The sequence below is a fragment of the Schistocerca cancellata genome, chromosome 7 (genome assembly GCF_023864275.1).
Source record: "Schistocerca cancellata isolate TAMUIC-IGC-003103 chromosome 7, iqSchCanc2.1, whole genome shotgun sequence".
Classification (NCBI taxonomy): Eukaryota; Metazoa; Arthropoda; class Insecta; order Orthoptera; family Acrididae; genus Schistocerca; species Schistocerca cancellata.
Window position 1 is genome coordinate 306,077,496 of NC_064632.1, and position 237,552 is coordinate 306,315,047.

General features: G+C 40.4%; 1 protein-coding gene across 2 annotated transcripts; it reads left to right on the forward strand.

Moving 5' to 3' along the window:
- The first annotated feature begins 37,630 nt into the window (after positions 1–37,630).
- On the forward strand, positions 37,631–199,527 carry LOC126092166 (beta-galactosidase-1-like protein 2). Of its 2 annotated transcripts, XM_049907640.1 has the most exons (12): positions 37,631–37,692; positions 83,577–83,778; positions 88,486–88,671; positions 106,118–106,259; positions 113,495–113,642; positions 127,023–127,175; positions 146,460–146,606; positions 168,710–168,897; positions 173,060–173,307; positions 178,058–178,270; positions 195,277–195,499; positions 199,169–199,527. In XM_049907640.1, exons 1-12 carry the CDS (start codon positions 37,632–37,634, stop codon positions 199,235–199,237), a joined length of 1,980 nt encoding a protein of 659 aa, XP_049763597.1. In that variant the 5' UTR covers position 37,631; the 3' UTR covers positions 199,238–199,527. The 2 variants fall into 2 exon arrangements, with proteins under 2 accessions (XP_049763597.1, XP_049763598.1); XM_049907641.1 differs by lacking the exon at positions 88,486–88,671.
- The last annotated feature ends 38,025 nt before the right edge of the window (positions 199,528–237,552 follow it).

The following is a 237,552-nucleotide window of genomic DNA, read 5'->3' on the forward strand; positions in this document are numbered from 1 at the left end:
GGGCACAGATATCCATGGCCTGTCACTACGTCAACCAAGCGCAGTGCGCGACTATTTTGTGGCACAGGGTTTCAAAAGCGGGTATTCTTCTAATATTGGCGCTTTTTATGTAAGCTAAGGAAGGGGGAGGGGGGGTCCGGACCCCCTGGACCCCCCCCCCCCCGCCCCCCTTATATACGTCCGTGACAACATTGACAATGGAACGTCTTCTAATGGTGAACCTTGTCAGCAACGTTTTAGAGACGAGTGAACCCCGTGCAGCGTTGATTTGCACTAGTCTTATCTAGTGAGAGTTAATTCTAATTGTGTTCCGCATAAAGTGGCTTAGACTTCTGTTTCGGATATCTTTTAGTGGCGAATTACGAAACTGAAACTGGCTGGATTGTCATGGAGAGACGTATGTGAAACTTGGTAAAAAAAGGACCGATATTTATTTCTTATTCCAACTGTGTTGTAAAAAATGTCAAGAAAGGAGTGTGATGAGAAGAAACACGTAGTTCCATAGATGAAATATGACGATACAGCAAAGTGTTATTTAGTTTCCTCTTGCGTTAAAGAATGTACGTTACTAAACGCTGCTTCGGAAACTGGATTATACACAAATAAATACTGTTTGCGATTGCAGGTAAGTTAAATTACTGTCAGGTTTCTTCGTGCAAAGACACTCATCGATTGTTGTTGTTGTTGTTGTCAATGGTGTAAACAAAATCGATATCTGGTACTATAAATGTCGCATGCATGCTCGGTATATATTTCGCAAGCAGTCTTCGAAATTAGCAAAAATCTTTGGGAAAAATACGAAGACCACATAAGTGGGGATATACTATATCATTTGTGTGCTACGAAGCAGAATCCGGCCATTCATTTAACTGGAAACGTGTGTAATGAGACAGTGATTTCGGTTTGGCAGTCGTTGACAGTGGACTAGTGTAGTTGGGAATGACGGCACCGAGCGCTTGAGAGTCGTGCACAGATAGCCGAACGGTAAGGTGACCCATCACGATAAGCGGGAAATCTGGGTTCGAGCCCTGGTCCGGCACAAATTTTCTTTGTCATCATTCTACTCTACAATTGATGTTTGTTCATATACGCAGTTGCGAATTCATTATTTGTATTTACAAATTTTGTTTGTTATGTGATGTGATAAATATGCTGAAATGAAACTACACAACAGGTCATACAGTAAGAAGCACATTAAAAGTAAATTTGAATCAGTATGTGTAAGGTGAAATTACAGAGCACACAAAGCCATATACTTATCAGGACTTAAAGCTACCAAATTGCATTTCTGCCTGAGTAATATTTATTTACATTACAATTTTTAAATGAGTTCGTTCTGATCGATAAGTTTGTGGGTAAATCGACAGTCCATCACATTAATGTGAGCACCACCCATGTTCGATGTCAACATACAATAATTACTCACAGATGACAGCAAGTGGCACAACTAGCATTGGAGGGTATGTAAAGCATGTTGTAAGGGTGGAGGGTAAGGGGGAGGTGGAGGATGCGGGCACCAGTGCAGTCATTGTTTTAATGCGGAATGGAGTGATTTATTTGATGTTCACAAGGGCCAATGGTGCAAGCATTTTCGAAAGGGCTAAGATTGTAAGCTGTTTGCGTGCCACCTTCGTTAAAGTATACCATGCACGACAAAATGGCGCTTGTTGTGTCACTGCCAGACACCACACTTGCTAGGTGCTAGCATTTAAATCGGCCGCGGTCCGTTAGTATACGTCGGACCCGCGTGTCGCCACTATCAGTGATTGCAGACCGAGCGCCGCCACACGGCAGGTCTAGAGAGACTCCCTAGCACTCGCCCCAGTTGTACAGCCGATTTTGCTAGCGATGGTTCACTGTCTACATATGCTCTCATTTGCAGAGACGACAGTTTAGCATAGCCTTCAACTACGTCATTTGCTACGACCTAGTAAGGCGCCATTTTCAGTTACTATAAGTAATATCTTCAAGAATGTATTCTGAACAGATAATATTGTGACTCATGTACCGTCAAGAGCGACGTTCATCATTAATGGATTAAGGTTAAGTATCAAACAAATTACGTCTGCTTTCTGAATTCTCATTCTTTGTCATGTTACAGACCTCACGTCAGTTAGTTCTTCCCTCTTGACACGTGAGCTAAAACGCGTGCATTTCGGTCTCCACTCGTAACACAGTGTTGGCTCTTCTGCTAACACAAAAGCGCTATCCAAAGCTGGCACCGAGGCAGCTGTGGTGTACCATGGGCCATAGGCGACAGGGATGAACGATGGCTGCAGTGATGTTTACAGGGGATTGACGTGCAACTATAGAGCAATTGACTGCCCAGATGAACCAAGCCCCTACCAACAGCGTCTCCTCAGCGGACGTTCAGAAAAGATTGTTGCAAGTATTGGGGCAACCTATCTTCTGGCCCACTCTGCATTGCTGCCAGATGTATCCAAGATGGCAGCGATGACAGCGTCCAAGATAGTGGCTTGTAGACTTAGCAACAGAACATGATGTTATCCAAGATGGCGGATTTTGGCGGGAAGATAGGTCAATTGGGGAACCTCCACTAACGTAACCCCCCTCCCCTCCCCACCCCCCAGAAAAATGGCGTGAAGTTCAAATTCCAACAGGATAACGCATAACACCTCTAGTAACCTAAGAAAATCGCAGGAAGATAGGTCACTTGGGCTACCTCCACTAACCTAAGTCACCCAACCACCACCTCATCCTAGGAGCTGGCACCAAGTTTGCATTTTGACGGTAAAGAAAGGTCACTTGAGATTTCTCTACCAACCTAAGAAAATTGCGGGAAACAAAGCTTACCTCCACTATCCTAAGACACCCGACAGCCACCTCTTCCTAGGGTTTGGTGGGAAAAGGACTCAGCCTGCACTGGGCTGTTGGAGAGAGGAAGAAGTGTATTTATTTTCGAACAATTTATTTAGGGATGGAGTGGGAGATCGCCCCGGGGCGAAGCAGGCGGTGAAAGACTCCCCAGGCAGCCGCACATAAGGCCTCATGGCTTGTCTGACAAACAGGTTCCAGGTGCTGTCTGTGGCTGACACTGTCGTTGAGCCAGATGCTGTCGCCTGTCCTGTTTCAGGGGAAACCACTCAGCCTGCAAGATCCGGGCAATCGCAGAGGGTGGGGTTATTGGTAGTAGGGAGTTCCAACGTTAGGCACGTTATGGGGCCCCTTAGGGACTTGGCTGACAAGTAGGGTAAGAAAACCAATGTACACTCCATGTTCATACCGGATGGAATCATTCCAGATGTGAAAAGGGTCTTCCGGATGCCATGAAGAGCACAGGGTGCAGCCAGTTGCAGGTGGTAGCTCACGTCGGTACCAATGATGTGTGCCACTTTGGATCAGAATAGATTCTCTCTGGTTTCGAGCGGCTAAGAGAAGTGGTAAAAGCTGCCAGTCTAGCTTGCAAGATGAAAGCAGAGCTGACCATTTGTGGCATAGTCGACAGGACCGATTGCAGACCTCTGGTATACAGCCGAGTGGAGGGTCTGAACCAGAGGCTCAGATCGTTCTGCGACCGTGTAGGCTGCAGATTCCTTGACTTGCGCCAAAGGGTGGTTGGGTTTCGGGTTCCGCTGAATAGGTCAGGTGTTCACTATACGCAGGAGGCGGCTACACGGGTTGCGGAGGCTGTGTGGCGGACACTGGGCGGTTTTTTAGGTTAGAGGATCTCGGGAAAACACAAGAAGGGCTCCAGTCACAAAGGGAGCAGGCTGAACACAGGAAGAACGTAGATAAAGGAACCACTGGTATAACAGTTGTAAATTGTCCTAGCTGTGTTGGGAAAGTACCAGAGCTCCAAGCGCTAATAGAAAGCACTGATGCTCAAATCGTTATAGGCACTGAAAGCTGGCTACAGCCAGTCATAAGCTGAGCCGACATTTTTGTGGAGAACCTAACGGTGTTCCGAAAGGATAGGTCAAACACGGTTGGCGGTGGTGTGTTTGTTGCTGTCAGAAGTAGTTTAACTTGTCGCAACGTTGAAGTAGATACTTCCTGTGAGTTAGTATGGGCAGAGGTCATTGTTGGCAACCAGAATAAAATAATAATTGGATCCTTTTACCGACCTCCCAATTCAGATGATACAGTTGCTGAAAGGTTCAAAGAAGACTTGAGTTTGATTTCAAACACATACCGGACTCATACGATAATAGTTGGTGATGACTTTAATTTACTCTCGATATGTTGGCGGAAATACATGTTTAATTCAGGAGGAACGCATATAATATCATCCGAAATTGTGCTAAATGCATTCTCTGAAAATTATTTCGAGCGGTTAGTTCATGAGCCCATGCCAATAGTAAATGGTTGAGAAAACACACTTGATCTCTTAGCAACAAATAATCCTGAGTTAATAACAAGCATCAAAACCGATTCAGGGATTAGTGAACACAGGGTTGTCGAAGCGACATTGAATATTGTAATCCCCAAATCCCCGAAAAATAAGCGAAAAATATACACTCCTGGAAATGGAAAAAAGAACACATTGACACCGGTGTGTCAGACCCACCATACTTGCTCCGGACACTGCGAGAGGGCTGTACAAGCAATGATCACACGCACGGCACAGCGAACACACCAGGAACCGCGGTGTTGGCCGTCGAATGGCGCTAGCTGCGCAGCATTTGTGCACCGCCGCCGTCAGTGTCAGCCAGTTTGCCGTGGCATACGGAGCTCCATCGCAGTCTTTAACACTGGTAGCATGCCGCGACAGCGTGGACGTGAACCGTATGTGCAGTTGACGGACTTTGAGCGAGGGCGTATAGTGGGCATGCGGGAGGCCGGGTGGACGTACCGCCGAATTGCTCAACACGTGGGGCGTGAGGTCTCCACAGTACATCGATGTTGTCGCCAGTGGTCGGCGGAAGGTGCACGTGCCCGTCGACCTGGGACCGGACCGCAGCGACGCACGGATGCACGCCAAGACCGTAGGATCCTACGCAGTGCCGTAGGGGACCGCACCGCCACTTCCCAGCAAATTAGGGACACTGTTGCTCCTGGGGTATCGGCGAGGACCATTCGCAACCGTCTCCATGAAGCTGGGCTACGGTCCCACACACCGTTAGGCCGTCTTCCGCTCACGCCCCAACATCGTGCAGCCCGCCTCCAGTGGTGTCGCGACAGGCGTGAATGGAGGGACGAATGGAGACGTGTCGTCTTCAGCGATGACAGTCGCTTCTGCCTTGGTGCCAATGATGGTCGTATGCGTGTTTGGCGCCGTGCAGGTGAGCGCCACAATCAGGACTGCATACGACCGAGGCACACAGGGCCAACACCCGGCATCATGGTGTGGGGAGCGATCTCCTACACTGGCCGTACACCACTGATGATCGTCGAGGGGACACTGAATAGTGCACGGTACATCCAAACCGTCATCGAACCCATCGTTCTACCATTCCTAGACCGGCAAGGGAACTTGCTGTTCCAACAGGACAATGCACGTCCGCATGTATCCCGTGCCACCCAACGTGCTCTAGAAGGTGTAAGTCAACTACCCTGGCCAGCAAGATCTCCGGATCTGTCCCCCATTGAGCATGTTTGGGACTGGATGAAGCGTCGTCTCACGCGGTCTGCACGTCCAGCACGAACGCTGGTCCAACTGAGGCGCCAGGTGGAAATGGCATGGCAAGCCGTTCCACAGGACTACATCCAGCATCTCTACGATCGTCTCCATGGGAGAATAGCAGCCTGCATTGCTGCGAAAGGTGGATATACACTGTACTAGTGCCGACATTGTGCATGCTCTGTTGCCTGTGTCTATGTGCCTGTGGTTCTGTCAGTGTGATCATGTGATGTATCTGACCCCAGGAATGTGTCAATAAAGTTTCCCCTTCCTGGGACAATGAATTCACGGCGTTCTTATTTCAATTTCCAGGAGTGTACCTATTCAAAAAAGCAGATAAAAATTCACTTGACGGCTTCCTGAGAGACAATCTCCACTCATTAATAATATATAAGTGTATATATTAATAATAGAAGTGTAGACCAGATGTGGCTTAAATTCAAAGAAATATTATCGGCAGCAATTTAGAGATTTATACCAAGTACAAACGACGGAGCTGATCCTCCTTGGTACACAAAACGGATTAGAACGCTGTTGCAGAAACAACGAAACAAACACGCGAAATTTAAACAGACGCAAAATCCCGAAGATTGGCGATCTTTTACAGAAGCTCGAAATTTAGCGCGGACTTCAATGCGAGATGCCTATAACAGTTTCCACAACGAAACGTTGTCTCGAAACTTGGCAGAAAATCCAAAGAGATCCTGGTCGTATGTGAAGTATGTTAGCGGCAAGAAACAATCAATGTCTTCTCTGCGCGATAGCAATGGAGATACTATCGAAGACAGTGCTGCCAAAGCAGAGTCACTAAACACAGTCTTCCGAAATGCCTTCACAAAAGAAGGCGAAGTAAATATTCCAGAATTCGAATCAAGAACAGCTGCCAACATGAGTAACGTAGAAGTAAATATCCTCAGATTAGTGAAGCAACTTAAATCACTTAATAAAAGTAAGTCTTCTGGCCCAGACTGTATACCAATTAGGTTCCTTTCGGAGTAAGCTGATGCATTAGCTCCATACTTAACAATAATATACAACCGTTCTCTCGACGAAAGATCCGTACCCAAGGACTGCAAAGCTGCACAGATCACACCAATATTCAAGAAAGGTAGTATGAGTAATCCACCAAATTACAGGCCCATATCGTTAACGTCGATATGTAGCAGGATTTTAGAACATATATTGTGTTCCAACATTATGAATTACCTCGAAGAAAACTGTCTAATGACACACAGTTACCTCGAAGAAAACTGTCTAATGACACACAGTCAACATGGGTTTAGAAAACATCGTTCCTGTGAAACAAAACTAGCTCTTTATTCACATGAAGTGTTGAGTGCTATTGACAAGGAATTTCAGATCGATTCCGTATTTCTGGATTTCCAGAAAGCTTTTGCACACAAGCGGCTCGTATTGAATTTGCGTGCTTATGGAATATCGTCTCAGTTATGTGACTGGATTTGTGATTTCCTGTCAGAGAGGTCACAGTTCGTAGTTGACGGAAAGTCATCGAGTAAAACAGAAGTGATTTCTGGCGTTCCCCAAGATAGTGTTATAGGCCATTTGCTGTTCCTTATCTATATAAACGATTTGGGAGACAAGCTGAGCAGTCGTCTTCGGTTGTTTGCTGATGACGCTGATCTTTGAGACAAGCCTAGTAAAGTCATCAGAAGATCAAAACAAACTACAAAACGATTTAGAAAAAATATCTGAATGGTGCGAAAAGTCTCAGTTGACTCTGAATAACGAAAAGTGTGAGATCATCAACATGAGTGCTAAAAGGAACTCGTTAAACTTCAGTTACACGATAAATCAGTCTAATCTAAAAGCCGTAAATTCAACTAAATACCTAGGAATTACGAACGACTTAAATTGGAAGGGCTACATAGAAAATGTTGTGGGGAAGGCTAGCCAAAGACTGCGTTTTATTGGCAGGACACTTAGAAAATGTAACAGACCTACTAAGGAGACTGCCCACACTACACTTGTCCGTCCTCTTTTAGCATACTGCTGTGCAGTGTGGGATCCTTACCAGATAGGACTGATGGAGTACATCGAAAAAGTTCAAAGAAAGGCAGCACGTTTTGTATTATCGCGAAATATGGGAGAGAGTGTCACAGAAATGATACAGGATTTGGGCTGGAAATCATTAAAAGAAAGGCGTTTTTCGTTATGACAGAATCTTCTCATGAAATTCCAATCACCAGCTTTCTCCGCCAAATGCGAAAATATTTTGTTGACACCAACCAATGATCACAACGATAAAATAAGGGAAATCAGAGCTCATACGGAAAGATATAGGTGTTCATTCTTTCTGCGCGCTTTACGAGATTGGAATAATGGGGAATTGTGAAGGTGGTTCGATGAACACTCTGCCAGGCACTTAAATGTGATTTGCAGAGTATCCGTATAGATGTAGATGTAGAGTATATTTATCACAGTGATACAGAACACAAGTTCTGACATGTCACACAGGATACAGACTTTCAAACTACTCCTAAATAACTCACATATAATGCTCTACATATGTGCCTGCTAACTGTAAACTGTCAAAATATCGCATTGCACAATCTACACACATTCAAACCACTCGTAAATAATGTGAAACATTTATGTTCAGAGTGACAAACAACTCGTAAATTGTCAAAGTAAAAATCCATATAAAATACCCTGCAAACATGCTTGCTAATTGTCAACTGTCGAAATCATGTGCCAGCCTTATTTAAACAATTAGAGGCAGCACCGCCATCTAGTGTGTTCACCACGAGGTCCGCACTCCAACTGACCTAGTACACAGTACCACCACCAGAGGGTGCTGTCATCCAATCCGTGGCTTAACCCAAGATGGCAGCCATGACATCAGCTGATGATGCAAGTACCGTTATCCAGGATGGCAGCAAACAGTGTGTTCCTCACAAGGTCTGATCTAGTACATAGTACCACCAGAGAGTGCTGTTGCCCGTTTCATGACGTAATCCAAGACAGTGGGCGGGAAATGGCGGCGAAACGACTCTGCCTGTGCTGGATATAAGTTGTCTCCAACTTGAAATCTAGACTCCAACTGACCTAGTACTCAGTACTGGCACCAGAATGTGCTGTCATCCCTCCTGTGATGTAATCCAAGATGAGAGTCTGGAGGAGGAAAATAGCACGAAAATGACTCAGCCTGCACTGGAATGCTGGAGAGACTAAGGAAGGAGTGTACTTTGTTTATTTAGGAACAATTAATTTAGGAATAGAGTATATTTATCACACTTGATACAAAACACATGCATGGGGTCACGCTACACAGTCCACAGACCTGTAAACTACTAATAAATAATGCTCTGCAGACAAGCAAACAACTCCTAATTTACCAAAATAATTTCATTAGAGACATGCACACACCTCCTAAATAATGCAGTACACTGATGTGTAGACACACTCAGTACTCGTAAACTATCCAAATAGTGCACAGCACAGCGTACAGCCCTGCTCGCAAAATAATGCAACAGACACACAAATAACATACGGAGACACCGTCCACCACCCCCTGTCCAGTAGACCGCACGGGAGGCTACCTGCAGCCCCACAAAGTGACGTGGCCATCAGCTGTCATACCACGCACAGATGCCCTCAAGCATGAGGTGGTGACCTCCCTATCATACTTAGTACCTGAGAAATTCCTTTCGAAATACGTGTTCACCTAGTCACCATTGCTGATGCGACCGGATGGTTGTGCAGACACTCCAGGTGTGCGCACACTGACACTGCTGCGATCCACCGCCGGACACAAGCCAGTGTGACCCATCGCTCTCACGCTGCTGTAGTTCAAAGTTGTTTCTATTTTCGAGTATACAGTCAGTGTTACACTGACGTCACATAATTCCAAGGCACGTTCACTCCAGTCCCATATGTGAGACACCTCTGGACGGCACCTGTTTTTTTACCATTGCTGATGCGATAATGGGGTACTGATGTCAGTGAATAGCACAAGGTGCACTGTTCCTAGTGCGATATGTGAGATGTGTCTAACCGTGCTTAACTGCCCAGCGTGCCTGACGCAATGCTCCAAAGTGTGCGTTTGTAGCTACAAACCATTGCAAGTGCATCTAATAAGGTTCTGAATCTTATACTGGCATAACATCTCTATGTAAATAAGCGCCACGTCTTCACTGCTGCTGACGTGACCCCTCGCTCTACCTGTGCTCCATCGCCGAAAAAGATGTTGCAATGCTTTCCAGAATAGCACAGGCTGCTTTCTCCCAAGCAATCCTCACGTGTTCACTTCATGCATTCAACATACACAAACGTTCTCACTGCATCATGTGTCTGATCGCTCATGGGAACACCGTTCTTGTTGCATTGAAAGAGAGCATTGTCTAAGCACAGACAGGTGCGAAATCAGAACAATTACACAAGCTTTCGGCGGCAAAAAAGCTATTTCACACCGATCGCGATATTGCACCAATAATTAAACCTTGCAAACTGCTCTACAAATAATCAATTATGCAAACACTCTTACTCAAGTACACTGCACTCCGTCTGAGGACAGGACCTTGTATATTTGAGCATGAAACCGATCTCCAACGCATCAACATATCACCGTGTACCGTGTCGATGTAATAAATATACAATTCGTATCCTGCACCAGACAAAATCACTCCTTTTACATAAGAGGGCCATCAGTGTATCGAAGTCACTCTCAGAACTGTTGTGCAAAGACTGTCTCGTTTCCTCCTTGGTACAAATGCAGTACTGTTTCTACTCCAGACCTGATTGCTTGCTTTCACTTCTACACCCATCTCCGGACTCTGGGATTACACAAAAAGTATTTCTGCATTGTTTGCCATAATATTATACCATTTTCGCAAGATATCAAGCACACAGCAGTATTCTTCCAATCGCTTGTGCAACATAATTCCAAAGATATAGACAGGAAATTATTTCTCTACAAACCCGAAACTTTAGTGCTTCTCCCATCTGCGAGGAACTTTACATGAGAACCTGAAACAAATAGAGGAAATTGACATTTCCGCTCTTGAATACAGATGTCGGTGATGTAACAGATTCCAAATCATCCCTATAATTTACAAGGTCAACTAAAGTGTTTCTCATGTCTAGAGAACTGGCAAACGCGTCTTCCACACACTAGATGCACACAGCACAATCGATCTTCTCTCAACTAAATGAAGTCGCGAAAGTGCAGAAGTAGTCAACTGAACAATATTCATGGGCGGGAATAACGATCTAGCACAAACACAACTCCATATTCAATCTTCTGAAATTTCCATGCAATCACAAAAGCTATGCAAAACATACTAAGTATTAGTTCGCTATTTGGTCATCTAGAGGACAACACAGTTAATTCATCTACATTGCTACACTCCAATAGGCCTCTCCAGTCTGACAGCTCCTACTGTTAATGGTAAATATGAATCACCCCCGCACAGGTCACCAGTGCTGCAGGCCAACCACGTACTGGTAGAATGTTTATCCTAAGAAACGGGTCACATATATATTTTATCCTCGTACTTACAACTAAATGTTACGATCATGGTCTCAGTTGAATGACATTCGACAGTGAGTGAAGTATCGGAAATACAATCTGTTGATGACTGTGGCTCTGGAAATAGAAATATCAGTACCATTCTTATGACCTGACATACTCTTCCCATGTTATCACAGTACTCCAGTATTTGATCACTCGGTCATGTAGAACTAGAGCATATGCAGCAGTATGTTCTGGGAAATTTGTCGAAGATTCAAATTAAGTTCGAACATCTATAGATCCAGACTTAATTATCTCGTTCTGTTTCGAGCAGTCTATTACGATGATCGGTGAAAGCTCCTTGAATTTATGTGGACTGAGTAGACATCCTCCTCCCTCTCCTTCGCCAATTTCATAGTAAGAAGCACGAAACCTTGCTTACATGTCATAAGTTAGACTGTATACATTTTGATTCCACTGTAGATGTAAATTGTCATATGGGTAGAATTCTGAATTGAGGTAGACTTTGGCATTAGTTAATTTGCAGCTGTCGAATACAGTGGAATCATTTGCTATATTACCTCTTCTATCAGTATGAAACGCAAGTATGATGAATGTAGGTGTCTCTAGCCGCGAGGAGATTTTAATAGCCCATGTTTGTCTGCTCACAGTTGGTAGCACTAGGTTCTCGAAAACCTCCCACGAACGAAATGTCAGTGACAGAAATGTACTGGAATTCAAGATTTTTAAAAGCTTCAAACGCTCCTCATCAGATACACTCATGTGAGGCATTTTCCATATTATCTTGCTGATTGTGATCATATTCTCCTCTTGGGCTCCATGAATGTATGAGTTATTATTCATCACACTCCACACCAGAATGAGATCTTGTTTAGAGTTCATAATAATCTGTCTCATGTCCTCAAAGTACCCCATAAGCATTTTTAGAGGCATGCATGCAGTAAATCGCTTGTACTCTGCAACTTTTCTATCCTCTGGATCGTCTATGAACCATCCTGCATTTTCTGAACTATGCAAATCTGTGGGTGATGCAGAGATGTATGTTTTAAGGGTTGATGTTATGCCGACATTGCGTGTACAGTCTATCTCAGAACCATTGAGTTCATAGCGTCTCTCTTGGAATAGGAATGTTAAAGCGTTACGTGTAAGCTTGGATCCCACTGTATTGCTGCCATCGGTTTTCTTGAATGACCCCTCTAGATATATAAAACTCTTAAATGGAAGCGTGTGTGCACCTTGGTGCTGGATGACAATCCTAATTTCATTGTTCTTGTTAAATGTGGTTGAAGCGTAAGGTTTATGAGAGAAGTATTCCTGACATATAATTCTCTCATCTTACTGTACCGGACTGGTTATACTGAGTGAGGACATCATTGCACAGTTTCAAGCCAACTGATTTAAGAAACTCGTAGTTCGCACGTGTTATCACTGTGCTGTTCGGTAGCAAAGTGACAGGCTGTGGATCGTGTGCACTTCTTTTATACCGTACGCCCATCCTGCCTTAGATGTAATCGTACAATGATTTCCTCACCACGAAAGTCAACAAGTTGGTTATTCTGGTCCACAATACGCAGCTCCAAATAATCCAGTGTATGAGCTGTCACTGGAAGGTATATTGCATTGGCAGTATATTGCGACTGAGGGGAAGAATTCGTAAATAGTATGAATCAGATTATCATTGAGGTAGGAGTTTCTTGCAATGTTACACTCGACTCGGATTGTGCTGATGGGAAGTATGTCCACAGTCTGACCTGACTTGTAAAATTTACTTGGATCCTTCTTCAAAACCTGTTCTTTTGTGAAATCCAGTAGGCGCCCTATTGAACCTTTCTGGTTAAAGTCAATCGTTGCATTTACAGTGCTTATTTCAGATTTAAGTGTACAGATGTTTGCAAGTAGTTCAATACATTTTCCAGACTGTTTAAAGACTTCATTTAAATCATCAATATCGTATGCACCTGATTCTATTTCCACAATGTCTTTTTAACCATTAATACCCATATGCAGTTTGTTAGTCTCAGTGATATTTGAGATGCTGTTGTATGTCTCCAGTCCAATCAATGCAATACTCCATTCACCAACACTCAAGTCAATTGGTGGGAAGTAATTTGCACGCAATACAGATGATCGTTCTTTTAATGTCAAAGTGTACAACATCGCATCTGAATCTCAACTGATGAAGGAATGTTTAAAGCTCCTCCTTATATAGCATGCTTCTTCTTCTTTGCAAACATCAAGAGAAACATGATACATAGATGTCCACAGAGGTACGTATTAAAGTCTTGATAGCGCCAAAAATTGTAGAACACACGTCTTCTGTGAGTGAAGTATCGTTGTAATTCTTCTGGCGGTTGCAGGTCACCAAATGAGTCGAAATAGTAGACGGTATCCGCATTTTTCATAACATATGATACCCAGTCGGTGACGGGGCTTCCAGCAAGATCTAAATTCACCAGTTTTCCACATAGCCTTCAGTAATGTGCCCCGCACACACACATCACAGAATCTTGAATTTATCTTTAACAAACTCAAGAAGATCTGTATTTGTGAGCGGTCGATCTGGTAGGACCGCAAATGGGCTTTTTTTTATGAATAGACCGAGCTCTTTCCTGTACGGTTTTAAGTATAGTCCTTTTCCGACGGCTGAGGCTTCCATCATGCGGTTATGTCTTCTTGCCTCTTCTAACTGTGCTTGGGAGTTTCGCGCGTCCTTGACCGTTCGAGCGGTAGCTGCAGCACCACCAGCGAGGGACCCTACCACCGAGAATGCGGAGAGGGCCGGGATGAGAAATGGAAGAAAACCGCAAGATGTCTTTGGTATTGGTAGAACTCGAGGTGCTTTAACCGATCCTTTCTTTCTTCTTCCCGCATATTACTGTTTCAGTGTGTTCTTAGCTGCATACATCGCTGTCAGGATACAGACAGTTCTTTAAACACCTCTGCTTCCTGCTCTTGTCCTTCATCTTTTTTAGTGCACAACATGCAGCATTCATAACTCGCTTGAAATTCATCACTCCTAATCCCCACCTTAATTTTACCTCGCATGGTTTTATTAACTGCAAATGCTGCAATGTGTTGACCTACACCAATATCCTTTCTTCTCCATATCGCCTTAGCGTTATCAGCTAAAATCCTATCTGCAATGTGACTACTTGATAGGTCTTTATTTGCAGCGTATGCAATGTCATGTTCCATACTCGCTTCGTCGAGCAGATTAACCCCCTTATCACCTCGTGTCAAACGTTTCTGAAGCTTTCTCTCAGGTCCACAGCAGTTATACCCAGGGACGTGTAATTCCACTGGCAGTTTGTCTAGAACACCACCACCTCCTCTAATGTGTCTCCTAGCACACACGTTATGCTACTGCAGTGGTTGTGAACTATGCATGCACATTATATAGCAAATTGTTGGCATCAATCCAACTGTTTTGTGTAGCAGGAAAACCAAGCCAATTGACTAGTGCTTTATTTCCACGACGTCTTATGACTCTTTCCACGAGAAAAACATCCAGTTCTGAGCTTTCCTGCAACTCCTCGGTGTAGAAGCAGCCTTCAGTTTCTTCACCTTTACTATCCTTCAACATAAAAGTTCTACGATTCGTTCTTTGCACCTTTGAAACTGTAAATATCTCTGTTGACCAGTTCGGTGGGTATGATTTCTCAAATGCTGAGTTGTGTTTTGAGACACATACCAAATCACCTAAATTAAATTTCTGTCTGCGTCGATCCAGAATTTTAATGCGATAGTACACCGTATCCATGAGTCCATTATCACGAACATCGATTGTTCTCATTATTATTGTGGTATGTTTGGTTTGATTATACTGAGCAATTATTTCTGGGAGTATATCTGTCCATTTGTATGAGCCGCGGAGGGTAAAATGCATCCACATTCGGCCTTTTATTGTTCTGTTCAGACACTCGACGATACTTGGCTTCATGTGAGTGAATGTTGAGTAGTGATGTATTCCATACCGCTGCATCACGGTCTTGAAATACCTACTGTAAAACTCTCCGCCGCGATCGGTTTGGAGGTTGTCTGGGCATCGATTCGTTCCTGTCTGTAGCAAACGCTCAAAAAATCCGCGACATTTCTACCCATTTCTGTTTTAACAGGTAATGCCCAAGCAGATTTGGAGTATGTATCAATAACCATTAAAATATATTTGAATCCATTATTCTCAAGTGAATATTCCTTCATATCTACAAGTTCAGCTTGCCACAAGTCATCCAAACCTTTAATCATAACATGCTCATTACTATGCGCTCATTCAAATGAGTTGTATTACCTGCAGCAGCTGATGCCATGAGTAGCCATAGTCGATATATTAGCTCGTTGGGTTCGACACAATATATATATAGTGCGGGATTCGATTGTTCACTGCTTTATGCTCAATGTCAATACCATCACCACTGCTGCTGTTGTTGTTGTTGCTGTTTTCGCCATCAAGTATTGGTTTTATAATGGTTTTATATTTCTTGTTGCTCAGGCTTTTCGCGATCTTATGTACATCAGTCATGTTCAGTATTTCACGGTACGTTTCCCTACCATTAACTGAATAATTTATAAGGTGTTTTGGTAGGTCTTAGGAAAATAAGATTCAATAAGCCAGGTGTTCTCTCAAACCATCACTAATATAAAACGTCATTAAGTATACTTTGAATAAGTATACATGTACAGAAGTACGCTAATGTGTAACACTACACTATCAATCACGTTATTGTAGAATGTAAAGTGATTGTAAAATCCAAGTACTCACAAATTATGCACATTACTTTCTTGGCAAAAATTCGTCATGGTTCGCTGACGTTCATGGGAACGATAATATTTTGTATTGCTATTTCAGCTTAAAAAAAAAAGACATGTTCCACATCCACGAGGATCTCCTCAGCACGGATCTATGGAACGAAAAACTAATCTAATGTAATCTAATTTAACAACCAACTCTAATGATAGCGTCCGTAAACCCAGCAGTGACGTCGGATGTTGAAGCGAACCGTTATAAACAGTCCAAGGCTGTAAACATCTCCTGACTGGTAGGTGGAAAGGTATCTGTATTCTCTTCCTCTTCAGTTTCTTCTGATGGCCCTTCTTGCACCTCGATCACAGCTTTTGGCACATCCGATTCCACAGAAGCTCATACGGCAACATCCTCGTCTACACTAATGAATTCTTCGAAACTAATCCCAGGGTATGCAACGTCCTGCAGAACTGTCCATTCATCAGGTGAAGTGGCATCTTCTCACTCGTGGACATCTTCGGTGTTGCTATGTCTCCAAGCTCTGTTAAAGCACTTCCCTATATGATGTGACGATACTGAGTTCCAGGCTGCTGCGATGACTTTTATTGCGTCAAGCAGATTCCAATTTGGGGTTGCACTTTTCAGCAGCACGAATTGCAGCTCTTACAAGTCGCCTACGATAAGCTCTCTTTATGAAAGAGATTATGCCTTGGTCCAAAGGCTGAAGGCGGGTTGTGACGTTGGGTGGGAAAAACTGAACCTTTATGTTGGATAGATTCAGATCATAAACGTAATGCGCAGCACATCTCTCCAATGTAAGAAGAACATGTCTATTTTGAGCAATCATTCGACTGTTGAAACGAAGAAGCCACTTGCGAAATGATGTGCCATCGATCCAAACTTTCTTGTGGTGAGAGTAGATGCAAGGTACCATATTTATGTTTTCAAAACAACGTGGTTTCTCCGATTTAACGATAACCCAGGGACGAAACTTCTCACTGCCGTCAGCATTACAGCACAGTACAACAGTCACACGTTGTTTGCTTCGTGCTCCATATGACACTTATCAAAAAAATGGTTCAAATGGCTCTGAGCACTATGGGACTTAACTTCTGAGGTCATCAGTCCCCTAGAACTTAGAACTACTTAAACCTAACCAACCTAAGGACATCACACACATCCATGCCCGAGGCAGGATGTGTGTGATGTCCTTAGGTTGGTTAGTTAGACTGTAGCGCCTAGAACCGCTCGGCCACTCCGGGCGGCGACACTTATCACCTTTCATCCCCAGAGTGTGATTTGGAAAAAGATTGTAGAAAAATCCAGTTTTATCCATTTTAAACACACCACACGAGGCATAATTTTCCCTCACTCGGTTGAATTCATGCAACCAGCTGTTCGCACTTTCTTCATCAACTTTATTTGCTTCACCACAAATTTGTACAGATGAAATTAAATGTCTCTATTGGAACCGATACAACGAACCAGCAGAACAATGGAAGTCTTCGATGCCATATCTTTAGCAATCTCATTTGCTTTTGACTGAATCACAGGGCCAGTTAAAGGTTGTTAGGTGCACGTATATGATTGAACCATTCTAACAGTAACGTCTCGATGTCTTCATACTTGGCGGTACGACGACTTTTACATTTGTTTCCAGAACCTGATGCCGCAGCATTAATAATTTTTTCTCGATTCTTAATAATCGTAGATAAAGTAGATTTAGGTATTCCAAACTGCTCTGCAATTGCTGTTTTCTTGGTACCACGGTCCACTTCATCTAGAATCTTACGCTTTAACTGTACATTTAGAGCCGTCTATTTCCTCTTTGCCGTTTTCGCGTGCTACGGTACCGGTTGTAACTGTAGTTTTTATTCAGTATTCCAACTCGATACGGCTACGACTAACAGAACACCTGTCAAATCTGGCACTGAGTAAATTCCTAAATGCTGCTGCACACATTATTGAATGTCTTACAATGTACAGCATATGCTGATTGTTGAGGTGATAATCACGGCTACCGACCTACAATACGTTAAAAATGAGTCAACAATAAGTATAATAAGCATTGTAGCTACATTTCCTACATTCATTTCGGAAAAAATTACGCTTTGGAATACTATAAGGTCGGAATTTTGTGTTACAGTGAAATTTAATTACGCTAGGAACTGAAACAGAGTTCGTAATTCGCCTTAACCGAAATTAGTGTTAATCGATAAAACATGACATAAGAACTAATGTATTCCTGGCGGGATATTTTCGCGTTAACCGCGAGTTTGTCTTACACGAGTTCGCGCTAACGAGGTTACACTGTGTGTGTATACACAGTATAATCTCGTTAGCTCTCTCTCTCTCTCTCTCTCTCTCTCTCTCTCTATATATATATATATATATATATATATATATATATATAACCCATGAACAGTAACTTGATGATTCATTTATGTGAATAACTGGTGTGGCATTGAAAAAATATTAATAAGCGAAATACCCTGACTATAATGAGAGAGGTATGAATAAAACGCAAACACGGTTTGAGATTATATATACATATATTATTTATTTATTTAAATATCATACATAGGATGTCGTATTTCAATAAAATCATCAGAGTCTTTCTGTATCTTCTTCTTCGCACCTCTACAGTATTTCCTGAACAGAGCTTATTGACATGTAATGAATTCCGCGCATATCTCCCTCAAGCCAATGGATGTGTCACAGTACCCAGGTTTTTCACACGCACATTTCATCTTTTTCTCTTTCGGTTCAGCGTTCATGTGCAAACAAAGGTACTACTTCAAGTCACCAACATGTACACTATGCGCATGTAGGAAGTTTACAACATCATTGTATGCAGAGTCTATGCTTGGCAACCAGCGGCTCAATCTCTCCAAAGCAAGACATAGCGCAGTATCCAGATCGTATAACTTCATAACCAAGGCATTCCTTAGGTAAACACTGTTGTCACCCGATTTCACACACAGTGCACCTCATCATACACTGCTGTAATACATAGTGTCACACCAGTAAGGCGAAATTCTGGAGGAGACCGAGTTGGATAATACTCTGCTGATTGATGTAGCGCTCTGCACGACATATTTCCTCCCATTCAGACCTGGAAATTGACACTTTACCACCCTTCGATGCATTTCCAATTTATATTCTCGCATACAAGCCCCAGACATGATGTGCTTCTATGTGACCAGTACTTTCCAGCATCTTGTTATTGTTTAGGACCACCAGCAGCATTCGATGCGTTGGAAGCAGATCGTGTGTCTTCATCACAGCAGCTCCTTGTCCTGCCCCAGGAAGTGGGCTATGTGATCTACAGGATCCCATGTGGTCGCTACAGGTTCAAACGTGCTGGAGGTTGTTACTGCCGCAGGTCCAGAGGTCGCTGCAGGTCTCGACAAGATGGCAGCCGAGGTTGCCACAGGAATCGGACGCAGCAGAGATCAGCATGTTGGCACTCGACCCTGCAGTCTTGGACGTGTTGAGGGCTACTGCTGAACAAAGATGAGGAAGCAATACACACGGACCAAGATGCGAAAACAATCAACAATAGTAATAATAATAATGCTAGCCACAGAGAAAGATGTGATATGGGATACTTACTTGTCCGTTTCCTCCTGTTCTGCAGAGCCATGTTGGATTGCGACTGCTGTTGACGCTTCATGGTTCTTCTTCTTCTTCTTCTTCTTCTTCTGCTGCTGCTGCTGACTGACTAAGCGTGACTGAGGTCCCAGAGCTGCTGCTCTCATCTATTACTTTCCCCTCTTTGGGGAAGTGTGGGGGGAGTTCGTAGCCTTTCGGCTTTTACTCCCCTGTGTACTTGTGTGTGTGATTATTTCTGTACTTTTTGGTGTCTGTGAAATGTGATGATTGTTCTGTGTGTGTCTGGTACTTGCCTGAGGTTTGGCGAGATAATTGTAGTAATTTGGGTAGGAGCAGGATTTGGGAATGGATATTGGAATTTTCTCTTCGACTTAGTCGTCGAAGATCGTCATGGGGCGATTGTGTTTATCACGGGACATGTCATACCGACCTAGGGAGTGGATGAGGGTGTTTCCCGACCTGGAAGAACCTTCATAGAAGGCCCTTGCCAGGTCTTGAAAACGCTCTCTCAGGAGTGGGATTTCAGCAGCGGCATGCAAATCGTCAATGGGGAATCCAAGAGGTAAACGCAGTGCCCTCCTGAGGGCGCGGTTCTGCAGCCTCTGGAGTTTGTCCAGGTGCTGCTTCGCCGCGTATCCCCAGACAGGACACGCGTATTCCATGACTGGCCGGGTCAGGGCCTGGTATACGTTCACTCCTACTGAGCAGGGAAGGGAGCTGGATGAGTTGAGGATTGGGTACAGGATGGACATTCTGGCGCAGACCTTCCTATGGACCTCGTCTATGTGGGGTTTCCACGTAAGACGAGAGTCCAAGGTTACGCCAAGATACTTGGCGGTTCTGCGCCAGGGGAGTTGGGTTCCGTTTAGGTGAAGGTGGATGGGGGTGGGGGGCGGGGGCGTTGAGGAGGTTCGCGCCTTCCGAGCCTACGGGTAATCAGCATCGCCTGCGTCTTTTCGGAGTTGATGGTGATTTGCCAGCGACGGACCCAAGTTTGTGTGTCATCTAAAACCCTTTGAAGCCTATGGATGACCAGGTCCTTGTTCGCGTTTCTTGTGTAGAAGGCTGTATCGTCAGCGTACTGAGCAGTGTGCACCAGGGGGGCCGTTGGTGTGTCCGCAGTGTACAGACTGTACAAAACGGGCCCCAGGACCGATCCCTGTGGCACCCCAGCACGAATAGGCCTCTTGGTGGAGGTGGCTGTTTCTACTTTGACACAGAAAGTTCTGTTCGAGAGATAGCTTTTGATCTGCTTAACTATGCTCCTAGGGAACCCTTGTGTGTACAACTAGTAGAGTAGCCCTCTATGCCATACTGAGTCAAAGGCTTTGGCTACATCTAGTAGCACTACCCCGCAGTAGCCTCTGTGGTTGAAGCCCTCTGTGGCTGCTTCAACCACTCTCATGATCTGTTGTAGGGCAGAGTGGTTCTGCCGGAATCCGAATTGGAAATCCGGCAGAAGTTGCTCTCTGGTAATATGTTCCTGTATGGGTCTTAGCAGGAGGCGCTCATAGATCTTGCTGAGAGTTGGCAAGAGGCTAATCTGCCTGTAGTGCTGCGGGAATAGAGGGTCTTTCCCTGGTTTGTGTATCGCGACCACTTCCGCGTGTTTCCAGCAACCTGGAAACTCGCGGGTACGAGTAATCTCGTTGAAGACGTTCGCGAGGTGTTCGATCGCTGTGGGTGGGAGGTTTTTGACCAACTGGTTGGTGACACTGTCATGTCCTGGCGCCTTTTTGGAGGGGAGAGACCTAATTACTTTTGTCACGTCTTCAGGGGCAAAAACTGCGGGGTTCGTCCTCTGGGTCCTCCTTAGCATTGAGGAAGACAGCCAGTTGACGACGGACCACTCTTTCATGCTCATCATCCTGGGGTTCTGCCGCTTGGAACTGTTTCTCGAAAGTGTCGGCGAGGGCGTTGACCTTTTCAGCATGGCTGTAGGCCAGACCCCGCTCGTCGTGCAGTGACGGCATCCTAGCGCGTCTTTTTGTGAATTGTTTGGTTGCTTGCCAAAGTGAGTGATCGTCCACTTTGAGGGCTGTGAGGCGGTTTTGCCATTGCTGGTTTCTGTGCTCATTGAGCGCTACCTTCAACTCTCTCTGTAGACGATTGAGCAGCCTCCTTGTGGCCTGGTTTCTGGTTATCTTCCACTCTTTTGCGACTCTGTTCTTATGTCGAATTTGAGCTAGCAAGTGTTCCGGGAGCTGTATTTGCGGCGGCGGTCCATCCTTTTGTGGAGGGGTGGCCTCTTCTGCTGCCTGCAGGATGGTACCCGTTAGGTCTTGTAGCGCTTGCTCTACTGTTTCGGCAGTAGGTGGCGGAGCGCGAGCGATATCAGAGGCGACAGTTTCTCGGTATCGCTCCAAGTCTGTGCGTTTGTAAGACGTCTGGTACCGTGGGAGTGCTACCCATTCTCCCACGTCGACCTCGAGAATCACTGGGTTGTGGTCGGAGGACATTCTGTTGATTGTCCTCTCGGTCACAAACCCCGTAATCCTCCTGGTGAGAGCTATGTCTAACACGCTGGGCCTGCCTCCATTTTTTGGAAAATGTGTGGGCTCGACTGGACCCCATGTTTCGAAATGGTGGTTGCGCGCTAGTTGTTGCAATCTGGCGCCTGCTCTGGAGGTTACTCTAGAATTCCAATCAGGATGTTTGGCATTGAAGTCGCCCCCTATTATGAGTTTGCCTTCAATTTGCCCTAGAGTAGCTATGTCTCCCTCATCTATCTGGTCTTGTGGGGGTCGGTAGATTGCAACGATTGTTAGGGGTCCAGTGGCAGTGGCTACTTCCACCGCAACTGCTTCGATTTTATTGGTAGCTGGTAAGAATACCTGGTGGTGGGGGATCCCTCTTTTTATGTATATGGCCACTCCTCCGCCTTGGGTTGGCCTGTCTTTGCGGTAGCTAACGTAGTTGGGAACTGTCGCTTTTATTCCTGGTTTTAGGTGGGTTTCCCCCATCATGCATATGTCGATGGAGAACTCCTTCATGAGTTCTCTGAACTCGACCTCTTGATTAACGATGCCATCTGCGTTAAAGACGCACATTGTCAAACCTTGGATGTTTGGTCGTCTATCCATGATGGGGTTTTGAAACTACTGAGGAAGTCGCAGAGGGCAGCGACTGCTGGACTGCTGCCTGAAGGGCAACGAGGATCTGTGTGTTCTGCTTCTGGGCTTCCCTGAATTCCTTCATGATTTCCATGACAAGGTTCATGGTCTGCACCATAATGCCTAACAACTGATCCGTGGGGGGGGGACTGTGTATGGGGTTCCCTAGAGCTTCCACTGTCTTGGTGGACCTGGTCGTTGTTGTTGTGTGTTTCCTGGTGTTGTTCTTGTGAATGTGATTGGTTTTGTGGTGACAGGGCCACGCTTTCATGGTTTCTCAGAGGAGAAACCACTTCTGCGTATGTTGCCCTGGGTGTGTCCGGTCTTGGTTTTACCCAGGCCTTGTCTGTGTGTGTTGTTGTATTTTGTTTTCTTGTGTGACTGGTTGGGTTTGTTGTGTTTTGTTTACATGTGTGGGGGGCGGCCTTTGCGCCCTTTGCCTGCTGTGAGTGTCTTTTGTGGACCTCACAACCTTGGTAACCCGCTGTGTGGTTTTTGCCACACAGCGCGCACCTTATTTGTGGGTCCGTGTGTTTTAGTGTGCATGTCCTAGTGTCATAGGCCTCGGCGCACTTCCTGCATCTCACTGGCATGGTGCAGTGCACAGCGATGTGGTTCAGGCCCTGACACCTGAAGCACTGCACCGTCTTGTTTTTACGGCGCAGCGGCTCCGTGGTGACAGGCACTGCCAGGACCATCTTAATCTCCCTCTTGTTTTGAGGTATGTCAGGGAGTGTTACCTGGTACAGCGGCCACTTGCTGTCTATGCTGCCCATCTGCTGGACCACCTTGACGACGTACCCCTGGGCAGTCAAGTCTGTTTTGATTGCCTGGGGGGATAGTCGTCTTGGAAGGTCTCTAATAACTATGTTTCTGTTTCGTGTCTTTGTTGTGGGGAATGTGTAGTGAGGTATGTTTTTTGTGTTGAATAGTGTTTTGACTGTGTTGTAGTGTTCGAGTGTGTGTAGTGTGACTTTTATTTTGTCTCCATCGGCGGGTTTTGCCTGGAAACTTCCTCCCCCGATTTCTTTCTTGAGCCGGCCCTATATCCCCTCCAGTGATGTTACCAGTTAAGTATAACCTCCACCCATACCAATTCGCACGGAGTATCTACTTCGACTTCACTACAAGATAAACCACTACTGACAGACACAAACATTCCACCACCAATTCTGCCTAACCTATTTTTACTGAACACCGTCTGAGACTTCGTAAAAATTTCTGCAGAACTTATTTAAGGCTTTAACCAGCTTTCTGTACCTATAATGATTTCAGCTTCTGTACTTTCTATTAGCGCTTGAAGCTCAGGGACTTTCCCAGCACAACTACAACAATTTAAAACTACAATTCCGACTGTTCCTTGATCCAAGCACGTCCTGTATTTGCCATGCACCCTTTGAGATTGCAGCCCACCCCGTACTTTCCCGAAGCCTTCTAATCTAAAAAACCGCCCAGTCCACGCCACACAGCCTCCACTACCCGTGTAGTCGCCAGCTGAGTGTAGTGAACTCCTGACCTATTCAGCGGAACCCGAAACCCCACCATCCTATGGCTCAAGTCAAGAAATCTGCAGCCAACACGGTCGCAAAACCGTCTGAGCTTCTGATTCAGACCCTCCACCCGGCTCTGCACCAAAGGTCCGCAGTCGGTTCTGTCAACGATGCTGCAGATAGTGAGCTCTGCCTTCATCTCGTAAGCAAGACCGGCAGCCTTCACCAAATCAGATAGCCGCTGGAATCGAGAGAGAATTTCCTAAGATCCAAAGCGACATACGTCATTAGTGCTGACATGTGCTACCACCTGCAGCTGGCTGCACCCTGTGCTCTTCATGGCATCTGGAAGGACGCTTTCCATATCAGGAATGATGCACACGGAGTGCACACTGGATTTCTTCCCCTCCTTAGCCGCCATATCCCTAAGGGGCCCGATTATGCGCCTAACAATGGAGCTCCCAACTACCAATAAGCCCACCCTCTGCGATTGTCCAGACCTTGAAGGCTGAGAATCATCCTCTGAAATAGGGCAGGCAGCTGCATCTGGCTCAGCCAGAGACAATACCTGAAACCCGTTTGTCAGACGCACCGGGGAGGCTTTATGATCAGTCTCCAGAGACGTCTTTCGCTACCTGCCACGCCTTGGAACGACCTCCCAATCAACCACAGGTGAGAGCTCAGCCCCACTGTGGGCAGCAGCTGGGGCAACCACAGCGGCAGACCGATCTGAGGACAAACAGGATCCCCGTGATACCAAAGTCCGGCTCCTGCGCGACCGAAGTCAGCGCCGCCTGCAGCTGTGAGCGAAGGGATGCCAACTCAGCCCTCATCCGAACACAGCAATCACAGTCCCCGTCCATTCTAATCGATGTTGAACAACATTTACTGAAACACGAGTCCGTGCCTAGATAACGCAAGGGAAACACGCAAAGAATGTATGAACTTACCTGTACAAATGCCTAATGACTGCGCTACAATCTGCCTGAATTTATGATTACAGTAATTAAAACTCGAAATTACACTTCCTACACGAAACTCACACGCAATTTAAGTAAGAATCTACGAAGTAAACACAGAAAAGAAGCTATATACGTATCTTTCTGCGCTGTCGATGTGCACCAACTGGGAGTTCAGGCCACACTGGTCTCTGAGAGCCTACTAGTTACGTTCAGTTTGTCTATTTGTCTGCTTTGTGTATTATTTTAGCAGACATATATTTTCTGTAGTTCTACACCTAGTCAGGTTATTTTACAACATCGAATTATCAGGCCTAACTTGTAACACCTCAGCTATTTTTCGATGTGGAAATTTAGCATTGAGGTATATATTTTTTTGAATTTTGGGTACTAATTTGGCAAATATGTATATGTATGGAAATTAACAAAGGCTTTCTTTTATGTTGCAGATGCATTTTTGCAATATTGTGATAGCACATTAATTGATATCAGTCTTACAGAGTTTTTTCATGTATTAAGTTAGGTCTTTCATTCTTGATGTAAACACCAAACTTTTAGCCTGGCCTACGTATTTTTCAGACATTTTAGAATTTTTCATCATCTTAGATGTGGAAAATAATTAATTTACGAATCTGTTGCGTTTTTTAACTGAGCAGGCATCTGTTAGTGGCGGTAAGAGGTTGCAGTACAGAGATCAGACATTGCTCGATTTTACAGAGCAGCTATCTGCTTGTGACAGGAGCAATTGGGATGTGAAGCGGGACTTGCTTTTATTTAGCGTTTTCGGGTTTTATGGGACAGTATTTAATGAAATTCATTTTAAAGAAATATGAACTTCATAATCTGTTATCTTGATTTCATACACACACGTTGGTTTTTAATCGTTTGTAGAGAAATGTGCTATCTGTTCATTCAAGTACCTCATGGCAAATGAAATATAGCTTTTAATGAAATTGACCAATATGCCTGAAGAGCCAGTCTGTAAACAAGTTTTTGGGAGTCAGTAATGCAAACAAATCCAAAAAAAATTTCGGCAATTCACATATTTCATCATATTTGGTCACCAAGGCCCTGCTTGGTGCATTTGTACACATAGGGTGTGGGATGTGGGGTATGGGGTGTGGGGCATAGAGTGTGGGGCGTGGGGTGTGGAGAGTGAGGGCGTCTCCCTCCCCCCTCCATGCTGTTGGTATGTGGCCGGATGACATGATGCTGATGTCACGATTCCAGGAATGCTATCGGAGCCCAGCCCCTCTTTGGTCTTAGCAGGTGGCTGGATGTCTTGATTCCAGGAATGGCTTTGGGTATAAATGGATATGATCGTATGGCATTGTTGGCTAGGAGGCCCCATTTGGGGGAGTTCGGCCGCCGTATTGCAAGTCCTTTTAGGTGACGCTACATTGGCGACTTGCAAGTCAATGATGATGAAACTGATGATGTAGGACACACAACACCCAGTCCCCTGCTGGGAATCGAACCTGGGCCCTCTGCGTGGTAGGCGGTAACGCTACCGCTATGCTACAGAGACGGATGGCTTTGGGCATAAGAAACTGCTGGTGCTGCTATGAGCAAAATATGACATGCGCAATTGCCTTAGCAATGGCACGGCAGTTAGAAAACGTGTTGACAACTGCTGATTCACCATTTTTCCCAGATCTCTTCTTGCTACCCTACTATCCATTCCCCCTGAATTTTAGTCCCACCCTTTAACATTTCCTTTATATCCATCATTGCTTCTTAAATGTAGAGATCGAACAGTAGGCCTGAAAGGTTGCGTTCCTGTCTTCCACCCTTTTAAATCTGGACATTTCATTCTTGTTCTTCCAATCTTATTGTCCCTTCTTGGTCCTTGTAAATACTGTATATTAGCAGTCTTTCCCTATAGATTACTCTCATTTTCCTCAGAATTTCGAACATACTGCGCCATTTTACATTATCGGACACTGTTTCTAAGTCTACAAATCCTATGAGCATGTGTTGATTTTTCTTCAGTCTTTCTTCCATTATCAAACTAAATGTCAGAAACCCTCTCTATTGCCTTTACCTTTCCTTAAGCCAAACTGACTGCCGTCTAACAGATCGTCGTTTTTCTTTTCCATTCTTCTGTATATTACTGTTGTCAGCAGGCTTGGACGCAGAATCTGTTAGGTTGACTGTGATAATTCTCGCACTTTCTATCTTCGGATTTGTGTGGACGATATTTTTCCGCAAGTCTGATGATATGTCATCAGTTTCATATATTCTGCATACCAACTTGAGTAGTCACTTCGTTGGTACTTGCCACTATCAATTTAGAAATTCCGATGGAATGTTATCCTTCCCTTCTGCCTTATTTGACAGCTCCAAAGCTACAGGCATTTAAAACTACTTATTGATCTCCCTCTACAATTTTTGCCCCCCCCCCCCCCCCACTCAGATTTCCTTCGTTTACCAAACTGACAATCCCTTGATTCATCAGGCTGTCTCCTAGTAATTAATCCCTTCTTGTGGTCAAGTTGCTCCAGGAATTTATATTCTTGCAGTGCGATTCAGTATCTCCTCATTAGTTATTCGATCTGCCCATCTAATCCTCAGCATTCTTCTGAAGCATCGTACTTCAAAAGCTTCTGTTCCGTTCTTGTCTGAAATATTGGCCGTTCACGTTTCAGCTTTGTACAAGGCTACACTCCAGACAGATAACTGCGGAAAATACTTTGTAACGACACCATTATATTTATGCTCTAAATACTGCGACTTTTATCGGCTACTTCACAAGTGGCTAGTAGCGTCTGCCATTTAGCGTGACCTTGCTGCGAGTTTTAATGGTTATTTTAGCGTAAGCTATACATTCGAAAAGACTAATTATAGTTCGACATTTTTGAGAATTGCTCTTACCGAAATTTAAATCAGAGTTGGCTGGGCGTAAAATCTGCTTGACTATTGCAGATAGCGCAGGGTATTTAGTGGATGTGGGTTGTTCTACAAAGAAAGAATCAATTTCTGACTTATGTTATTATCTACCTTATTTGTCGTTTAGACAACTCAATATTTTCTACTAAACCACTGTCCCCGAATTTACTGTTGGTGAAGAATCGGTACAAACTCACCCCCGGAATTTTCCCTCTGTAAATTAATAATATGTCTCTTGAAATCGGTCGGCAGCTGTGACGGAACTAATATTGAGGCTAGTTCTTTTAACTGCACTTGGAATCGTTATCGGAGTTTTCACTTAAAGGATGAAACTTTGCTTTTAGGACCAAAATGAAACTAGCAAAAAAATGGTGTTATTTATTTTTGCAAATAAGTTTATTACTCTGTTCAAATAGAAATGGATTTGTTGCCAAACTTGTTGATTTGTTGTAAGTTTGAGAATTTGAACAAGTCATATTAAACTTTGAATATTGAAAACCGACCTATCACAGTTGTAACATAGCTTTATGGTTTGAAAATTAGTGTCACTACTTTCTTATTAAAATTACTACTCAAAACAGTATAATGACACAGATAATTTTTAGTAACTAAACTATAGAAAACCTGTAGGAGAATGGACATGAGGTAAGTGTAACTTGAAAAAAAGCATCACGACTGTTCCTAACATGGCTCTCTGTCCTGTAATAATTCTATACATAAACTGAATGTCAAATTTCTTGCTTTAAACCACAACACAGTAGTAAGTATTATGCAGATCAGCTTACACATTCTCTTCACACTTCGTATTAGGCAGAAAGAGAGACAAGGCAGGCCATATTGCTTACTTCTTAGGACAATGCTTGATGTACCTGCGGTACAGCCCATTGAAATACAAAATTTTACCTGGAAATTCTTGCATCGTGAACTACACTCATTCTCATAAATTAAGGATAATGCTGATACATGGTGAAACAACGCTCTGGTGGGCGGTTTGTTGGTTTAAATCACTTCGGGGTATGACCACGCGGTGCATTTGACCTGCGGTCGTCACACGGTGGCGCTGGCAGCAGTCCACATACGCAGAGGTGTGTTGGTGCATGTCAGAGTACGGTGCAGCAAGTGTGTAGACGTTTCCAGACGTGCTAATGGTGACTGTGTGTTGAAAATGGCTCAAAGATCACATATTGATGACTTTATGAGGGGTAGAATACTACAGCGACTGGAGGCGGGTCAAACACAGCAGGTCGTAGCATCGGCCCTCCATGTGCCACAAAGTGTGATCTCAAGATTAGGCAACGATTCCAGCAGACAGGAAACGTATCCAGGCGCTACAGTACGGCACGTCCACAGTGTACAACACCACAAGAACACCGATATTCACCATCAGTGCCCGCAGGCGGCCACGGAATACTGCAGGTAGCCTTGCTCAGGATCTTATTGCAGTCACTGGAACAGTTGTTTCCAGACACACAATCTACAGACGACTGAACAGACATAGTTTATTCCCAGGAGACCTGCAAGGTACATTCCACTGACCCCTGGTCACAGGAGAGCCCGTAAAGTCTGGTGTCAAGAACATAGTATGTGGTCATTGGAACAGTGGTTCCAGGTTATGTTCACGGACGAGTCCAGGTATCGTCTGAACAGTGATTCTCGCCGGGTTTTCATCTGGCGTGAACCAGGAAGCAGATACCAACCCCTTAATGTCCTTGAAAGCGACCTGTATGGAGGTCGTGGTTTGATAGTGTGTGGTGAGATTATGATTGGTGCACGTACACCCCCACATGTCTTTGACAGAGGAACTGTAACAGGTCAGGTGTATCGGGATGTCATTTTGCACCAGTATGTCCGCCTTTTCATGGGTGCAATGGGTCCCACGTTCCTCCTGATGGATGATAACGCACGTTCCCACCGAGCTGTCATCGTGGAGGAGTACTTTGAAACAGAAGATATCAAGCGAATGGTGTGACCTGCCTGTTATCCAGACTTAAACCCCATCGAGCACGTCTGGGATGCTCTCAGTCGACGTCTTGAAACCCCTACGACACTCCAGGAGCTCCGACAGACACTGGTGCAAGAATGGGAGGCTATACCCTAGCAGCTGCTCGACCACCTGATCCAGAGTATGCCAACGCATTGTGCAGCCGGTGTATGTTTGCATGGTGATCATATCCCATATTGATGTTGGGTACATGCGCAGGAAACAGTGGCGTTTTGTAGCACATGTGTTTCGGGACGGTTTTTTCAACTTAACACCAATACCGTGGACTTACAGATTTGCGTCGTGTGTGTTCCCTATGTGCCTATGATATTAGCCCTAGTTTTGTGTAGTACCACGTTGTGTGGCACTACATTCTGCAATTATCCTTATGAGCATGAGTGTACGATTGATATGAGACAATTTACTACTATAAAAGGAGTTAAATTCTTGCATTCCTCCACAAACTTCACCATATTTCTGGCAAACATCAACTTTACGTAGCTCACTCTTCACATGAACTGCACTGAAACACGATATGGGAGCGACTGCGACACTGCGTCTCTACCTACCTACCCATGGCTCATCTTGGTTACAGACGAGGCGGAAAGGGATAAGGCGTTGTAGTTCCCCTGCGTCGGTGGTTGAAGACCTCATCCTTTCTTTTACTAATATATTCTTTCCTCAGGAGGAGAACAGACATTTATAATTTGTGTCAGTGAAAATGAGTATGTATAGAACAAAGTTATAATACAATAAAGTTTTCAGTACAAAATACATACACAACAACATAGTATCAATGGTTACACCGTTCGACCGCCCAGGTGGCATGTTGACGGCTCTACTCTAGACGTTCCATCCTGTGAAGTCACGCCAGAGGTAAACAGACATTAGGTCTCCATCCATAAAGGCCACCCTGCTGAAACCCTCGATACAACACGTCCAGGGGATGCTACGAGGTCAGAAGCCAGTTGCAGTGGAGTAGTAAGGCAGCACCGTCGTGCCGTTACAGCCAAATAACGATTTGCTCTTTCTGATACTACACGTGATCGGCCCTGTCTTGGTCTCTGGGATACAGTTTCGGTCTCTATAAACTGTCGCCTCATCCTAGAAACAACAGAACGGTTCACATTAAGCCATCGGGCTGCATCACTTTGCGAATCTGCTGTTTCCATTCCTCTTATGGCCCTCCACAGCAGAGAGTCTGTAGGCATCTTCTCCGTGCCATACCGCAACGTCTGTGACTTTGTACACAGCGACTGTGGACGTGGGACTATCAAAAAATGGTTCAAATGGCTCTGAGCACTATGGGACTTAACATCTGTGGTAATCAGTCCCCTAGAACTTAGAACTACTTAAACCTAACTAACCTAAGGACATTACACACATCCATGCCCGAGGCAGGATTCGAACCTGCGACCGTAGCAGTCGCACGGTTCCGATTGACAGTTTGTATGATTACACAGTGAACTGCACACAGGACTGGGAAATAGCAGTTTATTGCTTTAATTTTGGACACCAGTGTATATATAAATACGGCGAGATGGCCCAATGATCCCTTCAGTGCAGATCACAAATTCGCTCGAATTCCTACAGGACTCAGCGAATCGAAGAGAGTAACGAGGATAAAGGACAGCGAACTACGTCAGTAGTATGTGGATAATATGTATGTACGGATGGCCGAGCCAGTCAAGGCAACTGTTCGCGAGAAACTGAAAAATCCGGGTTTGAGTCCCTGTCTCGCGCAGCAAATATTCAACTTTCCCACTGATGTGTTTCGATTTCCACTAGCAGCTAATGTCATTATTCTCTTTGGATCATAATCACATAAGGCTGCAGGATCAAAATTGGCATCTGTACTTTCGAATATGTCCCCTCAGAACAGACACCAAATATATGTAAATTTAAGTGTTCGAAAATTGTAACGCAACACCACCACATTACCTTTTTCATAAGGTGTTGTTAGTAACACTAAGGCCCCCGCCCGGCTAGCCGCGCGGTCTCAAAAATAGTTCAAATGGCTCTGAGCACTATGGGACATAACATCTGAGGTCATCTGTCCCCTAGAACTTAGATCTACTTAAACCTAACCAACCTAAAGACATCACACACATCCATGCCCGAGGCAGGATTCGAATCTGCGACCGAATCTGTCGAGCGGTTCCAGACTGAAGCGCCTAGAACCGCTCGGCCACATAGGCCGGCCGGCGCGGTCTAACGCGTTGCTTCCCGAGCGGGAAGGCGTGCCGGTACCAGGCACTAATCCGCCCAGCGGATTAGTGTCGAGGTCCGGTGTGCCGGCCAGCCTGTGGATGGTTTTTAAGGCGGTTTTCCATCTGCCGCGGCCAATGCGGGCTGGTTCCCCTTATTCCGCCTCAGTTACACTATGTCGGCGATTGCTGCGCCAACACTGTCTCCACGTACGCGTACACCGTAATTACTCTACCACGCAAACATTTGGAGTTACACTCGTCTGGTATGAGACGTTCCGGGGGGGAAGGGGGGGGGGGGGGGAATCCATTGGGTACCGAGTATGGTACCGAACCGCACAAAAACCCTGGGTTCGGTATGGAGTGGCGGTGGACTGAGTGGACTGCTGTAGCCTGTTGTGGGGTTGTGAACCACTGAGGGCTACAGCAGGGACGAAGCCTCTCCGTCGTTTCTAGGTCCCTGGTTCAATACACAATACTAAACGCGTGATAGATTTCTACAGGGCTATTACAAATGATTGAAGCGATTTCATAAATTCACTGTAGCTCCATTCATTGACATATAATCACGACACACTACAGATACGTAGAAAAACTCATAAAGTTTTGTTCAACTGAAGCCGCACTTCAGGTTTCTGCCGCCAGAGCGCTCGAGAGCGCAGTGAGACAAAATGGCGACAGGAGCCGAGAAAGCGTACGTCGTGCTTGAAATGCACTCACATCAGTCATAACAGTGCAACGACACTTCAGGACGAAGTTCAACAAAGATCCACCAACTGCTAACTCCATTCGGTGATGGTATGCCTAGTTTAAAGCTTCTGGACGCCTCTGTAAGGGGAAATCAACGGGTCGGCCTGCAGTGAGCGAAGAAACGGTTGAACGCGTGCCGGCAAGTTTCACGCGTAGCCCGCGGAAGTCGACGAATAAATCAAGCAGGGAGCTAAACGTACCTCAGCCGACGGTTTGGAAAATCTTACGGAAAAGGCTAAAGCAGAAGCCTTACCGTTTACAATTGCTACAAGCCCTGACACCCGATGACAAAGTCAAACGCTTTGAATTTTCGGCGCGGTTGCAACAGCTCGTGGAAGAGGATGCGTCCAGTGCGAAACTTGTTTTCAGTGATGAAGCAACATTTTTTCTTAATGGTGAAGTGAACAGACACAATGTGCGAATCTGGGCGGTAGAGAATCCTCACGCATTCGTGCAGCAAATTCGCAATTCACCAAAAGTTAACGTGTTTTGTGAAATCTCACGGTTTAAAGTTTACGGCCCCTTTTTCTTCTGCAAAAAAACGTTACAGGACACGTGTGTCTGGACATGCTGGAAAATTGGCTCATGCCTCAACTGGAGACCGACAGCGCCGACTTCATCTTTCAACAGGATGGTGCTCCACCGCACTTCCATCATGATGTTCGGCATTTCTGGAAAACCGATGGATCGGTCGTGGTGGAGATCATGATCAGCAATTCATGTCATGGCCTCCACGCTCTCCCGACTTAACCCCATGCGATTTCTTTCTGTGGGGTTATGTGAAAGATTCAGTGTTTAAACCTCCTCTACCAAGAAACGTGCCAGAACTGCGAGCTCGCATCAACGATGCTTTCGAACTCATTGATGGGGACATGCTGCGCCGAGTGTGGGAGGAACTTGATTATCGGCTTGATGTCTGCCGAATCACTAAAGGGGCACATATCGAACTTTTGAGAATGCCTAAAAAAACTTTTTGAGTTTTTGTATGTGTGTGCAAAGCATTGTGAAAATATCTCAAATAATAAAGTTATTGTAGAGCTGTGAAATCGCTTCAATCATTTGTAATAACCCTGTATGTACTGATCAGCACCATTCGGAAAACATTCGTGTCGACTTTTCTCTGTTTCAGATTGTTGCCACCTTCAGCGTCCCTAGAGTTGTGACACTGTCTTACCTGATGACGTGTTACGTTGTCTGTGTGAGTACATAATTGATTATTTAATAACAATAATGGTACTTACATGTAAATGATTATGCAGTATGAGACGCGATCACAAACGGTTGCCAAATGCTTTGTACATCACTTTCCTTCTACTCATTGCATTGTATTACACGACCATTCATTGAGTTGTATACTCCTTGTTACAAATATGTGCCGAATTGAAGGCGATCGATTCTATAATGAGCATTAACAAAACCATGTTACCACCGTTTGAAATTTATACCACACCAGCTGATCAGTACGAGTCGCTCACGCTCGTGAATTATCAGCACTGGAAAAGAGACAATAAAACATTCCCTCTGTCGCATCCTCTAACCCCGCAGGTGCTGTGTTACTTACCCTCCCCTGATGTTAATCTCCAACTTTATTTAGCTCAGTGCCGAATTCGCCGATGTCAATTAAAATGAAGCACGTCTTAAAATATTACTGTATAAGAATTTTTGCTTGTTACTGAGCAGGAAAAGTAGTCTCTTGAGAAGTTCTTAACGTTAGTGGGCGTTTTTGGTTTTGCTAGTTGCATCTTTACGTATAAATTTTCTACCTGCGTATGGTTGAGCTCGTAGAACTCGAAAAGTAGTCTTTCGATTGACTTGAAATTTTGACACAAGGTTGCATTCGAATACGCGTGTATTTTTATATACCTATGTTTTTAAATACATGTATAATATGTAAATAGATATATAACATATATGAAGGGGAAATGTCGTTACCAAATATCTCAAAAATATATATCAAACGGAAAAGTTACCAAAAATCTCGAAAATGCTTCATCAATTTACTTCAATGTTTTACTTTTTGCTCTAATAAACGTTTGGGCCAATAGGACGTGCGTATTTCCATAATCGACATAATATATATATATATATATATATATATATATATATATATATATATATATACAAACGAAACTCTATTAACTATCGGACTGACACAACACTGTACAGATTTTGTGTTAAAACTGACTTCGAGAAAGAAAAATACTGTTCTGTAAAAATGTACGGTATTGTATCTCTGTCGCAGGCGGCTTTCACTACGATAGTGAGGCATTTAAACTGTTAGGCAAACTGTTTCTCCCATATATAATCTTTCTCATTATATATATACTTTTAACCTTCTCTCTACAACATACGGATCGAAATGACACGAGAGCGAGGAAAGCGCGCATGCGTCAGCGGCAGGTGGAGGGGGAAAATTTTTACTTAATTGTTTCTTAAAATGTTGCAAACGACACGTTGCACGTAAAAAATGAGATGGGCCAAAAAGACCTGACATTGTAGAACATGTCGTGGCATTTCACGTTGTTGACCGGAAGTTAATCACAAACTGAATGCAGAACAATGTGCTGTTTTGTTTTTTTCCTAACAGACGGTGTCCACAGGAAACAGGACTGTTGTACACTCCTGGAAATGGAAAAAAGAACACATTGACACCGGTGTGTCAGACCCACCATACTTGCTCCGGACACTGCGAGAGGGCTGTACAAGCAATGATCACACGCACGGCACAGCGGACACACCAGGAACCGCGGTGTTGGCCGTCGAATGGCGCTAGCTGCGCAGCATTTGTGCACCGCCGCCGTCAGTGTCAGCCAGTTTGCCGTGGCATACGGAGCTCCATCGCAGTCTTTAACACTGGTAGCATGCCGCGACAGCGTGGACGTGAACCGTATGTGCAGTTGACGGACTTTGAGCGAGGGCGTATAGTGGGCATGCGGGAGGCCGGGTGGACGTACCGCCGAATTGCTCAACACGTGGGGCGTGAGGTCTCCACAGTACATCGATGTTGTCGCCAGTGGTCGGCGGAAGGTGCACGTGCCCGTCGACCTGGGACCGGACCGCAGCGACGCACGGATGCACGCCAAGACCGTAGGATCCTACGCAGTGCCGTAGGGGACCGCACCGCCACTTCCCAGCAAATTAGGGACACTGTTGCTCCTGGGGTATCGGCGAGGACCATTCGCAACCGTCTCCATGAAGCTGGGCTACGGTCCCGCACACCGTTAGGCCGTCTTCCGCTCACGCCCCAACATCGTGCAGCCCGCCTCCAGTGGTGTCGCGACAGGCGTGAATGGAGGGACGAATGGAGACGTGTCGTCTTCAGCGATGAGAGTCGCTTCTGCCTTGGTGCCAATGATGGTCGTATGCGTGTTTGGCGCCGTGCAGGTGAGCGCCACAATCAGGACTGCATACGACCGAGACACACAGGGCCAACACCCGGCATCATGGTGTGGGGAGCGATCTCCTACACTGGCCGTACACCACTGGTGATCGTCGAGGGGACACTGAATAGTGCACGGTACATCCAAACCGTCATCGAACCCATCGTTCTACCATTCCTAGACCGGCAAGGGAACTTGCTGTTCCAACAGGACAATGCACGTCCGCATGTATCCCGTGCCACCCAACGTGCTCTAGAAGGTGTAAGTCAACTACCCTGGCCAGCAAGATCTCCGGATCTGTCCCCCATTGAGCATGTTTGGGACTGGATGAAGCGTCGTCTCACGCGGTCTGCACGTCCAGCACGAACGCTGGTCCAACTGAGGCGCCAGGTGGAAATGGCATGGCAAGCCGTTCCACAGGACTACATCCAGCATCTCTACGATCGTCTCCATGGGAGAATAGCAGCCTGCATTGCTGCGAAAGGTGGATATACACTGTACTAGTGCCGACATTGTGCATGCTCTGTTGCCTGTGTCTATGTGCCTGTGGTTCTGTCAGTGTGATCATGTGATGTATCTGACCCCAGGAATGTGTCAATAAAGTTTCCCCTTCCTGGGACAATGAATTCACGGTGTTCTTATTTCAATTTCCAGGAGTGTATTTCTGGCTTGCCGACTTACGATCGGAGTACTGCTATAGAATCTGAATTTGCAATAACAATAAACAAGGCTCAGTGTCTGAGAAGGGGATGGAAGAGGAGATGGAGTTGAATAGAGGGGGTGAGAGGAAATAGACATAGAGAGCGGAAAGGAGGAGATGGACGGAGAAAGAGGCAGGAGATGGAGAGAGACGGAGGAGAAGAACATGGAGAGAGAGGGGGCGAGGAGATGATGCACAGAGAAAGGGGGATATGAAGAGGAGATGGGCAAAGGGAGGGGGAGGAGGAGATGAACATGGACAGAGCGGAGAAGTAGGGTAGGGCATATATCCAATTCCCATATATGCTAGAAACACGTGCTTTGTCTTTCTGTTTAACCAGACAGAACCATACTGAGCGGCTGGGCGCACGATTTGAGGACCACTGCTCTGCAGAATGGTACAGTGTCTCAAGCTTTCTCGAAATCTACAATTTTTTCTTTTTCTTTTTAAGTGTCTAAGAAACTCATGTGATCTATTCAGACGTCTCCGTTAATCGTTGTTCTTAACTGCCTTCACAACAAGTGATATTTGGAAAAGAGAGGTGACCTCCAAACTTGTTATGTCCGAATTAAATGATACATTGATTGCTGTTTGGAGATAATTCATATCACGCACCCAGATTGTGATACGGTATCCGTGCGTGAGGTCAGTTATTCCTTAATCTGGGAAGGCCGACGTGCCGCTCGCGATATATAAGTGAGTTCGAGATAAACCCGCCCCAGTTGGGATCTAACATGCTGTGGTTACTCGCGTGCACACTCGGCCTTGTGGCGACAGGAAGTGTTCACTGCCAAGGTAAAGTACGGCCTGACGCAGGTGACCCTAGCAATACCGTGTTTACACGCAGATTAGTAACGGATGTATCCCAATGGCCCGCACCACAAAAATTTAAAATATGAAAAAAATCTTCGTTTTAATCCTTAATAAGAAGAATTATTTTTTATTATTCAACAGGAAATATGTGCCTGACAGTAACAAAAAACCCAAATAAATCAACATTTATTTTCAGAATGAAATTGTCACTCTACAGCGGAGTGCGCGCTGATATGAAACTTCCTGGCAGATTAAAACCGTGTGCCAGACCGAGACTCGAACTCGGGACCTTTGCCTTCGGGGGCAAGTACTCTACCGACTGAATTACCCAAGCACGACTCAGGACCCGTCCTCACAGTTTTAATTCCACCAGTACCTCGTCTCCTACCGTCCAAACTTCACAGAAGCTCTCCTGCGAACCTTGCAGAACTAGCACTCCTGGAAGAAAGGATATTGCGGAGACATGGCTTAGTCACAGCCTGGGGGTTGTTTCTAGAATGAAATTGTCACTGTACAGCGGAGTGTGCAAAGGTCCCGAGTTCGAGTCTCGGTCTGGCACACAGTTTTAATCTGCCAGGAAGTTTCATATCAGTGCACACTCCGCTGTCGAGTGACAATTTCATTCTAGAAACAACCCCCAGGCTGTGGCTAAGCCATGTCTCCGCAATATCCTTTCTTCCAGGAGTGCTACTTCTGCAAGGTTCGCACGAGAGCTTCTGTGAAGTTTGGAAGGTAGGAGACGAGGTACTGGCAGAATTAAAACTGTGAGGACGGGTCGTGAGTCGTGCTTAGGTAGTCTAGTTGGTAGAGCACTTGCCCGCGAAAGGCAAAGGTCCCGAGTTCGAGTCTCGGTCTGGCACACAGTTTTAATCTGCCAGGAAGTAACATACATTTTTCTTTTTGGCTAGGAGGTACATTAATATATTAGTACAATGAAGAAACTCAACAATAATTCACTAAAAATCCCATCAATTAAGGATTCCAGTACGTATCATTTTCATCAATACTCGTGTAATGGAACTCTACAAAAAGAGATAAACTGTGTAAAAAAAAAAGTTAATGTCAGTGTCGTCCTAACCGCCGTCTGCTTCACGTCTGCTGTGCAGCGAGCTACCTTAATTTAAAGATTAACTGTATTTTTCTTACTTGTCACTTCTTCTTCCGTGTGTTTTTGCTTTTAGGAAGCTTTATTTGTCGAGTGCTATTAATAGTGTTCCATAGATTTCGTGTTTGTTTTGAATACAGTCAGAGAGAGTCCCTTTAGTCAGCCATAGTGCCACTAGTGTCAGTGTCGTCCTAACCGCCATCTGGTTCACGTCTGCTGTGCAGCGAGCTACCTTAATTTAAGTATTAACTGTATTTTTCTTACTTGTCACTTCTTGTTCCGTGTGGATTTGCTTTTAGGAAGCCTTATTTGTCGAGTGCTATTAATAGTGTTCCATAGATTTCGTGTTTGTTTTGAATAGTCAGAGAGTCCCTTTAGTCAACCATAGTGCCAGTAGTGCTAGTGTTTGTTTTTAATACAGTCCAGAGACAGGTAGTGCTATTTTCTTTGTTTTCTGCAAGAAGTTGCTAGCAATCACAGTTCAGTCAATAGTCAGCCGCCTTTACTGAATTAGCAGTCTAATTAAAAGTTGATTAACTCTCTTCAGTAAATTGATTCCTTAGGATGGATAGGATGTGTGACTGCTGTGTAAGGACGCAGGAGGAGCTGGCCACTGTTCGCGAACAGCTGAATGTGTTGATGGCCGCGGTCAGCCGTCTTAAGGCTGCTGCCTCGGAGTGTAGCGGCAGTGGGGAGTCTGGTGCGTCGCAAGGTACACTCCAGGTGTTACATACTTCACCCACTGTCCCTGCTGTCGAGACATCTTGGCGGGTACCGGGCGCGGTTGGGCCACCCTCTCCCCAAGGGGAGTGGCGGGTTCAGCGGCGTTCGCGGCGCACGAGGCGGAGGGTAAATGTGGAGGCTGGCCGTGTGGCATCGCCCGCTCTGCCTGTGAGTGGACATGTGGCTGCTCCTTCAGCAAGGTCCCAGCAGGCACACGGGGGGAGGGGTTTATTAGTTATTGGGAGCTCCAACGTTAGGCGGGTGATGGAGCCTCTTAGGGAAACAGCGAAAAGGTCGGGGAAGAAGGCCAGTGTTCACTCTGTCTGCTTGCCAGGGGGTCTCATCCGAGATGTGGTGGAGGCCATACCGGCGGCGATAGAGAGCACTGGGTGCACCCGACTGCAAATTGTTGCTCATGTTGGCACCAATGACTCCTGCCGTCTGGGTTCAGAGGTCATCCTCAGTTCGTACAGGCGGTTGGCGTAATTGGTGAAGGCGGAAAACCTCGCTCGCGGGGTGGAATCAGAGCTAACTATTTGTAGTATCGTTCCTAGAACCCATCGCGGTCCTTTGGTTTGGAGCCGAGTGGAAGGCTTAAACCAGAGGCTCAGACGATTCTGCGGAGATCTGGGGTGCAAATTTCTCGACCTCCGCTATCGGGTGGAGAAATGTAGGGTCCCCCTGAATAGGTCAGGCGTGCACTACACGCCGGAAGCGGCTACAAGGGTAGCGGAGTACGTGTGGACTGCACATGGGGGTTTTTTAGGTTAGAGAATTCCCTCCCTAGGCCCGACAAGACGCCTCCTGAGACGCGGCAAGGTAGGAGTAGGCAAAATGCAACAGGGAATAACAATATTAATGTGCTAATAGTAAATTGCAGGAGCGTCTATAGAAAGGTCCCAGAACTGCTCTCATTAATAAACGGTCATAACGCCCATATAGTACTAGGGACAGAAAGTTGGCTGAAACCAGACGTAAACAGTAATGAAATCCTAAACTCTGATTGGAATGTATGCCGCAGAGACAGGTTGGACAGTGAAGGGGGAGGCGTGTTTATAGCGATAAGAAGTGCAATGGTTTCGAAGGAAATTGACAGAGACCCGAAATGTGAAATGATTTGGGTGAAGGTCACGGTTAAAGCCGGCTCAGACATGGTAATTGGATGTCTTTATAGGCCCCCTGGCTCTGCAGCTGTTGTGGCTGAGCACCTGAAGGAAAAAAGCCTTCACCGAAGAGTCCAGCAGTATATTGCTCCCTCCTACGTATATCTCGCGAAGAGACCATGAGGATAAAATCAGAGAGATTAGAGTCCACACAGAAGCATACAGACAATCCTTCTTTCCACGAACAATACGAGACTGGAATAGAAGGGAGAACCGATAGAGGTACTCAGGGTACCCTCCGCCACACACCGTCAGGTGGCTTGCGGAGTGTGGATGTAGATGTAGATGTAGAATTAGCTTCAAATTCACAAATATTTTTAGTTAATTAATACATTTATCACTCAACACACATTTTTGTGGAACATTCCAGGCATCCAGCTATATCACAATTCATACACTTGCATGTAGTGTTCCTATTATTCTGGTAAGAACAAAGACGGCATTTCCTGTTTTATTTGTTTTGTATCCCGCCTGGATAGGCGGCGCGTGGATCTGCTCCTGTGAACTGCTTCTGCAAAATAGTCCGAGTGCGAAGGACGCGAGTAGGAGCAGGAAAAGGCGAAATGCTTCGGTACTGCACGTAAAGTAAATGCACATTTCATAGAGAATGTTAGTCAATGACATATACGTAACTTTTGGTAAAGATAAGCACGTAGATGCGTTGCCTTCGTCCATTTTTCATTGAAGTAACAAAGTCTGGAATGGCTGGCCCCCTATGAAGTAGAAGCTAAGATGCTAGGTCGTCTGCTCTTGATTAGATGGGCTGAATGTGGAGCGGCGCTCGTCGAGCTCCACAGCGTCGGCTAGAGGGCGCCGTGGTCGGCGTTGTTCGTCCGCTCTCGTAGTGCCAACCTACTAGAGCGCACCTACGTTATGGCAACGTAGCTATCGATACCACAATTTCATACAAATCAGTAGATTTGCAATTGCTTTCCTAATGTACTTCAGTCTTGTTGCTGTACTGTTCCACTTCAACATTTGTCTGTTTCACAGATAGTTCCATGGGTCCATCATCAGACAAAACGTACCAAATATCTTGTATCTCAGGATTATCACCTGAGTTTTTAACAGACCTTGTTGCTTCCAGTATTCCCCAGATTATGTACTCACGAGGTACTCGTCTAGTTTTTTTAATTCTTTTGGTTTTTTCCCATCGTAAATAAAAGGAACTGAAATATTGTTATTCGTATGGTCACATGTGCTGGAAAAGTCAACGCCTAAGACAGAATCTTGTTCATCAGAGGAAGACTTAGAGGTTGCTTTTTCACGAGAAACCGAAGCATCAACAGTCGTAATGTGATTCTTGAGTTTCTCCCGGCGTATTTGACAATCAAAATATCCACGGGTGTACTGCCGGTCTACAGTGCCCAACGGGCACAATATTTCGGCGAAATATTGTGCCCGTTGGACACTGTAGACCGGCAATACACCCGTGGATATTTTGATTAACATTCGTAATAATCAGAAAATAAATCTCTCCACCTACATCTTCCTGCATCCTAGCAAGTTTCTTTCTTCAAAATTTGGGTCATCCACTCTCAATACTACGTTTCGTTTCCTTTTTCGTGAAGTAGATGGAATTTGCTCCATTTCCCCACCTGTATAATATATTTAAAAAAATTCTATACTTTTGACTTAAAATAATGTCTAAAAGAAAAGGCAGTTAGCTGTATCTAGTTCTACTAACCAGAAATAAAAGTATCACTTTTGGAAATACAATAGAAACCTGATAAAACTTGCGTTACTGGATATGTATTCCACACACATCGTAATATTTGAGAAAACAACTCTTACTTCACGTGTAGCCATCACCATCAACAAAGACTCGCACCACAAGACTGACAAAGACATTGTGTGAAGCTAGAGGCATCCTTGCCAAAATCACAAATAATATTGTCAATCTAACAAAACAAAAATACAAAATGGCTCTCAGCACTATGCGACTTAACTTCTGAGGTCATCAGTCGCCTTGAACTTAGAACTAATTAAACCTAACTAACCTAAGGACATCACACACATCCATGCCCGAGGCAGGATTCGAACCTGCGACCATAGCGCTCGCTCGGTTCCAGACTGTAGCGCCTAGAACCGCACGGCCACTCCGGCCGGCAAACAAAAATACAGACATGTCCCTCGGACACGGAATTCCTTTAAAGAGTTAATACTGTGATGCGGCTCCTCTTGTAAAGGTGAAAGATGTAAACGTAATTATTTTCTGTGGAATGAAACTATGCGGTTCTAGGGGTCTTTTCGAGTCTCAAACATTTATGATTTATATGTGCAGACTGAAGTGACGAATGAAAATTTGAACGAAGGCTGGTATTCGAGGCCGGAGGTCGTGCCCACTTGGCAGGTTCTATTCCACTACAGTTGGAGAGCCTCCGAGTTAGGGGGAATGCGAAGTGGGCTGAGGGGTGACTGGCAGTTTGGACCGCTGCGGGAGGCGCGCTAGGGCAGTCCGTAGAGTAGGGCGAAGCCATTGTTCTGGGGTGGCGCCTACTGAGCAGCAGATCCGTGTTCGAATTTTGGTCTTGGTATAAATTTTAATTCGCCCCTCCATTCTACATACATACATCACATTTTGTACGCGTTTCAACGGCTGATTTTTCAGTGTGAAGTTGATAAGCCAACATCCATCTCTCAAAACCAGCGCTCCCTCGCACCAAATTCTCTTAAAGAATGATGAACGGAATTTCGACAGTTTGAAGTGAGTTTGATTTCGCAGGAAGCTGATTTTTCATGCTGCATTTAATCCAAACCAAGACCTATAACCGTTTTTACTTTTAGAGCTCTTGATGATCGAGGAAACCGTTTTTGGATAAAACTGTGAAGGTTTTGTGAACAGGTTTTTCGGCCGACGCTTGTCTGGCAATTTTTTGACAGAATGAGATTTTCACTCTGCAGCGGAGTGTGCGCTGATATGAAACTTCCTGGCAGATTAAAACTGTGTGCCGGGCCGAGAAGGTAGGAGACGAGGTACTGGCAGAAGTAAAGCTGTGAGGAGCGGGCGTGAGTCGTGCTTGGGTAGCTCAGTTGGTAGAGCACTTGCCCGCGAAAGGCAAAGGTCCCGAGTTCGAGTCTCGGTCCGGCACACAGTTTTAATCTGCCAGGAAGTTTCAATTTTTTGACATTTCACCAGCACGAGTGGCTGGAATTATCAAAGCTTTACTCTCCAACGATGGCGGGAGAAACTTTGATGATTCTAACCACTTGTGCTGGCGAAACGACAGAAAAATTATCACACAAACGTCGGCTGAAGAACCTGAGACAGACACCAACTGGTGTGTGTGTGTGTGTGTTATGGTTTTAGGGCGCAAAACTGCTATGGTCATTAGCGCCCAGTCCGTGACTTAGAAAACAGTAAAAAACCGAAAATGGAAATCAGCAGCAATGGGAACGAAAGTCATAAAATTGGAGAAACTAAAAGCAGAACGAAGGCTTAAAAATCCTCTACAGAAAGGGGTTGGTTGTCCCCAAAAAAAAGCTTCAAATGACTGACGTCATTTCACTGGCACTAATAAATTCGAGAACGCGATCGGCTGAGCGCGTGTCATCTGCTAAAATCGACGATATATCACGCGACAGCTGTAGACGGGAGCGTAACGGATTAAAATAGGGGCACTCAATTAAAAGGTGTCTTACCGTCCACAGCTGAGAGCAGTGGGGACAGAGAGGGGGAGGATCGCCGCTTAAAAGATGTCGATGGCTAAAAAGACAGTGCTCTATCCGGAGTCTAGTTAAAATTACCTCCTCCCGACGACGCGTTCGGGAGGAAGAGGTCCAAGCACAAGGAAGAGCTTTCACGTCCCGCAATTTATTATTGGGAAGTGTCGACCAATGTGCGTGCCATAAAAGAGTAACACGATGACATAAAACGCTCCGGAGATCGGCGACGGGAATCGATTGAATAGCTGGCCGGAGAAGAGAGACTGCAGCCTTGGCCGCAATATCGGCCGCCTCATTTCCACAGATACCAACGTGTCCCGGGAGCCAGAGGAACGCCACCGAGACGCCCCCCAAGTGGAGCAAGCGCAGACAGTCCTGAATCCGGTGGACCAGAGGGTGCACAGGGTAAAGAGCTTGGAGACTGAGGAGAGAGCTGAGAGAATCTGAGCAGATAACGTACTGTATCCGCTGATGGCGGCGGATGTAGTGGACAGCCTGGAGAACAGCGTAAAGCTCCGCAGTATAGACCGAACACTGGTCGGGAAGCCGAAAGTGATTTGGGGTGTCGCCAACAACTGGTGATTTGTTATTTTTGGATAACTTCATATGTTTCCAGAATGAGATTTTTCACTCTGCAGCGGAGTGTGCGGTGATATGAAACTTCCTGGCAGATTAAAATTGTGTGCCGGACCGAGACGCGTACTCGGGACCTTTGCCTTTCGCGGGCAAGTGCTCTACCAACCGAGCTACCCAAGCACAACTCACAACCCGTTCTCACAGCTTTACAGTCTCGGTCCGGCCCACAGTTTTAATCTGCGAGGAAGTTTCATAACTACACACACTCCGCTCCCAAATGAAAATTTCATTCTGGAAACATTCCCTTGCTGTGGCTAAGCCATGCCTCTGCAATATCCTTTCTTCCAGGAGTGCTAGTTCTGCAAGGTTCGCAGGAGAGCTTCTGTGAAGTTTGGAAGGTAGGAGACGAGGCACTGGCAGATGTAAAGCTGATTGGAAATCTGTTGGCACATGGGGCAAACCTGACAATGTTAATCAGAGGCAATAATGTTTTTTTATAGATAAACAATCACCTTAACTCCAGGAAATTAATTAAATGGTCAACAAGTGCTTTGCAGTGTACATGTTACAATGAAAAGAAATTATGGTAAACAAAATATACGTAAGTTAGCTAAAGTCATCAAAAGTTACTTGGTATATTGTTGCTGGAGGAAGCTAATGCAGCCTGCCTGTTGATGGAGTTGTTCACTGTAGAATGATTCTGATTTAATAGCACAGTGAGTGCAAGGCCAGGAGTTACAAGATTTTGTAGTGGCTGTGTTGCAGTGTTGTGTGTTCTGAATGGAACTTGAGACAAGCATATTATCAGTTTAGTGCAAGGATGTAAGATCTCAACACGCCCCGTCCTCACAGCTTCAATTCTGCCAGTACCTCGTCTCCTACCTTCCAAACTTCACAGAACCTCTTCTGCGAACCTTGCAGAACTAGCACTCCTGGAAGAAAGGATATTGCGGAGGCAAAGGCAAAAGGCAAAGGTACCGAGTTCGAGTCTCTGCCCGGCACACAGTTTTAATCTGCCAGGAAGTTTCATATCAGCGCACACTCCGCTGCAGAGTGAAAAATCTCATTCTCGAAACATCCCCCAGGCTGTGGCTAAGCCATGTCTCCGCAATATCCTTTCTTCCAGGAGTGCTAGTTCTGCAAGGTTCGCACAAGAGCTTCTGTGAAGTTTGGAAGGTAGGAGACGAGGTACTGGCAGAATTGAAGCTGTGAGGCCGGGGCGTGAGTCGTGCTTGGGTAGAGCACTTGCCCGCGAAAGGCAAAGGTCCCGAGTTCGAGTCTCGGTCCGGCACATAGTTTTAATCTGCCAGGAAGTTTCACTTGACATGTTAACAAGATATTATGGGAAATATACTAGAAGTCTTAAAGTCCATAGTGTCTGAATGATGGCTTGCTGATTCTTGACCTCAGAGCAAAGTTACTCGACCACCGCAAGCGTTTAAGTGGGAATTTCGATACTCAAACAATTGCGTCTAAGAAGTTTACGAATGCGTTTAATAAAATGCTAGCTGTTCCTGGCAACGCATTGTTGTAGCTCAGTCGGGTTAAATGGAAAAGAATGAAAAGAAAAAGCACACGTTTCTTCCCCATCTCTTTATGTATCCTCCTCCCCCTCTCTTTGTCCAACTCCTCCTTCTTCCACCTCCCTCTGTCCATCACCTCCTCCCCCTCTCTCTGTCCATCTTCTCCTCCCCCTCTATCTCCATCTCTTCCTGCTACCTCTCTCTTTTTTTCTCCCTCTGTCTGTCCATCAGCTCATCCTCCCTTTCTCTGTCCATCTTATCCTCCCCGCCCTTTCCATCCACTCCTGTCCACGCTCTCCCTCTCTCTCTCTCTGTCCATCATCTCCCCCCCCCCCTTTCGATGATCATCCTCTTCTCCCCCCCATTTCTCTCTGTCTCCCCCTGCATCATCTCTCTGTCCATCTCCCCTTTCCGCTTTCTGTGTCCATTTCCTCCTGCTCCTCTGTCCATTTCCTCTTCCCCCCTCCCATCTCTTTCACAGACCTTGAGGCTTGTTTATTGTTATTGCAAATTCAGATTCTGTAGTAGTATTCTAATCCTATTCTGTGCAGGTATCTATCTCCAAATAACTACTGCAACCTACGTCCTTCTGAATTTGCTTGCTCTAGCCATCTCTTGATCTCCCTCTACATTTTTATCCCCCTCCCCCCCCCTCACACACCTCACACACACAATTCCTTCGAATATTAAATTGGCGATCCCTTGATGTCTCAGAATGTGTCCTATCAACCAACACCTCCTTTAGTCAAGTTACGCCATAAATTTATTTTCTCCCCATTTCTCTTCAAGTACCTTTTCAATAGTCACATGAACTACCCATCTAGTAGTAGTAGTAGCGGCTTTATTCATCTGTAGATCTTTTTTTTGCATGGATATAGGATATGTCAAAGTATTTAAAAGTTCAGACCAATTTAAAATAAGCTAATTCGTATACACATACATTTACAGACTTCTAGTTGGACACAATCATTAGGTCTACTCCTGGTATACAATATTTTTTTTTTTTTTACAAATAACTTATTAAATAATGGAATGCCACACTGTACACTTATATCACACTATCAGTCACTGCACACACTATATACACATCGTTTCATAACACTTCACTCATTACACACACAAACACAAACACACACACACTGGTGATTTCTGGGCCATTTTCTGAACTTCCCATTTGCTACCGTGAAAAACTGAGCTAGCATCCCTCTATAATGAGTGAGGTGTTGAGCTCTGAAAGAGGAAGAGGTCTTAGTATTGAGCTATGCATAGCTTGGGGATAAGTACTTCTAGAAAAGGAAAAAAGAAGGAAGAAAACATAGTGTGAAGGTGTTATGTGGAATGTTAGATGTTTTACAATCATTATTATTATTTATTTGTATAACATTTTTTTACCAAACCCCTACTCCGTTTTATCTAAGTAATCCTACAATGTATAAAATGTGTTGCATAACAGGTATTTTTTAGCTGCCTTTTTAAATAAGAGTATGTTTGTAATTTCTTTAATCTCTTTTGGTAAGGTACTGTACAGTTTTATTCCTTGATAGAAAACGCTGTTTTGATTTTTATGTTTATTTTTTTCTTGGTAAATGTCAGTTGAGTCTAGCTCTTGTTCCATGATCATGGACAGAGCTGTTTGTGCAGTAAATACCAATGTTATTTTTGATGTGTGCAACTGATTGATAAATGTATACACATGGAGCAGTTAAAATCCCCAGTGTTTTGAACAGATCTTTACAATGAGCTCGACTACTATAGTTGGTAATTATTCTTATGGCTCTTTTTTGGAGTTTGGAAATTGTGTTCATATTTTGTGCATTTGTTCCCTCAAAAAAGAATGCGATAGGTAAGAACTGAGTGTACATGTGAATAGTATGTAACTAAAAGACACTGCATGCTACACACTGATGACAGGACTCTAAGGGCATAAAATGCTGCTGACATTCTATTTGCAAGTACATTTGTGTGTTCACACCACTTCAACTGAGAATCAATATTCATTCCTACAAATTTTGTATTTATCACACAGTCTACACAGGATTCCATATATATTTAATTTAACATTGTCGTTTTTTCTCTTCAAACTGAAATTCATGGCATTAGTTATCTTTATGTTCAATATCATTTTATTGTTTATTGATTAATCATAAACTTCCTTGAGAGTTTCATTTGCTTTCTCTGCAAGGAATTCTGTTGTTTTCTCAGAGGCTATAATATTGCTGCCATCAGCAAAGAAAATTGTTTCACCATGAGTAACACTACTGGGAAAGTCATTGTTGTACATCAGTAATATATTTGTCCTAATATGCTACCTTGCAGAACCCCCATATTAATGTATTTTGGTTCTGATAAGTGTTTTACTAAATGTTTCAATCTATTTGAAGTATGTGTTATCTCTACTCTTTGTACCCTATCTGTTAGGTATGACTAAAACCAGTCATTAGTTACCCCTCTTATTCCTAATGCTTCAAATTTATTTAATAGAATCTCGTGGTCGACTGTATCAAACGCCTTAGAAAGATCCAAAAATATGCCTGTGACATACTCATATCTTTGTACCCTATCTGTTAGGTACGATCAAAACCAGTCATTAGGTACCCCTCTTATTCCTAATGCTTCAAATTTATTTAATAGAATCTTGTGGTCGACTGTATCAAACGCCCTAGAAAGATCCAAAAATATGCCTGTGACATACTCATCTTTATCAAGAGCATCAAGTACAACTTTTGTGAATTCTAGTATGGCTGACTCCGTATTTTGGCCACTTCGGAAACCAAACCGTGATTCACTTAAAAAGACTGTATTTATTCAGGCAATTCATTAACCTGTCTTTCATAATTGCTTCTATTATTTTTGAGAATGGTGACAGCAGGGAGATGGGCCGCTAATTTTCTGTCTTCTGCAGTACCTTTCTTAAGCAAAGGTACAACTCTTGTCTGTTTTAACTGCTCTGGAAATGTCCGTGATGTGAAGGATTCATTTATTACGTTTGTTAAGGGGCCTTGTATAATTCCTACGCATTGTTTCAGTACACACATTGGTACTTCATCTAAGCCTACTGACTTTATTTTTTAGTTTTTGAACAGTTTTATTGACTTCATTCCCTGTGGTTGGAGGTAACATCATTGTATTTAGTGCAACATTATTACAGGTGTTATATTTTTTTTTTGAGGAATTTTTTAGTAACTTCTCTGCAATACTTGAAAAATGCTCATTTACATCTAATTTTCAGCATCCTTCTGTAGCACCACATTTCTAAAGTTTCTATCCTCTCCTTGTGTAAATTGTTTATCATCGATGTTTCACTTCCATATATGGCTACACTCCGTCCAAATACTTTTCGAAAGACTTCTTGACACTTAAATCTACATTCGATGCTAACAAATTTCTTTTCTTCAGAAACACTTTTCTTGCCATTGCCAGTCTCCATTTTTATCCTCTCTACCTCGACTATTATCCGTTATTCTGTTGCTCAGATAATGAAACTCTTATACTACTTCAAGTGTCTTGTGTCCTAATCTAATTCCTTCAGCGTCACTTGATTTGATTCGAGTACATTCCATTATAATTTTTTTTGCTTTTGTTGATTTTCATCTTAATCCTCCTTTCAATCGTGCAAGCACGTAAAATTCCGCTTAAAAATCATTTCATTTGTTGAAGAAACGAATATTTACATTTTTATATAGGTCTCCCGTAAGTACTACATACAGAGCGACAATTACTGAACTATATGAAAGAAACGTAAATTAGTTACAAACTACTGCTTGCACACACTTTATTCGACATTTGAATGTCGCTACAAATATACGGATTTAGGTTTTGACATGCTCGATATGCCTGCCATCATTGGCGATCATGTGACGCAAACGAATAGCGAAATTCTGCATGGCCCGCTGAACTGTCGGAACATCGATGCTATCGATGACCTCCTAAATGGCTGTTTTCAGCTCAGCAATGGTTTTGAGGTTACTGCTGTACACCTTGTTTGTACCCACGAAAAGAGAGTCACATGTGTTCAGATTCGGAGAATATGGCGGCCAATCGAGGCACATGCCAATGGCCTCTGGGTACCCCAGAAACAGAATGCGGTCCCCAAAGCGCTCCTCCAGGACATCACACACTCTCCTGCTTCGATGGGGTCGAGCACCGTCTTGCTACAACCACATCTTTTCGATATCAGGGTCATTTTGTATAATGGGGATGAAATCATCTTCCAAAACCTTCGCGTACGTCGGATAGTCACCGAGCCATCAAGGAATATCGCACCGATCATTCCGTGACTGGACACTGCACACCACACAGTCACCCGTCAAGGGTGGAGAGACTTCTCGATCGGGAAATGCGGATTCTCAGTCCTCAAAATGCGCCAATTTTGCTTATTGACGAACCTATCAAAATGAAAGTGTGCTTCGTTGCTAAACCAATCCATACAGTGCATATTGATTCCCATCGTCTCCCAAGGCCAACCGTGAAGTTTGAACGTTCTAACGCAAACGGTTCAGAAGTTATCACGATTTTATTTCATATTGTTCAATAACTGTCACCCTGTATATATTTATATATTGTATGTGGCTCTCTAGTAGGTACATAAAAAAACGCGCGTATTGAAATGCAACGTTGTATCAAAATTTCAAAGCATTCGGTGAAGAACTTTCGGAGATTTACGATTATGTACAAACACAAATTTACATTTTTATTTATGTAGATAATTTGGTAGTAGTAATTACTCTAATGACCCGCCCAGAGGTCCTAGAGCTCTGTCATATAAGGGTGTCACGGATGATAACCAAAGGAGAACTCCAGACCACCATTGCTGCTTAAACCAACCTGATTCGCCCACCATACTCCCGACAACCAGGAGTGATGGTCTGGGCTGCCATTTTTTGATGCAGCCGAATCCCTTTGGTTTCCATCCACAGCAGTCTTACAATACGGCGGTACGTCGACTATATTCTACGTCCCGTTTTAGTACGCTTCATGACAAGCCATCTTGGACTTACATTTCAGCAAGATAATGCCCGACTGCACACGGCGAGTGTTACTACTGCTTGTCTTCGTGCTTGCCAAATCCTACCTTGTCCAAGAAGGTCACCGGATCTCTCCACAATGAAGAACTCTGGGGACGTTACGGACAGGGCCCTCCAACCAGCTGGGGATTTTTACGATCTAACGCGCCAGTTGGACAGAAGTTGGCATTGTGTCCCTCAGGCGTACATCCAACAGCTCAATCACTGACAACCCGAATTACTCCTTGCATAAGGGCCAGGCGTCGACCAACGTCTTATTTATTTATGTAGATAATTTGGTAGTAGTTATTACTCTAAGTAATGACTGGGTGTTGTGTGATGTCCTTAGGTTAGTTAGGTTTAAGTAGTTCTAAGTTCTAGGGGACTGATGACTATAGATGTTAAGTCCCATAGTGCTCAGAGCCATTTGAACCAGTAATTACTCTAATGACCCGCCCAGAGGACCTAGAGCTCTGTCATATAAGGGTGTCGCGGATGAAGCTCTTTCTCTTGAATAAATCATCCAGTTTTTCTGAAACTGTAATCATTTGGTTATGTCTTCATGTACAGGACATTTACCGATTTCCGTCCCATTCGGGTAATTCCTCCGTGGTGCGTTGGTTTTCTTTTCTTAGAGTTTATGTAAGTGGCGAAAGACTTTTTATGTAATAGAACCTAGTACGATGTCCTCGATTGGGTTGTTGTTTGGGGGAAGACACCAAACAGCGAGGTCATCGGTCTCATCGGATTAGGGAAGGACAGGGTAGGAAGTCGGCCGTGCCCTTTCAAAGGAACAATCCCGGCATTTACGTGGAGCGATTTAGGGAAATCACGGAAAACCTAAATCAGGATGGCCGGACGTGGGATTGAACCGTCGTCCTCCCGAATGCGAGTCCAGTGTGCTGACCACTGCGTCACCTCGCTCGGTACGATGTCCTCGACGGCCGGTATTCGTCAGAGACGAGGGTATCGTCAGGAGTGCCTCAGGGAAGTGTGACACGACCGCTATTATTTTCTGTGTACATAAATTATGCGGCAGACAGGGAGAACAGCAATCTGCGGCTGTTTGCAGATGATGCAGTGGTGTACGCCAAAGTGCTGTCATTGATTGTCTGTAGGAGAATAAACGATGGCTTAGATCAAATTTCTTGATCGTTTGATGAATTGCAGCTAGCTCTAAATGTAGAAAAATGTCAGTTAATGCAGATGAGAGGGAAAAACAGCGGATGAGTAGGAAAAACAGCATTAGTAGTGTGCTGCTTGACACAGTCACGTCATTTAAATACCTGGGCGCAACGTTTCAAAGCGATATGAAATGGAATGAGTAAGTAACGATTGTAGTAGGGAAGTCAACTTTGGTTTAGTGGGAGAATGTAGGGAAAGTGTGGTTCATCTGCTAAGGAGACCCAGATACGACACTAGTGAGAGCCATTCTGGAGTACTGCTCGAATGTTTGGGTTTAAAGGAAGACATTGAAGCAGTTCAGATGCGGGCTGCGTTTGTTACCGATAGTTTCGAACAACACACAGGGTAACTCAAACGGGAATCTCTGGAAGGAAGGCGATGTTCTTTTCGAGGAACACTATTGAGAAAATTCAGAAAAATGGCATTTGAAGCTGAGTACAGAACGATTTTGCTGCCGCCAACGTGTATTTCGCGTAAGGATTAAGAAGGTAATAGAAGAGAAATTAGGGCTCGTATGGAGTATGCTGATAGTCGTTTTTGCCTTGCTCTGTGTTGCGAGTCTGCGAGTGTAACAGGAAAGGAAATGACTAGTGTTGGTACAAGGTACCCTCTTCCACGCAGCGTACGGTAGCTTGAAGAGTATGTATTTAGATGTAGATATAGATCAGCACTAGTCGAAGCAGTCGACTATGGATGTCCTGCAACGGTGTCACTGTTGCAGTACACCCTCAATAGATGCAAACTTCCCACATGCAGGAGAGGAAGGTTAGGTTGGTGCACTTTATTTTGGTTGGGAAACTGAGGTAAAGATCTGTCCTAATTGCGTAATTAGTCATAAAGATTGGGTCTAATTAAACAACTATATGCATAGTACTACACGAGGGCCGCCGTCCCTCCCCCTCACCCCCACCCCACCCACGCACACACACACACACACACACACACACACACACACACACTGGACCGTTCCCCACACCACCCTACGCAAGTGCCCTCAGTTCTGCAAAGGGAACACTTTCATGTAACGCCAATACATCTCTTATAATCAAGCGTCTTTTAAAAAGAAAAAACAGTCGCGGTGATTATGAATGTCGTCATTCCACGAAAAGAGGGTCAGTCCGGTTCCTTTAAGATTTATGAGGAAAATCGGTATACTTTTTATGTAGCAGGATACAATTCACATCTCATTAGTTGGCAATATCCAACGAAGTGCACCGCCGCCGATCACATATGACCACAATTCAGAAGCATATACACGTCCACCATGCATAAAACTGGAGAAAATACTACATTGTTTTGCTGCGAAAACTACCGATGACTGCAGAATGTCCTCGTTATTTCGAAACCGTCATCAGAGTAAAGAAAATGCGAGAATTTAAACTCCGAAGGAAAAACATCTATGTTAAACAATTTCTTTGAGCTTCATGGACAAATTTCACGACCTGAGAGCGTCTCTCGCGTTCAGCTTAGTGCCAGTAAATAAACTATCGTTCACGTGTGTATTACAAACATTTCAGACCGTGATATAACATTAGAGAATATGATCTTTCACGCCATTGGCTCACATGTAGGTAACAAGAAGCTGTAATTCAAGAGGACGTTGCTGTTTTGTACATTATATTAAGTCTCGTTCCACCAATTTTTTTATCCTAGTAATAAGTTTTTCGTTAACTGACAGTGTGTTGACTGCACTTGGCGTCCTGGACAATAAGAGTTTCCCCTCCGCGTACCTACAGAATGCGCATCCCCGGCAACATAATTTATAGGCGAACAGTTGACAAGTTGTGCATTCGAACTGCAACCGTCCACCACTGACAGCTCTACACACACATACATATAGAGACTACGGATGCATGTTACCAATCGTGAAGTCTCTATTTCAGCTGCTTGTACGTTTATGTTCAACTGTGCTGCAATCCCGCAAAAAGCGAAAAACTCTTCGCGAAGCAATTCTGTAGGATGTAAGCACATTTAAATTCATGTTGCTAACGAACATAAAATTTACAATGCAAATTATATTACCGATATTTCGTAACAATATTGACTAGATTCTCTAGTGATAACAACAAACCACGGCTTCTCGCTGTGCCTATTACGCATCCTTTTATACTCTTAAAGATCCATGATAACGACACATAATCATTCAAATTCCGCTATTTTGTGTGCTAGATGTCCGTTGGATAGAGGGAGACAGTCCTTCGTGAGTATTATTCTTATGCACAGTATAAAACAGCACGTTAGGCGGGAGGTATAGTACTGTACTCGAATATAGGCCTACTGGGTCACTCACAACCAAATATTCTACAAATGCAATGCATTTGCTCTATTTTTTTTATTTCTATATCCATGTGTGTGTTGCAGACGGCCCCAAATAACGACAACCATAGCATCTTGCTGTGCCTATCACGCATCCTTTTATACGCTTAAAGATCCACAATGACGACACATATTCATACAAATTCCGCCATTTTGTATACTAGATGTCCGTCTGAAGGATGGAGACAGTCCTCTGTATTATTCTTATGTACGGTACAGAACAGCACGTTAGTCGGATAGTGCAGCACTGCACTCGGTTGCACCTAGTCACTCACGACCAAATATTCTACAGATGCAGTGCATTTGCCCTACTTTTCTGTATGTCAATGCCTATGTTAGTGTCATGGACGGCCGCTATAAACCACACTCAGTCCTCTCGCTGGTGGATCCACCTTCAAACCCTATCCCAGACGTACTGCTTGTGGATCGTCCTCTAGACACAATATAATCCGCAGTGGATCCACCAGCGGGAAGACTGGGTCGTGTCTGTTGGAGGCATCCGCTACACACACATGAACATAGACATAGAAAAATTGGAGCGAATGCATTGCATCTGTAGAATATTTGGTTGTGCGTCACTTGGCACTTTGAATACAGTACTATACAGTCCAACTAATGTGCTGTTCTGTACCATACATAAGAGTAATACTCATGGATGACTGTCTCCCTCCATCGCACATCTGGTACACAAAATCGCAGAACTGGGTTGATTACGTGCTGCCATCGTGGATTCTTAAGAGTATAAAATGAGGCGTGATAGGCACTGCGAGACGCCATGGCTTGTTGTTATTACTGGAGAATCTTAGACAATATTGTTGTGAAATATCGGTAGTATAGCTTGCATTGTAAATTTTATTTTCTTTAGCGACATGAGTTTAAATGTGGTTATATCCGCTACAGAATTGTTTTGCGAAGAGTTTTTCGCTATTTGCGGGGCTGTAGCAGAATTGAACATAAACGTACAAGCAGCTGAAATCGAGCTGTCAGTGGTGGACGGTTGCAGTTCAAATGCATAACTTTCTAACTGTTCGTCTATAAATTACGCCTCCAGGGACGCGCACTCAAGTAGGTACGGGGAGGGGAAACTCTCACAGCCGAGGATGCTATGTGAAGTCGACACACTGTCAACTAATGAATGACTTATTACTAGGATAAAAAAATACTCGAAATTTACAGTTTGTAGAAGTCTTGACGTGGCTGCGGGGACGTATCGGAGTTGGAAGGTGTAAACAAAAGTAGCGAAGCTCATCTGGTAAGCAATAAGAGCACATATTTAAGGGAAGAAAATATCAGAACAGCAGCAGAAATCGACTCTTGCACATGTCAACTCCCTGCTGCATATCCCTACGCGGTAGAGTGGAAGTCAGATGTACGTGTAGAAATCTGTCAGATTTTGAGTTTCCATCAAATCGCTACATGAGTCTGCAGACAAGCACTCTGATGTGCCAGAGCAGGACAAGGATTTGTTTCCCAGACTACAAGTTTCCAGTCTGCACGACTCGTTGAATCTCATCTAGGTACGAGGCGAGTGTTACTGTACTTTTCAAAATGCATATATGTAGATCTTCGGACAGAGAGGAATCTACCGAGCGAGGTGGCGCAGTGGCTAGCACACTGGACTCGCATTCGGGAGGACGACGGTTCCATCCCGCGTCCGGCCATCCTGATTTAGGTTTTCCGTGATTTCCCTAAATCGCTCCAGGCAAATGCCGGGATGGTTCCTTTGAAAGGGCACGGCCGACTTCCTTCCCCGTCCTTCCCTAATCCGATGAGACCGATGACCTCGCTGTCTGGTCTTTCCCAAAAAACAACAACAACAGCAAAGAGAGGAATTTTTAGTACGCTGGTGTGTAGGATATGCAAATATACTTCTATAAAATCAAACAAAGCACGGGTACGCCGGCAATATGACCATATACATACAGAAAAAAATCAAGAAAATATGAAAATACATAAAATCGGTAAAAATCGAGGAAAAACATGGTATAATTACGACAAATTGATGGGCAATACGTAAAGTTGAGGAAAATATCACGAAACATGTAAAATCGAGAAGAAAACTTGCAAAATTACTTAAACCGACTGAGCAAAAATAAATTAGAGAAAAAGTACCCCTAAGTGCGTGGAACTGAGGTGTGTTAGTGGTACCTGGACACTCAAGACAGAAAAACTTAAATATTATGCTCTGGCTGCATTCACTTTTAACCCTCCCCATCCTACAGTAAATTATGTGGGTTTTCGTCACACGACAAAGGCGACGTAAGTGTTACACAGAGGCGTGTATTAAAGCAGGCAAAACTTATGTATCCCAATCCATAACTGTGTCCTCACACATGCAATCGAAAGTAGTATTACCGAATTACGGCAGGTTCTCACTAACAATGTTATTACTTATGTATTAAGAAGAATAATCAATGCGTTTATCAGACTTAAGCCGTTCCCTAGAGTGTTTGTAGGAGAGTGGACCGATATCACATGTATCACCTTAAACAGTGTGTGTGGGCGTACTCGAGGGATTGCTGTATTATCGTGCACATGAGCAAAACCACCTAACATCAGCCCAGGAATTCTCTGTGAAAGGGGAATACGACCAGAGACGTGGTTATGCTGCTGCAACCAGCAGTAAGACCGTTACATTTGCTTTGGCTACTGATCGTATTGCTTCTTCACGTGCATTTTTATGCTGCAGGGTGTGGGTGGCATCTCAATGTATCAGCTGTCGAAAATATTCATGTCGGTTTTTCTTCGCTCTATTTCCTAGTGAGACATAGTCACATCCATAAAAACTGATACTACAACTACTAATGATATGCGAGGAATGTGATTGAGGGTACATACGTTTCCGACTTAAATAGACGAACAAAATCCATCAATTCCCTAAGACACAGAACAGCAGTCTCTGGACTTTGTTCTAGTTAGTTTATAAGCAGCTCGAGCAGTGGATATACACTGACGATGCCATCCTAGGACACCAGAATCTACATCTACATGATTACTCTGCAATTCACATTTAAGTGCTTGGAAGAGGGTTCATCGAACCACAATCATACTATCTCCCTACCATTCCACTCCCGAACAGCGCGCGGGAAAAACGAACACCTAAACCTTTCTGTTCGAGCTCTGATTTCTCTTATTTTATTTTGATGATAATTCCTACCTATGTAGGTTGGGCTCAACAAAATATTTTCGTATTCGGAAGAGAAAGTTGGTGACTGAAATTTCGTAAATAGATCTTGCAGCGACGAAAAACGTCTTTGCTTTAATGACTTCCACCCTAACTCGCGTATCATATCTGCCACACTCTCTCCCCTATTACGTGATAATACAAAACGAGCTGCCCTTTTTTGCACCCTTTCGATGTCCTCCGTCGATCCCACCTGGTAAGAATCCCACACCGCGCAGCAATATTCTAACAGAGGTCGAACGAGTGTAGTGTAAGCTGTCTCTTTAGTGGACTTGTTGCATCTTCTAAGTGTCCTACAGAAGGCTGTAGTTTTATCATTTTGTCACCGTAGTGATTGGTGTAGGAAACTTGCGGGGTGGTTGTATGTCTGATGTTGGACAAATATATCACACGTTAGAGTATTAAGAGCTTTGCATTCTGCATGACTAATGCTTTGGAAACTCTATGGCAATAACAATACAGCATTTTTAGGTGCACATTGGAGTGTGCGTTTATGCTCTATGATCATCTCTCTCATGTCGGTACCTTCCTGGTACTGAATCCAGACAGTGGAATAATGCTTCAGAATTGATAGCACAGTTGATTTACGTGAAATGTTTCAAACTCCATCCGTCTGGAGCCCCATCTTGTATAAACCACACGTTTCTTCTTAGCCGTCTGTTATATCACTGCAACACTCTAATGTCCACTATCCACCAGTAAGACGTACTACCCACTACGACACTCACGCATCTGGAGAGATCTTGTGCTTTTGGATGGGTACTGTGGGTAAGATTGATGTTGCAGGGAGGATTGGCCAAAGACAATGTGGGAGGGATCTGTTAATCTCCCACTTTATTCTATGACTGCAAGAATACGCTGTGACACCCATCCACACAGGGAAAGATGGCCAGTCGAATCGTAAATTGTGCACTATGATCGATGCACTGGGAGTATTTAGATGACCTAACTGCATCGATATAGGACGCTGAGTGGCATACTTTAGTGTATATGGTCGAATGGGCGTACTGCACAATCGTCTAGCTGCATTCACAGTGTAGTATATAGTAGCTGAAAAGTACTGGCGGGATGATTTAGCGATGATACAGAAATTGGGAAGCTTTCTACCGTGTCATTGCCTGGAATTGAAATTACGGAACAACTGGCATACTTTGATGTTTATGACTGAATGAATGTACTGCACAGTCATCTGTCTGCATTTGAAAACTAGTATGTGGTACTTGTAAAGTAGTGGAGGGGTGATTTAGCGATAAATCAAAAATTGGGAAGCTTTCTGCTGTGTCATTCGCTTGCATTGAACTTACGGAGCAATTCATAAAATTGCAAAATTGATCACGCTATCAACTGCAGTGTGTATTACCGATCATCGCCCCATATCAAGTGTCTTTCCCATCCCATCATCCCATCCATCCACTGGTACGCTGTTCACTTCCGCATAATGACTGACTGAGACCACTTGGCTGAAATGGAGGGAGCCTTGGCGGAACATTGTATATCTGCAACTTGTCACTGTGGTTCAAAATGGTTCAAATGGCTCTGAGTACTATGGGAATTAACTTCGGAGGTCCTCAGTCCCCTAGAACTTAGAACTACTTAAACCTAACTAACCTAAGGACATCACACACATCAATGCCCAAGGCAGGATTCGAACCTGCGACCGTAGCGGTCACGCGGTTTCAGACTGTAGCGCCTAGAACCGCTCGGCCACCCCGGCCGGCTGTCACTGTGGAGCGTGGGATTAAATTTAGGTCATCACCTTCAGACAGTTGTTTTGAAGCGTTCCTCAATGCAGCAGACTTGTCCCATTTCTACATTCATTAATGCCTTCCACATGGTTTTACTTTTTTAATTTTTTTTACCGATAAGATAACAGTACCTCTTTTTATTTCTGCTACCTCGAACGTGTTGTGAACGGCACCTTCCAGCAACTGCCAACACTAGAACAGTAATCATATACATGATTACAAAATGAGGAAACAATGCTCCTTGAAACAGAACTCCGAGACATCCGCTACCCCGTTGCCGTGGTAGATGAGATTAACTGTATACGTAATCATCTTCAGATAGCTGCTGGAAATGCTCTACAATGCTGCAAACTCTTCCAGTTTCTACATGTTGCGGTGTGTTCCAAATTTTTGTCAATGAGAAACATCGCCTCTCTGTTTTATTTCTACCAATCTGTGTGCTGTGGGAGCTGCATAGTTTACACCATGCGATGTTCAGCTTTCTGCGAGGGCCAAAGGATCGGAACGTGTTAATATCGGTTTAGCAAATGAGACAGATCTCGAATTCATGGTAGAAAAACAAAGTGTAGGGGGATGTACATAGCTGTAGTTGTACACTGATTGGATGGCTTACAGCTGAAAAAACAATGTGTTAAACTGCGTGTGAAGAGTCAACACAGGAACCCTCCATTGTGATTGATAGTCTGTTGGATATGGTCTTCCTGCAGTGCAGTCGACAAAACTTTACGCAGATCTGTGCAAGCAACTTCGAGCTCTGGCCACGTGCTCCAGTGGAGCAATATGTGTTTATGTAATATGTTCGATGTCAACATGCAGACAGTATTTGTTTTTTCGATATATCGGGAGAGAGAGACGTGGTAAAATCTTATAGGAGATTCATTACAAGAGAGACTCACACGATTTGTTTCATAAACAGAGATGTGAATTAGTGTCACATTGGTAGAACGGGACTTGCCATAGTGTACAAAACAGCAACGTCCTCTTGAATTATAGCTTTTTGTTGTCGAACCTAAAATGATTATGTATTTCCTATGTGTGAGCCAATGGCGTGAAAGATTGTATTCTCTAATGTTATATTATGTGTCTGAAATGTCTGTCACGTTTATTTAGAGTCGCTGAGCTGAACGTGAGAGCCGCTCTCAGGTCATGAAATTTGTTCATCAAGCTCAAAGAAATTGCGTAACATAAATGTTTTTTCTTCAGAGTTTACATTCTCGCTTTTTCGTTACTCTGATGACGGTTTCGAAATAACGAGGACATTCTGCAGTGATCGGTAGTTTTCGCAGCAAAATAGTGAAGCTTTTTCCCGGTTTTATTAATGGTGGACGTGTATAGGCTTCTGAATTTTCGTCATATGTAGTCAGCGACGGTGCACTTCGTTGGACATTGCAAACTAATGAGATGTGAATAGTATCTTGTAATGTAAAAACTATACCGATTTTGCTCATAAACATAAAAGAAAATGCACTGCGCCTATTTTCGAGGAATGACGACATTCGTTATCGTCACGATTGTGTTTCTCTTTTTAAAAGATGCTTGATTATAAGAGACGCATTGACATCAAGTAAAAGTGTTCTCCATCACAGAATGGCGGGTATTTGCGTAGGGTGGTATGGGGGATGGTCCAGTGTGTGTGTGTGTGTGGCCGTTCTAGGCAGCTGTCCTCTGGTCAGGGCGCGGTCTTTGGGGCGGGGTAGTGCTGCTACATTTCCCTTTTGTGTTGGTGAATGGTTATAGCCTCAAGGAGGCCGCGAGCTCATGTCACACCCTGCAGGATGCTCTGGCCACAGCTGAGGAAGACTGTGCTCCCAGTTACGATGGGGCGTGCGGTCACTTTAGGCAGAGGGCTTCCTGTTTTCCAAGTCGTTGTTGTTCCATGGCGGGTCCAGTCTTTCCGAGAATGTGTTTAACAGATTTCATGAAGTGTCTTGTTCTTGTCTTTTGTCTATGTGTGATAGTTTTCTGCAGACGGGACTGTATATCAATGCCACCAGAAGGATCTCTTTATGGACCACCAGCGGCATGATAGAACAGGCCTCTATTTCTACCTATGGTGAGAACAGGGAGGGAGGGAGGGAAGTAGGGATGAGGGATGGAAGGGGGGTACGATTACCTCCAATTTGGTTAGTTCATAAGCGCTCGTAGAGGAGGACACAGCTGCAACTGCTGCCCTCTGCAATATCTTGGAGTCGATTTTTGCAGTAGTTGTGTTATATGATAATATTTTCCTGATCTCCACTACATGTGTTGCATTACGGCGCATTCATTACTAGCAGCCGGCCGCGGTGGCCGAGCGGCTCTAGGCGCTTCAGTCCGGAACCGCGCGACTGCTACGGTCGCAGGTTCGAATCCTGCCTCGGGCATGGATCTGTGTGATGTCCTTAGGTTAGTTAGGTTTAAGTAGTTCCAAATTCTAGAGGACTGATGACGTTAGATGTTAAGTCCCATAGTGCTCAGAGCCATTTGAAACATCATTACCAGCGCTGGGTTTTTCACGACAATTTCGAAGTGTAATTACAACAGTGATGCATTTTTTCCATCAGTTGTGGTAGCATGTATTGCCTTCAGTTACCTCGGCTGCAGGGTGATTGTCGAGCAGACATCTGTAGCGAACTCTGACGACGCCAGCTTGTAGGTGAAGGGTAGAGATTGAGTGCGTCCGTCCCTGGTTTCACATGGTACTGTGAAATTTTTTCTCAGAAGGATAACACCTGTCGTATGGTGTCGTCAATTTTTGAGCTGTATTGCGAATTTAGGCAGTCCTTGTGTAGAGCTATGCTTTTAGCTGTGTAATTAGGCCCAATCTTTATGACTAATTACGCAATTAGGACCGAGTTTTACTTCAGTTTCCCAATCAAAATAAATAAAGTACACCAACCTAACCTTCATTTCCTGTATCTGGGCAGTTTCCATGTGTAGGGGAGTGTACTTGCGCTTTCTGTCCAGAAGGACATGGGTTCGAGTCCCAGAAAGGGCACTGCCATTTTTAATTTCCCTCCAATTCCAGGGTTGGGGGGGGGGGGGGGTAGGACGTCAGCGCGGTTCTGGGACAAAGAAATTCCCATCAAAATTCTAAATTCCCACCAAAATTCGAAATTCATACCAATAGGGTAGGTGGAGGAGGCGGAGGGGTGGGTAGGGGGAGGGTGTGGTGGCCCACGTGCAGTCTGAGAGAAACAGATGACGTCATCTGGGGGTGGGCTTGGTTGGAGGGTAATTAATTGATCGATTTAATTAATTTATGTATCAATTTGATATCAAAATTTCACCAGCACCTCCATCTCCCTACTACTAATTGCTATTCTGCTATTGGTAGAATGATACTTCTAAGTTCTATAACTTGCCCAGCTTTGAAACGGACGCTGGAGGCACATAGAATTCAAGCAACTATGACATCAGAACATATATAGAATTCAGAAAGGGATAAATACAGTATAGTCTGTTTGTGCAGTTTTCTCTCAAACTGAATGTTGGTGGATGATGATAAATGCTTCAAATGTCTCTGAGCACTATGGAACTTAACATGTGAGGTCATCAGTTCCCTAGAACTTAGAACTACTTAAACCTAACTGACCTAAGGACATCACACACATCCATGCTCGAGGCAAGATTCGAACCTGCGACTGTAGCAGTTGCCCGGTTCTGGACTGAAGCGCCTAGAAACGCTCGGCCACCGCGGCCGGTGCATGAGGATACCATTTTCTAAGTTGTCTCTGAGAAACGTTTTAATGAGAAAACAGCACCACAAGTTTGTGTGCATCACAAGTTGAAGAAACTGCAGCCGATAGATGGACATTGTCGTTACACTCAAGGAATTGGTTGGTCATAAGTTCATTCAGTTTTTGTTTTGCATGTCGGTATTCCGGTTGCTACGAGTTTATCTATCGATCCTCATTTTTATTTGAAGTTGCCTATTGCCATTTAAGTTTACATGTTGTCATTTGGAGGTAGTGTGTGGAGCTCTGGACACCAGAAAACGGAGTCCCAAGTGGAGAAATCGGAATATGTCCGACATATTCTTCTGTTGCATTTCAATAGATGGATGACAGCAGCAGAAGCAAACATAAACATGTGTGCCCTTTATACCAATGCCATTGGATACAGCGTGGGAAGAAATTGTTTTTCTCTTTTTGAGGATATCGTTTTGACATTAGTGATTCTCCCCACCAATAACTCTTATTGCATTAGAAATTAATCCACTTCCTTTTAACTTTCTTAAACATTTACTGTTGTTAAACATAGTTCCATTTAAATAAACATATACATATACATATTTCTACTTTCTTTTCAATGTTTTACGTTACAGCTGCAAAAGTTATAGTTACCTTAAAATTATTAACACAAATTCTTTAACATCTTGTACCTATTGGACTATTTCTGTGACTAATAATCAATAATATTCATATTTATATACGTTGACGTAATATTACAGTTCAAGTACATTTGTTACATGTTGAACTGGTACTGTGACCTAGTAATATAACAAGAATATACACATTTATACACACTTGACATAAAATTGTTACGTATTACATTTCAATGAACCAAATTTACCTTTAAACACATAATCACATAAACGAAATCAATAAAACACTTTTCAAGGTACAAATATGCAGAAATTATTTAAATTATGTTTATCGAGATGACATAAACTCCTTTTAATGTTTTTGCATATCTGTTTTCCCGCGGGTGGGGTTCAGTTTGTTTGTATTTAAATGAATTGTTCTCAACTCTTTTGTTGACTAGTCGCATGTTACTGTCTTTCTGCACAACCCTGCTGTGGTGTTGCAAAGATGTCGTACAGTTTCATCGAAGACGTGTTCGAGAAGAAATTTGCACACAATGGTAAGGTGCAGAGAGTGTGAGAGGGTATTTACTCCGCTGACTCTTGAGTGAATGAGTGTGCATTGGTTAGCTCTGATGCACGACTGGTTGTCGCCGATATAATGGTTCGATGCGGTGCTTGTTCCCGTCAGTGACGCTGACGTCAACTGCTGATCAGACATGAAGTGCTTTCTTGCTTGCTGTGGACGGTCATTGTGTTCTTAGTAGTGACATGATAATGGACATTGAGTATTTTATTTTTATTACAAGAATTATAAAATCCATACTTTGGCAAGATAAACTGTTTCAGACAAGCCGCGATAAACAATTGTAATGGCTAGTTTGCAAAATCAATTCATCCTGAATATAATTATCTTATCGAAAATTTTCATATTCGTTGCACAAATACGCCTGTGATATTAACAGAATCTTCCGTCGGTTCTTGGTAGAACAACATTATAATAAACGAAAAGCACCAGTTTGCTTTTGTTCTACAATATTACTTTTATTGTAAACCGGTTTTCGGCTTAATGTCTGAAGATGGCCTTGTAAGCCGAAAACCGGTTTACAATAAAAGTAATGTTGTAAAACAAAAGCAAACTGGTGCTTTTCATTTATTACGCCTGTGATAATTTATGTTTTGCATCCGCAGAAATGTGCAGCCGATTTTGAGCCTGTGTTTTGATTGGTACAACTCAGCTGTTTGTTGGTGGCTTACCTTCCGACAGCTATTGTCGTGGCGCCCTCTTACAGCGTCTCCTGGTTTTCTTCAGATCTTCCTGACTGCAGAAGGAAACACATTCATGCTGCTCGCTAAACTGTCTAGTCTCAGACTAATGCTAAGCAACGGCTTGTATTGTTGAGAAGTGCGGCGCGTCGCGATTTATTGTTTACTCTTACACCAGAAGGACCGTCCGTACCCGTCAGTCTGACCGATGAGCGTTGTTTAACATTTAATAAATAGCGTACATTTTAATTTATGTACTGTGTTTTTCATGACTTGGTGGTTTGCAATTTCTGTAAAAGACAAATTTCTATTACAAAAAATCAGCGAATTATAAACATTTTTGCCTTAAGGGACCGCAGCTGGTCACTCTGACCGTTGAGATATATTTTACGTTTCGTGTCTGTAAAGGCGCAACAATGGATTTTTTTCATTTGCTTAGATTATTTTATTTCATTTCTGTGATCTCGTTCCGTCACCCTCTTTACATTGTAATTTATTTAGTGGAAGAGTGGGCATGCTTTAGTTGCTGTTCTCTCTCAATACGTTGTGCTTTGTAGAAGTTTCGCGCACTTCATCATCATTATGGCGCGCCATTGTTTTCTTTCGGATGAAGAATTAGTGAATTACATTAACACTTTACCAGAAGAAGATTCTGAAGGAGAAGGATTTCAGAATGTGATGATTTGGATGATAAAATTGACAAAGATTACAAAGATGACGTGGAATATCAGCCCCAAAATATGGCGAATCATCAGAATCGGAAGATGAATATTCAAAACCTGTTCAACGACGTACGAATAACCCAATGCTTACACGTTCGATTCCAGTGACACCACAAATTCGTACTCGCAGCCGAGCATCTCAGCATCCGGAAGTTGGAAGTGCATAGACTGCCGCCTACGGAACTGTGTGCACTCGAATTGCACCAGAGCATGGTCCTGGAAGATTAGGGCGTCACAACGTTTTTTCGTTGCCTGGGCCAACGCATAACCCTAAGAAACTTATAGTCGCAGGCAGTTACTTGAGTACGTGGTGAATGTTGGTAGACAATAATATTCTACAGAACTTGAAAAACCTTCACAGAAACTAGAGCGCGAGAACTTCTCCAAGATGACACATGGGTACTTGATAATGCCGAATTTGAAGCTGCCATAGCTAAAATGTATACACATGGAGTTTATGGATGAAAGTATTTCACCCTGAAACTCCTGTTGTGTCAAGTGTGGGGCCGGCATTTTTTCTCGCGCTATGGGAAGAAATAAGTTCATAGAAGTCATGCGATATTTAAGATTCGATGACAAGCACACACGTGCTGAAAGACTTAAGACCTTCGCAACAGCGACCACAGCCCCGAATTCATTTGTAGCCAACTGTATCCAGAACTATAAACCAGGTGCATTTATAACCATAGATGAGCAGCTCTGTCCATGCAAACCTCGGGCCGCTATATACAATACTAGACAAATTTGGTTTGAAGTTCTGGCTTGCAGCAGATACTAGTAACAAGTATATGGTGAATGGGTTTCTTACTTGGGTAAACAAAGTGAAAGACCCACGAACATGCCTGTTGCAGAGCCTATTGTTACATGTCTCGTGCAACCTTAAACTTCGAAAGGAAGAAATCTAACATGTTACAGGTTCTTCACAGCCAAACATCTTGCAGAGCAGCTGAAGCGGGAGAACGCAACCATGGTGGGTACACTAAAGGAAACCCGAAGAGAAGTTCCTCCATCAACAAAGTCTACTGCCGTATCTTTGTATGATACTATCGTATACAAATCTGTTGACACAACAATTACTTTCTATCAGGGGTAGACCAAGAAAAATGTTCTTCTATTGAGCACAATGCACCAGTCAGTTGCAATGGATCAACAAACACAAAAGAAACTCCTTGAAACTGTGAGTTTCTATAATTTCATTAAATTTTGAGTTGATATTCTGAACCAGATGTCTCGTCTGTACACTGTCAAGTTTGGCTGCCGAAATGGCCTATATATGTGTTTTTCATCATCGTAGAGTTCCTTATTACTTTGCTGGAATCAACGCCTGCAGCCTTTACAGAAAGACAACAGGAGAAAAGCTAGCTGGCGATTGTTTCTTTTTCAAATTAGCATAGGCACTCTCCTCTGTGTATGTACCATCAAGGAAAGGACCGGTTCATACATTCATTGTGACCACTGAAATACGTAAGGTGCCGTACCAGTACAGAAGGCCTGCCAAATAGGAGGATGCAAAAGTTCGAACAAAACTAAAACTCTGTGTGTGCAGTGCAAGAAATTCATATGTCGTCCATGTGCTGGAAGTGTTCAGTATGTTTGTGCAAATTTGTTTGACAAAGATGGTGGCTTTGACTGAAAAATTGTCATAGAGAAAAAAAAAAGTTATGTTCTCGTTATCGCTACAGCAATTTGTGTCAATTTTTCTTTATTTTTTCGTACTCAGTATGTGTTGATGACCTGTTTGGAGCTTTGTCTGAGTACAAGTCACACAGATTAAAAAATGTTATTGTATAATTATATGTTTATTTGCATTTGTAAGTTAAGTTTAATTTTATTTTGTATTTACAATATATTCTTTCGTTTTTTTGTGTGTGAAATCTTATGGGACTTAACTGCTAAGGTCATCAGTCCCTAAGGTTACACACTACTTAACCTAAATTATCCTAAGGACAAACTCACACACCCATGCCCGAGGGAGGACTCGAACCTCCGCCGGGACCAGCCGCACAGTCCATGACTGCAGCGCCTGAGACCGCTCGGCTAATACCGCGCTGCATATATTCTTTATTTTGATCTTTTTTCTTTAATTTAATATACTTTCTACAGAAATTTTTAAGCGTAACACATTGGTACGATAAGTATAATTCACTACTTACCTATAAAGGCGCTGTACTGAAGTAACTTAAGAAGTACAACTGAAAACAAAGAAGAAAAACTTCACCTGTCAAATGACTAATAGCAATCCTTCTAGGTAGTTCGCTAATGCTGGTCCTCTTAGTGCAAGACATGCGGAAGATAATCACTGCATACTATCTAGCAATAACAAGACTTAACAGATATGATACTCAAATGGTTCAAATGACTCTGAGCACTATGGGACTTAACGTCTGAGGTCATCAGTCTACTAGACTTAGAACTACTTAAACCTAATTAACGTAAGGACATCACACACATCCATTCCCGAGGCAGGATTCGGACCTGCGACCGTAGCAGCAGCGCAGTTCCACACCGAAGCGCCTAGGACCGCTCGGTCACAGCAGCTGGCAGAGATGATACTGAGCTATCCTGATGTATGTACAACTGTCATGATGTATGTAACAGAATTTACAGTTTTTGCAAAAACTGAGCGTCTATTTTCAAGCTAAAAATGTTTAAAAAATAACATCTGGTTCCTGGGCTTCACAGACAAAATTGGTTTTTTGAAGAAAATCATCTTTTTGTCAGTGACTATAATGATTTATTTTCTTGATACTGTTGATGGCAGAAAGATGATGTACTCCAAATAACTTACAAAATACTTGCTTTCTACACTGGTTAAATACGGGTTACCTGAATAGGTGAAAGCAGTGCATATGGTCATAGGATTGTTTGTCTGAAGAGTGGGCTGAACAGAAATTTTGAAAAATCTTAACTAGTAGAACTCAGAGCAAGACATTTTACATCTCATAAGAACGTGCTGTAAGAGACGACGATCTGAGGGTGATTGGATGCAGATGTGCGAGTCAAGAGAGGGGGTGTTAGGAGAAGGAGAGGGAAGGCCCCTTTTAGGAAGTTACCTCGGGTCTCCCATGACGGTAGTTACCCACATGGTATTATAGACACAATATAACGTCGTAATTTCATGGGGGATGTAACGAATGTAAGCGTGTTATCGCTCCCTAGCATGTGGCCTGCTGTTGGAAGGATCAACAATGCAGTGGAACGAACACTGCATTCGGCTTGCCTACTTCAGTGCAAAGCTGCTACGGCACTCTGTTTCGAGTGGTAGCTAACGTATATAAAGGTGGGAAAGATCCGTGCGGACCCAGAGTCATCGTACATCTCCCAGAAAAGTGCCACATTATATTGTGCATATAAGCTAACGGAAAAAAATCGCAACACCAAAAAATAATTATTGTAGAGTAATGAAATTTCAGGGATGCATGTGACTAGGTAGCATATTTAAGAGATTCACATTGCAAGATCACAGGATACCGTAAGTGCGAGATAAGCCATTGAAAATGGGAATGTTGGTGCATTAATAGCTGGCGTAACCACCAGAATGTTGGATGCAAGCATGTAAACATGAATGAATTGTGTTGTACAGGTGCCAGATGCCAGTTTTTGGGATGGAGTTCCATGCCTATTACACTTGGTCGGTCAATACAGGAACAGTAAATCCTTTTTGTGGATGACGCTTGCATTGTCGTCCGATTATGGCCCGTATGCGTTCGATTGGAGACAGATCTCACGATGGAGCAGGCCGAGGCAACATATAGACGCTCTGTAGAGCTTGTTGAGTTACAGTAGCGGTGAGTGGGAGAGCGCTATCCTGATGAAAACACCCGCTGGAATACCGTTCCTGAATGGCAGCACAACAGGTCGAATCACCAGACTGACGTACAGATTTATAATCAGGATGCGTGGGACAACCACGAGAGTGCTCCTGTTGTTATAAGAAATCACACTGCAGACCTTAACTTCCGATGCTGGTCCAATGTATGTAGCACACAGACAGGCTGATTGCAGGCCCTCAAACGGTCTCCTAACCAACTGAGCAGCCATCACATCCTATACACATACAATTCTCCAGTGACAGAGAAAGCCTTTCCATTCTCCTTAGAATCGTAGAACGTAATACTTCACCAGTAACGCTATGCTCTTCATCTTGACTCTCGAGAGGTTCATCGTCAATGTTTCCACTACAATCATTGTCTTTATGGATGTCAACGAAACCCAAAAATCTTTTGAGTGATTTGCCGTCACCATCAATATATCTTGTAGCTAAACTCAGTTGATCGACGTGCGCTATATCCGCAGTCTTATCGAAGATTATGCCGTAATAACGAGAATCTTTGATTTCCTCCAGTACTCTCGATAAAATCACTGTTTCACAGCATGAAATAATTTCATTATACGTTTTATTTATGTAAGGGGTGTTCGCTTTAGTGGTCTCACAGCGATGTTTTAGTTGTAAGTCTCCAGTGTCAATTCTAAATCTTAGAAGAGTTCTAAAGTTTCCCTCATTACTCACTATACTTTAATGATCATTTTCGTTCTCTAATGGACTCCCATCATCTCTATGCCTCCGCCGAGGAATATTTTGCATCCCATGAAACAGGATGGTTTTTATTATAGGTACAAGATGACCTCTGTTTTCCCTAATGCTTTCCATTTTCTGCCTAGACAATTGATTTATAACCTACAGTTCGCGGTTGTCTCGTGTCGCCAAAAATAATTTTGCATCTGTTGACGCTTCAACGTGGTACTTGAGTTGAGAGTGGGTCTCAAGGTCACCTTCTTTACCAATACGTTTGTCAAACTTTGTTAGTGGTTCAGTCACAAGTTTCTTGGCGTTAATGGATTTCTTCCCTCCAACCATTTTATTATTCACAAAAATTGAACAGTTAATGCAAAGAAGTCCCTTTTTAACCGGTGAGAACACCAGCTATGGATACTGCTCAAAGTGATTATCATGTACTTGTCTGGGTTCAACTTACCCCCTGCTGTTGTGCTCGGAAGTAGGAAAGATATAACCTTTTTCAGGTATCTTTGGAGCTGTGGGAAGCTTGTGTTTCATATCATCACTAAAATATTTCCTGACGCTAATATATCCAAATAATTCCCAATATCCATGGGATTAAAGGAATCAGTCAATGAACTTTGTTGTGGGAGTTTCGACAAAGTGCTGAGCTCTGCTTATAATCTGGTGATGTTTTTGCAGCTGAATGGCTTACCGGAATCTTCAGATGTTTCTACTTTTCTTTTTCTTATTACCTAACGATCCATTTTATTATATCGTTGCGAGGCAGGTAAATTAGATGCCAATTATTCTCGAATAAACACTTTATTCACATTGTAAAATGCAACACTAGTACACTTAGCACTAAAACAAACATGGTCACACTACACGTATTTATAATATCATTAAGCACAACACTGACTGAAGTCCGCGGTAATGGCACAGTTATGTTAGACTCTGGTAATAGCCAATAATCGCAGTTGTTCACTTCTTATCACTTCCAGGTTATCGCGACGATTGTAGTTTTCAAACTGACTACCTGGCAGCGACTCTGCTTCCCTTACATATGTGGCTCGGTTGTTTTGAGAACATTCACTGCCAGAATGTTCGCTTCCAGTCTTTTATGGAGTGCGAATAGCGAGTTTCCAATGATGACATTGACATCATCTGGCAATTTGTGTGTGTGAAACTTTTATTGGTGATTCCGTTCCTTTCTAGTGCATTCAATAGAGGGCCTATACAGTAACAATGCGTTTTTAGGAATCTTCTCGAAAGTCACTGTTATCGGAGATATACGCATCAATAGTTTCCCATACCTAACTCATAGTACGAGTCGTCGTTGTTGTGGTCTTCAGTCCTGAGACTGATTTGATGCAGCTCTCCATGCTACTCTATCCCGTGCAAGCTTCTTCATCTCCCAGTACTTACTGCAACCTACATCCTTCTGAATCCGCTGAGTGTATTCATCTCTTGGATTCCCTCTACGAGTTTTACCCTCCACGCTGCCCTCCAATGCTAAACTTGTGATCCCTTGATGCCTCAGAACATGCCCTACCAACCGGTCCCTTCTTCTTGTCAAGTTGTGCCACAAACTCCTCCCCTATTCTATTCAATACCTCCTCATTAGTTACGTGATCTACCTACCTAATCTTCAGCATTCTTCTGTAACACCACATTTCGAAAGCTTCTATTCTCTTCTTGTCCAAACTATTTATCGTCCATGTTTAACTTCCATACATGGCTACATTCCATACAAATACTTTCAGAAACGACTTCCTGACACTTAAATCTATACTCGATGTTGATAAATTCCTCTTCTTCAGAAACGCTTTCCTTGCCATTGCCAGTCTACATTTTATATCTCTTCTACTTCGAACATCATCAGTTATTTTGCTACCCATATAGCAAAACTCCTTTACTACTTTAAGTGTCTCATTTCCTAATCTAATTCCCTCAGCATCACCCGACTTAATTCGACTACATTCCATGATCCTCGTTTTGCTTTTGTTGATGTTCATCTTATATCCTCCTTTCAAGACACTGTCCATTCCGTTCAACTGCTCTTCCAAGTCCTATGCTGTCTCTGATAGAACTACAATGTCATCGGCGAACCTCAAGGTTTTTATTTCTTCTCCATGGATTTTAATACCTACTCCGAATTTTTCTTTTGTTTCCTTTACTGCTTGCTCAATATACAGATTGAATAACATCGGGGAGAGGCTACAACCCTGTCTCACTCCCTTCCCAACCACTGCTTCCCTTTCATACCCCTCGACTCTTATAACTGCCATCTGGTTTCTGTACAAATTGTAAATAGCTTTTTGCTGCCTGTATTTTACCCCTGTCACCATCAGAATTTGAAAGAGAGTATTCCAGTCAACATTATCAAAAGCTTTCTCTAAGTCTACAAATGCTAGAAATGTAGGTTTGCCTTTCCTTAATCTAGCTTCTAAGATAAGTCGTAGAGTCAGTATTGCCTCACGTGTTCCAACATTTCTACGGAATCCAAACTGATCTTCCCCTAGGACAGCTTCTACCAGTTTTTCCATTCGTCTGTAAAGAATTCGCGTTAGTATTTTGCAGCTGTAACTTATTAAACTGATAGTTTGGTAATTTTCACATCTGTCAACACCTTTTTTTATTTTTTGGGGATTGGAATTATTATATTCTTTTTGAAGTATGAAGGTATTTCCCTGTCTCATACATCTTGTTCGCAAGGTGGTAGAGTTTTGTCATGACTGGCTCTCCCAAGGCAGTCAGTAGTTCTAATGGAATGTTGTCTACTCCTGGGGCCTTGTTTCGACTCAGGTCTTTCAGTGCTCTGTCAAACTCTTCACACAGTATCATATCGCCCATTTCATCTTCATCTACATCCTCTTCCATTTCCATAATATTGTCCTCAAGTACATTGCCCTTGTATAGACCCTCTATATACTCCCTCCACCATTCTGCTGTTCCTTCTTTGCTTAGAACTGGGTTTCCATCTGAGCTCTTGATATTCATACAACTGGTTCTCTTTTCTCCAAAGGTCTCTTTAATCTATCTTACCCCTAGTGAGATAAGCCTCTACATCCTTACATTTCTCCTCTAACCATCCCTGCTTAGCAGTTTTGCGCTTCCTGTTGATCTCATTTTTGAGACGTTTGTATTCCTTTTTGCCTGCTTCATTTCCTGCATTTTTACATTTTCTCCTTTCATCAGTTAAATTCAATATTTCTACTGTTACCCATGGATTTCTACCAGCCCTCATCTTTTTACCTACTTGATCGTTTGCTGCCTGCACTACTTCATCCCTCAGAGCTACCCATTCTTTTTCTACTGTATTTCTTTCCCTCATTCCTGTCAATTGTTCCCTTATGCTCTCCCTGAAACTCTCTACAACCTCTGGTTCTTTCAGTTTATCCAGGTCCCATTTCCTTAAATTCCCACCTTTTTGCAGTTTCTTCAGTTTTAATCTACAGGTCATAACCAATAAATTGTGGTCAGAGTCCACATCTGCCCCTGGAAATGTCTTACAATTTAAAACCTGGTTCCTAAATCTCTGTCTTACCATTATATAATCTATCTGATACCTTTTAGTATCTCCAGGGTTCTTCCATGTATGCAACCTTCTTTCATGATTCTTGAACCAAGTGTTAGCTATAATTTATGCTCTGCGCAAAATTCTACCAGACGGCTTCCTCTTTCATTCCTTACTCCCAATCCATATTCACCTACTATGTTTCCTTCTCTCCCTTTTCCTACTCTCGAATTCCAGTCACCCACGACTATTAAATTTTTGTCTCCCTTCACTACCTGAATAATTTCTTTTATCTCATCATACATTTCATCAATTTCTTCATCATCTGCAGAGCTAGTTGGCATATAAATTTGTACTACTGTAGTAGGCATGGGCTTCGTGTCTATCTTGGCCACAATAATGTGTTCACTATGCTGTTTGTAGTAGCTTACCCGCACTCTTATTTTCCTATTCATTATTAAACCTACTCCTGCATTACCCCTTTTTGATTTTGTATTTATTACCCTGTATTCACCTGACCAAAAGTCTTGTTCCTCCTGCCACCGAATTTCACTAATTCCCACTATATCTAACTTTAACCTATCCATTTCCCTTTTTAAATTTTCTGACCTACCTGCCTGATTAAGGGATCTGACATTCCACGCTCTGATCCATAGAACGCCAGTTTTCTTTCTCCTGATAATGACGTCCTCCTGAGTAGTCCCCTCCCGGAGATCCAAATACTTTACCCAAGAGGACGCCATCATTGAGTTAGGTATGGAAAACCATTGAGAAATTACTATGAATTGATATTATTAATACTTCACAATCAACTGATCACTCTCACTCTCAACTAATCTTCACACTTGCACTTGACAACAAGGACTTTTACTTAGTCATTCTTCAATCTTAATATTTCTGCTTCTGTATGTAAACTAACTTCCTATTTGGTGAATAGTCCGTATATATAATGCTACATATCGAAGGTTCTCTATGCAAGAAAACAGTAGAATATACGTGACTTTTCTCGAAAAAATGCTAGACAGAATAATGTCACGAGATATGTTAGCTATGTATGTGCCAGACCGATACGTATAAAATACGATGATGAGCGTGCTACATAGGAAAGTACAACTACTCAATAATTCAATTCAGTCGAGTCTACTGATGAAAGAAACAAACAAATAGCATGCGGGCTGACTGGTGGGGGCAATGTGGGTGGAAATGTGGGCAACCCCGCAAGGGGTGCGGCAGGGGGGTGCCCTGCAAGCCAACCATATGTGTTCCCCACTGGGTCTTAGGCATAAATTAGTCTTACCTGCTATTCCATTGTGAAATGTATGAGGGAGATTATTATGCTTGGCTAACTCGAATACAAGTTCATGCAACGCTTGAAGAGTAAGTCCAAGAAACTGAGCTTTCATTTTCGTCAGACACTGCACAAGTTCTCTTTCCTGCTCCTCATTAACAATACATATACAACATCCCATTTTGTACTCCGGGTTCTCCCTTCTTTTCTTAACGTGACACTCAAGTGTTGTTTGGGTCCTGTGACATTGCCCTTTTGTATCCCGTAGAGCTATTCACAGCAGCCTGAACTGCTTCTTCCACGAATACACTGCAGCACTGTCGCCTTCAGTCTTCCTTTCATATGTTCTTATCATTCTGAAGCACAGAACTGCAAAAAGGATCCATCAGAATAAATAAAATGTAATCACATATGAAGTAGGGCAGAATGCAATACTATCCATTACACCACACCCATTTTCTGCCACAAGCATCATTTTTACAGTTATGAGGTCTCAACAGCAAACGTAATTCAAATATTTTAAGGAATGTAATGGAATAAGAATCTCACAAGGTACACTTCAGGCAGTACCAAAAATAACACAAACACATGAAAGGAATGGCAACAAACTGTTGTGTGGCAGGAGACAGCCATGTGATGTCAGTGTACTGAAAGATTCATACAAATTGCACCACTTACTGTGGAGATAAGAGCTATATCCTGTTCTGCCCCACTACCCCCTTTACTCCACCTTCATTAAGAAGAACTGTCTCAAAAGGAATGTTTCTATAAATAGAACGACTCTGCCCATCTCTAGCCAACATTGCTTGACATAATCGCTATGAAAGATGTGTGAGAACTGATGTTTTCTCATGTAAGCTTGCACTTTCAACCAACTGTGTGCTGATGGCTTAATTTCTTAAATGACTCTTGTATATACCAATATACAAAAGTGGAGATAAGTGACTGACCTCTAATTGTAGATCAATCTTACTCCTTTCATAGTTCTCAGAGATGTTTGAGAATGTAGCATGCAACGAGATACAGGGCCACATTAGCAAATGAAACAACAGAAAAAAGATTAAATTCAGATTGGGCATGCCATAAGGTTCATTGATTGATATACTACTGTTCTTGGTCTAAAAAAATGATTTACCAGGGACACTGGCGGACTCTAGCTGTAGTATTTTCTGGTGACACTAGTATATTGATAACCAGCCCAAACACATTGATTCCAGAGACTGTCAGCAGAATAATAGACAGGGTTTACAACTAGTTCACAACCAGCAGCAGACTTAACCTTGTGAAAACTCATATTATACAGTTTCATATATGGAGTTCCTGGCCAGTCAGATGAATAATAAATTGAAGTGGAACACGCATTTGGATAAGTTTACCAAAAAGCCCACTTTGCACTCAAAAATCTCTCTCACTGTGTTGACCTGTATTCAGGATTGCTAACATACTATGCATAGGCCCACTGTCACTCACTTCTGGACTATGTTATAACTTGTTGTTAATACACTTTATGGAAGTACTGTAGTCAGCACTGGTTGTTCTATCTGCTAGCGAATAATTTGACATGATCCATATCCCTAAAAGGTTCTCCGTCATGATGGAACTTATGGAACATGATGTGTTGATGAACATGCAGATTTCCACAACCAAAAATCAATGATAGATCTCAAACAAAATGACCTCTTCCATTCCAATCATCATGGATTTTGAAAACATCAGGCAGTTCTATTTTACAGGTTTCAACTCTTTGTCATTGCCACTGTCACTATTATCTATGTCATCATCTTTACATTGGTGCAAGAATTGAACTAGAGCAGTGCCCCAAGATCCTCCTTTGTAAAGGAGCACTTAAATGTGGTGTGTCTGGACACTAACTTTATCTCAGCAGAAACAAGTTTCCAAGCCTGAGTCTAATATGTTGTCTGGATTGTTCTACAAACATTTATTTAAATGGAATTTGTTTTGCTTTCATTTGTAAACGGATTATTGACACTGAAGTATCTGTTAGGATTTTGAATGTTCCAATTAGCACTTCCCTCCAGATCTTCTGATATGCTACTGCAAGCTCTAAAAGTAGTGTCAGCAGCATACTTGTGTAACATTCATTCACTGATATTTTCTTTCTGGAATATAGAGAGATATTACTATATAACTAAAATCATTGACCACATGCAAGGAGACAGGTAAAAGTAGACAGAACATAGCTTTACAGATAGATATAAGGGTGCAAGAATATAGCACAGAAGAATGAAACAAGGAAGTTGGCACATGGATTTGAACCATGCCCTCACTAAGTGCACAACTCACAAAGAGTGCTAGTCTCCTTGAGGGCAACACATTCATCAACTAATGATACAGTTTTATATATTCCAGTCCTGGAGTAAATTCAAATAATATGCAACAACAACTTAAAACTTACCGTGGTTCAGTTCATATCCTGATGTAACATACTACACTGCATAATCACTGAATCATCAAATTAATAAGATACAAATTAAATCATATTACAAAACACAACATGGGATCTACAGATCATTTAACAGATAAAAACAAATCTCTGAGACATAAATGTTTGTCCATCACTTTTGTTGTCTTATGGTTGCTCACTACTTTATCTGGTGGTTTTGTTACCCTAGCTAAAACATCCTGTGGTACATTTTCTTTCACAGTACCATGTTGTTGTTGTTGTTGTTGCGGTCTTCAGTCCAGAGACTGGTTTGATGCAGCTCTCCATGCTACTCTATCCTGTGCAAGCTTCTTCATCTCCCAGTACCAACTGCAGCCTACATCCTTCTGAATCTGCTTAGTGTATTCATCTCTTGGTCTCCCTCTACGATTTCTACCCTCCACGCTGCCCTCCAATTCTAAATTGGTGATCCCTCGATGTCTCAGAACATGTCCTACCAACCGATCCCTTCTTCTAGTCAAGTTGTGCCACAAGCTCCTCTTCTCCCCAATTCTATTCAATACTTCCTCATTAGTTATGTGATCCACCCATCTAATCTTCAGCATTCTTCGGTAGCACCACATTTTAAAAGCTTCTATTCTCTTCTTGTTCAAACTATTTATCGTCCATGTTTCACTTCCATACATGGCTACATTCCATACAAATACTTTCAGAAATGACTTCCTGACATTTAAATCTATACTTGATGTTAACAAATTTTTCTTCTTCAGAAACACTTTCCTTGCCATTGCCAGTCTACATTTTATATCCTCTCTACTTCGACCATCAACAGTTATTTTGCTCCCCAAATAGCAAAACTCCTTTACTACTTTAAGTGTCTCATTTCCTAATCTAATTCCCTCAGCATCACCCGACTTAATTCGACTACATTCCATACAGTAAAGCTGCATGCCCTCGGGAAAAATTATGGCTGTAGTTTCCCCTTGCTTTCAGCCGTTCGCAGTACCAGAACAGCAAGGCCATTTTGGTTAATGTTACAAGGCCAGATCAGTCAATCATCCAGACTGTTGCCCCTGCAACTACTGAAAAGGCTGCTGCCACTCTTCAGGAACCACATGTTTGTCTGGCCTCTCAACAGTACCATACCATACATAATTCTACATTTATTCCTTACAGTCACTCTCCCCTGTAATTTAACTGACAAATCAATATTGAATTTCTTTTCAAAAGAAGTAAACATTCCTTTGATAAAAAGAAGCGCAAGCATTGTCAATATCACCACAGATGAATTTAATCAATTTTTAGTCAAGGCAGCAAACCCCAGTACCACTCCAACTTCTGATCAGAATATTTCCAGTGCAATGTATGCTCCTTATCTATATCACATTTCTGGCAATCAGTTTCTTCAAAAATGTGCAAACACTGTGACAATTTTCAAGTGGACACAAATACAAGTATGTGAGATGGTTAAATCAATAGCAAAGCTTAGAAATTCAAAATCTGAGAACATTTATGACTTAGCAAATTTTGTGATGAAAAAATAGTGGATCTCATATCAAACCCTTTCGTACACTAATAAAATGGATGTATGAAAGAGGCCATTTTCCTGTGTGTCTAAAAAGAACAGTTGTCAACCCTGTTCACAAAAAGGTTAACAAGTCAACAATGGAATATTCAGGATGGAAAGTAACAATATTATGAAAATTATAGTTTACAGTTTATAATATTTGTGAATGATCCTCCCAGTAACATGCCCTGTAAATCTGTACTTTATGGTGATGACACAACATTCATTAGTTCTGGGAAAGACATAAACAAACTGAAACTGGAAAATAAAGAGTACCTTAACCTGTCTAATTCATAGTTCAAAGCTAATGAGCTATGCATCAACTACGAAAGGGCAGTGAACATCCTTTTCAATTTGTCAAACAGTGAAACTGAGTGCTCAGCTGTTAAGCTACTTGGTAATACCTTGATTCCAAATAAACTTGAGAGAAGCACACAGACCACATATGCATAAAACTCTTATGTGTTACCTTTTTATTGACTAAACTACACATGTTTAACAACATCTCTGTTACTTAACTCCTATTATGCCTTCTTCCACTGTCATCTGCAATATGGTATCCTTTTATGGTGTAATTCTGCAGGGGCCAAAAGATTTTCATCTAGCAAAGAAATGGCTATCAGGTCTGTTTCTGGAGTTGAGAGTTAAAAACTTAAAAAGTGTTATCAGTCACATAATTTTCATACAGTGTTGCCTTCTAAAGATTAAAGAAAACTTAAACAAGTACAGGGATGCTGTATACCAACATAATACTAGGAAAATAAAACAGACACATATGTCCACAACCAGATTAAAGAAAACACAGTCTAGTTACGAAAACCTGGGCACAAAATTACTTAATATTTTACTGTTACATGTGCATCATGTCTCATGTAATAACTTTAAAACAAAACTGAAAAATGATTGAAAGAAAAGACTTTCTACAACATTTCAGAACTTCAAAACTGTGATAAATATGACCTGAGATACTAGATTATTTCTAACTGAAAACTATTTTGTATTTACCTTAGTATGTCATTAGCTTATTTATATGTCCATGTATTATTTTCTACATACTGTAAAATTAAGAAATTATTCTCCAGTGTATATTTTATGCACCTTGTATGATTATTAGTGTGTATACTGTAACTATGCCAACAAAATGTAATTATATAACATATGTAAACTCCCTATGATGACACTGATTGCATAAAAATTCTCAATGATGGATCAAAATAAATAAATAAGTAATTAAATAAATAGAAACCTTTCTTTTCAAAACAAGAAAATATTATATATCATCCTCTCCCTTCCTTACTTGAATGATAGAATCTTCAGCTTCTACATATTCATTACATAAATTATCTGCCTCATCACCTGCCTTATTCATACTAGTCACATCTAGATTTTCAACATTTTTTTCTGTTATCAAATTTATCATTTCCCTCAAAATTTGTTCCAGCACAAAATTATTCTGCTAAAAATGTAACACCAACACCCTAATTCAAATACGAACCAACCTCCTCCACCTTGTAGCCCCTATTTCTTCTGGTCTTATCAGTTAAAATTTATTTCTGTGATTGACGTGTTGGAAAAAGCCAAAGTTCAAAACCAATGAAAACTGAGAACAGTAAAAAAAATTCACTCCATGCGTAAGTCTCTGACATTAAATAAAATAACAGGTGTGTCTCTCACATCCTGGGATCTGAGTGATGTATTCATCTCCTTAACTCTCCCCAGCCTGTCCGTCTCTTCCTCAAGAAAGGAACAAGTGTACTCCTAGTCATTAAATTTGCAATGCATGGAAGGATTCAAAATTACTAAATTTTACTTATTGTGTGTATACACTACAGTAGAAAAATAGTTGATAAATTTTGTAGCTGATGTGAGGATACATAGTGGGCAAAATTTAATACACGGAGATTACACTTCAGGCAGCAGCAACAATGGCTCTAACCTGGGTGAATACTGAGCCAAACTAAGCTTGGGAGGCAGATATGACAACATCATTCCACATTCATGCACCGCTGCACCAGAGTACATCAATTACAATGGTTGGTGAGTGGTGACATGTAAGTTTCTCAGCAACATGTGGCCAAATGTTTTCAGTGAGGAACAGATCAGCAGAACATGCATGGCAGGACAACAGGCAAACACCACCAGTATGGAAGTAGGTCAGGACAACATGGGTCTTGTGTTATCTCATTGAAAGATAACATTATGGAGGCCATGAAATACAACATAACCACTGGCCTTAACATGCTGTTCAAATCACTGGCTTCACAAACCAGAGCTGATACTGTTGTTTACTGAGTGCATCCCATATTCTCATTATAGGCGCTGTGTCCATATGATGATGATGATGATTGCAGTTTGGCAACATTCACTCTTCTCAGATCCTCCACATACAGATGTGTCATTTGTGATACTGAATGCACAACAGGCAACTCATCTGAAAAGATGACATGATATCACTCCTTTGTCCAGTGTTGACATTGACTTTACCAACGTTATTATCATTATGGCTCCTACTATTACAGTATTCAGTCTCAGCTCAGTACTTTTGAAATACTGAATTTAAAAATCCAACATTAGGAAACAAATCATACAAAAAAAAAAAAAAAGATTTGATTCTTATAGAGATTAGTTTACACACATAGGAAATATTACTCTGAACTTACACAAAGAGTGTATCAATTTCAATGAAATTTGGCTGAGTAACATTTGGGACCTAAAGTCTAATATTTCACATAATACATTTAATTAAATTACACACATCTATTTATTTATCATCATGCCTCCCATGTGTTGCTTTGGTTCTTGCACAGAAATGTCAGGTAGCAGTGGTCTTAGTTGCTTCAAGATTGCCATTTACCCTTCGGATTAACTTTTTCACTTCATTATCTGAAAATAGTAAGAGCCTTACAAAACACACTGTCATCCAATTTGAATCATTGAAACACTTTGATTTGACTGACAGTTTTATTCTTTCCTGGGAGCATTTTTTGTAGAATCTCTGTGAAGATAATTTTTTGCTGTCGTATTACAAATATGATCAACTGACTCTATTTATTTTTGATAATTTTGTTTTTGTGATTTAGGACCAAAAATTTTGGTGGTGCATATATCACCATGGTACCTTTGGAAGGTATTAAAACTGGTGGTAAATGGATTTCCCACTTCCCTTTTGTATGCTGTTATGTGTTGCCAGTACATATAAAAAAGAAGTGTTTTCTGTTTTTCTTTCATGTTTTCTTTCACTTCATTTAAAAAAATATTTGTTACTGATATTGAAGTTTGCTTACCGCAATGTGAAAATAAGCCTTGAAACTTTATCATGCAATAAAGGTATGAGCTGCTAAAAGGTCACAATAATGTATATTGCAGAAGTGAAAAATGTTTTCAGATAACAGTAATAATCCCACAACAAATAGAAACTGATTGTTGTAGCAGTTTTCACACACCTGTTGCAGAGTACTACCCTAAGATGTCAGGCATAGACAGAGGCGGTAAAATGTATCCCCAAAGCTTTGGGACACCTCTAAGTTGGTGGTAAATATGCTTCCCAGTGACCACAAATGACACATTAATTTTGTGGTAAGTATATTTCCCAAGTCTCTTCCAGAGACTACATTGGTGGTCACCATACTTCCTAATAACCATTAAAACACCATTGTTTGGTAGGATATATACTTACCACAGTCCGGAAGGCTATATTCTACAACAAACAGAAACTACAGCTAATGCAGCAGACTACCACTAGATGCCAGGAGTGTACAGAAGTGGTAACACATATTTGCTTAAATGCTGTAAAAAATCACATTTAGTGGGAAGTATATCCCCCACAAGACCTGCAGAAGGGGTAAGAAAATAAAACCTAAAGATAAAACATTAAGAACTGATATCTGTGATGTGATTATGGCACTCCCAATAATTATGTGGCTTGATGAGCTTCAGTGGAACACTGAGATGGTTGGCAGGTTAGAAATAATCAAATTCTATCTCAGAAAATTCATAATGATATTTTTTAACAGAATGTAAAAATTAATAACAGAAATTTTCAGATGTGAGTATTGTAGCAGTAACAAGTACCCTTTATTTGATATTTTATTGATATACTAACTGAGCAATATTTACACTTACATCAGATGAAGAGCTGCAGCCAGTTCTCCAATACTACCAAGGCTCATCAATAGATTCTGGGCTTGTGGCAGATGCTGATGGTTTCCACCTGAACAACAAGAACCTCACTATATTCAGTGGTGCACTACACTATTTCCGAGTGCATCCTTCTTACTGGGAAGACAGAATAGCCAAAATTAGTGCTATGGGACTGGTTGCTGTTGAAACGTAAGTTTATTTCTAAGTGATTTCTCTGTCTAACTTGCATATATCAGGAGAATACTGGTTTTCATCTTTTGAGTAGAATGTGTTATTTTGTGTATCAGGGTCCACCATTTAAATTATTATGGAAGATAGTTGTAATACTGGCTTCTCCATAAGGTGCCTACTAGGTTTTTAAACCTGTTGTGGACCAATATTGAACCAGAAAAAGTGGAACAAACACACAAATAACATTCAGTTTTGGTATAGTTGATGTAACATAATTGCAGACAGATTCAGTCTGGTGGAACGTGAAATATGTTCAACTTGCTTCTGCACTTGGTATACTCCTCCAAAAAAGAAAGGAGATTAGGGCCTATTATCTAATCTAGAGCAAGATGGTAGTAAATGGACAATTCAGTTGTTTTTTATGTACATATATGATTGTTCTTAGACTTCAAATGATTGTCAACAAAGAAATGTGTAATGCTGAGTGCTGACATAACTACATTAATCTGATGCTGAAGCTACACCATGCAGACAAAATTGCTAAACTAGTAATTATTTGTAGTAAACTGTGTAGCTGCACTTTTACCAGAAAACTCATATTGTGAAAGTTAAAGTCAGCAGTAATTAGCAGTAGATATCAGAATTGAAATTAATGGGCACAAACGAAATAATTCATTCATTCACTCACTCATTCAGCGTGTTACAAAGGTCCAAACAAGAAGTGGTACGGAATGAGTCAATATAAACATTAATATAAGGCAAATACATCATAGAAACTTAATGTATACTGCACTAATAACATCACTTAAATCTACTCAGGTAAATTAGTAAGAAAGCTTCTATTTTAAGAAAAGTGACTGCTTCCTCATTTTTAATATATAGCTTCTGTTTGTCTGGTGTTTGTTGCTTAAAAATCCCCAATATTGGTGGTCTATTATGGAAGCTCAAATTTAGTGCAGACTTCAATGTGAGATGATTATAATATTTTCCACAATGAAACTTTGTCTTGAAACCTGACAGAAAATCCAAAGAGAGTCTGGCCATATTGAAATATGCTAGTGGCAGGACACAATCAATGCCTTCTCTGCATGATAGCAATGGAAATACTGTTAATGACACTGCTACTAAAAGAGAGTTACTAAACATAGCCTTCTAAAATTCCTTCACTAAAGAAGATTAAGTAAATATTCCAGAATTGAAATCAAGAACAGCTACCAACATGAGTAACTTAGAAGTAGATGTCCTTGGGTTAATTAAGCAACTTAAATAACTTAATTAAAGCAAGTCTTCCAGTCCAGACTATATACTAATTAGGTTCCTTTCAGAGTATGCTGATGCAATAGGTCCATACTCGACAATCATATGCAAACACTCACTCAATGACAGATCTGTATCCAAAGACTATAAAGTTGCACTGGTCGCATCAGTATTCAAGAAAGGTAATAGGAGCAATCCACTAAATTACAGGCCCATATCATTAACATTGATATGTAGCAGGATTTTGAAACATGTATTGAGTTCAAACATTGTGAATTACATCAAAGAGAATGATCTATTGACATACCACCAACACAAATTTACAAAACATCATTCTTATGAAACACAAGTAGCTCTTTATTCACATGAATTGTTGAGTGCTGTTGATTCTGTATTTGTAGATTTCCAGAAGGTTTTTAACATTGTGCCTCACAAGCAGCTTGTAATCAAATTACGTGATTATGGAATATCATCTCAGTTATGTGACTGGGTTCATGATTTCCTGTTAGGAGGTCACAGTTTGTAGTAACTGAAGGAAAGTAACTGAGTAAAACAGAATTGATTTCTGGCATTTGCTGTCTTAGGTTGTTGGCAGATGATTCTGTCCATTATTGTCTAGTAAAGTCATCAGAAGATCAAAACAAAATGTTCATCATAATAAAATAAGGCAAATCAGAGCTCACACAGATAGATAAAGGTATTTGTTTTATGTGTGCACTGTTTGAGAATGGAATAATAGAGAATTATTGCGAATGTGGTTCAATGAATTCTCTGGCAGGTACATAAATTTGATTTGCAGAGTATCCATGTAGATGTAGGTGAATGTATTAACTAATCAAAGCAATTTTTTGCAATGTCTCACAAAAGTTTTATATTTTTGTATGACCTAGGTTTGTGGTTGCAAGCCCATTTTCCAATACACAGCTGGTCCCGAAAGTGGCAAACAAGCAAAGATAAACACAATAGGTATTTGTGTTATTATCTGTTTATGAATGAAGGCACCAGGGTTTCCCTCCTATTTTGAAGTTGTAACATTATCTAAAAGTCATGAATAATTGAAGCGATTCTACTCATTCAACATAAATGTGGTGATAAAAACCACCGTTTTTAATTTTTTTAATTTCTAATATTTCTTTGCACCTTTTCCTTCTGTGTGCAGGACTTCTTCATATAGCTTCTTCATATATCGTATATTTGTGATTCTCATTTAAGTAAAGTTCAGCAAAGGATGAATCTGGCTTCTTTAATCACCAACTTCTATGGTTTTCTCTGAGCATGGTAGAGAGTGACCACCCAGTCTGTCCTACATAGCAGGGTTCACACTCTTCGCAGATGAACTTATAAACCCCATGTTTCACAATGGCAGGTTGTTTATTTTTTTAACTGAAGAAAGAGCTAACAAATATCTGTTGGACATACAAACCCACAAAAAAACACTCTGTCTGTAAAATGTTTCTTCTCCTGTTAGAAATTACACATGAAAGGTAAAATGCCCTATTTCCTTTTTGATCTACCTATGTTGTTTCCGATGAGATCTGAATTCTCAAAATACTTTCTGCTTGTATTGGAGTAGTTTCATGTTTTGTGTGGTATGCATGGTAAAAGTGTCAGGGTCATTTCATAACTATCTTCGAATATTGTCATGTTTTCCTCTTATGTCTCTCATGACAAATTTCCATCTTAAATTCCATTTTGTATTGCCCTGAACTGCTTGTGTAAAATTTGGAGAAACTTCAAAATAAATAGTCTGCATACAGACTGAGACATGTTTTCTGTAGATTTAGTGTAGGACTATGAGCACCATGATTCTTAATCTTTGTCACTGCTTGTTTTTGCTTTACCACTTTTTCTGGAAATAACCAAGAAGAAATATTTCTTTGGCTTTATTCGTCCAATATTCCAGAATCTAAGGTCGAGGTTCCGTTGGTCTTCAGGAAATAAATTGTTTTAGCAGCTCCAGGACCAGCATTCTGAAATTTGAAAAACAAATTTCTTGTTCATTTGACATACAATAATGAAACATTGTAAATAAAATTCATGGTTTGTATTAGTAGATAACACAATATGGAGACAAATGATGGAACAAATTTTACTGAATTAATGAACTATGACTATATTTCATACATGATGATACCCATCTTGCTTCTAATGATTTTAGCACACTGTTACCCATACTTTGACACCAGCTGAATTAATATATGACTTTCCAGAGTTAAATTTTATCTTTTTTCACTCTTGTTGGCATATCTCTAAAAAAAATTTCTTTTGATGCCTTATTTCCACATCTTTTCTTTGCCTTTAAATGTCTGTGAGGACCATAAGAATAGATGCTTCATAGGGAGTTATTTTGTTCAGCAGATACATATAGGAAAAACTGTTTCAACTCCTGCAATATTTACTGCTTATTATTACTGGTCAACAAGCATAAAGGAAAGTGATATTTTTAAGCATGCCAGATGGTAAAACTGCACGTAACACATCATCTGTTCATTTATAGCCTTTTCAAGTATCTATATATTATAGCAGATACATTAGATTTAATTATTAGTATATTATAGAGAAGTAGATTTTGGCAGTTATTTTTGTTTTTTAATTTACATTCTGATTCTTTCTGCATTACTGTATGGCACATTTGTGATGTGACATATTGTACAACATAAAAATCAAAGATTTTGTTTTATAAAGAGAGAGTAATTCATTCCGTTAGTTGCAAGCTCCTTTAGGTGAATATTTGGCTGTGACACATGAATGACCTTTAGTTTTAATGTAAGCAAATTGAATGAAAGATAGTAATATTTAAAAAGGTTTCATCATTCACATGCCACATGCTGCACATTATTTTTGTTGTTGTCTGCTAGAATCTCACAGTTCTAGTTGTATTGTTAGGATTCAGAAAAGACAAGAGGTTTATGTTGGTAGATTGCTTTGAGAAATGTTAATAACTATCAACGAGCTGCAGCTCACAAGTAAGCTTATGTGGGTAAGAGCCAAAAACTGACAGAATGTTTTCCCAATTCTTCAGGAAATAATTTATCTCTTGTACAATAACTCATGTAAAATTCTGTTAAACACATATAATTTCTGAGAGTGGAGTAGTTGCTAAAAGTATCCAGCAGAGTTTGAAATTCAATTGACAGTATTGTGTTGCCTGACCTCATAGTTTCCTCAAAGCACTGAAAATAATGGTCCTACATGTATTTACTGTCTGGATTTCAGTCAGCCTCATCCTGGTTGGACAGTGAAAAATATACCACTTGCTAAGCTCATAACACATCTTGCAGCTCCTTATTAAAACGGACAATTTTTTTAAAATCTCAGATATTCATGTATACAGTTTATGGGACCACTTTTAAATTGTATGTGCTTGCATTTTAGCCTTTCTGTTATTCACTTTATTTTTGCTATAAACATATGTCAGATTTTCTCATTGTGAGATTTAGATTATCTAATTATCATTATGCTTTTCAGATATGTACCCTGGAACTTACATGAGCCTGAAGAAGGTGTTTACGACTTTGGAGATGGAGACAGAGAATTCTCTCCATTTTTGGATCTGGATTTATTTATTCAAAAGGTTTATGAAGCTAATCTTCTTTTGCTGATACGGCCTGGACCATACATTTGTGCAGAATGGGAATTTGGTGGATTGCCAAGGTACAAATATTAAAAAGTAGAGGACAAAAATGTTTCTGCATTACGATTATCTGTAGATAGTGAAAATAGTGCACTTTTATGATTTAACTGTATCAAGATTGTGAAAACTTTGTGTTGGACATTTATGATAAGTCAAACTGGCAGTAAGACTATAAATCAAATGCATTTCATTACATTTGCAGGAATGCACCTGCACAGAAAGCAGAAAACATAACCCATAGGTTAACACAAACCTGTTAGAGGAATAAATATTCCTACATTTAATTTATAGGCATGTTCACCTGCTAAAGGAATAGGATTTTATGCATTTCATCTGCCATCTGCAGGTACCATTACTTGATATTCAATATGCCACTAAACCATTTTAAATGACGTGACCAAATGGATCACTTGAATATAAAACAAATTAATTATTTATGAAAAATCCAGGATGCAACATATTTATGTACATGAAGACAGATCACTACTCGCCAACTAACCTGGAAAATCAATTTATATTCAATTTAAAAAATTGTTTTCTTCTTCAGAAGTGCTTTTCTTGCTAATGCCAATTTGCATTTTATATCTTCTCTGCTTTGGTCAACACCAGTTGTTTTGCTACTGTTAATGTCTCATTTTCTAGTATAATTCTGTCAGCATCAACTGCTTTAATTCTGTTACATAGTGTTACCTCATTTTATTTTTGTTGATGTTCATCTTATAATTGCTTTCCAAGAAACTGTCCATTCTTTCCAACCACTCTTTCAATTCATCTGCTGTCTCTTCCTGAATTACACCTTCATCAGCAAACTAAAAAACATTTATTTCTTCTTGCTGGATTTTAACTCCCTTTCCAGACCTCCCCTTGTTTTTCTGTACTGTTTACTCATTGTACAGACTGAATAATATTGGGGAGATACTGCTGCCCTCTCGCACTCCATTCTTGACTGCTGCTTCCCTTTCATGTCCTTTGACTCTCAGAACTGGAGTTAATGAGTAGCAGCTAGATTTAAGTTTTTGTTCCATGTATTTTATCTCTGCCAACTTCAGAATTTCAAATGGTTTATTCTAGTCCACATTATTAAAAGTTTTCTCTGAGCCAATAAATGTTATAAATATAGATTCATCTTTCTTCACTCTATCACCTTCTTGGTTATCTCTGTTAGCCCCTAATTGGAAAAATTACACACAATGTTATTATAGCAAATTATAACAGAGTTGTAGCTTCATATTTTAATCTTGTAGTTACTAGTTTTATTTCTCTCATCTAGCAGCATCAGCCCTGCTAATCATTCCTCTTTTTCTTTCCACTCTGATCTATACAGCATAGTAATTGCATTCCATCCTTCAAGACAGAGGATTAATTGTTTCACACTCATCATTATCTCAACTATATCTCATCACAATGAACATTCTTCTATATTTAACATACCTTTGTAATCTCAGAAAACCTTAAATCTGCAATCTCCTCCCCTCCAGCAGCTGTATGAAATTCTGGTCACCCCTGAGCTGTGCTACATCACAGAAATGTGGATCAGAGTCTTTGCTGCAGGTGGGGTCAATGCAATTTTACATGCACCACTCAGCAGTGTAATGCTTCATATGCAGACTCCCTCATCTGGGATGTGGTGGTTCAGCTGGCTCCCAATCCTGAGGATCTCACTAGAGCATTGAAACTCCATAATCCCTCATTGGAAGAGATTCTCCGAATTTCCCACTCATTTAAAATTGCCCAGGCAGCTAACGAGCGTCTCATGGCACGGCCCCAAGTGGAGGTGATCGATGCGTCTCTGCGGGTTCCACCTTCGCGATGTAGACACGACCTGGCCAGCAAAGGCCAGTGCCATTGGGATTCCTCTGTGTCTGATGTCTCTATGGCATCAGAGACTCCGATCGCCCCTTGCCGAAAGTTACGCGGCCAACTTCCATCTTGCACACAGTGCTTTACCGCACGCTCTTGAGCTGATTGCTCCCACCACTGGAAAACGTGCACACTGTGTGAGAAGGAGGGCCAGATCTGATCTGTTTGTCATAGTCACTCAACTCACTCCCGTCCTGCCCCTACTGGGCCTCAGGACACAGTATGTGCTCTGCAGGTGGTCGTTCCACTGGAGGACCCATCAGCATGGAAGTTATTCCTCACGCTCTGCCTTTTTACTGAAGATGTCAGATTTCAGGTTGACACTGGGGCCACCATCTCCCTGATTAATATTGTGACATGTACTCACCTGGACTCCCCTGAATTGTCACCTCCTTCTTGGCATTTGGTCACCTATGGCGACAGTTCCAATCCCCTTCATGGGCAGTTCGCCCTCCAGGTGACATACAAACATATTCTCCAGCTCCTTGCCCTATTTGCTGTCAACCATCCATCAGCTTCGAATATTTTTGGTCTGGATGTGTTTCAACTGTTTGACTTTTCCATTTCTGATGAAGTTAAGGTCATTTCAAGAGCTGTTCCTTTTCAGGACTTGGACGATCTGTGCTCGGCTTTTGCATCATTGTTTGCAATGGATATCGTGTGTGCCTCACATTTTCAGGCAGACATCATGTTTCGGCCAGATGCACAGCCATGGTTATCAACACACCTTTCGGATTATACAAGTACAAGCACCTTCTGTTTGGTGTCTCTTCAGCGCCAGCAATTTTTCAGCAGTTTCTGGAGCAGCTTAACCAGTCTATCCCAGCATGCATGAATTATCTGCATCACATCTTGGTACTGGGTGTTCCCACCAGGAACGTTTGCACAACCTCAGTGGCTTATATCACGTTCTGAAATGTGCAGGTTTACACTGTTGACTGGACAAGTGTTGTTTTTTTCAACCAGAAGTGGAATACTTAGGCCACTGGCTTATCAAAGATAGCCATTTGCCCTTCGGATTGTAATGTCACAGCCATTGAGGCCCTTCCTCGTCCCAAGGACTTATCTGAACTCCAGGTGTTTTTAGGCAAAGTTACTTACCCCAAGCTGCCTCTGCTGCTCAGCCCCTCAATCACTTGCGTCATCACAAAGGGGTGACTTTTGATTGGACTACTGCCTGTGACCAGGCTTCTTGTCTTTAGACAATGCTGAAGTCTGCCCCTTGCCTTACTCCCTTCCCTCCAGACTGCTCCTTGGTTGTGGCAGCTGATGCGTCGGCATATGTCATTGGGGCAGTACTCACACATTGGAATACCATTGGCTCAGAACAGCCCACTGCTTATGCATCTAAGACAATAACCCCTCCACAACAGAACTACCAGATTTGAAAGGAGGCCCTGGCAATAGTGATCAGCATCCAAAAATTTCACATCTATCTCTTTGGGGCAAAGTTCACCCTCCTGATGGACCATAAACCCTTAGTTACCCTTTTTGGACACCACTCTCACCTTCCAGTGAGGACAGTTCAAAGTCTCCAGCGCTGGGCGTTATTTTTACGGAATTACACTTACACCATCTGGTATAAACCACCCACCCGCAACGCTAATGCGGACGCTTTGTCACGTCTCCCAGCAGTCCCCGATCCTGCATTTGACCAACAAGAGGTCCTCTGCTTTCACATTGATTCCACCTGCCTGGATGTGCTAGAGGGTCTGCCTCTTATGGCTGCTTACATTGCCACGGCTACACACCGAGACCCTATCTTGTGGCAGGTTCTCTGCTACGTGGTCCACAGTTGGCGCTCCTATATTACTCCTCGGATGTGGACCCACTTCAGCCTCTGGCGCCATCTGTCCACAGACTCTCTCTCCGTGGTCGATGATGTCCTTCTGTTGGCCACGGAGTCAGATACCCATCAGGTGGTCATCCCTCTGGATTTTCAACATCACGTGCCCAGTTTGTTACACCGCAAGCAATGGGGTATGTCCTGCATGAAAGTTTTGGCTCACTGGCACGTGTATTGGCCCGGCATTGATGGCGATGTTGACTGCCTGGCCCGCGGGTGCACTGTGTGTGTGTGCCTGGTGAGGCATGCCCCCCTCAGTCATTCTGTGGTGTGCGTACTGTAAGACCTTCAGTACACACACCATCAGACTATTTGACTTGTCGCTCTAACGAAGTAGGTGAGTGTCAGCAATATGTCTCGTGGTCATATCGTGGTGTGTTTATCTTATGCCGTTAGGTCAGACGATAGAAATGCCACTTGCACGCTTAGAGTAGCAGATTGATGGTGACCAACTTTAAACAGAACTTGATTAATTTTCACACATATTTATTAAAATAAAAACAAGTATAAAAATTACTTAACTTGGTTCTGGATGCTATTTACAACTGACAATCTGAAGTTCCTTTGGTATTGGTATGTTAATCTTATCCTCACATATATCTCTGATACTTGACAAAAGTGTCTATGATTTAACTTCATGGCTATGTACAGGAATATGGTAATCTTATTAGGCACAGACTGAAACTTGACTATAGACTGGTACAGACAAATGTAGAACTCATACAGACTGGTACGGACTAATGCAGACTGGTACAGACTGATGCAGACTGACTAATCGGAGGTCTATACACTCGTTATAATACCTCGCGTGTTCATGTATCACTGCATGAGTGTGATCCACGAGGAGAAAAGGTTCTATGGTAGCAGCAACCTCATTGGCTGCATTACATATTAATACGTGGATTGGCGGAAGCAGAATTTGGTCCGTCTCTATGGCAGTGCCATCTCGTAGTGCAGAGACGGACGAGTGCTGCGCCTGCACTGTTGTGCTTAGCGGGGCGCGCTCTAGAGGGAAAGTTGTGTACACGCTGACTATGCGGAACTACATACACGACACATTTGCACCCTGGCTTGTGCCTCGCCGGCCCTGGGATCACATCCATTTCGATTTTGCTGGCCCGTTTTTAGGGTCCATGTGGTTACTTATCATTGGTGCCTACTCCAAATACCCATATGTTGTCTGCATGGCATCCACCACCACAGAGGCCACACTAATGCCCCTGACCCAGGTTCTCACCACTGAGGGCCTGCCTCACACATTGGTCTCTGATAATGGCCCCCAATTCACAGCATCCTCCTTCCATGACTTCTGTCAGGCCAACAGTATCGAACATATCCATAGCCTGCCTTTCCACCCTTCCTCCACTGGCACAGCAGAGAGACTTGTCCACACATTTAACCAACAGTTGACAAAGGCGGTTGTAACATCTCAAACCACGTCTGCCCTCACCCTGTTCTTGAGCACATATCGCACCACACCAATTGAGGGACGTAGTCCAGTGGAGCTCCTCCATGGGCAACAGCTGCAAACCCTGCTCCATTTACTGATGCCTTCACCCTCCCACCCCCACTCCTGGCCCTCTCAGTGTTATGCCCCCAGCGCAGCTGTGTGGACCCGCGTGTACTGGAGCAAGGCGGGTTGGATGCCTGCAACGGTCATCGTGGCCCAGGGGCAGCGTGTGACGTCAGTGCAGATGTTGAAAGGGTTGGAGCACTGCCATCATAACCAACTCTGCCTGCATACCTCCGTGGGACTTCTGCCGCCACCTCCACCTACACTCCCTCCTTCGGGTACAGACATAGTCCTCGAGTTGCCTCCACTGCCTCCCGGTTGCTGCCTCCCTGCAAGCCTGCCACTGGCCCTCCCTGCCCCCAGGTGGATTGGTGGCTCCCTCTGACACTCTGGCCTCATGGTCGGTTGTCATGTACACCTCAGACATCCCTTTCTCCCTGACAATGGCAGTTGACAAGCTTGGGCTTCTCCCATCTGCCACCCACTGCTGCACTGTCCAGGGCGTTTTTACCCCTGTTCAAAAGTTTCAGGGGCTGCGATCTGGTACCGAACATCACAGGTTTCGAAACCGTGGCAGACGGCAGGAACTCAATGACCACTAGAGGTTTCTGCAGCAGTCACACTGTACACCGTGGCTGCGCACACTCCTGGCCCCGAGTCTAACGTGAGGGCACCACTGTGGAGCACGTGGTCCCAGCGGCCAATAGCAGCATACCCTGTCATGTATTTAGGCAGCTGCCTCTCACTCAGTGAGGCAGTCTGGTATTTGCATTGAGTCAGTTGATATCTTGCTTAAAGACATCGTGTTTATGTTGCCTGTGCTTACTTCCCATTTACGAGTGGACATTGTTTTGATTTTGTTAGGTTATCTCTTGTGATCCCATCGCTTGATACTTTGTTGTTGATCTTGGTGTCTTGTTCAGTTGTCTCATTGTGCTTGTCCTCCCATTCCTGTTCATCCGTCTTGTTTGTTCATGGGACACTCCCATTCAGTCCTGCCACGTTTTCGTTAGCGGCACTCCTGTCGTGGTTACAATGTATAGTACTGCTGTTGTGCCCATCCACAAAACAAAAACATTGAAAATTTCTTCTCTGTTCCTTCTATTGGCCTCTGGAATAAGCTACCCTGCATTCTGTGCACTATTATATGCCATTGCTACTTTTAAGAAAAAGCTGAAGGATGTCGTTCTGTCATTGTCATAACATTTCCTCTCTATCCAACAGTAAAGGAAATGCTCTAACCTCCTCCAATTTACACTTCTCATTCTTCTTATTTTTCAAACAGTCACCTCATTTTCCCCCCTTTCTTCATCCCATTCATCTTTCTCCGTCTCCTCCATCCTTTCTCCCAGGTCCATTGTCGTTAGCCCGTATAGATTAAAACTACATCAATGTAACTTGCATTTATTGCTGTACTCACAAACATATGTAAACTGTACATATTCTTCTTCTCTTTCTGAACCATAGCAATTACTTAATGTTTTGTAATGTTATGTACTAGCTGTAGCTTATGCTTGTGGTAATGAATGTAATCTTTACAGTGTGCAAGCACTGTAACAAACATGTCTGAAAAGGTCATGCACAGAATAATGCACTTGTATGTGCACTGTGTCTTAGTGCTTTGTTCCTATTTAAGCAAGGAACATGGGTTAAAAAGTTTTTAGTTTAGCCCAGGCCAGTGGCTGTTTGTATACAAATTCCAACGTCTGTCTTACCGTAGCTATGTTACAGTAAATTAAGCAAGGTTTGAATGACAAACTGGACCTGGCTCCTCTGTTCTGTGAGCAGATTAATTCCTTTTGCAAACGAATTTAATTGTGTTGAAATCGATACTCAGCTAATGACACCACTTGTATGTGCACTGTCCAGTTGTTATGTGTGAAAACATGTAAATAACACTTTTTTGGGTAAGTTTTTCTGTACTTTAAATTTGTGTGAATCAGCTTTGCACAATGGTAGATAAATGGATAAAGTCAAAACAAATTTTTTTATCCAATAATCTTAACTGTTGTCGAGATAACATGTTTAAAGCAGAGTGACTTGTACAAGTCAGTTCAAACTTTGCACGAAGGAAAATAAATGGATAAAATCAAAACAAAACATTTTTTGTCCAACAATCTTTATTCATTGTCAAGATATAATAGTTTAAATTTGAGCTAAACATGGCACATAAAATTCATTCTTGTGGTCATTGAATGCATAGAAATGGTTTAAACTGAATCAGATACATAAAATTTTTTTCTTCCAATAAAGTTGAAAACTCACTTTAAAAACTGATTTTATTTGGATTTTATGTGGAACATATTATTTGTAGGTTTTATGTGTGCCGGATTTTAAGTAAAAAACACACACTTTCCTATAGGTTTTGCAGTGTTCCACTTCTATACTTTAAACTTGCACAACGCAGTTCAAGCTTTGCATGAACATAGATATATGGATAAAGTCAAAACCAAATTTTTTTATCAGATAATCTTGATATGTTGTGGAGATATAGTGGTTTAAAGTTGAGCTAAATGTAGCACCTAAAATCCATACTTAGGTGAATTAAATGTTCAGAAATGGCTTAAAGTGAATCACATAAGTAAAAGAAATTCAGTCTTATTCAGATTTTGCATGCAAAAAGCAAATTTATGTGAGTTTTTTTATGTGTGATATTTCTGTGTTTCAGACTTATGTGACTCCTTTCAAATTTTATAAAAAGGTAGAAAATTCATGTAATTAATGATCATCCAGTTGTTTTGTGAAAGACTTATTCATTGCCACAATGTAAGCAACACCGTTCGAAAGACGATAAAAAAATCTGTACCAGATCAGGCATCACCCTAGTCAACAAAGATATACACTGGTTGCCAAACTATGGCGGTCTAATGTCAAAATTATGATAGAGTAAAAGTTGGGAACCAGAATGAAAATTGTTCCTATCATTCACAAAAAAGGGTGAATATGTCCTGGGCACAGTTAAGAATGTAAAAGAAGGGAACTAGCATATCTACTTATCTGGTAACTTCAAAGACATTTAAGTCAAAATATATCGACTCATCTGCACTTTTTTATGAGCTAACATTACCTACACAGCCCAGTCAGCTGTCTCAGCTGCAGAGTGATGGCATACATGCATCTTGCAATTTACAGGCTAAAGTCTCTGGCCCTGTACCTAAAATCCAGAAGATTACCCAACTGTAGCAAATGAAATATAGCATCATACAGCTGAAGAGCATACATATAATAGCTAAAAAAAGTTTTTCTTAGGCGATAAAATGTGTGGGGGTGGTTTTGTTCCTGAAGGGATGCTACAACAGTTTTTATTATTTTCTGGATGGGGTGAGGGGTCCATTTTTCCCCCAAGGGGACCATTTCTCCCACAACCCAGTCCCTGTTACTTGTATGGTGGGGAGTGAAGGAACAATAGGCACAAATATATGAGCTTCTAGAGAGGGGGATCCATCTACAAGAGGGGAGTATCTGAGAGTGGGGTTCATCTATAATAGGAAGTATCCCAGAGTGAAGATGCATGCATCCTAAACCTTAATGACAGATATCTGGTGTTCCCAAGAAAGTGTTGTAGGCCCTGTGCTGTTCATAATATAAGTAAATAATTTAATTCTCATATATTGTTTGCAGATGACTGCCATTTACTATCTAATAAAGTCATCAGAAGATCAAACCAAATGCAAAATCATTTTGACAAGATATCTGTATGGTGCAAAAAGTGGCAATTGACTCTAAATAATGAAAAGTGTGAGGCCATCACTACTAAAAGCAGTCCATTGAAGTTTGATTACATTATGAATTAAGAGCACCCCTATTTTGGGGCAAGGGAGAGCCTTGCTGCCACCCCCCACCCCCACCCCCCACCCCCACCCCCTCAGACCACCTCCTTAGCTCTCGGGGAAAGGAAGAATTTTGGTATTATCAGGTGTTTTGCTTTCAGGAAAATGATGTAGAAGTCAGTATTTCAACATGGTCAGAACTGGAACTTTTTTATGGCTACTTACAAGTAACCATTCATCTTCCAAAATATTAAATGTACTCCATACCTCGAGGTCTTGTAACCCCCCCCCCCCCCCCCCCCCCCCCCCGCCATCCTGCCCTTACAAACTACTGTATGGGTCCCCTTGCTATAAGTCACACAAATCTAAAGACTGTCAGTTCAACTAAGTACCTGTGGATTACAACTAAGAACAACTTAAATTTGAATTAAAAAAATGGTTCAAATGGCTCTGAGCACTATGGGACTTAACATCTTAGGTCATCAGTCCCCTAGAACTTAGAACTACTTAAACCTAACTAACCTAAGAACATCACACAACACCCAGCCATCACGAGGCAGAGAAAATCCCCGCAGGGAATTGAACCCGGGAACCCAGGCGTGGGAAGCGAGAACGCTACCGCACGACCACGAGATGCGGGCAATTGGAATTATTACACATATAATGTTGCAGAGAAGGCAAACCAGAGACTGTTATATTTGCAGAATACTTAGGCAATGCAACAGATCTACTAAAGAGACTACCTACACAGTGAGAAATAATCTCTCTAATAACAAAAATCAGGGCTCACAAAGAAAGACTGAACTGTTCATTTTTCCTGTGTGCTCTTTGAAAATGGAATGTTAAGGAGATAATCTGAAGGTCTTTCAGGGAACCCTTCACCTGGCATTTAAGTGTGAATTGCAAGGTAGACAAGTGCCTGTAGATTTAGAGAGAGCCTAATGACCCTAATCTTGCCATGGTAAATAAATCATTAAAAAAAAGATGAGATGTATAGTCAGAATTGCCTCATGGATAACTACATTTCTCCAGAATCCAAAATGATCTTCCACAAGGTAGGCTTCAACCAGTTGTCCTTTCTTCTGTAACATATTTGCTGCAGTGTTTTGTAATGACGAGTTATTAAACTGATGATTCGATAATATTCACACCTCTTTCTTTGGAATAGGAATTATTACAATCTTCCAAAAATCTGAAAATATTTTGCCTCTCTTATATATTACCCATGCCAGATGGAATAGTTTTGCGACGTTGTCTCTCCCATGTATCTCAGTAATTCTGAGGCAATTTCACCTGCTCCAGTACTTTTAGTGTCATACCTCTGATCTCATTTTCATCTCCATCCTCCTCTGTTTGTACAGTATTGTCTTCAAGTTTGCTTTCCTTGTATAAACCTTCTACATTTTTCTACCACATTTTAGCCTTTCCTTCTTCTATACATGAGTATAAACCAACAAATGAAACTGAATATTCTAAGGTCTTATATGTTTGCGTTGATCCAGTTGCTCAGAACTTAACCTGTAAGTCACAAGTTACAGATCTTAAACATTTAAGCTCTGAGCAATATCAGATGCTGGAGTTCAAAGTGTCAGAAAGTATACTTACATTTAATATTTTCATTCTCTGGTATCTTATGCCACCATATTGAGGGTTAAATCATTATTTAAGAAGAAAGTTTTTGTTGTTCTGAAGAATATAATAAGGATAATATGTGTTTTCTGTTTAATAACCTCTTGTATAAAGCTCTTTAAACAAGTGATCATACAGACAACAATCTCACAGTATATTAACTCCCTTTTGAAATTTGAATTTCATTCTCACATCCTGTATTAGCATCATAAACTTCATCTTATTGCTCCAGGTGTTGGATGTATTTTTATGTGGATGATTTGTGTGTGATCACGCAGGTACTTCATTCCAGAAGTTTTAAGTTTGTCTCTTAGCAGTTGTGGTTAGGTATAGTATTTAGTTTAGTCTCTATATTTAATTTGTGAGGTCCAGTTACAGACTGTCAGAAGCAGTCTCATAGGCGTTTGCCTCGAAATTGCTAAGGTTATAAAAATTAGTATTTTTGTCACTACTACTGCTACTCACTGTGCAAGAAGATGTCCTGTGTAGTACATCCTAATGTCTAGATGCAGTGTTTGCCACACCTTCTACATGCAAATAATTTACATGGTATTAAGACAAAACTGATAGCAGCAAAAGTGCATCCATGCAGTTTCTGTCATGTATTGACAGCCATTGCAATCTGGCAATTATTTCATTAAATTCTACCCTATCTTTGTAGCTAAACAGCAGTTCTTATTCTTTATTTAATTGTCCCTTTGGATTTGCTGTTTTTCTGTGAAATGATATCTTTCTTTGTGGGTGTCACCACATGTGATGCATACTTGTGTATCTTAAAAATAATGATTTCTTTGTTCATATATGCAGTACCAGAAATATCAAGAATGGTACATACTCCATCTGCAGATTAAAATTTTATATTCAGATTCCTCATGTATAGCCATAAAATACAAATAAAAATTGAAAGGAAGAAATCTGAACACTACTACTGGTACATTATTAATGGTAACATAAATTTGCACACTACCCTTATGCAGAAATCCTATCACACAGTTCAAGAATTTTTAAATGATCACAGCACACCTTTTTGAGACTGATGTGAAAAATTTGTGAGTGATCCGATAAATTAAGTCTCATTTGTCAGATTTCAATTAAATTTTTATTATAGCTTAAGTAACACAGTAAAACTTGCTCAAAATGGAAATGCATGGGACTGAAACAATTTTCTGAATTGGACAAGTTTCTGGATTACACAAAACTCATTGTTGTTGTTGTTGTGGTCTTCAGTCCTGAGACTGGTTTGATGCAGCTCTCCATGCTACTCTATCCTATGCAAGCTTCTTCATCTCCCAGTACCTACTGCAACCTACATCTTTCTGAATCTGCTTAGTGTATTCATCTCTTGGTCTCCCCCTACGATTTTTACCCTCCATGCTGCCCTCCAATACTAAATTGGTGATCCCTTGATGCCTCAGCACATGTCCTACCAACCGATCACTTCTTCTGGTCAAGTTGTGCCACAAACTTCTCTTCTCCCCAATCCTATTCAATACTTCCTCATTAGTTATGTGATCTACCCATCTAATCTTCAGCATTCTTCTGTAGCACCACATTTCGAAAGCTTCTATTCTCTTCTTGTCCAAACTATTTACCGTCCATGTTTCGCTTCCATACATGGCTACACTCCATACAAATACTTTCAGAAATGATTTCCTGACACTTAAATCTATACTCAATGTTAACAAATTTCTCTTCTTCAGAAACACTTTCCTTGCCATTGCCAGTCTACATTTTATATCCTCTCTACTTTGACCATCATCAGTTATTTTGCTCCCCAAATAGCAAAACTCCTTTACTACTTTAAGTGTCTCATTTCCTAATCTAATACCCTCAACATCACCTGACTTAATTTGACTACATTCCATTATCCTCGTTTTGCTTTTGTTGATGTTCATCTTATATCCTCCCTTCAAGACACTATCCATTCCGTTCAACTGGTCTTCCAAGTCCTTTGCTGTCTCTGACAGAATTACAATGTCATCGGCGAACCTCAACGTTTTTATTTCTTCTCCATGGATTTTAATACCTACTCCAAATTTTTCTTTTGTTTCCTTTACTGCTTGCTCAATATACAGATTGAATAGCATCGGGGAGAGGCTACAACCCAGTCTTACTCCCTTCCCAACCACTGCTTCTCTTTCATGCCCCTCGACTCTTATAACTGCCATCTGGTTTCTATACAAATTGTAAATAGCCTTTCGCTCCCTGTATTTTACCCCTGCCACCTTTAGAATTTGAAAGAGAGTATTCCAGTCAACATTGTCAAAAGCTTTCTCTAAGTCTACAAATGCTAGGAATGTAGGTTTGCCTTTCCTTAATATTTCTTATAAGATAAGTCGTAAGGTCAGTATTGCCTCACGTGTTCCAGTATTTCTACAGAATCCAAACTGATCTTCCCCGAGGTTGGCTTCTACTAGTTTTTCCATTCGTCTGCAAAGAATTCGTGTTAGTATTTTGCAGCTGTGGCTTATTGTTCGGTAATTTTCACATCTGTCCACACCTGCTTTCTTTGGGATTGGAATTATTATATTCTTCTTGAAGTCTGAGGGTATTTCGCCTGTTTCATACATCTTGCTCACCAGATGGTAGAGTTTTGTCATGACTGGCTCTCCCAAGGCCGTCAGTAGTTCCAATGGAATGTTGTCTACTCCGGGGCCTTGTTTCGACTCAGGTCTTTCAGTGCTCTGTCAAACTCTTCACGCAGTATCGTATTTCCCATTTCATCTTCATCTACATCCTCTTCCATTTCCATAATATTGTCCTCAAGTGCATCGCCCTTGTATAGACCCTCTATATACTCCTTCCACCTTTCTGCTTTCCCTTCTTTGCTTAGAACTGGGTTTCCATCTGAGCTCTTGATGTTCATACAAGTGGTTCTCTTATCTCCAAAGGTCTCTTTAATTTTCCTGTAGGCAGTATCTGTCTTACCCCTCGTGAGATAAGCCTCCACATCCTTACATTTGTCCTCTAGCCATGCCTGCTTAGCCATTTTGCACTTCCTGTCGATCTCATTTTTGAGACGTTTGTATTCCTTTTTGCCTGCTTCACTTACTGCATTTTTATATTTTCTCCTTTCATCAATTAAATTCAATATTTCTTCTGTTACCCAAGGATTTCTACTAGCCCTCTTCTTTTTACCTGCTTGATCCTCTGCTGCCTTCGCTACTTCATCCCTCAAAGCTACCCATTCTTCTTCTACTGTATTTCTTTCCCCCATTCCTGTCAATTGTTCCCTTATGCTCTCCCTGAAACTCTCTACAACCTCTGGTTCTTTCAGTTTATCCAGGTCCCATCTCCTTAAATTCCCACCTTTTTGCAGTTTCTTCAGTTTTAATCTACAGGTCATAACCAATAAATTGTGGTCAGAGTCCACATCTGCCCCTGGAAATGTCTTACAATTTAAAACCTGGTTCCTAAATCTCTGTCTTACCATTATATAATCTATCTGATACCTTTTAGTATCTCCAGGGTTCTTCCATGTATACAACCTTCTATCATGATTCTTAAAGCAAGTGTTGGCTATGATTAAGTTGTGTTCTGTGCAAAATTCTACCAGGCGGCTTCCTCTTTCATTTCTTAGCCCCAATCCATATTCACCTACTACGTTTCCTTCTCTCCCTTTTCCTACACTCGAATTCCAGTCACCCATGACTATTAAATTTTCGTCTCCCTACACTATCTGAATAATTTCTTTTATTTCATCGTACATTTCTTCAATTTCTTCGTCATCTGCAGAGCTAGTTGGCATATAAACTTGTACTACTGTAGTAGGTGTGGGCTTCGTATCTATCTTGGCCACAATAATGCATTCACTATGCTGTTTGTAGTAGCTTACCCACATTCCTATTTTCCTATTCATTATTAAACCTACTCCTGCATTACCCCTATTTGACTTGGTGTTTATAACCCTGTAGTCATCTGACCAGAAGTCTTGTTCCTCCTGCCACCGAAATTCACTAATTACCACTATATATAACTTTAACCTATCCATTTCCCTTTTTAAATTTTCTAACCTACCCGCCCGATTAAGGGATCTGACATTCCACGCTCCGATCCGTAGAACGCCAGTTTTCTTTCTCCTGATAACGACATCCTCTTGAGTAGTCCCCGCCCGGAGATCCGAATGGGGGACTATTTTACCTCCGGAATATTTTACCCAAGAGGACGCCATCATCATTTAATCATACAGTAAAGCTGCATGCCCTCGGGAAAAATTACGGCTGTAGTTTCCCCTTGCTTTCAGCCATTCGCAGTACCAGCACAGCAAGGCCGTTTTGGTTATTGTTACAAGGCCAGATCAGTCAATCATCCAGACTGTTGCCCTTGCAACTACTGAAAAGCCTGCTGCCCCTCTTCAGGAACCACACGTTTGTCTGGCCTCTCAACAGATACCCCTCCGTTGTGGTTGTACCTACGGTACGGCTATCTGTATCGCTGAGGCACACAAGCCTCCCCACCAACGGCAAGGTCCATGGTTCATGGAGGCTACATTAGGCTACATAAAATTTTGCAGGTATCATGCACAAAAGTATAAATATATAATTAGGCACATATTTACAAACCTTCACCCCCACACATTGGATGTTCATTTACTGTATATTGTACAACAAAACGGTAGACTTCACAGAAACTTATAAATGAAACAGCATTTCTGTATTGTTGTATGGACATACATATTATTCTTGCGTTTATTTGCCTTATATTTCGCTTTTTTGCCACTTTTTTCCCGTTCAAATATGTTTATTCTACGCAATTTCTTGCATTATACAATGGTTTCAACAGCTTGGGAGGATTTGTGTGTGCTGCAGGCATGTTAATTTTTCTAGGACTATCATTTTGCTCCGCTTCTTCTCCCTTTGTTTCTTCCTGATCATCTTCTGTGTTGTAGATTTCTATTAAATTTGTTCCTGAAGTAAAAGTAGAGTGAATTGACAGGAAGCCATTGCTTTGAATGTTGTAATCTGCGCTACATGGAACGTTTCGTATTTTAAGTAATTCGCTATTAGATTGTACAGTATTGTCTTGCATTGTATTGCTACTCTTTCTTGCACATTCTCAGTTTCCCCACACCCTTCATGTCACACGATGTGGCGATTAACTATGAAACTGCCAAGCCATCCTGTGGATGTCAAACTCCTTATTTCCAAGCTCTTTAGTGACTTCCAGAACATCACTCTGTAACGTGGTTCCAGACAAAGGTGAGTGTTTTTTGCTTGCACGCTTACAAACCATTCCCACACTATTTCATTAATTTCTTCATTTCCCATGTTCTTCACTTTCATTTGCCAGTTCCATTTGCCCCACCTTATCCTTGTTTCTTAAGGTATCATAAATTTGTGTTTTATCGCATTTTAAATGCACCATCATTTCGTGCACAGAGAGTTTCTTTCTCACACTCCTGGACTACTTTAATCTTTTCATTAAATGTTACTGACACATACTTTTTGTTTGACATCATGTTACCGGTATCACTTAAAGTGGCCCTAGTGAACTGAAATTGACAGAAGATAATGCTCACAGTGCATTTATTTGGAATGCTTGACCTTGCTGGGTAAAACCATTGTTTAATCAAACAACAGCCACCTCTTTCACTGGATTTATTGCAGCAGAGTGTTCATAAGTGTGCAGCAACATACCAGTGTGCTCCAGCATGCTTCAGTAACAATGGAAAACGAGAATAGCTGACGAATGAGTGAACCAACTTGTTCATAGTTGCACAGTGTGGCGCAGTTTGATGCCCACATCCACAACATCACCCTGAGCTGAAAACTCTTTTTCTTGATTTTGCACTGTTCAGCAGCATTGTAATGGCTGAACAATTTTTGTGTTAAAAGTAGTGTCCTTTTAGAATCATGAATAACTAATGTATACTGTAATACAGTGTTGCTGCAGAAGCTGTTTTCTGCATTATACAATGATTTATAGTCAAGTCTTAAAATTTTCATTCCATTTCCTTGTAAGGCACATTCCACTTTATACAAAATATTAGTGTATGAAAGTGTGTTGGATGCATCAGGACTGAAATACTCGTACATTTTGGGCAGATTTCTGAATCATACACGTTCCACTTTGATCAAGTTTTACTGTATAATGAATTATCACAGTGTGCCATGGACTGCTTGTTCTTCACAAGTTTTCAGTATGAGGTTAATTAATGCAAGGGCATGGAGAAAAGTAATGCTTCTGAATTTTTCATATGAAAAATCTTAATGCCTTTTAATAAAAATGAACTTTATTAACTCTACATCTTTATTCTTCATTTCATACTAATTTCTCAACATAGTCACCCTGGTGACAAACACATTCTTCCCAGTGGGAGATCAGTTTGTTGATACTGTCACTGGAGAATGTTTGACTTTTTGACTTTGTTAATGGAGCCACAGCTTGCACTACTTCATCACTACCAAAGTGAAATCCTTGAGAGTGTGTATGAAAATCAGACGGGGCCAAGTCGGGACTATATGGTGCATCAATGACAGCAAACCCAAGGCATTGGATTGTTGCAGATGTTGCAGTGCTCATGTGTGGTCTGGAATTGTCATGCTGAGGGAAAGGTTGCTCCTTACATGGACAAACTCCTAGAATTTGGGCTTTCAGTTTACAACATTCCGTTTCTCATGCACCTACGTAGTAATTTTACACACCAACATGCTACACACTACATTTTGCAGGGGGTTGCAACTTGCATCAGTGAACCAGGAAAGTCGATTGAGTAAAATGGATGACATGTAGTACCTCAACCGATACTGAAAACAGAATAAAAAGTCTGAAGGCATTACTTTCCAACATGACCTCTTACATAATGAGATACTATATACCTGACCATGACGTCACCTCTGTTGTTGCAGTTGGCTCCTGAGAATACCTGATATCAAAGTCCGAACATCTGATGAGAAATATACTTCAAAAGTAAAAGCATACTTTGATAAACTCCTACCAATTATTGCAAAGTGGCAATTCATAAAAGGTGGACCCATCATTGCAGTCCAGGTGAGTAGTGAAGCAAAATGAAAACTGTTTAATGAAGCTGTTTGAAATGATGTTAACAGTACTCTTTGCCATCATTGTCATTTTGTTTTTAAATTTTTTTTTCACCTGGGCTCTTCTGTATCTTATTCATTTGATACTTCTGTAACTTTACCATCTTTATAACTGATATAACTTTGATCTATATTCTAATTTCCTAGCATTATTCTTAACTCTTGGTATCTATATGAACTGCTCAGACTTAGACATATTTTTTCTTCAGTTTTTTGGGAACATTAAGTTGATCATTAAGCTGAAAATTAAGGAAATCATTTTATGCAATGAGAGCTACAACATTCTGAACTGTGAAAAAATATATATCTTGTGTTTCACCATGGTGAAGCCATATCCCATATGTACAACTGATGTGTGTCATGTGCTCCAGCCAAATACTCATCCTTCAGAAGATGGCAGTAAGGCTTCTGTACAAACCCATAAATAGTATGTCATAAAATGAGAGTTTAAGAGTAAAAAATTACTTAGAATGCAATCATAATATATATACAGGCTGTCTCTCCTATGGGTCATCAGGTGGATTTTATCTGGTGTTTTGGCAGATATTTGCACAATTTTGTTTTTGCAGCATGTAGCTAGAATCAGAGCCCAAACAAAACCTGCCCATCATATCTCTCATACAACACCCAGTAGCAATGGAAAGTGCTGGTATATTTCACATTGCAAACAAAATGATTTCCACATCATAATTTTCCTTTTCCATTTGATAAAGTGGTCTCAAATTAATCAAGTGCATTATTTGTTTAATGGGTATGTATTAACAAAAAGAGTAAAACATAAAGAATAATCAGTGGTCCAGCAGTGACTAAACAGTGCTCCTGCATGGAAGTAGCAGTCAGCAAGTGTCATGGCAGTGCTGTCACAGATAAGTACCAGTTATTCTTTGTGTTTTACTCTCCCTGTTAATACACATCAATGAAACAAATACTGCACCAGACTAATTTGAGACCACTCTGTCAAATGAGCACATAAAATGACACTTTAAAAATAATTTTGTTTGTAACTGGAGGCAAATTTACATTCTCTATCAACATTGGGCATTACATAAAATATGTGACAAGCATTATCTGTCTGGGACAACTCCAGCTACATGTCGCAAAAACGAAGTTGCAGATATCTGCTGAAACACCAGAGAAAATCCACCTGAGGACTCTTAGGAGATTTTCTTTTTTTCAGTCAAAACATTATGATCACTGACCACTACAACATTGGCTATCACCTGGTGACACTGTGAGCACATTATGTGGTACCAAAAATATGTAGGCAGAGGAAACACGAAAGGGGGGGGGGGGGTCACGCTAGCAAAGATAGGGGCTGCAAGTGGTGAAATCCATCAAGACAAACAGCTTTGATGAAGGGCAGATAATTACTATGCAGAGACTGTAAACAAATATCTCATAAACAGTTAATCTTGTCAAATGTCCATGTGCTACCATTATGAGCATCTACAAAAAGAGGTAGATGGACAATGAAACTTCCACTAGGTGCTAAACGTCTGGAACATCCATGACTGTTTATAGAATGTGGGGTTCAGAAAGTTGTCTGCTATGTAAAGTAGGATAGATAGTGATCTGTGGCATTTCTGCCAAAAGAGCACACTGCTGGTGCATGCACAAGTATTTTGGAGCACACAGTTCATCACACATTGTTAAACATGGAGCTCTGCAGTAGACCACCCCTACGTGTTCACTGTTGACCCAACAAAGTCATCAGTTTCCATTGCAGTGGACATGGGACTATCAGAATTTGACCATTGATCAATGGAAACATTAGGGTGAATCACATTTTTGCTACACTAGGTTGATGTTTACCTCCACAAATGCCATCATCGAGGTGAACAGCAGCTTGAAACGTGCAAGGCACCATGGACACAGGCTGGAGGGAGCAGTATTATGCTGTGTGAGACATTCTCCTGTGATTGCATTGGACCTGAGGTAGTAATTGAAAACACACTGACAGCTATGAACCACCTGCATTCCTTCATGCTTGATATATTCCTCGACGGGGATGTTATCTTTCAGCAGTATAATTGTCTATGCCTCAGGTCCAGAACCAGGGTACAGTGGGTTGAGGAGCATTATACTTAATGTGTGTTGATGTCTTGGCAACCAAATTCACGTGATGTAAATCCTACGGAACCCATTTGAGTCACTATTGGGCGCCATCACCATGTACGCAAATCAGCAGCCCATTATTATTACATGACATGTGGATAGATATCTAATGCCACATACCTCCACAAAACTACCAACAAACTGTCAGATCCCTAATATGCAGAATCAATGATGTATTTTGTTCCAAAGACAGACAAACAAGCCATTAAGTGGATGGTCATAATGTTTTGGCTCATTAGTGTGTGTGTGCGTGCGTGCGTGCATGTGTGCGTCCATGCGTGCGTGCATGTGTGTGTGTGTGTGTGTGTGTGTGTGTGTGTGTGTGTGTGTGTACAGTGTGAATTACCTGAATCACAGATATTGTGGAAATGAGAAATACTGTTGATGTGCAGTTTTCCCGTAATGGATTGGTACTCAGGGGTTTGTATTTTTAGCCAATACACAAATTGTAATAATACTTAGAAAGTGTACTTTATGTGCAAACATACACCTTTTTAAATGTAACAATGCCTATTGACATCAAAAAACTAAAATTAGGGTAAATTAGAATATCAGTGATGTTTGTTGCAGGATTCTAGTGAGTGTCATTTATGACATATTGTATTTTGCAATATTCCCACACAAACACTTGTACAATACCTGTAATAGCACAAAATGAAGAACAACACAAGTGCATACAATAGTTATGTGGATTATGATCAGTAACAAGATAACTGACCATCACAGGTTGTGTTCAAAATGTACACCAGCAGCCCCGGTATATGCTTCCCGTCTGGTATGGGCCAACTGCAGCACACTAGCATTTCAACAGAGATGTCCAAGCAGGCTGCAGTAATACATTGTTGCATAACATTGGGTGTAGTTGGTGTGTCCTTGTAGACAGTGTCTTTCAGTTTTCCCTACAGAAAAAGTCTACAGGCATCAAATTCTGGAAATGACCTGACCAAGGTATCAGTTCATGAAGACATGCTGTAGTACTTTCTCCATTATGGACTGGACAGCCATCATGTTGGTACCACAGGTTCTTCCTAGTCTGCTGAGGAACATCTTCTAGCATCTGTGGAAGATGGTCTGTTATGAGGCAGTGATACTTGTGCACATTCTTTGTTCCATCTATGAAAATCAGACCTATGAGCTGATGCTTCACTATCCCACACCACATATTTACACTCTATGGATGCTGATGTTCCACCTGACAAAACCATTGAGGTGTGTCGACATACCAATAGTACCTGGTCATGATTGGTAAATGTCGTTTCATCAGTAAACAAGATACATGATACATTTGGAATATACTGTCGTAATGCCCATGTACAGAAATTAACATGATTCTCACAATCATTTCCATGCAGTTCTTGATAGACAGAAATGTGATAGGGATGGAACCTAAGTTGATGGACAATGTGCAGGACACTTGCCTGACTTGTGCCCTTTCCTCATGCGAATGCGGTAACATGCAAAGAACTGCAACAGCAGCAAGAACATTAATTTCCCTCAGTTCTCCCAACACTTGTTTTCTTCTGTTACATTGTCTAGGTGTTACATTACCACTTTCATGTAACAGAGATTCATAAGTAATTGCCATGATGGTTGGCATTTATTGGGATATCTTGCTGCATACACCATACAACAACGAATTGCATTCTTCCTACACTCTCCATACACAATGAGCATGTCAGCTTTTTCTGGGTTGGTAAATCCCATCATCCACTCATGACCTACTGCTTGTACTGTCAGACACTAACTGGCTAGCAAGCTGCATTGCGCTCAAGGAACATACAAGCACACTGTAAGCAAACAGAACATCATACCTAGCAAATGCTCAGATTGAATGGCACAAACTAGTGTCACTGCACAAACTTTTCAAAATATGGCATCTCATAAATGACTTGCACTATAATTTTGCAACAAATACCATAAATACCATTGATATTCTGATTTATCCTACTTTTAATTTGATAATGTCAGTAGGAATTATTCCAATTAAAATGTGTATGTTTGCACAAAAATACATTTTTTAAGTATTGTTACAATCTATGTATTGGCTAATAATGAGTTCCTTGCTAATAAGTGTTTTTAAAGTACCAAGGAATTCTTTTTAAAGTAATAATTTGTATCATGTTGTTGTCTTCAGTCCAAAGGCAGGTCTCGTTCAGCTCTCCTTGTTAGTCTGTCTTCATGTTTGCATAAATACTGCAACTTACATCAATTTCAGTGTGCTTACTGAACTCACGTCTCAGTCTCCCTCTACATTTTTTCCCCTCATACTTCCCTTCATCAGGAAATTGATAATTCCTTGATGCCTCGTAATATGTCCTCTTCACTTTTAGTCACATTGCACCATAAAATTTATTTTCTCCCTCGATGCAGTTTGGTACATCCACATTAAATATTCAGTTTACCCATCTAATATAAATGAATGGATGTAGACACACTAACTGAAAAAGACCTAATTCTCCTGGTCTTTATTTTCATTTACAAGGTCTGTTCAAAAAATGCCAGAACTTTGTGCACAAAATTTTTTGACGCTTACCTTTTACTTATTGTACATTATCTCCTTTGAAATACTCTCATCCACAATTGACACACTGCTCCCAAAGCCATTTTCACTTCTGTAAGTAATCTTGGTACACCTCTTCCTAGATCACGCAAAGCACCATCTGTGAATTTTCTTTTACCTCATCTGTTGTTGAAAATCTTCATTTGGAACTAAAGAAAAGTTGGTAGATGACAGGTATGGAGAGTACAGAGGATGAAGCAGTAAAGTTATTTGTTTTTTGCACAACAGTCATGCACCAACAGGGATGAATGTGTGGATGTGTTATTGTGATTCAAGAGCCATGAATTGTCTCGCCACATTTCAGGCTGTTCCCTTCTCACATTTTCTTGCAGGTATTGCAACATATCCTGATAATACCAGTGATTAACAGTTTGTTCCTGTGTCATGAACTCACGATGAGCTAATCCTTCAACATAAAAGAAAAGTGTCAACATGTCTCTGACATTTGACCTGATCTGATGATCTTTTTGGTTTTGGAGAACCTTTCCCCACCCATTGCGAAGATTGAACCTTGGTCACAACATCATAACCATAGACCCATGTCTCATCACCAGTTATGATTATCTTAAGGAATATGTTGTTCTAATTTGCCTGATCCAAAAGCTCTTCACAGATTGTGAGGAGAAGGCCTTTCTGGTCTCAACTCTAGAGCAGTTACTTGGTGACAACATGATGTATTCCAAGATGCAGAGTCAGGATTTCATGACATGATCCAATTGAAATGTTACATTCTTCTGCAATCTCTTGGACAGTCAGTCAGTCTTTGTTGACTTGTTGACATTTCTGACATGAGCCTCATCAGTAGACATTGAAGGGCATCCGTCTTTGACTTCCATCTGGCCATTTTTAAACCACATGAACAATTTGTAACACCAAGTACAGCTTAAGCACTCATCACCATGGGGTTCCTGGATGATATGGTAGGTCTCTGTGAAGGTTTTCTTGAGTTTCACGCAAAATTTAATGCAGAAACATTACTCCTCTAACTCTGCCATCTCAGAATTTGCAAACTTTGTGACACAACATTCTACTCAATACAGCACTGAACAATCACTAACAGACATACAATAGTGAAACCCCCAGTAGTTACACATGAAACACAGGCATATGCAGGGATGCACACCACATTTCACTCCAGCGCACCATTGGTATGAAATTATGAATGTTCCTGAATTTTTGACGAGACATTGTATTTTCTGAGAACATTCAAGATCACTTGAGAAGATCATAAAAATGAACATGTAAAAAAACCATAAAAATGTTAATTTTCATATTCAACAATACTTCTAGATGCCCAAACATGCTCTTAAGTATTCTTATTTCCACTTTGATATTCAGTGATACACTAACTTGAGATAAAGTACTCTGTCATTCTTCATTTCCTTATAGAGCATCAAGAACACACTTCTCATGTTCCTCTAATAAATTTTTTGGCATTGCAGAATTGACACACTTGTTCAGTTTTGCCAATGACAATGTGTTTGAGTTTGTTGTAATTTTTAGTGGGATCATAACAGAATGCTTCACATGCCAAACTGTAATCTCTACTTCTTCTGCTTTACACTTTTCATATACCAATGTTTTGTTCTTCACAAACTTCTCTTAATTCTATAATGTTGAGGTTGCTGTTATTTTTATTCCAAACTCTACTTAGTTCATCACTTAGTCTCATTTCTTCAGCAGTTTATCTGTGTCTGCATGCTGAATGTCTCCCATGATCCTCTTCTCTAATGTCATCCCTCTGTCTATTCATTCTGTTCTGTTGTGGATTTAAAAGTGCTTCTCCCCTTTCATCTGTTTCGTTTCTTCTAGTTTCTTTCTGTCTACTTCTTTCCAATTCACCACTGCCAAAAATCTCCTCCTCTTTTATGTTTTGGAATCCTGTAAAATGTTACTATTATTTAACACACAACAATTGAATTAGTTCACTGTTTGCTACCTTAAGCAATACTCTCAAATTTATTTAACTTTTTATAACATTCACATTTCTTGATCTGCTCTAACTGATTTCAAAAAGTATACTGATGCATATGTCTCATCATCACATATCTATACCATTCTGAGCTTGAAAGTATTCAAATCACAACAGGATAACAGAACATTCAAGAAAGTTTCTGGAAAATTCTAGAGTCTTATGGAAAGTTCTATAAAGTTATGGAAAATTCTTGAACTCTCAGGAAAATCCTGTAACATTGTGAAATATTCTCCAATGTTCTAGAAGGAGCATTTGGCCAGCCTCAGCTGCTTTGGCATTTGATTCCCAGCTGCTTCATTGACTTCAATTAGATGTCCATTAATACAATGCATGCCCTCTTTTGACACCCACTTCTTCAAATCCAACCCCTGCATTTCCACATAGAAACCTGCTTCATGGATGAGGATTGGAGAGCTACCATAGCATAATTCCTCATGGGACTGTGGGGATGCATAGCAGAACTATGGCAGCATGTATGGTCAAACCACATATCATGTATTCTAACAGATGATATGACTTTGTTTTTTTCTTTTAGCTGGAAAATGAATATGGAGGAACAGGTGCCAATGATAAAGAATATCTAGAATTTTTACGTGACCTGTACATCAGTCATGGGATTGATGGATTATTCTTCACATCTGATACGCCAGGTCGTAGTGGTGACCGTGGTGCCTTGGATGGAGGTAACTATAATATTATTTTCCTCAGTCACAGTGATAAAAATGAAATATTTGTAACTTCTCCTCTGTCATATGTGGTATGTTAATATTTAAATCCACATGAATATGGATGAACATGTATTTGTGGTAGCACATTATTTGCTGCCTACAGTACAGTGGTACAATGTTCTAGAAGGAGCATTTGGCCAGCCTCAGCTGCTTTGGCATTTGATTCCCAGCTGCTTCATTGACTTCAATTAGATGTTCTAACTCACTTGAAAAGTCTGAAAAGGCCTCAATCTGAATATAGTGGAGGCCAGGGAAGTAAAGTGGAGAGAAGACAAGGATTTCTGTTCAGACAAGTGTAGGTTAATATCAACAGCAACAGAAAATGGTATAATGAGAGTATTATTCATTATGAATAGAATAGAAGCTTTGGGAGTGTGGTGTTGCAAAGAATGCTGATGACTAGATGGGTAGATCACAAAACTAATGGGGAGGTACTGAATAGAATTGGGGAGAAAAGAAATTTGTGGCACAACCTGACTAGAAGGGATCAGTAGTTGGTAGGTTACTTTCTGAGACATCAAGGAATCACCAATTTAGCAGTGGAGGGAAATGTGGGGGAGGGGGGGGGGGGCAGGTGTAAAAATCATAGAGGGAGACCAAGAGATGAATACAGTAAGCAGATTCAGAAGGATGTAGGTTACAGTAGTTATTCAGAGATGAAGAATAGCACAGGGTTGAGAGGCATGGATAACTGTATCAAACTAGTCTTCAGACTGAAGACCACAACATGAACAACATTTGTTATGAATAGGAAGGTAGGGCAGAGAGTGAATTGATGTGAACAGATCAATGATAGGTTTGTCCTCATCAGAATCAACAACAAATCAACAGTAACAACAATAGTTCAAGTATACATGCCAATAAAAGAGAAGAATATGAAGAGACAGAGTAAGTATAAGATGGTACTGAACAGTTAATTCAGTATCTAAAGGAAGATGAAAATCTAAGTTATGGGGGAATGGAAAGCAGTTGTAGGGGAAGGAGAAAAAGGAGTAGTTATAGGAGAATATCACCTTTGTAGAGGGAATGAGAGAGAAGAAATACTAATTCAGTTTTGCAATAAATTTCAGTTACAATAACAAATACTCCATTCAAGAATTACAAGAGGAGGAGATATATTTGGAAAACGCTAGGGGTATGGATATATTGCAATATGATTACGTCATGGTCAGGCATAGATTCTAAAATCATATATTGGATTGTAAAGCATACCCAGGAGCAGATGTAAACTCACTCATAATTTAATAATGATGAAGAGTAAGCTGAAGTTTAAGAGACTAATCAGGAAGAATCAGTGCACAAAGAAGTTGGATACTGAAGTACTAAGGATTGAAGAGACATGCTTGAAGTTCTCTGAAGCTATAGATACTGTGATAACAAATAGCTCAGTAGCCAATTCAGTTGAAGTGAAGTGGAAATGTCTAAAAAGGGCAATCACAGGCGTTGGAAAGAAAAACTTAAATACAAGGAAAGTAGCTGTGAAGAAACCTTGAATGACAGAAGAAATACTTTAATTGACTGACAAGAGGAGGAAGTACAAAAATGTTCAGGGAGACTGAGGAATATAGAAATACAAGTCACTTAGGAATGAAATAAACAGTGAGTTCAGGGAAGCTAAGATGAAATGGCTGTATGAAAAATATGAAGAAATCAGAAAATAAATGGTTGTTGGAAGGAGTGAATGAGCATTTAGACAACTCAAAACAACCTTCAGTGGAATTAAAAGCAAAAGTGGTTGTGTTAAGAGTAGAATGGGAATTCCCCTGTTAATTGCAGAGGGGGGAGGGGATGTGTGGAAATAGTACATTTAATCCCTCTGTGATGGGAAGGATCTTTCTGATGACATAGTAGAAACAATAATTAACAGGGAAATGATAGGGGATCTGATATTAGAATCAGAATTTAAAAGAGCTATGGACATATTAAGATTAAATAAGGCAGAAGGGATAGATAACATTCCACCAGAATTTCTAAAATCATTGCGTGATCATGTTGGTGTGTAGACGGTATGAGACTGGCAATATACCATCAGACTTTTGGAAAAATATCATCCACACAATTCCAAAGATTGCAAGAGCCAACAAGTCCTCATGCATCAAAGTTGCTGACAAGAATAATGTACAGAAGAATGGAAAAGAAACTTTAGATCTGTTATATGTTGATCAGCTTGGCCTTAGGAAAGGTAAAGGTACTAGAGAGACAGGTCTGACATTGCACATGGTAATGGAAGCAAGACTGAAGAAAAATCAAAATACATCCATGAGATCTGTTGACTGGTAAAAGGCATATGATAATAAAATGGTGCAAGATGTTCAAAATTCTGAGAAACATAGAGGTAAGTTATAGGGAAAGATGGGTAACACAATACATACAAGAATGAAGAGGGAACAATAAGACTGGAAGACCAAAAATGAAGTGCTCAGATTAAGAATAGTTTAACACAGGGACACAGTTTTTCGCCCCTTCTGTTCAGTCTATACAGCAAAGAAGCAATGAAAGAAATAAAAGAAAAGTTGGAGAGTAGGTTTAAAATTTGAAGTGAAAGTTTATCAATGACAAGATTTGTTGATGACATTGCTATCCTCAATGAAAGTGAAGAAGAATTACAGGGTCTGTTGTAGTGGTTGTGGCTGCTTTATCTCTTCATTTGTTGTCCTAAGTGTCGACGTACTGAGTTGCTACACTTGCTGAAAAATGAGTTGTGGATTCCGACACTGACTACTGTAAATAATGTAGCCAACAGGTGCACAGTTGCATTTCCCAGTAACTTAATTTCATTGTTCACAACCCCCTAATAATATGGCCAGTGCTCTATTGCATAACTTTCGATAAGCCTCATTAATAGCTTGCAGGCAAACCTCCACATACTGCTACAACGGTTTTCTGTTGAACATCTATGAGCAGTAAAATCTAACCACAAAGTTCACAGTTCTTGAAGAACAGAAAGGTATGTATTGAGCAGACACTGTCATTGTTTTTACACATGGCCTACTTGTTTAACACTTATTCTATGGTTAAGTTGAAGCATTGTTGTTGTTCTAATGCACACAGGTTTCATGTCTGAAACTCAGCCATGAACTGACTGTATCATGACCAAACATTGGGCCCTTATATATCCTCACAATAATAGGGGCCGAAACTACACATTGTTCAGAGTTAAATTTACAGAAATTACAATTAAAACTTGACTCATTAAAGTAACTGAATATATCAAAAAATTGTGTGTTTTTAACAGTTACTTCTACTACAAGGGTTAAGCTGAATTATTTGTTTAAATGATGAAATTAACATATATAGTTTCATAAACAATACTTTTGACAAAACTGTTACCTACTTTGGAATTTATTAAGTGCTGACTTTGCTAACATGTTTTCGAATATAGCCAAATAAGTCCTTTAAGAATACTGTTAGTTTTTCCTCCAAATGTTTATAATTAGTACAGAATTTATATTTGTTTATATGTCAGCAATAGAATTTAAGTTATGAAACAATTACTGATTTCACCCTATAACAAAAGATATGAACTAGGAATAGCCAAAATAAATTAGAAAACCAATTACATGCATAAAACTATTCACAAAATTAGATCTGGTGTTATATTCTTTAAAACTGAGGGCCAAACTTTCTCTGTTATGAAAATGCAGATTATACTCATGTATGTTAATGGTACTTAATTCAAAATTGAATAAAAGAGTTTTAAGGGGGCAGATGAAATGGGGAAGTAAAAACATACCATCTTGCTTCATCACACTGTTGAATAGAATGAATAGTCTAATGAGTACAGAATAAGGATTGAGCGTAAATTGAAGAAAGACAAAAATAATAATGGCATCTGAAGTGAGAACAGCAAGAAACTTAACCCCAGAAATGGGGGACATGAAGTAAATGAGGTTAAGGAATTCTGCTATCTAGGCAGCAAAATAACTCATGATGAATGGAGCAAGGAGGACATACAAAGCAGACTAGCACTGGCAAAAAAGGCACACCAGCTAAGGGAAGTCTGCTAGTATCAAAAGTAGGCCTTAATCTGAGGAACAAATTTCTGAGAATGTATATTTGGAGAACAGCATTGCATTGTAGCAAAGTAAGGACTGTGGGAAAATCATAACAGAAGAGAACTGAACCATTTGAGATGTGGTGCTACAGAAGACTGCTGAAAAGTAGGTGGACTGATAAGGTAGACAGAGACTGGAATACATCCAGCAGATAATTGAGGACAGAGACTGCAGAAAAGGTTGAAAGAGGAGAGGAATTCATAGTGGGTGACATCAAACTAGTTAGGGGACCAATGACTCAAAAAGAAAAAAGAGTAATTTTGATGTGTTGCATATACTCTTGCAAACAAGCAATGGAAGAAGTAAAAGTAACTATTCACTGTCTGGTAGAGCTATCAAATGGTCGACACTTAACATGTTGACTGTGTTGCATGCTGGGTGATGAGGATGTTTCACCACCAGGCCATAGCACTAGGTGTGAGGATCTGCTGTGGCCATCTTTGACAACACAGCATAAATTATAAGAATATACTATGCCTGCCTTGTGGCAATGAGAGTGTTAAACAAGAATGAACTCATGGCTAAGCTGAGCTGCAGCACAGAGGAGAAATACTAATTGAGTTCTGCAATACATTTCACTTAGTGATAATGAATACTCTGTTCAACAATCACAAGAGGAGGAGACATTCTTGGAAAAGGCTGAGGCTATGTGAAGATTCCAATATGATTACATCATGGTCAGGCCGAGATTTTAAAATTAGATATTAGATTGTAAGGCATATCCAGGAGCAGATGTAGACTGAAGTTTAAGAGACGAGTCAGGAAGTGTACAAAGAAGTGGAGTATGAAATTACTAAGGAATGAAGAGACATGCTTGAAGTTCACTGAGGCTGTGTGTGTGTGTGTGTGTGTGTGTGTGTGTGTGTGTGTGTGTGTGTGTGTGTGTGTGTGTGTGTGTGTAGCCCTTTTCTCTGAGGAAGGACATTACCTGAAAGCTTAGCTACAAGTTCAGTCTTGGTTTTGAGCCTGTCAGTGACTCAGTGTCTCAGCTGGCAGTTGTTCTGTGGCCTGGACTGTTAGCTGACAAAAGCAAAAAACTAATTTTTTTGGACATAATAATGGGTGGCATTCAGTCAGCATCTGTGCCCAATGTAAAAACAAAAAACCACCACCTCTACAATCTGTTTTGTATGTGACTATGTGACCTGGCACCCACTAATTTCCCAACAAGAATATCAAGTTGATTATGAATGATGGTAATTTCTCCAAATTGAAGTATTAGATGAATGCCAATTCTTGGCTCTTCAGGAAACTAGATTCACTGATGAAAATGTCATAGAATTAGAGGGATATAGAATTCTCAAAGGAAATAAAGGCAGGAATCTGATGGTAACAGGCATTCCACATCTAGGAATAAGGTTTATCATGAACAGAACAATAGTAATTTTTATTCCCAATGTGAAAGGCTCTCAGTTCTTACTCTGCAATGTACAAATGAGGCTTACTCTTTAATAAATTGTCATGCTTCAATAAATGTGGGCAATAAAAGGAATCAGATAAAGCTGAAAGCCTCTGGGAGTCACAGGGATACAAACTATCAAAGGTTTCATTGAAGAATGTTAAAATTTTGTAAGGGAGGGTGAAAAAGAAAGAAAGTTCAGGAAAACTGTTGGAGACTATCTGGGAAAAAAAATTAATAATAATAATAATAATAATAATAATAATAATAATAATATGGGGAAAGATTAATAGAACTGTGCAGAGGTGTCAACCTCAATATAATGGCCACAAATTTTAAGGAACCCAGAACACTCAGAGAGCACCTAATACAAACCTAGGAGAATATTACCTTGACCATGTAGCTATATCTTTTAACAATAAAAAGAAATCATGAAATAAAAGTTAGAAAGGGTGTGAACATTGAAACAGATCACTATGTAGCTACAATAAAAATTAAATTTATTCCCCAAACAAGGATTTCCAGACAAGGACACAGCATTCATAAAATATATACAGAAACTTTGAAAGTGAAGAAACAAGCCTTTCAGGAGGGGCTAAATGTAGACTTGGAAGACTGAGGGGAAATTAAAATAAAATTAGTGAAAACAGCCCTGAATGAAGCACCACTCAAAAGTCACAGATGGTGGAATGACAGTCTGAAAAAGCATAACTGTGTATAAAAGTGGCAGAAATGGTACTCCGTAAAAGAAATGATGTCTTTATCAGCTTTAAACAACAAAGGTCTCAGACATGAAAAGTGATAAGAGCAGTCAAAAGGAAGTTAGAAAGAAACCAGCTATAATTAATTGAAGAAGACTTTCAAAAGAACAGTACTACAAACTTCCATAAAACTTACCAGCAAGGTCTCCAAACATACCAACCACCTACCTTGTGCTCCAAGAATGAAGATAGAAAATTAGCCCTAAGCAACAAACAAAACTGTGAACCATTAGCAAGCTAATTCAAAAAGTTGTTAAATTGTGAGGAACCAAGGGAAAACTTTTCAGAACAAAATCCAAGATATACTCACACAAACTCAGAACCACCCAGTATGGATGAAATCCAGAATATCATTAAAGATATGAAGAATGACAAGGCCCAAGGGGAAGATTCAGTTGCTGCTGATATGTGGAAAGTTCAGGTGTGGGAACAGACAAGCAGCTACATGGAGTCTTTCAAAAAGTCTGGGAAACAGAAACTAAAATAGGAGTTTGCAAACAAAATTAATTCACTCAGTCCACAAAAGAGGAGGTAAAATTGACCCCAACAACTATAGAGGGATATCACTTCTTCCAGTGACTTATAAAATTCTTTCAAAAGCATTACAAAAGGGGGTAGAACAGCAGTAAGGAGAGTACCAAGCAGGATTTAAAAAAGGATAATCCTGTGTGCAAAAAATATTAAATCTGAAATTCATAATAAGGTACAGAAGAATGAGACCTAAAATCTTTTATATAACATAAAACTTTGAACATAGCTGCTAAGGTTCAGTGACCGTGTCAGAATTATATTAGAACAAATAAGCCCTCGGTCACAAATATTAAGTCAAAATTGACCTGGTTTCGACGCTACTATGAGTGTCAATCTCAGAATTAGACTAACTGTACTAAAACATTAGGTATATAGTACATTAATAAAATTAAAGTTAGTACTGACTCGAAAAAATGCACTACTTACAAGTCACATATTAAAAAAGATCTCAGCCGGAAAGGTGACGTCATGAACACTTGTCAGATGGTGAGCCGCTAAGGGCTGCTTGTACTGTGGACAAGGGTTGCAACAAGACTTGTCAGTACAAACTTTAATTTTATTAATGTACTATATACGTTATGTTTTAGTACAGTTAGTCTAATTCTGAAGACGACGCTCGTAGTAGCGTCGAAACCAGGTCAATTTTGACATAATATTTGTGACCGAGGGCTTATTTGTTACAATATTTTATATAACATTTGTAGACTTCAAAAAAGCATATGATTCGACTGACAGGAAACATTATTCATCACCTTAAAAGAGTTTGGAGCTGACAACGTATCAGTGGCAACCATGAAAAATAGACTAACAAATACAAAATGCAAAATCAAATTGTTAGACAAACCTCCAAGGCTTTTGAGATCAAAACTGGCTTAAGGCAGGGAGATGGACTGTCACCATTGCTGATCAATTGTGTGTCAAAAAATGTAGTCAGGGGAAGGAGGAAAAGAACAGAAGAAGAAGGAATTAGAAGAATCACAGTTGGGGCAAAAGGGGATAATCAGAATTTTGATTATCTGGCTTTTGCAGATGATCTTGCCATCTTTGCTGAATCTGTAGCAGATGCAACAATGCAGATAAATCTCCTACAAAACACAGCTTCAAAAGCAGGCCCACATATATCTTTTTAAAAAACAGAGTACATGACAGATGTGAAGGAGGCACCGAAATATATGTAAAATGGTTATGATAGAATAAAAAAGGCTACAAAATTTAAACATGTAGGTGAAGTAATACAACCAAGTGCTTTACACAAAGAAGCTAACCTAGCAAGGTGTAATCTTACCCTCCCACACATCACCATTGAAATTCTCATTCCGTGCACAAATTTTGAAAGCTTCAAGAGCTGTAACATATACAAAAGAATAACTTTTTATTTATCTTCATTGTCTCATTGTTATTGATGATGGCTCAAAGTCTTGTCTAGGGGTACATTCTTGCAGCTGAAATTTTTATTTTGTAGGTTCTTGATGAATAAATAACTGATGAAGATTTCCTGCATTGTGTTTGAATTTTATCCTTTGTCATCTCTTTCAATGTCACACCATTTTTACATTTTACACATTAAAAAAACAACCAATAATTACATTGTTGGTGACAAACTTAGAAAACCTCTACTTCCATCAGAGGCATGCCCACCACTACTTACATTCTGCCTGTCTCACATTATTCCAAAGAGTTTACAAAGCAAAATAGTTTAAAAACTTTCTTTACCAAAAATAATCTTCACCAAATTATATCATTATTTTATAAATAAATCCAGAAATAAATTTAATAATTTGAGTTAGATTGTAGAATTAATAGTATGAATTTTAAGTACACCACTAATTTCATAATTTCAAATATTTTTGAAACAAGAGTAATTTTAACTCTTAGTACATATCAGTTGTAACACATTAATTTCTTTTTTATACATTTTAGCCTGAAATATAATACATCATATACAAAATCATATGAATTCTTTTAATGAAACAGCAGAGATAATTTTAACCTATGCAAGAATTGATAATATATGTGGTACCAGTTATCTCAATATAAAAAAGGTAATGTTAGAGGAGGGCAACTCATTATAAAGGCCAAGGAAAATGGAGATGATTTTTCAGCTAGCAAAAAACCTGTGTAACAAGAAATCTATTTCCATAATTGCAAAAATTTGGCACTACAGTACCGTCATTAAACCAGAATGCCTTTTGTTAAGTATAATCAGGTGAAACAAGAAAGAAGGAAAGGATAATAATCAGGAAAATTTTGGGACCAAAATATGAGAATGGGAAATGGAAATTAAGAAGTAATAAAGAAATTTAAGAAAATAAAAAATTGCAAGTTTTTTCATGTGGTCCTAAGTAGGCGAAACAATTTAAAAAAATTGTTTGTTATTGCCCTTTCCACTACAGATTAGATTAGATTAGATTAACATTTGTTCCATAGATCATGAATACGACACTTCGTAATGATGTGGAACATGTCAGGTTAATAAAAGATGTCTGTACATGATATTACATTACACAAAATCTTGCATGACACTAATGTTTAAGTTTTTTCCCCTTAATTTATATCTAAAAATTCAGCCAATGAGTAGAAGGAGTTGTCATCTAGAAATTCTTTTAATTTATTTTTAAATGTTAGTTGGCTATCTGTCAGGTTTTTGATGCTGTTTGGTAGGTGACAAAAGACTTTTGTGGCAGCATAATCTACCCCTTTCTATGCCAAAGTTAGATATAACCCTGCATAGTGAAGATAATCCTTTTCCTGGTGTTACAGCTGTGCACACTGCTATTACTTTTGAACTGGGTTGGATTATTAACAAGAAATTTCATAAGTGAATATATATACTGTGAGGTTACTGTGAGGATCCGTAGATCCTTAAATAGATGTCTGCAGGATGACCATGGGTGGGCTCCAGCAATTATTCTGATTACACGTTTTTGAGCAATGAATACTTTTCTACTCAACAATGAATTACCCCAGAATATGATGCCATACGAAAGCAGTGAATGAAAGTAGGAATAGTAAGCTAATTTACTGAGATTCTTATCACCAAAATTTGCAATAACCTTAATAGCATATGTAGCTGAACTCAGACGTTTCAGCAGACCATCAATGTGTTGCTTCCAGTTTAACCTCTCATCAATGGACACACCTAAAAATTTTGAAAATTATACCTTAGCTACAAACTTCTGTTCAAAGTCTATATTTATTACTGGAGTTGTGCCATTTACTGTATGGAACTGTATATACTGTGTTTTATTAGAATTTAAAGAGAGTCCGTTTGCTGAGAACCACTTAATAATTTTGTGAAAAACATCATTTACAATTACATCACTTAGTTCTTGGTTTTTGGATGTTATTACTATACTTGTATCATCAGTAAAAAGAACTAACTTTGCATCTTCATCAATGTGGAATGGTAAGTCATTAATGTATATCAAGAACAGTAAAGGACCTAAGACCGAACCCTCTGGGACCCCGCACTTGATAGCCCCCCAGTTTGAGGAATGAGCTGTTGTTTTAACATTACATGAACCACTTATTTCAACTTTCTGCATTCTTCCAGTTAAGTATGAATTAAACCATTTGTGCACTGCCCCACTCAAACTATAATGATTTAGCTTATCTAAAAGAATTCCATAATTTATGCAATCAAAGGCCTTTGAGAGATCACAAAAAATACCAATGGGTGATGTCCAGTTATTCAGAGCATTTAATATTTGATCAATGAAAGCGTATATAGAATTTTCTGTTGAAAAGCCTTTCTGAACACCAAACTGACATTTTGTTAGTACTTTATTTTTACAAATATGGGAGGCTACTCTTGAATACATTACTTTTGAGTTTGGTGATAAGAATCTCAGTAAATTAGCTTACTATTCCTACTTTCATTCACTGCTTTCGTATGGCATCATATTCTGGGGTAATTCATTGTAGAGTAGAAAAGTATTCATTGCTCAAAAACGTGTAATCAGAATAATTGCTGGAGCCCACCCATGGTCATCCTGCAGACATCTATTTAAGGATCTACGGATCCTCACAGTAATTAGTAGCCTTGCCTCTTCTAGTGAAGATCTAGATCCTATTTTCTCCACAACATTTAAACAATGATTATTGAAAATATTTTCAATTTCTGATTGTTTGTTAGTGCACTCGTCATTCAGTTTTATGGCACTAAAGTCTTCCTGTGCTCTTGGCTGCCCTGTTTCCCTTTCAATAATATTCCAAATTGCTTTAATTTTATTATCAGAGTTACTGATCTCAGACATGAGGCACATGCTTCTGGACTTTTTAATAACTTTTCTTAGTACCGCACAATAGTTTTTATAATATTGAACTATTTTGGGGTCTGTACAATAGGTTTTCATCAGTGAATAGCTTTGTAAATGGATAAAACTCACTGTACAAGTACTTACAGAACTTTTCTGACAAGACACTTAATTTTTAACAGCCTTATTCTTCCAACACTGGCAGATTTATCACTGAAGTGAAACATTCTGAAAATCTGTCGTAACACCTACTGAAACATTATTTTGCTGGAAACTGCATTGATTAAAAGAATTTCTCTGGACAAATGCTCCATTGCAACTTTTTTACAGGTCTTCTGCTATAAATGTCATGATCATTGCCTAGTTAAAATTTCTATAATGGAGTTAAATCATCAAATACATACATAAATGAATGAAACTCATCTCCTCATGCCAAGTTATCAAGAATTACATAATCTCTTTCAAATTTTTCTTACTGTGATGAACTAACAGCAACTATAATAAAGTTGCTGGTACTTATATTTGCTGAAGTGCAAGATTCTGGACAGTTACATCAAGATTCTGCAGAACAGTTATGGGGACCATCAATACCAAAAAATTCAGATTCACTGTCATTCCTACTGTATCTAAGATTTCTTCCTGTGCAACTGTGATGATGTTACATTTTCTTAGAAAATACTACTGCTAGGGTAGAACTAAGATTATAAGAAATCTGATGTCCATACTGAATAATCTATATCTATACTACCATATAAGGCAAGATGTAATTTGAAGTTATAACCAAAACTCTTGAGAAATTGTTGACCAGTTTACTTCAGATTTTTACATGAAGAAAATATTCAGATGGACTGCTATCTTCTTTGATCTCTGAAAATGATGGGATGGCATATCACACTGTCAGCTTGCGTCAAAGACACATTCATATAAAATATCTCCTCAAGTATCTGACTGGTTCAAAACGTCCTTGTCATTAAGTATCTAGTACATAATGCTATATATTGAGTTTTCATTAACGGTGAAGGAAATGTTCACTGTACACCAAGGAGGAAAGGGAAACCAGTAATATTATCAATTAACTCTCATCAGGCAGCATGAATAGTGTTAGGCACTCTGATTATTCAATGGCAGTTTCTCCATTATCTCAAATATCTCAGTGCCGAATGCAAGCACAAGGACGTCCATATTTACTTAAAATTTATTTTAATCTTGTACAAAAAAGGGGAGAATATTAATTTCTGAACAAATATAAGGCTGTGCATAAATGCAAGGAAAAGTGTATCCAACATTTCATAGATAGTGTGTCTCAAACGTGTCCATGGCTGTTCTTTACTTGGTTTAAAAAATGAAGTCTACAAAACTGCACTACATAATGTCTGAGAGACAACAGAAGAGTTGAGGTTGGGAGTCAATGGAAAGAAGTCTTGTGATTGATAATGATAAATATATTTGAAAATTACAACTATTATGTTTTTTTATAATTCTGAGAAATTTCTTATTTGTGTAGGAATCTGGCAAAATAAAATGAATAAATTCTTGTTTCTGGTGACAATACTGATACAGTAACAATAATTTATCTTACTTTTTACATTTTATGACATACCGGTAACAATATGAGCCTTTCACAATGCATGTTACACAACATAATGGGAACTGTTGCAGCATATGCTTTTAGTTATGATTTTATTATTTTTTTTATCATTACATAGATAGTTACTTGGTAGATTTTATAGATACAACAACGATTTTTCGTTTCCTCTTTTTATCTACTGACAGATGATCACTGGCTCACCAAAACAAGTCAAAAATGTGTTATGAAAAGCTCATCTGATTCTACCCTAAAAATATAAAAAAAGTTAATTAATATTATGAGTCAGTCACTTAATCTCCAGATACAGTATATAATTTTTTCCTTAGTAACACTAAACAGGTTTTGTGTTAGTCACCAGCATTGTTCATTGTATAGGGATGTTATGACACTGTAAATGATGGAAGGAGTAAGCTGAGGTGTTGAGCAGTAGACAGGCCCATAAACAAGGTTGAAAACTTTACTGAGCTCTTGAGCTATAGTGTTCAGAACAATGTGCATGGTCAGGACAACGTAGCCATCGGTGTATGTGTGTATGATTATGTAAGTTATCTCTAAAGAAATAAACTGTCCAAAAGCACAGCAATGTTTCACTGCCAATTGGCTGCCCAGTGTCCCAGCAACATAATTAGTGGTTACTTTTACTTATGCCATTATTTGTATGCCTATTTGTGTACTTTCCAGTGTCACATGAATCCTGTAAATAAACGTTTAAGCAAAGCAGTGTATTAATTCATTGTGCTGGCAGTGTTACAGACAGCAAACTTCAAGTTCTTCCCAGAGGTTCAGCTTAATGTGCTGAGAGAATTACAGCCAGATAAACCAGCAATGGTCATGGAATACTGGGCAGGATGGTATGACCACTGGATGAACGGCAGACATGCAAGTACTTCAGCAGCACGTATGTGTTCAAATTTCAACCTGTAACATATAATAAAATATTTTAATTCAGGTTATTATAGAGAAAACAATGGATTGTGATGAATGTGTGCAGAAATATTTAACAGGAATTTAGCAAGGACATTTTCCTTCATGGAAATCCTATATTTTCTAATATATAAACAATTAATTAACAAACAGCATGAAACTATTTTGCTGTTTTCTGGTGTGAAAGTGGTAATGTAGTTACTGACAGATTTCATGTGGATTCAAGTTTAGCTTTAATGTCATTCCAGTGACACTAAATATATGGAAATTTTCAGCTAGTCCTAAAAATGGACAAAAGACAGATTGCTACTTACTGTAAGCACATCAGGTTGCAGACAGGTGCAGTTAAGACACTCGCATAAAGCTTTTGGCCACAGCCTTTATCAGTAAAAGAGACTCTCACACACCATTCACATACACACACACACACACACACACACACACACACACACGAAAAAAAAAGAAAAAAAATAAAAAAACAAGCACACTTCACAAACAAATGACCACCAACTCCAGCCTCTTGGGTTGGAATGCTACTACTATAATATCCCAGGTGGAGGGGGAATGGGGGAATTGCTTCAAGGTTTCTAAAGTAAAAAAGGACAAGAAAGTTGTGATAGTGTTACAACTGAGAGAAATGTTATCCAGACTCCAGAACAGTTACTATAATTCTTTGGTACTTATATTCAAAATAAATTAGTTTCCTTTTCCTTTTTCAACCAGTTGAAATGATCTTTTAGTAGGGATTATATTTCCAGTGATGTAACAACTCTATAGATGTTTGTCTTTTAGCATTAAATTATGGTGATAAATTATAAATCTAGTACTTACCTTCTTTTATGTTGGCATCACTATCTCCTTCAATGTATCATTGTTGGCATGGGCTTCATCTGTTTGAAGAAATTCTATCTGAAGTTAAATTTGAATTATCAATGTAGCCCTTGATCATATATAATGTGTTCCCCTAAGTTTTGTCTTCTTTATTTCTCATGGTAAATGAGCAAACTGTTTCAAAGAATAAACCAAATTTCACAGAAATATGACTCCCTGTGACTCTGCAGATGGGCCTCTCTCTCTTACAACCAACTCCAAATGACTCCCTAACATTACATCTCTACCCGTTAAGTGCAAGGAAGCGAAACAGAGATAATATAATTGTAACCAAAGAGTTTAGGCATTTAAGAAGCTGGCAGTGGAACATTTACTTTAAATAAGTTTTTACAAAGATAATAAAAAATAAGTGGGAACATTGTTTTAAATAACTGTATACATTTAATATATTTATGTTTTTTCTTAATTACGGTATCTATAAAATTGTTCAATTCATAGTAGATGAAAGCAGTAGTTCACAAATTGTGTTGTTTACACAGTACTGATTTACACAAATTATTATTATTACTATTATTATTATTATTATTTTATAAATGAAGTGATCAGTATCCACTAAGGGTTCCTCATGTGCATTAGGCTTGATTGCATCACAGTAGCTGTCAGCAACTCCATACATAAATATTTATGGGTGGGACTCTATGAACAATATGCTCCAATGAGGCAGACTGCAATAAAATTTTAATAAATTCATTCAAATATAAGTATTGCAAAAATAATAATAATAAAATAGTTTAAAATAATAAGTAAATAAGTTTTTGGCTATTAATAAAAATTACAGATCTTTACAATAGGTAATTTTTCTCTTCTTGACACCCAGTTTTATTTTCTTATTACTCCTTTACAACATTCATGGTTCTTATTCTGTGTTCAGCTGTCCATTACTTCATCACAATTCCTTAATGTTCCCCATCTGTTCAAGGATAATGGTGGTAGTCTTTCATCTTATTGAGTCACCATCAAATTGTCCTAGAAAATACATTCCTAGGATTAGTGCATAGAAACAGTTTTCCCTATAACATGACAAAATAGCCAAATTATGAAATGAGTAGCTGAAATGGAAGTGTTAAATTTAATAAATTGGCAGTCAAACAAAATCATAAAATTTGAGATGGTATTTTTTAACAATAAAGAAATTAATATAAAGAAAGATAAGCATCATAATCAATGAATATAACACAAAACAAATTTCATTTATGAATTATAATCAACTTTCCTGACAGTGCAATGTTAGGTTTATATACATTACAAGTTAATTCTCTTGTTAATTCTGGCTTTACAGAATTGAAATATGTCATTTGATCAAATCAAAGCTCCTTTCAGTAGTAGAATGAGCACAGGACCATTGCTAGGTGTTTTGCTGCCCTAGGCGAGAATTGAAAAATGACAGCTCCTATTTTTTACTGTCATTGGTCTCCCCAGTATCTGACCCCCCCCCCCCCCCCTCCCACCAAATCCACCACCACCAGCGCCCAACAGCACAACAATGCACCTCTCCTATTATACTTTTAATAATTAAACTAAGCTGACCAGACATCCCCATTTTCTGGGTGCAGACCTCAATTCAAGCGATGCGTGACATTGATCTCCAGAGCCGAAAACAAATAGAGGGGCTGAGAGATGTATGGTATCAAGTTGTAACATGACTGCAAGCCAATACATGAGGCCTTCTCCAGTGTTTGACATAGATGAATCAAGGTCATGTTAGTTTCCAGTTTGTACTCAGTGGTGGCTGCTTTAGTATTGAGGTAGGTAGATGCAATGTGTTTATTTTTGTCAAAGTAAGTGAAGACTTATTAAGTAACTGTTCTGTACACTTTTGAAAGTATGTTGACATTTTAATTTTTCCTCTTTTTCATTTTTTCTTTTTATTTGCTCAACTTTTTTGCTGTCTGATTTGAAATTAATGTTTCCTGCCCTTTGACGCCCCTAAAATTTTGCTGTTCTAGGCTACCGCCTAATCTCGCCCAAAGGTAGAAATGGTACTGGACAAGCATAGGTCAATCAAAATGTTCTATGTTTTTGTTAAGTTGTATCTAATGCAACCAATAATTTCACTGTGTGCAGCATAGCATACGAGATTCATTACATTAGTATTTCATGTGATATGCTGTCCACAACTAAAATTCCATCTAATCATTCCTGTGTCATCTGTGTTATCTTGACATTACCAGGTCTATGGCATTCTCTCATGTGTCAAAGAGTAAATATACTGAGTACCATCCATATGAAGTATAGATACAACCACAAATTTAATGGAAAACATAAATTTACTGTTTAGCACGCTACAGGATTCACAACAGTAGTATACTACAGTTCAGTAAGTATACAAATGTCAGTGTTAATCGCTGTCCATAAGCACCTATATGTATCAATCAAAAATCAGGTTTACTATGCTCATATAATGTCTAATTAGCAACTGAACAATTACATGCCTTTCATTAAATATTTCACAATATACACAAATTCTCACAAATGTGGCACTGCATTTCTCCACATATATCCAAAATTCATGTACATAGTCTTTAGTCATAACAAAAATTGAAAATTCCTGGCGGATTAAAACTGTGTGTGAGACCAATACTTGAATGCAGTACCTTTGTCTTTTGTGGGCAAATACTCTACTGACTGAACTATCAAAGCATGACTCATGACCCATCCTCACAGTTTTACTTCCACCACTACCTCTTCTCCTACTTTCCAAACTTCACAGAAGCTCTCCTGCAAAACTTGCAAGATTAGCACTCCTTTCTCACATCAAAAACTCATTGATCACCTGACTGACTAACAGTGGGTCATTATCTTTTAGTGATCTGCAGGGTTTTCCCACACATTTGAAATATTCTCTCAAACAGCAAATCACTGCTTCTGTATTTGCATGTTTTATGGGATACAATTTTACATATTTCAACCAGCACACAACCAATACAAAAATATATATTACTCCTCATCTAGTCCTTGGAAGTTGGCCAAAAGAATCAGCTGTAGTAAGGTCATGTTATACTTTTCGTATTATAGCATACAATTTAAAACTTACATATTGGTTATTGTCTTTCATTTTCTGTCATACTTCACAGAACCTTAAAACTTATACTAATTTTCTACTTAAAACCTTAAAGAAATAGAATTTGATCAAGTGCTTGATGCACTTACACACTCCAAAGTGTCCATATTCCTTGTGGATAAACTTAATAAGTTCTGTCCCCATGGTCATTGATATACATACTCTCCAAAAAAGTCTTATAGTTCTTATTCTCCAAAACAAAACATCATCATATATTATCCATTCACCTTCATTATCCTTAATAATCCCACCTTGTTTCATGGTTAACAGCTTATTTCTAAAATATGAATCCTCAGTTATATCCTGCCTTATTTTCACCACCAAGTCCCAAACATCATTATTGGCAGAACTTACAGCCAAAAAATTTATATTGAATGTTATTCCAAGACACTGGTTCTCATGATGTCACTCATACCTAGAGGTAGGCATGACAGTGCAACAGGAACCATGTTCTGTGAACCTTTTATGTATTTTATCTCTATGTTATTCTCTTGTAAGAAAAGTACCTCCTATGTAATGGATGACTTTCCATTAAGAAGGTCAGAGCTTGATGGCAGGTATAAATTATAATTTTAGATCCCTAAATCAGAGTCTGAAATTTCTTTATAATCTGTACTATGGCTAATATCTCTTTTTCTGTTGTAGTATAATTTAACTCATGTTTGCTCAGAGCTCTGCTTTCATACACAAACGTACTGTGGTCTCCTTATGTCAGATCCCACTCTCCCTGGTACAATTTTCAAGCAATTCCATATTCCAACACATCAGTAGTAACTTTAAAAGGCTTTTCCATATATGGCTGTCTTAAGATAGGTGGCTCTACCAATGCTAACTTGATATTACTGAATGCTTTTGATTGCTCTTCACTTCAAATCCATTTTGCCTTTTGTTTGAGAGGTATTAATAGCCTTGCATCATTAATATGTTTCCCTCATATGTACCACCTATAAAATCATGCTAAGTCTATTATTGCTTCACATCCCTTGGTTCAGGACAGTCTTTGATAGACCATATTTGTTTTGCATAATGTTTTATCCCATATATGCCTACCAACTGTCCAAGAAACTCTAACTCTTCTCTCCTGAAATGTGATTTAGAAAGCTTAATTGTTACATTTAATGTAAAATCTTTCCAAAGTTCTTGATAATAGATTACAATGTTCTTTCCAAATCTTTAATACCAGTAATATATCATCTACATGAATAATTAACTCCTTTAGTAGATCCTTACCCAATGCCACATCCAAAGCTCTAATTAATATGAACGCTGAAATATTTAATCCAAACAGTAATACCATAAATTGGTAAGACTTATCTTTGTACAAAAAGCTGTATATTTTCTCGAATTTTCATCAATCTTGACCTGCCAAAACCCCAAGATCAAATCCATGGAGCTAAAATACTGTGCTTATATGAATGTTGATAGTAATTTGTCAATACAGACTGGTCTATCTCATTCCATTTCTATGCATTTATTCAATGTATATACATCTAGGAGTAACTTGACTCCTCTGGTAACCATACATACCACTAGCAGGGGATTATTACATATGCTAAGACTGCATTCAATAATATTGTTTTCAAGCATCCTGTCTGTCCCATCCTGGACCACTCATCACATACTCATAATGATTACAAAAAAATGTTATGTTGTCCTTTATTTTAAAGCTACATATATAATCTCCAAGTACCCATGGTTTATCTGAAAACACCTTTCCATACCACAACAGTATTTGATATAAGTCCTCTTTTTGTTGTTCTGTTAACAAACCTGATTAAAATGCTTTTAGCTTTATTTGCAAATGTAAAAATTCTTGCTGATCATTAGGTTCCTCAGATTTTAACATACCTTGGGTAGCCACTGCAAACCCTTCAAATGTGGTTCTACCTTATTCCTGATTTTTTTATAAAATTACCTTTTCATAAACCTCAAAGCAGTGGCACAGTAGTGATGCTCCTCTGTGATTCTCACAGTGTGTCTTGTTACCTTCCTTAAAGATAACTACAATAATCAACTTTATCCAATCATCAGGAATCTTTCCATATATCCATACTATGCTCATTATTCTATACAGCCACTAAATTCCAATAGGTCCTACAGCTTTGTTCATTGCCAATGTGATGTCATTTACTCCAGGAGCTTTGTCATTTTTCTTTTCTAATACAGCTTTCTCTACAACCAACATCAGCATATTTTCTCTTTCTGTATCCTATGCGAATGTGGTATTTCTCTCACGTCCCTGTATCTCATCACATGTATTTGTTTCATTTTGTCCTTCATATAGTTTTTGGAAGTATCTTTCCATACTTTCAAAACTTCTTCTTCCTCCCACATGAGTTTTCCTTCTCTGTTGATGACTTTTGAAGTATTTTCTTTTTGCTTCCCTCTGTTATCTAATATGTGGTGTATCTTCTTATCATCCTTAAGAACTTCTGCAATTCTCTCATTCCACCATGGAATTTCTTTGTGTCTGACTTTTGTTCATGTTCTTCTGCTGCCTTGACTAGGGCTGATTTGAAACTCCTCCATTCTTCCTCTATATGCTTCCTCTCATCTTTAGGAAGTTATGTCTTAATCTTCTCCCTGTACATCTCTTGGGTTTCTCTATTTTCAAGTTTCCAGCAGTTTATATTTGTCTCTTTTTCCCCCATATGTACCTTTCCTGAATTATCTCAGTGTCCCTAACAACAGTCTTTGGTCTCTGTTGAGATCAATGCTTGGTATCACTTTCAGTTCTGTCAGACATCTTCTGATTTCTTCGGTTATTGTAATATAGACTCTTATGAATTTCATTATTTGTCAAAAATATTTTCAAGTAAAAAAAGGCAATAAAATACAAATTTCATTCCAAAACAACAAAATATTTTGCAAATTGCATTCCTAATTCATTCTCGTCTATTTATATCAAGCCAAACAGTACAGATCATAACCCATATTTGATACAGAACACTTCAATAATATTTCCCACGAAAAAGTGTAAACTACATGTTCTATTTCAAAGCAGCATAGTAGTTTTGCAAATAGAACCAATAAGACACAAATTTCATTTTGAAAAGAAAACAAGAAAATCTTGTCTCTTTTCAGGTAAAACATGAAATTAACCTCCCCTATTACATGTAATCTGATAGTACACTTAAAAGTTTGCATCATCTTTTAAATGCTAATTACATATCAAAATACTTACAACTTAATGAAGAAACAATAAACTGATAGGAGACAACTTGAAATATTGACAGAAAAGCTAGAAAAGTGTTGCAGCACACCAGAATGAAAATGTGAAAAAGCGCTACACAGCTGTGATCCTCTATTCACCACACATGTCATCAATAGTGTTCATGACCCACCCCCCTCCCACCCCTAGTTTTTATCATTACACAAGTTGCCAAAGAACACAGTCAAATCTCAATCCAGCACCATCTATCTCTTACATAGTTCATAAATTTCATTACAGTTTTCCATCCACCAGTCAGGAAAATGTTCTTTGCACAAAATTGCTAATTTTTTCACCCAAATTGAGTCAGTAACTAGCCCTACCCCAACATTCATCCAAAATTTGCACTAAGATCTTTTATTAATAACTGAAGAAACTAGAATTAAAGACTGATAAGACAACTTTGTGATAGATTTGTTCCGTAGACATTGATCGACTAAGCTATGAGCATGTTTTGACCTTGTACAGGTGATACATTTAGTCATTTGATTCACTTCTTCATTCACATTTTCCCTTAAAGTTGACAATTTCACAAAATACATAGAATCTGATTCTTACTTGTCCAACAACCTTAATTTTAAACTATAAAAATAATATACATCTTCATTCCCATTTATTTCATTACTATTAATCCCTCCTTCATCAAGAACATCACTTACATTGCAAATACAAATTACTTCTTCATTTAATATGTTTTTATCACTTTGCTCATGCTCTACTGACTCCTCACTTAAAAATAAGAAAAATATTTAAGTTATCATCTCTATAGTCTCTTTAAAATTTTCTTCCAAATCTATACTGTTAGTTTTCTAGTTCTCCTTCTTGTAATTCATAATCAAGATTCTTAATTTCTACGTTACTTTTCTCTTTAACCCAATTTTGCCTGAAATTACACCAAAGTTCTTGTTTGACTCCAATTTCATTAACCTTATATTATAGTGTACTTATCCTTCTGCTCTTATTGTGATTATTTTCCCAGAATAAGTGGTCCACGTGTTAAAGTTATTAATCCTTGCTCTCACATTCTAGAACTCCAATGGAGCTATCTTTGCTTTACATGCTCAGTAATTGTAGTTGCCTGACTGAAATTCTGAGGTGGATGATGAGTATGATTCCATATTCTCTTATCTCTTTCACATTACCTGTTACACTGTCTCTCCTATTACTACTAAATTCTCTTGGTGGTGCCCTCTCCTGATTTCTGTAATTATTCGCCTCATTTCTACAATGATGTTGTCATCACAATTTCAATGCCAGCTCTTCTGTGTGAAATAACTTTATCCAAAATCTGTCTATTGTTTCTTTCTAAAATTCTATCAAATTTGTCTACATATTTTAGAAATTGTTCAACTAATTCATCTGGCTCATATGCCAATCCTCATTGAACATTTTCAGGTAACCTATGCATTCCATCAATTGGAGTAATTTCATCAAATGGTTGGTTCAGATAGACAAGTTCCTTTAATTGGCTTTTACAAAATTCTTTCATAGCCCCTCTGTGTCCCCTGCAACTTGGACCATTGAGGAAGACACTTTTAATTGCAGTCTCTCTGATTCTGACCAGAATCTTAATATACTAAATCTTGTGTACAAATCTGATTTGCCTAAGATAATGCATCCCCTTCCAAACATCTTTTCAAAAATTAAGTTTTGGAACTATCAGTCATATCAGGAATGGAATTAACTTCTTAGTTTTGTTTGAAATAGAAAGAATGCAAAATGCCATCTCCAGGAACAAAAGGTTTTTGCAACAACACTTTTGTGCTAATCACTTGATTGTTTTTAAACATTAAGTAAATTATCCATTCCCATTTTCACTAGCCCATTTTCCCATTTTCACTAACCTTTTCAGAAACTAGCTTTTTAACTCCAACCACCATTTCATTTAAATTACAGAATTTTGCCTTGTAACTAATGCTAACATAACCAACTTTATTAGATAAATTACATTCCACATTTGGAACCTCAAAAGTCAACCTCAGAAGCAGTTGCTCTTTGAGCAATCATTTGAACTGTAGATTCTGTGCTGGTGACTCTCATTTAAGTGTTCAATTATTGAATTTACATTTGCAACCCAATCTCCCAGTCATTTTTTATAGTATTAATTTGAGTGCTCAATTCTTCATTGAATGTAAAAGTTTGATTTCATAACTCATTTTAACAGCATTGAAGGTTTTGTAAATTTGATTGTTTGTTTCAGCAATTTGATTTCCTATCCCATTTTTATCACCTCACTGTTCTTGAAAATTTTATTTGCTAAGTCAATTCTTTCAGCATTACTGTTTTTTGAAATTTGTTTTCCCAATCTAATTTTTGATCACATCACTGTTTCAAGTTTGATTTCCTAACCCACTTCTTACAGTATTGCTGTTTTTATTTTTATCAACTCTGACATGTCTCTGATAAACTGTTCTAATCACAGTATATTTACTGAATCTCTCGAAATTTCAATACTCTGATTTAGTTCTATTCATGAATCATCCTGTGGATATTTTTCCCTATACTCATTGGAGGTAAGAGAGGAAACCCAACTATTAGTAACAACATTAACTTTATTGTTGAAATAAACTGTATATATGAGAGCACAAGTGTACATCACAACAGCGTAGCACAGACTACAGTCAAAAGATTCTGGCATTCGTCATCATAGAGACTTGGTGGACTATTGATAGTCATCACAATCCTCTTCAAATAAGTCCTGAACTAAACGACTTTTGCACAAGATTTATTACGTATGTCATCCATAATTGAGAGCCATGAAAATTGATTTAGAGAGATCTGCTACAATTGTACTAATTATTTATTCAAACTATGATCAGTTCCAGGATTTTAAAATCCCATCTTCATGTGTATGAAACTGTAACTTAAAAAGGAGAGGAAGGAAGAAATATTAAGCAACATCAGCGTAAAAACCAAAAGAACAGACTACCGAAACAAGGCAACTGACTTATAGTATTGGTAACACATAATGTGTGGTGAGGCCCCTCAGTGCAAGAGTTCCAATTATTGCATTTTGGCAGAACTAGAAAAAGGGAAGGGTCCAGAATCACACTGATCTAAAAATGTAACATCCAGGTGGGTGGGATGAAGGAAACAGAAACTGAGACCAAACACTGTACTCCCACTGTCCACTGCCAGGCAGCCGCACGTTATGAATGCCAGCCACAACTGAATGGAGGGCAATGTCGGAGGTCTGGGGTCACGGTGCAGTGCAGGCACCAACAGTGTACAAGCAAGTAACCTGATGTTATGAGCAAAGGTATAGAAAATCAAGACTGACTGGTCTGAGTTCCTACAATACTTCATTTAAGAACATGTTAGAATATGAACAAGGTGTGGTGTGCCAATAGGCTAAATAATTCTCAAGCGTGTACAATAAGTGATAATTTTAGGCAACAAGACAATGGTACACAGGTGAAAATGAATAAACAGTGGATAAAAACAGTAACAACAGTGATAAAAATTAATGGTAATATAGACCAAGCTAAGTAAATTGCCACATGTATGATTCATTATGGGCTTAAGTGATGAAAAATAAAATATATAAAAACCCTCACAAACATAAAATGTGGGTGTAGTAATGTTAGCTGAGAGATAACAATCAGAAATGATCCACTGGGTACCATACATTATACAAAGCAATAATGACATGGATAGATGACTAAGAGGGAAAATAACTAAACAAATGAGAGAAAAACAAGCCTAAACCTCACAGACAGTAAACTATATTCCATTATAGACAACAAGGCAATGGTAGATAGGCCAAATGAGTGAAGAGAGGAGTATACAGTAAAAGAGGTGACAAAAAGTAATGTTAAGATAAACTATACCAAGTGAGTCATCATTTATGTAGGATACATTATGTGCTCAAGTGAGATATATAATATATATATGGTTATAATAGAAGGAAACATTCCATGAAGGAAAAATATACCTAAAAACAAAGATGATGTGACTTACCAAATGAAAGTGCTGGCAGGTCGACAGACACACAAACGAACACAAACATACACACAAAATTCAAGCTTTCGCAACAAACTGTTGCCTCATCAGGAAAGAGGGAAGGAGAGGGAAAGATGAAAGGATGTGGGTTTTAAGGGAGAGGGTAAGGAGTCATTCCAGTCCCGGGAGCGGAAAGACTTACCTTATGGGGAAAAAAGGACGGGTATACACTCGCACACACACACATATCCATCCACACATATACAGACATATACAGACACAAGCAGACAAAGATGATGTGACTTACCAAATGAAAGTGCTGGCAGCTCGACAGACACACAAACGAACACAAACATACACACAAAATTCAAGCTTTCACAACAAACTGTTGCCTCATCAGGAAAGAGGGAAGGAGAGGAAAAGACGAAAGGATGTGGGTTTTAAGGGAGAGAGTAAGGAGTCATTCCAGTCCCGGGAGCGGAAAGACTTACCTTAGGGGGAAAAAGGGACGGGTATACACTCGCACACACACACATATCCATCCACACATATACAGACACAAGCAGACATATTTAAATATGTCTCGCACACACACACATATCCATCCACACATATACAGACACAAGCAGACATATATCCAGTATGTCTATCTCTGACATAGGTAATAACTTAAATGTCCTCCATATACAGCCAAAAGGTCAAGCCCTTAACTTACTTAGCATGGATTATATTACCATTCATTTTTAAAATTGTTGTTACTATTTTTTTTCCTTCTTCATCATTTTACATATGTACCATTGCTTTGTTGCCCAAAAATGACTCACATTGTCACATGCTCAAGAGTTATTTAGCCTATCAACACACCACAGCTCATTCATATTGTATTATATTGTTAAGTGAAATACTGCAAGTGCTTGGACCAGTCTGTCCAGAATTTCTATACCTTCACTCATGATGTCAGCTTGCTTCCTTGTACACCACTGGTGACCACATTGCACCATGCATCCAGACCTCCATTCAGTCGTAGTCCGTGTTTCTACTATGTGGCTGGTTGGTGGTGGACAGTGTGAGTCTAGTGTTTGTTCTGGGTTTTTGCTGTCTCACCAAGCTGGATGTTACATTTTTAGGTCAGTTTGATTATTAGGCATTTCCCTTTTTTCTACTTCTGCCAACATGCAGTAACTGGAGCTCTTGCACTGACTGGCCCAACTACATGTTACGTGTTACCAAATACTACAAGTAAATCACCTTGTTTCAGCAGTCTTTCCTTTTGGTTTTTACACATATGTTGCACTATATTTCTTTTGTCCTCTCTTTTGTATGTTACAGTTTCATATATCTCAAGGTGAGATTTTGAAGTCCCAAAACCATCCATGCTTTGAACAAATGATTAGTACAATTTAAGGGGAGCTTTCTAATTAATTACAAACCACTTTTCTCTTTCCTGAAAGGCATTTTCAAGGTTTTAATAATAAAGGAAGAACAAGAAATTGTTTTATGTGCAAAAGGAAAGTCGCAACCAATAAAAATATTTTGTCACTGTTTTCTACTCTGATGAAATAATTAAAGAAGGGAAGTGAAGATTGATACTTAATTTTCACATAAGACACTGTTGCAGGTCCAGTTATGTCCACTTTGCTGCCAGGTACTGTTATTCATAGATTTTAGTTGGTTTTCTATTCTATACCCACTTTGTTAAATTTTAAATCTATTATAATTCTCTCTTTTAGACTATCTGAAAAATACACTGTTATAACTTCAAGTTGAACAAATATATTTCAAGGAAGACGCAATACATGAGTCACAGATCAAGTAAACAGAGTGAGACGTGTGTACACATTAACAGTCAAATCATAACTGAGGCCGAGTCTAGCAGCCGATGGCTGGCTGGTCGCTTAGGTGGCGCTGCTGCTGCGTGGCTGGCAGACAGCGCCGCATGTAGAGGACGCGCATAACTGCGCGGCAGCACTTTGAAAGATTGGCGAGTCACAACACTTTTCCCCTCTTTGAAGTTTTTGCACAGGTCTTGATGGAGGTGGCCTGTAGATTGCTAACATCCATATGTGTTGTTTGACTGGCCGTAAAGTCTCGAGGAGGAGGCTTCCCGTACGGACGGAAGTGTCCCCGATGATAACGGGTTGAGATGACAGGAGACATTGGGGTCAAAACTGTTGGGGCCCTGTGCACCAATCTGCCCATTGCTGCAAGTCCGGTTGTTATAACAGGAGACATGGTCAATGTGTCCGCGTCCGTAGGAGAAGGAGGCGACTAGAGTTGCTCCGACAGATGCCTGCATGGGCGTGTCTCCTGGTGGCATCAAATCTTGTGCTGGCACCAATATGATGGTGAGATGACTGCGTTGTGAGTAATGAGAGATTGCAGTATCCCGAGCGTCAGGTAGAGCCGAAGATGATGTAGCGGCATCCGGAACAGGCGTTGCCAGCACACGCGGCCGAAGCTGGTCCGACTGATGCACTGCAACACCCGTGTCTGTCTGGATTTCATACAGGCGTTGGCCATGGTGTCATAAGATGTGGCCAGGACTCCATTTTGGCCGCCTGCCATATCTCCGTACCCATACAAGGTCGTCGGCAGTGAACCGGCCAAGCGAAGGCGCCCGCGGCCGTGAGGTGGAAGACTGCAGAAGATGAAGTAGCGTGCTGGGCTGTCGGCCATGTAAGAGCTCAGCCGAGCTGTGGTCACCCATGGGGGTGAAACGGTAAGAAGCCAGAAATTGGAGAAGCGCATCATCAGCAGCAGAAGAAGTCAGGAGTTTCCTCGTCTGAGCCTTAAATGTGCAGACCAGTCTTTCAGCCTACTGTTTGACTGTGGATGGAACAGAGGGGCCGTGACATGCATGATGCCGTGAGGGGCACAAAAATCCACAAAATTGAAAGAGGCAAATTCTGGACCATTATCCGTAACAAGAGTAGAGGGAAGGCCTTCCAAAGAGAAAATGCGAGCTAGAAAATTGGTGGTTGCCGCGGTGGTAGGCAACGTGCAATGGACAATGAAAGGACAGTTAGAGTATGCATCAATAATGAGAAGCCAATAAGTACCTAAGAAAGGACCCATGAAGTCGGCATGAATATGCTCCCAGGGCTTTTCAGGCAAAGGCCACGATGACAAAGATGACTTTGGGTCGGCGGCCTGTGACGCACAAGGGCTGCAGGCAGCGACCATATGTGCGATTTCAGAGTCGATGCCAGGCCAGTACACATGACGGTGCACCAGAGATTTTGTGCAAGAGACACCCCAGTGCCCTTGGTGAAGGAGGCGCAAGACCAAAGCACACAAGGACGCAGGTACCACAACACGCAGTGAAGCATTTTCGATGGAAAGGAGGATAACTCCATCCCTAGCCGTGAGGCGGTAACGCAAAGCGTAGTAGTTCCGCAACGGATCAGAAGTCTTAGTGGATGGACAATCTGGTCAACCCTTCTGAATACAGCATAAAACCCAGGAGAGGGTAGGGTCAGAACCCGTAGCAGCTGCCAGCCGGTCCCCGGTGATGGGGAACCCATCCACAACCCGCTGCTCAGCAACATCCAGGTGGAAACACAAAAGTTCGTTCCTATCGAATGCCAGATCAGGACCCATGGGAAGGCAAGACAGTGCATCAGCATTTGCATGTTGAGCCGTCGGCCAGAAATGAATCTCATAATTGAAATGAGACAAGTAATGAGCCCAATGCTGGAGGCGGTGTGCAGCCTTGTCGGGAAGTGACGTTGATGGATGAAACAAGGAAACAAGTGGTTTGTGATCCATAACAAGATGAAATTTGGATCCATAGAGAAAAACACAAAACTTATGAAGAGCATAAATAATGGCCAAAGCTTCTTTTTCTATTTGAGAATAATTTTGTTGGGCATCCGTGAGTGTTTTGGAAGCATAAGCAATGGGTTGTTCCGAACGGTCAGAAAAACGGTGCGCAAGGACTGCACCGACCCTGTATTGAGAGGCGTCTGTGGCAAGGACAAGATGTTGGCCAGGTCGATAAGTAGCCAGGCACGGGGCCTGTTTCAGCATAGTCTTCAATTTCTGGAAAGCCACATCGCATGACGCAGACAAGTGAAAAGGCATGTTTTTATGCAGCAGGCGATGCAACAGCTGAGCCACTGAAGCAGCAGACAGTAAAAACTTGTGATAGTATGCTATCTTCCCCAAGAAGGCCTGCAGTTCCTTAACAGATATAGGCCGAGGAAGGGCATCGATCGCAGCAACAGTTTGCTGAAGCAGACGAATACGATCCCGAGACAGTTGAAACCCCAACTACGTGATAGATGCCTGAAAAAATTGTGATTTCTGAAGATTACACTTCATACTGTCAGTCTATAAGACATAAAAACGTGTGCGGAGATTTTGAAGATGTTCGTCAGTGGTGGAGCCAGTGACAACAATGTCGTCCTGGTAATTTATACACCCAGGGACAGTGAGCAATAATTGTTCCAAGAATCTCTGAAAGAGAACAGGGGTGCTGGCAACCCCGAATGGCAATTGTTGGTATTGATAGAGGCCGAAAGGCATGTTAAGGACCAGAAACTGCCGGGAAGCAGCATCGAGCGTAAGTTGATGATAAGCTTCTGACAGGTCAAGTTTAGAAAAATACTGGTCTCCAGCAAGTTTAGTGAATAATTCTTCAGGTTGAGGCATATGGTAAGTGTCGATAAGGCATTGAGCATTTACAGTGGCTTTGAAATTGCCACAGAGACAAATATCACCATTTGGCTTAGGAACGACAATGACAGGAGAGGACCACTCACTGGAAGTGACAGGAAGCAAGACCCCTGAAGCAGTGAGACGATCCAGCTCCCATTTGACCTGATCACAAAGGGCCACAGGAATGGGCCAAGCCTGAAAAACTTAGGCCGAGCAGTGAGTTTGAGCGTGATATGAGCTTCAACGTCATTTGCACAGCCTAACCCAGGAGAAAAAAGGGACGAGAATGTTGTCGACAAGGAATCCAATTGAGCATAAGGAATAACATCAGAGACGATATTGACAGAGTCATCTATGGAGAACCCAAAAACACAAAAGGCATTGAAACCAAAAAGATTTTCTGCGTTACTATGGTTGACCACAAATATGGGAACAGTGCGAATGACAGATTTGTAAAATACCTCAGCATCAAATTGTCCCAAGGGAGAAATCTTCTGTTTATTGTATGTCTGTAATTGCCTAGTGACAGGTGACAGGATTGGAGAACCCAACTGAAGATACGTCTGAGAATTGATGATAGTGGCAGCAGAACCAGTATCCACCTGCATGCGAACATCTCGACCAAGTATTTGGACAGTGAGGAATAACTTCCCTGAAAGGGAAGAAGTACAGTTGACAGACAACACAGAATCAGAATCAGCGTCATGTTCATGAACATCATGTATGCGCTCGGATTTGCAAACGGATGACACGTGACCCTTTTTTTTTTTGCATTTGTGACACACGGCCCAATGTTGTGGACAATCTTATCATGAATGTTTCGTAAAACACCACGGACATGAAGGAAGTTGCTGTGGGTTTTGCTGCAGTTTCTTAGAGGTTTGTTTATCGTTAGGCCGAGGCTGTGCTTAGGAGCGTACTACGGCAACGTTGGCTGGTGGTTGACACACCACACGCTTCGTCAACATTGCACAGAGGTTGTATTTCCCCGATGTCGCCCCATGCCTGTATTTGCACTTCAGCGATGCGAGAAATTTCAAAAGACTGAGCGATGGATAGGACTTCATCTAGAGTCGGATTTCCCAACTGAAGGGCACGTTGCCTAACTTCTTTGTCAGGTGCCAATTGGATAATAGCATCCAGTACCATGGAATCAGCGTAAGCGTGATAGGATTGATTCCATTGTTTTTGACAACAATAAAAGTCAACACAAGAGGCTACCACATGCATTTGCTTTTGAAAATAGATGGACAGAAGTGAGCACATTTCAGCAAAGGACAAAGACCAGGATCTTTCAAAGAGCCAATTGCAACAACAACCGATACATTTGAGGTGAATTCCATGAAAGGAACAGAGACTTACATATTTGTTTGTCCACAACATGACATGCCAAGAAGTGCTGTCGAAGATGTTTTTCATAATCAGATCAGTCTTCCGCCATCTCATCGTAAGGAGGAAAAGGAGGTAGAGACAACGAGAGACACCCTGCATTTGATGCTGCAACGAAATCACGAATCGCATCGGTGAGAAGCATTTGCTGTTCTTTGCCACCTTGCAGTAGTTGCTCTAAAGTAGCCATGGAAACATGTGGGTCAACGATTGAAAAGAAAAATCACTACCTCATCGCCAATTGCTATAACTTCAAGTTGAACAAATGTATTTCAAGGAAGATGCAATACATGAAAGTCACAGATCAAGTAAACAGTGTAAGACATGTGCACACTTTAACAGTCAAATCATAACTGAGTCCAACTCTAGTGGCCACTGGCTGGCTGGCCGCTTAGGTGGTGCTGCTGCTGCATGGCTGCCAGACAGCGCCGCATGTAGAGGATGTGCGTAACTGCATGGTGGCACTGAAACTTTGGAAGATCGGCGAGTCACAACATACACATCAGTGATTAGTAATTTCTTAGTACAGTTTCACATTCCAGGGTGATACACCCACATCTGAAATGATCTTTAAAGTAGGGGTTATGTTTCCAAAAAGTTATCAACTTTACAGATTTGTCGTTTTCCATAAAAGTGAAAATAATTATGCCCTCATTGATAAATCATGAAGTATGGTACCTTGCTGGTTCTAAGTTGTCTTTGTTGTCTTCTTAAGTATATTGCTATTGGCACAGGCTTCATGAGTTTGAAGAAATTAGCTACAAAGTTTAATTTGGATTATCAAGTTATTTCCCCTCGTTTTGTCTTCTGTATTCTTTAGAATAAACAATGATAAATCAACTTTCAGAGAAATACAACTCTGCAACTGCACAGTGCATTTGCTTAGCTGCCAATGAAAGTATTTAAATTCACATTACATAATTTTAGCATAAATATTAAAAAAATGTGAAAGCATTATTGTAAATAATTTTATAAAATGAAAATGTTTTTTGTTAATTAAGTATAAAATTATTTAGTTCATGAAAAACAGTAGTTTACAAAGTATATTGCTCTTAAAATAGAAATTGGTTTACCCAATGTTGTTATCCTTTACCAATGAACAGATCAATATCCAAAGCATTTCTAATAACCAATAGGCTGATTACATGCCAGATTTCCAACTAAATTTTCAATTTCTCCTGTCTGCATTTATATTCTTTATGAGTTGCCATTGGTCCTGGAAGCTCATGATTCATATTTCTTTTCAGTTTAGAGGTTAACTATAACTTCATTCTCTTTAATCTGACGATTCCAGGCCCTTAATATACCTATTGATATTATTGTCACTTCTTTGAGGGTGTGTATTTTCTATCTGATGTTAAAACTAGTTTTGCAAGTATCCAGTCTGTCTGAAATAAGTTATGTACAATGGACATGTTTAATATTCTCATTAATGACAGAGAATTCCAATCATTCATCAGCTTCTGAACTATTTGCTTGACACACTCATTAATTGATTCATGTTATATAGGAGCATGATGTAAAACACTGACTCTGCAACAGAATAGTAGAGTAGAGGAATGCTAAAAAGATCAGGGAGAAGTGCTTTGGATATGAGGAAATTGTCATAACTTTAACTAGGGAATGAAGCACAGCTATGAGTAGATGACTGAGATGCTTTCATTGCAAATGGTTGAATTTTGCCAGATGTGACAGCCTAGCTTTCCAAGCACATTAAAGTTTATGCAGATTTTTGTCATAACTGAATTTACTTTTCTTTCACATTTATCAGGGTTACTTTATGTAATTGAGGTCAGTCTTGTTTCAAGAGAGCATATTTTGACAACTGACCTGCTTATTCTCATTGGAATCTTTGAGCCATAGTCTTAGATATGTGCTGCAAGCCTGGACTGGCCTGCATACCTGGAAAAAATTCTGTTTATAGTTATTTGTTACATCTGTGATGAGTCCTTGTTTGCGAAGCACAACCAATACTGGAGATCATTCCTAGCTTCTCAGCACAATTGAAATTTCCACACCTTTTTTTTCAGATGCTCTATATAATGAACTAGTATTTTTATGGACATGTGATACTATAAATAAATTTAAATAATTTTTACTTAAAGGTTTCCGAAACATATTGGAAAGAATCATAACATATCCTGCCTCCTTCAACCTCTACATGTTCCATGGAGGGACAAGCTTTGGATTCATGAGTGGAGCAAATGCTGCATCATCATTCCCAACCTATAAACCACAAGTTACAAGCTATGGTATGTTTTAAGTCTTTCTTTTTTAGACTTAAACGTTTAATTACACAAAGTAACAGCAGCATGAATAACCACATTTGATAGTGTTATGCTTTCATTATAAAGCAGGTGACTTGTTTTGAACTATGTTTGTTCATGTGACTGTGGTTTGTAAACAGTTGTGAAAGATAAGATTCCAGTGTCTTGATGTAATGTAATTTGAGCTGCTTTGTCATGTTATTGAGTAGATAACTGATGAAAACATTTAACACTGCGCCATAATGATAGTCATATATACTCAATAACTGTTGTTTTGTAATATATATGCATGGACTTACATTGTTGAGGAAATTTAGAAGTAAACAGCAATACATAGTGAGAGAAAAACAGGAAGATATCTAGTGGCTGCTGCAGTGATAAATTTCAGTGTGATAGCCATAGAGCTTCCTCCTGCACTGTTGCTTATAATGTGTTCAGAATAACGAAGTTAGACAGTGGATGCCAGGAAAGGAGGAAGACTGGAGATGAATAAGGATATACATTTAGCTCGATACCTTCATCAAGAAATGGAATGTGAACAGATATATCTGTTCTGCTGACTGTATTGAGGTGTGGACAAGGAGGAAAGATATAAAGAAGAACTGTCAGCAAGGAATAGATTTGGCTAAGCAAAGTAAAGTTTGAGGAAAGATGAAGAACTACTCAAGAAAAGCATTTTTAAGAGGTAAAAGGACTACATAGAGTTCCACAAGGTTAAGTTCTTCAAAAAGGTATTCCACAGACTATAGAAGTAAATACTTGTTAACAGCTATACTTGGAGTATCCTGACCAAGTACCATAATATCACTACAGATGGAAACAGTAGTCTTCTCATCTGTGAAGAACCCAGCAGTCTGAGACTTCCCGGCAGATTAAAACTGTGTGCTGTGCCAGGACTCAAACCTGTGACCTTTGCCTATTGGGTGCAAGTGCTCTACAAACTGAGCTATCCAAGCATGACCCATGACCTTCTTTCACACCCTATAATCTGTTTGAGTTTTGATATACAGTCACTGTAAATCTAGCTCCACAATTCAAAACGTAATGGCACAAGAAAGCTGAACAAAAATGAAAGCACACATGAGAATTAGATGTGGGCCAAAGCTATACAAGAGGGCAAGTATGAATTTCAGGATACATTTGTCTATTAATCAAGAAAATATATTGAGACACTAGACACACACTCAGGAGAATGGTAGTTCAAATCCACATCTGGACACCCAAATTTGTTATCCATCATTTTCCTAACTCATATGGTCCCCATCTCTAATTAGTTCATCACAGATGAGACATTAAAGCCCTAACATTCATCCCTTATTTCTAGAATGTGCAGAGAGTGGAGGAAATTCCAGAAGGATGAAAAATAACAATCATGTGCCATATTTTCAAGAATGGTATCAAAGGGGCTACACTACTTGTCACAAGATTTCTCTTCTCAGAATTCGTTTGAAGATACACTCAAAATGTATAATGAAGCACACAAAGATCATTTCTAGCCACAGTTGCTCAACATCACACTACAAAATACAGAAAGATAAAACATTTAGCAAGAACTTCAATAGAATTCAAAATGGAGGCATGAACATCGTATGCTTGACATATTCTGACATTGTAATCATATTGTCTAGATACTGGGAAAAATTGTTATGAATGCATGAAGCTCATATGTATGCTCTGTCTGTGCCAACTCTTACAGTTGGTGTTATCATGTGAATGCATGCACAGCAGTGTAGTTATTTAATGAGATTTGTAAAAAAGGTGCAAAAGTTTTGTTGCATTCCACTGCTTGAAATGTTTCAGTCTGTGGTAAGAAACATTTATGTATGCCAGTTATTTATTTATTTATTTTATTTATGCATAGGAATAAAACTTTCCACTTAAACATGATCGCATGCTCAAAATTGCAATTTCAGTGACTGAAAGTCAAAGATTAAAAAGTTTCCCTCAAAAAGTTTTCCATGACTGTGAACACTGCTCAGTAAAAAGTAAAAATCATTGTTACCTAGTTATTTATACAAGGAGTGCCAGAGTCTGGCAAATAAAAATTCATTTAATAAAATGTGTGGAAGTCTTGTGATTACTTCAGTGTGTTTTATGTATAGTTGCTGAAAGTCACTGTGACACTGAAAATATTATGAGCTTCCTGAAATTCCAAGAACTACTTGTTCTCATATATAGTGTGTTCCAGACTCGTCATGTCAAATTATATGATTGGTTTGGAATTGTTATCTGAGTACTTTAAGATAACCAACCAATGGTTGGAAGCATATATTTCAAGTGGTAAAGGGTGTAGAATGAGCATTCATTCAATCACAAATAACGTTCTGCAATTCTCATCATGAAGGAAAAACTTCAGTGATGCATAATGAGTCAAGTTATACATTTACAGACAGAATAAACCACAGCTGGCCACTTGTGTAAAATACACTGAGGTGACAAAAGTCATGAGATAGTAATATGCACATAAATATAGATGGTGGTAGCATTGCATACACAAGGTATAAAAGGACACTGCATTGGCAAAGCTGTCATTAGTACTCAGGTGTTTCATGTGAAAAGGTTTCTGATGTGATTATGGCAGCATAATAGGAATTAACAGACTTTGAATGCAGAATGGTAGTTAGAGTTAGATGCATGGGACATTCCATTTCGAAAATCATTAGGGAATTCCATATTCCAAGAGGCACAGTGTCAAGAGAGTGCCAAGAACACAAAATTTTAGGCATTACCTCTAACCACAAACAATTCAGTGACTGACAACCTTCACTTAACGACTGAGAGCAGCAGTGTTTGTGTAGAGTTGTCTGTGCCAACAGACAAGCAACACTATGTGAAATAACAGCAAAAATCAATGTGGGACCTACTAAAAATGTATCCATTATAACAGTGTGGCGAAATTTGATGTTAATGAGCTACGGCAGCAGACAACCAATGCAAGTGCCTTTGTTAACAGCACGACGTCACCTGCAACACCTCTCCTTAGGTTGTGACAATATTGGCCATAGCAGTTGCACCTTAAGTGACTGGAAAACTGTGGTCTGGTCAGATAAGTCCTAATTTCAGTTGGTAAGAGCTGATGGTAGGGTTTGTGCGTGGTGTAGGCCACAAGAAGCCATGGGCCCAAGTTGGCAACAAGGCACTGTGTAAGCTGATGGTGGCTCCATAATAGTGTTGGCTACATATATATGGGAATTGAGTCCTCTAGTCAAACTGAAATGATAATTGACTGGAAATGGTTATGTTCAGTTACTTGGAGACTATTTGCAACCATTCATGGACTTCATGTTTCCAAACAACAATGAAATTTTTATGGATAACAGTGTGCCATGTCACGAGGCAACAATTGTTTGCAATTGGTTTGAAGAAGATTCTGGACAATTTGAGCAAATGATCTGACCATCCAGATTGCCTTACATGAATCCCATTGAACATTTGTGAGATATGATTGAGAGATCAGTTTGTGCACAAAATCCTGCACTAGCAACACTTTCAAAATTATGGACAGCTATAGATGCGGCATGACTCAATATTTCTGCAGGGAACTTCCAATGACTTGAGTCTATGCCATGTTCAGTAGGGGCACTAATCCAGGAAAAATGAGGGTTGATATGATATTAGGAAGTATCCCATAACTTTTGCCATCTAAATGTATACTAACACCAAATTACAGAAATTAAAGGGGAGAAAAGAAAGGAAAGAGAAGAGATGGAATTAATGACATCAGCTATCCAGAACTTTATGTGGAATCAGCGGTGATGAGTGAAAATGTGTGCCAGACCAGGAATTGAACCCAGGCTCTCCTGCTTACTAGGCAGTTGTGTTAACCAGTTCACCATCCAGACACAGTGTTTATCACAACTGCATGGACTATCTCAGCATGTCTCCCAGTTGACTCACCCTCTCGCTGAGTGCCATTTATCTGCAGTCAATGTACATGACTTCCACACTCACTGCCTTGAAATTCGGTTGGACACATCTGAATGAACAGATATCACACATTCATATATTTTATTCACCTTCATGGGCAGTGAATCCTCAACCTTCAATGCAGATGTGCAATTACCTTTGGCCTACTGTGGAAATGGCAAAGCAGCAAGCATGAAGGACATGGCCGGGGACTGGAGATAGGTGGCACTTAGTGGGTGTGTGGATCATGCAGGAGACATGCTGAGATAGTCTGCACAACTGCAATATACACTGTGTCCAGATGGCAGAGAGGTTAACACAACTGTCTAGTAAGCAGGAGATCCTGGGTTCAAGTCCTGACCCAGCACACATTTTCAGTTGTTACTGCTGATTCCAAATAAATTCACAATGTAGCTGACATCAATAATTCCTTTCCTTTCTCCCTCTTTTCCCTTTTATTTATGTAATATGTATCACAGCTGCGGATACTGCATGGTGTCCGAAAGAACAGACACCACACATTCATGTAATACCAAATTATGACGAGCACTAATCTACTGAAACTGATATTTATGGTATTTACTTCTATATTACACTATAAATATATGCTAGGAAAAATAACTGCTTTGGAATAATCCACTACTTCTCCTCCTCCACCCAGTTTCTGTTGTCATCTAATACTTCAAACAAAGCACTTACATAGCTTTATGGAGTTCGCTGTCAACTGTCTATGCATTAAGTGAGGATCTATCTAATACAATTATTAGAGAAATGCACATGAGTACTAAAGATTTGTGCATCCTAAATATAAATGAGTTTGTGTACTAGTGAAAACTTTCAAATAAGTGCTTATTAACCCACCTCTGTGGCCAAGGTTGCCAAAGCATGCTTGTGCAGTGGTGCTTGACCCAGAGGAAGCTGGTTCAAATCCTGTTTATTACAAAACATTGTAATGGGGCATATTGCAAATAATCAAACAAACAAAAAGTGCACATTACAAATCTGAAATATCCTGAAATACACAAATGCAATAGAAATGAAGAGAGAATAGTACTGGTATTCAGGATACGTCTATTCTAATCAAACTTTTTGTGAAGTACATCACAAAAAAGAAAATAATTATCTCCTTGCTGTGGTAAGCAGGCAGTGCCAGTTTCAGACTGTAATTGCCTACATGCATCACATGCATTAATCAAAAGTCCTGGACTTGCAACTAAACAAATAGACATTAGAATTGTGCAAGCAGCTACTGAGGACAACATTTCCTTGTCAAAAGATGAAACTTTGTGAGTAGATGCTCTAATTGCACATAATGATGACAGTTTGAAGGCTCTAAAAGAGCAGTTAAATTACACAAGTGCAACAAACAGTGCATTGATTTGTCCTATATCCAAAAAAGTAGGCCAAATTTGCAAGTCCCCAAAGCACAAACATCAACATCTACATCTACATCTATATGATTATTCTGCAATTCACAATTAAGTTCCTGCCAGAGGAACTACCTTTAAGCTTACTCTCTACTTTTCCACTCTCAAACAGCTTGCGGGAAAAATGAACACTTAAATATTTCTGTGTGAACTCTGATTTCTCTTACTTTATTATGGTGATCATTTCTCCCTATGTAGGAGGGCACCAACAAAATCTTTGCACACTCCAAGGAGAAAGTTGGTGATAGAAATTTCATGAGAAGGTCCTGCCACAATAAAAAATGCATTTGTCTTTCATGACTGCTACTCCAGTTTGTGTATCATATCCATGGCACTCTTCCACACCTTTTGCGATACTAAAAAATGAGGTGCCCTTCTTTGAACTTTTTTGATGTCCTCCGTCAATCCCATCTGATGGGCATCCCACAGTACAGCAGTACTCTAGAAGAGGCCAGAGAAGCATAGTGTAAGCAGTCTCCATAGTAAAGCTGTTACAGCTTCTAAGTGGTCTGGCAATCTTTGGTTTGCCTTCCCACATTATCTATGTGATCGTTCCAATTTAAGTTACTTGTACTTGTAATCTGTTGGTATTCAGTTGAGTTTACAACCTTTAGTTTTGTGTGATTTATTATGTAACTGAAATTTAGTGAATTATTTTTAGTACTCATGTGGATGACTTCACACTTTCCATGATTTAGAGGCAGTTGCCACTTTTTGCACCATACAGGTATCTTGTGTAAATCATTTTGCTATTCGTTTTGATCATCTGAACACATTACATGACAGTAAATGACAGCATCATCTGCAAACAGTCTGACAGGACTGCTCAGATTGTCTTCTAAATAGTTTATGAAGATCAGGAACAACAGAGGACCTATAACACTTCCTGGGGAACGCCAGATATTACCTTCGTTTATACTTTCCTTCAGTTACTATGAAAAGTGATCTTTCTGACAGGAAATAACAAATTCAGTCACACAACTGAGATGATACTCCATAGGCACACAATTTAATTAGAAGTCACTTGTGAGGAACAGTGTCAAAATTCTCATGCAAGTCTAAAAATGTGAAACAAATTTGACATCCCCTGTCAATGGCACTCATTACTTCATTAGAATAAAGAGCTAGTCATGTTTCACAAGAGCAATATTTTCTGAATTACTGTTACCTACTTGTCAATAAATAATTTCATTTGAGGTGATTCATAATGTTCAAGCACAGTATATGTTCCAAAATCGTACTGCAAATTGATATTAGTTATATGGGTCTGTAACTCAGAGTATTAGCCCCATTTCCTTTCTTGGATAGGTGACTTGTGTAACTTTCCTGTCTCTGGATACATTCTTTCTACAAGCGAGTGGTTTTATATAATTACCAAGTATAGAGATATTTTGTCAGCATACCGTGAAAAGAACCTGACTAGTATACATTCTAAACTGGAAATCTTGCATTTCATACAGGCACTCCTGCATGTCGTCATAAACGTGATTCATGAGATGTCCCAGTAAATGTAAATACAGGGTGGAGAAAAACTGTGTCATGAAATTTTAACCCTGGATAGCTGATGCCAGTAGGAACCAAAATTACTACAGAAACTTGGTCATACGCGCTCAAATTGGCCATGGGATTGCCCCATTGCCAGATGCTCTGGACAACACATGACCACAAATGCTTTGCCTTCTGGAGATCGTGAAGTATCCGAGGTGGCCCACATGCTCAGTGGTAGCACACCAGCCTTCCACTCTGGGGGCCTGGGGGCGAATCTGCCGGGGTCCTGACACATCCATTGTAGTTCCATAATAAGACTTACCAGGAACAAACTTGTCAACAGAAGTTAGTTCGCATACAGAAAGTCTTTTACAAATTGTGTCGGCCCTGAAAAGGGCCTTTTTTGTAGCTAGAAGATTGTTTGCTTAAGGCAGGTGCTCAAACTGATGACCCTCTGATGTGATACAAGCTTGGTAATGTTGAACGGTGTTTTGCCAAACTCTTTCAAAGATTCCTGGCATTGCCTTTATGTGCCTGGTGGCACGTTGAGTGTGATCAATTAATTCCTCTTCATTTCTAGGTGGTTTGCATCCAGGTGGAGGAACTATAACCTTGAGGAATCCCCACAGGAAAAAGTCTGGTGGTGTGAGGTTAGGTGATCGCGGGTGCCATGTCCTACAAGCACCTCTACCAATTACCTGGCCGTCGAAGAGTTCATTTAAATACCTACACACAGCACAACTGTTATGTGCAAGCTGCAACCACATGCATAGCCATATGTCCAGGGCAACATCTTCCAGCAGGCCGGGTAGAGTTTCTTGCAAAAAGTGGAGGTAATTTGCCCTGGTAAGTTGAAGAGGTAGATGGACTGGCCCAGTCAGATGGTCACCCACAACACCTGCCCAATTGTTGAGCGAAAATTGTTCCTTGTGTCCTCGGATGTACGTGATGTAAGGATTTCCCCTTGTCCAGTAATGAACGTTTTGAGTGTTGTAAAGGCCATCCTGATGGAAGGTGCACTCGTTGGTAAACAACAGAATAGTGGGGAAGCCAGGATCTTGTGCAACACATCATGGAAACCACCGGCAGAACCCTAGCTGTGTTCATAGTCCACCACAGGCTTTAGGTCTTGGACAGGGTGGAAACTAAATAGATGCTGGCCATCATCCCTCAAAACCTCCCAGACTAACTGATGAGTGACCTCCATGTCATGTCCAGCTGCTTGAATACTTGTCATAGATGCTTCTCCGAAGCGCTTGAGAACAGTTTCTGCAAATGCAGCATTCCATCGCATCATGTTGGAGATCTTCCAACATCACCATGATATCCTGCTAATGAGCCTTTTTTGCCAAGTCACCAGTGAACTGCTGTATACATTTGTGGGTGTGAGTGGTGTCTTGCTGGGTATCGTTCCTTGTACAAGCATCGAGCTACATGCGCATTACTGTTATCTAATCCGTAAACAAAAACCATATCTCGTTGTTCTTCAAATGAATACTGTGCCGCCATCCTTACTGTATGACTAAATCACAGGTGATGTGTGTGTGCTCTGAAGTGAAGCTTAAATGTGAATGCCTCTGATGTGAGGTGGAGACAAACAGCAAGACCTATTCAACACATCTGCGTACCATGTTGGGGCATTGACGGGGTGAGGGACATTTGTGTGCATGAACCAACAACGACAGCACTGCCTGTCAACTGACAAATAGCAACAGGCCAATCCCACGGCCAATCAGAGTGTGTGGTGCTAGGTTTCCAGAGTTCAAAAACGGTGCATTGTCAACCTACACAACATTAGTAAGTTTGGTTCCTACTGGCATCAGCTATCCAGGGCTAAAATTTTGTTAATAATTTTTCACCACCCTGTATAATACAAGCACAAATGGAATTAGCAAGGAATGACACCAGGGATTACTGTAATGCAGCTGCACCATAATGTAAGATTCTCATGTTAACTGACAAAAATGATGGAAACTGTGTGTGAAGACACCACTCTTGTAATATCCTTTGTTAAGCCAGTGCACTATTTTATGAAGTTACCAGAAATATTCATAACAAAATCAAACACCTGGGAAAAGAAATGAATTAATAGTGTTTGCTGGAGCAAATGGCAAGTGTAACTGGAAGAAGACTGTACTTTTAGTAATGCTGTAAATGAAGTAATCAGAAACATAATACACACAAGGATGATACTGTGTGCAGTTCCTTAGCAGCAGGAGAAGGTACAGGTAAATGATGACATAAATCAGCTGAACAAATACTTTGTAAAAGCAGGTGAAAAATACAATCATGTCAAAGTAGTTGATGTAAACATATTCCTAAGAAGAATATAATAGAGGGAAACATTCCACGAGGGAAAAATATATCTAAAAACAAAGATGATGTGACTTACCAAACGAAAGCGCTGGCAGGTTGATAGACACACAAACAAACACAAACATACACACAAAATTCAAGCTTTTGCAACCAACAGTTGCTTCATCAGGAAAGAGGGAAGGAGAGGGAAAGTCGAAAGGATGTGGGTTTTAAGGGAGAGGGTAAGGAGTCATCCCAATCCCGGGAGCAGAAATACTTACCTTAGGGGGGAAAAAGGACAGGTATACACTCGCACACACACACACACACACACACACACACACACACACACACACACACACACACATATCCATCCGCACATACACAGTCACAACAATCACATTTGTAAATGCAAAGAGTTTGGGCAGAGATGTCAGTCGAGGCAGAAGTACAGAGGCAAAGATGTTGTTGAAAGACAGGTGAGTATGAGCGGTGGCAACTTGAAATTAGCAGAGGTTGAGGCCTGGTGGATAATGAGAAGAGAGGATATACTGAAGGGCAAGTTCCCATCTCCGGAGTTCTGACAGGTTGGTGTTAGTGGGAAGTATCCAGATAACCCGGATGGTGTAACACTGTGCCAAGATGTGCTGGCCATGCACCAAGGCATGTTTAGCCACAGGGTGATCCTCATTACCAACAAACACTGTCTGCCTGTGTCCATTCATGTGAATGGACACTTTGTTGCTAGTCATTCCCACATAGAAAGCTTCACAGTGTAGGCAGGTCAGTTGGTAAATCACATGGGTGCTTTCACATGTGGCTCTGCCTTTGTTTGTGTATGCCTTCCGGGTTACAGGACTGGAGTAGGTGGTGGTGGGAGGGTGCATGGGACAGATTTTACACCGGGGTCGGTTACAAGGGTAGGAGCCAGAGAGTAGGGAAGGTGGTTTGGGGATTTCATAGGGATGAACTAAGAGGTTACGAAGGTTAGATGGATGGCGGAAAGACACTCTTGGTGGAGTGGGGAGGATTTCATGAAGGATGGATCTCATTTCAGGGCAGGATTTGAGGAAGTTGTATCCCTGCTGGAGAGCCACATTCAGAGTCTGATACAGTCCCGGAAAGCATCCTGTCACAAGTGGGGCACTTTTGGGGTTCTTCTGTGGGAGGCTCAGGGTTTGAGGGGATGAGGAAGTGGCTCTGGTTATTTGCTTCTGTACCAGGTCAGGAGGGTAGTTGCGGGATGTGAAAGCTGTTTTCACGTTGTTGGTGTAATGGTTCAGGGATTCCAGACTGGAGCAGATTCGTTTTCCATGAAGACCTAGGCTGTAAGGAAGGGACCGTTTGATGTGGAATGGGTGGCAGCTGTCATAACGGAGGTACTGTTGCTTGTTGGTGGGTTAAGGTGGACGGACATGTGAAGCTGGCCATTGGACAGATGGAGGTCAATGTCAAGGAAAGTGGCATGGGATTTGGAGTAGGACCAGGTGAATCTGATGAACCAAAGGAGTTGAGGTTGGAGAGGAAATTCTGGAGTTCTTCTTCAGTGTGAGTCCAGATCATGAAGATGTCATCAATAAATCTGTACCAAACTTTGGGTTGGCAGGCTTGGGTAACCAAGAAGGCTTCCTCTAAGCGACCCATGAATAGGTTGGCGTATGTGGTGGCCATCCTGGTACCCATGGCTATTCGCTTTAATTGTTGGTATGTCTGGCCTTCGAAAGTGAAGTAGTTGTGGGTCAGGATGAAGCTGGATAAGGTAATGAGGAAAGAGGTTTTAGGAAGGGTGGCAGGTGATCGGCGTGAAAGGAAGTGCTCCATCGCAGCAAGGCCCTGGACGTGCAGAATATTTGTGTATAAGGAAGTGGCATCAATGGTTACAAGGATGGTTTCCGGGGGTAACAGATTGGGTAAGGATTCCAGGCATTCGAGAAAGTGGTTGGTGTCTTTGATGAAGGATGAGAGACTGCATGTAATGGGTTGAAGGTGTTGATCTACATAGGCAGAGATACGTTCGGTGGGGGCTTGGTAACCAGCTACAATGGGGCAGCCGGGATGATTGGGTTTGTGAATTTTAGGAAGAAGGTAGAAGGTAGGGGTGCGGGATGTCGGTGGGGTCAGGAGGTTGATGGAGTCAGGTGAAAGGTTTTGTAGGGGGCCTAAGGTTCTGAGGATTCCTTGAAGCTCTGCCTGGACATCAGGAATGGGATTACCTTGGCAAACTTTGTATGTAGTGTTGTCTGAAAGCTGACGCAGACCCTCAGCCACATACTTGCGACAATCAAGTACCATGGTCGTGGAACCCTTGTCCGCCGAAAGAATGACGATGGATCGGTCAGCCTTCAGATCACGGATAGCCTGGGCTTCAGCAGTGGTGATGTTGGGAGTAGGATTAAGGTTTTTTGAGAAGGATTGAGAGGCAAGGCTGGAAGTCAGAAATTCCTGGAAGGTTTGGAGAGGGTGATTTTGAGGAAGAGGAGGTGGGTCCCTCTGTGATGGAGGACGGAACTGTTCCAGGCAGGGTTCAATTTGGATAGTGTCTTGGGGAGTTGGATCATTAGGAGTAGGATTAGGATCATTTTTCTTTGTGGCATAGTGATATTTCCAGCAGAGAGTATGAGTGTAGGACAGTAAATCTCTGACGATGGCTGTTTGGTTGAATCTGGGAGTGGGGCTGAAGGTGAGGCCTTTGGATAGGACAGAGGTTTCGGATTGGGAGAGAGGTTTGGAGGAAAGGTTAACTACTGAATTAGGGTGTTGTGGTTCCAGATTGTGTTGATTGGAATTTTGAGGTTTTTGGGGGAGTGGGGCTGGAAGTGGGAGATTGAGTAGATGGGAAAGATTGGGTCTGTGTGCAATGAGAGGAGGTTGAGGTTTGCTTGAAAGGTTGTGAAGGGTGAGTGGGTTGCCTTTCTGGAGGTGGGAAACCAGGAGATTGGATAGTTTTCTGAGGTGGAGGGTGGCATGCTGTTCTAATTTGCAGTTGGCCTGTAGGAGGATGCTGTGAACAGTCGGTGTGGATGTTGCACAGGAAAGATTGAGGACTTTTATTAAGGATAGGAGTTGACGGGTGTGTTCATTGGCTGAGTTGATGTGTCGATGAAGGATTAGGTGGGTGAGGGCAATGGATTGTTCAGTTTGGAACTGGTATAGGGACTGATGGAAAGAAGGGTTACAGCCAGAGATGGGAACTTTAAGTGTGAGGCTGGAAATTTCACTTTGCTGGAAATATCACTTTACCATGAAGAAAAATGATCCTAATCCTACTCCTAATGATCCAACTCCCCAAGACACTATCCAAATTGAACCCTGCCTGGAACAGTTCCGTCCTCCATCACAGAGGGACCCACCTCCTCTTCCTCAAAATCACCCTCTCCAAACCTTCCAGGAATTTCTGACTTCCAGCCTTGCCTCTCAATCCTTCTTAAAAAACCTTAATCCTACTCCCAACATCACCACTGCTGAAGCCCAGGCTATCCATGATCTGAAGGCTGACCGATCCATCGTCATTCTTTCAGCAGGCAAGGGTTCCACGACCGTGGTACTTGATTGTCACGAGTATGTGGCTGAGGGACTGTGTCAGCTTTCAGACAACACTACATACAAAGTTTGCCAAGGTAATCCCATTCCTGATGTCCAGGCAGAGCTTCAAGGAATCCTCAGAACCTTAGGCCCCCTACAAAACCTTTCACCTGACTCCATCAACCTCCTGACCCCACCGACATCCCGCACCCCTACCTTCTACCTTCTTCCTAAAATTCACAAACCCCATCATCCCGGCTGCCCCATTGTAGCTGGTTACCGAGCCCCCACCGAACGTATCTCTGCCTATGTAGATCAACACCTTCAACCCATTACATGCAGTCTCCCATCCTTCATCAAAGACACCAACCTCTTTCTCAAACGCCTGGAATCCTTACCCAATCTGTTACCCCCGGAAAACATCCTTGTAAACATTGATGCCACTTCCTTATACACAAATATTCTGCATGACCAGGGCCTCGCTGCGATGGAGCACTTCCTTTCACGCCGATCACCTGCCACCCTACCTAAAACCTCTTATCTCATTACCTTAGCCAGCTTCATCCTGACCCACAACTACTTCACTTTCGAAGGCCAGACATACCAACAATTAAAGGGAACAGCCATGGGTACCAGGATGGCCCCCTCGTACGCCAACCTTTTTATTGGTTGCTTAGAGGAAGCCTTCTTGGTTACCCAAGCCTGCCAACCCAAAGTTTGGTACAGATTTATTGATGACATCTTCGAGATCTGGACTCACAGTGAAGAAGAACTCCAGAATTTCTTCTCCAACCTCAACTCCTTTGGTTCATCAGATTCACCTGGTCCTACTCCAAATCCCATGCCACTTTCCTTGACATTGACCTCCATCTGTCCAATGGCCAGCTTCACATGTCCGTCCACCTTAACCCACCAACAAGCAACAGTACCTCCGTTATGACAGCTGCCACCCATTCCACATCAAACGGTCCCTTCCTTACAGCCTAGGTCTTCGTGGAAAACGAATCTGCTCCAGTCCGGAATCCCTGAACCATTACAACAACAACCTGAAAACAACTTTCGCATTCCGCAGTTATCCTCCTGACCTGGTACAGAAGCAAATAACCAGAGCCACTTCCTCATCCCCTCAAACCCAGAACCTCCCACAGAAGAACCCCAAAAGTGCCCCATTTATGGCAGGATGCTTTCTGGGACTGTATCAGACTCTGAATGTGGTTCTCCAGCAGGGATACGACTTCCTCAAATCCTGCCCTGAAATGAGATCTATCCTTCATGAAATCCTCCCCACTCAACCAAGAGTGTCTTTCCGCCATCCACCTAAGCTTCGTAACCTCTTAGTTCATCCCTATGAAATCCCCAAACCACCTTCCCTACCCTCTGGCTCCTACCCTTGTAACTGACCCCGGTGTAAAATCTGTCCCATGCACCCTCCCACCACCACCTACTCCAGTCCTGTAACCCGGAAGGCATACACAAACAAAGGCAGAGCCACATGTGAAAGCACCCACGTGATTTACCAACTGACCTGCCTACACTGTGAAGCTTTCTATGTGGGAATGACCAGCAACAAAGTGTCTATTCACATGAATGGACACAGGCAGACAGTGTTTGTTGGTAATGACGAACACGCTGTGGCTAAACATGCCTTGGTACACGGCCAGCACATCTTGGCACAGTGTTACACCATCCGGGTTATCTGGATACTTCCCACTAACACCAACCTCTCAGAACTTTGGAGATGGGAACTTGCCCTTCAGTATATCCTCTCTTCTCATTATCCATCAGGCCTCAACCTCTGCTAATTTCAAGTTGCCGCTGCTCATACCTCACCTGTCTTTCAACAACATCTTTGCCTCTGTACTTCCGTCTCGACTGACATCTCTGCCCAAACTCTTTGCGTTTACAAATGTCTGGTTGTGACTGTGTATGTGCAGATGGATATGTGTGTGTGTGTGTGTGCGAGTGTATACCTGTCCTTTTTTCCCCCTAAGGTATGTCTTTCTGCTCCAGGGATTGGGATGACTCCTTACCCTCTCCCTTAAAACCCACAACCCTTTCGTCTTTCCCTCTCCTTCCCTCTTTCCTGATGAAGCAACCGTTGGTTGCGAAAGCTTGAATTTTGTGTGTATGTTTGTGTTTGTTTGTGTGTCTATCAACCTGCCAGCACTTTCATTTGGTAAGTCACATCATCTTTGTTTTTAGATATATTCCTAAGAAGACATTTTTCATATGACAAGAATTCAATGTATACAAAAGAGGAAGAAATAAACTATTCAGAAAGTTAAAGTGTGTGATATCAACCAAAATGCAGATGACAGTAATGAAAAATAACACAGAAAAAATGATAGTGACAAGAGAAAGAAATCTCCTACAAAATCAAAGCGTCAGGAAGATGTGAGAACTGGATCATCATACTTCAAAAATGAAGAAGATCATGCTGATCAAACAACAGAAGAACCAGATGCAGCCTTAAATGCATTACTGAAACCATCACATTGTAATTGAAAAATCATACACAACACCACCAAAAGAATATGAAATACATAAAAATATGAGAAACCAACTTCAGAAGTTGCACAGATAGAAACAAAACTAACATGGCCTTCACAGAGAGCATGAACAGTTCCCCACTACTTAGTAAAAGAATTTTTATTCCACAGCCAATATAAGAGAAAGGGGGAGGAACATAGGTAATAATGAATAGAATGTGATAAGATGTGAGTCTCCAACTACTACAGATTTTCAACAACTCAGGCATCATTGAATGGAAAATAACATTATAATTGTGCACCAAAATATTCATTACTTAGGAACAAAAAACTAGCAGTGATCCTGAGTGAAACACAGCCAGATGTGTTATGCCTTAGTGTGCTTGGACTAAATGAAGGAAAACTTTGCACTCTAAAAATAAGTCACTACTATCTGTTTCATTATTTCCTTAGATCAAAACATAAAGTTGGAGATGTTGCTATATGCAAGAAGAAAATTAGTAGTATACAAGACACTGGATACTGTAATTGTATAAATATTACAGAGTGCTTTGAAAAGGATTTTGAAATTACTAGTGTAATGAGTGAATATTGCAACATTTCTGAAAAAACATTTAAAATTATGTTACAGTATTTAGAGGCTACAACATACATATAGGTAAAGAATCAAACAGAAATAAGGAACATTATTACAGAGTAATATGAAAATAATAATAAATGTACCTACAAGAGTGACTGATCAGATTCAGACCATCATATATAACATTACCAATAATACTGTAAATAATTAATGTCAAGCAAAAGTTCTGCAAACAGCACTTTCTGGTCATCATAAATTAAAGTTTTGTATGCACACAAATAGGAGCTCAAAAACAGCAGCAGAGGAAAATGAGACAAATCAGCCTACAAAACATGAGCATTTTTAAAATACCTCTGAAGAAAGAAGACTGAACTGAAGCATTCCAAGCACGAAGCACAAATGAGAAGTATGATGAAAAACTCAAATGAGGAAGATAGAACCACATAAACAGCATCAGAAGAAGTACAGGAAAAAAATTAAAGAAGTAAAAGTCAGTTTAATGAACAGAGTCATTGCAAATTCATATCATAAAGGTAAAACAGCATGGGTTATAAGCAACACTGAAAGATGTGGTCAAAAGAGTGTAAACAACAGAAATTTTATTATGTTAATGAGACCTGAGAACAGTATAGTTACAGATGGAACAAAAAATTACTAGAACACTCAACAACAGTTTTATAAATGTACAAAATTTAAAGAGAAAAAGAAATTATGTTGTGTCAAAGTGTCCTAGACACTTCATCAACCATCCCAATCAATGTCTCTGCAACCAGTAATGAAACCAGAATTCATAAAAATAATTCAGAAATTAAAATCCAGGAAGACTACAGGAAACAATGAAATCTCAAATTATATAATAAAGCATGTGAGTGATGAAATAGTTGAATCTCTCTTGGGTATAGCAAGCTGCTCATTCAGAGGAGTATTTCCATCAAAATTACAAATACACACAGTAGTACCAATATGTAACAAAGGTAACAAAGGTGACCCAAATAACTACAGATGGGTATTATTAATCTTGGGTTCCCAAAAATGTTGGAGATGCTTATATATAGTAGAATGACCACATTTCTAGGGAAACATAGTATTCTGACTCCAGCCAATATGGTTTCCAAAATGGGAGATCCAAATAAACCACTCTCTCAAGCTTTACATAATCTGTTATAGATACATTAGACAAAAGAAATTCTGTATCTGTTATGTTTCTGCATCTGTCTAACACTTCTGACAGTTATCCATACAACATTAACAGAAAAACTTTAAAGCTATGGCATTATGTGAACACACATGCAATGGATAAAATCATATGTGAGCAATGGAAAGCTGGATGCATATCTGAAATCAGTTATATTAAGTACAGTATATCTCAAGTATCTGTACTTGGCCCATTTCTGTTCACCTTATTTATAAGTAATATTGAACTCAATGAAAAGGCTCATAAAACACGGTATGCTGATGATATGAAATGGTCAATGGAGAAGAAAATCTGGAAATGCTTTATATCAACAAATAGTACAGACCAGTGGCTCATACAGAAAGAGTTAATTATAAATCTAAAAAGACAATGTTCATGGTGTTCATAAATAGAGAGGAGGAAGAGCACATAGATATATTCATAGGTGAAACAATACTGAAAGAAGTTACCTGTATAAAATTTTAGAGAATTACAGTTTACAATAAGCTCCAATGGAGAGAACATATTGATAGTGTCTGTTGTAAATTCATATGACACAAGAAATAAAGGCCAGTTGAGAAATATATCACACTGACTGAGAGCTGCTGAAAAAGATCCTTAATCTTGTGTGTACAATTGGTGAAGCATCTTCCTAAGAGTCTACATGACATTGCATCTGATGGGACATACCAAAAACTTCTGAAGTGTTACATAATTGAGAAAGAATTTTATAGTGCAGAGGAGTACGGTATATGTGTAAAGAATGAGGAAGTTAATATTATTTGTATGTTAATATTATTTCTATGTTAGTATTATTTATATGTATGCACTTTAATCACTCGAAAATATTTCAATATGGTGTACATAAATAGCTTGTAGTATGTTGTTATGTTTTGTAATAGGTAGGCTAAATATTTTAAGATACTAAGTTGACCTGTCCCATGTTACAGGTACATGCTTTGTACATAATGCAATCAAATAGGACCAAATAAAAATCAGCCAATCAACCAGTCTTATTTAAAGTATGTAATGCATCTAGAGAGAGTGCAATAAGTCTTTGTTAAACTCCTCTATAAAAAAGACGATATGAGATATGTCAATAATAATCAACTGGTTTCAGTGCTGATGTCATTTTCTAAAATTTTTGAGAAGGTGATGTATTCTAGAATAGTATCTCACCTGAACAACAATAATATTCTCAGTAAATCACAGTTTGGGTTTCAAAAGTGTTATTCTACTGAGAATGCTGTTTGCACACTCATTCACCAAATTTTACAAGTGTTAAAATAAAATAGTGCCAGTTGTCTTTTCCATGCCTGTCTAAGGCATTTAACTTTATGGAAAGATAAACCATGGTTTTACAGGATTGATGGTATAGCCAGTCAATGTATAATGTCATTCCAACCAAAACAATGCAGAAAGTTGTTCTTAGTTATTCAACCAATGTAAACAGGGGATATTATTGTGACTGGGGAGAAATCATGTAAGTAGGTCCACAAGGCTCAAACTTATGATCATTATAGTTCCTCATGTATATAAAAAATCTTCCATCTAATATACAACAAGAAGAATTAGTTCTTTTTGTTTATTTTAATCAATCCAAGCATACATGCAGAAAAAGTAAAAATGGTAAACAGTGTTCTCAGAAGTATCATTGACTGGTTTTCTGTGAATGGACCCTTCTCAATAGTAGAAAGACGCAACATATTCATTTCAGCACATCTGGAGGTACTACACCAGTGATCTGTGTAACACATGGTAAGGAAATAATAAAACAGTGCAGAAACTTCAAAATCATATCAATAAATGTTTAAACTGGAAAAAGCTGGTTTTGGAAATCCTAAAACAATTTATCTCAGCAACATTTGCATTTATAATCGTTGCAAATCTCTGGAAGAGAGAGATTAGTAAGTTGATACATGATGCATATTTTCATTTAGTAATGTGATATGGAATAATGGTCTGGGGTAACTCATCTTTCAGAAAGAAAGTCTTCGTTTCTCAAAACTGTGCTGTAGAAATAATATTTGGTGTACACTAATGACCTTATGATAGAAATCTGTTTAAGAAGTCAGGCATTTTGACTAACAGAGTTTATTTATTCCGCCACAAAATTCATTTTAAATAGTTGGCTACAGTTCGAAAGGAACAATAATGTGCATAATTACAATACCAGAAGAAAAAGTGACATTAATTATACTGCATTAAGAATGTCTTTAGCACAAAAAAGGGTGGACAATGCTGCAACGAAAATTTTTGATCACTTACCCAGTGATATAAAATGTCTGATGGACAGTGAAGTAAAAGTTAAAAACAAACTGAAAAATTTTTATCTTGATAACTCCTTCTATCCCACAGAAGTATTTCTATTACTGTAATGGGTAAAAGGTGGTGTACACTAACCAAAAAAGTTATTAACCTGAAAAAAAACTTCTAAAAATCAATATGTAGTCATATTTACAAAATAATTTCTGATATGAATATAAAATAACTTGTTCCAAATCAATACAATTTATCATGCAAATGATTTGTGGAGCATGAAATTAGCTGAAGCTGAAACAGGAACATGTTGTTGACCTGACTATGTTTTGTAACAAAGAACTGCCTCTCTCTTCAACATTAATGGTGTCACATTGAAAAAAACAGTCATATATGATGTGTCAGTAGGGGGATTTACCCCTGTTTATAACATATGGGTGGTTGTCAAAGATGAAACCTTTGGTATGGTGTGTGGTACACTTGCTTGTTGAATTGACTTATGAGGAATCTGCTGGAATGAAGTACGTATTTATTCAACTGCAGCCTCTGGAACTGCATGCTTGGCATGATTCATGGATGGAAACCAAACCACTTAAACTATTTGATATACACTGCTAAGCAAAGACATTCATTACCACCTGTTCAGTACCATGTTGGTTCATCTTTGGAAGACATCATGGCAGTGTTCCTAGATGGCATGCATTTAGCAAGTCCTTGGTAAGTTTCTGATTGTATGTGGCAATAGGTATCTATGCACAGGTCAGGTAAGCTACAGGTTGGTAGTTGAGAGTGTGCAGGTGGTCCCAGATGGCATCCCAGATGTGTTCCATCAGGTTTAGATCAGACTAATCTGGTGATGAAAACACAACATAAGTTCACTGAAATGCTCCTCAAACTACTGTAGCAAAATTCTGGCCTTATGACATGGACAGTTACCTGATGCGATCACCTTTGAAGAAGACATTGAGCATGAAGGGATGCAGGTGATCCACAATAACATTCTCATAGTCCACAGCTGTCATGGTGCCTCTGATTTCTATCACAGGTCCCATGGGAGCCCAGGTGAATATTCCAACTACAATCATAACTGACAAAGTCACTGGGTGATCTACGGAACATTGTACTGTTTCATAAGATCTCTCACAGATTATGACAATGATGTAGGCTCAAGCAGTGAATTAAAATTTGTACCAGTGCTGTAAATTGAACCCAGGTTTTCTGCTCACTAAGGCAGATGTGCTAGTCATTACACCACACTGGCACTTTATCATAGATAAAGGAGTGAGACTCAATATGTCTCAGGAACATAAACTATGTATGATTAATGTATCACCTATACCTGGGATTTAGGTAGGATTAACCCCATTTTGCTCATTGTTAAGGTGCTCTTCCAACATTGGAGAGCCTTGGCAATACTGATGCAAGTTTAGATGGGGTTGAGGCATGAGTTGCTATATTTATTGGAGATAGAGACATACAAACGTAATCATGCAGTTGTCATTGCTGCTTGTCAGTTTGGTGTGATGACTAGTGCACCTGGTTAGTAAGCAAGAGACCTGGGTTTGATTCCTGGTGCTGGCAAAAGTTTTAATTCATTGCTTTGAACTACTACATTACCACAGATAAAGATGAGACTCAATATGTCTCAGGTACACCAACTGTGTATGATTAATCTGTCACAGATTGCCACTTATCCTACTCTACAGAGTGGGTGAGCCTCTGACTTTCACATTCTGTGATGTGACATGGATGTTCAGTTCCTTGTTCCTCACTTATGGTTTCAGGGATACCACCAAGAAGTAGAATCATCAGGAATGTGGAACAAGTCAAGATATACATTAACATGAGACAAAGACGTCATAAGAGACTTATGCCATATACTGTAGTAACAGGAAACTACCCCCCATTGTGCTTAGTGTTATTCATGATTGTATCATACAAATTTAATCTAGTAAAGTAGTAAGATAGCTGTTATTTGGAAAAAAATCTGCTGCCACCTTACTTTTATTGTTTATTAGCTGTGTATCTATTATTAACAATTTAATATTTATTTGATTACAATGGTATTACATCTATACATGCTGAGTCCTCATCTAGTAAATTGTTACTTGTTACACAGCTTTATAACAAAAAATATTACTTGCCATGTAGCTAACAGAAATCTTATATTTCTGATTCTAGATATTCACATAACTTGTAGAAAGAATGGTTAATAAGAGATATTTTTAATTTGCTTTTGAACTGGCGGGGATTCAAAGTTTCTTGCTTTATGTTAGACAAGAGCTTATTGAATATCATACCATCAGCGTACATAACTCCACTCTGAACTCTGGAAGAGGAATCAAAGTCTGAATGAAAATTATTTTTGTGTCTTTTATTGTGACTGTATATACCACAGTTTATTTGAAATTGATTTTGTTTATCAGCAACAAAAACAATTAAAAAGTAAAATAAGTGTAAGAGTTCCAAGACCCTTAAAAAGGCTTCTGGAAGAATTATGGTCACATAATTTACACAGTATTCTTACTGCTCACTGCTGCTGAATAAATAATTTATTTGATTTTGGTGCACTGGCCCAGAAAATAATAGTGTAAGACAACAGGGAGTGAAAATATGAGTATGCAATGTAAGCATACATTCTTGTCTTTAGGTTAACACAGTTTGTCATGTTGGATGATGCCAGTGAGGAAGGCAAAAGACAGACCTCCACATATTTGGCAGATGTTCAGCCTGAGTATTCATATGACTCAGTAGTGGAATGAATATTTTTCCTACAGGTGATGCTATAAACTTTCAGGATTTCATTCTAAAGTCTTTGCATGCCAAAAATGTTTTGGAGATCAAAAACTATTATCTGAATAAATGTGCAGGTTCCTATGGACTTCTCCTCATTCTGCCTCTTTAGCAACAACTACAGAGATATTTTAGCCTTTATTATTTGGTTTCAGATTATGATGCACCACTGACAGAGGCAGGTGACTACACAGACAAGTACACGGCAGTGCAAGAGCTCTTGGATCAGTATGCTCCCAAGAAATTCCTCAAAGCAGATGCTCCAAAAGAGACTACTAAAGTAGCCTATCCTGATGTCCCTCTTCTTGGACAGCTGAGTTTGGATGATTTAGTTGCACAAGTGGTAACCTTAGCTACATTCACTTTTGTTACAGCCTTAGCTGAAAGAGATGTACAATCTAATTTTAATATCATTAGCACTTCATGAACTCAGAATTTTGGATTTACTATTTGGTTAAGGTATTACTATGGTAAACTTTAAACTAAAAATATCAGCAAACATTGCACAACTCATGAGGCTGTTCAGTCCAAGGTTTTCATAATACCACAAAGTATGTAGTCATATACTGCACCTATCCTTAGGCTGCTGTCATATTCATTGATGATGACCATCCAGGTTAATACAGAGAAATGACTCATTGCTGAACACAATGTGACACCATTCATCAGCAGACGATGCTTCCTGGTCATGGTACCACTCCAAATGCAGTTTTAAGTGTTGTGTTGTTAAAGACAACCTATGTATGGGACAGTAGTCCCCTACTATGCCTGCTGCTAGTCTCTGACCAGTCATGTGGGCTGACACAGAATGTTGGAGGGAGTCCATTACTTGTTTTCATATGAGAGACACAGATGTGTGTGGTGTACAATGCAGTGGTTATTCCTTCTGCTGGGGAAATATGGTAGACTGGAACCTTGACAATGCCTATTCCTGCCTTCACATTTCCTGCAGTCTGACACCGAGTCACTGTCACAGCTCAGTGTCCCACAAATCTAGATAATGCATGATTTGACTAGTTGGCCAAATGGAAATCCACAATGAGGTTCCCTTAAAATGCTGTCAGGTGCTGATAACAGTATCACGGATGAGCATATGACAACTCTTTGTTCTTCACAGTGATTGCTCAACATCTTACACTGTACACACATGTATATGTGTTGATAACAATACTAAACATAAACAACAATAAACACTCTCGTGGCCATTCTACCTGCCACAGGGAATTGCAGCTCTAATCATTTACGTATCCACTGACAGTGTACACATCCAGCATCTACCATGTTTTCTGGGTTTTTCCCTTGTTTTTGTCAGGCATTGTAACTTCAGAGGCATTGTAACTTCTTCCTCTAGTTTGAGTATACACATAACTACACAGACATCCACAGGAATCCATCCATGGCAATAGTGACACCAGCTGCTCATAAGTGGTTTCTTAGGCCAATACATAACAAACCATTCTCTCATTCTCTCCTTCCTCATTTCTCTCTCTCTCTCTCAATTTTACACACACACAGACATCTCCCTCCCTCTCAATTATGTAACTGTCATTCCACTTTTAGACCAATTTTCAGTACTGCTACTGAGTGCCACCTGTTTTTGCTTCTACTGCCCTCGCATTACCTCCCCAACTCCCAAATCCCTCATTGCCTCATACATTTTAAACCTACCCAGAGGACACCCTCCTTTACTTCTCAGTGCACACTCATAAATTATTATTATTCTGATGTCAGAAAACATATATAAACCACAGTAAATAAAATTGTTGATGGATCAACACAGTTTATACAATATTTGACAAAAATTTGGCCACTTCTAGCGCATTTTCTGTTGTCTGGTGAACGTCATCTTCTGTGCAGGTGGCTGAACACAGATGACACTGAAGCATATGTTGAACAGTCTGTTCTTGCCCTCGGTCACATTGGCTTTTTTTTTTTTTCTTCAATGTATCCCCATCTTGCCAGGTTAGCCCATGATCTGTGATTCCTGACCTCAGCCTATTCAAGAACTTGCAGCCAATTCTCATCACAAAGAGGGGGTAAAGATTCTGTAAATCTTTCCCAGGCAGAATGGTAGGGCATCTTAGCCCTCCATAGTTGGCACCAACAACCACCAGTTACTATTAAACAAGGTCTACAAAATAACGAAGGATTTCAGCCTCACCAGGCTCACTGCAAATCTTCTACAGAAACGAAGATTCTTTGTTGACCTCCAAGAACAGCATAGCCGATAGAGGCTACAGTAAAATGGCCTTACCCAGGGAAGCGTATTGGCTCCAGTTCTGGACTTATGACCAACCCACAGCCCCAACTGCAGGAGTTTCTTGTATGCTGATAATCTCACTCTGTTAACCAAAAGCACAAACTTTGATTCAGTAGAAACTGAATTGAAATCACCATAAAGAGTGCTCTTGAAGTTCTGTCAAAATACTACAGAACAAACCATCTTAAACCAAACCTATCAAAGACTACAAGTTAAAGATAGAATGTTCATGGGTGAAACTGGAACACTGTAACACTCTGAAACATTTGATAGATTTCTAATGTTCAAAAAACACTGCATGGATTTAAAATCAAAAGTCTCCACCAGGAACGACCTACTGAGAAAACTGTCTGGATCACAGTTGGGCAGTCAAGCAGCAACCATCCAAACTTCTACAATGGCATTATGCTGCTCTGCAGCAGAGTATACCTGTCCTATTTGGTATACGTCAACACATGCCAAACAGATGGACATTGCCCTAAACAAACCCTGCAGAATTATAACAGGCTGCTTGAAGTCAACTCCAGTCAAACAGCTCTACCACCTTGCAGAAATTGCACCACCTCCTGTTTGAAGAGAAACAGCAGCAGACAGGGAAAGAATGAAATTGGAACAGAAAAAAATGCATCCTCTGCATGGGAAACAACCCTACCCATAATTGCTAAGATCAAAGAAAAGTTTCCTTAGAACATCGAAGAAATTAACAACCACTGATGAAGAAGTCAATCTGCAACTACGGAAAACTCAGACTCCCCACCCTCCTAGTAAATCCTTGCAAACAATACACAATCAATAATAAACAAACAACAGCTAATTTCCATAAACAAACAAACCACACATGTGCTCATGTCTGATTAGGCTATTTCTGGACATTAGGGATGACACTTGAATTTATGTATTGCAGTTTTCATTCCATTTCACATCACCATCTTGTTAATACATTGTTCATGTACTTATCATTTTTACTTCTGCTGCCTGGCTGTTGACTGCTATCAAAATTTATTCAACCCAGGAAATTAATGATCTTTTTTTTTAAGTTTACCTATTTTTACAGTAATTCAATCTCTGCTACAGTAGCTCGTACTTTGAAATACATTAAGCATGGGATTTACATTAAATATAATTTTAATTTTTCATTGCTCAGGACAGCACAATATTACAACACTGAGCACAGGTGTAAGACATCCAGGGCTTAAATTTTGAAGTGAAAATCAACATTTAACTTTCCTAATATTTACGTAATCACCCAAGGCAATTTCCGAATGTTTCTTTATGCATAGGTAAATTTATGTTGATGGCTGAAGTAAACTACACACATCAGCAGGTCAAATAATAGAAAAACAAATGAATAATAATACTAATTTTTTATTTACTGTGTTCATGCAGTTATAAAAAAATTCAAGGCTGTGTTCAATGTTACATCAAGAAAAGCCTTAAATTCTTCTAATGAAATGTCCCTCCCCAAGTGCCACAATGAGTGATTTGTAAGTGGAGAGACTTTCCTTGTCTTTCCTTTAGCATACATATTTGTAGCTTTCACAGTTTCACTAATATGCCTGTCAATGAAGAAGAACTGGAAATATTTCAAATTTGGAATTTGATCAAGCTCTGTGAGGAATGGTGAAACCTTGTTGTGTGACAGGAAAAGGAAGATCACTCACCATCATCATAAACTTTCCAGGTATTTGCTACAGGCTCTGTCTTCATCATTTTCCACTCAACCTGTAGATTCTAATCCACTAGAACTTCCATTACTGCACATGTTGGATGTTTCTTCCCAGTCACTTTTGCCACTAAATTCTTCTTCATCCTCAATGTCTTCAAGAAGCCACCCGGCAATGTCATCAACACCTACATGTTTTCTACCAGCAAGCATCATACTAGAAATGTGCGAATGCAACATGGTTTGAATTTTCAGATCTCCATGCTAAGTGCTACCACGTGCCTAGTGAATTCCAACAACATAGCAGATGGAAAGCACATTTATGGAAATGCGTCCACCATCAGAGCTTTTGCAGAAAATTGTAATGTTACACTTAGTCTGACAGTGGATCGGAAAGGGTTAAAAACTAGGTGCATAAATGAGACTCATGCTTTCAATCGATGAAATGGAAATATTTTAGTGTAAGATTGTGCATTTCATGCCTCCTTTTTTTTTTTTTTTTTTTTTTTTTTTTTTGCAAAGATATACTATAATTTTTCTGCAGGTGATACTATTTCCATTGTCATATTTAATTTTTTTTAGGATGCTGGAGATTGTGTTAATGCAACTGATATTCTGACAATGGAATTTCTTGACATCAACAATGGCAATGGGCAAAGTTATGGTTTTGTGCTTTACCGAAAAAGTGATGCAATAATTGGAGAAAACTCAGTATTACAAATTATTGGTCATGTCCGAGATCTAGCAGTAGTTCTTGTTGATGGAGAAAACATAACTGAACCACTAACTTCAAAGGAACAGTTGAAAAACTTTGGTTTTTGGGAACAAAGGTAATGAGTAGGACTTAAATTCATTGTTCTTTACACCCATCTACAAAACTGCAGGTAAGGAAAGTGCACCTAATTACAGACCTATATCACTCCTTTCACTCTTTCAAAAAGTGTTTGAGAAAATGCCTACTATAGAATATTGACTAATTTAACTGAGCAGAACTTGTTACTACCCTCTCAGTTTGGTATTCACAAAGCATTTGTGACAGAGAAGGGAATAGAAGACAACTAAAGTGAAGTATTAGTAGACCTAAACAAGAAAAAGTATCTTGTTGGGATATTCTGTGATCTTGCCAAAACTTTGATTGTGTTGATTTTGAAGTTCTATTTAGCTAACTAAAGTGTTATGCAATTAATGACATCTCTCTTGCAAGGTGGGACATTATCTTTGCAATATAAAACAGAGATTCTCATTAATGGACTGTATCTCAAGCATAAAAGTAATCTTAGAATGAGAAACAAAATGTACAGAGTGTCACAAGGCTCAGTAGTGGGCTCACTCTTGTTTCTATCATAGATAAATGATCTTCCAATGATTTTTGTAGGGTGGTTCACGAACTGTAACATTTGCTGACATGACAAGCATTCTAATGAAAGGTACAAACTCAATCCTATCAAACTAAGCTCAAATGACAGCTAAACAGGTCTACATGTGTTTTAAGTCAAACCCACACAGACTCATATCATATAGTTTCAAAGAAGCAATGACAACTGTTTAGCATCAGAAGTAGATATCTATGGACACATAATGAATAAAGCACAATGTGTAAGGTTCTGTGGGGTCCAGCTTTATATCAATTGAAAATGGAGTCCATCACACATATGAACTAATCAAGGAACACAGTTCAGCATGTTATCACCTTAGAAACATCTCTCATTGTGTTGAACTAAAGACATTAGTGTTAACATACTTTGCATGTTTTCAGTCCCTGATGTGCTATGGAATTACCTTCTGGTGCAAGGCACCTAAAGTAACTAAAGTGTTAGTTCATTCTTCCCGCACTCCATACATGAATGGAACAGGAAGAAACCCTAATAACTAGTACAAAATATAGATTCAGACATAGATGTAGACAGGTGAACAATAAGAATATTGTGTGAAGTAGGTAACTATACATCTTGCAGAAGCCTATTTAAGTATCTTGAAACTCTTACACACTCTTCCCAGTACATTTACTCCTTAATGGATTTTGTTGCTGATAACAGAATCCATTTCGGCTTGACTGTAATTTACACAATCAAGTCTCAAAAATTATTTTCATGTAGACTTTGCCTCCATGCCTAGGTTTCAGAACAGAGTTATGTACTCTTGTGGTATGATATTCAATAAGTTTCCATCTAACATTATGCAAGAAACTGAGATCCATAGCAATTAAAAAGAGAATAAAAACATGCCTAATTAGTTACCCATCTACAAATTATCTAAGTATCTAGATTCAGGGATTGAAAAGTTCTGTTAGCTATAGGGCAAATAACAGCATCCATATGTATTATAAAAATATGTTTTTGTACATTCCACATCTCTTCCTAAACTACTGGACCTATTTGAATTAAAATTGGTACACATATTACTGGCTGTCTGGAAAGAATCAGTGTGTAGGTAAGTACCACCTACTTATCAGAGGGATAGTAGTGGGGGTGGAAGAGAAGTACAGCCCACAACATGTGAATACTCAGGCTTTTTTTTATGCAGTATTTGAGAATGAGAGCATTTAGTGGCTTGCAGCAAACTTTACACATAATTTTAAACCTTTATAGAATTTTTTCTCGCTGACAACCCTGAGAGAATGATGAAAGGACAAAAAGTTTAGCACTTACTACATTTTTGCTGTTCATGCAGTAAAATTCTGCATGAAGCATGATGCTTTAATTTATTACTACTTTACTACTAACTTAATTTGTGACATATTTTGCAGATAGTATTCACATACAACACCAAATGTACATGCAAAATTATATTATTGTACAACACATAGTCTAGCAGATATGACATTATAAATACTGAGTTGCGTGAATAACTGCCACATCATGCAGAATATTTTGATTTATTTTGTCCATATTTGCAACACATTTCAGAGACAGTATTCAAATATATGAGTACCATGAGATACACTCTTCAGAAAATGTAAGGATTGAACTTCATGAAAATGGAACTGCAGGGCAAATTTGCTACAGATACAGGTGAAATGTGTGTACAAATGTGTGTGAAATATGGTAAATATATGTAATATATATGTGACATGTGAATACTACAACAATGCTGTGGGTAGAAAGTTCCTCTTTAATGCCCAGATCAATTTCAACCAAACATGGTACACATATTATTTGTACCTGAAAAGAAATACTGTGGGGCAAAGGACCACCATCCTGATATCAGTGTGCAGGTGATAACTTGGTGATGGAGAGAGAAAATGGGGAGGATGAGATGGACAAAGAGAGGGGGGAGGAGCGGAAAGACAGAGAGTGGGGGGGGGGGGGGGGGCGGGCGGGGGTGCATATGGACAGAGAGAAGGGCAGGAGGAGGTGGTAAGAGTGTGGTTGGAGGAGGAGATGGACAGAAGGATAATCAGCTAGTTTGTTATAAATATATGTGGCAACTAGTAATGTGTTGCAAATATAACTCAGTATTTATAGATGTAAGAAAATATTTTCTTTGAAAAACTGCATTCTAATCAAAAAAGAGCAAACTAATAGTAGCAGATAAACAGCATGTATATATGAATATTGTTCAAAAAGTACCCAATCTTCTTTTTTCTCGTTGAAATCAACAACAGAATCAGGGCTCTTGCACCCTCTGTAGTGGTAGGCATATGCTGTGTATGTGCCTGACTTTTTCACACCTGTGGAAACTACCAGTCACCGGTTAGCTGTTAGCAAGTGTACATGTGTAAGTGGTTGTCTGTGAATTTTTGTTGGCGGCAAAATGACAGAAAAGGTGGAACAATGTTATTGCAACAATTTTTTTTAAATCTTGGTGATTCTGGACATCAATCTAAGTGTTTGAGGACAAATCAATGGGTACTACACAGAGAAAGAAGTGAATGTTCCTGTAGGGCCTCAACATCTGGAAATGACATTGTTATTGATCATGTAAGGACCATTGTGATACAGAGTAGATGAACCATGTTCATAGAACTGGTAGGCAAGGTTAAAATTAGTACTGGATTTGTTCATTCCATTTTAATGGAACATTTGGCCCTCAGGTGGATCTCAGGAAAATTTGTGCTAACAACAGAGCAGAAGCAATTTTGTTTGCAGATTGCACAGGACATGCTAGATACTGTGAACAGTAATCACAACTTCCTTAATACAGTGAGCACTGGTGATGAGTCCTGGGATTATGGGTATGACCCAGTAACAAAGTTCCAGTCACTGCAGTGGAAGCATCCATCATATCCGAGACCCAAAAAATAGGGGTAGGTCTACAGCAACGTGAAAGTCATGCTGACCATCTTTTTTTACTCCAAGGACATGGTATCATGAGTACATCTCGGAAGGTACCAATGTCAAGAAGGAGTAACTACCAAGTGGTTCTGCATCACTTTCATGAAGCAGATAGCTGGTTCCTTCAGCACAATAACACATCCATTCATCATTCCCAAATAATTCAGAGGTTTTTGGCCAAACACAACATGGCTGTTGTTTGTCAGTCTCCCAACTCCCCTGATCTAGCACTGAGTGACTTCTGGCCTTTCCCTAAAGTGAAAAGGGCTCTGAAAGGAACCCATATTCCAGAACATGGAAGACATTATGCAGAATTTGATAGAGCAGCTGCACGCCATACCAAAAGAGGCTTTCCAATGACTGTCAGCAGTGGCAGACCTTTTAGGCTAACATCAATATGGATAGATAAAAAATCTACTCACCAAGCAGTGGCAGGAGAACAAACGTATAAAGAGGGTTTTACTCTAATTAAACCTTTGTTGATTTCTTATTTTAAGAGTGAGGGTTAAAATGTTCATTTCTTTGACAACATTCATTAACATAAAGGTTTAATAGTAGTGTGCAGTCAGTCTGTTGTAGATCTATCTAATCTGCTCAGTTTTTGTTCCAATAAAAGTTTTAAACATTGCACTAGAATTACCATTGAGTTCACTAATTGCACTGGCATCTCTTTTCTCTTAAATATTGACAGTTAATCTGTGACATGGCAGTCCTCTCTCTTCAGAAAGGTGATTAATCATCTGTTTGTTATTTAGTTCATTATTAGAATATTGTCACAAATTCCTATAATACCATCATCACTGAAACTTTGTGGCTGATTACAGCTGTGTGTTGGGCTGTAACTGGAACTTGGGATGTTTGCATTTTATGGACAATTTCTGTACTGACTGAGCTATCCAAGCAATTAGCCCTCACAGATTCATTTCCTCCAGTATCTCTTCTCCTATATGCCATACTTCACAGAAATTTGTCTGCATTCCTTGCAGGACTAGCACTTATGGAAGCAACTATATTACAGAGAAATGGCTTAGATATAGTCTAGGGGATTATTTCCAGAATGAATTTTCACTCTATAGCAGAGTGTGTACTGATTTTAAAAGATGTAAGCAGGGGCTGTGTGCCATGCTTGGATAGCTCAGTTCATAGTACACTTACATGTGAAATGCAGAGGTTCCAGTTTTGAGCCCCTGACAAGCACATCATTTTTGTCTATCAGGAACAATCAAATCAGTGCACACTCTATTACAGAGTGAGAATTTATTCTGGAATCATCATCATTATTTAAATAATATAATAATGCTTGCAGTAATGCCAGCACAACACTGAGTGCAGAAGCCAGTGTTCCACACACGCTGGACATACTAGTTGAGAACTGGGGACGTGTTAACTATGGCAGACTCGACAGTGGTGTTTTTGATCAGAGGAAAGGAATTGTGTCAGGACCTGTACTGATTGATGGGACAGCTATCTCAGACTGGCAAATCTTTGCTCTTCAGTTCAAGAAGAAATGGCTTCAGAGGTGAGTCTGCCTGACAGTGATTGCACTTTCATGTAGCTTATGCTATCATAAAGCTTAGCTGCTTGACACAGAAGATAAGTTAATCATGCATCTATGTGAATGGAGTTAAAAAGAAGGTAGACCAAAAGTGATTGTAGTTATTATGCTCAAATTTTAATTTCTCTATTTTGCCAATAGTGGTTTCAATTGGATTCATAAATTTTACTGTATAAAAATCTTGGCTGATATTCTGTGATTTGTCCTGGTGTAAAAACTGTATTTAGAAGATGTTATTTCTTGAAATGTTTTATAAAATACATGTGACACTGAAATCCTCAAAATCTGGAAAATGCTTTCAATGTAAAATTGTTTTTGAGTTTATGAGAATGTTTAGTTTTCCCCTTAGTTCAATAAAAGTTTCTATAGCAGACAATCACTTAAATTAATTTTAATCTAACTGCTGGCATCAAGGTTTTATACTTAAAGATCATTAACTGTCATCCTTGAAGAGGATTGAATGTTCTAGAGATAGCTTGGCTAGTACACTGTTCTGGTGTCCATTCATGTCTTGTGGTATGTATCTTCTTCCCTGCCCTTAAAAGTAAAGACTTTTGTATCCTATTCATTGGTGTGGATAGTGATAATAATATTTATTGGCACATAAGAACTTTATAGTCTTGGGTACCACAATTTTATAGTGTATTAATAAAATTATCCCACAAATATTATGGAATGTATACAAAAAGTGCATTAGGCCCTATAGCTCAAAGATTGTTAAATAAATATTTTCTACCACCATCATGCTGACACTGGATTTGTAAAAAGTCAACTTTAATGGCCAGAAGTGTTTCACTTTTAGAAATATTCCAGACTATTATGTCATCAATTATGGGCATGGGGTATGGGCTCCATCTTTTTGCAAACACACTACTTTTTCTTTTTCCCCAAACATGCTTCATCACCTGTATGCCATCATCAATGGGCTTTTTGATTATTGAAAAATTGTAAAAATGAAAATAATTTAGGTTATAATTGATTTAACAAAGTGAGGCCTAAAGAAAGTTTTTGTTCATTTTGCTTATTACCGTGATTTTACTTTATGTGGTTTTCCAGGACCTACTCTATAGTTTCCAGCACTAATAGCATGTCATTTGCAAACCAAATGATGTAAATGTAACTTTCATTGGCAATTTAACACATCCCTTGATTTTTAAAAAAGTGATATGTGGTGTGTCAAAATGTATTCTGTATATATTCTTGTTTATATGTTATATTGATACTTCAGAACCACATAATGTAAAATCACAGTAAGAAGCAAAATTAACAAAAAGTTTCTGTAGGCCTCACTTTGTTAAATCAATTGTAACCTAAAATATTTTCACTTTTTTCAGTTTTTTCAGTAAACTGATGATGGCACAGATGTGGTGAAACATGCTTGGGTAAAAAGAAAAAGCAGTGTGTTTGCAGAAAGGCAGAACCCAAATCCTATAATTTAACTGCAAATGCAGAAAGAAAAGACAATATGTCAGATGAATTTTTTGCTGAAACCCAGTGTTTTGTCCCTGATTATTAAATTATTGAGTGAACAATGTAGAGAAAATTTTTAAATTGTTTTACCTTTATTACTAGCAAAAAACAGTACAATGATCAACTTCTTCAACTGAATTTGTATGTAATTCACATGTCACTGGCCAGCAGCTACACTTAACATTTTTTAACAGTGGAAACATACTTCATAAACAGTTTTAATAATGAATTTTTCACCCATATCTCTACATATATTAGATGTCCATCAGCCACAGTTTAAATGATGATTGTCAATAATTTATTACTTGCAGAGTGAGATACAAAAATATTGCTACACAGGGGTGTTTGCAAGCTGGTAGCTAAGTGAAGACTGCCGAAAGAATTTTATAAAGACGTTTACATGACTGACTTTGACACGCAAATATTTACGTGCTGGTGACTTGATGTCAATTGCACTTTTATCAATACAAATATCACGCAGTGTTACCAAAATAACTTATACCTGTAGACAGAAGTATTCAGACAGAAGTATTCTCCAAATTATAGAAAGGCATATGAATAATTGTTGAAAACTTGTAGACTACCAGAAGCATTGTCATCTTCTCCAACTTACAGAAGAGCATATGAATAGTTACTGAATCTGCTTATTAACTTTTAATTTGTACCAGGAAAAGTTCCAAGACAGTGGCAGTTGAATCACAGTGAGCTTAGTAGCGATTTAGTTGAATGGTGTGTAAGATAACTAGAAACTGACAAAGTTATATGGTCTAATTTGTTAATACTATGTAGACTGTTGCAGGAATCCCCATTTCACAACAAATTTGGCTAATGTACATAATTTTCTAGGTAGAATAATTAGCCAGCTAACATGTTTCTTAGAATGAGGGGGAATTTTTGTAATCAGAAAACTAAGTGCTATCAAAATAGATACCTGAATTTTGGAGGTAATCTCTGGTTAAAAATTAAAGGTTCTGAGTTGTTCTAGTTGTTTTTTGTTTGTCCTTTTCATACTACCCACCTACATGTATTCACAGTGACATGGCATCCTGTTAATTCCTGCTTTTTCAGCACTCTGCAAGTTTATACATAACAGTGATATTCCATTTCATCAAGGTCTTTCCCATGTGATTAGTAACATCTTAAATGAATGGCAGGTAAACATGCAATTTTGCAGATGCCTGTACATTGATATGATCTTTTGCGGCTGTTTTAAAGCTCTTTCTATCTCAGTGGATGAATATGCACTCTTGGTAAGATATTCCAATTCTCAATTAAGCAAATCTGGTTCACAGGTGTTCATTGCTCTATCCACTAAATCATTATATAAATTGGCTTTTGTTATGGTTGAGGATTTGAATACTGGTGTAGGTAATGATCTGTATGCATGGGTTTTCAGTGTGGCCCAAGCTGTCATCTCTTTCTTGAAGACTAGCACACCAGGGAAATGTAATCTGCCAATGACCTTCTTCTCCATAGTGAACTGAATCTTCCGGTAATCTCATTGAGATGTTCAAGAAAATGAGTTAGTTTCTTTCTGACATGTCTCCACAACAAAAATGCATCTTCCACATAATGGATCTTTTTTTCAGTTCCTAATGTCCATTCTTCAAGTTCCCATAAAAAAAAATTGCTGTTACCTGGTGTAAGGGGCTCTCCAAAGACATGCTATCCATCTGTTTATAAAACTCTTCATGCCATTTGAAGTAAATGGTCATGAGACCATATTTAAACTGTTCCAACACTTCATTAAGCAGAACCATGGTAAAAAATGATACCACATCAAAACTGACTAGAATATCCTCCAGCTGGATCACTGTGCCATTTAATTTTTCATATAATGTGCCGAATTCTTGATGTAAGAGACTGATTGACCCACATTCAGTCATCAAAGTATTGTCAAGAACTATGCCATCAAATTGATGAGCAAACCACTGGCATTTAGTATTGGTCTCAATGGGATGTTTTCCCTTGAAGTTTTAGCAAACCATAAAATCTTGGTGGTAGTGTAACTGAACTGAATAGATATTTATGAGCACTATGTTCAATTGAGGGCTTACTTTATTAACCATGTAAACTTCTAAGAACTTTGCCAGTGGTGCCCTTAGTCAGATTCCAATATCTTAGTTGGCCTCATTCATAACCTCTGTTGCATTCCCATTGTCAGTGGGCAGAATTATAACATTATTGTTCTCTGACACTTTGTAGCATTCATTTTACCTACAGTCACTTTACCTTTTGGAGGATTCATGTCAGCTAATACTCTTACTGCTTCTATTTATATTTCTTCAACTGTTACTGCATCCAAACCATGAATGCCTGCTAACACAATGACTATAATTTATTCTATGGACATAACTCACAGACTAATGACAAAATTTCTGCACTTGGCAAGGATAGATCTCTCATCAGCAGATAATGAATGTTTGGATAAACTGATAACAGTGTGGGAAGCATCTAAACACCAGATTGTCTGATTAGGTTACAAATCATCAAATTTCTTCTTCAGTTCACTAGACATTGTCAACATACAGTTCCCCCTAAGTATCATGCAATAATCTGTCAGTTTCACCCCAACCACCACTCAACACTTTATTACTGATAGTACTATGGAGAGACATTAACCTACAGATTGTCCTGGCCAAGTCGTGGTGTATCCGCTGAGCGTAGTCTCACATGAATCCTCCTACACAAATGGAAAATGCTAGTGTCAGCACTAGTAACTGCATTTGTCAGTGCACTTGTCAAACTGCAGTTGTTTCAGTTTCCTCAGACTACTCTATAATTGCAAGATCTCTAAAATATTATGAAAAGGATAGTTGCTACTCACTGTATAGTGGAGATGCTGAATTGCAGATAGGCACAACAAAAAGACTGTCACAAAATAAGCTTTTGGGCAGCAAGGCCTTTGTCAAAAATAGATGACAGACACATCCACACCCACACTCATGCAAACACAACTCACACAGCTTCAACTGCCAGAGACTGCTGTCATGTGCGTGTGAGTAGCGACTATCTTTTTCATAATATTGTTACTTTCCATCCTGGATTTTCCTGTTTGATTATTGCCAGATCTCTGAGTGATTTACTGAGAAATTATTGAGAATACAGGTTTGAAGAAGACCAGAGGCAAACATCCAAGATGCTCTAAGGTATCCTTTCATGAAATCCAGCTTTAATTGACTACAGGCCAAATTTAATTTACTACAGGCCAATATATGAAACTGAACTACACACACTCACACGCACACACGCACACACACACACAAGCAAAGATTGTTTTGGAGTTGTGTTATTACAAAAATCAGCAGATAATGACATGTTCCATCCAGTCTCTTATATGAATTAAAAAACAACATCTCAAGAGGAAAAATACAGTAGCTTTGAGCTTGGAGTTTTAGCTATTGTTAATGCCTTAAAGAAATTATATGTGTGTTTACTAGGAATATCTTTTAAAATTGTAACAGACTGTGCTGCATTCTAAGAGACTCTGGATAAGAAGGAACTGTCATCAGGAATAGCAGGAAAATATAAAAGAGCTGTACAATATCACCAAACAACTCTCAATGAAGAACTTTGGACATGAAGGGCCAGTTAAGAGCCATGATGGAGTGGTGATTATAAACCAACAGGCACAGCTACAGAGATGGGAGGAACATTTCAAGGAATTGTTAAACTATAAAGACAACTGAGAGTAACAGGTGAGGGATGTCCCAGAGGAAGTCAAAGCAAATCAAGACATAAATCTGCAATGCCCCACAAGGGCAAAATCAGGAATTTTATAAGAAACCTAAAAAATCAAAGGCTCCAGGGCTAGACAACATAGTACTGGAGCTGTTAAAAGCCAATACCAAATTATCATTCAAATGCTCTACCCCCTGCTGAAGCATATTTGGGTTGAAGAGAAATTCTCAAAAAAGTCAAAAAGTGGATTGGTGGTAAAGCTACAAAAAAAAAATTGTCAGCTGTAACAACAGACATGGTACTACCTTGATCTCAGTCCCCTGTAAGGTCCTGTTATGGAAGTGTGGTATACCATAAGAGACTCTCAACATACCATGGCTACAAATGTTGTGTGCTCCACAAGGGAAATCTCATAGATCCAACAGAGATAACATTTGGAATCCAGTAGGGTTGTATTTTCTCACCAACACTCTTTCTACTTGTCCTTGACTCAGATATGAGAAGTTACAATGGGTAGCAGACAAGGAATCCAATGGGGTTTCATGGACATCTGGATGATTTGGATTTCACAGACATTGTTTTATTAGTCCAAAGGCTGACAGATATGGAAGCTAAATTTAACTCACTGAAAAAAGAAGCAGAGATTGCTGTGCTCAAGATAAACATATGCAAAACCAGGAAAATGAGAGTAAGTTGTCGGAACATGGAAGTGGCACTGCTTGTAGGGGAGTGGCAAGCAGAGATTGTCAATTCATTCCTGTATCTGAATGGTATGGTGACAGAAGGTGGTAGAGACAGAGAAGATGTGAACAACCACATAAATAAGGCAAATGCTGCCTTCCTACAACTGTATCCTATATGGAGAAATAGAAACATCATATGCAAAAGTAAAATTCATATTTTTGATACAAATGTGAAGGCTATCCTTCTATGTGGCAGTGAAAGTTGGAAAGCAGATAAAAAGATAAAATCACAGTTCACAGAGATTCATAAATAGGTGTATCTGACACATAATGAATATATGAATATCTGTTGAAAAAAAAGTAATGAGGATCCCTGGAGAAAAAGAAACCAGACACCTATAGAAGAACAGCACACAGCACACAGCACACACGTGAAAGAAAGTGGAGATGTCTGGGGCACACACTGAGAAAGTCAAACGGAGCAATCAAAAAGAAGGCATTGGAATGGGATCCCCAAGGAACAAGGAAGACAGGGAGGCCTACAGGTACAGGGAAGAGGATGGTGGATGGGGAAGCAAGAAGAGTTGGCAAGACCTGGGCAGAATTGAGGGAAATGGATGAAGACAGAGATGATTGGTGAGCTCTCCTGGATACCCTATGCCCCAATAGGAGTCAAAGGAATTAGGTAATTCAAGTCATGTGCAACACAACACAAAATCCTCAAGCTTGTGCATCAGAAAAGACATTGTGCAGTTAAGTGAACTGAAGAGGAAGTAAAACAAGACTATCATATGCCAGATTTAATTAACAAGGAGAAAAGACCAATCTCCAGTTGTGTAAAATGTTTGTGCAGTTAAGTGAACTGAAGAGGAAGTAAAACAAGACTATCATATGCCAGATTTAATTAACAAGGAGAAAAGACCAATCTCCAGTTGTGTAAAATGTTTAATTGAGAATAAGAAATCAGCAAAGAAGGCAGGTTTCGTTTGTCTCTTACTCCCTTGTGCACTTATCACAGGTATCATATTGGACCACTTCATCCAATACACAAAGAGTACAACCACGCTCTAAGTTTTATTGATTCATTTACCAAGTTCACTTTGCTATATGCAGTAAAGATTGCAAAATCAGCAGAAGCAGTCAGTAAGCTGGAATTAAAGAAAAATAAATTTTGGGAAACCAGTTCATATAATTACTGATAGAGGGGCTTGTTTTACTACTCAAGAATTCAAGGAGTACTGAGAAAGAAATTGAAGCTGCATGTCAGATTGTTTGGGCAAGATTCAGTATCAGCAGTGAGCATAAAACGATAACTAGATCCTTATATCACCTACTAGACTCATCACCTGCTGTAACTGAAAACTATAGAGAAAACCTTAGCTCACTTTTATGTAAGTCGCCTAATCATACAATAATCATTGGTGGAGACTTTAATCATCCAACAATTAATTTGGAAAATAACAGTTTTTTTACTGGTGTGCATGATAAGACATCCTGTGAAACATTACTAAATGCCTTCTCTGAAAACTATCTAGGACAGATAGATAGGAACCCCATTCATGATGGAAAATATTGGATCTAATGACAACAAATAAACCTGATGTCTTTGAGGATGCTCACATTGAAACTGGTGTCAGTGACCATGATATGGTTGTAGTAACAATGTTTACCTAAGTACAAAGGACAAATAAACAAAGGAGAAAGATATATATATGTTCAATAAGCTGAATAAAAAGCCGGTACTATCATATCTTAATGAGGAACTTGAAATTTTCAGCACAGGGCATGAGCATGTAGAAGAACTATGGCTCTGAATAAACTTCTAAGGAAACAGAGAGTACTGCATAACAGGTGTAAAACAAAGAATAGGGCTATAGATAGAGAGACACTGAATGAAATGCATTTAGCTCTCAAGAGAGCAATGTGTGATGATTTCAGTGACTACTGCAGCAGAATATTGTCAAATGCTATTTAACAAAACCCAAAGAAATACTGGTTGTATGTAAAGTATGTATGTATGTAAAGTGGCACCAAAATTAGTGTGCAGTCCGTAGTGAATGAGAGAGGAACTGAAACTGAGGGTAGAAAAGCAAAAGTTGAAATGCTTAATTCCATTTTCAAATGTTCCTTTCAAAAGAAAACCAATTCTTGGAAATAAAGCACAGGTCACACCTGTTTACAAGAAGAATAATAGAAATGAATCACAAAAAGTACAGGCATAGATTTGTTGTAGAATCTTACAACATATTTTGAACTCAAACTTAATGAGGTATCTTCAACAGAATGACCTCTTCAATGCCAACCAGCATGGGTTCCGCAAACACTGACCATTTGAAACCCAACTTGCACTTTTCTCACATGACAAATTGAAAGCTTTGCATTGTGGTAGTCAGGTAGATGCAGTATTTATTGACTTCTGAAAAGTATTTGATGCAGTACCACAACTATGCTAACTGTCAAAAGTATGAGAATATGGGATATCAAGTGCAATTTTTTGACTTGATTGGGACTTTTTGATAGAGAAGATTCAGCGTGTTATCTTGGATGGAGAGATATCGCCAGATGTAGAGGTAACTTCAGGTGTGTGCCAGGGAAGTGTTTTGGGACCCTTGCTGTTCATGTCGTATATTAATGATCTTATAGAAAATATTAAACCTCAGACTTTTTGCAGATGATGCAATTACCTATAACGAATTACTGGCCAAAAGAAGCCGCATAAATATTCAGTCAGATCTTGATACGATTTCAAAGTGGTGCAAAGGTTGGCAACTTGTTTTAAATGTTCAGAAATGTAAAATTTTGCACTTCACAAACCAAAAAAGCATAGTATCCTATGACTATAGTATCAGTGAGTCACTGCTGGAATTGACCAACTCATACATGTACCTGGGTGTAACACTTTGTATGGATATGAAATGGAATGATCACATAGGCTTAGTCGCAGGTAAAGCAGGTGGTAGACTTTGGTTTATTGGTATAATACAGGGGAAATGCAATCAGTATACAAAGGAGATTGCTTACAAATCACTTGTGCAGCTGGTTCTAGAATATTGCACAAGTGTGTGGCATCCATACCAAATAGGACTAACAGGAGATATTGAACAAATACAGAGAAGGGCAGCATGAATGGTTAAAGATTTATCTGATGTGTGGGAGAGTGTCACAGGGATACCAAAGGAAATGAACAGGAAGACTCTTGAAGATAAGCATACACTATCATGACAAAGTCTATTAAAAGATTTTCAAGAACTGGCTTTAAATGATGCTTCTAGAAATATACTACAATCTGCTGTGTATTGCTCACTCAGGGATTGTGAGGATAAGATTAGAATAATTGCTGCACACACAGAGGCATTCAGAGAATCATTCTTCCCATACTCCATCTGTGAATGGAACAAGAAGAAATCCTAATAACTGATACTATGGGGCATATCCCCTGCCATGTACCTCACTTTCTTTGGCAGAGTATAGATGTAGATATAGATTACAAAATGAATTGAACATGTTTTAATAATGTCAGGACTCACTGGAGCCAATGAACAGTCTGAGAGGAGCAATTCTACTTTGGCTTTGATAATAATTGCTAAGATTAGTATTAGATTGTTCATGGAAAACAACATGAGTTTGATGGTCATATTCCTTTATTTTCTGGATCATTCAGTATTAGAATCTGTGACTGTGAGGATACTAAATAGTTTCACATGAAAATCAGAACTCATTTAAAAAGGGAAAATGTTGTTAGTAAAAATCTTGAAAAGTACTTGACTGATTTACTTCAGATTTTTACGCGATACTAGTGGTGGCCAGTGATTATGTGCTAGTGTGCTACAGCACACTGTAAGTAACACACTAAAGTTATCCCATTTCTCTTCTAATGCATGTCAAAAATCTCACTAAAATTACACCATTTCTCTTCTCTGGAGAAAAATGTACTAACTAGAAACCACAGTGCCAAATCCTGAAATGATTTCAGTCATGCTATGATCCACTCAGGGAAGAGATGCAGCTGCCTTCATGTGACTGTGCATGCTCTGGTATGCCATCATTCCCACCGAAACTAAATGTGCTACAAATCTCACAGTCCCATGAAAATAACACAAGGTCTAGCAGTATCCCAATCATGCCACTTCAGCTCTAATCATGTGACCAATGAAATGTCAGAACTGGAAGGCCAATTGAAAAGCATGTAGGTTTATATTATTTACATTGTTTTTTGTGCAGTGAAGATTTATCACAGACAAGACACCTTTGTTATGATTTCTTATAATTAAATGTCAGTTAATGATACATCACCAGTAAAAGCCTTTGCAAGATTCTAACATAAATAATAATATTGTTAAATGCTACATATCTTCAGCATGGCTGTGTCATTAGAGATATCGAGTCATGCAAATGAAGCAAAAATATGTTCACATCTTATGGAATGCATTCCCATGAACCATGGACCTTACCATTTGTGGGGAGGCTGGAGCTTGCTCAACGATACAGAGAGCCGTACAATAGGTGCAACCATAATGGAGGGGTATATGTTGAGAGGCCAAACAAACAAGAGGGGCAGAAGGCTTTTCAGTAGTTGCAGGGGCAACAGTCTGGATGATTGATTGATCTGGTCTTGTAACATCAATCAAAATGGCCTTGCAGTGCTGGTACCATGAAGGACTGAAAGCAAGGGGAAGCTAATTTTTCCTGAGGGCATGCAGCTCTACTATATGATTAAATGATCTTCTTGGGTAAAATATTCTGGAGGTAAAATAGTCTCTCGTTTGGATCTGTGGTGGGGAGTACTCAGAAGGATGTTGTTATCAGGAGAAACAAAACTTGTGATCTGCGGATCGAAGCACAGAATGTCTGATCCCTTAATTTGGCAGGCAGGTTAGAAAATTTAAAAAGGGAAATGGATAGGTGAAAGTTAGATACAGTGATAGCAAATGAAGTTCAGTGGGCAGAGTAACAGGACTCCTGGTCAGGTGAATACAATGTTATAAGTACAAAATAAATAGAGGTAAGGCAGGAGTATGTTTAATAATGCATAAAAAGTAGGAACATAGATAAGCTATGATGCAGAGCATAGTGGATGCATTACTGTAGCCAAGATAGACACAAATCCCACACCCATAGTACAATTTTATAAGCCACCTAGTTCCACATATGACAAAGAGATTGAAGAAATATATGATGAAATAAAAGACTTCATTCAGATAGCTACAGCAGACAAAAATTTAGTAGTCATGAGAGACTGGAATTCAGTAATAGGAAAAGGAAGAGAAGGAAAAATAGTAGATGAATATGGACTGGGGGAAAGGAATGAAAGAGGAAGCTGCCTGGTAGAATTTTGCACAGAGCATAATTTAGAATTCTGCTGTTGATTATATAATGGGAGGACAGGGATTCTGGAACCAGATTTTAAATTGTAAGACATTTCCAGAGGCAGATATGCTCTCTGACCATAATTCATTGTTTATGAACTGTAGATTAAAACTGAAGAAACTGCAAAAAGGCAGGAATTTAAGGGCATGGACCCAGATAGATTGAAATAACCAGAGATTGTAGAGAGTTTCAGAGACAACATTAGGGAATGATTGACAAGAGAAAGGGAAAGGAATATAGTAGAAGAAGAATGGGTAGCTTTGAGAGATGAAATAGTGAAGGTAGCAGAGGATTAAGTAGGTGAAAAGATGAAGGCTATGAGAAATCCTTGGGTAACACAGGAGATATTGAATTTAATTTATGAAAGCAGACAATAGAAAAGTGCAGTAAACAAAGAAAGTGAAAGGGAACACAAACATCTAAAAAATGAGACTGATAGGAAGTGCAGAATGGCTAAACAGCAATGACTGGTGGACAAATGTAAGGATACAGAAGCATTTATCACTAGGGCTAAGATAGATGCTGCCTACAGGAAAATTAAAAAGACACCTTTGGAGAAAAGAGAACCACCTGGATGAATATTAAGAGCTCAGGTGGAAAACCAGTCATAAGCAAAGGAGGAAAGCAGAAGGATGGAAGGAGTGTATAGAGGGTCTATGCAAGGGAGGTGTACTTGAGGGCAATATAATGGAAATGGAAGGGAACGCAACTGAAGATGAGATGGCAGGCATGATATTGCATGAAGAATTTGAGAGAACACTGAAAGACATGATTCAAAACAAGACCCAGAAGTAGACAACATTCAGTTAGAACTACTGATAGTCTTTGGAGAGCCAGCCATGACAAAACTCTTCCACCTGCTGAGCAAGATGTAGGAGACAGGTGAAATACCTTCAGACTTCAGAAAGAAGATAATAATTCCAATTCCAAAAAAAGCAGGTGCTGACTGATCTGAAAATTACTGAACAATCAGTTTTACAAGTCACAGTTACAAAGTACTAAATTGAATTAATATAGCAGAATGGAAAAACTGGTATAAGCCAACCTGAGGGTAGATCAGTTTGGATTCCAGAGAGATGCACGAACATGTGAAGCAATGCTGACCCTACGACTTCTCATAGAAGATTGGTTAAGGAAAGGCAAGCCCATGTTTATATCATTTGTTGACTTAGAGAAAGCTTTTAACAATGTTGACTGGAATATTCTCTTTCAAATTCTAAAGGTGGCAGGGGTAAAATATAGGGAACAAAAGGCTGTTTACAGTTAGTACAGAAACCAGATGGCACTCATAAGAGTTGAGGGGCATGAAAGGAAAGTAGTGGTTGAGAAGGGAATAAGACAGGGTTGTAGTCTATCCCTGATGTTATTCAATCTGTATATTAAGCAAACAGGAAAGGAAATAAAGGAAAATTTGGAGTAGGAATAAAAGTCTAGGGAGGCGAAATAAAACTTTGAGGTTAACCTTTGACATTGTAATTCTGTCAGAGACAGTGAAGCACTTGGAAGAGCAACTGAACAGTGTGGACAGTGTTGAAAAGAGGATATAAGATGAACATCAACAAAAGTAAAATAAGGATAATGGAATGTAGTCAAATTAAATCAAGTGATGCTGAGGGGATTAGATTAGGAAATGAAACACTTAAAGTAGTAGATAAGTTTTGCTATTTGTGCAGCAAAATAACTGATTGTGGTCAAATTAGAGAGGATATATAAATGTAGACTGGCAATGGCAAGACAAGCATTTCTGAAGAAGAGAAATTTTGTAACATCACGTACAGAGTTAAGTGTCAAGAAGTCTTTCCTGGAGGTATTTGTATGGAGTGTAGCCACATATGGAAGCGAAAAATAGATGATAAACTTTTCAGAAAAGAACAGAATAGAACTTTTTGAAATGTGGTGCTACAGAAGAATGCTGAAAATTAGATGGGTAGATCAAGTAACTAATGTGTGGTACTGAATGGAATTGGGGAAAAAAGAAATTTCTGAAACACCCTAACTAGAAGAAGGGACACATTATGAGCCATCAAGGGATCACCAATTTAGTACCAGAGGGAAGAACGGTGAGTAAAAATCATAGAGGGAGACAAAGAGATGAATACAGTAAGCAGATTCATCAGGATGTAGTCTCCCACAGATGAAGAGATTTGCAGAGGATAGAGTGGTATGGAGAGCTGCATCAAACCAGTCTTTTCACTGAAGACCACAACAACCATATGGTATGCAATTATTTTTTCTTCTTCTTCTTCTTCACATTTTTAAGAGATTCTGGGACCAGCTGTTACATTTGAATTCTTTATTGTCACAAATATTTGGCTGTTTTACCTGAATATGTTGTGAATTCTGAAGGTGTGATTAGACAGAAAAAATGAGAAGACTATGATGTCAATAACTGACATTGAGGGTTATAGATAAATTCGCCACAAGAAAACAGCAACAAAAGGACTTCATTTTTCATCACTGAGTAAGCACTATCTTTTTAAACAACAATTTACAGGTATTCTGCTGAAAAGAAAATGCTGTGCTTTGAAAACGTACAATATCATTTTCTTTCTTGCAGCCACTTTTAACTATAATAGCAGGGCATTTAAGCCATTAGATAAATCATTTCTCTCATATATACTGTTTCTATGTGTATATAATTTTAAACAAAAACTGTGTACACAGGAATTTGCTGTTTTGTATTCTTTCTGGCAGTCAGCTGTAACAGAAAATCTGTGTATTAGAAAAAATTTATTTGTGGCTTGTTGGCTTATGATTAGAATACTACAACACAGTCTAAATTGTCCAAAACTTTCAATAATTATGAAAAGGATAGATTGGTACTCACCATAAAGATGACACACTGAGCTACAGAGAGGCACAACAAAAACTGTTACATTAAGCTTTTAACCAAATTCTTCCTCAGAAAAGAAAAACACACAAGCAAGCTCACCGCACATGCACATGACTGTTGTCTTCCTGCTCAGGTCAGACTGAAATGAACACATTGAACAGTAATAACAATCCATAATGGAGCAGGGAAGGGGGAGGGTTAGTAGAGCAGGGGTGGGGGAAGGGGAAACAGTGCTACCTGACCAAGTATACAGGGACTAGAGGTGGAGGCAAGGCTATCTGGTGCAGTGGCATATAGTGCAACAGGACACTGTGGGTGTTCCACTATATGAAGACTTGTCACACCAGCTAAAGATGTTCTCAATGTTTAAGTAAAGTAGGGGGTAAAATATCAACACATCTACTGTACGTACCATATCTGTTCCAGCATAGAGGACATACAAGGAAAGATGTAGCCGTAGTGCACCAAAGCCAGCAGAATCCTGATCACTTGTGGGATGTCTGCTATGCACTCTGTGGATGCAGAAGGCATGCACAGAATAAATGGGATTATGATATGATTATGGAATCGCTTAAAAGAAAAACAAATGATGGTTTTTAACATAATGTAAGAAAACTTCGGTGTTACTGTTAGATCTTTTTGGTGCACTCTTATCTGAATTCTCATAGAAAGAGGATGTATTAGTGCCATGTTAAAGGACTGCATTGTTAATTCAGTTATGAAATAAACAGCTGGAAATGGATGGTTGAAAGTGAAAATTCATTTGCAGCCATCATTTGATAATTTGGTGTAAGTCTATAGTCAGAAAACTTTAGCTGTTTCCTGCAGCAGAGAATGTGCTTCACAGAAGTCCACATGAGAGCATAGCTGGTCCAGAAAATTCTACATGATGACCAGAATTACATACAAGCCAGATTCATAAAAGAAGGTTCCTTCAACAGAACATTATGATGCTTGGTAACACATCTACTGTACGTACCATATCTGTTCCAGCATAGAGGACATACAAGGAAAGATGTGAATCACCATCACCAACACTTTCTTCAGCATTCATACAATGAATGTAGTTTTCTGCAGTTAGTTAAGACTGATGGTACACAGTTTGTGGCAAATATTGTTATCATGTGACTTTAGATTATTCTGAGTAATTAGGTCTATTGTCCAAGTGAAATAGCACCATGGGATACCAAACTAAACTAAACCAACTAACTCAACCAAAACCCAGATGTAAGTTTTCTCACCTTAGGTGGGAGGCTAATTGTGCACTGCACTCTACCATCGAACCCACCGATCTTTTCCCTTTCTCTGCTCCTTTCCTTTCTGCTCCCTCTCTTTCTCCCTGCCCCCCCCCCCTTTCCCCCCAGTCACCCAATGCTGCACCAGGTATGTCACCTCTAGTCCTTGCACTCTCTGCCAGGCAACACTGTTTCCTCTTTCCCCACCTGTACCCCACTATCCCTCCCACTTCCCCACTCCACTACATATTTTTGCTTCCATTCAACATATTTGTTTCAGTCTAGCCTGAGCACCCAGAGATAGTGGTCATGTGTGTGTGAGGTGTGCTTGCTTGTGTGAGTGTGCGTGTTTTTCTTTTCTGATGAAGTCTTTGGCCAAAAGCTTAATGTGACAGTGTTTTCATTGTGCCTGCCTGCAATTCAACAAATTATCTTTGTGGTGAGTAGCAGTCTATCTTTTCAATCTATCCTTTTCCATAATTATTGGTATTCCAGCCTGGACATTCCATTGTTTGTCCAAAACTTTGTGAGATTGCTCATTCATATATAAAAACTGTTTGAAGTAAAATCATTGGAGCTACTACCCTCATAGATCCAGCAACTGGAGAAGTCCCTCTCATACCTGTATACCAATGACCCAAACCGATTTATCCATTCAGTTTCAGCAAATCAGAAATTGATTTACAATCTGAGTGCTTTTACCATACTCAGGTGTATGTGCCCCTTCACTAATTCTTATCATACAATATATCAGAAACTAAAACTATATTTTATACTTTTAGAACATAGGCTATACATTTTGGTAAATTACAGTTCCTTACTGTCAGTTGTAATGACAATAGCAGGGCATTTAAAAAACTTAAAAAAAAACTTTCTCATTATCAGATGTATGTTGCCCTCTTACAGACTGTCACTACAGAAAATCAGTTCATACTCTTACCTCACAGTACCAAAAACATGAAAAATATCATATATTCTGAGGTATTGTAATTGTAGTGTGCACAAACAATTTAAAAAACCTGAAGTAATGACAAAGATCACAAACAAAAACAAAGGAATCTTTTTTATCCATAGTGTATATTCTTTATTATAACTTTGAGCTTCATACATTGACAGTATGTGAAGTTGCATATGGGGAGCTGACTTTTGTGTCATGGTCCAATTTTCAGGGATATGCCAGATTAGGACAGTCCCATATCTCTAACTCCCATACATATTTTCCTATTGTGAAACATTACTAGGTTCACTAGCAGGTTATAAATAAGGAATATTGCAAGCAGAAGAATAAAACATATGTATATTGTGCTTGGCAGCTATCTAACAAAATCTCTAAGAGCATTTTGATGTTACATTCATTCTCAACAAAGTCTACAGAGCCATATTAAGAGCACTGAAGTCTGTGTTTTATGTCAGTACCAGTCTGACAGTAAATGTTTGCTTATTCTTAATGTGATAAGTTTGTCATACTATTGATAGCTTGGAAATAAAATAGATACTTGAAGTAAAAAACCTGTATGAAGCAAATTGTCTGCCTTTTATCTTTCACATTTGTAGCAGGATTTTAATTTATGTTTAAGTATGTTTTTACAAAATTTTGCTTTTTTATGTGTCCAAATAAATGGAATTACGTTTGCCATGATGTTAGTTAGGCAAAATATGGAATGTAACAATCTACAAGTGTGCACTTAAAATTTGTTCTAGCTTGACTGGGTGGCAGCCAGTTGACGATTCAATTCGTGGTCCTGTATTGGTTCGAGCCATCTTTGATGTTGGTTCTGCACCAAATGACACTTTCATTGATATGAGTGACTGGGGGAAGGGATCAGTCTTCCTTAATGGCTTCCCTCTTGGTCGCTACTTCAATCTTGGCCCTCAGAGAACACTATATGTGCCTGCACCATTGCTTGTACAGGGATCCAATGAGGTAAATGCAAGTGATCAATGAAAATGCAATACAGATATTGTAAACTAGATATACATGAAAATATATTCTAGTATGTAATGGATTTAATTCAATTGGACCAGTCATTATGGGCAGATTTCACAATCATTTGAGTAGGTGACAGCAGAGGACTCATGACCGGTGAACACAACTGCATAGATTATGCATATTTCATTGCTAGTTCAGTGTCTGTGACGCTTTTGCTGATATCAATTAATATCATTGTACCTTCACTGCTTTTATCTGCATCATCCACCCCTTTCATGTCATTCTAACAAATCTGATGCAATAAATTGATGTGTGGATTATCTTGCCACACAGGTAAAGACATTTATATGGCTAGATGCTGTGATAAACAAAACACTTGAATATCTACATGAATATTGCAATAAATGGTAACTTAAATTAAACAAGAATATGATTCTTATTTAAAAGTAAATACGTTGTCTGTATTAATTCCTGAGGAAGATGATCATTGGATTGCTGGATGCATATGAAGACTAATGAAAATTGTTGTTTTATTCCCTTTTGCTGGGAAAGCGTCTTTAAATGTAGGTAGGATTTTAAAAGGATTTCGTTTTAAGTGTGTCTTGTACTTGTCAGAACAGATCTCTTCTTGGTTCTCTGAAGGATGATCTGAGGCTAAGGAAGCTCAATGTATATAAATTTTGTGTCACTGAGTAAGAGGTCATAATACTGGGTAGCCAATTCAGAGAGTCATGAAGTGGTGCATGGGATCTTACCACCATACACAGTTGTAACAATATGTGAAATCCATAATTGTAGAAAACAGTGAAATATGATGTGAGACAGTTCATTGCTGCCACCTCATATTTTTGGATGTATCTCTGTTAGTGAATCCATTGAAATTAGATTGGCAAGTAATCTTTTGGATACAGAAAAGACCTTTCCTTTAAGCAAGAAACAGAGCCTAATTTGCTATGTAATGATATGACACTCTCTGCTTCAGACAGCATAGGGTTTTAGCTGCAGTTTTTGATAGCCCTACATGTTTTAGCAGTGTTTACCACATGCTAGTACTGAATGTATGTGTGATGTTAGGAAGCAGCACACTGTGGCCGTTTTTCAGCCTCTAAGACCTGTTATTCATCTCTAGTTTGACATCAATTTGGTGAGACTTGGCACAGCATCCCATCTAAAGAAGTCAGCCACGTGGACAGCGTAAGCATAATGTCTACTTGGTAGCATGATCCTGAGGCATAAGTGAACACAAAAGAACAATAATCTAATGCTGCAGCCATGTCAGTAAGTAAAAGAGATCACATTAATGGGAAAATAGGGCATGCACCAACGAATATACACAGTCATTTTCCTCTCATTCTATGCACAAATGATACAAGACAGAACATCGTTAATGTTGCTACAAGGTACACTCTAACATGCACTGTGTAGTGTCTTACAGCATATAGATGTAGATGTAATGTTCAGTGATATCAGGATATGACCAGTGCCTGCAAAATGCATGTCTGGTGGCCCATATACAGTTACAAAGTCTAATGAGTGTTGTGAACAATGTATTATAATTGTTTTAAATAACAACAAAACATTTTTCAGCATGTTGTCTACTTCCGACAAATTGCAAGCTTAGCATCATTATTCAAAAAATGAATCACCATCACCAACACTTTCTTCAGCATTCATACAATGAATGTAGTTTTCTGCAGTTAGTTAAGACTGATGGTACACAGTTTGTGGCAAATCTTGTTATCATGTGACTTTAGATTATTCTGAGTGATTAGGTCTATTGTCCAACAATGGCCTACATGAACTTGTATGCACATAGATATTGTCATTGATCTAAGAAGATACCACACAAGAGGGGCCTGGGCTAAATCTCCTGGTAGTCACTAACTACATTAGGAACAAACCCTGAAATATTAGAATTATCTAACTCCACACTCCTATTCACAGGGCAGGGAGAAATCATGAGTATTATGATTGTCGAAAACAGGAATTTCACAGAACCTATATGTCTTACTCAGAATAAATAAACTGTCACCTTCATGCAAACAAATCTCTTGCATTGTAAGAATATAACTGATCAATATTACACTTCAAATCAACCAACACAGTAACAAACACACTTCACCAGGATCCAACTTCCAGTTACAAGTTGATAAATCCTGTAAATCAGTGGTTAATATTGTTCTTCTTCTTGTACAGCTATTTCACCATTGATTCTTTGGCTATCTACTGCTATCAAATACATTTCAAATCAGTATCAGTCAATCCTGGCCTGGTGTGCACACAAATATGCAAGACATTATACAAGACAAAACAATAGAAGACTTTGTACAAAACTGTGTTAATAACAATTTAATCGCATATTTTCAATCTTCAGCAAGCATAGTCAGTCATTCCTTGACTGCCACTGTGTTATCGCTATGCTGTTCAATAGCTTGTGCCATTTGCCAGTTTCTGTTGGACCTCCAGTCACATCAGCAGCAGTGCAGCTTGGGCAATTACAACATTCAAAAACACCTTTAATCCACTTAAACACAGAAAATCCACCACACCAGTGCTTCATCAGCCTCTCAGTTGTCATGCTATTTAAAAACCTTAAAACAGATCATGTACTAAAATATTAAAAGCAAATCATGATGTTTGCTATAGGCAATCCACTGCAAGTTTCACATTTAGGAACTGTGAGAGACTAATGATTCTGTCCTGATGCTGGGAATCCTGAATGAGAATGAATGTGGACTTGATAACTTCTTACATTTATTTCTTCTTATTCAGAATCACTTCCATAGAAAAATAGAGAGCAACAGTTCTCTAGTGATGTAAATTTTATAATATATTATTTGCCTAAAGCAAACACAGTTACTAATGACAACAATCAGTCATCCCAATAACATCCTGGACTTAGTCTCAATAAACACCTCCTTTGCCCTCTGTTATGATACTGTGTTCTTATTGCCTCTTCACTGAAGCTGGCACACTACTTAACAATATACCATCTCTGAACTATACACTTGACACTTGCTCCTTGATGTTTGTCTACCCTCATCCTTACTTTAGATGGGTCTCTGTCATCCTGGGGTCAGGTGTAATTTTCATCAGCCTATCCCTCTCTCCTCCCTGACAAAGGGATTATTCTTGCCATAAGCTAAATAGTGTGTCCCTTTAACTGTTATATTTATCTGTTGGCAGTATTGCACATTTCTCCCCGTGAAGGTACTGCTTTAGGTGAATACAGTTCCTGTCATTTCTAAATATGAACTTGAAATTAAATTCATTGTTTGTTATATCATCACCAACATCATCATCATCACCATCATAAGTGATTGCACTCATTGCTGAGTGTTATGGCCCCATGTACCAAGCATTGCCATGCTGGATGGTTACCAGCTTCATTTAGCCCCTGCAGAAGAGGTAGACTAGAGAGCTGTCATATAATCAACACTAACTGTGATGGTATTGCATACTTATTTGAATGAGAATCTACTGCAGAGTAGTTATTCCATAGGAGAGATGACTCTGACATAACCAATAGAACTTTTTTTTAATACTGCCATAGATATATGTCATTTTTTAAGCTTTGTTTCATATACAGTAGAAAATTTTTTGCCTTTGCAATAGGTCAAAAATCAAATTTGTTACTCTTAATAAGACATTCTTTTTTTTCAGGTACTCATATTTGAGCTCTACACACCTGCCACAAAAGTTGTCTTCAGTGACTCACCAATTCTAGGCTAAAATATAGAACACTACAGTTTATAAATACATCAACCTGTTTTTACGTTGCTGTCTTTGTAGCTATTACTGGCCAAGAAAAATGTATTTTGTTCTGAGATGTAAAATAGACATTGTTTCTTAGTTTAACTCTGACACCAGAGCCAGATTGATTTTTCATCAAGGAAAGCTTTATCAGACTCAACAAAAACATCTTTTGGCTATTTTCATACCTTCTAATGACCCCATTGTTGACGAGATGTTAAATCCTAATCTTCCGTTCTTCTACCTGCATAACTGTGTATATCTGTAATTGAAGCTTTATAATAAAATATTTTTTGTTGTTTCTAAGTTCCTAATACACCAGGGCCTTTTGCACTCCTACTGCCTCCCTCCATTCCTCATAAAAATTGATCAGATACAGCATTTTTATAAACTGGTTTTACAGTAAGAAGCATGGCAGGTCATTTGATTTTATACATCAAATTGTTTGTTAATAATGGAAGAATAACCATGAGAAAAGCTGAGAAATGTATAATTTTCTCATTTTACAACATGCAATGCATCTCTTTCATTTTGGGTCCAAAAGCCATAATTTTATAAAGATCATAGGCAACTTATTTTTTGTCTTACTCTATTTATTGACAATTTATTATTTATTTATTCATGACTAACCATATCTAGTTTTAGGCCAGTTACAAGTGGAACTTAAATCAGTAGTAAGCCAAGGTAGAAAATGAAGAGAAAGTCTAAAATTTTCAGGAAACAGTTGTATGCAGTAAACACATTTATTAAAAATTAACATCCTATCAGAAAGATTTCAAAGAAATCTTCCATCAAGAAGATGCTAGACAGAATACAAATGATACGATGAGGAAAGACAACTATTCAACACACATAAAAACTGTCAAGCAACAGACAACCACATAAATGGATGGGCTGAAGCCTGTAGTTTTCATAATATCACATTTATACAGATACTAATGAGCCAAAACCAATTGTCGACTTAATATTCCAGCTAATGTGTAAATTTTAAATATGAAAATTTATGATTTCATGTTGCACTTTAACTATTTATTCAGATTGAAACATTTAGCATGAGAATTAACATGAAATAAAGGAATATACAAATGATAGTAATAAAATTTAACTTTTGTCCCTCAATAATGTGGACAAATTGCACACTGCTCCTAATAAAAAAAATATCAGACACTCAAATACACTCCTGGAAATGGAAAAAAGAACACATTGACACCGGTGTGTCAGACCCACCATACTTGCTCCGGACACTGCGAGAGGGCTGTAAAAGCAATGATCACACGCACGGCAGAGCGGACACACCAGGAACCACGGTGTTGGCCGTCGAATGGCGCTAGCTGCGCAGCATTTGTGCACCGCCGCCGTCAGTGTCAGCCAGTTTGCCGTGGCATACGGAGCTCCATCGCAGTCTTTAACACTGGTAGCATGCCGCGACAGCGTGGACGTGAACCGTATGTGCAGTTGACGGACTTTGAGCGAGGGCGTATAGTGGGCATGCGGGAGGCCGGGTGGACGTGCCGCCGAATTGCTCAACACGTGGGGCGTGAGGTCTCCACAGTACACCGATGTTGTCGCCAGTGGTCGGCGGAAGGTGCACGTGCCCGTCGACCTGGGACCGGACCGCAGCGACCCACGGATGCACGCCAAGACCGTAGGATCCTACGCAGTGCCGTAGGGGACCGCACCGCCACTTCCCAGCAAATCAGGGACACTGTTGCTCCTGGGGTATCGGCGAGGACCATTCACAACCGTCTCCATGAAGCTGGGCTACGGTCCCGCACACCGTTAGGCCGTCTTCCGCTCACGCCCCAACATCGTGCAGCCCGCCTCCAGTGGTGTCGCGACAGGCGTGAATGGAGGGACGAATGGAGACGTGTCGTCTTCAGCGATGAGAGTCGCTTCTGCCTTGGTGCCAATGATGGTCGTATGCGTGTTTGGCGCCGTGCAGGTGAGCGCCACAATCAGGACTGCATACGACCGAGGCACACAGGGCCAACACCCGGCATCATGGTGTGGGGAGCGATCTCCTACACTGGCCGTACACCACTGGTGATCGTCGAGGGGACACTGAATAGTGCACGGTACATCCAAACCGTCATCGAACCCATCGTTCTACCATTCCTAGACCGGCAAGGGAACTTGCTGTTCCAACAGGACAATGCACGTCCGCATGTATCCCGTGCCACCCAACGTGCTCTAGAAGGTGTAAGTCAACTACCCTGGCCAGCAAGATCTCCGGATCTGTCCCCCATTGAGCATGTTTGGGACTGGATGAAGCGTCGTCTCACGCGGTCTGCACGTCCAGCACGAACGCTGGTCCAACTGAGGCGCCAGGTGGAAATGGCATGGCAAGCCATTCCACAGGACTACATCCAGTATCTCTACGATCGTCTCCATGGGAGAATAGCAGCCTGCATTGCTGCGAAAGGTGGATATACACTGTACTAGTGCCGACATTGTGCATGCTCTGTTGCCTGTGTCTATGTGCCTGTGGTTCTGTCAGTGTGATCATGTGATGTATCTGACCCCAGGAATGTGTCAATAAAGTTTCCCCTTCCTGGGACAATGATTTCACGGTGTTCTTATTTCAATTTCCAGGAGTGTAGAAAGCTGAACACAAATTCTGGATTATAACTTCTGTTCATAATGAGCTTTTGGAAATTTTAAAGACAATGTCTACAGAAGTTGTCCAAAAAAACAATCAAAGTAACACTGACTGACACTGACTGAAACTATGAGGAAGACAAAACATGTGGCGTCAGGTGCCCAGCTATTCATGTATGTTAACAATAAGTTTCTCTCAATTATTGTTGAATTTACAACTTTTAAAGTGTTACATTCACAAACTTTGATGAAAAAAAAAAAAATCAGGATACATAAATTAATTACAAAGAATAATAATGGACATGATGTTTACACCTGAAACGTCACAATATTCATGACTGCAACAATACTCAAATGTTATTTCTTAATTACTCATTCAAATAGAAGCTAACTAATACTGTTAATATTTATATAGCATTATGTCATAAAGTAGTTGTGTTTAATGCAAAAGTCATCATCATATATAATTTTTGTACACAAAATATTGGTATGTTTACATTGAGTTCAGCTTGAGTTTTTATATACACTGGGGTGACATAAGTCACAGGATAACTCCTAATATCATGTCGACCTCCTCTTGCTCAGTGTAGTGCAGTGGCTTGATGTGGGGTGGGCTCATCAAGTCATTGGAAATTCCCAGTGAAAATATTGAGCCATGCTGCCTCTATAGCCATCCATAATTGAGAAAGTGTGCTGTTGCAGGATGTTGTGCACGAATTGATCTCTCATTTACCTCCCATAAATGTTTGATGAGATTTTGGGTAATGTGGGAGACCAAATCATTCACTGGATTGTCCAGAGTGTTCTTCAAATCAGTCACAAACTGTTGTGGCTTGGTGACATGATATCATTGTTTGTGAACATGAAGTCTATTAGGGCTGAAAATGTTCCCCAAATTGCTGAACATAACCATCTCCAGTCAATGATAGGTTCAGTTAGAGCTGAGGACTTATCCATTCCATGTATATACAGACCAAACCATTATGGAGCCACTACCAGGTTACACAATGACTTATTGAAAGGTTGGGTCCATGGCTTTGTGGAATCTGTGCCACACTCATACCCTACCATCAGTTCTTACCAACTGAAATAGGGACTTATCTGACCACATCAGGGTTTTCCAGTCATCTAGGGTCCAACCAATATGGTTACAATCCCAGGCGAGGTGCTGTTAGCAAAGGCACTCACATCTGTCATCAGCTGCTGTAGCCCATTAATGGCACATTTTGCCACACTGCCCTAATGGATATGTATGATGTATGTCCCAAATTGATTTCTGTGGTTGCTTCAGGCACTGTTTCTTCTCTGTTAGCACTGAGAACTCTACACAAATGCTGCTGCCCTTGGTCATTAAATGAAGGCTGTTCGCCACTTTATTGTGTGTGGTAAGAAGTAATGCCTGAAATTTGGTATTCTTGGCACACTCTTCATGGTATGGATTTCAGAGTATTGTATTCCCTAATGATTCTGAATTAAAATGTCCCATGCATCTTGTTCCAGTTACCATTTCATGTTCAAAGTCTGTAAATTCCTGTCTCGCAGCCATAATATCATCAGTAATCTATTCACATGAATCACCTGAGCACAAATGACAGCTCCACCAATGGTCTGCTCTTTTGTACTTTGCATACGCAGTACTAATGCCATCTGTATCTGTAAATTTCACTATCCTATGACTTTTTTCACCTCAGTGGATTTGGTGAAACATTACACTAACTGCAAACAGTTGTGATACCCTTACATGTAATCAGCATATGTAATCAGACAGAAATATAAACTTTCATATCTGTGAGCAAAACAAAGTGTGGACCATATAGTATCATAACAAAAATATCAGGAATTCATTGTGGTGTGCCTTGGTCTTGTACATAACAACACTTGCTTAACAGTATATTGGTCCACCTTTGAAATGCAATACAGAACCTATTTGTTTAATGGAATGTAGTCGAATTAAGTCGGATGATGCTGAGGGAATTAGATTAGGAAATGAGACACTTAAAGTAGTAAAGGAGTTTTGCTATTTGGGGAGCAAAATAACTGATGATGGTCGAAGTAGAGAGGATGTAAAAAGTAGACTGGCAATGGCAAGGAAAGCTTTTCTGAAGAAGAGAAATTTGTTAACATCGAGTATAGATTTAAGTGTCAGGAAGTCGTTTCTGAAAGTATTTGTATGGAGTGTAGCCATGTATGGAAGTGAAACATGGACAATAAATAGTTTGGACAGGAAGAGAATAGAAGCTTTCAAAATGTGGTGCTACAGAAGAATGCTGAAGATTAGATGGGTAGATCACTTAACTAATGAGGAGGTATTGAATAGAATTGGGGAGAAGAGGAGTTTGTGGCACAACTTGACGAGAAGAAGGGACCGGTTGGTAGGACATGTTCTGAGGCATCAAGGGATCACAAATTTAGCATTGGAGGGCAGCATGGAGGGTAAAAATCGTACAGGGAGACCAAGAGATGAATACACTAAGCACATTCAGAAGGATGTAGGTTGCAGTAGGTACTGGGAGATGAAGAAACTTGCACAGGATAGGCTAGCATGGAGAGCTGCATCAAACCAGTCTCAGGACTGAAGACCACAACAACAACAACAACAACAACATATCCAACAAGTTCTTGGTAGGTGTCTGGAGGCATGCAGCATCATATATTATATGCACACATCAGATGTTTCCCATAATGATGAGCAGGTAGTTATTAGGCACAGAGCTGATGCTCAACAGCATCCCAGATGTTTTCAGTCAGTTAGAGTCACTTATGTAGATTTTTCCTATTTGCTGGGTGTATCATTGCTAAAATGATTCCCCACGTAGCTCCCCCCTCCCCCCCGCCCCTCCCACACACACACACACACACACACCAAAACATCTGCTTCTTTCTGGATAGCCCCTCTAAAACAACTCCACAGACAGAACTACCACTTGTATAGCCCAGAATAAAATGGGGTTAAAACTTTTGTGTAAAGAACCCATTGGCGGAAGCAGCACAAGAGAGTATGGCCACGGTGCTTACAAGAAATACAGCTCTTATGTGCAGCTGCACTCACATATGAGTAGCTTTGTTATGGTGAGTAAGCTATTAATTTACAAATATCTGGGTATATAATGGTGCAGATATGTGTGTGTGTGTGTGTGTGTGTGTGCATAAATGTGTATGGTGCCGGTATATAGACACATAATGGGTTTCTATTTCTTGTCTTATAATGTTTTTGGTTAAAGAATATTAAAAACTGCATAATTTTTTTCTTTCTTATCAGTTATGTATTGTTTTGATTATCGTTCACTTTTGTATTATCCTAACATAGTTCTATAAACAATGTTTTACCTTGTTTTGCAAGAATGTAAAGGTTTTGTGGGCTGGATACATGTGAGCATGCCATGTAGAGTTATCCATGAGAAAAACACAGTTTCTCTAAATGCAGACCAGTAACTTTGGATGTTTGTCCTTGGCTTTTATTCATGTCATTATGAAAGCAAATTTTATTGGCAATTGCAATACTTTAAACTCAAAAGCCCAATCTATTGGTATACTTGGGATTCATGGAGTCAAAGCAGTTCCTCCTGTAGTTCTGCCACAAATTATAATGGTCCAAACAATATTTCAGCCCAGATGTGTAATTTGAACATGTGTACCATTACACTATCTGGTCACATCAAAATTTCAAATTAACAGGACCAGAAACAGAACACCAACCTACAACCACAGTTTTTGATGAATCACTCCTTACAATTCCAAAGAGGTAACAAACTCTGTAAGGTATGAGGTGACTTATTCAGTGTCCATAGTATTATCAACAAATAGATATCCTACAGTATCTTTTTCTAGTTGTGACATGATGTTTTTAATTTTCGGTAACACAAATTCATTAGTTGGAGTCAAAATTGCTTTTTCATAAAACCATTTTTATTTCCCATACTCACATGCAGTTGATGTTAAATTTTGCTCATCAATTCTTCTGTACTGTGAACAATGCTACAGAATTAATTATGTAATATAACCATGTCATTAAGATAAGTTTCCACAGTCATGAATTACTTACACATACATGTTCCCATCACCATTCGTGTGTGCCTGTTTGCATGTGGATACAATCTAATTGTACACTGTTATGCCAACTTACACATACATTACAAAACTTAAAAGCTATTTAACTTTCTTACATGACATGACTTCTCCCACCATCACTTAAGAGCTGCAGCAACTGGCTCTAGGTGAACTTGCCCTCATTCTGCTCTTGTTAATATACTTAGTGCCATAACAAAATGGTAGGCTTAATCTTCAATCAAATAAATAAATACTTTGTAAAGTGGCATAATTTCCTTAAACTATGAAAAAAGAGTCTCACTGTAGCACTCAATGATTCCTTGTAATCACTGTTTGAAGTGACGTACAGATGCAAAAAATATTGTAATTGATAATGAGGACTTCCTGAGGTTGGTAGTACTACAGAACAATCAATATTGTAAAGATGCTTTTTACTTCAGTATAATGATTATCTTTTGCTTTAATCATTGAGCGTAAATATTACAGAGAGAAAGCAGTATAAAATTTATTTTTGCTTTTAAGGTATTTATTAAAGCTAGTCTTGCCCCTAATAAAAATCTTCTTTTTTTCTTTTTTTTCAAGACAAGGTTCAGTCGTCTGTTTCAATTATGCTTGAGTGGTTTTGACATATTAATTTGTCATCTTCAGAAGCCTACAAAATTAGGGATATTATGAATTTTTAGATCTTGGCTATACATTTATATGATGTATAAAAAGTAATTACAGAGTACTTAGTTTGGCAGTCTCTGTAATATACGTTTTATACTTCACATAAATGTCTAGCCAAGGTCTAAGGATTTATAACATCCCAAATTTTGTTAGCTTCTGAAGATGACAAATTAATTTGTGAAGACCAGTTATGCATAAAAAAATTTATTTGCAGCTGATGACTGAAATTTATTCTGAAAAAAGAATATTGCAGTTGCTGAAAAGTACAGCCACAAATAAAATAAATAATTAAAATCTTATGTGCATACAACATCATAATCTGTATTAATGCAGTCAGTGATTATAGACTGTTCTGTACATACAGTAGTAGAAAGTTTAATTACAAGTTTAAGTGCCATACAGATAAAGGAAGTGTCATATATATGGCACCTGTGCACTATTAGAATCTTGTCTAACTGTAAAAATAAAAAGAAACAAGTCTGTTGACACAAAACTCATATTTTCACATGTACCTCTGGTGTACTGTAGATAGCATCCAAGTGCTTAACATAAAATTTTAGAAATAGTGCTGTTTGGAATGTGTTACATGTACTGCAGTGATGAAACTGATTTTTGACCTCAGCAGGTAACTCTATTATTAATGTATTGTATGTCTCCAAATGCTGTCAGTGAGTTACCTATTTTGGTACCTAACATTTATGGGTCCATCAATGTCAGAATAAGCTCTCGAATTAAAAGTTGCAAAACTGTATTAACCCCCATATGGGGAGAAGATACATCCACCTGGAGCTTACTGGTAAGCTTCAGGTGACACTAGCTTCTCCTTACAAAATGCTTAACTTTTTGCCACCTTGAAATTCATGTAAATAGTATTTCCAACTTTAGCGTGTGAAACAATAACTTGTGTATAAGTAATTCACCTGTGGGTAAACATGGTATTTATATTAATATGATCTTCACTGACTTTTAGAATAGCACCCACAAATTGTCTTGATTATGTTGTGCTGTTGTTTACACACATTTGTTCTTAAACTAAATTTCATAACATGCTGTCATGAGGATGACGCTTTCAAACATGTATTTACTTCATCTGCCTGAGTGACTTTAGTTATTGTGCACAGTCTGTCTAAAATCACCAGCCAATAACATGAACATCATTCCTATGACACTTGCATCACACAATTTAGAAAAGATTGTTTTAGAAACCATGAAATAACTCAGTAAAACACAACTTTTGTACAATTGTAAGTAAAATAACCTTCCTGACTTATCCTAATAGTAATTACTTATAAAAAAAATCACTAAAAATATTCATAGCAAAAAGAATTGTGAAAAAAGAACACAAAAATCTCCTAAGCAGTTGTTTAATTTGTGATTATATTATCTAAAGTATATTACATACAAAACTGAAAATTACAAAATATGTATTACAGCCAGAAAATGTTGAAACTTTCAGTCTAGCATCAGCAGAGCAATCAAATCATATTCTATTTCTAATGAGGTCTGTTTATTCTTCAAATTTATTGAAACTAAACTCTACACATTAGTGAAGGGAACCATTGTCCATCATGGACTATGGATTCTAAATCCTCCTTTATTGATGCGCAGATGCCCAGTAGAATGATGGTAGAGTTTCCGTCCTGTGCTGCAAATTGTGACACTGTAATGATGCCTTCACCTCCTGATGAAGTCATTATACCATTCCATTTGCCACTGGGTGGTACACTATGATTCTAATACACTTTTTACCCAACAATACAGCAAAAGCCTTGAACAGGTGCAATTCAAATTGTCTGCCCTAATCTGTGGCAATACATGAAGGGACCCTGAAATGGTTGCTCCATCCATGGATATCTGCCATGGGGAAAATCTTCAACCAACATGCAGATCAATCAACTGCAGTCAGACAATAGGTAAACCCCTCAGATGGTGGTAGAGGTCATATTATATTCAGATGTACATGTTCAAAACCTTGATTGAATGGAAAAAATGCACCAAGGGGCACATAAACAACCCAAGAAATTTTGTTGTGCTGGCAGGCAGTGCATTGGTGCACATAAGTCTTACAACTTGTGCCTAAACATAGCCACACAAAAGCTCGTTTGACCAATTTGGTAGGGCCACAGACCCTTGGATGTGATAGTTGATGTAATAAAGCGATGGCTTTTTGGCAGTAACCAGTTGTCACAAAAGGGCATACTCTTAGTGTTGATACATTGTAGTGTATCCATGTGTTTGCTGTTGGTAGCTGGATACACTGTAATTGCAGACACAAAGCTTGTGCTGAAATCTGCTGTAACTTGAGATAGAGCTATTGTGCTCTTGTGAGTGCTTCATAATTCATGACAACCATGATAGGGTATTGACCAGCACATTCCTTTTTCCATCATTGAATATGAAGTTGGTCATGAATTGCCCAATGTAATCTAACTAAAGCACCTGGAATGCTCAGTCATTTTCAGGCCTTTGAAAGACATTCATGAGAGGCTTATGGTCAGTAACCAATGTGAACAGTCACCCTTTCAGCAAGTGCTGAAAGTTTTTAATGGCAGTGTATAGAATATTGTTCCAGATTGTATGTGGACCAATTTTGTTGTGCTGGAGAATGCTTCTTGCTAAAGAATGCTAATGGCTGGCAACATTGATTCGTCTGCTGTTGTAGCACTGCACCCATTTCTGTCATGGAAGCATCAGTTATGGGGGCAAGAGATGCTTGCAGAACTGGATGTGTCAACAGGGTGACGTCTGCAATAGTGGACTTCAGTTCAGGAAAAGCTTTAAATGCTTCATCAGCCCACACTGTATTGTCACTGAATTTATGGGTCCCTCATAGGAATTCATTTAGTGACACTGCTAAGAGGGCATGGTTACGAATGTAGTGACGATAATAATTCGTGACTCCCAGGAACCGAGGTAACTCGCGTATTGTTGCCGGCTGAAAGTAACTGACTATCTCCTCGACCTTTTCCTGTGGATGCCATATTCCATAGGCATTAGTTGTGTGGCTTAGAAACTGGATCTCTGTTGCTCTGAAAACCCACTTTACCTGCTTAATTAGTAAACTGTACGCACAAAAGCCGGTCGAAAAACTAGTGTAAATGTACTAGATGTTCTGCTTCTGAACTGGGCATTATTAACTCTTCGTTGATGTAAACAAAGCAGAATTCACAATTGTGACTTACTTCCTCCATAAATCTTTGAAAAGTTTGTGCAGCGTTACGTAGACCAAATGGCATCCTGGTGAATTTGAAAAGACAAAATTCTGTACACACGGGTGTTTTTGGGATGTCTTTTGGTGCAATCGGTATTTGTTAATATGCACATACTAGATCGATCACAGAGAAGGCTTATTTACCGTGCACGTTATTTTGAAGTCCTCAAAGTGCAGCACAGGGTATCGGTCCAGCATAGTCCAAGTGTTAACCTGATGATAGCTGCAGCAGGGGCACCATCGATTAGTTTTCTTTGGCACTATGCGGAGTGGTGAAGGCTAGCTGCCACTAGATGGTCGGCACAGTGCCAGTGCCAGCATGAATGCAAACTGTTGTTTTGCTGCTTTGAACTTCTCAGATTTAAAATATCGTGGTAACACGTGAGTCAGTGGGCCTGGCGTTGTCTGTATATGGCCCACAGTGTTATGTTGCAATGGCGCAAGTATGGGTGCCTGTCGTGTAATTTACAGAAACTGTCTAAGATAAGTCTGGTAAAGTTCCGTGAAAGAACGGAACATTTTTATTGCGTCTTTATGGTTGGTAAGCTTGATTATTCCAAGGATTGTATAAAGAATTTCGACAATGTACCTCATGCAGTTCATTGTTGTTGACAGCCATCTTAACTGGTCAGTGTGTCGACTGCGATTGAAAATGGAGAAAATCGAGTTTTGTGCAGTTAATAAACATTTTAATTTGAAGGGTTAGACTGCCACACAAATGGAAAAAGCACTGAATGGAGTTCACTTGGGCTCTGCACTATCGTGCACCATCATTGAAGACTAGAAGAGCATTTACTTTTGGATTAATGAATTTAAACCTGTTCGGACAAGCACCAATGATGAAGCACACTCCTGCTGTCCAATCGAGGTCAGCACAAAGGACACTGCTATAAACTCGATGATATATTATTTCAAGATCACCGGATAAAAATTCGTAAGACTGCTGAGACTGTAGGCATCCAAACTGAGCGAGTGTATAATATCCTGCATGGGGAACTGGCTATGAAGAAGCTGTGTACGAGAGGGGTGCTGCAATTGATCACAGTCGTCCAAAAGCGCATCCTGCACAACATTTCAACACTATGTCTGGTGATGTTTAATCACAATCAGCAAGACTTTTTGCCGCGATTTGTGACTGTTCATGAAGCCTGGATCCATCAGTATACACTAGAGTCAAAACAGCAGTCGAACCAATGGATAAAAGTTGGAAAAAGTGCACTGAAGAATGCAAAGACCATTTTTGTCAGCTGGTAAGATAATGGCCCCTATTTTTCGGGATTTCCAAGAATAATCCTCATATATTATGTAGCGTCTCGTACAGTAGTGCAGCGAGGAAGAGGATGTTGTTGTGAGTGGCTGGTATCTCTTTCTACAACACAAATGCACATGTGTGTTAATATGGTTCTATATTTACTTGTACTGGATACTTAACGTCGATAGAGTCAATGTTCTGTGGTGCAAGCTCATCAGTAATAGTTCTCTTGCAGACAGTGTCGGTAATCTTGCTACTGTCTCAATTCCGGTCGTTAAGTACTATCGTATCCTGTAACCCGCCCTGTGTGTGAATGACAGACGCCAAACTGGAGTGTAAGTTAGTGAGTCACTGAGTTTGTGACTGAGGTCCTCCGGTCAGCGGTGGTGGCCTAAATACTTGTTCCACAAGCTGCGACATTATCGCAAATAAAACAGTGACCCAAATATAGAATAAATTTCCATTACTTTACGTCTATGGTCACAAACTTTTTCCCAACGGATTACCGTTTTCGGTCTATAATGACCATCTTCAGATCTGTTTTATAAAAACATTAGTATATTGTTTTTGTAAAACAGATGTGAAGATGATCGTTATAGACCGAAACTGGTAATCTGTTGACATAAAGTTTGTGACCATAGACGTAAAGTAAAGGAAATTTATTAAATAAGTTCTGTTGAGAGGTCATTGCTTGTCAATGTGTCTCTGACCTCTCTCTTGGAAGGTACGCTTGATCCAGCGCTTACTATTGATGTTTGCGCTACATCTTTACCGACCGGTGTGCTGGTGACAGCTTACACCAGCACAGAATACTTGGAGAAAAGTAGAACCATAACTGGATGATGTTATACTTCATTGCTGGATCGTCTGATACTTGCACTGGCTGAAAATGACAAAGGATGGTACGTAAAAAAGTGCTGTTTCACCAGGATAATGCATTATCCCATACATTAACGATAACACCGGCGAAACCGCGTGAATTGGGCTCTGAACTGGTTCATCATCTACCCTGTTCATCAGACTTAGTCTCAAGTGATTCTTCATGCTCCATAACTTGAAACTTTGGTTTGCTGGAAATAAATTTTCATCAAATGAGGAAGTGATAGTTGCAGGTGATGAGTATTTTGCAGAAATTGACAGAAGCTATTTATCTGATAGGATTAAAACGCTGGAGGATCACTGAACCAAGTGTATATCCCTCAAAAGAGACTATGTCGCGAAGTTAGATGAGCTGTTTACGAAACAAACATTTTTTCATTGCTGTTTTATCAGTCTTTTATCAAACCACCTTCTTATCTGGAGAATCTCCTGTTATCGTTCACACTCCAGCACAGTCTCTGCGACGAAATCAACCAGGGCTGCTTAAGCTGGTTCTCGCGTCCAGAAGACGGCGGTATCGAAGATCTGGGAACATCCCGAAAAATGACAAGAAGTGCGCTTCCAATGTCCGGTACGTCGCATCAGCGACAGCGAACTGTTATTCGAATATATGCCAGTGACTGGGTTGAGGGCTAATCTTATCCGTCCATACGGCTGAATGGTGGAGCTTGTAATCTACTCGTCCATCACATCATTTGTGGATTGACTGTCACTGTCTTTACGGTTAACTCTGTTAATAAGCTTCGAGAGGAGTAAGATTCACAATAAACTTTTTTCTTATCTTCTTTTCTCGTAGTTGGCTCCAGTTCTTCACATCTAGGGGATGATTCTTGAAGATGAAGTTTTTGACATTATATGTTCCCATGGTTCTAATTGACATAATAAATTTGAAGTGAGCCTGTAGTGTATTATTGGTTTACTCAAAATTTTATTCTCTCACATTTTTCTATATCACACTGTCGTTACAATTTCCACGTCAACAAAGCCGAAAATAACAGAAATAAAAACACGTCCAATTACATCAGAGGCATGCCCACTACTACCTCACACTGCGGTACTAACAATATTCCAAAGGCTTTACAAATTTTCTTGACAAATGAATTGCTATTAACTTATGTTATCATTTTATAAATGAATCCAGAAATTAACATAATAAATAATGCCAAATTGCGCAAATAATAATAGAAATTTTAAGTGTGGCAAATATTTCGTAATTTCAAATGTTACCAAAGAAATAGTTTCAGTACATATCGATTATAACAAAGAAAATAAAGTCATTTCTTTTTATGGATTTTAGACTGTAATATAATCCATCGTGTAAAAATTCATACGAAATTGTTTTAGAAAAACAGCTGAGATAATATTAACCTTTTCAAAATTAAATAAAAAAATATCTTTGGTATCGATTGCTTCTGTTGAGGAAAGGTAATGCTAGAGAAGGGTGTCCCTTTGCAAGCTATTAGCAGCAAACAGATGGTAATCGTCATGACTATGGCAAAGCAGGCTGGTGCCTGCAGAAGCCGACTTGTACGCTCCTATGTCCACCAAGAATGGTTGTTTCGTGTATCGTTCAGTAACAAAAAGTTGATGGCTGTTATCCGGAGAGTCAGTCGCAATCATTACTGACTTCCCTGTGCGAGTCCCATTTCGCACGGCAGGCTGCTTTTCCTTGCTTCTGTACCGAACCATCTAAGGTATCAGCAAAATTTCGTAGCTGATGGCGAGTGACTGCGACTCCTTGTTGAGCGATAGTGTCATAGTCAGCTGGAACTCGCCTGCAAAACTGCGACTTGGGTAGTTAAGTTCCACTAGTTGTGCTTCAAGCAATGCAAACGTCACCGTGGTGGTATTATCTGGTTGCGGGTCGACAGACGCCACACTTTAACTATTCGATCAGCCAAGCGGATCCAATCCTTCCCTTGTGCACTGGTAGTGTTTTTTGTGCGTCTGGTGGCAGGCGCGACTACTAAATGTTTCTCAGAATATCATCGCTGACTGCGGTGTTCGCCAATGTCCGCAGAGGACGTAGCAACTACGATGGTGTGAGATCACCTACTTCTCCTGTCCATAGCAACTTCTCTGATCTCTTGGTTTCAGACTGCGATAGGCCCTCTTCAATGCATTTTTAAGCGCTGTATACCGCTCTGCAGCTGGTGACGCGGCTAGAATTTCCTGCACTTCGGTGGTCATCTCTTAGTTTAGTGCTGCGACGACGACTGTATATGGTCTCGTCGGCAGAAACACGACTCCAACTGCGTGAACCAAAGCACTGAATTTTGTTGCCAGAATGGAGGTGGCTTCACTGCAATGCTGTTGACTACCGTGCTCGCTGCCTCTTCGTTGCTGTTGTTAGTGCTGCCACTGGTAGTCTAGTATGTTATGAACGATAAATCACGTAGGAAATACGCGGCACGGCTGGGACGGCTGTTACATGTTCACTTCACTGCTGGTCGAGTCTTGATCATGTCGCACGACGCGATTGTTTCTTACTATCACGTTGTAACCGACGCGGCTATCTTACGATCACGCCGGGGTCACCAATAAATGTTGGGTCTTATAACAAGATGTTTGTTTCCAACCTTTAACAAACATAGCATACAGAAATGGGTCAATTCGGTTCCACTCGTCGGCTTTGAGCAGTAATGTCATATCTAAGGCAGAGACGCTACATAGAGGCAATTTTGAAAGCAACTGATCATATTCGTAAACAAACGAATGTAGCATACGATAAAATTACAATCGCAGTTAACGTGAGTAATTACCTAGACACAAATTATATCGAAAAGAATTGAAGGTAACGAAAGTAAATAAGAACAGAAAAAGAGAAGTGTCTGAAATAAATTATTATCGTAATTTTTGCGGGTAAGAAAAGCACAGAGAACCTTTAAATCAATTACGGTATAGCGCATAGTGAAGTCATAATATTGTGAAATAGCGTTAATTTTTAATAATTGTTATTAAATCTAACGGAGCTAGTGCAGGGGTAACGAGAATTCACAAAACGCGCGATCTAACAAATAATGGAATCGGTAACTAGAATTACGCTATGTGGGTCAATTGTAGTTACTGGTTCCAAGCATTCCATGATAAGCAATTTAGTTCGTTTTTCGAGCAGATGTGTGCACTGAAAAACAATAGGATTTCAACATTTGTAATTGTCCTCTGAACTGTTGCAGAAAAATGACTAATATTGGAATCGGTAACTATAATTGACCTATGTAGGTTAACTCTAGTTACCGGTTCCAGCCATTCCACGGTTCGTAATTTCGACAGTTTAAACAAGAAGTGTGTGCACTGAACTGTTACAGGATTTCTAGATTTGAATTACTCTCTTCACCACTATGAAAAAGAGGGAAATATGAAAGCTGTACCTACAACGTTTGCTACTTTTTCGTGTTAGTTCTGAGATTGGTAAGAAACGCAGAAATCCAGCAACAACGGCAAAAATATCCAAAATTATGAACCATCGAATAGTTGGAATTGGTAACTATCATTGATCTCCTATATACACTCCTGGAAATGGAAAAAAGAACACATTGACACCGGTGTGTCAGACCCACCATACTTGCTCCGGACACTGCGAGAGGGCTGTACAAGCAATGATCACACGCACGGCACAGCGGACACACCAGGAACCGCGGTGTTGGCCGTCGAATGGCGCTAGCTGCGCAGCATTTGTGCACCGCCGCCGTCTGTGTCAGCCAGTTTGCCGTGGCATACGGAGCTCCATCGCAGTCTTTAACACTGGTAGCATGCCGCGACAGCGTGGACGTGAACCGTATGTGCAGTTGACGGACTTTGAGCGAGGGCGTATAGTGGGCATGCGGGAGGCCGGGTGGACGTACCGCCGAATTGCTCAACACGTGGGGCGAGAGGTCTCCACAGTACATCGATGTTGTCGCCAGTGGTCGGCGGAAGGTGCACGTGCCCGTCGACTTGGGACCGGACCGCAGCGACGCACGGATGCACGCCAAGACCGTAGGATCCTACGCAGTGCCGTAGGGGACCGCACCGCCACTTCCCAGCAAATTAGGGACACTGTTGCTCCTGGGGTATCGGCGAGGACCATTCGCAACCGTCTCCATGAAGCTGGGCTACGGTCCCGCACACCGTTAGGCCGTCTTCCGCTCACGCCCCAACATCGTGCAGCCCGCCTCCAGTGGTGTCGCGACAGGCGTGAATGGAGGGACGAATGGAGACGTGTCGTCTTCAGCGATGAGAGTCGCTTCTGCCTTGGTGCCAATGATGGTCGTATGCGTGTTTGGCGCCGTGCAGGTGAGCGCCACAATCAGGACTGCATACGACCGAGGCACACAGGGCCAACACCCGGCATCATGGTGTGGGGAGCGATCTCCTACACTGGCCGTACACCACCGGTGATCGTCGAGGGGACACTGAATAGTGCACGGTACATCCAAACCGTCATCGAACCCATCGTTCTACCATTCCTAGACCGGCAAGGGAACTTGCTGTTCCAACAGGACAATGCACGTCCGCATGTATCCCGTGCCACCCAACGTGCTCTAGAAGGTGTACGTCAACTACCCTGGCCAGCAAGATCTCCGGATCTGTCCCCCATTGAGCATGTTTGGGCCTGGATGAAGCGTCGTCTCACGCGGTCTGCACGTCCAGCACGAACGCTGGTCCAACTGAGGCGCCAGGTGGAAATGGCATGGCAAGCCGTTCCACAGGACTACATCAGGCATCTCTACGATCGTCTCCATGGGAGAATAGCAGCCTGCATTGCTGCGAAAGGTGGATATACACTGTACTAGTGCCGACATTGTGCATGCTCTGTTGCCTGTGTCTATGTGCCTGTGGTTCTGTCAGTGTGATCATGAGATGTATCTGACCCCAGGAATGTGTCAATAAAGTGTCCCCTTCCTGGGACAATGAATTCACGGTGTTCTTATTTCAATTTCCAGGAGTGTAGGTCAATTCTAGTTACTGATTCCATCCATTTAATGGTTCATTAATTAGATCATTTTTTCAGCAGGTGTGTGCATCATCTGCACTTGTAATTGCTCTCTGAACTACTGCACACAGGTTACTAACATTGGAATCAGTAACTAGAATTGGCCAATATAGAAGGTCAATTTTAGTTTCCGATTCCAATTTTTGTAACTTCACTGCAGTCGTTTTAGAGAGCAATTACAAATGTAGAAATGCTATTACATTTCAGTGCATACAACTCCTGAAAAAAATTAATAAATGAATCATGGAATAGTTGGAACCGGTAACTGGAATTTACCTATAGAGGTTAATTATAGTTATCGATTCCAATATTCGTTATTTTTGTGGTTTTTCGCTAGTTGTGTACTGGCTTTTCTTTTAGAATTTAGTGTGTCGGTTTCTCCACATTTCATTCTACTGTTTCGTATTTCTTGTCATTCATTTCATTTTCCCGTTTTTCTGTTACATTTTAGTTTCTTCCCTCCCAAAACCCCAACTTTGCTGCGCTTCTGACATTAGATTCAATACTTAATAACAAAATTAACGCTATTCTATAATAGAATGACTTCACTGTGCACTTTACTGTAATGCAATTTGAAGATCCTTTATGCTTTTCTAACCGCATAAATTTCGAGAATAATTAGTATCAGACATGAACATTTGTTTTTAATTCTTGTTCTTAACTATTTTCATTATCTTCCATTCGTTTCGATATGATTCAAGACTAAGTAAACATCTGCCTGAAGTGTGATTGTAATTTTATCGCATGCCACATTCGTTTGTTTACAAGTACGATCCATTGTTATCATAGATTGCCTATACGTTGCGTCTTTGACGTCATTGCTCAAAGCCGATGAGTGGAATCGGACACTAGAATTTATTCTACAAGTATATATATGAGTGAGTTATGTCTCTGGCTACATACAGCAACCAAGGAAAAACAAAGAATAAACAATATTAGTGGCCACGATAACACTGCGTAACATGCATTACATATCTCTGCCATGGAACACTTTGCGTCATGGTAATTTTCACTATGTGCACTGTCACTACAGGACTGCGCCAACATGGGCAAAAATGACAAAGTCGAGAACTAAATTTTCCTTCTAAGCATCCATTATATTTTTATTCATCACATGCTAATTCAATGCTACACCTCTATGTATGAGTGCCAGAGTACCAATAATTTTGGTGGGTGGTAATGTGGTTACCTCCAGTGCAAGCGGCCCGGGTTTGATTCCAGGCCAGGTTGGAGATTTTCTTCTCTCATGGACTGGGCGTTGTGTTGTCACCATTACCGTTTCATCCTCATCACCGGCGCGCAAGTCACCCAATGTGGCGTCGAATTAAATAAGACTTTCACTTGGCGGCCGAACTTTCCCGAATGGCCAACGGTGCCATACGCTCATATTTTGTGCAGAAAGGATACGGGTACGTGTTGCAGGGTATCATTCACATAGGTCGTACTGGTCACAGTGCCCTGGACACGCACCGACTGTAATTTGTGACTACCCAATAGCACTCCACGCCATAAGTCCTCGAGTTGGCGCTGTATGTCTCGTGTGAATTCAGTCTCTGTGATGCTGCGTCCCTGTCTGCGGCGAACCAAAATCGCGGCCATCATTTTCAAACAAGTAGAACCTGAATTCGCCCGAAAACACTATCTGATGCCATTACAGTACACAGTGACGTCGTTCCGTACACCATTGCCGTCTAACGTGTTTCTGCGCACTCGTCAAACGAAGGTGGAAAAGTGGATGACGCGTACGTAACCCATGCTGCAACAACCGGCGACAGACTGTCACCCCTGATAGTGTACAATGTGTTACACTGTTCCACAGTTGCGCCAGAGCCAAGGGGGACGTAGATCTGTCCTGCAATGCCTTTCGGATGAGGTGTCGATGGTCTATGGGTGGTGCGACCTGACCCATCTCGTCGTGTTCTACGACCTTCAATGAACCATTCTGCACACACCCGTTGCAGTGCCGAAAAACTTTGACCCACACAAGTAGCAATTTCCCGGATGGATGCATTACATTCTCTCATGTCAATAGTGCGCTCTCTTTCAAACTCACTGATTTGACGATACGATTCGGGCATACGTCTGCGAGGCGTCCTGAATGTCTGCTCAAATCACACTGATCCATTACCTTCGGTTTATAACAACAACGAGAGCCGCAGGCACACTTTACCGGTAGGTGGCGTTGCGCCGCGATATCGATGTCGTCCTTGAACACCCGGTCAGACATGGTTAAATGCTAATCATTTCTACAGATCATACTAATGTATATGTCCTGTGAATATGAACATATGAACGGCCTACCTCTAGTCGTTCAAGGTGTTCTGTATTTTCTGAACAAGAGTGCATTTTAGCCGTGTATCCAGGAGCAGATTATTCCATGATGACATGAGGCGACACCTTGCTACAAGACGTCCAACGCAATACACTTTCTTACATTACAAAAGCCAGATGTGTAAGAACTCGATACCTGGTATTGGTCTGACGACCCCCCTCCCCCTAAATTTGGTAATTTACTCATTTTACCATACCGTTGCATTACTTTTTGAATACCTTGTACTTGTACATTCTTTTTGCCAAATGCTGCTGCGTCACTCATCATTCTTACAGCTGTCCATATCCGTCTATAGTCCATGATTTAGGCTGTAACCTTGATATTCAATAATTGGTATATGCACTCATTTCGTATTATATTATATTAATATTAATATTAGTGAATGACCTTGCCGCGGTGGTAACACCAGTTCCCGTCTGATCACCAATATTAAGCGCTGTCAGGGTGGTCTAGCAATTGGATGGGTGACCATCCAGTCTGCCGAGCGCTGCTGGCAAGCGGGATGCACTCAACCCCTGTGAGGCAAATTGAGGAGCTACTTGATTGGGAAGTAGCGGCTCCAGTCTCGGAAACTGACGTATAGTCGGGAGAGCGGTGTGCTGACCGCGTGTCCCTCCATATCCGCATCCAGTGACGCCTATGGTCTGAGGGTGACGTGCGGCCGGTGGGTACCGTTGGGCCTTCGTGGCCTGTTCGGGAGGAGTTAAGTTTTTAATGTCAGTAGTAACCTTAGGCATTTTTTGCTAATGCTGCAGTTATCTGTAAAGAAGCACTCTCTGAATAAAGCTAAACAAATTTTCAGTCAGATCTCGATTTGATCTGAAAGTGGCGCAACTATAGGCAGCTTGTTTTAAATGTTTATAAATATAAATTTTTGTACTTAATACAGTGCGAAACGTAGTATCGTATGACGATAACATCAATGAGTCACAAATGGAATCAGTCAATTCATAAAAATAACCAGGTAATTTTTAGGAATATGAAATGATAGACTCAACCGTGAAAATACAATCAGACCACAAAGGAGATTACTTACAAAACATTCGTGTCATTCATTCTAAAATATTGTCAAATTGTGTAGGACTCATACCAAATAGAACAGGAGATAGTGAACGTGTACCCAGATGGGAAGCACAAAGGGTCACAGGTTTGTTTGATCTACGGCAGAGCTTCACTGGAATGCTGAAAAACCTTAACTGGCAGATCCTTGAAGATGTTTTAATACACCAAAAATCCCCACGAAGCCTACATACGAAGTTCGGAGAGACAGTGTTACGTAAGAAACCTAGTCGCCCAGAAAGTAACACACCACTTTTTTTTTCTCAGTCAGCAAAAATGGTATGAATGCGAAACAATATGCATCATTTGAAGTTTACAGCGTATGCGCGACAAAATGGCATCTGTAAGTGACATACGTTACAAGCAGCGTGTCGTCACTGAATTTCTCACTGCGTAGAAAGAAACTTTTGGGAACATTCACTAACGTTTGTGTGCAGTTTGGGGAGCATCACCAGTCGACAGAAGTCGGTACGGGGGAGCTCCGTGATCTTCTGAGAGCTGATGTGCTCATTCACGAAGCCCGATGCATAACGACTCGGCAGTTGTTGCTGAAGCTGCTGATCAGCGAAGGGCGAGTGGATGCAATCATCCGTGCTCCTGATTACTTAAAAATGCGTGCACGATGAGTTCCGCACCGTCTTACGTTGGAGCACAAATGTCTTAGAAACAACATTTCTTCTGAGTTCCTGCAACGTTTTGAAGCTGAGGGAGAAGCGGTCTTGTCCCGTATTGAGAAAGATGATGAAATCTGGGTTCACCACTTTGAGCCCGAAACAAGACGGCAGTCGATGCAGTGGCGTCATCCTCGCTCTCCAGAGGAATAAAAACTTCAAAGCAACGGCTTCTGCTGGTAAGGTCATGATCACTGTGTTTTGGGACTGTGAGGGTGTTGTACTCATTGACGTTACGCCAAGAGGCAGCAGCATTAACTCTGAAGCACAGGTGTACATTTACATCTATATGACAACTCCGCATTTCACAGTTAAGTGCCTGGCAGAGAATCCATCGGATCACCCTGAACCTAATTCTCTACCGTTCCACTCTCGAACAGCGTGTGCGAAAAACGAACACTCAAATCTTTCCCTGCGAGCTCTGATTTCTCTCTTTTTCTGACAATGATCATTCCTCCTCGTGTAGGTCGGCGTCAATAAAATATATTCACTCTCTTGAGGAGAAAGTTGATGATCGAAATTTCATTAGAAGACCCTGCCTCCACGAAAAATACCTTTCTTCTAATGATTGCCACCCCAGTTCGCATATTATATCTGTGGCACTCTCTCCCCTATTTCGTGATTATAGAAAACGAGCTCCTTTGGACTTTTTCGATGTCCTCAGGCAATACCATCTGACGTCGAACCCACATCGCACAGGAATGCTCCAGAAGAGGGCGGACGAGTGTCATGTAAGCAGTCCCTTTAATAGACCAGTTGCATTTTATAAGTGTTTTGCCAAGAAATCGTTGTCTTTTGTTTGCTTACTCCGCAACATTATCTGTGCCGTCGTTCCAATTTAAGTTATTCGTAACTGTAATACCTACGAATTTAGTTGAATTTGCGGCCTTTAGATTTGTGTAATTTACCGTGTAAACGATATTTAGCGGATTCCTTTTAATATTCATTTGTATGGTTTCATGCTTTTCATTATTTGGAGGTAATTTCTACTTTTCGCACCCTACAGATGTCTAAATCATTTTCCAATTGGTTTCGATCATCTGACAGTTTTACAAGACGGTAAATGACAATATTACTTGCAAATAGCTTAAGAGGGATGCTCAGACCGTCTCCTGAATGGTTTATACAGATCAGAAACAGCATGGCGCCTATAACGCTTTCTTGGGGAACGCCGGAGATTTCGTCTGTCTTATTCGATGATATTTCATCAGTTACTACGAACTGTGATCTTTCTGACAGGAAATAAGGAATCCAGTTGCAGTTATATTACGACCTTATGATTCACCATGATACGTGCCTACTGTTAATGCGTCTTGCAAAAATCGGATATTGTATTGTTTCCCTGCATCGTTTTTGTAGGTTCTAAATATTGTATATAATATTCTAATAAATCTCATGATTTGGAGATACTAACTTCTTTAAAGTTTTTTTTTTTAAATTGGAATAGACAGAATAAATGTCTGGGAGCAATAAAAGTAAGCTCGCAGAATCGAACACTAACTGAACTGAAGATCAGATGACTCTTACTGGACAGTGCTAACTAGAAAGACAAGGAACAAAGCGAGTCTGTGCCTAGATTACGTGGGAAATGTCAAGTGTTTTGTTGATAAAGGAATAGATAATCACAGAACTTATCACTCTCGAGACGACAAATACACTACTTCACCTATCGGAGTGCTTACAAATAATTACACACCGAAACCAAAGTAAGCAAAATCGTTGCCTACAACGAAACACTGTCTTAAAGTATATAAGCTTCTCAACCAGACATCATTCCAGCGCTAGAAGAACATTACAAGTTGAGCGTATTTCAAGCATCCACCGCTAAAGCCAATCTCATTCATTCATTCTTCCTTTATGTTTCATTGAGTTGTTTATTCACTCACTCAATCAACAAACAAGTTGTGGAATGAATCAAGGTATAATCTAACAAAAGACAAGCAAACCATAGAAACGTAATCTCTGTAACGTATTAATTAGACTGATCAGCCAAAACGTTATGACTACTGCCCACCGCGACATTGGGTGCCGCCTGGAGGCGTTGGGGTCACGTGACGCGGTAACAAACGTATGTAAGCGAAGCAGACACGGACGGAGGATGATCACCTTAGCGAAGATATGGGCTATAAATGGGGAAATCCATTGAGATAAGTGACTCTGACAAAGGGCAGATTACTATTACTCACAGCCTGTGAACGACTATCTGAAAACGGTGAACCTGGTCGAATGTTCACGTGCTGCTGATATGAGCACCTACGGAAAGAGCTAGAAGGACAGTGAAACTCCAACTAGGCGCTAAATGGTTGTACGTCCACGACACTTCACAGAACGTGGGGTTCGGAGGCTTGTCTGGTGATCTGTGGCACCGCTGCGAAAGAGCACAAAGCGTGTGCACCTACAAGTGTTTGGGAGCACAACGTTCATTGTACATTGTTGAACATGGAACTCCGCAACTCACCGCCACTATCTGTTCACATGTTGACCAGCGACATAGTCGATTACGATTGCAGTGGGTACGAGACCATTGGGGTTCGACCGTCAATCAATGGAAACGTGCCGGCTCTTTGAGTGAATCACACTTTTGCAATACTAGATCGCTGGTCACCTCCAAAAACGCCGTCATCGAGGTGAACAGCGGCTCGAAACGGGCAGCGCGCCACGGACGCCAAGTTGGTGGGAGCAGTATTATGCTGTGGGAGACATTTCCCTGCGCTTGCGTTGGACCTGTGGTAGTGATCGAAGGCACGCTGACAGCTGCGAACCACCTGAATCCGTTCATGGTTGATGTCTGCCCCGACGGCGGTATCCTCTTTGAGCAGTGTAACTGTCTGCGACTCGGCCAGAACCGTGCTACAGTAATCTGATGAGCATAGGAAACTCTCGTTGACGTCTCGGCGACCAGTTCGCCTAATGTAAATCCTACGAATCCCATATGGGTCGCTACTGGGCGGCATCACAGCGTCCGCAAATCAGCGGCCCATTATTTACTATAATTATGTTACCTGTGTGTCTAATGCCACGTACCTCCACAAACCTACCAACAAACTGTCGGATCCCTGATACGCACAGTCAGTGATGTATTTCATTGCAAAGACGGACAAAAAAGCTATTAAGCTCGTGGTCGTAATGTCATCCACGGTATTAACAATAAACTGTCACTACACTGCATAATGCTATTTCCGATTGGACGACATATAAAATATGTAGGCCGCACAAGCCCCTGTCACAGACACGCTCAGCTTTGAAAACAATATCTAAGTCACGTGACGAACAAAATATTTAAAATATCCCAATAAATCGGCAAGAATATCTCAAAATTAAGGAACAAACATCCAAAATCACCACAGCAATAAAACGTACATTCGAGCACAGCAGACGTATAGTAGTTGACCACAACTTCATAAGAAATAACACTAGAAATTTCTTCAAGAAATTTAAAGAAGAACTCATAAGTATCACCCCCCCCCTCCCCTCTGCCGGTGATTCAGACGTCTTGTCGGATCACCCGAAATAAAAAACAAGAACAAGAAACTGCAAAATCCTTGCAGTATAATTTCAAAATTTTCTATTGTATGAAGTGCTAACGAACAACTCAGCTTTGAAAAATTCGACGGTATTTAAAATTCTGCACCACCCACAACAGAAGAAGTCAAACAAATAATCGTGTATCTGTGAAACAATACTTTATCTGGAGGAGACAATAATTACATAAGTGTTGAAAATAGGTCGTGACAAACCGACAGAAATCCTTCAAGAAATATTACCGAATGTCGGAATGCCCAAAGAATGCAATTTACCCACTTCACGAGAAAGTGGTCAAATGCGATGTAAACTACAGAGGAACCTCCTTAACCTGAGCAGGCTACAAAATCATATCTGTATTCCTGCTGAATATGCTAGATAACTAAACAAAAGCTTAATTAGAGTACCAGGTTAGGTAGGGAAAAAGCAGATCGGCTGTAAAATTTTAAAGCCGTCCTTCAAACTCGCAAAATAGAACCAATGGTAATCATATTAGATGAAAACCATATGATCCAATAGACAAACAGACACTATTTAGGACTAGAGGAATTCCGAGCTGATAAACAGAGAAATAACGAAACTTAAAACCGTCCTTCAAACTCACAAAACAAAAACAACAGTAATCATATTAGATGAAAACGATATTGTGGTGTCACCGCCAGACACCACACTTGCTAGGTGGTAGCCTTTAAATCGGCCGCGGTCCGTTAGTATACGTCAGACCAGTGTGTCGCCACTATCAGTGATTGTAGACCGAGCGTCGCCACACGGCAGGTCTAGTCTAGAGAGACTACCTAGCACTTGCCCCAGTTCTACAGCCGATTTTTGCTAGCGATGGTTCACTGACTACATACGCTCTCATTTGCCGAGACGACAGTTTAGCATAGCCTTCAGCTACGTCATTTGCTACGACCTAGCAAGGCGCCATATTCAGTTACTTCCTGAATGTATTCTGAACAGATAATATTGTGAATCATGTACCGTCAAGAGCGACGTTCATCATTAATGGAGTAAAGTTAAGTATCAAACTAATTACGTCCGCTTTCTGAATTCTCATTCCTTGTCATGTTCCAGACCTCACGTCAGTATAGTTCTTTCCTCCTCACGCCAGCCTGCGTGAGCTAAAACGCGTGCATTTCGGCCTCCACTCGTAATACGGTGTTGACTCTTCTGCTAACACAAAACATATGCTCCCATAGACAAACTGACACTATTTATAGCACTAGAGGAATTCCGAGTTGATAAAAAGGGAAAGAACGAAACTCGTGAAACAGCATCAAAAGTTAAATTTTAGAAGAACTTTATAAATGATTCTCGATGAATACAATGTTCAGACAGGCTTATATCCACTACTGCAAAATTTACTTCTGGAGGTAGTGATTATAAATAAAATGCGAGTAGAGGTACACTGTGCTGTGACATTAATGTGACCACATGACAAAAGCCTGAATAACCACCTGTTGCACAGCGAAGACAGCTGCCACATGTGCATGGAGAAAGCCAAAGAGGTTCTGGGAGGTACTGACAGGGATGTGGAACCCTGCAGTTTCCAGTGCCGTGGCCAGGAGCACTAGATTTCTCGGTTGAGAGCCCCAGCGTAGCGGCCCACAGATTGTCGACTGGGTTTAAATCAGGGGAGTTTGGTGGCCAGGCGAGTACAGCAAACTCATCCTCGTTCTCTTCGACCGATGCAGGCACACTGCGAGCTGTGTGACGTGTTGCATTATCCTCCTGGTAGATGCCATCGTGTCTAGGAAAAACTGACTGCATATAGGGGTGAAGATGGTCCGAAGGGTAGATGCATACTTGTGTTGAGCCATTGTGCCTTCGCCGGCCGCGGTGGCCTAGCGGTTCTAGGCGCGCAGTCGGGAACCGCGCGACTGCTATGGTCGCAGGTTCGAATCCTGCCTCGGGCATGGATGTGTGTGATGTCCTTAGATTAGTTAGGTTTAAGTAGTTCTAAGTTCTAGGGGACTGATGACCACAGATGTGAAGTCCCATAGTGCTCAGAGCCATTTGAACCATTGTGCCTTCCAGAATGACTAGATCACCCTAGGAACGCCATTAAAACAATTCCTAGACCAAAACCCTCCCTCCACCTACCTGGACCCTTCCGACGATTGTTGCAGGGTGTCTACTTTCAGAAGTTTCACGCCGTAGACGCCGAAGGCAATCTGTCGGACAGAGCGTAAACCGCGATTCATCAGGAAAGGCGACCTGTCTGCCTGGCAGAGGGTTCATCGAACCAGTTTCGTACTACTTCTCTACCATTCCACTCTCGAATGGCGCATGGGAAAAAGGAACACCTAAATCTTCCCGTTCGAGCTCTGATTTCTATTATTTTATTATGATGATCATTTCTCCCTACGTAGGTGGCTGTCAACAAATTTTTTTCGCATTCGGAAGAGAAAGTTGGTGATTGAATTTCGTAAATAGATTTCGCCGCAAAGAAAACCGCCTTTGTTTCAGTGACTGCCACCCCAACTCGCTTATCATATTAGTGACACTCTCACCTCTATTGCGCGATAACACGAAACGAGCTGTCCTTCTCTGCACTTTTTCGATGTCCTCCGTCAATCCTCCGTCAATCCCACACAGCGCAGCAATATTCCAGCAGAGGACGGACAAGTATAATGTGGGCTGTCTCTTTAGTGGGTTTGTCGCATCTTCTAAGTGTTTTGTCATCAAAGCACAGCCTTTGTTCCGCTTTTCCCACAATTTTATCTATGTGGTCTTTCCAATTTAAGTTGCTCGTAATTGTAATTCCTACGTATTTAGTCGAATTGACAGCCCTTAGATTTGTGCGGTTTATCGTATACCCAAAATTTATCGGATTTCTTTTAGTACCCATGTGGATGACCTCGCACTTTTCTTTGTGTAGTGTCAATTGCCACTTTTCGCACCATACAGAAATTCTCTCTAGACCATTTTGTAATTGGAATTGATCGTCTGACGATTTTACTAGACGGTAAATTACAGCGTCATCTGCAAACAATCTGAAGGGGCTGCTCAGATTATCACCTAGATCATACGTGTAAATCAGGAACAGAAGAGGGCCTATGACACTACCTTGCGGAACGGCAGATATCTCCTCTGTTCTACTCGATGATTTACCGTCTGTCACTACGATCTGTGACCTCTCTGAGAGGAAATCACGAATCCAGTCACACAACTGAGACGATACTCCATATGCACGAAATTTGATTAATAGTCGCTTGTGAGGAACAAAATCAAAAGCCGTCTGGAAATCTAGGAATATGGAATCGATCTGAGATCCCTTGTCGACAGCACTCATTATTTCATGGGAATAAAGATCTAGCTGTGTTGCACAAGAACGATATTTTCTGAATCCGTGTTGGTTATGCATCAATAAGTCATTTTCTTCAAGGTGATTCACAATGTTCGAGTACAGTATATGCTCCAAAATACTGCTGCCAACTGAGGTCAGTGATATGGGTCTGTAATTCAGTGGGTTACTCCTATTTCCTTTCTTGAGTATTGGTGTGGCGTGTACTACTTTCCAGTCTTTAGGAACAGACCTTTCGTCAAGTGAACGGTAATATATGATTGCTAAGAAAGGCACTATTGTGTCTGCGTACTCTGAAGAACCTGATTAGCATACCATCTGAACCGAAAGACTTGCCTTTTTTAAGTGATTTGAGTTGTTTCGCAACACCTAAGATATCTACTTCTATGTCACTGATGCTAACAGCTGTTCTGGCTTCGAATTCTGGAATATTTACTTCGTCTTCTTTCGTGAAGGAATTACGGAAAACTGTATTGAGTAACTCCGCTTTAGTGGCACCATCATCGGTAACATTTCCATCGCTATCGAGCAGTGACGGTACTGACAGCCTTCGTCGCCGATGAACAGCATGTACTGTACTCAAACATTATGAATCACTTCGAAGGGAACGATCTATTGATACGTAATCAGCATGGTTTCAGAAAACATCGTTCTTGTGCAACGCAGCTAGCTCTTTATTCGCACGAAGTAATGGCCGCTATCGACAGGGGATCTCAAGTTGATTCCGTATTTCTAGATTTCCGGAAAGCTTTTGAGACCGTTCCTCACAAGCGACTTCTAATCAAGCTGCGGGCCTATGGGGTATCGTCTCAGTTGTGCGACTGGATTCGTGATTTCCTGTCAGGAAGGTCGCAGTTCGTAGTAATAGACGGCAAATCATCGAGTAAAACTGAAGTGATATCAGGTGTTCCCCAGGGAAGCGTCCTGGGACCTCTGCTGTTCCTGATCTATATAAATGACCTGGGTGACAATCTGAGCAGTTCTCTTGGGTTGTTCGCAGATGATGCTGTAATTTACCGTCTAATAAGGTCATCCAAAGACCAGTATCAGTTGCAAAGCGATTTAGAAAAGATTGCTGTATGGTGTGCCAGATGGCAGTTGACGCTAAATAACGAAAAGTGTGAGGTGATCCACATGAGTTCCAAAAGAAATCCGTTGGAATTCGATTACTCGATAAATAGTACAATTCTGGCGGCTGTCAATTCAACTAAGTACCTGGTTGTAAAAATTACGAACAACTTCAGTTGGAAAGACGACATAGATAATATTGTGGGGAAGACGAGCCAAAGGTTGCGTTTCATTGGCAGGACACTTAGAAGATGCAACAAGACCACTAAAGAGACAGCTTACACTACACGCGTTCGTCCTCTGTTAGAATATTCCTGCGCGGTGTGGGATCCTTACCAGATGGGATTGACGGAGGACATCGAAAGGGTGCAAAAAGGGCAGTTCGTTCTGTATTATCACCTAATAGGGGAGAGAGTGTGGCAGATATGATACGCGAGTTGGGATGGAAGTCTTTAAAGCAAATACGTTTTTCGTCACGGGGAGATCTATTTACGAAACTTCAGTCACCAACTTTCTCTTCCGAATGCGAAAATATTTTGTTGAGCCCAACCTACATAGATAGGAATGATAATCAAAATAAAATAAGAGAAATCAGAGCTCGAACAGAAAGGTTTAGGTGTTCGTTTTTCCCGAGCGCTGTTCGGGAGTGGAATGGAAGGGAGATAGTATGATTGTGATTCGATGAACCCTCTGCCAAGCACTTAAATGTGAATTGCAGAGTAATCATGTAGATGTAGATGTAGATGTAGATGTAGAACAGTAGGCAGCATGGGTGCATAAACACGGCACCTGCTGCAGAAGCCCATTCGCAGCAACGTTCGCTGGACGGTCGTTGAGGAGACGTTGTCGGTTGTCCCTCGGTTTACCTGGGTTGCTAATTGCTCAACAGTTGCATATCTATTCGTCTGTACACATCTTCGCCGCCGTCGTTCTCCCCTGTCATCCACGGCCCGTGGTGCACCACGGTTGCCTCGGCGCCGGTATTGCTTAGCGCCATTTTGCCATGCACGGCATACTTTAACCACGGTGGCATGCAAACAATTTAGAAACTTATCCGTTTCGGAAATTGTTCCACCCACGGCCGAAAGCCAATGCTCAGGCACCTTTACACTTTTGAACGTGACGTAAGTCGCTCCGTTTCCACATTACGACAATAACTGCACTGTTTTCCGCGTCATCTCGACACGCTTTATACAGGGTGTTACAAAAAGGTACGGCCAAACTTTCAAGAAACATTCCTCACACACAAATAAAGAAAAGATGTTATGTGAACATGTGTCCGGAAACGCTTAATTTCCATGTTAGAGCTCATTTTAGTTTCGTCAGTAATGTTGACTTCGGTGCTTGTGTTGACATGCGACTGATTGCTCTACAGTACTAGCATCGAGCACATCAGTACGTAGCATCAACAGGTTAGTGTTCATCACGAACGTGGTTTTGCAGTCAGTGCAATGTTTACAAATGCGGAGTTGGCAGATGCCCATTTGATGTATGGATTAGCACGGGGAAATAGCCGTGGCGCGGTACGTTTGTATCGAGACAGATTTCCAGAACGAAGGTGTCCTGACAGGAAGACGTTCGAAGCAATTGATCGGCGTCTTAGGGAGCACGGAACATTCCAGCCTATGACTCGCGACTGGGGAAGACCTAGAACGACGAGGACACCTGCAATGGACGATGCAATTCTTCCTGCAGTTGACGATGACCCTAATGTCAGCGTCAGAGAAGTTACTGCTGTACAAGGTAACGTTGACCACGCCGCTGTATGGAGAGTGCTACGGGAGAACCAGTTGTTTCCGTGCCATGTACAGCGTGTGCAGGCACTATCAGCAGCTGATTGGCCTCCACGGGAAAACTTCTACGACAATGTGTCAATCCTCATTTCAGTGCAAATGCTCTCTTTACGGATGAGGCTTCATTCCAACGTGATCAAATTTGTAAATTTTCACAATCAACATGTGTGGGCTGACGAGAATGCACACGCAATTGTGCAATCACGTCCTCAACACAGATTTTGTGTTGACGTTTGGGCAGGCATTGCTGGTGATGTCTTGATTGGGCCCCATGTTCTTCCACCTACGCTCAATGGAGCACGTTATCATGATTTCATACGGGATACTCTACCTGTGCTGCTAGAACATGTGCCTTTACAAGTACGACATAACATGTGGTTCGTGTACGATGGAGCTTCTGCACATTTCAGTCGAAGTGTTCGTACGCTTCTCAACAACAGATTCGGTGACCGATGGATTGGTAGAGGCGGACCAATTCCATGGCCTCCACGCTCTCCTGACCTCAACCCTGTTGACTTTCATTTATGGGGGCATTTGAAATCTCTTGTCTACGCAACCCCGGTACCGAATGCAGAGACTCTTCGTGCTCGTATTGTGGACGGCTGTGATACAATACGCCATTCTCCAGGGCTGCATCAGCGCATCAGGGATTCGATGCGACGGAGGGTGGATGCATGTATCCTCGCTAACGGACTACATTTTGAACATTTCCTGTAACAAAGTGTTTGAAGTCACGCTGGTACGTTCTGTTGCTGTGTGTTTCCATTCCATGATTAATGTGATTTGAAGAGAAGTAATAAAATGAGCTCTAACATGGTAAGTAAGCGTTTCCGGACACATGTCCACATAACATATTTTCTTTCTTTGTGTGTGAGGAATGTTTCCTGAAAGTTTGGCCGTACCTTTTTGTAACACACTGTATACCCTCGACTGCTAGTGCTGCCACATGCCGTCCGCGAGTCGTTATTGCACGTTGCCGTCGAAGATAGGCGATGGTCACAATAATGTGACTGCACTGTGTATGATTATTAGCAGCCGTCTCGACACTAGAATTCATCTTCATTGCCTATCAGTCACTGATGACGTCGCAATCCTGTCCAGTATAGACAAGCAGCAAGCCTGTCGGTAGAGAAACTACTTGAAATGCCGGTAGAAATTCCACCTTTTTGCTATGTTATGCATAATTTAAAATGCATGTTAATAGACGTCTGGCCTTTGCACAAGAAGGGCATTTTTATGAATTTTTTACTAAATCCAATAAAAAAACTGAAAAAATATAATGACAAGTAGCTTATTACCTTAAGAAGAGTTAATATTGTAAGTTCCCTGCCGTGGAGAAGAAGAGCAATACAATGCTAGTTTTTAAAACTGCTACACCACAAAAGGTAGGAAATAACAAAATTTTTCTTATCGTGCGTATTCAGTATAGGGCATCATTCGAAGATCACTGTACAGAGCAGGACAGTATACGCAGTATGCAGTCTTTTGTTATTTTGTTAGAAGATAATGTTACAGATAAGTCGAAGGTATGGCACTACTGTCAGTCTTAACGCGTCATAGTGTGACGTCCCCTGTCGAAATTACCGGCTGTGTGCACGCGTGACGACCTTTTTGAGTACCCAATGACATGGTATATCATCACACCAGGTGCTGGAACAAAATGAAGATAACGAATGCGCTCTGGAAGTATTTATTGTTTCCAAACCACTTGAAGAACGGAATCTCTCCACAGGTCGCCGCCATACTCGCCGATGATGATCGTCCGGGGCAGTAGAGAACTGTAACGTTTCGCTGAACACCATGCAACGCCATTCATCAGCAGTCCATGCTTCCTCGTCACGGTATGGCTCTGAGCCGGCCGGAGTGGCCTAGCGGTTCTAGGCGCTACAGTCTGGAACCGCGCGACCGCTACGGTCTCAGGTGCGAATCCTGCCTCGGGCATGGATGTGTGTGATGTCCTTAGGTTAGTTAGGTTTAAGTAGTTCTAAGTTCTAGGGGACTGATGACCTCAGAAGTTAAGTCCCATAGTGCTCAGAGCCAGTTTTATGGCTCTGGACGCAGGCGTTAGTGGTTTGGTGTTAACGGCAGCCTATGAGTGGGACACTTGCAGTGTTGCTAGTATCTGACAGTAAACACAGAATGCTGCAGGGAATCCATTTCTTGTTTTCTGACGGCAGGTGCGGATGTGAAGAGGTTACGATCTATGGTGATCGTCCCTTACGTTGGTCAGAGGTGGTCGACCGGAACTTGACGACGACTATGGATATCCTCACGTTCCCATGCAGTCCAACACCGGTTCACTGTCACACGTGAATGACCAACAGATGTCGATAAAGCACTAATCAACCACCTGGCCAATTGGGGAAGCAGAATGAAAACCCTTTCAAACTCTGTTAGGTGTTAGTAACGTTGTCACCCACAAGTACACGGCATCTCCGTGCCATTCACAGTGATCACTCAACATCTGATGGTGTGTCATGGCCCTTATACGAGGGGCGTCTGTAAAGTCCGTGCAAAAATAAAAACTGCTTATGTGTTTGGGGTAAACCTTTTTTATTTTTCGTCATAGCCTCCTTTTACGCTTATATACTTCGTCCAGCATTGTTCTAATTTGTCGATCCCTTCTGAATAATAGGAATTGTCCACGTCTGCAAAATAGCTATTAGTTGCTGCAATCATGTCCTCGTTTGAATAAAATCTTTATCAAATAGTTCAAATGGCTCTGAGCACTATGGGACTCAACATCTTAGGTCATAAGTCCCCTAGAACTTAGAACTACTTAAACCTAACTAACCTAAGGACATCACACACACCCATGCCCGAGGCAGGATTCGAACCTGCGACCGTAGCAGTCCCGCGGTTCCGGACTGCAGCGCCAGAACCGCTAGACCACCGCGGCCGGCTAAATCTTTATCCTAGAGGCCATTTCTTCAAATTGGGGAACAAATAGTAGTCCGAGGGAGCCAAGTCTGGAGAATAGGGGGGATGTGAAACGAGTTGGAATCCTATTTCCATTAATTTTGCGACCACAAATGCTGAGGAGTGTGCTGGTGCATTGTCATGATGGAAAAGGACTTTTTTGCGGTCCAATAGCTGGCGTTTTTCTTGCCGCTCGGTTGTCAAATGGTCCAATAACGATGAATAATATGCACCTGTAATAGTTTTACCCTTTTCCAGATAGTCGATGTGGGTTTTCACTTTCGAATCCCAAAAGACAGTCGCCATAACCTTTCTGTCTGAAGGAATGGTCTTCGCCTTTTTTTGTGCAGATTCTCCGTTGGTAACGCGTTGTTTAGATTGTTGTTTGGTCTCAGGAGTATTCCATGTTTCATCCACAGTGACGAAACGAGGCTTAAAGTGCTGCGGATTCTTCCTAAACAGCTGCAAACAATCCTTGCAACACTTCACACGATTCCGTTTTTGGCCAAGTGTGAGCAATGGCGGAACCCATCTAGCAGATAGCTTTCTCATGTCCAAACGTTTGTGCAATATATTATGTACCCGTTCATTCGAGATGCCCACAGCACTAACAAGTCATGCACCTTAATGCACCTTAACTCTTCTGTCATCCATTACGATATCATGGATTTTAATGATTTCTGGAGTCGTAACCTCCACAGGGTGTCCAGAACGTTCGGCATCACTTGTGCCCATATGGCCACTCCGAAAATTTTGAAACCACTTGTAATCTATTCTAATCGGAGGTGCAGAGTCACCGTACTGTTCATCAAGCTTCTCTTTAGTCTCCTGAGGCGTTTTGCCTTTCATAAAGTAATGTTTAATCACCACACGAAATTCTTTTTCGTCCACTTTTTGACAATCACTCGACTTCCTTGATTCAAACGAATGCCAAACACAAAGAAATAGACCAATATGGCTGAAACTTGGTGTGCGTTCTTTCCAAAAATGCTGCCAACTAAACATGACCTCGATACGCGCCAGTGGTGCCATCGCTCGGACTTTGCACGGACTCTTCAAATGCCCCTCGCATACAGTACCAGACCCAGTAGCCAGTCTACCGGTCACAAAGGACTGCAACTCTAATCATATACATAAGTGCCGATGGTGTTTACACGTTCGAAGTTACACTGACACACAGGCACGTCTTGTAACAGCTTCAGTTTCCTTGTGAGCCAGTGAATACTTCATTTCCAACTCGTGAGAGGGCCGAGGGAGGGGGGACGGTAGGCTGTTGTAGAAATCTGCTGTTTTCAGTCAAATGTCGCAGCAGGCTGAAAGTGGACCAGAGAGAGGATCCCAATTGGGAATGTTTCGCCTCATGACAAAGGGAGACCTGCCCTTAACCTTGGTCTGACTGGGCGATTATAAGTGTTTTAATTTATTTCTGAAACAAAGCACCACGTTATCTCAGACGAAAAATAAATTTTATCCTATGTTTGTGTTTATGAATTTACGAGCAACGTTCAGTAAGTAATGCAACACATTTTGTTTCTCGAAGCAGGTTGGCTTTATTCAGGATTCCAACACATCATATTATCCACACCCTTTTCGCTACAAAACCCAATTTTTCAACATAACCTCCATTCAATGCGACGGCCTGACGCCACCTTACTCGTGGGGGTGGGGGGGAGGGGGGGGGGGCTTGCATGCCCTCATGGTACCACTCTACCGGTCGACGTTGGAGCCAACGTGTTGCTGCAGTAACCTCCCAACTGTTCACGTACTGCTTCCTGCAGAGTGCATCCATCACTGGGCCAAACATATAGAAGTCGGAAGGTGCGGGATCTAGGTTCTGAGGAGATGAAGCTTTGTGAGCTCTTCTAGGGTGCGCGGACTTGTGTGAAGCCTTGCATTGTCATGCAGAAGAAGTTGATTTGCATTTTGTGGCGACGAACACACTGCGAGTGTCACAGCGCGACCGCGTTGTAATGATGACAGACGCCTCGTCCAACGATTCACAGTGTTTTCTCTCACTGCCACCTCTCCGCAGACATGCTGAAATTCCTACGAATATCTGCAGTCTTCGCTAAAGGAGACACAATGACAGCTCTCTGCTCAGAATGCACCTCCGTTTCAGACGCCATTTTGAAGGATTGAACGCCTCTCGTGTGTATGTATGTTGTGTGTATGTGCGCAGTAAAGTAACTTGCAAAGTACGTATGTACTCTTACACCAATCCAACTGCAGCACAAATTCGTAGCTGTCCTCATCTTAACTCCGCCTGGAATTCACTTACTACCGCAATTCCAGGAAGAGATACAATTTAGCATACAACTCAAACCGCGATGTCATACAGCATTTTTAAAATGTACTTTTGCGTACCATTGTCAGAGATGAGAAAAGCAGTAAGCGAGAGAAAAAACCTAGAAGTGACATTTTCCATTCATCCACATAGTGAAAGAAGTCATACTGTTTAAACATCACCATAATAGATAGCAAAAGCAATAAACAAGATATATGGTATGGGCGTGCAGACCTGCAACCAATAGAATTACGTTCCTCATACTGTTTTTTCAGCTATCATAATTTGATTGTTAATCGTCTGCCTAATAGAAGATAAGATGAGATAAGCCTGAAGTGTTCCACAGAGCTTTAGTATCGTGTTTTGTACAGCTCTAATTTTAGAGTGTTCTTCAAGCGGTCATCTACTTCTCCTATCACCTCCACACGATAGATTAATCTTCGATAAACGATGTTGAGACCGCTTCTTCACATGTGTGTTTGCATAAGAGAGATATTTCCCAACATGAAACTTATTATGGGGGATCAAAGAGCAATTCCTCCTTTAAACCCGACACTCAATGTCCAACGTAAAAGAAAGATCACTTCCAACCATTGAAATTTTTCAAATAAATACGCAGAAGCACAAACATAGCTTGAGGTGAAATTTTGATTTCTTCAATTCTCGTTTCTGCATGTACACTTTTAGCATAAAAAGTGGTGGAAACTAAAATACGAACTTTCCACAAAGGCACCTGAAGTCGCTTTACACAAGCAGTGATCGGTAATTGCTCATGGCACTAACCGTGTTAATTCCACGAGTGAGTCGTAGAAATATTTTTCTTTGGACATTCTGGAAGAGGACGCATAGAAAAAAGTCATAGTCGTTCCCATAATTCGGCAGCTATTAACAGTAAAATTTACTTGTGTGCTGCACGGTAGAAAATGTGCCTCATTGTCGGCTGTGACTCGGCGATACAATTAGTCGTTCTCTATGTATATGAGAAAGTCAGCGTTATGTTAGCTGCCTTACCCTGTACTCCCATCACACAATTCTCACGCGAGTAATTCTTTGAAATGTCATCAGAGTATCAGTTACCAGTTTCTTTTCCTTTTACTGTGAAGTCACAAGTAACTGCAATTAAGACGTTGAAAAGGAAGGAAGGTTTGGTTTAACGTGTCGTTGACATCGAGGTCATTGCAGGCGGAGCACAAGCTCGCATAGTGTCAAGGGTGGGAAGAAAATCAGCCGTGCCCTTTCAAAATATGAACTATCCACAATGGGACCTAGAAGTCAGTTTACACACGCGTTGATCAGTAATTGCCTATGATACTAAACGTGTTAATTCTACCAGTGAGTGGCAGAAATATTTTTCTTTTGACCTTCTGGAAGAGGATGCAGGGAAAAAGATCATGGTCGGGAGCGATTTAGGGAAATAACGGAAAACCTAAATCTGGATGGCTGGACGCGGGTTTGAACTGTCGTTATCCCGAATGCGAGTCCAGTGTGCTAACCCCTGGGCCACCTCAGTGGGTGGTAACATGTTAATGTGTGTAATAAAACGCAGTTCAAACAATGTCCTCATTAAGAAATTTCCAATAATCCCTACAATTTCTTTCATTTTACAGATTATATTTAATTTGTGTACTATACCCCTCAATTAAACTGTTCGTAGTGCTTATCGTTGCCATTAACTACATTTAGGGCATTCAGGGCTGTTGGAAAAATC

Excerpts from the sequence above, each read along its gene's own strand:
- LOC126092166 (XM_049907640.1), top strand. The coding sequence starts at position 37,632 with ATGCTGTGGTTACTCGCGTGCACACTCGGCCTTGTGGCGACAGGAAGT. Across the intron at positions 88,672-106,117 it reads GAATTTGGTGGATTGCCAAG|TTGGCTCCTGAGAATACCTG; the intron begins GTACAAATATTA and ends CTGTTGTTGCAG. Across the intron at positions 113,643-127,022 it reads CCGTGGTGCCTTGGATGGAG|TGTTACAGACAGCAAACTTC; the intron begins GTAACTATAATA and ends TTGTGCTGGCAG.